This window comes from Salmo salar, chromosome 17 (genome assembly GCF_965601325.2).
Source record: "Salmo salar chromosome 17, fSalSal1, whole genome shotgun sequence".
NCBI lineage: Eukaryota > Metazoa > Chordata > Actinopteri > Salmoniformes > Salmonidae > Salmo > Salmo salar.
In genome coordinates this window covers 17,596,352-17,884,709 of record NC_138307.1, presented here as the reverse complement: position 1 = coordinate 17,884,709, position 288,358 = coordinate 17,596,352, and the positions used below count along the sequence as shown (strand labels likewise).

The following is a 288,358-nucleotide window of genomic DNA, read 5'->3' as shown; positions in this document are numbered from 1 at the left end:
ACCGACAGCTGGTGGTGGATCAACCGGGTTCCATGGACAGGCGAATTGACTGGCCGGTGTTCATGCCAGAATCTTTCGAGGGGAAAGAAGAGGAATGGACTGTTTGAATTGAATAATTTGAGTTAGCAGCGCAAGTGAATGGATGGTGCGCGGCAAATCGTTTGAACTTTTCTTATGCTTTTACTAAAGAGAAATAATCTGAGATTTTGTAGTATTTTACCTCAGGATACAAAGAACGATTACAACAGCATGAAAGTGGCTTTGCAGAGGCATTTTGAGCCACCGGAACATGCTGACTGGAATCGCGCATTTTTGATTTTAGGCATAATTAAAGCAGCCTAGCATCAAAATCTCATCCAGATTATAGCGCAAGCACACGTGATTCACTGGCACGAGACATTGGGGGCAGTGATCTTCGTGTGCACCTGCGGAAGGCAGAACCAAAAACGTTGGAAGAGGCAATGAGCATTACTACAGAGCTTGATCAGATAAGGCAGCTAGAATTGCTGAAAGCAAAGATACTGCACAATACAAAGTGAACATGTGTGGGATAAGCAAGGTTGCTCTGCCTCCAGTTGGAGACTGTCAGAGTTCCAGAAGAGATGTTTGAGTCATTGTGTGAGAGCGTTGCACAGCTGTGGACAGAGGTGCAGCATCTGGCAGCGAGGCAGCCACATCAGAGGGAGACATACCAAAGCAGCAGAGCGTTTCCAGGGTCTTCTTCAGTAGCAACGGTGGACACCACGGGAGGAGACAGACCAGACCAGGGGAGAAAGAGATCTAGGAGCGACAGAGGACGACCTAAATTGACCAATAGCAGGGCCTGCTGGCACTGTGGTTGCACATTGCACATTAAAAAAAAACTGTCCTTGCATGGAAAAGGACAGCACAGCGTCAGCTTCAACTACATGCACAGCTGACTAGACAACAGCGAGGATTACTTCAAGTGTTGTGGGGTTTACCTGGAGGGCAAAATTGCTGACTTTGAATGTGAGGTCATGGCGGACTCGGGGGCCCAGGTTTCCATGGTACACAAACAGGTATGTAGAAATGCTTCTGGGAGGTAAGAATGGTACACTGCAACCATACCACAGTATGGTTAATGTAGCAAATGGACGGGTTCTCTCTGTCCTGGGGAGCTGGTCCACAGTCATGAACATTGACAGTTTGAATCTGACCAGGGATTTTGTAGTTGCCAACGACGCAGACCAGTGTTCACTGATGGGGACAGACTTCCTGGTAAAATATGGGGCTGTACTTGATTTGAGAAAGAAAATATGTGTTTTGGGGAAGCAGATGCCATTGATTTTCCGGTCACAACTTGCAGACTTGCAGTTTCCGGTCACAACTTGCAGACTTGTTTACGCTGCTGTGCGTTTTGTTGCCGATCTTACTTTGCTACCTGACGGTTTTTTACTTTTTCATTACCGTATATTTTTACTTTTTCCCTCACTCAACTTTTTTCATTCAACTTTTTCACCCCGGAGGTTTTATCTGGATATGGTTCGTCAGGACTTCAAACAGCCGAAGCTAAGTAACATTAACATGATGCCTTCTAATTGCAGTCGTTGTACTTATAATATACAGGAGAACGATCGCCTTACGGCAAGGATAGCTGTGCTGCAAGCCCAGCTTCAGACGCAATCGTTAGGCAAGGGTAATTTCAGTGTAGGAAAGGATGAAACAGCGTCTGTGCCACCAGTAAGTACAGATAGTAACGTTAGTATAAACCCCCTCGCACGGTCCCCGCAGCCGGACAACTTTCTCATGGCTTCTGGAGGAAAACGCTGTAGGAATGCTCAACCGGTGTCGCTTATTCGGCCGACAGAAACTTTCAACCGGTTCTCCCCATTTTCTGGTCTCTACTCCTCCCGTTGTGGGGTCTGAGACGCCGACGGCTCCCACCATTAGCTCTGACAAATTGAAAACCCTAGTCATTGGCGACTCCATTACCCGCAGTATTAGACTTAAAACTAATCATCCAGCGATCATACACTGTTTATCAGGGGGCAGGGCTACCGACGTTAAGGCTAATCTAAAGACGGTGCTGGCTAAAGCTAAAACTGGCGAGTGTAGAGAGTATAGAGATATTGTTATCCACGTCGGCACCAACGATGTTAGGATGAAACAGTCAGAGGTCACCAAGCGCAACATAGCTTCAGCGTGTAAATCAGCTAGAAAGATGTGTCGGCATCGATTAATTGTCTCTGGCCCCCTCCCAGTTAGGGGGAGTGATGAGCTCTACAGCAGAGTCTCACAACTCAATCGTTGGTTGAAAACTGTTTTCTGCCCCTCCCAAAAGATAGAATTTGTAGATAATTGGCCCTCTTTCTGGGAGTCACCCACAAACAGGACCAAGCCTGGCCTGTTGAGGAGTGACAGACTCCATCCTAGCTGGAGGGGTGCTCTCATCTTATCTACGAACATAGACAGGGCTCTAACTCCTCTAGCTCCACAATGAAATAGGGTGCAGGCCAGGCAGCAGGCTGTTAGCCAGCCTGCCAGCTTAGTGGAGTCTGCCACTAGCACAGTCAGCGTAGTCAGCTCAGCTTTCCCCATTGAGACCGTGTCTGTGCCTCGATCTAGGTTGGGCAAAATTAAAAATGGCGCTGTTCGCTTTAGCAATCTCACTAGTATAAAGACCTCCTCCATTCCTGCCATTATTGAAAGAGATTGTGATACCTCACATCTCAAAATTGGGTTACTTAATGTTAGATCCCTCACTTCCAAGGCAGTTATAGTCAATGAACTAATCACTGATAATAATCTTGATGTGATTGGCCTGACTGAAACATGGCTTAAGCCTGATGAATTTACTGTGTTAAATGAGGCCTCACCCCCTGGTTACACTAGTGACCATACCCCCCGTGCATCCGGCAAAGGCGGAGGTGTTGCTAACATTTACGATAGCAAATTTCAATTTACAAAAAAAAAAACAATGACGTTTTCGTCTTTTGAGCTTCTAGTCATGAAATCTATGCAGCCTACTCACTCACTTTTTATAGCTACTGTTTACAGGCCTCCTGGGCCATATGCAGTGTTCCTCACTGAGTTCCCTGAATTCCTATCGGATCTTGTAGTCATAGCAGATAATATTCTAATTTTTGGTGACTTTAACATTCACATGGAAAAGTCCACAGACCCACTCCAAAAGGCTTTCGGAGCCATCATCGACTCAGTGGTTTTTGTCCAACATGTCTCTGGACCTACTCACTGCCACAGTCATACTCTGGACCTAGTTTTGTCCCATGGAATAAATGTTGTGGATCTTAATGTTTTTCCTCATAATCCTGGACTATTGGACCACCATGTTATTACGTTTGCAATTGCAACAAATAATCTGCTCAGACCCCAACCAAGGAGCATTAAAAGTCGTGCTATAAATTCTCAGACAACCCAAAGATTCCTTGATGCCTACACAACTCTGCCAGGACCTAGGATCAAGGGAGATACTAAAGTGTTTTAGTACTATATCTCTTGACACAATGATGAAAATAATCATGGCCTCCAAACCCTCAAGCTGCATACTGGACCCTATTCCAACTAAACTACTGAAAGAGCTGCTTCCTGTGCTTGGCCCTCCTATGTTGAACATAATAAGTATAGTCTGGCCCAGGAGTGTGAAGGTGAACGGAAAGGCTGGAGCAACGAACCGCCCTTGCTGTCTCTGCCTTGCCGGTTCCCCTCTTTCCACTGGGATTCTCTGCCTCTAACCCTTTTACAGGGGCTGAGTCACTGGCTTACTGGTGTTCTTCCATGCCGTCCATGGGAGGGGTGCGTCACTTGAGTGGGTTGAGTCACTGACGTGGTCTTCCTGTCTGGGTTGGCGCCCCCCCTTGGGTTGTGCCATGGTGGAGATCGTTGTGGGCTATACTCGGCCTTGTCTTAGGACGGTAAGTTGGTGGTTGGAGACATCCCTCTAGTGGTGTGGGGGCTGTGCTTTGGCAAAGTGGGTGGGGTTATATCCTGCCTGTTTGGCCCTGTCCGGGGGTATCATCGGATGGGGCCACAGTGTCTTCTGATCCCTCCTGTCTCAGCCTCCAGTATTTATGCTGCAGTAGTTTATGTGTCGGGGGGCTAGGGTCAGTCTGTTACATCTGGAGTATTTCTCTTGTCTTATCCGGTGTCCTGTGTGAATTTAAATATGCTCTCTCTAATTCTCTCTTTCTCTCTTTCTGTCTTTCTCTCGGAGGACCTGAGCCCTAGGACCATGCCTGAGGACTACCTGGTATGATGACTCCTTGCTGTCCCCAGTCCACCTGGCCGTGCTGCTGCTCCAGTTTCAACTGTTCTGCCTGCGGCTATGGAACCCTGACCTGTTCACCGGACGTGCTTGTTGCACCCTCGACAACTACTATGATTATTATTATTTGACCATGCTGGTCATTTATGAACATTTTAACATTTTAACATCTTGACCATGTTCTGTTATAATATCCACCCTGCACAGCCAGAAGAGGACTGGCCACCCCTCATAGCCTGGTTCCTCTCTAGGTTTCTTCCTAGGTTTTTGGCCTTTCTAGGGAGTTTTTCCTAGGGAGTTTTTCCTAGCCACCGTGCTTCTTTCACATGCTTTGCTTGCTGTTTGGGGTTTTAGGCTGGGTTTCTGTACAGCACTTTGAGATATCAGCTGATGTACGAAGGGCTATATAAAAATTAATTTGATTTGATTTTCAGGGAAAGGGCAGGGGGACTGTGTTAAGTGGTGGTGATGAATGACATGATTCTCCCCTCCAGAATTGAACGTTTATAACTGATAAACTTGAGGGTACAGTAAACAATGACAACACTGTCGGGTCTTCGTGAGCCCTGTATTAAAGTCGCTGACACAAGTAACCTGTTGGTAGTGTTGTGACATTGTATTGATTAATGTGAAGACTGCTGCTCATCGAATGATTAACGGTTTATAATTACGTGATTAAATGAATCAGGTAATTATTAACTCATTAACCTGGGGCACCATGGGAAAGTTTGGTTTTATTGAGTTTTTATTTCCAAATTAACTCAAATAATATCAGAATATCAATTTTACAACAGTCGGTAATTAATCAATTTCCTATATAGTCTCATTTTGAACGTTGCTTAATCCGTGAATCTGCACAAACCCGAGTCCCACCAATGAGTCCGTACCACACCAATTGAGTTGATTATTTACTTACTAACAAGCTAAAATGATAATATAAGATACACAAACACACCGTCTAGGTTATTGATTAGAACTTAGTACAACAAAACAGCTCCCTAGCTGGCCAACACAATATGACACGTGTTACACAAAATGGGGATTTAAAAGAGAGAAAGTACACAAGAGAAAAATACACTTGCGTGCATTTGTCAGCTATGCTTATTTTAACCCTAACCTTGCCCTGAACTGCCGCTCTTATGGGTCAGAATATAATGATGTAATTACGTGTTGAAGGTGTCCGATGGGGGTCTCCGCGTGGGCCGTTTCGGCTTCTCGGATAACGCACTTCTCTGGTGTAACTCTCTGGTTGTCCTCACGATGTCAGTATCCTTTATCTTAGCGGTCTGTTTCCTCGCCCTTGTTCTGAAAGGGGTCTTTTGAGAACAGCCAGCCCTGTAGCTCAGGGCTCACAACGTAGGAATGAAAGCAGTGTAGACACACAATTCGATGGAGAGTGGTGACCTGGTGGTCATGCTTGAATTCACCCTCTTAGATGCAGCTACTCGTCCGTAGCATACATAGCTAAAAGGTTCCTTTGTCTTCAACCTTGTGTTGCGTTTTGGGGTTGCTGACTACTCAGACCTTGGCTGCAGCTCTGGTCACTTAGTCTGATTTGTTAATGTTTTATACACTCGTGTCAGAAATGGGCGTTTCCACCTTTAGGGAAATTCTCTGTGCGTACCAAGTTACGAGGCAAGGTCTGGATTTTACTCAGATCCAATTTAGACAACTAACTTCACATTTCATCTTTACAAAACATTATCGTTGATCTGGACATTTTCCACACAACGTACAATATGCAAACATCAAGCATGTATTAGGAAAACTCTTAAAGTTACAATGTATTTGTTATAGCGTCATCCTTTACCCTTTAATAACATAACAAAAATGACATTCATTTTCATATTCCATCTATCGTCATTACCACCATTGTGGATGACGAAACCTATTGTCCCAAAGTCCATTTATTGCATGTTAATGTTCTGAGGCCAGTTCTCCATAATGAGAGGACAAAGGAATTTTGTCTGCTGCCTTAGATTTACAATGGGTGTGAGGTGTCATAAAACCCCCCATGTCCATACCTCTCGATCTCTTCCCCTCTGGTGGGTGTGAGAGATCTCTGTAGGATTGTGGTCCATGGTAACCTGACCCGAGCAGGCCAGTCATGACAGTAGCATGCAGCGTTTGCAGCTCAGTGAAGGGAAAACTGCCAGTGCGTGTGATGAATGTATCTCAGTTCAAGAGGCGTCACTACAGTACCTGGTTCGAATCCAGGCTGCATCACATCCGGCCGTGATTGGGAGTCCAATAGGGCGGCGCACAATGAAAACATGGCCCACGCAGCTCACGTAGCTCATGACTGACATCCCACAGATCCTAAACAGATGTTAAACTGAAAATCAACTCCTATTGATCGTTGATCCTAGTCCTCTCGTCCTCTGTGTTGTGTATTTATCTTCAAAATATTCTTATACTCCCCCTAGACCATTTTAAAAAGAAATATACTTAAAATGTATTTTTAGAAAACAATAGAAAACATGAAAAAAATAGACAGAATAAAAACATTAGCAGTAAGCATAAAATAATTTACGTTAAACACCTTGTATTTCTTTAAACACAAAGGGCACATTGTACTTTCTGTTGCAATAAGAAATAGATTTCACACAAAATAATAGAAAAGAGTTATCAACAGGTGTGATACCACATCTGAGAGAGCATGGTTCATTACAGCACCGAGAACAGTTACCACGAGCACATTGACCACAATCATGAGGCTTGGTGTGATTCACATTCTTGTGAACACCACTGACACCCATCTCCAAAAGGACACATCGGACAATAGCACACTTAATAACCTGGATGAGGATAAGAAAAATAACCACAACTCCCACTATTGGAAGTATCGTGCTCACCAAAAAACTTCCCAATGTACCAAATGTGGAAGACAACCACATGATTAAACCTAAATAATCTGGATTGTAATCATGATATTTAGCGCCCTCAGTCTTGATCTTTTGGATTAGGTCAATTATTTCCTCAGATTTATCAGGAATGTCAGTACAGCATTCAGCACCAATAACAGCACATCTACCCTCTTGTGCGGAAAGAGGATAATCAAGGGCCAAACGATTTTGCATCGTCACAGTCCAAATGGCAACCATCTCAGCTGTAATTAACTCAAGACTCTCAACTGTACTATTAGCTAGGATTTCCAAAGAGTTATCCATATTAATAACTTCCCGTGCTATTTTAGAAATACCATAAGAGGAAAACACAATTGCAAAGAATCTCTCCGTTTCTGTAATCACACGTTTATGACACTGTGAAAAAGGAGAATTCACTGAATGTCTTACATGGGGTACAACATATCCCAAATAACAAGACCCTTGACACAACTTTGGTAACCAGGAATAGGCATAGGATCCACAGATAAAGTAACTCCCATTAGGAGCTATCATACCATTATTGATGATATTACCGAAGGTACTGGCATAAAACGTAGTCCTAGTGCCATTACCGAGAATCAATTCAACAGACATTAGACATTCCACAACCTTAGTACCGTCACAGGTAGATAGATAGATCTGTTGTCTGATCACACTTACTCTGTCCTACTTTGACAAACGCGTCCTGGTGTAGTTGAGACAAATTCCGAGAGAGACCTATTAAAACATAACCACCCAACAGGGGCATGTGTAATAACTAGGTAAGCTGGTCGCTGATTGGTGTCATTGGTCATTTCAAATGACAGAAGGTACTGTAGAACTAGGTACTCTCGCATGTTTATACTCAACATTCATACCCAAATTAGTACCAATAATTGCCTTATACCAATTAACATCTCCATATACCCAACATTTCACTCTGGTTAAAAGGAATAACCCTTCATGGAATACCTGCCCTTGATGTGAATGGTGCATACGTACAAACCCAACAACTACTTTGATTGACCACTGTGACATAGTGTAGAGAGAGAGCTAGAAACGTATTGACGTGTCCCTCATCCTGCTGATGCATCTCTGTGTTAGAAATGGAAACACCACCCACATCCTGTATTAGGAGAAAACTCTACAAGAACAATAATTTCAAACATCTTTCAAATGTCTGCAAGACAATAATATTCAATCGTCAAGGTATCATTCACAAAGTCCTTTAAAAATGACCAGCCCTTCCACACTGGTATCAGTCCCACATAGATAACTATTAAAGATGATGTTCTGACAGTCTGCCGGTAATGAGGAATTCTTCCTCTGTTCCACTGGTTGCACTTCACCGGTGATCTTGTATCGTTTCAGGTACAGTCCTTGAATCGAAGGATATTGTTTCAGCTTCAGACTGTAGATTCTCATAACCTGTAACGAAGGAAACAAAAAAGTGAAAGTAACATGTTCTGGTTTCAAGAGAAAATGATATTTCACATAGATTTCCCAAAGCAAGCATGTCCCAATTTTCAGGAAAACATTGGACATTTCATCTAGATATCCCCAAACGCGAAGGGGGCTGTCATGTGCCTTTTACTGAGTTGTAGCTTCCGTCTGGTCACTACCATAAAGGCCTGATTGGTGAAGTGCTGCAGAGATGGTTGCCCTTCTGGAAGGTTCTCCCATCTCCACAGATGAACTCTGGAGATCTGTCAGAGTGACCATCAGGTTTTTGGTCACTGCCCTGACCAAGGCCCTTCTCCCCCAATTGCTCAGTTTGGCCAGGCGGCCAGCTCTATGAAGAGTCTTGATAAAAAAAAAAATGAAAACGTATGCACTCACTCCTGTAAGTCACACTGGACATGTTCCTCTGCTACATGATAAAGTGTAACAGAACTAAAATCTGGGGTATACGTATTTTTGTTCACCTGACCTAGAATTCCTAACAATCAAATGCCAACCGCATTATCTGCAAGGAGAATTCTCTTCGATTATAGTCACAGCCGTGTATATCCCCCCCACCCCCAAGCAGATACCTCGACGGCCTTGAAAGAACTTCACTGGACTCTATGTAAACTGGAAACCATACATCCTGAGGCTGTATTTATTGTAGCTGGGGATTTTAACAAAGCTAATCTGAGAACAAGGCTGGTAGCGACACGGGCTGGTAGCATTCTTGACCATTGCTACTCTAACTTCTGCAATGCATACAAAGCCCTCCCCCGCCCTCGCTTCGGCCATGACCATGACTCCATTTTGTTGCTACCAGCCTATAGACAGAAACTAAAACAGGAAACGCCCGTGCTCAGGTCTATCCAATGCTGGTCTGACATATCGGATTCCACGCTTCAAGATTGCTTCGATCACGTGGACTGGGATATGTTCCGGGTAGCCTCAGACAATAACATTGATGTATACGCTGACTGGGTGAGTTTATTAGCAAGTGCATCGGTGATGTTGTACCCACTGTGACTATTAAAACCTTCCCTAACCAGAAACTGTAGATTGATGGCAGCATTCGCGCAAAACTAAAAGCGCGAACCACCGCTTTTAATCATATCCAAGGCGACTGGACACATGACTGAATGCAAACAGTGTAGCTATTCCCTCCGCAAGGCAATCAAACAAGCTAACAAGCAACGGCTCAAACACGAGACGTATTTTGCAGGGTCTACAGTCCATCACAGATTACAAGAAAGAAAACCAGCCCCGTCGCGGACATCAACGTCTTTCTCCCACACTAATTAACTTCCTTGCTCACTTTGAGGACAATACAGTGCCACTGACACAGCCCGCTACCTTCACCGTGGCCAACGTGAGTAAAACATTTCAAATGTGTTAACCCTCGCAAGGCCCAGACGATATCTCTCCTCAGAGCATGCCCAGACCAGCTGGCTGGTGTGTTCAGGGACATATTCAATCAATTCCTTTTGATCCCAGTCTGCAGTGCCCACATGCTTCAAGATGGCCACCATTGTTCCTGTTTCCAAGAAAGCAAAGGTAGCTGAACTAAATGGCTATCGCCCCGTAGCACTCACTTCTGTCATCATGAAGTGCTTTGAGAGACTAGTCAAGGATCATGTCACCTCTACCCTGCCTGATAGTCTTGCCATCACACTGCACACTGTCCTATCCCAACTGGACAAGAGGAATACCTATGTAAGAATGCCGTTCATTGACTACATCTCAGCATTTATCACCACACATCACGGACAAACTGAAAGGCTGAAGGCTGAAGAAATTTGGCTTGTCGCCTAAAACACTTCAACTTTTACAGACGCACAATCGAGAGCATCCTGTCGGGATGTATCACCGCCTGGTACGGCAACTGCTTCGCCCACAATGGCAAGGCTCTCCAGAGGGTAGTATGGTCTTCACAACGCATCACTGGGGCAAACTACCTGCCCTCCAGGACACCTACAGCACCCAATGTTACAGGAAGGCCAAAAAGATCATCAAGGACAACAACCACCCGAGCCACTGCCCGTTCACCCCGCTATCATCCAGAAGGCGAGGTCAGTACAGGTGCACCAAAGCTGGGACCGAGAGACTGAAAAACATTTCTTCAGCCTCCTGAGGTTGAAGAGGCGCTGCTGCGCCTTCTTCACCACGCTGTCTGTGTGGGTGGACCATTTCAGTTTGTCCGTGATGTGTACGCCGAGGAACTTAAAACTCTCCACCCTCTCCACTACTGTCCCATCAATGTAGACAGGGGGCTGCTCCCTCTGCTGTTTCCTGAAGTCCACGATCATCTCTTTTGTTTTGTTGACATTGAGTGCGAGGTTATTTTCCTGACACCACACTCCGAGTGCCCTCACCTCCTCCCTGTAGGCCGTCTCGTCGTTGTTGGTAATCAAGCCTACCACTGTAGTGTCGTCTGCAAACTTGATGATTGAGTTGGATGCGTGCATGGCCACACAGTCGTAGGTGAACAGGGAGTACAGGAGAGGGCTGAGAACGCACCCTTGTGGGGACCCAGGGTTGAGGATCAGCGGGGTGGAGATGTTGTTACCTACCCTCACCACCTGGGGGCGGCCCGTCAGGAAGTCCAGGACCCAGTTGCACAGGGCGGGGTCGAGACCCAGGGTCTCAAGCTTAATGACAAGTTTGGAGGGTACTATGGTGTTAAATTCTGAGCTGTAATCGATGAACAGCATTCTTACATACGTATTCCTCTTGTCCATATTGGTTAGGGCAGTGTGCAGTGTGATGGCGTCTGTGGACCTATTGGGTCGGTAAGCATATTGGAGTGGGTCTAGGGTTTCAGTTAGGGTGGAGGTGATATGGTCCTTGACTAGTCTCTCAAAGCACTTCATGATGACGGATGTGAGTGCTACAGGGCGGTAGTGATTTAGCTCAGTTACCTTAGCTTTCTTGGGAACAGGAACAATGGTGGCCCTCTTGAAGCATGTGGGGACAGCAGACTGGGATAAGGATTGAATATGTCTGTAAACACACCAGCCAGCTGGTCTGCGCATGATCTGAGGACGCGGCCGGGAATGCCGTCTGGGCCTGCAGCCTTGCGAGGGTTAACACGTTTAAATGTTTTACTCACGTTGGCTACAGTGAAAGAGAGTCCGCAGGTTCTGGTAGCGGGCCGTGTCAGTGGCACTGTATTGTCCTCAAAGCGAGCAAAAAATGTGTTTAGTCTGTCTGGGAGCAAGGCATCGTGTTCCGCGACGGGGCTGATTTTTCTTTTGTAGTCCGTGATTGACTGTAGACCCTGCCACATACCTCTCGTGTCTGAGCCGTTGAATTGCGACTCCACTTTGTCTCTGTACTGACGCTTAGCTTGTTTGATTGCCTTGCGGAGGGAATAGCTACACTGTATTCGGTCATGTTTCCGGTCACTTTGCCCTGATTGAAAGCAGTGGTTTGGGCGTTCAGTTTTGCGCGAATGCTGCCATCATTCCACGGTTTCTGGTTGGGGAATGTTTTAATAGACGCTGTTGGTACAACATCACCGATGCACTTGTTAATGAACTCGCACACCGAGTCAGCGTATTCGTCAATGTTGTTGTTCGCAGCAATGCGGAACATATCCCAGTCCACGTGATCGAAGCAATCTTGAAGCGTGGAATCCGATTGGTCGAACCAGCGTTGAACAGACCTGAGGGTGGGAGCTTCCTGTTTTAGTTTCTGTCTATAGGCTGGGAGCAACAAAATGGAGTCGTGGTCAGCTTTTCCAAAGGGAGGCTGGGGGAGGGCCTTATATGCGTCGCGGAGGTTAGAATAACAGTGGTCTAGGGTTTTTTCCACCCTGGTAGCACAACCGATGTGCTGATAGAATTTGGGGAGCCTAGTCACTTTAAATAACGCCACATTAATAATGTCTACATATCCTACATTACTCATCTCATATGTATATACTGTATTCTATACCATCTACTGCATCTTGCCTATGCCGCACGGCCATCGCTCATCTATATAGTTATATGTACATATTCTTTACATTTGTGTGTATAAGGTAGTCGTCGTGAATTTGTTAGATTACTTGTTCAATATTACTGCACTGTCAGAGCTAGAAGCACAAGCATTTCGCCACACTCGCATTAACATCTGCTAACCATGTGTATGTGACCAATAAATTTGATTTGATTGATGTGCTCAAATATTTGAGATATTTACAATCCGGGTGACAAAATGATATTGTGAAAACAGATATGCTCAGATATTATGTAAGTAATAAAACATCTCAGTGCTGCAGAGCTCTCTCTTAGTAATAAAACATCTCAGTACTGCAGAGCTCTCTCTTAGTAATACAACATCTCAGTACTGCAGAGCTCTCTCTTAGTAATATAACATCTCAGTACTGCAGAGCTCTCTCTTAGTAATAAAACAACATCTCAGTACTGCAGAGCTCTCTCTTAGTAATAAAACATCTCAGTGCTGCAGAGCTCTCTCTTAGTAATAAAACAACATCTCAGTATTGCAGAGCTCTCTCTTAGTAATAAAACAACAACTCAGTACTGCAGAGCTCTCTCTCAGTAATAAAACATCTCAGTAGTGCAGAGCTCTCTCTCAGTAATAAAACATCTCAGTACTGCAGAGCTCGCTCTTAGTAATAAAACATCTCAGTAGTGCAGAGCTCTCTCTCAGTAATAAAACATCTCAGTGCTGCAGAGCTCGCTCTTAGTAATAAAACATCTCAGTAGTGCAGAGCTCTCTCTCAGTAATAAAACATCTCAGTACTGCAGAGCTCGCTCTTAGTAATAAAACATCTCAGTAGTGCAGAGCTCTCTCTCAGTAATAAAACATCTCAGTGCTGCAGAGCTCTCTCTCAGTAATAAAACATCTCAGTACTGCAGAGCTCTCTCTTAGTAATACAACATCTCAGTACTGCAGAGATCTCTCTTAGTAATAAAACATCTCAGTAGTGCAGAGCTCTCTCTTAGTAATAAAACATCTCAGTACTGCAGAGCTCTCTCTTAGTAATAAAACATCTCAGTACTGCAGAGCTCTCTCTTAGTAATACAACATCTCAGTACTGCAGAGATCTCTCTTAGTAATAAAACATCTCAGTACTGCAGAGCTCTCTCTTAGTAATAAAACATCTCAGTACTGCAGAGCTCTCTCTTAGTAATAAAACAGCTCAGTACAGCAGAGCTCTCTCTCTTTACAAGGCAGATGAGGATGAGCTCTACCGTTCAGGCCTGGTTCATCTCAACCAACAGTCTCTTCCAACACTAGACTTTGCCTAGTGGGGGGTGCGGAGTTGGCATAAATTACTCAGAGAAAAATAATGAAAGCAATAACAACCTGTACAGATTCCTTGACATAAGTTAAGTGAAGGCTTGAAGAATTATGAAATTATATAAGGCATTCATTCAGCTGCGATTTAAAACAAAAATTGGAGTGGGTTGGCATAAAGCACTCTGGGGAAAATACTTAAAAAGGAATCATTCAACCACAAACTAAATTTTTTATTTAACCAGGTAAGTCAGTTAAGAACAAATTCTTATTTACAATGACGGCCTACCCTTTACGACACTGGGACAATTGTGCAGTGCCCACTGGGACTCCTAATCATGGCTGGTTGTGATACATCCTGGAATTGAACAAGGGTCTGTAGTGATGCTTCTAGCACTGAGATGCAGTGCCTTAGACCGCTGTGCCACTCGGGAGCTCAATTGATACTTGATACTAATAATTTATACTATGACTTTAAAACAACAAAAACAACCTGTACAAATTGATTGAGATTTGTAAAGACGAGGCATGAATACTGAGAAAGGATAAGAATCCACAAAGCTATTTTATTTACCTCAAAGTATAAGATCATCTCTTGTTTTTGTCCATCGTCAAATGTTCTGAGATACAAATACTGCCCTCATATTTCTACACATAGCTCATCACAATATACAGTGCGTTCCAAAATTGTTGGGACAGTTACATGTTTTTGGTTGTTTTGGCTCTGTACTCCAGCACTTTGGATTTGAAATTATACAATGACTGTGTTAAAGTGCAGACTGTCAGCTTTATCCCGATGTGGATGAGAATACCCTCAAATTAAAGCTGACAGTCTGCAATTTAACCTTATATTCATTGTCTAATTTCAAATCCAAAGTGCTGGAGTACAGAGCCAAAACAACAAAAGATGTCACTGACACAATACTTTTGTAGCTCACTGTACTTCCTGATTGAATGCATGTTATTTGTGCAATATTTGCCTGTTGTTTTCCTTAATTTTACATTGAATTAAAAACGTCTCCAACAGTTCAAACATGTTTCTCTCTTCTTGGTCATTTGTCTCAATGTAACAGATATGGAGTTATGTAGTGAGAGCCTTCAAACCCCATGTTTCTGGTCCTCGGTTACCTCACCAGGAAGACCACCAGCTGGAAGGAAGCAATAGAGGAAAGAGCTCATGAGACACAACATTACTAATGACTAGGGCCAAGAGTTTTTCCTGGTCAAGTAATATGGTCTGGAAAAACTATTGGTCTTATGTTTTAAATGCAAAAAGGGCTGTTCCTTTCCTTTTAAAGCCAGACTAAGTAAGTCCCAAATAAAATATCACATTATTTTATTGTTTAATATATCTGGAAATGGATGTAAGCTTAAGTTGCCATTTGGGTCACTTCAAAGTGATAAATATATTTATGAGTTACAAATACAGCAGCTTTGTTTACACATTGCAGATCAGGGGCCTGTTGCACAAAACTAGGATAAGGGATTAAGCCAGGATATCTTGGTGATCCTGGCTCAATTGATCCGTAATCCGGTTGCACTAAAGATGGATAGGGGGCAGGAGGATATGTTATGGTATAAATTACCATGGAGATTTATTCTGTGGAGCTAGCCTGCTCCAGACCAGGCTAAATTCCAGGATCTATTTAATCTCATCCCTAATGTCAGTCAGCAGTCACCACAAATGGAAACCAATAGTTATTTCACTGCTCACTATACATTGTTATCACATAACTAGACCCACTGTCATTATTTAAACGTTTGTGATCATTAATTTCAATGATTTTGGATAAAAAATAATTTTTAGATTATGTTGCTATCATTAGATAATTTACAGTTTCCCATAGACTATAAGGCTATATATAAAATGATAGAATATTAGGGCCACAGAGGGGAAAAAAACACAAGTAATAATATTGTAACCGGTTGTTTTAAAGGAGGACAGTTGTTAAAATGACAGATGTGGGGCATTTCGTGAAATTGTACTTCAGTATGGTTTCATAAACAAAGACATGCTGATGTGCCAGAATATTAAGTATCACATTGTCATAAGTATCAAAACTGTAAAAACAATATGTAGCTTTTCTGCAGAAAGAACCAGCCTCATAAATTTATGACTTTATCCTTTTTCTTCAGTGTGGCCCTAGTACTCTGTCATATAAACAAATACACATTCCATATGAATATAAAAACACAATGTGTAACATTATGTTCCTTTATTGAATAAGGACAAAACAAAGCAGGTAAACCATCAGCTCCTTTCGAAACTGAAGTCACAGTGACTACAAGATGGAAAGCACAGAATCCAAGCATATTATACAAAATGATACATACACATTCAAAGGTCTGTATATAACACACCCTGCATGTCTGCACACTAAAATAAATGCAGGACAAATCCATACACATCAACTGAACAGACAAATGAATGGATGCAGTAGCCTCCCTGCAGCCTTGTATTACACACAGTATACCGCACAAACATCATAAGAGGCCAAATTCGTAAAAAAACGAACCCAAAAAAAACCCAATTCCTCTGCCACCGCAGGACATATTTAACCAAAATTGAAAGCACACATACTAACTAAAATAATTCAACACATATTGGTCCCTCAGCAGCCGACCACTGTCGTCATCAGGGAAGATTGCCGGATTGTCCCAGTCCATGGCTGGTGGCACTCTGGGGGCCCTCTCCTTCCTCAGGCAGGCCACATTGTGGAGGACAGCACAAGCCACAGTAATATCACATGCCCTAACAGGGCTGACCCTTAATTTGTGAAGGCAGTGAAAGCGTGCCTTCAGGAGGCCAAAGGTCATTTCAACTCTGGCCCTGGTCCTGGCATGGGCATGGTTGTAGGCCTGCTGTGCTTCCTGGGGGTCTGTGAAAGGTGTCAGGAGAAAAGGCTGGCAGCCATACCCCCTGTCTCCCAGCAGCACACCAGAGAATTCACCTGTCAACACAAAATCTCATCATTACTACCTCATAAACACAGTGATATTCTTGACACAGCCATGATGGTTATAAATAGGGGTTGTGTGGCTTACCTTGTGATAGGCACTGATAGATTTCAGAGGCCCGAAAGATTCTGGAGTCATGGACTGAGCCAGGCCATTTTGCCACAACATTGCTGATCACACAGTCAGCATTGCAGACCATCTGAAATCATAAGATGAGGAATATTACACCAATCAATGCACATCACTGGCAATGCAGAGTGTTCGTCAATGGACAATATCAAAAAGTTATGTTCACCTGAACATTAATGCTGTGAAAGGATTTCCTATTCACAAAATCGGCCTCATGGGCACCTGAGGGGGCTTTTATCCTTATGTGTGTGCAGTCCACTGCACCAATGACATTGGGGAAACCTGTCACACAAAGTAATGAGTATCCTACTATGTGTTAACAGTTGTCCTGTAATTTGTAGATCCTCTTACCTGCAATCCTATAGAACTCCTCTTTGATGTCACAGAGTCTTCTGTGGCCAGGGAAGGAGATGAAGACATCTGCTAATGCTTTGATAGCCAGACACACACTCCTTATTGTGCGGCAAATTGTGGCCTTGTTCAGCTGTTCTGCATCCCCCACTGAGTACAGGAAGGCTCCACTAGAAAAAAAGCGCAAGGCCACACAAACCATTTGCTCCACACTCAGTGCATGGCTCCGTGCAGTGCGGTGCTTAATCCTGGGACCCAGTAGTCTGCATAGATACCTGATGCCATCTGCAGAAAACCTGTATCTTTCATATAGATGGTCATCAGGGAAGGCCAGTGGGTCCAACCGGTCCCTGAAGACCCTTTCTCGCCTGAAGGCTCTCCTCAGCACAAGTGCTTCTTCATCCACCACATCTCGCACGAATGGGCATGCCATTGTCAGAGCAGAAAGGAACACACAATTTTGGGCCTTCATATAGGCTAGTGGCCACACCTGGTGCTGGGGGGGTGGGCAAAAGAGGGCGATGCCTTATAACGATGACTTGGTTGTACTGATTGCTGGGAAAATAAAAAAAAAACTTAGAAAGATGCCACCGTCCTGTGTGCTCACAATAAGAGCTCATATGTCATGGCTCACTTGACTTTACGAGAATATACCTAATTTTTATTTTGAGCTGTGTCATCTTCTTGGAGCTGGGGGAGGAAAGAAAAATAATGATTAATACATTTGTGTTACAGTTAGCATACAGTGTACATTGAAGGCATATCTCACCTCCCTCTCAAGTTTTTTTATTTCAAGGTCCAGTTTCCTAATTGTCCTCTTTTTTATTTCGGACTCCAGTGCAAGATTTTCCATCTTTTTCTTCTTGTACTGAATGTCTATGTCTGCCAGTTCTATTTGGCGCCGGAGGTGGTTGCCATACAACTTTCTGATAGCTTGTGAGCTCTGTGAACACAATACAATTAGCGCAGCTGGAATTTGGCAGGATGTGGTGTCCTTTTATTAATACGCACTATGTTGCCAGGCTGGTTTTCCCACTGTATAGCATCTGGGTCCTGTAAAAGAAATTAGATTTTTTGATTTTGATGAGGACTCCTCACCATTGTAGAGTAAATAGTACTTTCACAGTCTTAACATGATACCTCATGCCTTCTGGAATCCAGAGAGATGGTCTCCTCCTCATCATCGTCTCCATCATGTGCTGTTGCTGCTGCACTGGGGCCTTCACCCTATCACATTTAATCGGATTCATATTGAAGCTAGTAGACAAGACATGCCAGGCCTACAGTATGCCTTTGATGGAGTACTCACTGGATCAGCATCGTCTGGTGCTTGTGCTGGTGGCTCTAACAGGAACACAGTGCTGCCAGACACTGCAAGGCAATAGGTAAACCAAAGTCAGACAGTCCAAATTGATTCAATATGAATGTGGTTGTATCCCATGTAGAGATGGAAGGACATACCTTGAATGAAGCGGGTGGCATCTTGGGAGGAACCTATGCTCGTCTCTTTCCCCCCAGGGATCCCCTCTAAGACGGGCCTGCCTTTATTTAGCTCCAAGGCCATGTCCTCTGCTGGGGTAAGGTCAGCCTTTGGTGACCCACCACCCGTGCCTTGTCTGTGGGTATTCTTTTTCACTGCTAAAACAGTACAGACAATGTGTGAGCAGGCACCTTCTGGGTACAATATATGCTTGTGCTTTGTTAAATATTAGTCAGGGACCATACCATTCTGCAGAATGTTCTTGTACTTGATTTTGACCTGCTGCCATGTCCGTTTTGGCCCGTTCATGTTTAATCTACACACACACACACACACACACACACACACACATTTAATGGAGTCACACTGCAAAAAATTACTTGGTATTTTTGTCTTGTTTTCAGTAAAAATATCAAAAAATCTATCATAGCTTTATACAGTGTGATGGAGTTACTTTACACAATTTCACTCATATCTGCAGTGCATTTCAATTAAAAATTGAACCGTTTCATAATTACAGTACAACTGCATTTTTGGAGATGTGAATTAAATATTTGAATTGTAATTGTGATGTTTCAGCGGAGCGGTGACTGTGTAATTGTGCACTACTTACGCATTCAGGCGGTCTGCAATACTTTGCCACGCTTTTTCTCTTTGCTTTATCACTGTGGCGGTGTTGCCTTTCTTCTTAATTATATATTTTACCTCCTCGTATGCCTCCATGAGGATTTGTGCTTCCGACGGGGAAAAGTACGCGGCTCTAGTTGCCATGGTAAATCAGTTAATCTGTGATCTGTGGCGGGGTCTATTTGAGTGAGCCGTGAGCGCGCACCTATCCAGGATTGGTTTCACCTGGCTTAATGAATCCGTGTCTGCTCATCCTGGCTTGGTCTTTGTGCAACCAATTAAGCCTGGACGCACATGTTTTGGCTTCATTGAGCTCAGCTGAGTCATTTATCCCGGATGTCTTAATTCTACTTTTGTGCAACAGGCCCCTGATTTCTCTCAGGTGGCCTAGACTCTAGAGCATGTTATGACATCATGCCTGGGTTTGTTTTGTTGACGCAACAAAACAAAACATACAATGAAACAAAACATACAATGAACAAAACAAAATGACGAAACTGACACTTACTGAGTCTGGCTTTGGGAATACAAGCACCAATCTGACTTGTTCATTGTTAGTCTTTCATTACATCCAAATTAAAAGAATAATCCCACATGTTGATCATCACAAACATAACAATGGAATAACAATGTGAGCACTTATAAATGCTTTATTTTTTGTAATTATAGTTATTGTTTCCTTTCAGAATATAACAAAGCAATTGAATTGCATTTAGTACTAAACAATAACTTGACAGACATTAATATATACACAATAAAGATAGAAAAGGAAACAAACTTTTCAGAGCTTGTCAAGAAAGGTGAAGATCTCTTTCTCTTATGAATCTGACTCCATCTATTTTTGGTATGGGACATTATTGGATTCTGCAGTCCCATTTTTTTGTTGGCTCAAATAATTTGGTGCGCAGAATGGGGCATTAAGCTCCTCTTCCATGTCCACCCAAATTGACCTATTCGAGTTCTCAATAAAGAGAGCCTATTTGGGCAGCCACAAAGGCTTCTTGATACAATTGCATGTTAGGGAGCTTTAATCCTCCCTTCTTAGTCTTTGCCTGTAATCTCGCTAGTTTCATCCTGGCCCTTTTACCAGCCCAAATAAATTCAGTAATAATTTTGTCTATGGAGTTAAAAGTATAGACAGTGGTAACATGCTGATGACGTAATTCAGTTTAGGAGTTATGACCATCTTTATAACCTGTATCCTACCCCATAATGATATTTGTAGTTTATCCCAGCTCTTAAATCGGAGTTGAATATTGTTCAATAGTGGGTCAATGTATTCAGAAATCATGTTCTCTAGACCAGGATTTGAAGTGATCCACAGGTACCTAAAGTTTTTAGGGGAACCATTGAAACTTCCAGCTGAGGAAGTCATTTCCTCCGGCAATATGGAGAGTTGGGGGTCTGACATTAATAGTAATGTGTCATCTGCATAAAGCAGTAGTTCATTCTCCCCATCTCCCATATTAACCCCTTTGATGGACTGATGTAGCCTAATGGCTTCGGCTAACTAATGGTTCTAATGCTAGAATAAATAGGAGAGGCGATAGACAGTCACCTTGTTTCATGCCGCGTCCTATTGAAAATGGCGATGATCGTAGTCCATTAGTGACTACTATGGATTTGGGGTCGTTGTACATAAGTTTAATAATATTCTGAAAGCCCTGTCTAAATCCAAATGTATTTATAGTATAATGTAGGCAGTCCCAGCCCACCCTATCAAAGGCTTTCTCTGTGTATAGGGATAAGGCTGCCACTGAAGTATCCAAATCTTTTGCCTTCCAGAGAACATGCAATAGGCGTCTAAGATTATCAGATGGAGTTCTGCCTCTCACAAATCCCACCTGGTCAGGATTTATGATTTTCTTAATGATATGATTCACCCTCATAGCCAGAAGTTTTGTAAATAATTTTCCATCAAAATGTATCAAAGAAATTGGACGTTAGCTCCCACACTCATGGGGATCCTTTCCCTTTTAGAGGATAAGAGTGATTACTGCATCACTAAAAGAAGGTGGGAGCTCAACTGTGTCAAATCAATGTGTTACATTTTTTCAATATTTCTTGGCCAAGCTGCTTTGCAAACCTTTTATAGAAATCACTGGGTATCCCATCCAACCTTGGAGTTTTACCACTGGGTGCTTGGCTTATATTTTTGGTCAATTCCTCCAGAGTAATGGGACGGTCGAGACAATTCCGGTCTTCCTCTGTTAGTTTAGGAAGGTTCAAATTCTGAAAGAATGCCTCAGCTTTCTGTATATCTAAAGGACCGTCTGAAGTATAAAGTTCCTGGTAGAAGTGTGAAATATATTAACTATTTCTTTATGATTGGTAACCAGCTTGCCTGTCTTATTTCTGATTACACCTACTTGCCAATCTGTTTCTCTAGATTTCAATTGACTGGCCAACAGCTTTCCTGCCTTTTCACCTGATTCGTACCAACTCTGCTTCAGCCTGTACAGGTAATATTCAGCTTTTTTACTGAATAAAGTATTCTGTTCTTATTTGGTTTTGTCAGATTTACCAGAGAAATGTTGTTAGGATTGGACCAATATTCATTCACCAGCATTTTGAGCTCTGTTTCAAGTTTAATTTCTTAATAGTAGCTGATTTGTTGTATCATCACTTTGCGTATGTAAGCTTTAAAAGCGTCCCAGACATGTACCTGTTTCGCACAATCATTTTTTTTTCAAAGAATATTGTAATGTGTGTTAAGGAATTTACAAAACACCTTGTTCTGTAGGAGGCTGATGTTCATTCGCCAACATTTACATTTTTCTTCTTCTCCTATTCCAACAGTCAGATCAATGGGTGCATGATCTGTCATAGCTATCGTGCCCACACTGCAAGCACCCACTTTATCTATGAGAGAGTGTGAGATCAGAACGTAGTCGATGCGTGAATAAACAGTGTGCCTATTTGAAAAGAATGTGTAATCACGAGCTGTTGGATTGTTTTAATTGCTTCTTGAGTTTGAGGTCCTGGTTAGACCAGTTTTGGATTCATCTAAAAATGCATCAGGGAACTGAATATAATTCCCCCTAGTACCAAAGGAAAATAACCAAAATCCTGTACTATTTTGTTCAGTTGAAGGAAGAAGTCTGGGTCCTCCTCATTCGGAGCATAAATATTTCAGAATATTATCTCTTATTTTGTCCTGAAACCTTTTACAAGCAAAATCAAGATTCGTCCCTCTATGTCCTTAAACTCTTTTTCCACTTGAACATGTGGACAATAGAATAGAGAACTCTTTTTTGGGGGGTGGGGTTGAATGTATTATGGCACTGCCCACCCATCTAAGCACTGCCCACCCATCTGTCTCCCACCCTAAGAGCATCCTTTTCCAGCAGGTGGGTCTCTTGGAGAATAATTACGTCCGAGTGTTTTTGCTTAAGATAATTCAATACCTTTCGTCTTTTTAAATATGAACCTAACCCATTCACACTCCACGACATAACTTTAGTCACATTGGTCATCATATCTGAAAGGTTGTAAATATACTATTACCAAAACGAGTGTTAGAATATTTTAAATCAATGCGTTTCTGATAGCCACTGCTTAGCAAATCAAAGAAAGTGAAGAACTGGTAGTACCCCCCATCTAGAACACTAAACTTCCCAAAGAACAAATGTCATAAACAAACCCACAAGGTAAAAAAATAAATAATGAAAATACAAAATGAAAATCTCCCTCCCCCTAAACCAGGCCTTCATCCGTGTGAAGTGTCCTGAGGTCTTCCGAACACTGACGCTCCAACTAGAATAATAATGTTTTACCAATGCCAAATATAGGCATGACCATATACATTTTCAAATGACATATCATAGAAATGACATAGATCAAACAAAACATCGAACAAAGACAGGGTGATCATTATTTTCGCAAAGAGATTACCTTTCTCATGTAGACTGATACATGAACTATCTAATTCCATAAGGCAGGAATGTAAGCAAAGAACAAACACAAAAGGGCAACCGGTATAGTAATGATAAAATAAGCTACCTAACACTCTGGGATGTGCCCATCACACAAAAACGCCTGTTGTGGCCTATCTTGACCAACTATTGTTGTTATAAGAGTGAAAACTAAAAATAATATGTTTCTCCCCACCATAACCATAAAACACAATGATATGCTTGGACTATAATCCTGCTTAATCTAGTACTATAATGATATCAACTGTAAACAAGAAATATAAATTATAGGCAGCATTTGCAGCATAAACACTGAATGAGACTGTTACTCACAACATAGGAAGTTATCCTATTACCTTAGAGAAAAATGGTAGTCCATCCGTGATGAACCACCACCACCATGTGGATCTTCCACAGCCTACCACACTAGTCAATTTGTTTGGCCTCATTGACGTCCACGACACACTTCTTTGTCTCCTTTGGTTCTGTGAAAGGACTTAGTGAACCTCTCACAGCAACCCAGAACACGGCAGGATATTTCAACTAGTATTTCAGTCCCAGTTTCATGCACATACTGTATGTCTCACCTCCGTGAACTTCTCTTATCCTGAACCTCCTTGGCAAAGTCAGGGAAAAACTCCACCTTTCCAGTGAAAAGTCCTAAGTTATTTTGCTCTGAGCCGTACCTTCTCCCTGTCGGTGTATCGTAAGAATTTCACCAGGATAGACCGGGGGTTGTGTAGGGCTGGTCCTGGGCGCATTGTCGTCGGTGTCCGATGTGTTTTCTCGATGGTCATGTTAACATCCTCCAGTGTGTCCTCAAATAGATTGTGTAAAATTGTCTTTCACACAATCCACCGTATTGATGTGGATTTCGGAAACCCTCTGATCCTAAGTGTGTTTCTCCGACTGTAATTTTCCTGGTTTTGTAGTCGTTCTTCGATCACTGTCTTCATTTTTACAACAGTGTCGTTTAGGTGGGTATTCTTATCCTACAAAGTTGATATCCTCTCTTCAGCATTTGTAACTTGGTTGTTGAGAGTGCCCACTTTTGTTTTCAGTGCGCCCACTATGTTTTATTTCAGCCACATCGTCGCCCACATTCCCAATCTTCTCTTCGGGATTTTTGTCCATTTTGCGAATCTCCTTTAGAACTGGGTCATCAGACTTTTCCTCTCCACCATTTTCCTTGCTAGCAGCTGCAGGTCAAACGTGTCTGCTTTTCATGTAACCATGTAACCGATATCTTGGACAATTAGTTAACGAAATGTGTAACTAGGTGTTGAATAATTAGTTCAACTATAGTTGGAGCTATACAGCCTCTTTAGCAAGCTGCTGCTCCTTGCCACATCGTCGCTGGAAATCCACAGGCCAAAGCTTTGTTAATAAATGTGGTTGGTGTCTTCCTCAGACTTACCATCCTGAAACACTGGATTCTTTACTGGTGGTCGTTCTACTTCATCAACGGGGTGGCTTCTGGCAAGAAAACACAACAGCCCTGATAAGCTACAACAATCAAACAGCAGAGGGATTTCCTAGTTTTTCCTATTCTGGCTACAAACTTGTTCTAAATTATATAATTTCTAGTAACCCTCTAGATCACGTGACAAACTAATTCCACAGAGTGCCGAGGGTCTGAAGGTTTTCACTCCTCCCTTGTACATGATTGATGAATTAAGGTCACTAATTAGTAAAGAACTCCCCTCACTTGGTTGTCTAGGTCTTCATTGAAAGGAAAAAACAAGAACCTGCAGACACTAAGCCCTCAATGGAATGAGTTTGACACCCCAGTTCTACAGATGAACCCTCTATACTTGTAATACAGCACATCATAATGCATTTAGCATTTATATGAATCATCTGGGACAAATATGGTTTGAGTGTACTGTATCTGCCAGAGCACTCTAAGTGGGTAAACTATCCGCTTAAGTTTCAAACACACCTCCATTCCCCTGCCTCTTCTCAGCTTTGTCTGCGTCATCTTCCACTGTTTTGGTGATGGCCATTAGCTCAACAGTCTCTGCAGAATCACACATAGAAGGAAAACACCGACTACAGCATCTCTCCAACAACATCAAATGCTACTTAAGAAGATACTTCAGCTTTATAAAGTCTTAAATTAACTGGATTACTTGCCTTGTTCTGGCTGGACTACATCACTGCCTTTAGTTGAGAAGAGAGAAAAGTTGAGCTTAGTATTCTCATACACAGACCATATTAGTATTTGTTGTGTTCACTTCTGGATGACAATGAAAAGGATGCTAAGTGGCAGAATTCCAGGTGAATGCCACTGTGTCTTCTTACCCTCAGGCTTTGACTCATCTTTAGGACTGATGGATCTGCTGACTTCTGCTGCTAATGAGAACAGAAGGACAAACTTTCTCTGGTGATGTTGGGCGATTAGGCCTGGCTCGCAGTCGGCGTTCCAATTCATCCCATAAGTGTTTCGATGGGGTTGAGGTCAGAGGGCTTCCCCAAACTGTTGCCACAAAGTTGGAGGCACAAAATCATCTAGAATGTCATTGTATGCTGTTCACTGGAACTAAGGGGCCTAGTCCCAACCATGAAAAACAGCCGCAGACCATTATTCCTCCTTCAAACTTTAGTTGTGGCAGGTAGCGTTCTCCTGGCATCCGCCAAACCCAGATTTGTTCATCAGACTGCCAGATAGTGAAGTGTGATTCGTCACTCCAGAGAACACGTTTCCACTGCTCCAAAGTACAATGGCAACAAACTTTGCACCACTCCAGCCAACACTTGGCATTGTGCATGGTGATCTTAGGCTTGTGTGCGGCTGCTCAGCCATGGAAATCCATTTCATGAAGCTCCCAAAGAACAGCTCGTGCTGATGTTGCTTCCAGAGGAAGTTTGGAACTCTGTAGTGAGTGTTGCAACCGAGCACAGATAATTTTTACGAGCTTCAAAACTTGGCGGTCCCGTTCTGTGAGCTTGAGAGGCCTGTTAGCTTTGGTTAAAGTATCCCTTTATTTCTGTTAATACGGTGTTATCACTCTTTTATTACTACACCTGCGCAGTAGTCTCAGGGGAGTTGCACCTAGCCTGGGTGTGATGGCAACTAAGTACTGTGGAAATACGGTGAAGCAAACATTGTTAAACTGGAAGCTAGTCGTTGTGTCATTTTGAGTTAACATGGCCTACCACTTCGCGACTGAGCTCCTAGACGTTTCCACTTCACAATAACAGCACTTAGTTGACCGGGGCAGCTCTAGCCGGGCAGATATTTTACAAAGTGACTTGTTAGAAAGGTGGCATTCTATGGCTGTGCCACGTTGAAACTCACTGAGCTCTTCAGTAAGGCCATTCGACTGCCAATGTTTGTCTATGGAGATTGCATGGGTGTGTGCTCGATTTTATACACCTGTCAGCAACGGCTGTGGCTGAAATGGACAAATCCACTAATTTGAAGGGGTGTCCACATACTTTTGTGTGTATATATAGTGTAACGTGTGCGCTGGGAGTTGGGAAGCAAGTTTAGGGAGTGCATAATTTAATAAACAAATAAACCAAACAAGAAACATGAACAACGCACAGACAGGCAACTGAAACAGAAACAATGATGCCTGGGGAAGGAACCAAAGGGAATTACGTATATTGGGAAGGTAAACAAGGAGGTGATGGAGTCCAGGTTAGTCTGATGACGCACAGGTGCGCGTAACGATGGTGACAGGTGTGCGCCATAACGAGCAGCCTGGTGACCTAGAGGCCGGAGAGGGAGCACACGTGACATGTAGCTTTTCCCATAGAATTCAGGTAATTGAGTCAATGATCATTTAAAAGCGCGTCACGGCCGAAATATATATAAACTCAGCAAAAAAAAGAAACGTCCCTTTTTCAGGACCCTGTCTTTCAAAGATGATTCGTAAAAATTCAAATAACTTCATAGATCTTCATTGTAAAGGGTTTAAACACTGTTTCCCATGCTTGTTCAATGAACCATAAACAATTAATGAACATGCACCTGTGGAACGGTTGTTAAGACGCTAACAGCTTACAGAGAGTAGGCAATTAAGGTCACAATTATGAAAACTTAGGACACTAAAGAGGCCTTTCTGCTGACTCTGAAAAACTCCAAAAGAAAGATGCCCAGGGTCCCCGCTCATCTGCGTGAACGTGCCTTAGGCATGCTGCAAGGAGGCATGAGGACTGCAGATGTGGCCAGGGCAATAAATTGCAATGATCGTAATGTGAGAAGCCTAAGACGGCGCTACAGGGAGACAGGATTCCCCAGGCGTCATAGTTTCTGTTTCAGTTGCCTGTCTGTGCGGGGTTCGTGTTTCTTGTTTTGTTCATTTGTTTATTAAATTATGCACTGATTGTCCTCGCAGTGGCAGACCACGTGTAACAACACCTGCACAGGATCGGTACATCCGAACATCACACCTGCGGGACAGGTACAGGATGGCAACAACAACTGCCCAAGTTACACCAGGAACGCACAATCCCTCCATCAGTGCTCAGACTGTCCGTAATAGGCTGAGAGAGGTTGGACTGAGGGCTTGTAGGCCTGTTGTAAGGCAGGTCCTCACCAGACATCACCGGCAACAACGTTGCCTATGGGCACAAACCCACCGTCGCTGGACCAGACAGGACTGGCAAAAAGTGCTCTTCACTGACGAGTCACCGTTTGTCTCACCAGGGGTGATGGTCGGATTCGCGTTTAGTGTCGAAGGAATGAGCGTTACACTGAGGCCTGTACTCTGGAGCGGGATCGATTTGGAGGTGGAGGGTCCGTCATGGTCTGGGGCGGTGTGTCACACCATCATCGAACTGAGCTTGTTGTCATTGCAGACAATCTCAACGCTGTGTGTTACAGGGAAGACATCCTCCTCCCTCATGTGGTACCCTTCCTGCAGGCTCATTCTTACATGACCCTCCAGCATGACACTGCCACCAGCCATACTGCTCGTTCTGTGCGTGATTTCCTGCAAGACAGGAATGTCAGTGTTCTGCCATGGCCAGCGAAGAGCCTGAATCTCAATCCTATTGAGCACGGCTGGGATCTGTTGGATCGGAGGGTGAGGGCTAGGGCCATTCCTCCCAGGAATGTCCGGGAACTTGCAGGTGCCTTGGTGGAAGAGTGGGGTAACATCTTACAGCAAGAACTGGAAAATCTGGTGCAGTCCATGAGGAGGAGATGCACTGCAGTACTTAATGCAGCTGGTAGCCACACCAAATACTGACTGTTACTTTTAAGCCCCCCCCCCCTTTGTTCAGGGACACATTATTCCATCTCTGTTAGTCACATGTCTTGTTCAGTTTATGTCTCAGTTGGTGAATCTTGTTATGGTCATACAAATATTTACACATGTTAAGTTTGCTGAAAATAAACGCAGTTGACAGTGAGAGGACCTACCGTTTTTGCTGTGGTGGCAAAAAATCAGCAGCGGTGAGTCAAGGAATCAAATCATCAAGACAAATATGGTTGGAGTTCACTAAACAGCCAGAGCACTCGGTTACCGGGTAAACTATCTGCTTATGTCTCATACACACTGTCACGTCCTGACCAGTAAAGGGGTTTATTTGTTATTGTAGTTTGGTCAGGGCCAGGGGCGGAAATCCCGGGGGGGACGGGGGGGACACGACCCCCCCATCCTGGGAAAAATATGATTTGTCCCCCCCAATATATCACTGAAACATAACTATGTAATTTAAGTAATATTAATTATACGCAATGAAAGCAACTGTGCTGATTATAGACACTTAACCTGTTAGGGCTAGGGGGCAGTATTGACACGGCCGGATAAAAAACGTACCCGATTTAATCTGGTTACTACTCCTGCCCAGTAACTAGAATATGCATATAATTATTGGCTTTGGATAGAAAACACCCTAAAGTTTCTGAAACTGTTTGAATGGTGTCTGTGAGTATAACAGAATTCATATGGCAGGCAAAAACCTGAGAAGATTCCAAACAGGAAGCGCCCTCTCTGACAAGTTGTTGTTCATCTTGGCTCTTTTTATTGAAGACTGAGGATCTTTGCCGTAACGTGACATTTCCTATGGCTCCCATAGGCTCTCAGAACCCGGGAAAAAGCTGAATGATATCGAGGCAGCCTCTGGCTGAAACACATTATCGCGTTTGGATAGTGGCTGGTCAGAGTACTCTGAGACTCACGCTCGTGCACGAGGGCACGAGATGTATTTATTTTCTCTCTCTTTGTACGTATACAGGCTTTCCCGGTCGGAATAGTATCGCTTTTTTACGAGAAAAATGGCATAAAAATTGATTTTAAACAGCGGTTGACATGCTTCGAAGTACGGTAATGGAATATTTAGAATTTTTTTGTCACGAAATGCGCCATGCACGCCACCCTTATTTACCCTTTCGGATAGTGTCTTGAACGCACGAACAAAACGCCGCTGTTTGGATATTACAATGGATTATTTGGGACCAAACCAACATTTGTTATTGAAGTAGCAGTCCTGGGAGTGCATTCTGACGAAGAACACCAAAGGTAAACAAACTTTTCTAATAGTAAATCGGAGTTTGGTGAAGGCTAAACTTGCTGGGTGTCTAAATAGCTAGCCCTGTGATGCCGGGCTATCTACTGAGAATATTGCAAAATGTGCTTTCACCGAAAAGCTATTTTAAAATCGGACATATCGAGTGCATAGAGGAGTTCTGTATCTATAATTCTTAAAATAATTGTTATGCTTTTTGTGAACGTTTATCGTGAGTAATTTAGTAAATTCACCGGCAGTGTTCGGTGGGAATGCTAGTCACATGCTAGTCACATGCTAATGTAAAAAGCTGGTTTTTGATATAAATATGAACTTGATTGAACAAAACATGCATGTATTGGATAACATAATGTCCTAGGGTTGTCATCTGATGAAGATCATCAAAGGTTAGTGCTACATTTAGCTGTGGTTTGGGTTTATGTGACATTATATGCTAGCTTGAAAAATGGGTGTCTGATTATTTCTGGCTGGGTACTCTGCTGACATAATCTAATGTTTTGCTTTCGTTGTAAAGCCTTTTTGAAATCGGACAGTGTGGTTAGATTAACGAGAGACTTATCTTTAAAATGGTGTAAAATAGTCATATGTTTGAAAAATTGAAGTTTTTGCATTTTTGAGGTATTTGAATAACGCGCCACGGGATTACACTGGCTGTTGAGTAGGTGGGACGCTTGCGTATAAAGGTTAATAGCGCGTTTTTAAGTTTCAAAAGATTGCGACCCCCCCCACCCTTTGCCTCACAATGGTTAGATCCACTGCCAGTTCCTTAGTTGGCAAGGTAACAGAGGGGTCGTATCCACTGTCTGAAAGGCACTCAATGAACGTAACTGACGTGAGGTTAATCCAGTCAATCGCGCACACACACTAGCTGAATATGCAGAGCTAGCGCGCAAATATTAACTATTAAGCTAGCTCGTACCTATTCCATTTATGTGGCCTCGTCAAAGATGGAATCTTTGCTATCGTCAATTTATTCCAAGATCAGCATGCAGATTATGTAAGTTAGTGCTTCAAAGTCCCTGTGATAAGGTTAGCGATAAACTGGAGTCCAAACTGAACAGAACTACACTCTCTTCTACCATTGTCTTAAATATATTTAATGGTCTCGTTGCAAAAGCTAAATTGTCGCAAGGGAACTTTTATTTATTTATTTTATTTCACCTTTATTTAACCCGGGTAGCAAAGATTGTAGCAAACACCACTGAAACGGAATTGGTGCTTGCTAGCTTTGCAAATTCAGCTATTGTTGGAAGCCAGCCAATATTAAACAAACTATTCAAATTACAAAAGGTTGCAGCATATGTTGTGTAAATGGTGAACTCATACAGCTGTCAACTCTTGTCATTTTAATCCGTTTCACATTTGCTAGCTACCTTTTAGATCGAAGCCCAAATAGAATGATAAAAGATAAGATGATAGAAGCCCATCTCCTACTGTAAATAACCTACACACTGTGTGTGTAGCCAGCCAGCCAGGTAGAAAAATGGCAGAAAAATAAAAGACGGACATCAGAGTATTTTTCAGTACACCAAAACGCAAAGTAAGAACCCTAGTAGCCTAATATCTCAAAGACTAGTTGATAAAATGTTCATAAGAAAGAAACGAAATTCTAATGGAAATGTTTCACAATGATGTCATTAGGCAGAGCAGGCAACAGATGGCACACAGACAGCAGAGTTGGGGACAGATATGCAGGGACAGACTGGCAGAGACTGGGAGTCTCAGGTAAGTTTATTGAGTCTTTGTTTGGCAACATTATGAAAGGTTCTCAATTTTTTTTACTTGTAAAATAGGAACATAATTGGAAAATGCCATGGATACCCCCACTCTCAACTTAAACTGGTGACTGAACTAAGATTTGTTAAAGGCAATGGTATTGCTGTTGTGATTAGTTGTGTAGTTTTGGGTACCGGTAGTTAGGAGTACGGCAAACACCTTATTTCTTTGATTCCTCAATATACATTTATCATATTACAATGTAGGCTATGTGTTACAGCACTACTTTTGGTGTCCCCCTCAGGAATTGCTCTTGAGAAAATGTCATGTAATTGTCCCCTCCAAAGTTGATATCAGATTTTCGCCCTGGTCAGGGCGTGGCATGGGGGTGTTTGTTTTATGTGTTTCGGGGTTTTTGGTTAATGTTCTATGTTAGAAATATACTATGTTCTTTCTAGGTCTTCTATTTCTATGTTTAGTTTATTGGGTTGACCTTCAATTGGAGGCAGCTGTTCCTCGTTGCCTCTAATTGAAGGTGCTATTTAGTAGGGGTGTTTTTTCCATGGGTTTTGTGGGTAGTTGTTCCATGTATAGTCAGAGCACCTTACAGGACTGTTTTTCGTCGTTCTTTTGTTCAGTGTTCATTTCTTTAATAAATTCAACAAGATGTTTCACATTCGCGCTGCAGTTTGGTCCCATCATTACGACGAATATGACAGAACGGATCCCCGCCTGGCTGGGAGCGTCAGCGGAATGGATACATCATTTTGAACAGATAGAATTAAGGGTGATGCTGATTTCTTTCAACAAATAAACTTGAAAGTGTGCAGAATTAATACTTGGATAGTACAAATTGAACATTGATAATGTTGAGGGGCAGTTTAGGCGAAAATGTTGAGGGGGTAAGTAAAAAATGTCAGGCAGATAGTTCAATACTTTTTCTTGAAAGAAATGTTACCCTTAAAAAAAATCCTAGGTTGTGGAGTAGGGTGAGAAGAGAATTTGGTCTCTTATTTTACATAGGAAGGAAGTGGGCAGTTAGGTGAAAAGGGTGTTCAATGTTAAAAAAAATCTGTGAGGGATGTGGAGTAGGTTTGGAATAGAGGAAAAGGTCTCTTATGAACCCTAGGAATATGGAGAATAGGTGTTATATGCAGTGACATGGTATAACCTAGTGAGAAGTAGATGCACGTGTAATAAAAATTTAAAATAACACCAACAAAAAAATATAAGTATAGGTATTATTTTTTTCCCCATTCTCTTATTGAAAGAAGAAAACATTCCTGCAGGTTATAAAAATATTGATTAAGTGTGTTTGGGGATAGTACTGTGTAAATGTGATATGAGAGCTGTGTGAGTTTGGAAATAAGTGTTAATCTGAAATGTGCATAATAAACTGATTGAAATTTGGATAATAAGTTTCAATATATAACATTATCTTGGGGTTCTGTCCTCCACGGCCCATCATAGTCTGGGACTGCTAGTAATGTTATTTTACATGTATGGGAATTAGCGGCAAGTCTATAGTTTCTGGGAGGCTAAATAGGGTGTTGAGGATTCGTGTGGCACAGTATTTCCATGACCCGCCGGGCAGCGTCCGGCAAACCAAAAGTCTTTGGGTTCTGGGGAAGTATGGTTGCAAAGCTGAAACTTTGTAGCAGCTGAGAGTCATTGAAAACGCACATAGATTGGTTGATGTGAGTAGCTAAGATTTATAACGTTATATATGTATTCTGTGAAGATAACGTTTTGCATTGTATGACTGTCTAAAAAGGTCTGGGAAATATTCTCAGAAAAAGATTGGCGTATATCCACTTTTGGTAAAGGTATCGGACTTGACTTACCTCTAACCAATAAAACTATAAACGCTTATGGGATTTTCTACATCCTGGTAATACATTAAAAAAACTGCTCATAATCAATTAAATCACATTTTATTTGTCACATGCAAATACAACAGGTAGCTACAGTGAAATGCTTACTTACGAGCCCCTAACCAACAGTGCAGTTTCAAAAAAATATGAATAGGAGATTAAAGAGCAGCAGTAAAATAACAATAGCGAGACTATATACAGGGGGGTACCGGTACATAGTTAATGTTCAGGGTCACCGGTTAGTTGAGATAGTATGTACATGTAGGTCTGAGTTATTAAAGTGACTATGCATAGATGACAACAGAGAGTAGCAGTGTTGTAAAGAGGGGGTGAGAGGGGGTGGGGGGCACTGGAAATAGTCTGGGTAGCCATTTTACTAGGTGTTCAGGAGTCTTATGGCTTGGGGGTAGAAGCTGTTTAGAAGCCTCTTGGAGCCAGGTCCCGTGTGGCTCAGTTGGTAGAGCATGGTGTTTGCAACGCCAGGATTGTGGCTTCGATTCCCACGGGGGACCAGTACAGGGAAAAAAAAATATATATATATGAAATGTATTCACTACTTTAAGTTGCTCTGGATAAGAGCGTCTACTAAAATGTAAGATGTAAATGTAGACTTGGCTCTCTGGTACTGCTTGCTGTGCAGTAGCAGAGAGAACAGTCAATGACTAGGGTGGCTGGAGTCTTGGACAATTTTTAGGGCCTTCCTCTGACACCGCCTGGTATAGAGATCCTGGATGGCAGGAAGCTTGGCCCCAGTGATGTACTGGGCCGTTCGCACTACCTTCTGTAGTGCATTGCGGTCGGAGGCCGAGCAGTTGCCGTGCCAAGCAGTGAAGCAACCAGTCAGGATGCTCTCAATGGTGCAGCTGAAAAACCTTTTGAGGACCTGGGGACCCATGCCAAATATTTTCAGTCTCCTGAGGGGTAATAGGTTTTGTCTGCCCTCTTCACGACTGTCTTGGTGTGCTGGGACCATAAGGCCTGAAAATTCGAATTATTATTTTTCACTCTCTTTTTCGCAGCAAGAGAGGAGTTGCCATATTTATCGAATAAACCCTTTTTCTATAAAGTTAGAGCGAATTCAGCTGGAATATCAACGTGACTTGGAACGATGTAAAAAGCCAAATTAGGTTATCCATCTAAAAAATAATCATTGCAGAGCAAATGTGATGTAATAATGGAATTACAATAAATCGCAAGAGAAAAGATAATCCGCTTTTATTAAACTCGCCAGATCTATTTCCAAATCAATGGATGTCGATTTACTCGTTTCACTGCTATGATTGTAAATAAATCCCATTTGCGCATCTGAAATCTTTGCAAAGAAACATTTGGACAAATTTTAACGTTATTTTCTGGTAATGGTGTCGTTATTACGCTGGGGGCAGGCAAGCACCGCCTTGTCTGCCCCCAGCGTTGTCTTGTCCGCCCCCGGCGTCGCCGTCTTGTCCGCCCCCGGCGTCGCCGTCTTGTCCGCCCCCGGCGTCGCCGTCTTGTCCGCCCCCGGCGTCTTCTTCTCCGTCTTCTTGTCCACCGTCTTCTTGTCCGCCGTCTTCTTGTCCGCCGTCTTCTTGTCCGCCGTCTTCTTGTCCGCCGTCTTCTTGTCCGCCCCTGGCGTCATCCTATCCACACCCGGCGTCGTCTTGTCCGCCCCCGGCGTCGCCGGCGTCATCTTGTCCGCCGCTGACTTGTCCGCCTTGTCCGCCGGCATCATCTTGTCCGCGGTCGGCGCCGCCATTGCCATCCTGTCTGCCCCCGTAGTCTTGTCCGTCCCCGTCGTCTTGTGCGCCCCCGGCGTCGTCTTGTCCGCCGCCTTCTTGTCCGCCGCCTTCCTGTCCACCCCCAGCGTCGCCCTGACCGCCCTGGGCATTGCCTTGTCCACCCCCGGCGTTGTCTTGTCGGCCCCCGGCGTTGCCGGCGTCATCTTGTCCGCCACTGTCTTGTCCGCCTTGTCCGCCGGCATTGTCTTGTCCGCCATCTTGTCCGCCGCCTTCTTATCCGCCATCTTGTCCGCCGCCTTCTTGTCCGCCATCTTGTCCGCCGCCTTCTTGTCCGCCATCTTGTCCGCCGCCTTGTCCACCCCCAGCGTCGCCCTGTCCGCCCCCGGCGTCGCCCTGTCCGCCCCCGGCGTCGCCTTGTCCGCCCCCGGCGTTGTCCTGTCCGCCCCCGGCATCGTCTTGTCTGCCCCCGGCGTCGCCGGCGTCGCCTTGTCCGCCCCCGGCGTTGTCCTGTCCGCCCCCGGCATCGTCTTGTCTGCCCCCGGCGTCGCCGGCGTCATCTTGTCCGCCGCTGACTTGTCCGCCTTGTTCGCGGTCGGCGCCGCCATTGCCATCCTGTCTGCCCCCGTAGTCTTGTCCGTCCCCGTCGTCTTGTGCGCCCCCGGCGTCATCTTGTCCGCCGTCTTGTGCGCCCCCGGCGTCGTCTTGTCCGCCATCTTGTCCGCCGCCTTCTTGTCCTCCATCTTGTCCGCAGCCTTCTTGTCCGCCATCTTGTCCGCCGCCTTGTCCACCCCCAGCGTCGCCCTGTCCGCCCCAGGCATTGCCTTGTCCACCCCCGGCGTTGTCTTGTCCGCCCCCGGCGTTGCAGGCGTCATCTTGTCCGCCACTGTCTTGTCCGCCGGCATCGTCTTGTCCGGCGGTGGCGTCGTATTGTCCACCCCCGGCGTCGTTGTCTTGACCGCCGCGGTCGGCGTAGTCGTCTTGTCCGCCGCCTTGTCCGCAGCCTTCTTGTCCGCCGTCTTGTCCACCACCTTGTCCACCCCCGGCGTCGTCTTGTCCGCCCCCGGCGTCGCCGGCGTCATCTTGTCCGCCACTGTCTTGTCCGCCGGCATCATCTTGTCCGGCGGCGGCGTCGTATTGACCGCCACAGTCGGCGTAGTCGTCTTGTCCGCTGCCTTCTTGTCCGCCGTCTTGTCCACCACCTTGTCCACCCCCAGCGTCGCCCTGTCCGCACCGGGCATTGCCTTGTCCACCCCCGGCGTCGTCTTGTCCGCCCCCGGCGTCACCGGCGTCATCTTGTCCGCCACTGTCTTGTCCGCCTTGTCCGCCGGCATCGTGTTGTCCGGCGGCGGCGTCGTATTGTCCACCCCCGGCGTCGTCGTATTGACCGCCACGGTCGGCGTAGTCGTCTTGTCCGCCGCCTTCTTGTCCGCCGTCTTGTCCACCACCTTGTCCACCCCCAGCGTCGCCCTGTCCGCCCCGGGCATTGCCTTGTCCACCCCCGGCGTCGTCTTGTCCGCCCCCGGCGTCACCGGCGTCATCTTGTCCGCCACTGTCTTGTCCGCCTTGTCCGCCGGCATCGTCTTGTCCGGCGGCGGCGTCGTATTGTCCACCCCCGGCGTCGTCGTATTGACCGCCACGGTCGGCGTAGTCGTCTTGTCCGCCGCCTTCTTGTCCGCCGTCTTGTCCACCACCTTGTCCACCCCCAGCGTCGCCCTGTCCGCCCCGGGCATTGCCTTGTCCACCCCCGGCGTCGTCTTGTCCGCCCCCGGCGTCACCGGCGTCATCTTGTCCACCACTGTCTTGTCCGCCTTGTCCGCCGGCATCGTGTTGTCCGGCGGCGGCGTCGTATTGTCCACCCCCGGCGTCGTCGTATTGACCGCCACGGTCGGCGTAGTTGTCTTGTCCGCCGTCTTGTCCGCGACCTTCTTGTCCGCCGTCTTGTCCACCACCTTGTCCACCCCCAGCGTCGCCCTGTCCGCCCCGGGCATTGCCTTGTCCACCCCCGGCGTTGTCTTGTCCGCCCCCGGCGTTGCAGGCGTCATCTTGTCCGCCACTGTCTTGTCCGCCGGCATCGTCTTGTCCGGCGGTGGCGTCGTATTGTCCACCCCCGGCGTCGTTGTCTTGACCGCCGCGGTCGGCGTAGTCGTCTTGTCCGCCGCCTTGTCCGCAGCCTTCTTGTCCGCCGTCTTGTCCACCACCTTGTCCACCCCCGGCGTCGTCTTGTCCGCCCCCGGCGTCGCCGGCGTCATCTTGTCCGCCACTGTCTTGTCCGCCGGCGTCGTATTGTCCACCCCCGGCGTCGTCGTATTGACCGCCACGGTCGGCGTAGTCGTCTTGTCCGCCGCCTTCTTGTCCGCCGTCTTGTCCACCACCTTGTCCACCCCCAGCGTCGCCCTGTCCGCCCCGGGCATTGCCTTGTCCACCCCCGGCGTCGTCTTGTCCGCCCCCGGCGTCACCGGCGTCATCTTGTCCGCCACTGTCTTGTCCGCCTTGTCCGCCGGCATCGTCTTGTCCGGCGGCGGCGTCGTATTGTCCACCCCCGGCGTCGTCGTATTGACCGCCACGGTCGGCGTAGTCGTCTTGTCCGCCGCCTTCTTGTCCGCCGTCTTGTCCACCACCTTGTCCACCCCCAGCGTCGCCCTGTCCGCCCCGGGCATTGCCTTGTCCACCCCCGGCGTCGTCTTGTCCGCCCCCGGCGTCACCGGCGTCATCTTGTCCACCACTGTCTTGTCCGCCTTGTCCGCCGGCATCGTGTTGTCCGGCGGCGGCGTCGTCTTGTCCGCCGTCTTGTCCGCGACCTTCTTGTCCGCCGTCTTGTCCACCACCTTGTCCACCCCCAGCGTCGCCCTGTCCGCCCCGGGCATTGCCTTGTCCACCCCCGGCGTTGTCTTGTCCGCCCCCGGCGTCGCCGGCGTCATCTTGTCTGCCACTGTCTTGTCCGCCGGCATCGTCTTGTCCGGCGGCGGCGTCGTATTGTCCACCCCCGGCGTCGTCGTCGTATTGACCGCCGCGGTCGGCATAGTCGTCTTGTCCACCATCTTGTCCGCCGCCTTGTCCACCCCCAGCGTCGCCGCGTCCGCCCCAAGCGTCGTCTTGTCCGCCTCCGTCTTGTCCGCAGCCGCAGTCATTCCCGCTGGAATTCCTGGTGATGCCATTAGGGGAACAGTAACCTCTGCAGAAACACACACAGAAGGACAACATCAATTACAGCCTCTCTCCTACTACATCAAAAACACACTGCTTAAATCTACAATATGTAACTTTTTGGGGAACTCAAACAAATTCACATAGAAACGTGAGTTATAGATCTTTCATTCCCAAGTCTAAGATCCATCACTACTGGTCTGCCGACATAATCGTCCGAGGTGGTTTCAACAGGCTCTTCCGTTGCGATGTCGCCGGAGGCCCATCTGCTAGCCCCGTGCCACTAGCTGTCTGAATCGCCGTGTCTCCCGCTCGCCTAGCGTAGTTGCGACTACTGAATCGGCTCCCTGACTCATCTATTGCTACTCATTGGACCCTATGATCACTCGGCTACACATGCCTCTCCCTAATGTCAATATGCCTCGTCTATTGCTGTTTTGGTTCATTAGTGTCTTATTTCACTGTAGAGCCCCCAGCCCTATCCATTATGCCTTAGCTAGGCCTTTTGTTCCACCCCACACACATGCGGTGACCTCACCTGGCTTAACTGGTGCCTCTAGAGACAAAACCTCTCATCGTCACTCAATGCCTAGGTTTACCTCCACTGTACTCACATCCTACCATACTCTTCTCTGTACATTATGCCTTGAATCTATTTTCCACGCCCAGAAATCTGCTCCTTTTACTCTCTGTTCCGAACGCACTAGACGACCAGTTCTTATAGCCTTTAGCCGTACCCTTATCCTCCTCCTCCTGTGATGTAGAGGTTAATCCAGGCGCTGCAGCCCCCAGCATCACTCCCATTCCCCAGGCCTCCACTGTACTCACATCCTACCATCCTACGGTTGACTTCTGTAACCGTAAAAGCCTGGGTCTCATGCATGTTAACATTAGAAGCCTCCTCCCTAAGTTTGTTTTATTCACTGCTTTAGCACACTCCGCCAACCCTGATGTCCTAGCCGTCTATGAATCCTGGCTTAGGAAGGCCACCAAAAATCCAGAAATGTCTATGCCCAACTATAACATTTTCTGACAAGATAGAACTGCCAAAGGGGGCGGAGTTGCAATCTACTGCAGAGAGAGCCTGCAGAGTTCTGTCATACTATCCAGGTCTGTGCTCAAATAATTTGAGCTTCTACTTTTAAAGAAACAAGTCTAATTTCCAGAAACAAGTCTCTCACCGTTGTCGCTTGTTATAGACCCCCCTCAGCCCCCAGCTGTGCCCTTGACACCATATGTGAATTGATTGACCCCCATCTATCTTCAGAGTTCGTACTGTTAGGTGACCTAAACTGTGATATGCTTAACACCCCGGCCATCCTACAATCTAAACTAGATGCCCTCAATCTCACACAAATGATCAAGGAACCTACCAGGTACAACCCTAAATCCATAACCATCGACACCCTCTTAGATATTCCTGACCAACTTGCCCTCTATGGATAATGGAAAGTTTGTGGGTGTACTATTTTTAGATTTCAGTGCAGCATTTGATTTAGTGGATCATGAAATAATTGACAAAATTAATGCATTATGGTTTTAAGGAGGAGGCATTGAATTGGGTACAGTCATATCTAACTGACAGGAAACCATATCAATGGTTCATTTTCTTCCCCTCATGATTTAAAAACTGTGGAATACCGCAGGGCAGCTGCCTTGGGCCACTTCTTTATTTAATATATGCCAACGACCTTCCTTATTCTTTAGCTGAAATTCAAGCTACTATATTTGCAGATGATACTACAATTTATGCAGCAAGACAATCGGTTCAACAGGCACAGCAAGCTTTACAAGGAGATTTGGAGAATATCAGGGAGTGGGGTTGCCGGAACAAACTTGTTTTAAACACCAAGAAAAACAATGTTATGTTGGTGTGTCCCACTAGGAAAAGGCCAAAACAACATGGGATACAATTAAGTATGGGAGGAGTACAAATTGAAGAAGTGGCAGAAACCAAACTATTGGGAGTGCAGCTAGACAACTGTTTATCATGGTCGTCTCAAATAGCTAATCTATGTAAAAAAAAATATTAGAACAGTATGCATAATCAGAAGGATAGCTAAATATTTACCAGGAAAAATTCTTAAAGCAAATAACACAAGCATTAATTGAGAGTCAGGTGAACTACTGTTCTGTGGTCTGGGGAAATGCATCATCAAGTGAAGTTAGGAGGCTGCAGATTGCACAGAACAAAGGAGCAAGGATTGTTTTAAGGTGGAGATATGGTTCTTCTGTTGCAGTCATGCACAATGTTCTTGGTTGGTCATCAATCGACAAAATAATTGAAAAAAAACATGCTTATTTTATTTCATAATATACATCATTTAAAAAACGGCCAAATTCTATTCACAACGGTATTCAGTTGGTAAGAGATAGACATTCCGTAAATACTAGGAATAGATTGTCCATCTATGCGTTATCCAGAGAGAAAAGAGAAATAGGTCAAATAACATTTCGATTTAGAGCAATAAAGAAATTGAATAAATTAACTGAGCAAACCAGAAACCTTTCAATATATAAATTTAAACATGATTTTAAAACCATTTAAATATAATACATAGAAATGTTGTGGGACTATAGTAGATGAAGAATCAATCAATTGAGTATTTATTGGGTCATTATGTTAGTATATTATGTATGTTTGTAATAGTGTGTTATAGTATGTGAAAATGTGTTCGTATTATATATTGTATTTTAATGTTTACGGACTCTTGGAAGATTGTCCAAATGGGGACTAAAAGAGATCCAAATAAAATAAAATCTAAATACATCTCTGATGTCTTCAACCAGGATCTCAGCGATCACTGCCTCGTTGCCTGCGCCCGTAATGGGTCTGCAGTCAAACGACCACCCCTCATCACTGTCAAATGCTCCCTAAAACACTTCAGCGAGCAGGCCTTTCAAATCGACCTGGGCCGGGTATCCTGGAAGGATATTGACCTCATCCCGTCAGTAGAGGATGCCTGGTTGCTCTTTGAAAGTGCTTTCCTCACCATCTTAAATAAGCATGCCCCATTCCAAAAAAATGTAGAACTAAGAACAGATAGCCCTTGGTTCACCCCAGACTTGACTGCCCTTCACCAGCACAAAAACATCCTGTGGCGTTCTGCATTAGCATCGAATAGCCCCCGTGATATGCACAATTTCCGGGAAATCAGGAACCAACATACACAGTCAGTTAGGAAAGTTAAGGCTAGCTTTTTCAAACATAAATTTGCATCCTGTAGCACTAATTCCAAACAGTTTTGGGACACTGTAAAGTCCATGTAGAACAAGAGCGCCTCCTCCCAGCTGCCCACTGCACTGAGGCTAAGAAACACTGTTACCACCGATAAGACTAGGATTATCGATCATTTCAATAAGCATTTTTTTACGGCTGGCCATGCTTTCCACCTGGCTACCCCTAGCCCGGCCAACAGCTCTGCACCCCCTGCAGCAACTTGCCCAAGCCCCCCGCCCCTTCTCCTTCACCCAAATCCAGACAGCTGATGTTCTGAAAGAGCTGCAAAATCTGGATCCCTACAAATCAGCTGGACTAGACAATCTGGACCCACTTTCTAAAATTATCCGCCAAAATTGTTGCAACCCCTATTACTAGCCTGTTCAACCTCTTTCGTATCGTCTGAGATCCCTAAAGATTGGAAAGCTGCCGCGGTCATCCCCCTCTTCAAAGGGGGAGACACTCTAGACCCAAACTGTTATAGACCTATATCCATCCTGCCCTGCCTTTCTATAATCTTCGAAAGCCAAGTTAACAAACAAATCACTGACCCTTTCGAATCCCACCGTACCTTCTCCACTATGCAATCTGGTTTCATAGCTGGTCTGGGCGCACCTCAGCCACGCTCAAGGTCCTAAACGATATCATAACCGCCATTGATGAAAGACAGTACTGTGCAGCCGTATTCATCGACCTGGCCAAGGCTTTAGACTCTGTCAATCACCCCAGCAGACTCAATAGCCTTGGTTTCTCAAATGACTGCCTCGCCTGGTTCACCAACAATTTCTCAGATAGAGTTCAGTGTGTCAAATCGGAGGGCCTGTTTTCCGGACCTCTGGCAGTCTCTATGGGGGTGCCACAGGGTTATATTCTCGTACTGACTCTTTTCTCTGTATATATCAATGATGTCGCTCTTGCTGCTGGTGACTCTCTGATCCACCTATACGCAGACAACACCATTCTGTATACATCTGGCCCTTCTTTGGACACTGTTAACAAACCTCCAAACGAGCTTCAATGCCATACAACACTCCTTCCGTGGCCTCCAACTCCTTTTAAATGCTAGTAAAACTAAATGCATGCTCTTCAACCGATCGCTGCCCGCACCTGCCCGACTAGCATCACTACTCTGGACGGTTCTGACTTAGAATATGTGGACAACTACAAATACCTATGTGTCTGGTTAGACTGTAAACTCTCCTTCCAGACTCACATCAAGCATCTCCAATCCAAAATTAAATCTAGAATTGGCCATTACAGTGCTATCCATTTTGTCACCAAAGCCCCATATACTACCCACCACAGCGACCTGTATGCTCTCGTTGACTGGCCCTCGCTACATATTCGTCGCCAAACCCACTGGTTCCAGGTCATCTATAAGTCTATGCTAGGTAAAGCCCCGCCTTATCTCAGATCACTGGTCACCATAGCAACACCCACCCGTAGCACACGCTCCAGCAGGTATATTTCACTGGTCATCCCCAAAGTCAACACTTACTTTGGCAGCCTTTCCTTCCAGTTCTCTGCTGCCAATGACTGGAACGAATTGCAAAAATCACTGAAGCTGGACACTTATATCTCCCTCACTAACTTTAAGCATCAGCTGTCAGAGCAGCTTACCGATCACTGTACTTGTACACAGCCAATCTGTAAATAGCACACCCAACTACCTCATCCCCATATTGTTATTTATCTTGCTCTTTTGCACCCCAGTATCTCCACTTGCACATCTGTCACTCCAGTGTTAATGCTAAATTGAAATAATTTTGCCTCTATGGCCTATTTATTGCCTTACCTCCCTACTCTTCTACATTTGCACACACTGTACATAGATTTTTCTATTGTGTTATTGACTGTACATTTGTTTATGTGCAACTCCGTGTTTTTATTGCACTGCTTTGCTTTATCTTGGCCAGGTCACAGTTGTAGGCCAGTTGAGAAAAAGTTCTCATTTACCTGGATAAATAAAGGTGCATTTTTTTTGTTTATAAATGAGTCAGACGTGGCCGGCCTGGCACAGCTCCTGGTATATGTCCGTGACATTTATGGGAGGGGTCAATTAAGGAAGACATTCTCTTCTGCAAATCAGGACAACAGAAGAAGATATTTTTAAAGTACTGGACAGCTTTGTGACATCAAATGGACTTTGGTGGTCAAGATGTGTTGGTATCTGTACTGATGGCACAAAAGCCATCAGGGAGAAATAGTGGAGTGGTAACGCGCATGCAAGCAGTTGCTCCCGAAGCCACTTGGGTACACTGCAGCATCCACCGAGAGGCTCTTGCTGCAAGGGAATGTCTGACAGCTTGAAAGACGTTTTGGACACTACAGTGAAAATGGTTAACTTTGTTAAAGCAAGGCCCCTGAACTCTTGTGTTTTTTCTGCACTATGCAATGATATGGGCAGCGACCAAAAAACGCTTTTACAACATACAGAAGTGCGCTGGTTATCAAGGGGCAAAGTATTGACATGTTTTTTTACATTTGAGAGACGAGCTTAAAGTTCTTCACTGACCATCATTTTCACTTGTCTCACCGATTGCATGATGACGAGTTTCTCACACGACTGGCCTACCTGGGTGATGTTTTTTCCTCGCCTGAATGATCTGAATCTAGGATTACAGGGACTCTCCGCAACTATATTCAATGTGCGGGACAAAATTGAGGCTATGATTAAGAAGTTGGAGCAAGATCTTCTCTGTCTGCATTAACAAGGACAACACACAGGTCTTTCCATCATTGTATGATTTTTTTTGTGTGCAAATGAACTCAAGCTTAACCGAAACAGATGACAAACAACTGGATTCGTTATCCCTTTCATGCCCTGCCTCCAGTCCACTTACCGATATCTGAACAAGAGAGCCTCATCGAAATTGCAACAAGCGGTTCTGTGAAAATGTAATTTAATCAGAAACCACTGACAGATTTCTGGATTGGGCTGCGCTCAGAGTATCCTGCCATTGCAAATCGCATTGTTAAGACACCGATGCCCTTTGCAACCACATACCTATGTGAGAGTGGATTCTCATCCCTCACAAGCATGAAAACTAAATACTGGCACCGACTGTGTGTGGAAAAGGATTTAAGACTGAGACTCTCTCCAATACAACCCAACATTGCAGAGTTATGTGCATCCTTTCAAGAAGACCCTTCTCTAACCTGTGGGGAGTTATTCACCATTTGTGATTAACAAATAAGGTTTCATATGTAACACTGTTAAATAAAGAGCAAATTATTGATTATTATATTATTATTTGTACCCGGTAAGAGCTCTGTCACTTCCAACGAGCCGGGTTGTGACAAACTCACACTCATTCTTGTGTTTTAATAAATGTATCATATAGTGTGTGTGTGTGTGTGTGTGTGTGTGGCAGGCTTACAATGATGACAAAATACAACATTTGAGAGTGCGCTGAGCCTGGTGCTAGAGGGGGTACTCAGCTGGAGATTGAATGTTTGAAGGGGTAAGGGACTGTAAAAGGTTTGGGAACCACTGCTCTACACAATGACCGCTTGTTTTTTCACATAAACTGAAATTCAACTATTAGAATTGTATCAACCAGGAAATGGAGGAGTGATTTCTGTATAGTGCATCTTTAAAGAAATTACTTCTGTTTATAGGGTCTTAAATGAACTGGATGACTTGCCTTGTTCTGGCTGGACTCCATCACTGCCTTTAGTTGAGGTGGAGAGAAGAGAGAAAAGTTGAGCTTAGTATTCTCATACACAGACCATATTAGTATTTGTTGTGTTCACTTCTGGATGACAATGAAAAGGATGCTAAGTGACATAATTCAGGGGTTGTCATTGTTTCTTACCCTCACACATTGACTCATCTTTAGGACTGTTGGATCTGCTGGCTTTATCTACCAATGAGGACAAGTCTTTTTCTTTTTCTTCGTTGATTAACAGAATACACTCATATTGTGTGTTGCCGCCACCTACTGTACAGGGTAGTAAAAAATACCCCATAAACAAAATATGTTTTACATTTACAAATTCTTACTTATTACCAAAAACAAAAAACACTAACCAAACACGAAATCAACATCATACCGCTCCTGGTCACTGACCGATTGCACTTAACCCAATTCGATCTTCACCATCGCAATCGGGTCACCCCCAAAAAACATCCCTGCTTGTGAATCACACTCCAACCATCAACTGCTGTTCATTTCCAACTTTAGCCCTTTCTACTTCACCATCGTCCACTCATTCTCCCCAACTGTAGTCAAGCCAAGAGAATGACACAATACTTCCGCTTCATGTGTCTAACTCATTCCACATAGGGCCGAGTGCCTGCAGATTTTCACTCCTCCCTTGTACTTGATTACAAGGGAGTACTAATTATTAAAAAAAACTCAGCTCACCTGGTTGTCTAGGTCTTCATTGAAAGGAAAAAACTAAAATCCGCAAACACTAAGCCCTTCATGGACTGAGTTTGGCACCCCTGTTCTAGATGAACCCTCTATACTTATAAAACACAGTATTATGTATTTAGCATACAAGAATCAGTCAGTTACAGGAATCATCCGGGACCAATACAATTTGGGTGTACTGTAACTGCCAGAGCACTGATTCCAGATCTGTTACGGGGTAAACTATGCGCTTAAGTCTCATACAACCCTCCATTCCCCTGTACCGTCATCCCGTTTTGATGGACACTAGCATAACCCCCTCTGCAGAATCACACAGAAGGAAAAACTCAACTACAGCATCAAATGGAACTTTAAGAAGTTACTTCTGCTTTATACAGTCTTAAATTAACTGGATGACTTGCCTTGTTTTGGCTGGGCTCCATCACTGACTTTAGCTGAGACAAAGAGAAGAGAGAAAACTTGAGCTTAGCATTCTCATACACAAACCATTTTAGTATTTGTTGTGTTCACTTCTGGATGACAATGAAAAGGATGCTAAGTGGCAGAATTCCAGTTGAATGGCACTGTGCCTTACCATCAAGTTTTATTGAGTTACGCAGCAACTTTCTAGGGAGGAAAAACTCCCTAGAAAGGCCAGAACCTACTGCAGGATTTTGTTCCAACTAGGCACCACAACTGAGCTAATTTGACTAGGCAAGCCAGTTAAGAACAAATTCTTATTTTCAATAACGGCCTAGGAACAGTGGGTTAACTGCCTTGTTCAGGGGCAAAATGACAGATTTTTACCTTGTCAGCTCAGGGATTCAACCTTGCAACCTTCCGATTACTAGTCCAATGCTCTAACCACTAGGCTACCTGCCACTCTAATTGATCAGCTCAGTGATTGCCTAAATTCAACACACTTGGTCTTTCAGGTCGGTTAAATCAAAAACATGGCCCTCCAGGACCAGGGTTGTCCACCCCTGCAGTAGATGAATGGTTTAACCATGAGCTCTTAAAGACACAAAACCTGCAAAAGTCTTGAGACGTTCTGAAACAAGCCACATGTCTAAACCAGCAACAGTCATATTAAACAAAACAACATGAAAACAGTTCTCAGAACTCAAAATGTTCTGATTGACAACCATGGAGCAGAGCAAATAAAGCATTAGACTAACACTGAAGAGTGTGAAATAATTGGCTTTTGGAACAAACTAGCAAAGGGTGACGGGGACAGAATTTTTATCCACATTGTTACCTCTATGGGTGGCATTTTGACAGCGCACAAATGCATAGATGTGAAGAGAAACCAAAACCAAACAGGTTATTTAAAGCACATTTTCCTTGCAGATTCCAACTGCATCATATACATTTTATATATGCTAGCCCACACACTGCTAACTTTAAACTCACATTAGTAATCACCTTCTCATACTGTATGTAGATGTCACTAAAACATGCTCTTCAAATAAATATCCCCACAAATAATATGAGAAACACATTTCTGGCAACATTTCCACATATCTGCATTGTCAAAATGGCCCCATAGAAGTACCATGTAAAAGGTGTATTAGTGTTACTACCTGTGTTAGTGGACTGATTGTTATTATTCTGATTCATGGAGTAATCTCCAGAAGACTTCTCCCCTACAGTGCTATAAACTGTATCCATGGCAAACCAAGAGAACCCCTGAAGCTCAAATGTTGGTGACCTGATCATTCTCTATAGTGTGATAAACAGTATCCGGGGCAACATAATTCTGATTGTTGCATGCGTACCGTGTACAGTTACACCTTCCATCAACATTGTTTACAGCAAACAGAGTAGAAGAGGTTCCTTGAATTTAGGAGGTATTTGCCCTTAAAAGTTTACATAAGGTTACGATGACAAAACATGGGTTGAGCGATTACTGATGTGAACAAACTCTCTCTCACACACACACAATAGGAGATACAGTTGAAGTCGGAAGTTTACATACACCTTAGCCAAATACATTTAAACTCAGTTTTTCACAATTCCTGACATTTAATCCTAGTAAAATTTCCTTGTCTTAAGTCAGTTAGGATCACCACTTTATTTTACGAATGTGAAATGTCAGAATAATAGTAGAAAGAATGATTTATATCAGCTTTTATTTCTTTCATCACATTCCCAGTGGGCCAGAAGTTTACATACCAAATACTAATTCAGTGTAGCAAATTGTTTAATTTGTGTCAAAGGTTTCGGGTAGCCTTCCACAAGCTCCCACAATAAGTTGGGTGAAATTTGGCCCATTCCTCCTGACAGAGCTGGTGTAACGGAGTCAGGTTTGTAGGCCTCCTTGCTCGCACACGCTTTTTCAGTCCTGCCCACAAATGTTCTATTGGATTTGTGATGGCCATTCCAATACCTTGACTTTGTTGTCCTTAAGCCATTTTGCCACAACTTTGGAAGTATGCTTGGGGTCATTGTCCATTTGGAAGACCTATTTGCGACCAAGCTTTAACTTTCTGACTGATGTCTTGAGATTTTGCTTCAATTTCTCCACGTAATTTTCCTTCCTCATGATGCCAGCAATTTTGTGAAGTGCACAGTCCCTCCTGCAGCAAAGCACCACCAGAACATGATAACGATGGTCATTATGGCCAAACAGTTCAGACCAGAGGACAAATCTCCAAAAAAGCATGATCTTTGTCCCCACATGCAGTTGCAAACCATAGTCTGGCTTTTTTATGGCGGATTTGAAGCAGCGGGTTCTTCCTTGCTGAGCGGCCTTTCAGGTTATGTCGATATAGGACTCGTTTTACTGTGGATATAGATACTTTGTACCTGTTTCCTCCAGCATCTACACAAGGTCCTTTGCTGTTGTTCTGGGATTGATTTTCACTTTTCGCACCAAAGTATGTTCATCTCTAGGAGACAGAACGCGTCTCCTTCCTGAGCGGTATGATGGCTGCGTGGTCCCATGGTTTTTATACTTGCGTACTATTGTTTTTACAGATGGACGTGGTCCCTTCAGGAATTTGGAAATTGCTCCCAAGGATGAACCAGACTTGTCGAGGTCTACAATTTGTTTCTGAGGTCTTGGCTGATTTCTTTTGATTTTCCCATGATGTCAAGCAAAGAGGCACTGAGTTTGAAGATAGGCCTTGAAATACATCCACAGGTACACCTCCAATTGACTCAAATTATGTCAATTAGCCTATCAGAAGCGTCTAAAGCCAAGACATAATTTTCTGGAATTTTCGAGCTGTTTATAGGCATAGTCAATTTAGGGTATGTAAACTTCTCACCCACTGGAATTGGGATACAGTGAATTATAATTGAAATAATCTGTCTGTTAACAATGTTTGGAAATATTACTTGTGTCATGCACAAAGTAGATGTCCTAACCGACTTGCCAAAACTATAGTTTGTTAACAAGAAATTTGTGGAGTGGTTGAAAAACGAGTTTTAATGACTCCAACCTAAGTGTATGTAAACTTCCAACTTCAACTGTACCTATTAGTGAGTAAAGTTCCTTAATTCGATTAAAACAGGTTTCTGGATTTCTGGGATGGAACAAAAACAACACTACTGTCCTGTGCTGTGAGGAAGCATGTGTGCAGTGCATGGAAGTATAGTGCATTTGGATAGTATTCAGACCCCTTGACTTTTTCCACATTTTGTAATGTTACAGCCTATTGTAACATTTATTAAATAGCTTTTTTTCCTCATTAATCTACACACAGGCTTTTTGACAATTTTGCAAATGTATTAATAATAAAAAACTTAAATATCACATTTACATAAGTATTCAGACCATTTACTCAGTACTTCGTTGAAGCACCTTTGTCAGCGATTACAGCCTCGAGCATTCTAGGATATGATGCTACAAGCTTGGCACACCTGTATTTGGGGAGTTTCTCCCATTCTTCTCTGCAGATCCTCTCAAGCTCTATCAGGTTGGATCGGGAGTGTTGCTGCACAGCTATTTTCAGGTCTCTCCAGAGATGTTCGATCGGGTTCAAGTCCGGGCTCTGGATGGGCCACTCAAGGGCATTTAAAGACTTGTCCCGAAGCTACTCCTGCGTTGTCTTGGCTGTGTGCTTAGGTCGTTGTCCTGTTGGAAGGTGAACTTTCGCCGCAGTCTGAGGTCCTGAGCACTCTGGAGCAGGTTTCATCAAGGATCTCACTGTACTTTGCTCCATTCATCACCTTGATCCTGACTAGTCTCCCAGTCCCTGCCTCTGGAAAACATCCCCACAGCATGATGCTGCCACCACCATGCTTCACCGTAGGGATGGTGCCAGGTTTCCTCCAGACGTGACGCTTGGCATTCAGGCCAAAGAGTTCAATCTTGGTTTCATCAGACCCGAGAACCTTGTTTCTTATGGTCTGAGAGTCTATAGGTGCCTTTCGTCAAACTCCAAGCGGGCTGTCATGTGCCTATTACTGAGGAGTGGCTTCCATCTGGCGACTCTACCATAAAGGCCTGATTAGTGAAGGGCTTCAGAGAGAGTTGTCCTTCTGGAAGTTTTTCCCATCTCCACAGAGGAAATCTGGAGCTCTATCAGTGACTATCAGGTTCTTGGTCACCTTCCTGACCTTTCTCCCCCATTGCTCAGTTTGGCCTGGTCGGACAGTTATAGGAAGAGTTTTGGTGGTGTGAATACTTATGTAAATAATATATTTCTGTTTTTTATTTTGAATACATTTGCAAAAAAATTATGTTTTCGCTTTGTCATTATGGGCTATTGTGTGTAGATTGACAAGTATTTTTTTAAATCCATTTTAGAATGAGACTGTAACGTAACAAAATGTAGAAAAAGTAAAGGGGTCTGAATACAGTATGTGTATATACTGTAGTACAATGTTGTGTTTGTATTACTTTGGGGACCCTGTTAGCAGGTTCAATATGGACCAGAGTCAAGTTATGGTAAAACTTACCGCAATTTCCACAATCAAACTTTCTCAAAAAGTCAATCCAGGTGTCTTGGGGATATCCTGAGAGGAAAAAGAAACACAAGAATGTAAGACCTTATTAACAGTTTCATTCAAATGGTTCTTTGTTTCCACAGGAATCCAAATGTAAATGATTTTATTGTGAAGCAGTGAGTATGAAGAATTGAGACAGGAAGAGACAGGTAATCATCCTACCAGTCGTTTTCTTCCACACCAACATTCCTGAGGAGTAACAAAATAAATATTTTATTTTCCAAGTTGATCCATGGTTCTGTAGCTTGTGTTAGCTATTTTAGAGTGAGAAATAACCCCTCTTAAAGCACAAGTCTGTGTATTAACCATTCTATCAGCTATTGAGTATGACTTCACCCACATTTACATGTTTAAGCTGCAATAAGGAGACATAATTTCTGAGAGCATGCATACAGTACAAGGCCGACTTCAAATCAATGTGAAAGTAACCGGCGCATTAAACAGCTGACGACGAATGCAAACTATGCTAGATAAATCCTACACATCAAATCAAATGTTATTGGTCGCATACACTTGGATAGCAGATGTTAATGTGAGTGTAGCGAAATGCTTGTAAAAAAATATATATTCCTGGTGTAACAATGTAAGAAATAATACATAAACATGCATTAACACATGCAGTGAAATAAAAAGCATACATCAAAAGACTTACTTAGGCCTACAATTGAGAAGAACACATGAAGACAAAAGCTCAAAGAATGACGAAAATCACAAAATATACACATGCCTTTTTAAAGGGAGCTAAGGCTGCGTCCGTGATTCAGCACCGCTGAATGGACAGCTCCTCAGTACAGGTAGGCATAGTGGAGCTCAGTGGTGTGGTGCTGAATGGACAGCGCCTCTGTCTAGTAGACAGCTACATAATTCTTCAGTTGTTGGGCAGATTTTAGGGCGTGGTTAGCCTACAATGCGTATTCTTCAGTTGTTCGGGCAGATTTTAGGGCGTGGTTAGCCTACAATGCGTATTCTTCAGTTGTTGGGCAGATTTTAGGGCGTGGTTAGCCTACAATGCGTATTCTTCAGTTGTTGGGCAGATTTTAGGGCGTGGTTAGCCTACAATGCGTATTCTTCAGTTGTTGGGCAGATTTTAGGGCGTGGTTAGCCTACAATGCGTATTCTTCAGTTGTTGGGCAGATTTTAGGGCGTGGTTAGCCTACAATGCGTATTCTTCAGTTGTTGGGCAGATTTTAGGGCGTGGTTAGCCTACAATGCGTATTCTTCAGTTGTTGGGCAGATTTTAGGGCGTGGTTAGCCTACAATGCGTATTCTTCAGTTGTTGGGCAGATTTTAGGGCATGGTTAGCCTACAATGCGTATTCTTCAGTTGTTGGGCAGATTTTAGGGCATGGTTAGCCTACAATGCGTTTTCTTCAGTTGTTGGGCAGATTTTAGGGCATGGTTAGCCTAAAATGCGTATTCTTCAGTTGTTGGGCAGATTTTAGGGCGTGGATAGGTAGCCTACAATGCGTTTATGAAAATCATAAGTGGCATGCAGAACTTTATAAATGGTAGGATCAATTGTAAATTGGCACACAAGATGAATAAGGTTGCCGACCCCCTTGGCTATAGCCACCCTTGTGGAACGGCGCATACAGTGTAGATCTATAATGACTTCCCACCAACGGTCGTTTTATTTTTTAGGGGGTAGATCAGCTTTAATATTGCAGATAAATTGTAGCTTCCATCAATGTAATTGTCTGCATCATTTCCATATCCCCCTATATATTTTTTTGTAAATATACACTGCTGTTCAAAAGTCTTAGAACACCTACTCTTTCAAGGGTTTTTATTAATTTGTACTATTTTCTACATTGTAGAATAATAGTGAAGACATCAAAACTATGAAATAACACAATAACACACGTTTTATATTTGAGATTCTTCAAATAGACACCCTTTGCCTTGATGACAGCTTGGCACAATCTTGGCATTCTCTCAACCAGCTTCACCTGGATTTCTTTTCCAACAGTCTTGAAGGAGTTCCCACATATGCTGAGCACTTGTTGGCTGCTTTTCCTTCACTCTGCAGTCCAACTCATCCCAAACAATCTAAATTGGGTTGAGGTCGGGTGGTTGCGGAGGCCAGGTCATGTGATGCAGCAGTACATCACTCTCCTTCTTGGTAAAATAGCCCTTACACAGCCTGGAGGTGTGTTGGGTTATTGTCCTGTTGAATTACAAAATGATAGTACCACTAAGAGCAAACCAGATGTGTTGGCGTATCGCTGCAGAATGTTGTAGTAGCCATGCTGGTTAAGTGTGCCTTGAATTCTGATGAGTTCTAAACTTGAGATATTGTTAATTACACAGGAAGTTAATGGTTACAGTATCTGTAGGAGGAATGTATATGGTGGAGGCAATTAAGCTTGGAATGTATTGGGTAAAGGAAGGGCAATCACATGTGGCAGGCACTAATAAGGATGGAGAGATGTGGTTTAGCGAGGAAGGGGGCCGAGGTTATGTCAGGTCACATTAAGGGAGAAGGAACACTTAATTTCCTGCCAAGCAATAAAGATATAATGTTTAGAGAGAAGGAGGACGTCACCCAAACTGGGGTATATATACTACCACTGGTGGAACCATGTCTTTGTCTTACGCAGCTGTAAGACCTAGTGGGTGAATAAACTTGGTTTGAGCTTTATTTAGCGTCCGTGAGTTTATTACTCTGTTTATTTAGAACCTAACAGTTGGCGCTGCGAGCAGGGTTCACCACGATTTACAGTCGAACTAGAGATTCCGAATCAGTGAAACAGGAGCCAGCACCAAAAACAAGGTAGGCACAGTTCCTACACCTGTTACCACTCATTCTGACATGTTGGGGAGATGAGAGTCGTAGGCTGAACCAATTATAGGATACGGACCTAGAAAGCCTGAGCTTATTCAGTAGTCCCATTGTATTACCACCGGTCGTAGATTCATGGTATATGGTAAGTCCCGGAAGGTAAGCCCGAGCAGGCTGGTACCTGCAGAGGGTAAGTCCTAGAGGGTAAATCCCAAGTGGGTTGGTTCCTGCGAGGACCATAAAGTATAGGGTAATTCTCGGAAGGTAAGCTGGAGCAGGTTGGTACCTGTAGAGGGTAAGTCCCGAGTGGGGTTGGTTCCCTACTAGACCCGTAAAGGGAGGGTGAAACCCCAGCCACGGTGGCCGTAGTGTGTGTGTATGGATAAATTGTAATGCTTGTGTACTAGTACGGCAGTTTGTAGAGAAGTAGTCCATGGAGAAGGACAACAGGAGGGAATGTGGATGGTGATAAGAAGGTTGCCTATAATTTCTGAAAGAAAGCCACATTCATGGTTAAAAGAAAAGCAAGAAGATATTCGAATACTGTTTGATTTGTGTGTATTAGCAGTAGCAATAAGGAGAGAGGTTGGTTTATGCCCTATTGGGAGGGGGAACCATGACAGAGTATGTGGAAATAGGAAGACAACTGTGAATCATTTTGGTAATGTGTGTTATCAACAACAGTGATATTTGAGGCGTAACACTGGAATAAGACATAAGGTCACCCGTATTCTCCAGTAATACATTTGCAGACGCTATAGGATTGGTTCAAATACAAGGTATTAAGTGCCATGACCAATTAATAGGCACAAATACCATAACTATTCTCAGGGGAAGTGGGTAGCGCTACCTTGGAAAATAGTTAATAAAAGGTGTGTATTAGAGTGAAGAAGATCTGAACACCCTGGACACCATCAGGAGAGATTTCAGCATAATAACTCTTGAAATGGTGACAGACATTCAAGGATTCTCCCTGTAAAGCTGGGCTAGAGGAAGAGAAGTTTAGAGGTGTTGAAAGAGGCGCACAAGCATTCTACCAATTCTCGAATATTGGAAAAATGGAGCAAAATTGATAAAATTGGTCAGCATTTCCCTGCTAATGGAAAATTCCAATCAAATAAAGAGGGGGTAGTGGACTATTATTCTGACTGGGATTTAATAGTACAAGCAGCATTGAGAGTGGAAGCTAATTTAGTTTACACCGCAGATGTACAAGTGGTTAATGCTGCCACAGTGGAAGTCACTAACAGTGGTCTCAATGGCCAAGGTAGGACAAAGAAACAGAGAGGAAAGGGTAACTAACCTGTGCTAAGGCACCCGGGAATAGCTCCCTGTTTTAGATGTGTGGCTATCGGTCATTGGAAGAACGAGTGTAAGGAATCCGATGAGGTTATTCCATACTGGGCACGGTCCAAATTGATGCCTCCTTGTGACACATTATGAATGAAGACAGTGCCCTACAACAGGTGGTGCATCTAACCCCCTGTTTTGTCTGTAGCAGTAGCCTGAACACTACTGTAGATACAGGTAGAACAGGTATCCCCTTCAGGAGGTATAGCTCACTGTTGTTGCTACTGTTATGTCAATCTGTGCTTCAGAACTCTGTACATGTGCAGTGCTCTGTTTCTATAGATGTGCTGTTCTTACCTGTTATGACAATGAAAACAAATGCTACAATGGCAGTGACAACAACACCAACAAAATCTCTGATGGAAGGCTCTGAAATGAAAACACATTTTGTATTGATACTTTGACAGGAGTTGATCAGGTATTCAACATAGTGTAACATTCAAAATGTCTTACAAAACTAGCAGTGTTACAAACATATCAATACATAAGTACTGTAACACACTTATGAGTGTCGACTCACCTGAGACAAACACCTCTCCAACTGGCTCGCTGACTTCCCCTTCCCCACTTACAGAGTTATTCAGCTTGCAGATGTACTTGTAACTGTTGGTTGAATTGCCAGTGTCGCTCTTAAAGACAATCAGCTGTTTTCCTCCAACCTCCCACACCCCCTCTCCCACTTTCCAGCTGTAAGTGACTGGTTCAGCATCAGTGGTGTTGCCCTCACAGGTCAGAGTGCAGGAGGTTTGGTTGGCGTTACAGGAAGAAGTGATTGTGGGTTTGGGGGCTGCCTCTGTAAATAGAGGAAAGAAACAGGAATAATTTGGGGAAATGCTTGTGAGACACTGCACAACCTGCTGTTTCTACACGACCACGCACATACATACACACATGTACATACACACACACACACACGGTCACGCCCCGGGCCATAGAGAGGGTTTTGTTCTCTATTTTGGTTAGGCCAGGGTGTGACTAGGGTGGGCATTCTATGTCCTTTTTTCTATGTTTTGTATTTCTTTGTTTTGGCCTGGTATGGCTCTCAATCAGGGACAGCTGTACATCGTTGTCGCTGATTGGGAGCCATACTTAGGTAGCCTGTTTTCCTTTGGGTTTTGTGGGTGGTTTATTTCTGTTTAGTATATCTTACCTGACAGAACTGTTTGGCTGTCGTCTTTTGTTTCTCTGTTTATTGTGTTCTCAGTATAATAAATTCATGATGAGCACTAACCATGCTGCGCCTTGGTCTACTCCATTTGACAGCCGTTACACACACACACACACAGAAACACTTACTGATAACAGACAGTGTATATGTCTTGTCAAGCAGTTTGCTGTTGAACTCCACAGAATAAACTCCACTGTCTGTTTTCATCAATCCACTGATTCTCAGCTCTCCAGTAGTCTGGTCCAGGATTGTGCGCTCTTTGAAGGCAGCATAGATGTCCAGACCACCAAAATCATTGTCCCACTCTGCCACCTTGTTATTCCCATGCTTCCATAGGATGCTTGTGATGGAGTCAGGCACTGTGGACTTGTCCGGCGTCAACACGAGCTCACCTCCCACTTTAAGGATAAGGTCTTCTGGAAAAGCAGACATTTCATACATGTATCAGAGTATCAATGTATCCAGGGTAACACATTATGGTTAGGGTATAAATATGTAGTCCTAACCTTATTGGCATTGAAAGAGACATTATTATCTACCTTTACTTTTTATGTCTAGAATTCTACTTGCTGGGTGTATCTGGTCTATGTAGTCTGACCACTTTGACTAGTATGTCCCCCTCACCACCACCACTGGAGTAGAAATGTATCTAGACTACACCACATATTAATGCCTTTGTCTACAGCCTGTCCCCGTTATATCACTAGCTAGGTTTCCATCCAATCTGCAACAGATTTTCATGTGAATATTCAAAAATCTGCATAAAAACAATATGCACATTTTCCCACCAGAGAGATGTTTCCATCAAACTAAGTGAAGTTAGGCTATCTACATTATGAGATTATTATGGATAATAGTGATTATTATTTGTATTTGTCAAAGGGCAGCAAAGCATTGATGATCATGTCACCAGAATAACACCCTCGATATTTATTGGAAAGGAGCATCAAGATCACCGTGAACTTTCACCACCATGTGAAGTTCATCATCATTTATTTCATTTGTACTGTAATAAACAGCATGGTTTCCCATGTCATAGTGGGAGGCCCACACACCATATATTATTTTATTTTTTATTTTATTTCACCTTTATTTAACCAGGTAGGCTAGTTGAGAACAAAGTTCTCATTTACAACTGCGACCTGGCCAAGATAAAGCAAAGCAGTGCGACACAAACAACAACACAGAGTTACACATGGAATAAACAAGCGTACAGTCAATAACACAATAGAAAAAAGAAAGTCTAAATACAGTGTGTGCAAATGGTGTGAGGAGGTAAGGCAAAAAATAGGCCAATAGTAGCAAAGTAATTACAATTTAGCAAATTAACACTGGAGTGATAGATGAGCAGATGGTGATGTGCAAGTAGAAATACTGGTGTGCAAAAGAGCAGAAAAGTCAATAAAAACAATATGGGGATGAGGTAGGTAGATTGGGTGGGCTATTTACAGATGGGCTATGTACAGCTGCAGCAATCTGTTAGCTGCTCAGATAGCTGATGTTTAAAGTTAGTGAGGGAAATATAAGTCTCCAGCTTCAGCGATTTTTGCAATTCCTTCCAGTCATTGGCAGCAGAGAACTGTAAGGAAAGGTGGCCAAAGCAGGTGTTGGCTTTGGGGATGACCAGTGAAATATGCCTGCTGGAGCTAGTGCTAAGGGTGGGTGTTGTTATCTTGACCAGTGAGCTGAGATAAGGTGGGTCTTTACCTAGCATAGACTTATAGATGACCTGGAGCCAGTGGGTCTGGCGACGAATATGAAGCGAGGGCCAGCCGACTAGAGCATACAGGTCGCAGTGGTGGGTGGTGTAAGGGGCTTTGGTGACAAAACGGATGGCACTGTGATAGACTGCATCCAGTTTGCTGAGTAGAGTATTGGAAGCTATTTTGTAAATGACATCGCCGAAGTAGAGGATCGGTAGGATAGTCAGTTTTACGAGGGTATGTTTTGCGGCGTGAGTGAAGGAGGCTTTGTTGCGAAATAGGAAGCCGATTCTAGATTTAATTTTGGATTGGAGCAGGGGCGGAAATCCCGGGGGGGACGGGGGGGACACGACCCCCCCATCCTGGGAAAAATATGATTTGTCCCCCCCTGAAACATAACTATGTAATTTAAATAATATTAATAATACGCAATGAAAGCAATTGTGCTGATTATAGACACTTAATTGCTCGTTTTTAAGTTTCAAAAGATTGCGACCCCCCCACCCTTTGCCTCACAATGGTTTGATCCACTGCCAGTTCCTTAGCTTGCGAGGTAACGTAGAGGTCGTATCTACTGTCTGAAAGGCACTCAATGCACGTAACTGACGTGAGGTTAATCCAGTCAATCGCGCACACACACTAGCTGAATATGCAGAGCTAGCGCGCAAATATTAACTATTAAGCTAGCTAATACCTATTCCTTTTATGTGGCGTCGTCAAATATGGAATCTTTGCTATCGTCAATTTATTCCAAGATCAGCATGCATGTAAGTTAGTGCTTCAAAGTCCCTGTGATAAGGTTAGCGATAAACTCAACAGAACTACACTCTCTTCTACCATTGTTTTAAATATATTTAATGGTCTCGTTGCAAAAGCTAAATTGATGCAAGGGAACTTTTATTTATACACTGCTCAAAAAAACAAAGGGAACACTTAAACAACACAATGTAACTCCAAGTCAATCACACTTCTGTGAAATCAAACTGTCCACTTAGGAAGCAACACTGATTGACAATACATTTCACATGCTGTTGTGCAAATGGAATAGACAACAGGTGGAAATTATAGGCAATTTGCAAGACACCCCCAATAAAGGAGTGGTTCTGCAGGTGGGGACCACAGACCACTTCTCAGTTCCTATGCTTCCTGGCTGATGTTTTGGTCACTTTTGAATGCTGGCGGTGCTTTCACTCTAGTGGTAGCATGAGACGGAGTCTACAACCCACACAAGTGGCTCAGGTAGTGCAGCTCATCCAGGATGGCACATCAATGCGAGCTGTGGCAAGAAGGTTTGCTGTGTCTGTCAGCGTAGTGTCCAGAGCATGGAGGCGCTACCAGGAGACAGGCCAGTACATCAGGAGACATGGAGGAGGCCGTAGGAGGGCAACAACCCAGCAGCAGGACCGCTACCTCCGCCTTTGTGCAAGGAGGAGCAGGAGAAGCACTGACAGAGCCCTGCAAAATGACCTCCAGCAGGCCACAAATATGCATGTGTCTGCTCAAACGGTCAGAAACAGACTCCATGAGGGTGGTATGAGGGCCCGACGTCCACAGGTGGGGGTTGTGCTTACAGCCCAACACCGTGCAGGACGTTTGGCATTTGCCAGAGAACACCAAGATTGGCAAATTCGCCACTGGCGCCCTGTGCTCTTCACAGATGAAAGCAGGTTCACACTGAGCACATGTGACAGACGTGACAGAGTCTGGAGATGCCGTGGAGAACGTTCTGCTGCATGCAACATCCTCCAGCATGACCGGTTTGGTGGTGGGTCAGTCATGGTGTGGGGTGGCATTTCTTTGGGGGGCCGCACAGCCCTCCATGTGCTCGCCAGAGGTAGCCTGACTGCCATTAGGTACCGAGATGAGATCCTCAGACCCCTTGTGAGATCATATGCTGATGCGGTTGGCCCTGGGTTCCTCCTAATGCAAGACAATGCTAGACCTCATGTGGCTGGAGTGTGTCAGCAGTTCCTGCAAGAGGAAGGCATTGATGCTATGGACTGGCCCGCCCATTCCCCAGACCTGAATCCAATTGAGCACATCTGGGACATCATGTCTCGCTCCATCCACCAACGCCACGTTGCACCACAAACTGTCCAGGAGTTGGCGGATGCTTTAGTCCAGGTCTGGGAGGAGATCCCTCTGGAGACCATCCGCCACCTCATCAGGAGCATGCCCAGGTGTTGTAGGGAGGTCATACAGGCACGTGGATGCCACACACACTACTGAGCCTCATTTTGACTTGTTTTAAGGACATTTCATCAAAGTTGGATCAGCCTGTACTGTGGTTTTCCACGTTAATTTTGAGTGGGACTCCAAATCCAGACCTCCATGGGTTGATAAATTGGATTTCCATTGATTATTTTTGTGTGATTTTGTTGTCAGCACATTCAACTATGTAAAGAAAAAAGTATTTAATAAGATTATTTCTTTCATTCAGATCTAGGATGTGTTGTTTAAGTGTTCCTTTTATTTTTTTGAGCAGTATATATTTCATTTCACCTTTATTTAACCCGGGTAGCAAAGATTATAGCAAACACCACTGAATTGGTGCTCGCTAGCTTTTCAAATTCAGCTATTGTTAGAAGCCAGCCAATATGAAACAAACGATTAAAATTACAAAAGGTTGCAGCATATGTTGTGTAAATGGTGAACTCATACAGCTGTCAACTCTTGTCACTGCAATCCGTTTCACATTTGCTAGCTACCTTTTAGATCGAAGCCCATATAGAATGATAGAAGATAAGATGATAGAAGCCCATCTCCTACTGTAAATAACCTACATACTGTGTTTGTGTAGCCAACCAGGTAGAAAAATGGCAGAAAAATGGCAGAAAAAAGACGGACATCAGAGTATTTTTCAGTACACCAAAAACGCAAAGTAAGAACCCTAGTAGCCTAATATCTCAAAGACTAGTTGATAAAATGTTCATAAGAAAGAAATGAAATTCTAATGGAAATGTTTCACAATGATGTCATTAGGCAGAGCAGGCAACAGATGGCACACAGACAGCAGAGTTGGGGACAGATATGCAGGGACAGACTGGCAGAGACTGGGAGTCTCAGGTAAGTTTATTGAGTCTTTGTTTGGCAACATTATGAAAGGTTCTCAATTTTTTTTACTTGTAAAATAGGAACATAATTGGAAAATGCCATGGATACCCCCACTCTCAACTTAAACTGGTGACTGAACTAAGATTTGTTAAAGGCAATGGTATTGCTGTTGTGATTAGTTGTGTAGTTTTGGGTACCGGTAGTTAGGAGTACGGCAAACACCTTATTTCTTTGGTTCCTCAATATACATTTACCATATTAAACGTAGGCTATGTGTTACAGCACTACTTTTGGTGTCCCCCTCAGGAATTGCTCTTGAGAAAATGTAATGTAATTGTCCCCTCCAAAGTTGATATCAGATTTTCGCCCCTGGATTGGAGATGTTTAATATGAGTCTGGAAGGAGAGTTTACAGCCTAGCCAGACACCTAGGTATTTGTAGTTGTAGATTTCATCTGGTGGCAACAGGTTTACTTCGATATGATGGTCATCATATGATTTTGGCGCAGTAAACTGGGCCGGCGCGTGCTGACAGAAACACGCATCAATCTCAGATAAAGCATCCGAGCGAGCGAAACAGCGCCCTTCTGTGTCCGTAAGTGCAGACCATGTATCTGATGCTGTCTGGACAAAAGGAGTATGGTATGTCATACTTTTCCTGGCCAGACAGCATCAGATACATGGTCTACATATAGAAAGACAGAGGCGCGCTGTTTCGCTAGCTAGTTTCAGCAGAGAGGAAGAGGCAAAGCGAGAGGGCTCACTCTCGCCAAAATCTGTCCTGGATAAGCCCAATGCGTTACCTTTTGCATAATATGCAGACCTAAACTTGTCGCCTGCATTCCCGCCTTTGGGACAACAACTCGCATTGTTAGGGTGGAGACATGAGCATCTCGTCAGATTATAGAGATTTCTGGTTTCAGCCACTTGTGAATGAGAAAGAAAAGTTGGCGGATGCACAGTGCACGTTGAGAAGGGAAGAAGAGGAGGGGTGTGAGGTGAAGATACGGGCATCTTTCTCCAGAACACACGCACTCAGCTCTCCAGAATGTGCTCCGCAGTCTCCCGCTAATAGTTGCCCATTCATTCATTCATTGTTTCAACGTGTGAATTGTTTGCCCTTTGATTGTTTATTTGTATATTTGTATAGTTATATTGACAACCTCCATCCTAGCTCGCTCATTAATGTCTTAATCGAAATTACGGATTGCCTCTTATCCGCTCGTTGTCCCCTTATGCCATAGTTTGTACATCTCAATTGTCAATAGAAACCACATTTGTTTAAGCAAGTCAGCCATATCAGCTATGTTATTTTTAAAGTCAGTAAATGAGGCTGAATGAACTGTTTTGCTGCCAGACAAGGCTCCGCTGATAGCCAGGTGTAGTGGTGCTAAAAATGTTAGGACTGCCTTTGCGACAGCATTATGTGGGCCGTTTAGTGTTGTGTTGTGTAGTGGCTTTGCTGTCATGCATCCCCCCCCCCCCCCCCCCCAAGATTTACAAAATCGTCACTGAACAAGAAGGGTGTGGTCCTTATTTCTAATCGAACCCCATATAGACGTTGTTTAAAACCATTCTGACTTTCCATGTTGAAAATCAATATGAAGACCGTTTTTAGACTATTGTCCATCCATAATGTCGTTACAAGTTATTTTTTCAGTGATATGAATCCCTCTCGGCGACTGCGTTTCTAACTTGAAGTTGCAGCGCACATAGTGTTGATAAAGGACATTATCTCGCTATACCTATTGTTCATGATAATCAAAGATTAGGAAGTGATGTTGTAGGCCAGGCTATACAATTAGCACACAATAGCAAACAAGTAGCCTAAAAATTAGTAGGTAGGCCAAAACGCTACGTTCGCCCCTGCCAGTCGGTTCAACTTACCTCCGGAGACCACCGTCCGCGCCAGACAAATCCAGAACCACAATCTGATGAGCTTTAGTTTGGGCATATCTGCGAGACTGTTTGTTTGTAAAGATAATAAATAACAGTACATTCAAATGAGATACGCTAAAGCACTGTGTAGTTCATCTAGGCTGCTTCTGATCTTCATTTCCCGAGGCTGTGAAAGTGAAAGTAAAATGTGGTTTTGTTCCTCCCTGTTCATGACCTCTTGGTGGAAAATAAATCAACGTTCCATTTGACTTGTAAATAATGTTTAATAGCTGCAATACAACCACACTGTATACCAACACATTGCATTATGTTTATTTGCTATTTAAGCAATAATACATGAGAGGTTTCGCTTCGTGTGTATGATGATAAAAAATGTCGTAACACATGGCCTCGAGTGTATTCTTACTTTTATACAACGGGTTACCAGCATTAAAAATCAAGATTATTTCCGAAACGATCAATTTTCTGACAAAACATGATGCTACATTCCTAACACTGGTTGTCAAGTGACATTTCAGGCGATCTCTGGTCGTTAGTTGTTGTTGTATTGACTGCCATGTAAAGAAAAACTACCCAAGTGCTGGTTGATAGTTCCAGAACCTTGGTTTCTAGGGGCGCTGTCCATGGTACTGAAAACAGTGCTGAAACATTGTAGAAAATACATTGATACAGCAGATCAGAATAGAAACCACAATGACATTTTGGGGGGGATGGTCACAGCATCGATAGCTATTTATTTGTGATACACATTAAATTTCCATTCATTGTGAAATGAGTGAAGTAGGTGTCTAACGCCGGGGTCTCAAGCGCAGCAAGGCGCCATTTCTCAGGAACAACTGCCTTGTTGTCGCACACAGCTACCGTTGAAGTCGGAAGTTTAGATACACTTAGGTTGGAGTCATTAAAACTCGTTTTTCAACCACTCCACAAATTTCTTGTTAACAAACTATAGTTTTGACTGGTCGGTGAGGACATCTACTTTTGTGCATGACACAAGTAATTTTTCCAACAATTGTTTGCAGACAGATTATTTTACTGTATCACAATTCCAGTGGGTAAAATGAGTCCTATTTCGACATAACCTGAAAGGCAGATCAGCAAGGAAGATGCCACTGCTCCAAAACCGCCACAAAAAAAGCCAGACTACGGTTTGCAACTGCACATGGGGACACAGATTGTACTTTTTGGAGTAATGTCCTCTGGTCTGATGAAACAAAAACAGAACTGTTTGGCCATAATGACCATCGTTATGTTTGGGGGGAAAAGGGGGATGCTTGCAAGCTGATGAACACCATCCCAACCGTGTAGCACGGGGGTGGCAGCATCATGTTGTGGGTGTGCTTTGCTGCAAGAGGGACTGGTGCACTTCACAAAATAGATGGCATCATGAGGAATGAAAATGATGTGGATATATTGAAGCGACATCTCAAGACATCAGTCAGGAAGTTAAAGCTTGGTCACAAATGAGTCTTCCAAATGGACAATGACCCCAAGCATACTTCCAAAGTTGTGGCAAAATGGCATGTTTCCCTATACCCCAGCTGATTGCCGTCGCCATGCACGAGGTGGGAGGGATGGTCTCGGGCTCCAGGGTGGTAACCGTGGGGCTATAGCGGCAAGATAGGGCATCCGGCTTGACATTTTTGGACCCCAGCCGGTAAGAGAGGGAAAAGTTGAACCGGGTATACAGCAGGGCCCATCTCGCTTGCCTGGAGTTGAGGCACTTGGCGGTGCGGAGATACTCCACGTTTTTGTGGTCAGTCCACAGAATGAACGGATGTTCCGCCCCTTCCAGCCAGTGCCTCCATCCTCCAATACATCTTCACTGCGAGAAGCTCCCGATTCCCCACATCGCAGTTCATCTCCGTGCGTTGAGGCAGTGGGAGAAGAAGGCGCAGGGATGCAGCTTAAGGTCCATGGCAGAACGTTGGGACAGGACAGCCCCCACTCCGACATCCAAAGCATCGGCCTCCACCACTAACTGACGATAAGGGTCAGGATAAACCAAGATAGGGGCTGTGGTGAAGCGGTGTTTGAGGTCCCGGAACGGCCAGTCAGCGGCAGAGGACCATGTGAACGGAACCTTGGTAGAGGTGAGTGCAGACAGGGGGGAAGCCAGGGTGCTGTAACCCCGGATAATGCGGCGATAAAAATTGGTAAACCCCACTCTCACCTTCCCGGGATACATCTGGACACCCCCAGCAGAGATGATGTAACCCAGAAAGGGGATGCTGGAGCGATGGAACTCGCACTTCTTCGTCTTCACAAACAGTTGATTCTCCTGAAGGCGTTGAAGAACCTGCCGGATGTGGAGCGCGTGTTCTTGGGGGAGCGAGAGAATACGAGGATGTCATCAATATAGGTGAAGATGAACTGGTTCAACATGTCGTGAAGAACGTCATTTACCAGAGCCGAGAACACAGAAGGGGCATGGGTGAAGCCAAAAGACATGAGCAGATATTCGTAGTGGCCGCTGGCCGTGTTGAAGGCGGTCTTCCACTCGTCCCCCTCTAGTATCCGCACCAGGTGGTAGGCGTTCCGTAGACCCAACTTGGAAAACACAGTGGCCCCCTGGAGCGGATCGAAGCTTGACGAAATTAGTGGTAGCGGGTAATGGTTCTTAACAGTAATGTCATTGAGTTCCCGGTAGTCAATGCACGGGAGCAGGGTCTTGTCCTTTTTCTCCATGAAGAATAACCCTGCGCTGGCGGGAGAGGAAGAGAGATGGATAAATCCTGCAGCAAGGGAGTCCCCAATGTAGATCTCCATAGCCTTGGTCTCCGGTCCTGACAGAGAGTACAGGCATCCCTGGGGCGGCGTGGTGCTAGGGAGAAGGTCAATCCCGCAGTCACAGGGTCAGTGAGGCGGAAGAAAAGTGGCCCGGGCCTTGCTGAACACCTCCCGGAGGTCCTGGTACTCCGTGGGGATGGCAGAGGGGTCCAGGGCACCTTCCGAGCCCCCAGGATGATGTCCCAGGGCAGGTTGCACTGACTTCAGACGTTGGGCGTGGCAGAACAGACTCAAGCCCATGATTAGATTTAGATTTTAGTCATTTAGCAGACGCTCTTATCCAGAGTGAGTTACAGTAGTGAATGCATACATTTCATACATTTCTTCTTTTTTTTTCCTGTGTTGGCCCCCCGTGGGAATCGAACCCACAACCCTGGCATTGACTAGACTAGTTGATGAGGGGATTGTATCGCTGGAGCCAGGAGAATCCAAAAACTACGGGAATCTGAGGAGACTTGATGAGCAGAAATTGAATAGTCTCTCTTTGATTCGCTGACACCAGTAGGGTGATGGGAGTGGTATTATGAGTGACCCGGCCTATAGAGCGCCCGTCCAGCGCTCTAACATCCATGGGAATGGAGAGGGGCTGAGTGGGGATGTTCAGCTCGTAAGCCAGGGTAGCATCCAAAAAGCTCTCATCAGCCCCAGAGTCAATGAGGACCCAGAGAGATTAGACTGGTTTCTCCACAGCAGAATGGCATGAAAAGGGGTGCGAGCAAAGGAGGCAGAAAAGTTCTCCATATGGCCCACCAGAGTACTCGCTCCTACCGGTGAGCCTGGTCTTTTAAAGGACAAGAGGACACAAAATGACCAAGAGTCCCACAATACAGACAACCCTTCATGTTGATCCTATATTGCCGTTCCGCTGGCGACAGCCCAGCTCTGCCTAGTTGCATAGGCTCAGGAAGCGGTGACTCTACCATCTTCGGCGACTCTCGGTGGAGGTCGGGAAGCCTTGGGTTCTCTCAGTAACGGGACCATCGGGGACTTCCAGGATGACTCGGAGGCAAGGTGGAATCCCTGGACCTGCGAGCAAAATCGAATTTTCTCTCCCTCCGTCGTTCCCGTAATCGCCCATCAAAACGGATGGTCAACGCGATGAGGGAATCAAGATCCGTAGGTAACTCCTGAGCAGCAAGCTCATCTTTAACCTCCTCTGAGATGCGGTGCAGGAACATATCGAACAGTGCTTCCTGGTTCTAAGCACTCTCCGCTGCCAACGTGTGGAAATCCATTGCGTAGTCTGCCACACTGCGGGCGTCCTGCCGAAGCTGGATTAGCTTCTGGGCCACTTCTCTCCTGGAGAACGGGGCATCAAAAACCTTCTTCACCTCTCCCACGAACCCTTCCAGACTAACGCATATGTCCGGCTGTTGTTCCCATACAGCAGTAGCCCAGGTGAGAGCCTGGTATACCACACGTTGTCCTCATCGGAGAGCTTTCGTCTGGGGTGTAGATAAAATGCTGGATTATGTTGTGGTCATTTAGAGAGATATTTTTCTAGCAATGCCACTGGGCAGAGCACATTCCCTAGGTTTTTATACGTGCAGCCGCGACGATTGTCTCCGTCTCTTTCCATTGGATTTTTGTGGTTCTTGGTTTCATCAGTGAAACTCAGTGTTGCGTATCTCAATCCTATTTTATTACGAATGAGTCTGGCTTCGGTTTGCGATTTCCTTTGTTGCCTCTTCAGCCAAAGTGCAAATGCAAATCAAACAACACCTTATTCAGTAATCATCAAGGATGGCGGGGCTCAAGGCTTCAGACTCGCAGAGACTAATTTAAGTGGTGATGTAAGACAGTCCAGTGAAGCTGCTGATTCCATATCGGTCTCCTTTAGCAGTCCTTGCGGTGGCGTAGAAACTCAGGAGAATATTACTCATCTCCTGTTTTGAAACACTTGCCAGATCGATGTTTATCCACTTTTCTTGACAGACATTCCAGAAAGCACTTCACTGCCCAATTGGTTTGTCTTGATGTAGCTTTTTAATTTCTCTCCTTTTCTTTGTCGTCTATAGCAGCGCTACTGATTTCTGCATGTCTAACGTTAACGCCAGGCTCAGGTTGCTGGTCCACTTGCTCTTCTTCTTGTTTCATTTCTTTCATATCCTCCTCCTCTTCTTGTTGGCATCATCCTTCAAACGTTAGTGGTTAAAACAAATCAAAAGCAACGTTAAAATAAATCCTCCATGATGACTTACAGGTGCTAAGACTAGTAGTTTTAAAAGTAGTAGTGGTTTAAATAACTTTAATAACATGTTTTTCTATATTCCTTGCTGTAGTCGTGCCCATAGCTGGTCTTTGGCACCTCCCTGTGTGTCTGATTGGCTACAATGCACAGGATTACATGTACAATTTAGAATTGATAGGATCACTGTACTATAATGCAACAAAGGTTGGCAATACTGTAATATTCAAAGGTAACTTAATAACTATAGTTCATTTAATTTTCCTCCTGTCCACTGAGTCTGAGGGCTTTTGATTCACCAGCTTATAGCCATTGACCTATAGGCCTACTGTATGAGACACGCGCACAAAAACATTCACACAATGAAATATTTTCTTCAAAATATCATACATTTTTGTTGCATGGATTAACATTTCATTTTAATTCACATTATTCAAAGTTTATAACAATTATAGTAGCCTGGGTTAAACATGACAGCACATTGCATACAGGATAACAGTATGATGCATAATAACCCAAAAGAGAGATGAGTTTACTGAAGAGAAACAAACCTTCCCTGTACGGAATCTAAATATTTATCAAACAAACTATAAATTCAACAAGTGCTTTTCATGTGCTTTCTTCTGGTACAGAGGCTGTAGCTGTACTGGTCTCTGTTGGTACAGAGGATTTACCTATACTTCCCTATGAAGTAGACAGATTATCTGAGCTACTCTCTATTGCTGTACATGCTGTATCTGAGCTGGTGTCTACTGGTTCAGAGGGTGCACCTGAACTGTATTTTACTGGAGTAGATAGTGTACCTACATGCTGTGGCTCTGAGACCAGCTGACAATCCTGGACTGCTTCTATCAGGAGTGTTTGTACTGTCTGACACCGATCTAGTGGGTCTATTCAGACCTTATAGGTTAAGTGTTCCTCTCTCTCTGTCTACCTGACCACTGCTCCTCTGGGTTTCCATTGTTTTCACTATGCTTTTTCTTCTTCTACACCCATCTGATAGCAATTAGAGTGTCTTATAGATGGTGGTCTTGGTGCAACAGGTGGTGGGGGATTGTGGGAGCATGTTGTTCTAGGAGAAGTTGGATCTTGATGTGTGGGATTTCGGGATGGAGGTGTTTGTTTGTGAGAAGTTAGGTTCCACCTACTTTCTCTCTGATGCTCCATCTTCATCCCTTCTCTGAGGGGTTGGTGGAGACCTCTGACCGTCAGTCTGGCTGTCGTGTGTGGCTCTCTTGGTCCTCTGACCCTGGCTCCACCTCAGAGGGGATGTCCTCCTGTTGTTGGGAATCACTTTCTTCTTTTCTATATCCCCCTTCTTCCTTCCCTTCTTCCTGTGTTTTCTATTCTTCCTCCTCTCCCTCTGCTTTCCCTCTTCTTCTCCATCTCTTCTAGCTTCTTCCTCACCCTCGCCATCTCATCTTCCCTTGTTCTCTCACGCTGTCTCTCCATCTACCCCTGTCTCTGCATCATAACCTCTGACCCTTGCCTCATGTGACTCCTGGTCAGATCCATTCCCATAATCCTCTGTCCCCCACAGTGTATCCTGATTGTGGTTCAGGCTGTATCCATCTCTGGGTTTTGGAGGGGGTGAGATGAGTCTGTGACATGTCCTTCTCCTGTCTCTTGCTGTCTTCCTTAACTTCCTTTTCTCTTTCTCCCTCTCTTTTTCCAGATACCTTAGTCAGTGTCCTCACCTGAGATCTAGGCTGGAAGGCATTGGAATTCCAGCCATGATTCTGGTCATTTCGTTTGAGCAGGCAATTACTCCCAACATCACCTGTGTTATCAGTAGATCCTGCCTCATCTAGTAACAGCTGCTTCTCTTCCTCACTCTCTCTGGTTATCACAGCCTTGCTGATGTGGGTAATCTGGTTATACTTAACAATAAGACCTGAGGGGGTGTGGTATATTCACAATATACCACAAACCCCCGAAGTGACTTATTTCTGTTATAAACTGGTCACCAACGTAATTACAGCAGTAAAAATACAAGTTTTGTCATACCTGTGGTATACGGTCTGATATAGCACGGCTTTCAGCCAATCAGCATGCAGTTCTTTGTCCTGCTCTGGATATCATTCAACATATCATACCTAGAGAACCAGGGATGTTGGAGCATATGGAGCACACTTTCCCTTTCTTACTTTCAAAATCTGAATATGTTGTTGACCTGGAATCATTCTTTGATCCTGAGAGAGCTAGAGATACAATTGTTGATATGTAAAATATATTTCCATCAAACTTCAAGGAGGAGACTCAAATAATGAAACCTTTATGGTAATATTTACAGTAAAGACATGGACTTACCTTTGGAACACTTCCAGCAGATGAGACAGGCCACTACAGATGGAAGAATAGCCAATAGAACAGAAGCCAAGACACCAATCACAACGCCAGCTATTAGGGGGACAACGGAAACATGCAAATACAGTAACAGTTTTTCTTTTTTAAGGTCAAATATTTCTTACATACATCACACACGCACACACACAATACAGTATACACAACACATACACTACCGTTCAAAAGTTTGGGGTCACTTAAGAATGTCCTTGTTTTCCACAAAAACATACATGAAATTAGTTGTAAAATGAATAGGAAATATAGTCAAGATGTTGACAAGGTTATAAATAATGATTTTTAAATGAAATAATAATTGTCCTTCAAACTTTGCTTTCGTCAAAGAATCCTCCATTTGCAGCAATTACAGCCTTGCAGATCTTAGACATTCTCGTTGTCAATTTGTTGAGGTAATCTGAAGAGATTTCACCCCATGCTTCCTGAAGCACCTCCCACAAGTTGGATTGGCTTGATGGGCACTTCTTACGTACCATACGGTCAAGCTGCTCCCACAATAGCCCAATAGGGTTGAGATCCGGTGACTGTGCTGGCCACTCCATTATAGACAGAATACCAGCTGACTGCTTCTTCCTTAAATAGTTCTTGCATAGTTTGGAGCTGTGCTTTGGGTCATTGTCCTGTTGTAGGAGGAAATTGGCTCCAATTAAGCGCAGTCCACAGGGTATGGCATGGCGTTGCAAAATTGAGTGATAGCCTTCCTTTTTCAAGATCCATTTTACCCTGTACAAATCTCCCACTTTACCACCACCAAAGCACCCCCAGACCATCACATTGACTCCACCATGCTTGACAGATGGCGTCAAGCCCTCCTCCAGCATCTTTTCATTTTTTTCTGCGTCTCACGAATGTTCTTCTTTGTCATCCGAACACCTCAAACGTAGATTTGTCAGTCCATAACACTTTTTTACAATCTTCCTCTGTCCAGTGTCTGTGTTCTTTAGCCCATCTTGTTTCTGGCCATTTTGAGCCTGTAATTGAACCCACAAATGCTGATGCTCCAGATACTCAACTAGTCTAAAGAAGGCCAGTTTTATTGCTTCTTAAATCAGAACAACAGTTTGAAGTTGTGCTAACATAATTGCAAAAGGGTTTTCTAATGATCAATTAGACTTTTAAAATGATAAACTGGGATAAGCTAACACAACGTGCCATTGGAACACAGGAGTGATGGTTGCTGATAATGGGCCTCTGTACGCCTATGTAGATATTCCATTAACAATCAGCTGTTTCCAGGTACAATAGTCATTTACAACATTAACAATGTCTACACTGTATTTCTGATCAATTTGGGGCAGCAGCGTAGCCTAGTGGTTAGAGCATTGGACTAGTAACCAAAAGGTTGCAAGGTCAAATCGACAAGGTACAAATCTGTCATTCTGCCCCTAAACAAGGAAGTTAACCCACTGTTCCTAGGCTGTCATTGAAAATAAGAATTTGTTCTTAACTGACTTGCCAAGTTAAATAAAGGTTAAAAAAAATGATGTTATTTTAATGGACAAAAATTGTGCTTTTCTTTCAAAAACAAGAACATTTCTAAGTGACCCCAAACTTTTGAACGGTAGTGTACATAATACGATTAATATCAAACAGGGGAATGTACAATTGCACAAAATTGAATGTTTGTTGTTTTTTATTAATCAATGAATCCATATATTCTTTGGTTGTTCATACAATGCATTTAGCTAGTGTTTTAGTTTGACTATATAAATAATATAATATGTGTGTCTGATAGAATTTGATTGGTCAGCATATTTTTTATAGAGAACACTTCTGGTCAGGTATAATTTCTATTTTATAAATGTACTTTTATGGTTAACTGACATGCATTAAAAAAATTAACACTAAAAAAAGAAAGTGAAAATGTTGAGTGAGGGTGAGAAAGGTCCTCCTTGAATCCCCTTCCTCAAGTCCCCCAAATACGCAAATCTTATGCAAATGAAGGCGGAGCCTCACTAAATATTCACACTGCCGTACCAAAACACAGGCACAGGGGCGCTCTCCAGATACACACTTACACACACCGTAACCGGAAAAAAACACAGTCTGGGGACTAAACCCAAATAATGAGATATTCACATTAGCGTGCCATTTTCTATCAGTTCCAATGGTCTGCCTTGTGGGGACCATGATTTTGTCCCCAGTTAGTCATGACGTCCCCATACGGAAGTTATGCAAACAGTTCAATGTCCACATAGGGTCAGCAAAACAAGAACAATACAGTATACACAGCACATACATATGACGATTAATATAAAACAGGGGGATGTACAATTGCACAAAATTACATTTGCATGCAGATTAAAAGCACTGTGTTGTGGTACAAAATTGTTATGTCAATATAATCCTACAAAAGATCGCACTATCCTCTGTAGCGCCTTACGGTCAGATGCTGAGCAGTTGCCATACCAGGTGGTGATGCAACTGGTCAGGATGCTCTCGATGGTGCAGCTGTAGAACCTTTTGAGGATCTGGGGACCCATGCCAAATCTTTTCAGTCTCCTGAGGGGGAAAAGGTTTTGTCGTGCCCTCTTCACGACTGTCTTGGTATGTTTGGACCATGATAGTTCGTTGGTGATGTGGACACCAAGGAAGTTGAAACTCTCGACCCATTCCACTACAGCCCCGTTGATGTTAATGGGGGCCTGTTCAGCCCGCCTTTTCCTGTAGTCCCCGATCAGCTCCTTTGTCTTGCTCACATTGAGGGAGAGGTTGTTGTCCTGGCACCACACTGCCAGTTCTCCTACCTCCTCCCAAAATATGCCGTCTCATCGTTGTCGATGATCAGGCCTACCACTGTTGTGTCGTCAGCAAACTTAATGATGGTGTTGGAGTCGTGTTTGGCCACGCAGTCGTGGGGGAACAGGGAATGCAGGAGGGGCCTAAGTACACACCCTTGAGGGGCCCCAGTGTTAAGGATCAGCGTGGCAGACATGTTGCTGCCTACTCTTACCACCTGGGGGTGGCCCGTCAGGAAGTTCAGGATCCAGTTGCAGAGGGAGGTGTTTATTCCCAGAGTCCTTAGCTTAGTGATGAGCTTTGTGGGCACTATGGTGTTGAACGCTGAGGTGTAGTCAATGAACAGCATTCTCACATAGGTGTTCCATTTGTCCAGGTGAGAAAGGGCAGTGTGGAGTGCGATTGAGATTGTGTCATCTGTGGATCTGTTGGGGCGGTATGTGAATTGGAGTGGTCTAGGGTGTCTGGGAGGATGCTGTTGATGTGAGCCATGACCAGACTTTCAAAGCACTTCATGGCTACCGACGTGAGTGCCACGGGGCTGTAATCATTTAGGCAGGTTACCTTCGCTTCCTTGGGCACAGGGACTATGGTGGTCTGCTTGAAACATGTGGGTAATACACACTTGGTCAGGGAGAGGTTGAAAATGTCAGTGAAAACACTTGACAGTTGGTCCGTGCATGCTTTGAGTACACGTCCTGGTAATCCGTCTGGCCCAGCGGCTTTGTGAATGTTGACCTGTTTAAAGGTTTTGTTCACATCGGCTACAGAGAGCTTTATCACACAGTCATCCAGAACAGCTGGTGCTCTCGTGTTGCTTGCCTCGAAGCGAGCATAAAAGGCATTTAGCTCGTCTGGTAGGCTCGCATCACTGGGCCGCTCGCGTCTGGGTTTCCCGTTGTAGTCCATAATAGTTTTCAAGCCCTGCCACATCCGACGAGCGTCAGAGCCGGTGTAGTAGGATTCAATCTTAATCTTGTATTGATGCTTTGCTTGTTTGATGCTTCATCTGAGGGCATAGCGGGATTTCTTATAAGCATCCGGATTAGTCTCCCGCTCCTTGAAAGTGGCAGCTCTAGCCTTTAGCTTGATGCGGATGTTGCCTGTAATCAATGGCTTCTGGTTGGGATATGTACGTACAGTCACTGTGGGGATGACGTCATCAATGCACTTATTGATGAAGCCAATGACTGAGGTGATGTATTCCTCAATGCCACTGGATGAATCCCGGAACATATTCCAGTCTGTGCTAGCAAAACAGTCCTGTAGTCTAGCATCCATGTCATCTGACCACTTCCGTATTGAGCGAGTCACTGGTACTTCCTGCTTCAGTTTTTGCTTGTCAGCAGGAATCAGGAGGATAGAATTATGGTCAGATTTGCCAAATGGAGGGTGGGGTAGAGCTTTGTGTGTGGAGTAAAGGTGGTCTAGGATTTTCTTCCTCCCTGGTTGCACATGTGACATGCCGGTAAAAATTTGGTAAAACTGATTTAAGTTTGCCTGCATTAATTAAAGTCCCTGGCCACTAGGAGCACCGCTTCTGAGTGAGAATGTTCTTCTTCGCTTATGGCCTTATAGAGTTGGTTGAGAGCGGTGTTAGTGCCAGCTTTGTTTTATGGTGGTAAACAGATGGCTACGAATAATACAGATGAGAACTCTCTTGGTAGATAGTGTGGTCTACAGCTTACTAAGGTACCTCAGATGAGCAATACCTCGAGACTTCTTTAATATTAGACATCGCGCACCAGCTGTTATTGACAAAAAGACACACACCCCCACCCCTCGTCTTACCAGAGGTAGCGTCTCTGTTCTGCCGGTGCATGGGAAATCCCGCTAGCTCTATATTGTCCATATCCTTATTCAGCCACATCTCGGTGAAACATAAGATGTTACAGTTTTTAATGTCCCGTTGGTAGGATAATCTTAGTCATAGATCATCAATTTTATTTTACAATGATTTCACGTTAGCAAGAAGAATGTAAGGCAGTGGGAGTTTACTCGCTCGAGAATTCTCATGAACGCGCATCTCCAGTGTCACTGTTCCTAGGCTGACCACTAACAAATAATCCTGCTGTTCTTCGCCCAGAGACAGCAGACACCTCATTCCACTTTCTGGCGCCTTCTGGGAGCCAATGGAAGCCTTAGAAAATGTCACGTTACAGCACAGATGCTGTATTTTTGATAGAGATGCAACAGAAGGAAAACAAATTGTCAGACAGGGCACTTCCTGTATGGAATCTTCTCAGGTTTTGGCCTGCCATATGAGTTCTGTTATACTCACAGACACCATTCAAACAGTTTTAGAAACTTTAGAGTGTTTTCTCTCCAAATCTACTAATTATATGCATATTCTAGTTTCTGGGCAGGAGTAGTAACCAGATTAAATTGGGTACGTTTTTTATCCGGCCGTGAAAATACTGCCCCCTATACCATAACAGGTTAAAGACATGAAAGAAGAGGATAGAGCCGAGATCCCTATGGATTTGTAATCGGAGCCAAAGTTCAGGCCTTTCAAACAAGTGTTGGGGGCATTGAAGAATTGCGTGTTATGCCTTGAGAGTCAAAACTATGAGATAGATGAAACCATCTGGAGAGGAGTTGAACCAGATGAGCTCGTACATGAGATACTTCCCTTTATCCACAATTATAGAACTGGAGGCCATTTAGGAGTTGAAAACTCACCCGTAAAATCAGAGCAAGATTTTATTGGCCAGGCTGGCAGAGAGCCATAAAGCAGTGGTGTAAGGGCTGTGTGGCATGTGCTGCATACAAGTTACAGGATCCAGGCCCCAGAGCGCCCATGACAAGTTCAGTCACAGGCCGCCCTTTTGAGAGGATAGCTGTAGACTTAATGGGTCTGTTTACAGAGACAGGACAGGGTAACAGACAAATTATGGTAGTGTCAGATTACTTTACTAGGTGGTCAGAGGCATATGCCATACCCAATCAGGACGCAGTAACAGTGGCCAAGAAACTGGTAGAGGAATTTGTGTTGAAGCTAGGCGTTCCTCTCTATTCGTAGCGACCAGGGGCGGAATTTTGTATCTGCTCTTTTAAGAGAGATGTGCAATCTTTTACAAATGAACAAAACACGAACCACTCTGTACAACCCACAATCAGATGGTTTAGTGGAAAGAATGAACAGAACTCTGATCAATATGCTGTCCCTTTTTGTTGATGATAATCAAAGAAATTGGGATGAGATACTCCCATATGTGATGATGTCATACAGGAGTAGTGTTCAATCTTCCACAGGGTTCACGCCATACAGGGTGCTGTTCGGTGCTGAAATGACTTTACCGGTTGATGTGGTTATGGGAACACAACAAAATGAAGGGAAACAGTATGTTTATCAGTATGTGCAAAAGGTTCAAGGGTATTTAAGCACTGTAAGGGAAGCTGTAAAGAGAAATTACCTAAAAGCCACGGGTAAACAAAAGAAATACTTTGATCCAAAGGTGACACCCCAGAGGTATGAGGAAAATGAATATGTGTGCCTTAGAAACTACCAGAGGAAAAAGGGGTTGTCACCCAAACTGAGTAAGAAATTCAACGGTCCTTTCAAAATGACAAAGAAACTGTTGGAGGTGCTGTATGAAGTAGTACAGTGTAATGGACCTTATCATGCCGTGGTACACTACAACAGGATCAAACCTTACTTTGGGGTTGTTTCAGAGCATGAGGTCACTGGCACGGGACAAGAGACTGAGTTGAGCACCGACTCATTTGTGCCTAGTCAGTCGTACTACCCCTCAAGGAAACAGGATGCTCCGAGGAAAAAGCAACCAATGTTGCCTAGGTTACCCTTCAGGATAAGGGTGGGGGACGTTGTGAGACTGTGGGCTCCAAGGGATGTTAATGTCTCAGTGGAACGGGAACTGGACACTGTCAGAACTGAAAGCTCAGTCGAAGACACAGAGACTCATGCCACACAAACGGACGTGTTGGACTCACCCAATCCTAAACATAGAAAAACTAAACTAGACAGAACGTAGAAATACATACAAAACACAAACCCTCTGCCACGTCCTGACCAAAACTAATACAATTACTCCCTCTGCTGGTCAGGACGTGACAGTACCCCCCCCCCCCCCCCCCCCCTAAAGGTGCAGACCCCGAATGAACCTCAAAAGAAAACACAAAAACCCCCAAACAACAAAAATATCCCCCTAAACTAAAGGGAGGGAAGGGAGGGTGGCTGCCGTCAACGACGGCACCTGTGCAACACCCCCCCTCCCCAACCCACCTATACTGGAGGTGGCTTTGGCTCCGGCCTACTGTCCTCCAGGCTGTAGACAGAGTCTCTTGGTTCTGGACCGTAGGCAAACTCACTCAGTTCCGGGTCGTAGGTAGACTCATTCGGTTTTGAGCTGTAAGCAGACTCACATAGTTCAAAGTTATATTTAGATTCGCCCGTTGCCGGACACTCTGGACGAGGCACCCGTTGCCGGACACTCTGGACGAGGCACCCGTTGCCGGACACTCTGGACGAGGCACCCGTTGCCGGACACTCTGGACGAGGCACCCGTTGCCGGACACTCTGGACGAGGCACCCGTTGCCGGACACTCTGGACGAGGCACTGTTGCCGGACACTCTGGACGAGGCACTGTTGCCGGACACTCTGGACGAGGCACTGTTGCCGGACACTCTGGCCTGGTCTGACGCACTGGAAGCCTGATGCGTAGGGCTGGTAGTGGAGGTACCAGCCTGGGGACATGCACCTCAGGGCTAGTGCGAGGAGCGGGAACAGGCTGAGTAGGACTAGGCTGACTTATTGGAAGCTTGATGCGTGGTGCTGGTACTGGTCGTGCCAGACTGGAGGTACGCATTTCCGGGTCAGCACGAGAGGCGGGAACTGGACAGACTGGGCCATGGAGGCGCATAGGTGGTCTTGCTCGCACCTCCTGCACAACCCGTCCTGGCTGGGTGGAACTAGCAGCCCTGTTCGAGCGGGGTGCTAGTACAGGGCGAACTGGGCTGTGCAGGGGCTTGATGGTTACCGTGCGTAGAGCGGGCGTAGGGTAGCCTGGTTCTAGGAGGCGTACCGGCGACCAGACGCGCTGCGCAGGCATCCTCCTACCAGGCTGGATGCCCACTCTAGCACGGCATCTGCGAGGGGCTGGAAAAACTCGCACTGGACTGTGCATACGTATGGGCGAGATCGTGCGCACTTCTTCATAACTCGGCGCCCTCCACTCCATACGTTCCTCCCTGTAAGCACGGGTAGCTGGCTTATGGCTCTTCCTTGGCCTAGCCAAACTACCCGTGTGCCCCCCCAAAACATTTTCTTGAGGGTGCCTCTTGTGCTTCTCCCTCAGCACGTACATGGCCTCATATCGACGCCGCTCTGCCTTGGCCTCCTCTATCTCTTCCCTTGGGCGACGGTATTCCCAAGTGGCCTGTCTGACCATTTCTTGCCCTCCTTGATCATCTCTAACAAATACAGGGGATCTCTGGCATGACGTGACACTTGCTACGGCTCCCATGGGCTCTCAGAAGGCGGGAAAAAGCTGAACGATGTAATTCCATCCCCAGGCTGAAACACATTAGCGCGTTTGGCAAGTGCTCTATCAGAGGGCCATTAGACTGAGGCTCGTGCATGAGGGGATAGCATGCTTTTACTTTCACTCTCTTTGTAATAAAAAACGATTTCCCGGTCGAAATATTATCGCTTTTTTACGAGAAAAATTGCATAAAAATTGATTTCAAACAGCGGTTGACATGCTTCGAAGTACGGTAATGGAATATTTAGAATTTTTTTGTCACGAAATGCCCCATGCTCGTAACCCTTATTTACCCTTTCGGATAGTGTCTTGAACGCACGAACAAAACGCCGCTATTTGGATATAACAATGGATTATTTGGGACCAAACCAACATTTGTTATTGAAGTAGAAGTCCTGGGAGTGCTTCTGACGAAGAACAGCAAAGGTAATAACATTTTTCTTATAGTAAATCTGACTTTGGTGAATGCTAAACTTGCTGGGTGTCTAAATAGCTAGCCCTGTTATGCCGGGCTATCTACTTAGAATATTGCAAAATGTGCTTTCACCGAAAAGCTATTTTAAAATCGGACATAGCGAGTGCATAGAGGAGTTCTGTATCTATAATTCTTAAAATAATTGTTATGTTTTTTGTGAACGTTTATCGTGAGTAATTTAGTAAATTCACCGGCAGTGTTCGGTGGGAATGCTAGTCACATGCTAGTCACATGCTAATGTAAAAAGCTGGTTTTTGATATAAATATGAACTTGATTGAACAAAACATGCATGTATTGTATAACATAATGTCCTAGGGTTGTCATCTGGTGAAGATCATCAAAGGTTAGTGCTGCATTTAGCTGTGGTTTGGGTTTATGTGACATTATATGCTAGCTTGAAAAATGGGTGTCTGATTATTTCTGGCTGGGTACTCTGCTGACATAATCTAATGTTTTGCTTTCGTTGTAAAGCCTTTTTGAAATCGGACAGTGTGGTTAGATTAATGAGAGTCTTGTCTTTAAAATGGTGTAAAATAGTCATATGTTTGAAAAATTGAAGTTTTTGCATTTTTGAGGTATTTGAATATCGCGCCACGGGATTACACTGGCTGTTGAGTAGGTGGGACGCAAGCATCCCACCTAGCCCATAGAGGTTAAATGTGAACACCAAAAACAATAAAACGACGACAGGAAACAGTTTAGCAGGCTATACACATAACAGCAGTGCTAAAACAACTACCCACAAAATACCAAACCAAACACACACCTATATATAGGACTCTCAATCAGAGGCAACTAGAAACACCTGCCTCCAATTGAGAGTCCAACACCCAATCCTAAACATAGAAAAACTAAACTAGACAGAACGTAGAAATACATACAAAACACAAACCCTCTGCCCCGTCCTGACCAAAACTAATACAATTACTCCCTCTGCTGGTCAGGACGTGACATATATAAGTAAATAAGAGGGTATTTTGAATGAATTTGATGAAGACAAACACTGTTTGTCAAATTAACATATTAAGGTATTAAAAAAATAAAGATTCTGCATTTGCACCATTGTTGTTAGTAATACATCTCAGTACTGCAGAGCTCTCTCTTAGCAATAAAACATCTCAGTACTGCAGAACTCTCTCTTAGTAATAAAATATATATTAATATCGCAGAGCTCTCTCTTAGTAATACAACATCTCAGTACTGCAGAGCTCTCTCTTAGTAATAAAACATCTCAGTACTGCAGAGCTCTCTCTTAGTAATAAAACATCTCAGTACTGCAGAGCTCTCTCTTAGTAATACAACATCTCAGTACTGCAGAGCTCTCTCTTAGTAATAAAACATCTCAGTACTGCAGAGCTCTCTCTTAGTAATACAACATCTCAGTACTGCAGAGCTCTCTCTTAGTAATAAAACATCTCAGTACTGCAGAGCTCTCTCTCAGTAATAAAACATCTCAGTACTGCACAGCTCTCTCTCAGTAATAAAACATCTCAGTACTGCAGAGCTCTCTCTTAGTAATACAACATCTCAGTACTGCAGAGCTCTCTCTTTACAAGGCAGATGAGGATGAGATCTACCTCTCAGGCCTGGTTCCTCTCAACCAACACTCTCCCTACACCATACTTTGCCTAGTAGGGGTGGGGGGGTGGCATAATTTACTCTGAGAAAAATAACAAACAATAACAACCTGTACAAATTCCTTGACATAAGTCAAGTCTTGAAGAATTTGTAAATTATAAAATGATTTAAGACATTCATTCAGCTGCAATTTAAAACAGAAAGTGGAGTGGGTTGACATAAAGCGGTCTGGAGAAAATAATTAAAAAGGAATCATTCAACCACAAAGTGATTGACACTATCAGGCCTCAGGACAAGACCCAGATGCAGAAAGTTCAAAGTAACACAAGTTTTTTACAAATACAGGGAGCAGGCAAAACAACAGGTCAAGGGCAGGCAGAGGTCAGTAATCCAGAGCAGAGTCCGAAAAGTACAGAACGGCAGGCAGGCTCAGGGTCAGGGCAGGCAGAGGTCAGTAATCCAGGGCAGTGTCACAAGGTACAGAACGGCAGGCAGGCTCAGGGCAGGCAGAATGGTCAAAAGTGGGAAAGCTAGAAAACAGGGACTAGAGAGGAAAAACAGGAGTATGGGGAAAAACGCTGGTAGGCTTGACGAGACAAGACAAACTGGCAACAGACAAACAGAAAACACAGGTAGAAATTCACAGGGTATAATGGGAAAATGGGTGATATCTGGGGGTTGGGGGGTGGAGACAAGCACAAGACAGGTGAAACAGATCAGGGTGTGACAGATACATTGGCTTCAAACTACAAACACAACCTGCAGAAAATGATTTGAGATTTGTAAAGATGACGCATGAATACTGAGAAAGGGTAAGAATCCACAAAGCTATTTACCTCAAAGTATAAAATAATATTTGGTTTTTGTCCATCAAGTGTTCTGAAATACAAATATTGCCCTCATATTTCTGAAGTACTGTTAGTTCATAAAGCACACTGTTCATCACGTTATACGGTGAGCTCCAAAAGTATTGGGACAGTGACACTTTTTGGGTTGTTTTGGCTCTGTACTCCAGCACTTTGGATTTGAAATGATACAATGACTATGAGGTTACAGTGCAGACTGTCAGCTTTAATTTCAGGGTATTCTCATCCATATCGGGTGAGCCGTTTAGAAATTATAGCAGTTGTTGTAAATAGTCCCCCCATTTTAGGGGACCAAAAGTATTAGGACAAATTCCCCGTATTTGGTCCCATATTTCTAGCACACAATGATTACATCAAGCTTGTGACTCTACAAACTTGTTGGATGCATTTGCTGTTAGTTTTGCAGATTCATTTCTATTGGACACAAAATAATGGTAAATAATGTATTCTGTCACTTATATTGTAAATAAAAATAGAATATGTTTCTAAACACTTAGACGTCTAAACACAGCTAGACACACAAATCATACCCCCAAGACAGGCTCTCACCGTTACAATAACAGGGGAAGTTAGCATTCTTTGGGGATATGATATTTGTGCGTCTAACTTTCTCACTCTTCATTGCATTATTCATGATTCATTCAGGATTCTGTAATCATGGTAGCGTCCGTATTCATGTAAAAGTGTTTAGAAACATTATATTCTTATTTAGAATAAAAGCTACTCAATAATACACATGTGAATTTGTCCCAATACTTTTGGCCCCCTAAAAATGGGGGTACTGTGTACAAAAAGTGCTGCAATTTCTAAACGTCTCAACCGATATGGATGAGAATACTCTTAAATTAAAGCTGACAGTCTGTACTTTAACCTCATAGTCATTGTATCATTTCAAATCCAAAGTGCTGGAGTACAGAGCCAAAAAAACAACAAGCGTGTTTGATCCCCAGTCTATAATTTTAATGGTAGGTTTATTTGAACAGTGAGAGACAGATTAACAACATAAAAATCCAGAAAAACACATGTCAAAAATGTTAAAATGATTTGCATTTTAATGAGGGAAATACGTATTTGACCCCTCTGCAAAACATGACTTAGTACTTGGTGGCAAAACCCTTGTTGGCAATCACAGAGGTCAGATGTTTCTTGTAGTTGGCCACCAGGTTTGCGCACATCTCAGGAGGGATTTTGTCCCACTCCTCTTTGCAGATCTTCTCCAAATCATTAAGGTTTCAAGGCTGACGTTTCGCAACTCGAACCTTCAGCTCCCGCCACAGATTTTCTATGGGATTAAGGTCTGGAGACTGGCTAGGCCACTCCAGGACCGTAATGTGCTTCTTCTTGAGCCACTCCTTTGTTGCGTTGGCTGTGTGCTTGGGTTCATTGTCATGCAGGAATACCCATCCACGACCCATTTTCAATGCCATGGCTGAGGGAAGGGGTTTTCACCCAAGATTTGACGGTACATGGCCCCGCCCATCGTCCCTTTGATGTGGTGAATTTGTCCTGTCCCTTTAGCAGAAAAACACCCCCAAAGCATAATGTTTCCACCTCCATGTTTGACGGTGGGGATGGTGTTCTTGGGGTCATAGGCAGCATTCCTCCTCCTCCAAACACAGCGAGTTGCGTTGATGCCAAAGAGCTGCATTTTGGTCTCATCTGACCACAACACTTTCACCCAGTTGTCCTCTGAATCATTCACATGTTCATTGGCAAACTTCAGATGGGCATGTATGTGCTTTCTTGAGGAAGGGGACCTGGTTTTTGATATAAATATGAACTTGATTGAACAAAACATGCATGTATTGTATAACATAATGTCCTAGGAGTGTCATCTGATGAAGATCATCAAAGGTTAGTGCTGCATTTAGCTGTGGTTTTGGTTTTTGTGACATATATGCTTGCTTGAAAAATGGCTGTGTGATTATTTTTGGCAGGGTACTCTCCTGACATAATCTAATGTTTTGCTTTCGCTGTAAAGCCTTTTTGAAATCGGACAATGTGGTTAGATTAACGAGAGTCTTGTCTTTAAAATGGTGTAAAATAGTTATATATTTGAGAAATTGAAGTTATAGCATTTTTGAGGTATTTGTATTTCGCGCTACGCGATTCCACTGGCTGTTGACTAGGGTGGGACGCAAACGTCCCACCGAACCCATAGAAGTTAAACTTGATTTCTGTCTGTAATAAAGCCTTTTTGTGTAGAAAAATGTATTCTGATTGGCTGGGCCTGGCTCCCCAGTGGGTGGGCCTATGCCCTCCCATGCCCAACCATGGCTGCGCCCCTGCCCAGTCATGTGAAATGCATAGTTAAGGGCCTACTGAATTTATTTCAATTGAATGATTTCCTTAAATGAACTGTAACGCAGTATTGTTGAAATTGTTGCATTTATATGTTTTTTTCCAGTATATTTAGCTTTTAAGAATCAGCAAGTTACAGGAATCAACTCATCCGGGAGAAATATGTCTTGAGTGTATTGTAACTGTCAGAGCACTCTGTTACCGGGTAAACTGTCCACTTAAGTTTCATACACACCTTCATTCCCCTGCCCCTTTTCAGCTTTATCTGTGTTGCCACACACACACACACACACACACACACACACACACACACACACACACACACACACACACACACACACACACACACACACACACACACACGTGAGTAAAGGTCCCTAATGGAGTTAAAACAGATTTCTGGTGATGCCATTAATGGAACCGTAACCTCTGCAGAATCACACAGAAGAAAAGCATCAACTACAGCCTCAGAAAACATAGCAAAGTCCCCCCTCTGACCTGACCGTTCAAGTTCATGACATTGCTAAGAGAGACTTACTGTTATAGGAATGTTTAAAAATACCTATTTTCCCCGGCAGTAAGGACATTGAGGTACCTTAAGAGAAGATGCATACAAGACGTGAGAAAATGTTCATGTGACATTGGTCAGGCCTCCACGCTGGCAGGCGTCCCTGGCTGCGCCCGGCTGGCGGGCGACCCTGGCTGCGCCCGGCTGGCGGGCGACACTGGTGGCTCCGGTGGCTCCGGGCTGGCGGGCGGCTCCGGGCTGGCGTGCGGCTCCGGGCTGGCGGGCGGCTCCGGGCTGGCGGGCGGCTCCGGGCTGGCGGGCGGCTCCGGCGGCTCCAGGCTGGTGGGCGGCTCCGGGCTGGCGGGCGGCTCTGGGCTGGCGGGCGGCTCCGGGCTGGCGGGCGGCTCCGGGCTGGTGGGCGGCTCCGGGCTGGCGGGCGGCTCCGGCGGCTCCGGGCTGGTGGGCGGCTCCGGCGGCTCCGGGCTGGCGGGTGGCTCCGGGCTGGCGGGCGGCTCCGGGCTGGCGGGCAGCTCTGGCGGCTCCGGGCTGGCGGGCGGCTCTGGCAGCTCTGGCCCAGGATTCACCAGGCTGGGGAGACATGAAGGAGGCCTGGCCCTGGGCGCAGGCACAGGACTCACCAGGCTGAAGGAGGCCTGGCCTTGGGCGCACTCACCAGGCTGGGGAGACATGAAGGAGGCCTGGCCCTGGGCGCAGGCACAGGACTCACCAGGCTGACGGGCGGCTCTGACGGCTCCGGCGGCTCCGGACAGGCGGGCGGCTCTGGCGGCTCCGGACTGGCGGGCGGCTCTGGCGGCTCCGGACTGGCGGGCGGCTCTGGCGGCTCCGGACTGGCGGGCGGCTCTGGCGGCTCCGGACTGGCGGGCGGCTCTGGCGGCTCCGGACAGGGAATGCGCACTGTAGGCCTGATGCGTGGGACTGGCTTTGGAGACGCCAGACTAGTAACACACACCTTCAGGCTAGTGCGGGGAGCAGGAACAGGACGTACTGGAGAGAGAGTGCGAGAGGCAGGCACCTGAAAAGTATGGGTAGTTCAGTTATCAGTTATTCCATACTGTAACACCCTGGCCATAGAGAGGGGTTTTTTGTTCTTTATTTTGGTTTGGCCTGGGTGTTACATTGGGTGGGCGTTCTATGTTCCTTTTTCTATGTTTTTGTATTTCTTGTTGACTCAGGCCTCACCCCTGGTCCAGCCAAACTACCCGTGTGCCCCCCAATTTTTTTTATTTGGGGCTGCCTCTCGTTCTTCCCGGGTAGGCTCCGATATCTTTCAATCACCTGGCAGCCACTCCTGACGAGACCAGGTGTCCATCTCCTCCCGAGCACGCTGCTTGATCCAGTTGTGGTGGGTAGTTCTATAACGATCGTCTGGAAGAGGGGACCAAGATGCAGCATGGTAAGTGGTCATAATGATTTTTAATGAGACACTTCAAAAAACAAACAGGAAAATGAAAGCCAACAGTTCTGCCAGGTGAACACACACAAGACATAAAACAACTACCCACAAAACCCCAAAGGAAAACAGGCTGCCTAAGTATGATTCCTAATCAGAGACAACGATAGACAGCTGCCTCTGATTAGGAACCCTACTCGGCCCAAAATAAAGAAATACAAAAACATAGAAAAAGGAACATAGAACGCCCACCCAATGTAACACCCTGGCCAAACCAAAATAAAGAACAAAAAAAACCTCTCTATGGCCAGGGCGTTACAGTATGGAATAACCGATAACTGACAAAATACCTCTGCCTTAGGAAATTATTAGGGAAAGAAGTCAACTTTCCAGTTTGCACTAACCATTATTTAACTTGCTGTAATACAGATATCAATCAATCAAATGTATTTATAAAGCCCTTTATAAATCAGCCGACGTTAAAGTACTATACAAAAACCCAAGCTAAAACCATAAAAAGGATAGGAAAACCCCCCTAGAAAGGCAGGAACCTAGGAAGAAACCTAAAGAGGAACCAGGCTCTGAGGGGTGGCCAGTCCTCTTCTGGCTGTGCCGGGTGGAGATTATAAGAGTCCATGGCCATTAAGGCCTGATTCGTCTTCAGGATGTTCAAATGTTCATAGGTGACCAGCAGGGTCAAATAATAATCACAGTGGTTGTAGACGGTGCAACAGGTCAGTACCTCAGTAGTAAATGTCAGTCGAGACAGCAGGCGTGGTAGAGAGAGAGCGAGTCGACAACAGCAGGTCCGGGACATGGTAGCACATCTGAACAGGTCAGGGTTCCATAACCGCAGGAGGATTACACCAGATATAACAGACTTACCCTAGCCCCCCGGCACATAGACTATTGCAGCATAGATACTGGAGGCTGAGACGGCGGGGGGGGGGGGGGAGGACACTGTGGCCCCGTCCGACGATACCCCCGGACAGGGCCAACCAGGCAGGATATAACCCCACCCACTTTGCCAAAGCACAGCCCCCACACCACTAGAGGGATATCAACAGACCACCAACTTACCACCCTGAGACAAGGCTGAGTATCGCCCACGAAGATCTCCTCCACCGCACAAGCCTGAGATACAGACCGTATGAAATCATTTAATCTCTAACACTGTCTTCATTTTGTCTTAATTGAAAATGAAAGCATTGTCTTCCCTTATTCACCATTTCAATAAGGAAAGAGCAATAGCAGTTGTCATGGCCAGCAGGCTCTGACAAGATCCAGAAAGTATTAACACTTCAAGACCCTATGGTCAGGTGGCTTTTCATAAAGACATCATGGTAAATAATGGTATCCAATCATCTGGTATCTGGGTTTGTGGGGAGGGGTTAGTAACTTGAGGAGGAGACAAAATCAGTTCAGGCAGGTAGCAGTTAGAGGGGGCCAGGGTGTCCTCAGTCACGGTCCTAGAGCCTCAGGCCCTCCGGAAGGGAAGACAAAGCAAAAAGATGAGGGTTAGTGAGAGCATGGCTAAAACCATAGTACACCACATGCACTGGGGGTAGAGAATACTCAATAGTGTTGCTGTGGACACTGGATACTCTGACTAACACACACACCTGTTTGACCTTGCTGTGATACCGTAGCCCTACTTATGTTACTTTTCTGAGTCAATTCAGGTAGCTTTCAATATCTTGCCTGCATTTTTGTAAAACCATGGCAACCAGCATTGCACATAAAGAGATGTGCAGAAATATAATCATCATCTGTTTCTGTAGATCCTTTCCCCTTAATGTATTTGTCATGTCAGCCAGGCCAAACTTTTCAAAGTAACAGTATCTAGTTGAGTAAAATAAGGAGTCTATGGCTTCATTCCTTGTTTTGTTTTTACTTGTTGTTACCTGGTAAATAACCAACAACCATCTTGAGAAAACCGTCCATGTAAGGTGAGGAAACAGTCCATGTCAGCCGAGCGCATCTTTTTAAAGAAACACCATTTATTTCAATGAGTAAAAAAGAAGACAATTGCAATAAACAGCGCCACGCTCAGGCAGAAAACTAAACATTCTATTCTGTCCAGTCCCATCTTTTCAAAGAAAACACAATTTCATTCTATATCTATTTGAGCAAAATAAATAGTTTTGTTGTGATCAGCAGGGAATTGTAATAATTCAGGTAGAGAGCGCCACAGTGAGGTAGATACATCTGAATGTTCTATCAAAGTCAGTAGTATAGTTTCCCTAGTTGTTATATGGCTGCTACTTAGAAATACTATAACAATAAATCATTTGATGACATTCACTGCTATAAACCTTTCTCCAATATAACCGCATAGTTTACACAGACCCACCTCTGGCCTTTGACAAATACATCTCCGTGTAAAAAGGGCTCCCATGGTCTGTTTTGTCAAAGAGCTCATCATATAACCAGGTAACCAGATGACCCCAATAATTAAGGTAGTAAATGATGGTATGTTCTAATGCGAAATGTCTGGGACTTGATCGTTGTTTCCCTGTTTACTACTCAAAGATATTTTACTTAAGTCAAAAACGAAATGAACTGCAATATACTGGTCTCAAATATATTAGCTACACAGAACCATGTAAAATGAGAGGCTTTTTAAAAATGAAAATGTTTCCAGTCCAACATGCCTGACTCTGCCCACTGGGGGCGTGGTTTACGAAGCGCTCGCTGAAATATGCGCTCGTATTGTATAACACCGTCACACCGGCAAGGTGTATACTGTATACTGACTGTTTCAAGTTGACAAAAGGCTATTTGAATTTCAAAAGTGCAGGTGATGCAAGTAACACTAGATGTCAGCATAGCTCTACAATCCATGAAAACTGTAGTTCACTGGCTTGGCCTATTCCAATTCAAGCCCAGTCACCTACACCTGGGTACTTCTGGTAGACAGAGGAAAGGAAAGTTATCAACACATTCTGCGATATTGCTTTCATTTGTCTAATCCTTTCAGATGTGCTCTCCAGTAGGTATATAGGGCTCAGTTTGGAATTGGTAAGTGATTACAGTGTATGAGCTTGCCACTCCTAAGTACAGACCCAGGGTCAGTTTTGAACGATGAACTAGGGTTAGGTTGAGATAGGAAAAGCTGATCTGAAACCAGCATCATAAGTCAACATTATATGACTAATGTCGTGTCTTTGGGTACCATTAAACTGAAGACATGTTTATCAATTAACTCCCTGTAATTATTATCACGTGATTAAACTGATTAATCGTTTAATTGTAATTAACTAGGAGATCGGGGCACCAAGGAGAATATTCAGATTACAAAGTTATAATTTTCCTAACATAACTTTCCTGTACTATAATATTATATTCTATTATAGTATAGGCCGATTATCTTCTGGTTTAAATGGTGTATTTTACCTCGAGTCCAGTCTCATTCCAAACGTCGTAAATTGTTGTATCTGCACGAACCCAGTCTTTACTAAAATCATCCATACATCAATTGTCTTAAAATCATTTATTTACTACACTAAGTAATTAACAGAAAACATACAAACAGTCATTATCGTCACAAAGGATTGGTATAGTAATGTGCGCTAATGGCTAACAGGCATGGCTGGTCTGTTAGACAATGGGTCATAAACGGTCAGCTGAGAAGGTACACAGAGTTCATTAATATTAACAATTGACAATTGAAGGCTCGCTCATTCGGGAACAATTGCAATCAATATATATTTACGCTCATGTGTCGTCGTTCTTTGTTGGAGCGTCTGTTCTGTTGGGGAGTTTTGTCCACGTTCTCTCTCTCTCTCTCGGTTAGAATGAATCTTTCAGAACGACATTCATTAATGTCGTCATAGAATGGATGTTTCGTTGGTCTTCGCGTTCGATGATATAATTTACTTAGCTGCAGACTAATAATTAATATCAAAGACTTGTTCTTATTCTGTCGGTATCAATAGTCTAACTGCCTTTTTCAGGGGCAGAACGACAGATTTTTACCTTGTCAGCTCGGGGATTCGATCTTTGATATCGCAATTTTATCTCGTTATTAGAATGATTTGTATGGATGTTGTAAATGCTAGAATTATCTGGGTTACTGTGGCTAACCCAACCAGTTGAATACATCTTTTCATGATCTAAGTTAGAAACACTTGGTATAACTTGTGACACTTTATTTTACAGGCCTGTTTTAGAGCATATTCTCCTGGTAGCCTAACTGACAAATCATTTTACATTTTAGTCATTTAGCAGACACTCTTATCCAGAGCAACTTACAGTAGTGAATGCATACATTTCATTTCATGCATTTTTTTTTCTTTTTTCGTACTGGCCCCCCGTGGGAATCAAACCCACAACCATGGCGTTGCACACACCATGCTGACATTGCAAACACCATGCTCTACCAACTGAGCCACAGGGAAGACTGAGAACAGAGAATAATGAGGAACTAACAATGGACTTACTTTACTTTGAAATGTAGAATACATAATTGGTCATTTATACTGTAGATAAATGCTTGACCAAACATGTCAATAATAAGAATTGAATTAGATCACATTTTCTAATTCTTTATTGACCCCAAAATGTAATAAAAGTATGCTACCGTCAGCAACAACAGAGAATTATTCTGATCTCTTTTCTTCTCTTCTATCACAGATTCATGCCATTATTATATCCCACGTGGAGATCCCTTCTCCATCCCTCTGAATTCCAATGACTTGAGTTCGAAAGAATTAACCTGGAAACACAATGATAAAGTTATATTAAAAAGAAAGAATGGAAAGTTCAAACCAGGCAAGTCTGAGGACATCTCCAATGATGGGTCTCTTCAGCTCAAAGACCTGAAGTTGGCAGATAAAGGTACTTACAAAGCAGAGGTGTTCAACAGCGATGGGACAATTGTCACTGAGAAGTCCTTCATACTGTGTGTGATGGGTAGGTCTCTTTCTCTCTTTCTTTCCAGCCATACAAGAACTATCCTCTCCTTTAGAGACACTGACAGTGGCCATTTTGTTTCCTTCCAGAAAAGGTCTCCAAGCCCTCAGTGAAAATAACCTGTTCTAATAAGGACATCATCTTTACCTGTACCTTGACCAACATTGAGGGAGTGACTTTCCAGTGGAACCAGAACGGAAATCCCATAGATAAGAAAACAGAGCCAAATTTGACCATCCCTCTGAAACCACAGAAAAAGCCAGACACCTTCACCTGCTCTGCAGTCAACAAGGTCAGCAAGGAGACAAGTGACGCCATCAAGCCAATATGCAACGGTACAGAATGTTTTAAAGGGCTCAATCGGAATTCTCTTTGTGAATCTCTCTTTCTCTTTCCTCTGTTTTTTTCTGTCTCTCTGTTTTTCTTCTTCTGTTTCTAAAGAAAAAAGGAACTAATATCTAAGATTGGCCGCGCACCCCATAAAAAGAAAGACAAAAATAAATAATAATTCTCTCCTCTGCTCCACCCCTAATCCCCCACCCTCCTCTCAGCTGTCTCAGACTCAGGAGGTCATGGTTTACTGTTTGGTTTTGATTTCTTGACCATGGTGTGCATCCTGGCCGGGGGAGGGGGCTTGGTACTCCTCCTCATCATCATCACCTTGGTGTGCTGCTTCCGCAGCCGACGCAAGAGCCAGATGCGCTTTGAAGGTAATCGCTTCAGACCAAAGGTCAAACGTCTACGGCTATAGTGTTGGTGTTGTGTGAACAGAAACATTTACGGTATCTACAGTATCTGTCTTTCTTTTGTTCCCTCCCTCATTTCATCTGTTCATTCTCCTTCACAGAGGAAAGAGAGTTGAGACTAGACCCCCTGACCAAGGCCCAGCATCCTTACCAACAAGCAGGCCAGACAAAGCATCCTTCAGACCCAGAGGGCCCTTAATTGGGTAGGTTGGGCTTGTGGTAACAGCTACAGTGGAATTGTATCAAATAGATCAAACACATGGTTTCCAGGTGTTAGATGCCATAGCATTCGCTCCGTTCCGGCCATTATCATGAGCCGTCCTCCCCTCAGCAGCCTCACACATAGTACAAATACATGAACACAAACACACACGTACACATACAGTCTCGTGAAAAAGTACTTGCCCCCTTTCTGATTCTCTATTTTTTTATATTCTTTTGACACTGAATGTTTTTAGATCTTCAACCAAAACATAAAATTAGAAAGGGAACCGAAGTGAACAAGTAACACAACATGTGGATACTTATTTCATTGATTTAATAAACAAAGTTATGCAACACTCAATGCCCCTGTGTGAAAAAGTAATTGCCTTTACACTCAATAACTGGTTGTGCCACCTTTAGCTGCAATGACTCCAACCAAATGCTTCCTGTAATTGTTGATCAGTGTCTCACGTTGCTGTGGAGGAATTTTGGCCTACTTTTCCATGGAGAACTGCCTTAACTCAGCTAAATTTGAGGGTTTTGGCGCATTAATTGCTCGTTTCAGATCCTTGCACAACATCTGTTGGGCTTAGGTCTGGACTAGGCCATTCCAAAATGTTTATATTTGTTGCTTTTCAGCCATTCTGATGTGGACTTGCTTGTGTGTTTTTGGATCATTGTTTTACAGCATGACCCAGCTGCATTTCAGCTTCAGCTCAGGGACAGATGGCCTGACATTCTCCTTCAGAATTATCTGATACAGAGCAGAATTCATGGTTCTTTCAATGATGGCAAGTCGTCCAAGTACTGAGACAGCAAAGCATCCTCAAACCATCACACTACCACCACCAAATGTTGTGGAAGGACCTGAAACGAGCAGCTCATGCGCAAAAACCCTCAAGTATACACATTTTATTTGTTCACTCAGGTTTCCTTTATCTAATATTATGTTTTGGTTGAAGATCCAAAAATATTCAGTGTGACAAAATATGCTACAATAGAGAAAATCAGAAAGGGGACAAATACTTTTTCACAGCACTATATACACACGCATATAACAAGGTACTGATGACAGATAGTTTATATGTCTTGTAAACAGTGGCGATCTTGGTGGAGGAAAAAATAAATAAAATGCTAGATGCATGCCAGGAAAGCCACAACACAACAGTAACAAATACATGAATTGCACTATAACAGTGACAAACGGTGCCCAACAGCAGAGCTTTCTTTTCAGCATCATGGAGGGAATCCTTACCACCGCTACACCTGGCTATCAGCGGAGCCTTGTCTGGCATCGAAACAGTTCATTCAGCCTCATTTACTGCATTTTTAAATAACATAGCTGATATGGCTGACTTGCTTAAACAAATGTGGTTTCTACTGACAATGTAGATGTACAAACTATGGCATAAGGGAACGATGAGTGGATAAAAGGCAATCTGTCATTTTGATTAAGATATTAATGAGCGAACTAAGATGGACGTAGTCAATATAACTATTTGTTCAGCACTGTCAGGTCTACTCCTGCTCCTCCCCTCTGGTGTTCGACGTCGCCAGAATACAAACCATCGGTCCTGGGATTCATCATTATGCACACCTGGCATCCATCATTAAGCACACCTGCAGATCCTTATGATTCACACCTGGACGCCATTTCTTCCTTATTACCTCCCCTTTATCTGTCTCTCCCTTACGTTCATTCCTCAGTCGGTATTGTTCCTGTGTTCATGCCGCTGTTTCGTTTCATATTTGTTGTTTTGTTTCATATTTGTTGTTTTATTAAACGTTTCACCTGCTTTTCGACTTACAGTGTCATCGTTACAAGCACTTTTGAAATGTACAGCGACAGAATTCAGAACATGGGCCGTTCTTACAATATTCTCCCTGTACACCAAGTCAGAACAGTATGATAAATAAAGGGGGCATATAAGCAGACAATGAAAGTTCTTAAAATATTAAATGATGACATTTCTCTAAAACAGGCTATAGGCTACATGTGCACCACCAAGTCAGAACATTTGGCTAAGTTATAAGGGGGAAAGGGACCAAATTATTAAGGTGAGGCACGTGGGCTACTAACAGGTTTGCAAACTGATATGTGACATGTATTAACACCAAAATAACATGCAAAACTTTTTTATAGCTAAACAGATGGGGCTCTGCTGTTAAACTGCACAGAATAAACTCCACTGACTATTTTCATCAATCCACTGATTCTCAGCTCTCCAGTAGTCTGGTCCAGGGTTGTACGCTCTTTGAAGGCAACATAGATGTCCAGACCACCAAAATCCTTGTCCCAGTCTGCCTTGTTCTTCCCATGCTTCCATATGATGCTTGTGATGGGGTCAGTCACTGTGGACTTGTCCTACATCAACACGAGCTTACCCCCACTTTAAGATTAAGCTGATCTGGAAAAACAGACATTCCAAACATATAAAAGAGTATTGATGTATTCAAGTTAGAAGCCAGGGTAACGCTTTATTTTAAAGGGTATAAATGTTACTCCATTGGCATTAAGAATTACATTATTAACTTTCTGAGCTGCCCACTTTGCCCAGAATTTTCCCACTCACTGCCACTGGAGGCAACTGATTTACACTTTTCCTCTGAGGGTGTCATCATGACAATTATTGAGACACCACAAAATTACCAAGCCCTCACAGTGCATCCAAAATCAACACTTCTAATGCTTCCCACAGAGACGGTAGAGAAAGCAAGAAGCCCCACTACCCAATTTTCTCTGATCGGGGCAGGGCCACTCTGGTCTACCTATTGCCCCCGCCCCACGGAGGGGGTCCCCAGGGTGAGACATCACACTGGCTAATTGTTTCTGGGCGGTGCGGGTGAGACAAGCAGGAGGGGACAATATGTAGACCAGAGCCAGCTGTTCCCTCTCGCGTGAGCATGCCAGATATTATGGATGAACCGTGAGCTCACACGGGAAAGCATGCTCACATCACACGGTAAAAGTATACTAACGCGAGACAGGAAACACCCACTTAAGACAGGAACCGTCACAATTTTTTCAATGGTAAAAGGCCTCAGTAAAATGTTATTGACTGACCTTCATGTCTTAAAGTAATGATGGACTGTCATTTATCTTTGCTTACTTGAGCTGTTCTTGCCATAATATGGACTTGGTCTTTCACCAAATAGGACTATCTTCTGTATACCACCCTACCTTGTCCCAACACAACTGATTGGCTCAAACGCATTAAGAAGGCAACAAATTCCACAGATTAACTTTTAACAAGGCAACCTATTAATTGAAATGAATTCCAGGTGACTACATCATGAAGCTCTTTGAGAGAATGCCAAGAATGAGCAAATCTGCAATGGTGTGAAGTACTTAAGTAGTACTTTAAAGTATATTTACTTAAGTCGTTTTGGGGGGGGTATCTGTAAATTACTATTTAGGACAACTTTTACTTCACTACATTCCTAAAGAAAATAATGTACTTTTTAATCCATACATTTTCCCTGACACCCAAAAGTGTGTGTCACATTTTGAATGCTTAGCAGGACAAGAAAATTGCCTAATTCACACACTTATCAAGACAACATCTCTGGTTATTTTGCCTCTTGAAAATTTCAAGAACATTGAACGTTTCTTCAAGTGCAGTTTCAAAAACTATCAAGCGCTATGATGAAACTGGCTCTCATGAGGACCGCCACAGGAAAGGAAGACCCTGAGTTACTGCTGCAGAGGAGAAGTTCATTAGAGTTACCAGCCTCATTTTGATATCTTCACTATGATTCTACAATGTAGAAAATTGTAAATAAAGAAAAAACCCTTGAATGAGTAGGTGTGTCTAAACTTTTGACTGGTACTGTATATACATATATTTATGTTAATAATACAAACAAAATACTCCTAAATGAGCGGAGAAAAATACTCTGACAAAAGTTCTCCACAGCACCTCTTGTTAATTTCATATTTAAATATATTTGGCCTGAGTGTTTTTTGCAAAATATATAAAGGCTTTATTACAAAATACTTACATAACACACACAACACATACACTAGGATTACTGTACAACAGGGGGAAATGATCATGTCAATATAAGCAAGCAAATAATTCAGTTAAAATATAGTAGGCCTAAGGTATGTACAGGGCATTCCTCTGCTTTATGTTGACATGTGCATAACACTTGCTAGCAATAATTGTGTTCTTAAATAGAAGAGAGGACAGGTGGAAGCTCAGAAATATGCAGAGTAGAAGAGGCAGCTTTGGAAATGACTTACTAAAGGAGATTAAAATGAACTAACGCGTGTAACGTTGCCACATTAAATGTGATATGAAACAGAATAAATGGTCATGCATGTATTCCTTGCCATGATGTAAGTGCCGCAGAGTGGATATTCTGTTGATTGGCCAGAAATGATACCTGTCAATTTAAGTATGTGGTGTGAAGAACAGAGAGGAAATCTTTTTGGGAAATCTTTTAAGTAAAATAGTTCCATAATGGTGTAGTTTAAACGTGTTCAACTGGATTATTTGCCAAAAAAAAGGGAAATGACTGGACTTCCATTCAACACCACAGAGTGATGAGTGTATATGATCGAATGTGAATTTTTTATTGACTCTCCTGCTCTTACTAATGGAATATAATTTATATTTTTTGTGGATTTACCTTTTTTTGGGAAAGAACTGAATAATTCTTCGGAATCCTGGATTTAAAGGACATTTTTGGTTGAACTGAATCTCTTTTTTACTTTGTAACAGCTGTCGTAGAGAGGGGACCAAAGCGCAGCATGTTGAGTGCTCATGATGAAATGTATTTTAACTCAAACACTAAAGACAAAAATAACAAAGAGAAAAAAACGAAAGCTCACAGTTCTGTCAGGTACATAGACTAAACAGAATACAACTACCCACAAACACAGGTGGGAAAAAAACCCTACTTAAGTATGATCTCCAATTAGAGACAACGAGGACCAGCTGCCTCTAATTGGAGATCATCACAAAAAAACAACATAGAAATAGAAAACTAGAACTAAACATAGATATAGAAAACATAGAAAAACACAAAACACCCCCTGTCACGCTCTGACCTACTCTACCACAGAAAATAAGATCTTACTATGGTCAGGACGTGACAGTATCCCCCCCCCCAAAGGTACAGACTCCGAATGCTCCTAAAAAACTAAAAACGGGAGGGTAGAGTGGGTAACTCCTGTTTATGGCGGCTCTAGTGCAGTCCACATAAGGTTATCCTCCAGCAGAGGAGGCGGCTCTGGTTCGGGGTGTAACCCCCGCTGATCCCTCTGCTTTAGTACCACCGGACCGTGGATCGTCGAAGGAACCGGACTGTAGGTCATCGCTGGAGGCTCCGGGCTGGGGAGCGTCGCTGGAGGCTCTGTGCCATGGATCATCACTGAAGGCTTCGGACCATAGATCATCACTGAAGGCTTCTTTCGTGGAGCTGGAATCGGTCTCACCGGACTAGGGAACATCGCTGGAGGCTCCGGACTGGGAAACGTCACAGAGTTCTGGACTAGGGAACATCGCTGGAGGCCAGGTGCGCAGAGCAGGCACAGGGTATACTGGGCCGTGGAGGCGCGCTGGAGGTCTGGAGCTTATGGCTGGCACAACCCGTCCTGGCTGGATAACCCCCGTAGCCCGGCAAGCGCGGGGCGATGAAACAGGTTGCACAGGTTTGTGCTGGCGAACTGGGGGTACCGTGCGTAGAGCTGGCGCAGGATAACCTGGGTCGAAGAGACGCACCAGAGACCAGGAACGCTGAGCAGGCACACTCCTTCCTGGCTGAATGCCAACTCTAGCACGGCAACTGTGGGAAGCTTGCACCGTGCGCACCGGGCTGTAGCTGCGCACTGGCGACAGTGTGCACCCCCACATAACACGGTGCTTGCTCGATCACTCACCCCCCACGGTAAGCACAGGGAGTTGGCTCAGGTCTCCACCCTGACTCTGCCAATCTCCCCGTGTGCCCCCCCAAAGCCTCTTGTGCTTGCCTTGTTGCCGGGCTAGTTCCTCTTCTCGTCGCCGCTCTACTCTTGCTGCCTCCACCTGTTCCAATGGGAGGCGATCCCATCCAGCTTTGATCTCCTCCCACGTCCAGGATCCCTTGCAGTACAGAATTTCTTCCCAGGTCCATTCCTGTCCACACTGCTTGGTCCTTTTGTGGTGGGTAGTTCTGTAACGGCTGTCGTAGAGAGGGGACCAAAGCGCAGCGTGTTGAGTGCTCATGATGAAATCTGTTTTAACGCAAAAACACTAAAGACAAAATAACAAAGAGAAAAAACGAAAGCTCACAGTTCTGTCAGGTACATAGACTAAACAGAATACAACTACCCACAAACACAGGTGGAAAAAACCCTACTTAAGTATGATCTCCAATTAGAGACAACGAGGACCAGCTGCCTCTAACTGGAGATAACACCCCCCCCCCCCCCCCAAAAAAAACATAGAAATAGAAAACTAGAACTAAACATAGATATAGAAAACATAGAAAAACACAAAACACCCCCTGTCACGCCCTGACCTACTCTACCATAGAAAATAACATCTTACTATGGTCAGGACGTGACAGACTTTGACCTTTGGACTACTGACGGTATTGACTATTAATTTGATTGCTGGTTATATCTGATACAAGAAAGCCTTATTGCGTTTCTTATCAAAGCATTAATATGATGCTTTAAAGGTGCTTTGCTTTGTTGGGGTTGTGCATTTTATACTTTCTCTAAATTGCAAAAAGGTCTTCTAGGGGTCAAACTATTCCCAGTCCTTGTTTTAATAAAGCACACTTGTTCAGAAAGGACCAGTGATGTTATAAATGGACCTCAGTTTCACCGAACACAAGCCAGTCTATTGCTATGGAAATGTTCTCTGAACGTTAGAATGCCTTGTCGTCCAGTGCTGGTAACCCAGATGAGAAGGTGGGTTCTCTTGTCTTCATGATCCTCTGTGTACCTCTGGTCCACAGTTCCCTGTCTAGAGAGACATCAGTTAGTAGGAACAAGAGTTGGTAACAGACTAACAGTCTACTTATAGTGAGTTGACCAGAGTGTGGGAAGAAGTATTGCACAATAAATGCAAATGAAGTGAAAACAGTCTACATTCTTATCACACACCAACTTACCGTCCTACAATGCTGAATTCTCTTCTGCTGCACCCTCTCCATTGCCATTGTCGTACTTCACCCTGTCTTCGTTCAGCAGCACGAACCCCTCTGCAAGACAACACATTAGGAGAACTGAACTGGAGAAATGAAATCATTCAGAATTAATGTGATTCAAGAATACTGTAAATACAATGGCACTGATTTCTGCTCTGTTATGACAGTTTAAGATGATGCCGGTCTTTCCCATCTATTTGAGCCTGAGGTCTGTACATTTATCCTGATGCATTCAGAGGGACTTGAGGTTTACTATCCCTTTCTCATACACACCTCCATTTGCCTCTCCTTCAGCTGCGTTTAGGTCGCCCCCTGGTGCGGCGCTGTCATCCGTTTTAGACACATCCGTGCCCACTGGTGCAGCACTGCCATCTGTTTTAGACACATCCGCGCCCACTGGTGCAGCGCTGCCATCCGTTTTAGACTCGCCCACTGAGGAAACAGAGGGTAAAACATGTACTACAGCCTCTCTCCTGAACCACCAGTGTTTCCCAGACAGTGGTTTCTTAGACAGGACAAGCACTCCCACCCACCACAATCCTCAACATATTTGATTGTAGAATTCCAGTGGAATGCCACTTTCACCTCAAATCTGTAACCAGCTGTCCATCTAACCTTTTAACGTGAGTAAAGTACATGTCCGATTAAAAAAATGTCATGACCAGCCTGATGGAAACAGCTAATGTCAGTAAACTTTCCAAACGGCGACAAAACACGCTAGACAAGGTGGGATCTTTTTGTGTCTTTCAAATTAATTATGTGAGAAATTACAGTGGAAACGCTTTTATGCACAAATATTGATATAATAACCATCATATTAAAGTAAACTTGAAGTCACGCAATGACATTTTGTGTGGTCCTCCCACTACGACTTGGGAAAGTACGCAGTTTACTAGGCTACAGACAAAAGAAATGATGAACTTCACAAGGTGGTGAAAGTGCAAGGTGATGAACTTGATGCTCCTTTCCAATAAATGTTGACATTCTTATTCTGGTGTTTGATTCAGGCTAAACTTTGAACATTGAGATATTAACCTGATAGAACATGATAGATCAGACGTATGGTGTATATAAAGGAGATCTGTAGAAAGACAGAGTGGCTGTGGAATGTGCTGGGTGGACGGGAGAGAGTCACGGGAGTGCGATACGAGAGGACATCTGTGGATTAGGCGAAGGAGGGGTTGAGGTCAGGTCAGATCCCCTGAAAGGAGAACTAATGGTTATATTATCCTGTTATCTTCTTCCTGTCGAACCATAAGATGTAAGGATTGGAGAGAAGGAGGGGTGTCTCAAGTGGAGTATATATACACTTGTGATGGTGAAAATGTTTTTTTTTTGTCTGAATACAGCTGTGTCGACCCTTTGGGAAGAATTTAGCTTGGTCAAGCTTCTCTAGTGTCCGTGAGTTATTTACTCTGAAAAATAAGAACCTAACACTGGGACCATGATGATTGATGGTTGGCTGCTGTTTGACAAATTAAAAAAAATCTGATTTTTGTCCATAATAATCTCATAATGTATACTATGCCCGCACTGTATCTGCGAGACGTTGGCTAGAGGGCCCATTTTTTTGTGACAAAAACATCAGTAGAGTTGATAATGGGATGGAAACCCACTTAAGTTGTATTTTTTATTCAGTAGATGGGAAATTAACTGCAAAAGTTATTTATGTGCACTACATCATCACGCACAGCCTTTTATCCGCAACAAGTCAGTTTAATGGAAACATCTCTCTGGTGGGAAAACATGCATATTGTTTTTATGAAGATTTTAGAATATTCACATGGAAATCTGTCACCAATTGGATGGAAACCTAGCTAGTGTCTTACCTTCATGTTTTGTCACCGGCTTCACACTGTTGGCATTGTTGCCAGCCGTCCCTGAGGACAGAATAACAAAGTTTGTCTATAAATCATCTCCCCCAGTTAAGGGCTGTATGACTCCTATCATGTCTGTGGGTAGTGGAGCTTACAGAGGGGAGTTTTGTTCACAGTTGCACCAAATGATATTTCAGCATAACCCTTCATCTGCTTTGAACAATCAAAGCTGGATTCTAGCAAAGTTCTGTGGACGTACCATCACAGAAGAAATCACTAACCACACAACGAGAATTAAGTTCCTATGATATTCTGAGATACGCAGATACACATCTAATACAGTCTAAAATGAGCTCATGATTTCAGGAAATCCAAGATTCTGTAGAAAAACGATGGAGAAAAGTGGCAAGACCACAAGCAATGAGCTGTTGAAGATTTCTCCTACATTGACACTAAGCTACTTCAATAGAGGACACAACAGAGAACACTAACAAACTGGTGTACTGTATATGCACACCTTAAATCTACTGTAAATACAGGTAGAACAGGGATCATTTCAGAATGACTGTCAGCAAAATGGTGTAGATAGTAGTGGTACTTGCCCCCACTCACCTACAAGTTGCCTCTTACTAACCTTCTATTTTGATAATAACAACTTCACAATAAAGTACACCAGTAAGCATAGCATCATACACAGTGACTTCCTGCTTACAGTTATCAACAGAATTCAAATAAAACAGCAATCTAAATTCTTGTGATATTCTGAGATATGCAGATGAGCATTTATGCTACTTCTGCTGTATGACGACAAAACCTGCAAAGGTCTTCAGATGTTGAAACAAAACATGGAAGCAGTTCTGATAACTCAAAATGTTCTGATTGACAGTTCAAATAAAACAGAAGACTCACACTGAAGCGCATTAAATAATTGGCTTTTGGAACATACAAACTAGCAAGGGGTGACAGTGACGATCTTTATCCACAGTGTTACCTCAATGGGTGACGTTTTGACAGTGCAAAAATGCATAGATGTAAAGAGAAACCAAAACCAAACAAATTATTTCAAAAACTCATCACGGAACTTAATTTAAAGCACATTTTCCTTGCAGATTCCAACTGCATCATATACATTTTATATATGCTAGCCCACACACTGCTAACTTTAAACTCACATTAGTAATCACCTTCTCATACTGTATGTAGATGTCACTAAAACATGCTCTTCAAATAAATATCACCACAAATAATATGAGAAACACATTTCTGACAACATCTCCACATATCTGCATTGTCAAAATGGCCCCATAGAAGTACCATGTAAAAGGTGCGTTAGTGTTACTACCTGTGTTAGTGGACTGATTGTTATTATTCTGATTCATGGAGTAATCTCCAGAAGACTTCTCCCCTACAGTGCTATAAATTGTATCCATGGCAACCTCAGAGAGAACCCCTGAAGCTCCAAGGTTGGTGACCTGATCATCCCCTACAGTGTGATAAACAGTATCCGGGGCAACAGAATTCTGATTGTTGCCTGCATCCCCTGTAAAGTTACACCATCCATCAACATTGTTTACAGTAAACAGAGTAGAAGAGGTTCCTTGAATTTAGGAGGTATTTGCCCTTTAGGATGCATAAGGTTATGATGAGAAAACGTGGAAATATTCTGGGTGGTGGGATTACAGCTGTGCACTCTCTCACACACACACACACACACACACACACACACACACACACACACACACACACACACACACACACACACACACACACACACACACACACACACACACACACACACACACACACACACACACACACACACACACACACATTGATTAAAACAGGTTTCAGGATTTCTGGGATGGCACAAAACCAACACTCAGAGTCAAGTTAAGGTAACACTTACCACACATTCCACAAAAAAGCTTGCTCAAAATGTCGATCCAAGTGTATCCTGAGATGAAAAAGGCACACAAAAATGTAAGACATTATTAACAGTTTCATTCAAATGGTTCTTTGTTAGTACTGGAATCCAAATGTAAATGATTTTATTGTAAAGCAGTGAGTATGAAGAATTGAGACAGGAAGAGACAGATAATCGTCCTACCAGTCCTTTTCTTCCACACCAACATTCCTGAGGAGTAAAAAAATGTGTATTTTATTTTCCAAGTTGATCCATGGTTGTGTATCTTATGTATTAGCTATGTCAGAGTGAGATATAACCCCTCTTAAAGTAGAAGTCTGTGTAGTAACCATTCTATCAGCTATTGAGTAGGACTTCACCCACATTTACATGTTTAAACTGCAATAAGGAGACATCATTTCTGAGAGCATTCATACAGTACCTGCACAAGGCTAACTTCAAATCAATGTGAAAGTAACCAGTGCATTAAATAGCTGACGGCGAATGCAAACTATGCTAGATAAATCCTACACATGCATTGAAATAAAAGGTAAACATCAAAGGACATACTTAGGCCTACAATCGACAAGAACGAATGAAGACAAACAAACTCAAAGAATGACAAAATATACACATGCTTTTTTAAAGGGAGTTAACATGCTGACCACTCCACTGGTGTTGCAAAATAAATGTACACATACTATGCATTCAGAAGGTATTCAGAACCTTTCCCATTTTCCAAATTTTCTTACATTATAACCTTATTCTAAAATTAATAAAATAAAAAAATGCCCTCATCAATCTACACACAATACCCCATAATAAAACAGCGAAAACAGGTTTTTAGAAATGTTTGCAAATTTAAAATAAAATAAAAAACAGAAATACCTTATTTACATAAGTATTCAGACCCTTCGCTATGAGACTCGAAATTGAGCTGACTGGCAAAACAAACTGATACTCTCTGTTCTCTGCTTTCTAAAAGTGAAAGAAAAGGCACCATGCTGGCAGCTGCTCTCTGAGCCATGCCATCCAATACTCTAAACAGCCGTTGCATTTTAAATCGGGATTGGAATGATTTTAGTCTACTTTCTTAAATGATTGTTCTTGAGCTACCCTGCTATACCCAATGGATGCCCCTGGTGGAAACCCCCATGGTTGGTGAGCAACTGATTAAATGTAACCTACCCAACCCTGGAAACTCCCTACTTCTTATGGTAAACCCACACACACACAGCCAAAATGAAGCATCCTTTAATGGACCTGTAGATAGGCCTTATGCACAGTCACATTAAAGTTAAAGGGTGTGGTCGATATTGTATGGAAAACGTTGCATACTTGTGCGACTAGGGGAGAATCTCAGTGGCATACTCCTTGCGTCCTCTCTCCTCTCTACTACTTCTCAAAACCCATTGGATGAGAAAGCCAGAGGTCCCTACTCTCTGACCTTCTCCTCCAATGGGTTTTGAGAAGGAAGCGAGGAGTAAACAATTCAGATTCTACCCATGACTTATTATTAGCAGTTTCCTAACATTATGTTTTATTGACTTGTGTTGGGATGTACATCAAGTGCGCTGCGATGGCGGGAAGTATTTGCATAAAGTTCAGCTTTCCCTGACTTTGATCCCGCCCTATTTTGAATAATAATAGGGTGGATGTAGCCTATGACAAAGGTAAAATAATCTAGCCAGTGATTTCACATCTATGCAATATCCATTGTACGATAAACATATTTTTAGGTTACCACAAAGTCATTGCTATCCTTTTAGCTGATTAATTCATATTAGACTAATCCATACTGTGAACTGTCCAAATTGATGCCTCCTTGTGACACATTATGAATGAAGACAGTGCCCTACAGCAGGTGGTGCATCTAACCCCCTGTCTTGTCTGTAGCAGTAGCCTGAACACTACTGTAGATACATGTAGAACAAGTATCCCCTTCAGGGGGTATAGCTCACTGTTGTTGCTGCTGTTATGTCAACCTGTGCTTCAGAACTATGTACATGTGCAGTGTTCTGTTACTAGAGATGTGCTGTTCTTACCTGTTATGACAATGAAAACAAATGCTACAATGGCAGTGACAACAACAAAATCTCTGATGGAAGGCTCGGAAATGAAAACACATTTTGTATTGATACTTTGACAGGAGTTGATCAGGAATTCAACATAGTGCAGCATTCAAAATGTCCTACAACACCAGCAGTGTTACTGACAAATCAATACATAAGACTAACATACTTATGAGGTGGCAGCATAGCCTAGTGTTTAGAGTGTTGGACTAGTAACTGAAAGGTTGGAAGATCAAATTCCTGAGCTAAGGTAAAAATCTGTTGTTCTGCCCCTGAACAAGGCAGTTAACCCACTGTTCCTAGGCTGTCATTGAAAATAAGAATTTGTTCTTAACTGACTTGCCTAGTTAAATAAAGGTAAAATAAATGAGTGTCAACTCACCTGGACCAAACACCTCTATTAATTGGCTTGCTGACTTCCTCACTAACAGTGTTCTTCAGCTTGCAGGTGTACTTGTAACCATTGTTTGATTTGTCAGTGTTGTTCTTAGAGACACTATGCTGTTTGTCTAAGACCTCCCACACCCCCTCTCCCACTTTCCAGCTGTAGGTGACAGGTTCAGCATCAGTGGTGTCCCCCTCACAGGTCAGAGTGCAGATGGTTTTGTTGGCGTTACAGGAAGAAGTGATTGTGGGTTTTGGGACTGCCTCTGTAAATAGAGGAAAGAAACAGCAATAATTACGGAAAATGCTTGTGAGGCACTGCACAACCTGCTGTTTCATATAGAGGCATTCACACACACACATACACACACACACACAGAAAGAAACACTTACTGATAACAGACAGTGTATATGTCTTGTCAAGCAGTTTGCTGTTGAACTCCACAGAATAAACTCCACTGTCTGTTTTCATCAATCCACTGATTCTCAGCTCTCCAGTAGTCTGGTCCAGGGTTGTGCGCTCTTTGAAGGCAGCATAGATGTCCAGATCAAAGTCCTTGTACCACTCTGCCACCTTGTTCTTCCCATGCTTCCATAGGATGCTTGTGATGGAGTCAGGCACTGTGGACTTGTCCGGCGTCAACAGGAGCTCACCTCCCACTTTATAATAAAGATCCTCTGGAAAAGCAGACATTTCATACATGTATCAGAGTATCAATGCATCCAGGGTGACACATTATGGTTAGGGTATAAATATGTAGTCCGAACCCTATTGGCATTGAAAGGGACATTATTATTCATCTTTACTTTTTATGTCTAGAATTCTGCTTGCTGGGTGTATCTGGTCTATGTAGACAGCCCACTTTGACTAGTATGTCCCCCTCACCACCACCACTGGAGTAGAAATGTATCTAGACTACACTACAGATGCAAGTCTTTTTTTACACCCTGTCCACTATTATATCACTAACTAGGTTTCCATCCAATCTGCGACAGATTTTCATGCTATTATTCTAAAATCTGCAAGAAACAATACGCACATTTTCCCACCAGAAAGATGTTTCCATCAAACAGACTTTTTGAGAATAAAAGGCTGTGTGTGATGACGTAGTGCACATGAGTGTATGGAACTCCCTTCTATCTTATATAGCGCAAGTGAACAGCAAAGCTGGTTTAAAAACAACAACTAAATCTACACCTCACGGCACAACGCCTCTCCCCCATGTGACCTACTTCTATGTATGTATTGACATGTACGTGTAACTGATAGATGCACACACACACTACATGTTAATGTTTTTAAATGTATGTAAATCGTAAAGTCTTTTGTCAATAATGTCACCATTGGCGTCGGCTAATGCCTACTCTGGTCTTGGCACCTGCGTTCTAGCCAACAGCTCTCAGATACAGTGCGGGTAGGCTGTGCTGGTAGGCTAGTCTACATGATGAGATTATCACGGCAGTCAAGTATCGATAATCATGTCACCAGAATAAGACCCTCGATATTTATTGGAAAGGAGCATTAAGATTGCGTGCACTTTCACCACCCTGGGAAGTTCATCATAACTTATTTCCAGGGGCACCACTTTGTTTTTAGAAGTGGGTGGGAAATAACTTAGCAGGGCGTCTGGGGGTCCCAACATTTTTTGGGGCATCTAAAGCCATTTTTACACAATCCACTATGCCATCTCTATTTAGAACAAAAAGAAAGCACAAATGCCCACAATCATCAAGCTAGGTAAGAAATCAATATTAAATATGTTTAAGTGATTAATAAGACTAAACTTGATCAAAGGTAATTCAATAATAAATATTGTGTAGCACCTTTAACCAATAGCCTAACAAATGAACAACTCTTGACCCCCACCAGACCGACCCCCACCAGTCTAGTCAATAACTCAACTCTCTCCAAACACAAGTTCCTTCCCAGCTCCTACCTTTCATTTTCTTTGTTCACTAGGGAACGTTTTGGAAACAAAAAAACACAAAAAAACACATACGGTCTATCCATCCATCCATCTATAGCTTAATGTGCTTTCCTGTACAGATTCATGGCCTGGTCAAGTTCGGCCCTCTTGTTCCCTTTGCAGCCAAGGTACAACATAGACATGGATGGAACACTGGTCACTTTAATAATGTTTACATAATGTTTAACCCACTTCATATGTATATACTGTATTCTAGTTAAGGTCTATCCTATTCTACTATTGCTGTACATAAACTATTCTATCCTACGTATTCTTCACATACAGAGCATTCGGAAAGTATTCAGACCCCTTGACTTTTTCCACATTTTGTTGCGTTACAGCCTTATTCTAAAAGGGATTAAATATTTTTTTCTTCATCAATCTACACACACTACCCCATAATGACAAAGTAAAAACTGGTTTTTAGAATATTTTGCGAATTTATTAAAAGTAAAAAACTGAAATATAACATTTACATAAGTATTCAGACCCTTTACTAAGTACTTTGTTGAAGCACCTTTGGCAGCGATTACAGCCTCAAGTCTTCTTGCGTATGACACCACAAGCTTGGCACACCTGTATTTAGAGAGTTTCTCCCATTCTTCTCTGAAGATCCTCTTAAGCTCTGTCAGGTGGTATGGGGAGCATTGCTGCACACCTATTTTCAGGTCTCGAGATGTTCGATCGAGTTCAAGTCCAGGTTCTGGCTGGGTCACTCAAGGAGAGACTCCTGCATTGTCTTGGCTGTGTGCTTAAGGTCGTTGTCCTGTTGGAAGGTGAACCTTCACCCCAGTCTGAGGTCCTGAGCACTCTGGAGCAGGTTTTCATCAAGGATCTCTCTATACTTTGCTCCCTTCATCTTTCCCTCGATCCTGACGAGTCTCCCTGTCCCTGCCACTGAAAAACATCCCCATAGCATGATGCTACCACCACAATGCTTCACCGTCGAGATGGTGCCAGGTTTCCTCAAGACGTGACGCTTGACATTCAGGTCAAATAGTTCATTCTTGATTTCATCAGACCAGAGAATCTTGTTTCTCATGATCTGAGAGTCCTTTAGGTGCCTTTTGGGAAACTCCAAGTGGGCTGTCATGTGCCTTTTACTGAAGAGCGTCTTTTGTCTGGCCACTCTACCATAAAGGCTGTAACGCGGGTCGTATTAAGGGGACCAAGGTGCAGCATGTATAGTGCTCATATTTACTTTTAATGAATACACTTTAACAAAACAACAAAACGACTGACAACAGTTCCGTCAGATGACATACACTAAACAGAAAACAACTACCCACAAAAAACCCAGGAAGAAAAACCGCTACTTAAATATGATCTCCAATCAGAGGCAACGAGGATCAGCTGCCTGCAATTGGAGATCAACCCAAACAACCCCAACATAGAAATAGAAAAACTAGAACTAAAACATAGAAATAGAAGACATAGAAAAACCCAAAACACCCCCTGTCACGCCCTGACCTACTCTACTATAGAAAATGACATCTTACTAGGGTCAGGATGTGACAAAGGCCTGATTGGTGGAGTGCTGCAGAGATGGTTGTCCTTCTGGAAGGTTCTCCCTTCTCCACAGAGGAACTCTGTCAAAGTGACCATCAGGTTCTTGTTCACCTCCCTGACCAAGGCCCTTCTCCCCCGATTGCCGGGCAGACAGCTCCAGGAAGAGTCTTGGTGGTTCCAAAGTTCTTCCGTTTAAGAATGATGGAGGCCACTGTGTTCTTGGGGACCTTCAATGCTGCAGAAATGTTTTGGTACCCTTCCCCAGATCTGTGCCTCGACACAATCTTGCCTCGGAGTTATACAGACAATTCCTTCAACCTCATGGCTTGGTTTTTGCTCTGACATTCACTTTCAACTGTGGGACCGTATATAGACAGGTGTGTGCCTTTCCAAATCAGGTCCAATCAATTGAATTTACCACAGGTGGACTCCAATCAAGTTGTAGAAACATCTCAAGGATGATCAATGGAAACAGGATGCACCTGAGCTTAATTTCGAGTCTCATAGCGAAGGGTCTGAATAATTATGTAAATAAGTATATCGTTTTTTTACAAACATTTCTAAAAACCTGTTTTCGCTTTGTCATTATGGGGTATTGTGTGAGATTGATGAGGATTTGTTGTTATTTAATCCATTTTAGAATAAGGCTGTAACGTAACAAAATGTGGAAAAAGTCTGAATACTTTCCGAATGCAGTGTACACCGCAAATATACATTAACACACAGAAATAGCAAAAATTAATTTCATAGGACTAATAGTACTGTAGATCTCTTTTTACTTGCACACAATATAGCTGGGTACCCCCGTCCTGTCCCTAGGGGGTCCACCACCCTGCAGCGCCCCAACCCAACACACCCCACCCAGCTTTAGGATCTTAGTGAAACATATATTATTGGTTTCGGGTGTGTTAGGCCAAGACCAGAGTGACCACCCACAGGACTGCAGACCCCCAGCAGCTAGGGATTGCCGAAAGAGATGTGGGTATGTTTTCAATACAGACTCCTTTAGTCATACTGAATTCCATATAAGGCATCCAGACCTTATGAAAGTTTCCCAGTATACCCTTAATCTGGTAATAGATCAAAGCTAGTGATACATAACCAACTTTCCAATTAATGGCAATACATTTCTTATCCGCTATAAATGCAGTTTCTTCAGATAAGTCTCCAATATCAACATTTAAAGCAAACAAAAACAGGGCGAAGGGAGAATCTGTAGGACTGCTGAGATAAAAGAACATACTCTTTGTCAGAATTCAGCCAGCTTTCACAAGAACATAACATATGCACATATGCCCCCTTTTGTGTTTTACACCTCCAGCAGAGGAATGACATTTCCGAGTGCATGTTATTCAGTTACACTGGCATATAGTACATTCTGTGGGTGGTCTTAAACTGCAGTAATTTATATCTGAGATGATATGAACCTGACTGGGCATTCAAACATATCTGTATCCATTCATCATCATCAATAGCTTATACCAGGACTTCCTCACATTTTTGTTTTACATGTTTTGTGTCATCGGGAAAAGCCTCTATTAACCCTTGATACAGTTAGGAAATCAACTTCGGAGGTTTGTCAGACTGCCTTAAAATAGCATCTGGCTTGTCCAGTGTTTCCTGCACAGAGAGTGTTGTATCTGCAAACATTCCCCTGAGATCCATCACAGACTGGTCTTCCCTGACTGTCTGACCCTGCTGAGACCCCTGTCAACATCTGATCCTCCTAAAATGAGGCATGACAAAGAATTACCTTGGTGTACATTTATACATTATATCATCCAAGAATAGAATCAATGGTTCATTCATTGAAATGACCATTATTCCCAGATCCCAGACTATAGCTTTAAACTGCTGTCCTGTAGCTACTGTAGGTCTACCCATCAATTCAAGATGGAACTTTGTATCATTCACTGATATTGTTAATATACTGCTAAATTCACCTGAGCTCTGTAGACTGGCCTTCCCTGGCTGTCTGACCCTGCTGGGACCCCTGTCACCATCTGATCCTGCTAAGACATGATGAGCATAATGTTGTGTACTGACTGTGTACTAGAGGGCTGCTTTCCCGCGGGATGTCTGCGGGTTCCGACAGAGATCATTGCGGCTCGGTCTGTAGGTGGGAGCGGGTGGTCAGACAGACGACTTTGGGATGAAAACACTGTATTTAGATTGTCCCACAGATTATTTGGAAACTGTCCTCTTTCTGCTTTGTATGTGTTAGCCTACCTATTGTATTAAAACCACATATTATTCGCATTATTCACACACTCAAAATTCGCTGCTTCAACTTTAGTAGCCTACTTCTCCTAGTTGGGCCTGAGAGTTCAAGTGTGTCTAGTATGTGTGGACTCATTGAGATAGAGTAGGCTGCCTACCTGAGTGGAGAACCATGTGGCAGTTAACTTAAATATGAAATTAACTTCTTTGGGATAGGGGGCAGTATTTTCACGGCCGGATAAAAAAAAGTACGTGCGCTCGCACGTTACCCTTCGGATAGTGACCTGAATGCACAAACAAAATGGAGGTATTTGGATATAACTATGGATCATTTGGAACCAAAACAACATTTGTTGTTGAAGTAGAAGTCCTGGGAGTGCATTCTGACGAAGAACAGCAAAGGTAATCCAATTTTCTAATAGTAATTCTGAGTTTAGGTGACCCCGAAGTTGGCGGATGTCAAAATAGCTAGCCGTGATGGCCGTGCTATGTACTCAGAATATTGCAAAATGTGCTTTCGCCAAAAAGCTATTTTAAAATCGGACATAGCGATTGCATAAAGGAGTTATGTATCTATAATTCTTAAAATAATTGTTATGTATTTTGTCAACGTTTATCATGAGTAATTTAGTAAATTCACCGGAGGTTTTCGGTGGGTATGCTAGTTCTGAACATCACATGCTAATGTAAAAAGCTGTTTTTTGATATAAATATGAACTTGATTGAACAAAACATGCATGTATTGTATAACATAATGTCCTAGGAGTGTCATCTGATGAAGATCATCAAAGGTTAGTGCTGCATTTAGCTGTGGTTTGGGTTTATGTGACATATATGCTTGCTTGGAAAATGGCTGTGTGATTATTTGTGTCTATATACTCTCCTAACATAATCTAATGTTTTGCTTTCGCTGTAAAGCCTTTTTGAAATCGGACAATGTGGTTAGATTAACGAGAATCTTATCTTTAAAATGGTGTAAAATAGTTAATTGTTTGAGAAAATTGAATTGTGGTATTTTAGTTGGTTTTGTATTTCAAGCCGTGCGATGCCATTGGCTGTTGGCTAGGGGTTCCGCAGGCGGAACGGGGTTCCGCTAGCGGAACGTCTGTCCTCAATTAACTGAAATATGATTAGACTGTAGTTTACTACAGTGTCTGTAAATAAATATTGATATTGGAAAGAAGGAGGGTGCAACGTAAGTCAAAGTGGAATCAAAACATTTAATCATCATTGAAAAGGAAAAGGCACAACACACACATAGGTTAGGCTACTATGGTGAGCGAGCGTTGCACCTTTTTAATAAGTATTGATTACCCATTTATTTGTCTCTGCCTGCAAATCGTCCTCCTAAAAGGCAGGCTATATCCTATAGGCCTATGCATAACGTAGCAAGTGTCGTTGTCATCATTCTTGCTGCCTCCAGTTCAGTAGCCATACCTGTGCATGTGGTCTCAATTAAATAGTGTAGGCTATAGCTTACGCATGGGCAGAGAAGCGCGGGGCAGTTACACTACATGACCAAAATTATGTGGACACCTGCTCGTCGAACATCTTTCCAAAATCATGGGCATTAATAAGGAGTTGGTCCCCCCTTTGTTGCTATATCAGCCTCCACTCTTCTGGGAAGGTTTCCTCTAGATGTTGGAACATTGCTGTGGGGACTTGCTTCCATTCAGCCACAAGAGCATTAGTGAGGTCGGGCACTGATGTTGGGCGATTAGGCCTGGCTCGCAGTCGGTGTTCCAATTCATCCCAAAGGTGTTTGATGGGGTTGAGGTCAGGGATCTGTGTAGGCCAGTCAAGTTCTTCCACACCAATCTTGACAAACCATTTATGTATGGAACTCGCTATGTGCACGGGGGCATTGTCATGCTGAAACAGGAAAGAGCTTTCCCCAAACTGTTGCCACAAAGTTGGAAGCACAGAAATGTCTTGAATGTCATTGTATGCTGTCGCGTTAAGATTTCTCTTCACTGGAACTAAAGGTCCTAGCCCAAACCATGAAAAAGCCCCACACCATTATTCCTCCTCCACCAAACTTTACAGTTGGCACTATGCATTCAGGCAGGTAGCGTTCTCCTGGCATCCGCCAAAACAAGATTTGTCCGTTGGACTGCCAGATGGTGAAGTGTGATTCATTACTACAGAGAACGCGTTTCCACTGCTCCAGAGTCCAATGGTGGCGAGCTTTACACCACTCCAGCTGACGCTTGGCATTGCGCATGGTGATCTTAGGCTTGTGTGCGGCTGCTCGGTCATGGAAATCCATTTCATGAAGCTCCCGACGAACAGTTGTTCCCGGCCAACGCAAATCGTTTGGGCTCCCGAGTGGCGCAGCGGTCTAAGGCAATGCATCTCAGTGCAAGAGGTGTCACTACAGACCCTGGTTCTATCCCGGGCTGTATCACAACTGCCGGTGATTGGGAGTCCCATAGGGTGGCACACAATTGACCAAGCGTCGTCCGGGTTAGGGGAGGGTTTGGCTGGGGTAGGCCATCATTGTAAAATAAGAATTTGTTCTTAACTGACTTGCCTAGTTAAATAAAGGTAAAATAAAATAGTGCTGATGTTGCTTCCAGAGGTAGCTTGGAACTTGGTAGTGAGTATTGCAACTGAGGACAGACAATCCTGCTGTGTGAGCTTGTGTGGCCTATCTCTTCGCGGCTGAGCCGTTGTTGCTCCTAGATGTTTCCACTTCACACTAATAACAGCACTTACAGTTGACCGGGGCAGCTCTAGCAAGGTGGAAATTTGACAAACTGACTTGTTGGAAAGGTGACATCCTATCACGGTGCCACATTGAAAGTCACTGAGCTCTTCAGTACGGGCCATTCTACTGTCAATGTATGTCTATGGAGATTGCATGGCGGTGTGCTTGATTTTATACACCTGTCAGCAACGGGTGTGGCTGAAATAGCTAAATCCACAAATTTGAAGGGGTGTCCACATACACTACATGTCCAAAATTATCTTTCCAAGGAAATATACTTCCTAAATAGGCCTATCATTAAGCTATAGTTTACTACATTGCATAGAAAGGCCTAAATATTGATCACCCATATTTATCCTTCTGAAAATCTTACCACTCCTATAAAGTAGGCTATAAGAATAGCTCAATCTCTCCAACTCTGCTTTCTTCAACCTACATCTAGCATATTGGCTGATCTACCCCAGTAATACAGATAGCCTAATATAAGGGCCATATGAGAATCTCTGGTAATTTAACCTATTTCTCAAGTTATTTTAGCGCATTTGATATTACCTATAGGGTGCAAAATTGCTGGGACTATGGCTGGCAAGTGAGCTGACCCACATACGCCTAAAATAACATTATTTTTTATTTCTTTTTTACCATTAATTATACAGGTTTTTCTCATTGAGATAACATCTCTTTTTGAAGAGAGACCTGGTCCAATAGCAGCAGGGGGAACAAAGTTTCAGACAAAACAACTTACATACACTAACACAACATTAAACAAAACTATATACACACACACACACAGTACAACAATTACATATTACGTTAAAAAACACGAATGTCTTGACTAAAAAACAGCTGTCCTAAAGACAATTACACTATTCTATGACATGTACATCGATCAAGTGTTTAAACTCCATCAAACAAGGCTAGATCATCAAATGTTTAAATGTTCAGGAGAGAATTCCAGGACCACAAAGCTGAGTAACTAAAACTATTCTACCATGACCTGTTCTAATTCTTGGTACTGTTAAAAGCAAATGAGAATGAGACCGTAATTGATATTTATTTACCGACCTGATTAAAAAAGAGCAGAGATAAAATGGCATTTTACCCAATATGGCCTTATAAATCAGTGTATACCAGTGTTTAAGCCTACGCAAGGTCAATGACGACCAGCCAACAGCGCTGTAGAGATCACAATGATGTGTTAGACGTTTCTGATTTGCCGGTAACATAGTGGGACTGTGGTTGGGTTTGGGACTATTTTTTGCGGTAGCTTGCTTGCTTTTACAACTCGGTGAAAGAGGGCAACACATATACACTGAACTATGTTCAACTCTCCCATTGTCACGTCCTGACCAGTAAAGGGGTTATTTGTTCTTATAGTTTGGTCAGGACGTGGCAGGGGGTATTTGTTTTATGTGGTTCAGGGTGTGTTTGTGTTGTGTTCATGTAGAGGGGGTATTTGGTTTATATGGTTCGGGGTGGTTGTGTATGTAGAGGGGTATTTGATTTATTAGTCCAGGGTTTTGGTTATTGTTCTATGTTAGTCTATTTCTATGTTCAGTCTAGTCGTTTGTATTTCTATGTTTAGCTAATTGGTGTTGGGGCCTTCAGTTGGAGGCAGCTGTCTATCGTTGCCTCTGATTGAAGGTCCTATAAATAGGAATGTGTTTGTCATGGGATTTTGTGGCAGATTGTTTCTTGTTTAGCTGTGTGCCTGTGTCGAGACTGTCCAGTTCGTTTATGTTTGTATACTGTGTTTTCCTTCTTCACTAAATAAAAAGAAGATGAGTATACATTTTCCCGCTGTGTTTTGGTCTACACCCTTTGACACCCATGCTGGTCCAGCCAGCCTTCCAGAAGCTTTGCCTTCACACAGCCTGAAAGCCCGCTCTGTGGTGTCCTAAATCCAGCCACGCTCTGAGGTGTCCGCATAGTTCTAAAGCACCCTTTGCCTCTATTTGTATCACATTGTAATGATAAAACGGGGGGGACTAAAATGTAATTTCAGAATGTGGGGGGGACATGACCCCTTTCCTCAGTGAAAGGTGCACCCCTGCTTATTTCATCTGTACCCTAATAAACAGCATGGTTTCCTAAGACCACACACCATATAATCGTATAATTGTTTTATTTTTGTATTTAACCTTAATTTAACTAGTCAAGTCAGTAAAGAACAAATTCTTATTTACAATGACGCCTACACCGGACGACGCTGGGCCAATTGTACCCAGCCCTATGGGACTCCCAATCACAGCCGGTTGTAATACAGCCTGGATTCGAACCAGGGTGTCTGTAGTGACGCCTCTAGCAATGTAGTGCCTTAGACCGCTTCGCCAGAGTGGTGTTTACTTCTTTACTTCTATAGAGTAAGTTTACTTCTATATGATGGTTATTATATCAATATTTGTTCATAAAGCAGAGCTGGTGTTATGGGCTGGCCCGCCCTACCATACCGTACCTCCTTGCCTGTCCAAGTAAAATATTGAAATGTTGATCATTTATTTGACCGAGAATCGCGCTGACAGAAAGACGCATCAATCTCAGATGAAGCATCGGGGCGAGGGAAACAGCGCCCCTTTGTCTCCATATGTAGGAGACTAATAGGCTAAGCGAGAGGGCTCACTCTCGCCAAAATCTGTCCTGAATAAACCCAACACGTTTCCATGGGACCTAAACTTGTCGCCTGCATTCCCGCCTTTGGGACAACCACTCGCATCTCGTCATTATATACAAATATCTGGTTTCAGCCACTTGCGAATTAGAAAGGAAAATTGGCGGGTGCTCAGCGCACTGTTCGGATGCCACCTTCCCCTAAAATAAATGTATGTTTTGCCAAAATTATATAATTACTCCTGTCTAAATAAAATCATTCAAAATACTTTACCAGAGAGCTTGACTTAGCCACAGAGGATCATTAGCTTCTTTAAAAAATAGCTGTAGATTGTTTCAAATCACAAGTGAATGGGCCTATGCCTATTTGGGAAGCCAGCCATTTGCTCAGCGTGCGTGGCAATATGTCTAGCTGATTATTAAGGTATGGCTGTCAGTGAAAAGCATCTAATATGTGTGAAGATAATATGTCTTGAGTATCATTTAAAATATTGAGAAAATAATAAAATAAGGGGTGTGAGGTGAAGATACGGACATCTTTCTCCAGAACACACGCACTCAGCTCTCCAGAATGTGCTCCGCAGTCTCCCGCCAATTACTGCCCATTCATTCATTCATTGTTTCATTGGGTGAATTGTTTGCCCTTTGATTGTTTATTTCTATCAATACTCCATTACAGATGTAACCAGTAGGCCTAGAAAATGTACCGCTAATCCCCGTAATTAGGTTACATTAATTACTGGTAATGCATACATTACAGTCATTTACCTTTCTCATTCTCGGAGTGGAAACGTTGTTTGCAGAGTTCACAACCTATTACACTTGTGAGAAACAACTTTTGGTTCATTTCGTAACCATAATTTAGGAGTTGTAAATTTTTTCCATTGTCTTTTGTCTGAAGTGCTCCATGTGAGCAATGAGCACGTGTGTGGTTTCTCTGTCCTGATAACGTTGAGGGAGCGTGCGTGCAGAACGAATCAGTGGAATGGGCCTTTGATATCCATAGCTTGACGCGGCTTGCTCGTTCACACATTTTGTAATGGGTGTTATAGTAAAGACCATAGGCAGCTCGTGAGATTGAAGTTTGGGGAAGCTTACAATTTATCTTACCATTTCTACCGATCTGCATGAAGGCTCTGATTATTTTCGTGGAACAGTTTCAATTCAATAATAACATTTTCGTTTCTCAAAATCATTGGCACATGGTTAATTATAAAAATCTCAAAGTTAAAATTATACTAAAGCTAGGTGGACACTACACGACTTTCTAAATCCTAACAACGCTGAGCCTCTCACATTAAATGACTGTTTCCATTCATTATTTGGTGTAGCCAACGTAGTGGTGCTCACACTAAACGATGTGGCACAGACAGAGGTCACAAACTACAAGATTCTTCACTTAGTCGTGAGGATTCTCGATACCACGCTGTCTCGTGAAAACAATGATGTGGTTAGATTTACTTAGCTACGAGCTGTGGCTAAAAGCAGCTTCATAAACGCTTGCCATACAGAGTTCAAATATCTAGCCAACATTTTGAATTGAACAACATTGCTTGTGAACTTCAGGGCTGTACTGATTTGACACTTTGGCTTTGATTAAAGGCAATTACAAACGCATACTAGTAGTAGGCTAGTCATTTCTCCTGCTCGAGATCTACATATTTTGGGTGACGCGAAACAACGTCATCATCTCACTGACTTCTCTGCCGAGCTCTCATTGGCTATTCCTGATCATCGTTCTCCGAAACTTGTTGTTGCACATCTCACACTACAAGAGCACTGTAGATTTTGTGCCGATAAAATCAAACATGTTTGATTATATTGGGATGTCTGGTACTGCTCAAAGACGAGATCGGTAGCCTTCAGATTGCGTCTTTGACCTACTCACATTAAAGAGCGTCGGTGATGGCTCCGCGCCCAGAGTAGGCAACGACATGGGGATTTTGTCTCCAATCTCAAAAACTGGGTCTGGGAGAGCTAAATCATGGCCAAAATCGTGTAGTGTACACCTGGCTTAAGGCGAGAGCACCAGCCTCTGCCATATGCACACATTGATACACTGTGGTCCATTGGCGGCTATAGAACTCAGAGATAGTCTATAGGCCAATGCAGCAGTAGACCTATAACTTCCATCAACAAATAAGTACGATAGATAGACCTAAACCGACAATTAAAACAGTATGAAATATCCTGATGAAAATGTTGGTTCTTTCAATCACATTCATCTCTCTACTCCGCCAGTCTGCCTCCCTTTCTATCTGTCTTGACTTGAGCTATTGCTTGTGAAGCGCAACATTGTATCAAATCATCAACTGGCTGTCCCTAGCGAACTTGCAACATTGTATCAAATCATCAACTGGCTGTCGCTAGCGAACTTGCAACATTGTATCAAATCATCAACTGGCTGTCGCTAGCGAACTTGCAACATTGTATCAACTAGTCTATTCCGGGCCCTTAGAGTTTCCCGCGCCAGTAAACTCAGAACAGATGTTTCTGCTGGATATATAGAATCATCAGATCATGATATTTTGATAATCGAGTGTTGGAAAGATTTTTCAAATACTGAGGAAGTATAATTTGCAATGGATGTAAAAACACTTAGTTTACAATGTGTGAGGTGAAGAAAAAATCACTGTGAAGTTCCGCCTATTAGTGGTGGACGTGGTGAGTTAAGAAAATCAGAAATCAGACATTGCCAAATGGGCACTTTCCTACAGTTGCATGCAGCAGGCCAGGTAGGCCTACTTCTATGTGAGCACAGGCACTCACGTGCTCCCTCAACTTGATCAAGACAGAAACCAGACTCATGCTCATTGCTCACAGAGCCCTCCAAACAAATAACAAGGAAAAGATTTGACAAAACTCATAATGGTTATGAAATAAACCAAAACTTGTTTCTCACAAGTGTAGCAGGTTGTGAATCCTGCAAACAATGTTTCCACCCCGAGAATGGTAAATTACTGTATTTAATGCATGCATTAACATAAATGTATGTAACCAAATGAAGAGGGATTAACGGCACATTTACTAGGCCTACTTGTGACATATGTAATGGGGAATTGATCAAAAATAAACAATCAAACGGCAAACAATTCACGCAATGAAACAATGAATGGGCAAGGATTGGCGGGAGATAGCGGATTGAATTCTGGAGAGAAACACGCCCCTCTTCTTCTTGTTGCAACATAAAAAATTATACTCAAGACACATTATCTTCACACATATTTTAGATTCTTTAAAAATATATATTTTTATTTAACCTTTATTTAACTAGGCAAGTCAGTTAAGAGCAAATTCTTATTGATGGCCAAAACTCAGTGAGCTAGACATATTGTACGCCTGCTGCCCAAATCGTGGGAAAGGCAAAGGCCAATGCACTAGTGATTTGAAACATTTTTTTAAGAAGCTAATGATCCTCTGTGGCTAAGTCATGCTCTCTGGTGAAGTATTTTAATGATCCTCTGTGGCTATCTGGTGAAGTATTTTAATGATCCTCTGTGGCTAAGTCATGCGCTCTGGTGAAATATTTTAATGATCCTCTATGGCTAAGTCATGCTCTCTGGTGAAATATTTTAATGATCCTCTGTGGCTAACTCATGCTCTCTGGTATAGTATTTTAATGATCCTCTGTGGCTAAGTCATGCTCTCTGGTATAGTATTTTAATGATCCTCTGTGGCTAAGTCATGCTCTCTGGTGAAGTATTTTAATGATCCTCTGTGGCTAACTCATGCTCTCTGGTATAGTATTTTAATGATACTCTGTGGCTAAGTCATGCTCTCTGGTATAGTATTTTAATGATCCTCTGTGGCTAAGTCATGCTCTCTGGTATAGTATTTTAATGATCCTCTGTGGCTAAGTCATGCTCTCTGGTATAGTATTTTAATGATCCTCTGTGGCTAAGTCATGCTCTCTGGTATAGTATTTTAATGATACTCTGTGGCTAAGTCATGCTCTCTGGTGAAGTATTTTAATGATCCTCTGTGGCTATCTGGTGAAGTATTTTAATGATCCTCTGTGGCTAAGTCATGCGCTCTGGTGAAATATTTTAATGATCCTCTGTGGCTAAGTCATGCTCTCTGGTGAAATATTTTAATGATCCTCTGTGGCTAACTCATGCTCTCTGGTATAGTATTTTAATGATCCTCTGTGGCTAAGTCATGCTCTCTGGTATAGTATTTTAATGATCCTCTGTGGCTAAGTCATGCTCTCTGGTATAGTATTTTAATGATCCTCTGAGGCTAAGTCATGCTCTCTGGTGAAGTATTTTAATGATCCTCTGTGGCTAAGTCATGCTCTCTGGTGAAGTATTTTAATGATCCTCTGTGGCTAAGTCATGCTCTCTGGTGAAGTATTTTAATGATCCTCTGTGGCTAAGTCATGCTCTCTGGTATAGTATTTTAATGATACTCTGTGGCTAAGTCATGCTCTCTGGTATAGTATTTTAATGATCCTCTGTGGCTAAGTTATGCTCTCTGGTGAAGTATTTTTTGAATGTTTTCATTTAGGCAGGAGTAATTATATAGGAGTAATTATATAATTTTGGCAAAACAATCATCAATTTACTTTAGGGGAAGCCAGCATCCTAACTGTATATAATGATGAGATACTCATGTCTTAGCGCTAAGGATGGGAGTCATTGTCCCAAAGGCGGGAAGGCAGGCAACAAGGTTATGTCTGCATATTATGCCCATAGGGCTTATTCTTGACTGATTTTGGCAAGAGAGTGAGCCCTCTCACTTCGCCTCTTCCTCTCTGCTGAAACATGCAATACTCTTTTAGTCCAGATAGCATCAGATACATTGTCTACAAATACTGAGACAGAGGGGAGACGTTTCGCTTGCTCGGATGCTTTATCTGAGATCGCTGGCTCTTTCTGTCGGTGTGCATCTCAGTCAAATAAATGACAAATATTTAAACAATTTATTTGGAGGGGCAAGAAGGTATGGTAGCCCCCCTAAGGCCCGTCCATATCACCGCCCCTGCCATGATCACGCAGACCCTTCTGTAGGTTTACGCCTTGGTTAGGCCAGGGCTGCGTTTCAAACTCATAAAAGACACACCCTCGTCCACTTAACCTCACCTTATGCCTTTGGGGGAATCCCTGTCACCATCTTGGACATCGGTCCAAACGATTAGCCAAACAAGGGAAGTTCGCAATGTAAGCCCCTCAGCCCTCGTTTTTGATTGAGTTTGCGAGTGTACAATTATGTTCACGTCGGGGCCTGAAACGCCCCATATTTTAATTCCCAATGATTGTACATCCACTAAGAAAAGTCAGCTGAAACTTAAAACCTCATCGTCAATATGGATAAGTCAACATACAAGTGTAAGTAAAAACAAATGTAAAAAGGTTTGAAATTGTGCTACTAATGCGCATGACAGCACAAACATGTCTCGTAAAAGTAATGAGGTTTTTGTTTTGTTAGCTTTTGGAAATTGTAGAAATAAAACATTTTCCTTCAGAAGTTCCAGCTAGGCAGGCTTACATTAGTTAGCTAATTAATTTGCTAGCTATCATACAGGAGGAGAATATCAATAATGATATAGTTAACATAAGTAGACATGCAATCATAATTGACTGTAGCACATATAAAGCACCCACAAGCTACCAATGGCTGAAAACACAATCATCCGGGATGAACGAGTGACAAATTTCCGGGCAAGTGCAGTCCATTTAAAAATCATTCCTTCCTCCCTTGCCCTGCAAGTGTATATAAGTGTTTGTAATGCAGCCCAAGACTTATATTCATATTCGAATATTCGATCACTTCCTAAAGTGTGTGTGTGTGTGTTTGTGGCTGTGTGTGTTTGTGGCTGTGTGTGTGTGTGTTTGTGGCTGTGTGTGTGTGTGTGTGTGTGTGTGTGTGTGTGTGTGATAGTCAAACATTATGTGATAATATCGTAGGCTATACAGGAAGAACGCTATAGCACACAAGTAACATTACAAATATGAAGTAGGCCAAAAACTACGTTCGGCCTTGCCAATCGGTTCAATTTACCTCCGGAAACCACCTTTTGCGCCAGACAAATCCAAAGGTACAATCCGATGAGCGTTAGTTTGGGCATATTTGCTAATTCGTTTGTTTGTTCAGATAATAAATAAAAGTAAATTCAAATGATATATGCCAAAGCAATGTGTGGTTCATAGCCTAACCTACTTCTGTTATTTTATTTCCTAAGGCTGTGAAAGTGAAAGTAAACTGTGGTTGAGTTCCTCCCTGTTCATGACCTCTTGGTGGAAAATAAAATAAAGTTCCATTTGACTTGTAAATGACGTTTAATAGCTGCAACTAAATAATATTTTATAACAAACACATTGCATTATGTTTATATGTTATAATAACTTTAAGAAGCATTTTCTTCTAACCAGTTCTGAAATATTCCTTCCTGTATTCGTACCCATACATGGTCTTTGGCGCCTCCCTGTGTGTATAATTGGCTGCAACGTACAGAATTCCATATCTATAGTTTAGAATTTATAGAATCTCTGATATAATGTAACAAAAATTGGCAATACTGTCATAATCAAAGGTAAATTAATAACTATAGTTAATTTAATTGTTTTCTGTCCACTGAGTGTAAGAGAGATTTTAATTCACCAGCCTATAGCCATTCATCCATAGGCCTATATGGCATGCACACTAAAACATTGACAATATGAAATATTTTCCTCAAAACATAAACTCAGCACATCCTCTCACTGTCAACTGTGTTTATTTTCAGCAAACTTAACATGTGTAAATATTTGTATGAACATAACAAGATTCAACAACTGAGACATAAACTGAACAAGTTCCACAGACATGTGACTAACAGAAATTGAATAACGTGTCCCTGAACAAAGGGGGGGTCAAAATCAAAAGTAACAGTCAGTATCTGGTGTGGCCACCAGCTGCATTAAGTATTGCAGTGCATCTCCTCCTCATGGACTGCACCAGATTTGCCAGTTATTGCTGTGAGATGTTACCCCACTCTTTCACCAAGGCACCTGCAAGTTCCTGGACATTTATAGGGGAAATGGCCCTAGCCCTCACCCTCCGATCCAACAGGTCCCAGACCTGCTCAATGGGATTGAGATCCCGGCTCTTCGCTGGCCATGGCAGAACACTGACATTCCTGTCTTGCAGGAAATCACGCACAGAACGAGCAGTATGGCTGGTGGCATTGTCATGCTGGAGGGTCATGTCAGGATGAGCCTGCAGGAAGAGTACCACATGAGGGAGGAGGATGTCTTCCCTGTAACGCACAGCGTTGAGATTGCCTGCAATGACAACAAGCTCAGTCCATGATGCTGTGACACACCGCCCCAGACCATGATGGACCCTCCACCTCCAAATCGATCCCGCTCCAGAGTACAGGCCTCGGCGTAACGCTCATTCCTTCGACGATAAACACGAATCCGACCATCACCCCTGGTGAGACAAAACCGCGACTCGTCAGTGAAGAGCACTTTTAGCCAGTCCTGTCTGGTCCAGCGACGGTGGGTTTGTGCCCATAGGCGACGTTGTTGCCGGTGATGGCTGGTGAGGACCTGCCTTACAACAGGCCTACAAGCCCTCAGTCCAGCCTCTCTCAGCCTATTGCGGACAGTCTGAGCACTTATGGAGGAATTGTCCGTTCCTGGTGTAACTCGGGCAGTTGTTGTTGCATCCTGTACCTGTCCCACAGGTGTGATGTTCGGATGTACCGATCCTGTGCAGGTGTTGTTACACGTGGTCTGCCACTGTGCGGACGATCAGCTGTCCAACCTGTCTCCCTGTAGCACTGTCTTGGGCGTCTCACAGTACAGACATTGCAATTTATTGCCCTGGCCACATCTGCAGTCCTCATGCCTCCTTGCAGCATGCCTAAGGCACATTCACGCAGATGAGCAGGGACCCTGGGCATCTTTCGTTTGGTGTTTTTCAGAGTCAGTAGAAAGGCCTCTTTAGTGTCCTAAGTTTTCATAACTGTGACCTTAATTGCCTACCGTCTGTAAGCTGTTAGTGTCTTAACAACCGTTCCACAGGTGCATGTTCATTAATTGTTTATGGTTCATTGAACAAGCATGGGAAACGCATGTTTAAACCCTTTACAATGAAGATCTGTGAAGTTAATTGGATTTTTACAAATTATCGTTGAAAGACAGGGTCCTGAAAAAGGGACGTTTCTTTTTTTGCTGAGTTTATAAGACGTTTGCCATCTTACTGTATCGATCAACATCTCATTAAAATTCACAATATATATTGAACCAAAATATAAATGCAACATGCTACAATTTAAACGATTTTACTGAGTTACAGTTCATATAAGGAAATCAGTCCATTTAAATAAATAAATTAGACCCTAATCTATGGATTTCACATGACTGGGCAGGGGCGCAGCCATGGGTGGGCCTGGAAGGGAGCCAGGCCCAAGTGGGAGCTGGGTGGTCTGCGGTTGTGAGGCTGGTTGGATGTACTGCCAAATTCTCTAAAATGACGTTTAAGGTGACTTATGACAGAGAAATGAACACTAATTTCTCTGGAAACAGCTCGGGTGGACATTCGTGCAGTCAGTGTGCCAATTGCACGCTCCCTCAAAACTTGAGACATCTGTGGGATTGTGTTGTGTGACAAAACTGCACTTCTTCAAGTGGGCTTTTATTTTCCCAAGCACAAGGTGCACCTGTGTAATGATCATGCTGTTTAATCAGCTTCTTGATATGCCACACCTGTCAGGTGGATGGATTATTTTGGCAAAGGAGAAATGCTCACTAACAGGGATGTAAACTAATTGGTGCAAAGATTTTGTGAGAAATAAAGCTTTTTTTGTGCATATGGAACATTTCTGGGATCTCTTATTTCAGCCCATGAAACATGGGACCAACATTTTACATGTTGCATTTATATTTTGATTCAGTATACATAGCTGAACATTATAGTAGCCTAACATGACAGGCCATACATGATAACCAAAGAAGAGATATGAGTTTACTGAAGACAAACCTTCCCTGAACAGAATCAAAATACTTGTCAAACAAACTATATATTCAACAAGTGCCTTTCAACTGGTTTCTTCTGGTACAGAGGCTGTATCTGTAATGGTCTCTGTTGGCACAGGATTTATCTATACTTCCCTATGTAGTATCTGAGCTACTCTCCATGGCTGTAAATTCTGTATCTGAGCTGGTGTCTAGTGGTCCAGAGGGTGCACCTGAACTGTAGTTTACTGGAGTAAATAGTGTACCTACAGTTGAAGTCGGAAGTTTACATACAATTAGCCAAAGACATTTAAACTCAGTTTTTCACAATTCTTGACATTTAATCCTAGTAAAAGTTCACTGTCTTAGGTCAGTTAGGATCACCACTTTATTTTAAGAATGTGAAATGTCAGAATAATAGTAGAGAGAATGATTTACTTCAGCTTTTATTTCTTTCATCACATTCCCAGTGGGTCTGAAGTTCACATACACTCAATTAGTATTTGGTAGCGTTGCCTTTAAATTGTTTAACTTGGGTCAAATGTTTTGGGTAGCCTTCCAAAAGCTTCCCTCGATAAGTTGGGTGAATTTTGGCCCCTTCCTCCTGACAGAGCTTGTGTAACTGAGTCAGGTTTGTAGGCCTTCCTGCTCGCACACACTTTTTCAGTTCTGTGGGATTTTCTATGGGATTGAGATAAGGGCTTTGTGATGGCCACTCCAATACCTTGACTTTGTTGTCCTTAAGCCATTTTGCCACAACTAGCTTTAACTTAACTGCCCTCCCTGTGGCTCAGTTGGTAGAGCATGTTTTTTGCAATGCCAGGGTTGTGGGTTCAATTCCCACGGGGGGCCAGGAAGGAAAAAATTAAATGTATATTTTGGAATATGTTTTATTCTGATGGCAGGTTTTTTTCTTTTCACTCTGTCAATTTGGTTAGTATTGTGGAATAACTACCATATTATTGAGCCATCCTCAGTTTTCTCATAGTCAGTCCTTAAATCTGTAACTGTTTAAAAGTCACCATTGGCCTCATGGTGAAATCTCTGAGTGGTTTCCTACCTCTCCGGCAACTGAGTTAGGAAGGAAGCGTGTATCTTTGTTGTTACTGGGTGTATTGATACACATCCAAAGTGTAATTCCTAACATCATGATGCTCAAAGGGGTATTCAAATTTTGCTTTTTTTTACCCATCTACCGATAGGTGCCCTTCTCTGAGAGGCATTGGAAAACCTCCCTGGTCTTTGTGGTTGAATCTGCTCGATTGAGGGACCTTACAGATTATTGTATGTCTGGGGTACAGAGATGAGGTAGTCATTAAAAAGTCATGTTAAACATAGAGTGAGTCCATGCAACTTATTAGGTGACTTGTTAAGCAAGTTTCACTCATTAACTTATTTAATTTCACAAAGCCCTGACCTCAACCCTATAGAAAATTTGTGGGCAGAACTGAAAAAGTGTGTGCGAGCAAGGAGGCCTACAAACCTGACTCAGTTACACCAGCTCTGTCAGGAGGAATAGGTCAAAAGTCACCCAACTTATTGAGGGAAGCTTGTGGAAGGCTACCCAAAACATTTGACCCAAGTTAAACAATTTAAAGGCAATGCTACCAAATACTAATTGAGTGTATTTTATCTTCTGACCCACTGGGAATGTGATGAAAGAAATAAAAGCTGAAATAAACAATTATCTCTATTATTGTTCTGACATTTCATATTCTTAAAATAAAGTGGTGATCCTAACTGACCTAAGACAGGGCATTTTTACTAGGATTAAATGTCAGGAATTGTGAAAAAACTGAGTTTAAATGTATTTGGCTAAGGTGTATGTAAACCTTTGACTTCAACTGTATAGGATCGTGGATTGGAGGGAAGAGGTCCCTGAAGCAATAACCGTTGGTTGTATTCATTAATGTCATATTGGGTGCAAGCTACTGCAGTTTTAAGGAAGTATTTTTAATGTAAAGTACATTTCAATTTATAGAACAAATAGTCGGTGTCAAAGAATTAAAGGAATTGCCATAGATCGTACAGACATGTCCTCTCAATCAATAACAGTTGATTGTATTCATGCAAATGATATGAGGTGGACGCTATTGAAGTTTTTAGCAAGTATTTTTTACATATACTGCTCAAAAAAATAAAGGGAACACTTAAACAACACAATGTAACTCCAAGTCAATCACACTTCTGTGAAATCAAACTGTCCACTTAGAAAGCAACACTGATTGACAATAAATTTCACATGCTGTTGTGCAAATGGAATAGACAACAGGTGGAAATTATAGGCAATTAGCAAGACACCCCCAATAAAGGAGTGGTTCTGCAGGTGGTAACCACAGACCACTTCTCAGTTCCTATGCTTCCTGGCTGATGTTTTGGTCACTTTTGAATGCTGGCAGTGCTTTCACTCTAGTGGTAGCATGAGACGGAGTCTACAACCCACACAAGTGGCTCAGGTAGTGCAGCTCATCCAGGATGGCACATCAATGCAAGCTGTGGCAAGAAGGTTTGCTGTGTCTGTCAGCGTAGTGTCCAGAGCATGGAGGCGCTCCCAGGAGACAGGCCAGTACATCAGGAGACGAAAATAGAAATACTATAACAATAAATCATTTGATGACATTCACTGCTATAAACCTTTCTCCAATATAACCGCATAGTTTACACAGACCCACCTCTGGCCTTTGACAAATACATCTCTGTGTAAAAAGGGCTCCCATGGTCTGTTTTGTCAAAGAGCTCATTATATAACCAGGTAACCAGATGACCCCAATAATTAAGGTAGTAAATTATGGTATGTTCTATTGCGAAATGTCTGGGACTTGATCGTTGTTTCCCTGTTTACTACTCAAAAATATTTTTAAAATGCCTTCCTCACCATCTTAAATAAGCATGCCCCTTTCAAGAAATTTAGAACCAGGAACAGATATAGCCCTTGGTTCTCCCCAGACCTGACTGCCCTTAACCAACACAAAAATATCCTGTGGCGTTCTGCATTAGCATCGAACTGCCCCCGCGATATGCAACTTTTCAGGGAAGTTAGAAACCAATACACACAGGCAGTTAGAAACGCCAAGGCTAGCTTTTTCAAACAGAAATTTGCTTGCTGCAACTCAAACTCTAAAAAGTTCTGGGACATTGTAAAGTCCATGGAGAATAAGAACACCTCCTCCCAACTGCCCACTGCACTGAGGATAGGAAACTCTGTCACCACCGATAAGCCCACTATAATTGAGAATTTCAATAAGCATTTTTCTACGGCTGGCCATGCTTTCCACCTAACTACCCCTACTGCATTCAACAGCACTGCACCCCCCACAGCTACTCGCCCAAGCCTCCCCCATTTCTCCTTCTCCCAAATCCATTCAGCTGATGTTCTGAAAGAGCTGCAAAATCTGGACCCCTACAAATCAGCTGGGCTTGACAATCTGGACCCTTTCTTTCTAAAATTATCTGCCGAAATTATTGCAACCCCTATTACTAGCCTGTTCAACCTCTCTTTCGTGTCGTCTGAGATTCCCATAGATTGGAAAGCAGCTGCTGTCATCCCCCTCTTCAAAGGAGGTGACACTCTTGACCCAAATTGCTACAGACCTATATCCATCCTACCCTGCCTTTCTAAGGTCTTCGAAAGCCAAGTCAACAAACAGATTACCGACCATTTCGAATCCCACCGCACCCTCTCCGCTATGCAATCTGGTTTCAGAGCTGGTCATGGGTGCACCTCAGCCACGCTCAAGGTCCTAAACGACATCGTAACCGCCATCGATAAGAAACAATACTGTGCTGCCGTATTCATTGACCTGGCCAAAGCTTTTGACTCTGTTAATCACCACATCCTCATCGGCAGACTCAGTAGCCTTGGTTTCTCAAACGATTGCGTCGCTTGGTTCACCAACTACTTCTCTGATAGAGTTCAGTGTGTCAAATCGGAGGGCCTGCTGTCCGGACCTCTGGCAGTCTCTATGGGGGTACCACAGGGTTCAATTCTTGGGCCAACTCTTTTCTCTGTATACATCAATGATGTCGCTCTTGCTGCTGGTGAATCTCTGATCCACCTCTACACAGATGACACCATTCTGTATACTTCTGGTCCTTCTTTGGACACTGTGTTAATAACCCTCCAGACGAGCTTCAATGCCATACAACTCTCCTTCCGTGGTCTCCAACTGCTCCTAAATACAAGTAAAACTAAATGCATGCTCTTCAAACGATCGCTGCCTGCACCTGCCCGCCTGTCCAGCATCACTTCTCTGGACGGTTCTGACTTAGAATTTGTGGACAACTACAAATACCTAGGTGTCTGGTTAGACTCTAAACTCTCCTTCCAGACTCACATCAATCATCTCCAATCCAAAGTTAAATCTAGAATTGGCTTCCTATTTTGCAACAAAGCATCCTTCACTCATGCTGCCAAACATACCCTCGTAAAACTGACCATCCTACCAATCCTCGACTTCGGCGATGTCATTTACAAAATAGCCTCCAATACCCTACTCAACAAGCTGGATGCAGTCTATCACAGTGCCATCCGTTTTGTCACCAAAGCCCCATATACTACCCACCACTGCGACCTGTACGCTCTCGTTGGCTGGCCTTCGCTTCATAATTGTCGCCAAACACATTGGCTCCAGGTCATCTACAAGACCCTGCTAGGTAAAGTCCCCCCTTATCTCCGCTGACTGGTCACCATAGCAGCACCCACCTGTAGCACGCGCTCCAGCAGGTATATCTCTCTGGTCACCCCTAAAGCCAACTCCTCCTTTGGTCGTCTCTCCTTCCAGTTCTCTGCTGCCAATGACTGGAACGAACTACAAAAATCTCTGAAACTGGAAACACTTATCTCCCTCACTAGCTTTAAGCACCAGCTATCAGAGCAGCTCCCAGATCACTGCACCTGTACATAGCCCATCTATAATTTAGCCCAAACAACTACCTCTTCCCCTACTGTATTTATTTATTTAATTTATTTTGCTCCTTTGCACCATATTATTTATATTTTAACTTTGAACTTTCTTCAAATAACAAATCTACCATTCCAGTGTTTTACTTGCTATACTTTATTTACTTCGCCACCATGGCCTTTTTTGCCTTTACCTCCCTTATCTCACATCATTTGCTCACAATGTATATAGTCTTATTTTTTTCTACTGTATGATTGATTGTATGTTGTTTTACTCCATGTGTAACTCTGTGTTTTTGTATGTTGTCGAACTGCTTTGCTTTATCTTGGCCAGGTCGCAATTGTAAATGAGAACTTGTTCTCAACTTTGCTACCTGGTTAAATAAAGGTGAAATAAATAAATAAAATACAATTTTTACTTAAGTCAAAAACGAAATGAACTGCAATATACTGGTCTCAAATATATTAGCTACACAGAACCATGTAAAATGAGAGGCTTTTTAAAAATGAAAATGTTTCCAGTCCAACATGCCTGACTCTGCCCAATGGGGGCGTGGTTTACGAAGCGCTCGCTGAAATATGCGCTCGTATTGTATAACACCGTCACACCGGCAAGGTGTATACTGTATACTGACTGTTTCAAGTTGACAAAAGGCTATTTGAATTTCAAAAGTGCAGGTGATGCAAGTAACACTAGATGTCAGCATAGCTCTACAATCCATGAAAACTGAAGTTCACTGGCTTGGCCTATTCCAATTCAAGCCCAGTCACCTACACCTGGGTACTTCTGGTAGACAGAGGAAAGGAAAGTTATCAACACATTCTGCGATATTGCTTTCATTTGTCTAATCCTTTCAGATGTGCTCTCCAGTAGGTATATTGGGCTCAGTTTGGAATTGGTAAGTGATTACAGTGTATGAGCTTGCCACTCCTAAGTACAGACCCAGGGTCAGTTTTGAACGATGACCTAGGGTTAGGTTGAGATAGGAAAAGCTCATCTGAAACCAGCATCATAAGTCAACATTATATGACTAATGTAAATAAAAAAAGAAGGAAAGGAAGTACATTTGTTGACATCGTCATCATTTATGAGAATGTCCTAATATGGAGTTTTGTGCCATTAAATGCCACACAATGAATGTAGCCTAGATGTCTTTTTTGGCATGAATTTAAAAATACGTTTTGTTAAAAAAGGTTGTGTTTAGGACGTGCCTGAGAAAATGCCTGAGTTGATACTGATGAGAAGATGAAGAGTTTGTTTGAAGCTTATTTTAAGATATGACATTTCTGCACTGCTGAGGGAGTAGATACATACAGGGCCTTCTGGTTGGATCATTTCCTCTTCTGACACACACACACACACACACACACACACACACACACACACACACACACACACACACACACACACACACACACACACACACACACACACACACACACACACACACACACACACACACACACACACACACACACACGCAGACCCAGGAAAGGGTCTGACTACTAAACTGAAACCTGTACATTTTTCTCACAGTACATGTAGTAACAACACAATGGCCTGTACATTGTCACTGGCATTCCTTGTCCTTCATGGATTTATCTCTCTTTCAGCAGCAGGTAAGACACTCTGCCTCTAACACCCCCCCCCCCCCCCCCGGGATTGTTTTTTGAAGATGTCTTGTTTAGTCCGGGCTTTTTTTATACAGTAAAAAAGATGATTAGTTGTTGGATCAGTTATTTGAGAAGAGGATGTCTATTGATTTGAAATAGAATGTTTTTCATTTAAATGATCATCAAATAGGGTCAATCTGGTAAATAAAAAACTCTTACCTATTGATGGTCACATTCATGGATTGCTATTGAACCTTTACATTTGATCACAATTGATTTGAGCAATGTTAGGGAGAAAATGAACAACGACGTGGGCATGAAAAATGACATCGAAAATGTCTCTTCTGTGGTGCCTCTATTACGCGTTATCTTGTAAATGTAACAATGTCTTTTTTTTTATTTTACCTTTATAGGCAAGTCAGTTAAGAACAAATTCTTATTTTCAATGACGGCCAAGGAACAGTGGGTTAACTGCCTTTTTCAGGGGCAGAACGACAGATTTTTACCTTGTCAGCTCGGGGATTCGATCTTTGATATCGCAATTTTATCTCATTATTAGAATGATTTGTATGGATGTTGTAAATGCTATTTAAATATTTTAAGATCATTATGTGTTACAATACTTATTTCTTTACTTAAGTGTTTTTTTTCTATGCCAATGTAATTTATTTTATGTCAATTACCATTGATATATAAATGTATAAAATATCGGTCTTTTGACCAAGATTAACATCCTATTTACTCAAGGAGAAGGCTTAATCTGACCATCTGTGTCTATGATATTGTCCCCAGATAGGCCATTTGATTTGAAGAGGTCCTGTTGTTTTAGTATCTGTGGCCTTTCAGAAAGTTGTTGTTTTAGACATGTTCTGTTTCAAACACGCAGTACACAAGAACAGGAAGATGTAATAGAATTATCTGGGTTACTGTGGCTAACCCAACCAGTTGAACACATCTTTTCATGATCCAAGTTAGAAACACTTGGTATAAGTTGTGACACTTTAATTTACAGGCCTGTTTTAGAGCATATTCTCCTGGTAGTTGGCCTAACTGACAAATAATGAGGAACTAACAATGGACTTACTTTACTTTGAAATGTAGAATACATAATTGGTCATTTATACTGTAGATAAATGCTTGACCAAACATGTCAATAATAAGAATTGAATTAGATCACATTTTCTAATTCTTTATTGACCCCAAAATGTAATAAAAGTATGCTACCGTCAGCAACAACAGAGAATTATTCTGATCTCTTTTCTTCTCTTCTATCACAGATTCATGCCATTATTATATCCCACGTGGAGATCCCTTCTCCATCCCTCTGAATTCCAATGACTTGAGTTCGAAAGAATTAACCTGGAAACACAATGATAAAGTTATATTAAAAAGAAAGAATGGAAAGTTCAAACCAGGCAAGTCTGAGGACATCTCCAATGATGGGTCTCTTCAGCTCAAAGACCTGAAGTTGGCAGATAAAGGTACTTACAAAGCAGAGGTGTTCAACAGCGATGGGACAATTGTCACTGAGAAGTCCTTCATACTGTGTGTGATGGGTAGGTCTCTTTCTCTCTTTCTTTCCAGCCATACAAGAACTATCCTCTCCTTTAGAGACACTGACAGTGGCCATTTTGTTTCCTTCCAGAAAAGGTCTCCAAGCCCTCAGTGAAAATAACCTGTTCTAATAAGGACATCATCTTTACCTGTACCTTGACCAACATTGAGGGAGTGACTTTCCAGTGGAACCAGAACGGAAATCCCATAGATAAGAAAACAGAGCCAAATTTGACCATCCCTCTGAAACCACAGAAAAAGCCAGACACCTTCACCTGCTCTGCAGTCAACAAGGTCAGCAAGGAGACAAGTGACGCCATCAAGCCAATATGCAACGGTACAGAATGTTTTAAAGGGCTCAATCGGAATTCTCTTTGTGAATCTCTCTTTCTCTTTCCTCTGTTTTTTTCTGTCTCTCTGTTTTTCTTCTTCTGTTTCTAAAGAAAAAAGGAACTAATATCTAAGATTGGCCGCGCACCCCATAAAAAGAAAGACAAAAATAAATAATAATTCTCTCCTCTGCTCCACCCCTAATCCCCCACCCTCCTCTCAGCTGTCTCAGACTCAGGAGGTCATGGTTTACTGTTTGGTTTTGATTTCTTGACCATGGTGTGCATCCTGGCCGGGGGAGGGGGCATGGTACTCCTCCTCATCATCATCACCTTGGTGTGCTGCTTCCGCAGCCGACGCAAGAGCCAGATGCGCTTTGAAGGTAATCGCTTCAGACCAAAGGTCAAACGTCTACGGCTATAGTGTTGGTGTTGTGTGAACAGAAACATTTACGGTATCTACAGTATCTGGCTTTCTTTTGTTCCCTCCCTCATTTCATCTGTTCATTCTCCTTCACAGAGGAAAGAGAGTTGAGACTAGACCCCCTGACCAAGGCCCAGCATCCTTACCAACAAGCAGGCCAGACAAAGCATCCTTCAGACCCAGAGGAGCAGAAGCAAAGGCAGAGACCCCCCGGTGGGGCCCCACCTGGTTCCACGGGCCCCAGGCCCAATGCCAGAGCCTCCAGCCAGGCCGCACCTCAACCCAGAGCCCAGGCTCGAGGGAGGCCTCCACAGACACCAATGGATGACGATGAGGAGCAGCCCCCACCGCTACCCCAGCCCAGGAAGAAAGGCCCTCACCCCCCCAGGCAATGAGTCTGGAAACAGGTTTAGCCTATATACGTTTTGATCCAAGGAAAGAAGTTCCAGCAGTCTACATGTTGAAAATTATGTTATCTAAAGGATAGAAAAGGAAGGAAAAAATCCCCAGTGTTCTATTTTACAAATGAATGTAGATTATTTTACACTCATTTTTATATAAATTATGTTTCATTGCTTTTATGTGTTGAGTGTTTAGCGAAATCATCCATAGTGTTTAGCGAAATCATCCATCATCCCTGTGGTTCAGTTGGTAGAGCATGGTGTTTGCAATGCCAGCATGGTGTGTGCAATGCCAGGGTTGTGGGTTTGATTCCCACGGGGGCCAGTACAAAAAAGAAATATTTAAAAAAAAATGCATGAAATGTATGTATTTACTACTGTAAGTTGCTCTGGATAAGAGTGTCTGCTAAATGACTAAAATGTAGTTTGTAGCATATCTATCCACCTCCTATTGAAGTAGTGACCTTAACTTGATGTCTGTGTGGTTGTCAATAAAAATGAAAGAATTACAGGCACATAGTCATTGACTGAATTATGTGATTGCTGACCACAAAGTTAATGATGAAGCTGTGCTTTGAGGCAATGTATGGCATCTTTTGATGATTAATAGCTGACAGACCTGGGTCCACTTCAAATACAATTTTGAGTATTTCAATTACATTCAAAAACATTGAAGTTAGTATATGGATATTTTTCTTTGAAAGTACAAGTACACGAAACAAAATAGAAACGCAACATGTAAAGTGTTGGTCCCATGTTTCATGAGCTGAAAAAAATATCCCAGAAATCCCACCTGACAGATGTAGCTTATCAATAAGATGATTAAACAGCATGATCTTTACAAAGGTGCACCTTGTGCTGGGGACAATAAAAGGCCACTCTAAAATGTGGTTTGTCACACAACACAAAGCCACAGCTGTCTCAAGTTTTGAGGGGGCGTGCAATTGGCATGCTGACTGCAGGAATGTCCACCAGAGCTGTTGAGAGAATTGAATGTTAAATTCTCTACCATAAGTCGCCTCCAACGTAGTTTTAAAGAATTTGGCAGTATGTAAAACTGTTCTCACAACAGCAGACCACGAGTATGGTGTTGTGTGGGCTAGCAGTTTGTTGATGTCAATGTTGGGAACAGAGTACCCCATGGTGGCGGAAGGGGTTATGGTATGGGCATGTATAAGCTACAGATAATGAACACAACTGCATTTTATCGATGACAATTTGAATGCACAGAGATACCGAGATGAGATCCTGAGGCCCATTGTCGTGCCTTTCATCCCCTTCCATCACCTCATCTTTCAGCATGATAATGCACAGCCCCATGTTGTAAAAATTTGTACACAATTCCTGGAAGCTGAAAATGTCCCAGTTCTTCCATGACCTGCATACTCACCAGACACGTCACCCATGGAACATGTTTGGAATGCTCTGGATTGACATGTACGACAGCGTGTATTTGAAAATAGTTTCAAATAGTATTACATTTATAGAAATACTTTCAAATAATAAAGTATTTGATTCGGGCAACATTATTTGAAAATACTCATACACAGGAAATACGTATTTAAAATACAAATAATTAAAATGCACATGTATTTGAACCCAGGTCTGATAGCTAACAATTGCAAGATGATAACAATAGTTCTGAAAATGTTTCCATTCACATCATTGTGCATTTGAGTCATTCTCTGTATTCACACCTCTGAGTAAAGCTCTCATGTAATCTCTTGTTTTCCTGTTACATCGCTGAGGCCTCTTAGCTGTGGTTTTGGCACAGCACCAACCCATAGCATGCAGGGAGCAAAGATGCTGAAAGAAACACTTATCTGAAGCCCTCGCTTCCACACATCTTACCTCCTTTTCTGTGTGTGTGGGAGGGATGTGACGCTGTGTGTGTGTGTGTGTGTGTGTGTGTGTGTGTGTGTGTGTGTGTGTGTGTGTGTGTGTGTGTGTGTGTGTGTGTGTGTGTGTGTGTGTGTGTGTGTGTGTGTGTGCGCATTTCTGTTTGCGGAACAGCACATGACTGTTAACACAGGTTTTTGCACCCATTTTTTTTTACAAGCATGTCGCTACACTCGCATTAACATCTGCAACCATGTGTATGTGACCAATAACATTTTATTTGAAAAAACCTCTCCATCACACGCCTGTTCACAATATTAACCCTAGATGGCGCTTTGCTTCCATGTTCATTTATTCTGCTTGCATGACTATTCAACAGTAATAGTGGAAGTGGGTGGGCCAGGGACCTACTTGTGGGCTATTAACGTTTTCCTTTGGGTCACATTTAAACTAGTTAGTTGACAGAAATCTGAATATGTTCCTGAAAGACTTTGGCTGGGTCACGGACAGCAAGTAAACGTTTGGGAACCAGTTTGATGACAGACCGGCAGGAGTCACAATAAAGTTAACCGAACGTAGCAGGCGTAAGAGAAACGCATTAATGGAGTTCCCACATCCAGATTTACAGCAGAAAAGGAAGCTAGGTTGAAAATAGCTGTATCCCTGATACACGCTGAGGCTACAGTAAACTCAGGTTTATCACTCAGAGCCATGTTCGACAGTCTGAACTCTGACCCCTAAACTAATCACTTCCCGTCTCTGGGTTAAATCATTGTGTGTGTGTGTGTGTGTGTGTGTGTGTGTGTGTGTGTGTGTGTGTGTGTGTGTGTGTGTGTGTGTGTGTGTGTGTGTGTGTGGTCAGTCACTCTGTTGTGTGGCCCGGTATAAATAGAGGTCTGGGTGACTGTGTGTGTGTGTGATGTGACCGTGAGCCGATACATCCACCGTTTGGCTTTGGGCACCTGCCAGCCATGCGCCTGTCCCCAACACACACACACCTGTTGCATACACTTAGACCCACAAACACACACACACACCAACGCTCAAATCAAATGTTTGTCATCACATGCTTCGTAAACAACAGGTGTAGACTAACATTGAAATGCTTAGTTACACACACATGCACATATACACACACACAGTCTTGTACAGCTAACCAGAAATGCAGTCCCATTCAAAATCCTATTTTCCCTAACCCGTACTCTTACCAGTAATTGTAACCTTAACCCTAAACCCCCTAGAAATAGCATTTGACCTTGTGGGGACCAACAAAATGTGCCCAGTTGGTCAAATTTTTGTTTGTTTACTATTTTTGTGTTCTTATTTCACATGTTTTTGGTATACCTTATGTTATTTGTAATACTAAATTGATATTGATTACTGCATTTTGTGGTTTAGAGCTTGCAAGAAAGGCATTTCACTGTACTTGTGCATATGACATTAAAGGGAAATTTCACTCAAAAATTATCTTTTGGTATTTTTTTCATTAGTCCACTCTTGATACAGTCCCAAAATGTTTTGCATGTCAGCAGTCAAGTTTTCAAGATATTGATTTAAGAAGAAAAGTGTCTCCAGCCACATCATCATCCAACATCTGATACATGTTTTGGGGCGGCAGGTAGCCTAGTGGTTAGAGCGTTAAGCCAGTACCGAAAAGGTTGCTGGATCAAATCCCCTAGCTGACAAGGTAAAAATCTGTTGTTCTACCCCTGAACAAGGCAGTTAAACCACTGTTCCCCGGTAGGTCGTCATTGTAAATAATAATTTGTCCTTAACTGATTTGCCTAGACAAATAAAGCTAAAAACAAAAAATCATGAGGCATACCAATATATCTTCCAAACTCCAGCTTCGAGGGCATTATCACTTTCATACAACAGATTACCAAAATCTTCAAATAATAATTGACATATTTTAATAAATAAAATATATTTTGATTAATTTATTCATACTATTTCATCCTTCCGTCCACAAGATATAGTCCCGACATAAATCCGGGGTTGCTACCCAAGCCGGCTGGTCGTTCGTTTTATTGGTTTGGTTTCCAGAGACGTGACCCAGTAGTTAAGTCTTTCTGTTGTGTATCTATGGACGTGACATATCTAGATGCTTTTTATAGTGGATATCATGTTTATAAATTGCCTGGCTGGGCGGATGAGACAGTGGATTGCGCAGTCAGATGGAACAGAGTAAATAGGCACTTTAACATCATAGATGTAGCTTGTGGTAACTTGTGGAATAGACCCCGGCTGGAATGTGGTTTTACCCAATCAGCATTTAGGATTAGACCCACCCTTGTATAATATATTGACAACTTGACTGCTGACATATTAGGACTGTATCAACAGTGGACTAATGAAAATATCGCTTTTCAGTTAAATTCCCCTTTAAAACTTGAAACTACACACTTCTTATTGGCCCCTTGTAGATGTGAAATGATCTGACAGCAACATTTCAATAGGCTAACGTTACACATACTTTATCGATGATGATGATATTCTGTAGGCCTATTATTCAGCTCTAAATAGCCACCAGTGAGACCACATGAGATGAGATTTGGGACTGAGCTACCTGTGACAATCCCGCCGCTACTCCCTTCCTGCAAAATGACTTCCGGACACGGCAACGTTGTTCCCTCCCTCTCCCGTTCCAAACACTGATTAACGACACTCAGTATGAATTATGCGAGCGTACACGGTCGCTACCAGTGGACTTTCACTGTACGCACGTCCATTTAACGGACATCGGAACGTCTACTCGCCAGTGTCGGTTCTCGTGAACAGAGCATTTGGGGGATTTCTGAGAGGTCGCCGGTGGTTGGGATTTTGAACTGAAGGTCCGAGAGGACTCCTTTCACCCGGTGGCGGATTTGAATGACAAAGGAACGAACTGGGAGTTAAAAAGACGCGAATTTGCAGGATGGAATATCTATCTCTTCTACTCTTGTTTTTATCGATGGGTAAGTTATATTTGAAAAAGGGTTGTCAAACGGTCTGATAATGTCGTCATAACGTGTGTGCTGTCGTTTAGTGGGAAATATTAGATTGACATGCACACGCGGGCACATTTTCACTTAAAACCTGAATCTCCATTGACAAAGCAATTGGTCAAATTCATTTAAAGGCAACGCTATCAACGTATTTTTACTGAGCATGCTGTTTTCCCTAAATGAATTACACATGACAGTGAGTTTTTCCAAAACGAACCTTTTTAATGTGAATAGGTTTTCCCACTCCCAACTTCGTTACATATAGGCTACCGTGGTTGGTCACAGGTGAGGGTGTGTGGCAATTTTCCATTTCAGCTCTTGAGAGAGCCTCAAATCCCAGTCGAAACTTTAAATCGTTCAATCAAAGGAGAACGAGGGAGATTATTGATGTCATTAAATTAATTAAAAGTTAGGATGACAAGCCTTGACAATGGTCCAGTTACATGGAGGCACCATAGCACGCGATGGGTAGCCGTCCAATTCGCATAGATCCCCTTGGTCAGTTGACAATTTAACTGATGGACTTCTCTGTTATTAGTCATCATATCTCAGTGATCAAGGCAGGAATATCCTTTTCGTTTAGTTGACCGGACCCATTTTATTTCACAACGGTGTAGGATGGGGAGTGTGTGTGTCTGTCAATGTATACTCTGCGTCGCAGAGCCCTGCGCCAGTGTGTTTGTGTGAGCGTCTGAGTTTAAATTAGTGTGGTACTTTGAGATTATCAAATGTCTCCAGTTAACATGTCTCCAGCCTTCCTGGAGCAGGGGTGTGGGCCCGTCCGCCTTTCGCTATGGCTTTAAATGCGTCCGCATGGTTCCCAGCCCAAACCGTTCGAGAAGAGTTCGTGCCTATATTATAACGATTATTATTATTATTTCTTTTTTTTTTGTTTTTTTCGGTTGTTCGGGCACACATTATTTTCTTGAGGCAAGCCGGAGTCTGCGCCATTTCGTCGGTGACTGGTCAACAGTATGGATTCTGCAGGAAAGTCTGTCATTCAAAGTGTATTCATACATTTTATTTTAACTGAAATACTGCACCAAACAGCTTAGTTAGATGTCGCGTTTACATTTTTGTTCAGTGTACATGTAAAGTGTTGGACCCGTGTTTCATGAGCAAAAATGAAATGTTCCATATGCACAAAAAGCCTATTTCTCTCAAATTTGGTGCACAAATTTGTTTACATCCCTGTTAGTGATAGTTTTTCCTTTGCCGAGATAATCTATCCACCTGACAGATGTGGTATATTAAGACGCTGATAAAACGGCATGATCATTACACAGGTGCACCTTGTGCTGGTAACAATAAAATGGCACTTTAAAATGTGCCGTTTTGTCACACAACACAGGGCCACATATGTTTTGAGGGAGAGTGCAATTGGCATGCTGACTGCAGGAATGTCCACCAGAACTGTTAATGTCTCTACCATAAGAGCCAATTTCTGCTGTGACGCAATTACGTAGGCACACAGAGGCCAAATTGAGCTCGTACCGGCTTGCCGTGCGCCACTCTGCGCTGTTCGGCAAACCGCAAGAAGTATGAATGCCCTGACTTCTGTAGGCCATATCACTGTAAATACTGCACAGCCAATGCAGATTGTCCATGCATCGCCATTAAGCACCTCCATTGTCCTCCATCCGGCCTCACCGCAGACCACGCGTATGGCATCGTGTGGGTGAGTGGTTTGCTGATGTCAATGTTGTGAAGAATGCCTCGTGGTGGTGGGGTTATGGTATGGGCAGGCATAAGCTACGAACAACGAACACAATTGCATTTTATCGATGGCAATTTGAATGCACAGAGATACTGTGATGAGATCCTGAGGCCCATTGTTGTGCCATTCATCTGCTGCCATCGCCTCATGTTTCAGCATTATAATGCACAGACTCATGCCACAAGGATCTGTACACAATTCCTGGAAGCTGAAAATGTCCAAATTCTTCCATGTCCTGCATACTCACCAGACATGTCACCCATTGAGCATGTTTGGGATGTTCTGGATCGACGTGCACGATAGCTTGCTCCAGTTCCCGCCAATATCCAGCAACTTTGCACAGCCATTTGAGGAGTGGGACAACATTCCACAGGCCACAATCAACAGCCTGATCAACTCAATGTGAAGGAGATGTCGCACTGCGTGGTAAATGGTGGTCACACCAGATACTGACTGGTTTTCTGATCCCTGACAACCGATGCATATCTGTATTCCCAGTCATGTGAAATCCATAGATTAGGGTCTAATTCATTTATTTAAATTGACTGATTTTCCTTATGAACTGTAACTCAGTAAATCATTTTAAATGTTTGCATTCATATTTTTCTTTAGTATAAAATTTCGCGACTAAGATCTCCATGGCAAAAACGTCAATTAATGACAGTTTTTCAAGCGAAGGTCTTTTTAAGGGAGTATAGGAGCACACGCATTTGATTTTCCTAACAGTTTGGCTAGGCGCCAGTCGATATGATGCATGCTGATGATTTTTAGATCTAGAGCCTGAACCAGGGGTGTCAAATATACTGCACACGGGTGGTTTGAGTACATTTATTAATATACAAACTTAAAATACTTTTTTTATTACTAAAACCACATCGAAACTGTAGAAATTATAATGGACCTACATTAATTTATTGGCTGTCCAGCTCGCAGAAAATTACAAATGAAAGCTAGACACTCAGAGCATCAAATTCCAAAAAACAATGGATACAGGAATATTTTTAGCAAATTTTGACCGCGAGGAAATATAACCCCTTTTCAGTGCGGCCCACCGGACCATGTTGAAGACCGAATGCGGCCCCGGGGCAAAATGAGTTTTGACAACCCTGGCCTAAACAATAAATACATACTTCCCCAAAAATGGTTGATGACGTACTACTTCCCTAGCTCTCCAAAACCCTTCTCTGTATGTATGGTTTTCAGCAGTTACATTTGCCCATTGTTGCCTCCATGTGAACTACAATTCCAACGCTGTGTTTTAACAATTTTTGCAACATATGCTCCTTGTCTTTCATATTGGCAAGAAAGTATCTTCCAAATTAAAAAAAGATGCACTTCATGTAGCTGTTTTGCACAGATCAACAAGCTGTGTGCCTCCAGTTGACGAACGACACTTCCTCAGATTACAAACAGGTGTTCGGGGACGCTAGACTGCTAATTAGCACAGGTGGCCACTTCTTCCATTTGTGTGTGTGTGTGAGCGAGCTTCTGATAGCCTGCATTATTCGGGTTTGTAGAATGAACACAGCAGGAAGACTGATTGTTCCGATGCTGTATGATTCAGTTGGCCGTTCCGATGCGGTAAATCCATGATCTACCAGACTACTCATAGACGACCTGACCAGTTATGTCTCTCCACTTTCCTCTCCTAAACTGGGCTGTCTCATATTGCCTGTTTACTCTGTGGCCCTACGACTCCGACTGTTTGTTTGGATAATGTGGCTTAAGAGTTGCGTGGTAATATTAGTCACACTCCTAAGTGGTGTCTGGACCAGTATAATATCCCTTCTCTGAAGTGGGGTAAATCAAAGCGTAGACATCCCCAGAACCAGACTGTTCCAGCAATGTTTTATGGACCACCTTCCTTCAAACGTCTATTTCTCCACTTCCTTGAGTGTCCCAAAATGCCTTGACAGGAAAAAGGGTTAAGAATATTGTATGTCAACAAGGCGTTTTGGAGTGAAATGTTTATCACTAAGGAGCCAAACAAACGTCCAACTAAGGCAGTGGTGTAGAATCATGTTGGAATGCTGCCAACGTTACCATTAGAAGTAGAGCGTTATTGAAATGTTCCCAGAAGGCTTTGATCTTTGGTTGTTCCAGTTGGGATTTAACAGGGAGTATTTCTGTGCTGGGGGGGTCGTTCTTTTGGAAACTGCTGGTGCATCGTCACTTTGTTCTTGCCAAATGAGCTGACCTCTATATAATTTTCCCTGACACTGTTCTTTGGTTTGTGGTGGGTGGGGGAGCATGTGTTGCGCCATGCTGGCCATGGCATGTGCACGCTCTTCCCCTCGGCCTGTTCAGACAAGCCTGGTGTGTGTGCATGTTTGCTGCTCTTTCCCCTATGCCCATCCAAACAAGCCTGTACTTTATATAGGTGTTCTCTCTCTAGCTAGAGTAAGTGGTCTAGGCTGTTCCTTTCTCTAGCAAGACTCTCTGTATGGGTGCATCTAAATAGTCTGTAGTGGCTTCCTTTCCTCAACTCCTTTCCTTCTACTCCAGTCTAAAAAGGTTACCGTAGGGTTTGCTTTCACCTGTTACTATTATGTCAGTGTGAATCAAGGAGAGGAACCACTTCAGATTATTGATTCACCCGTTGAGTGCAGCGACGCTAGGGTTCAGGTGTCAATATGTGGGTGTTTTTATAGAACACACACACTGTGGGTTTGGAATCACAGAGGAATCAAACCAAAGGTAGTATCTAAGTGTATATTTAGCCTGCCCTGTGCTAAATATGTCCATGTATCTCTCAACTGTATGTATATTGTTAAGCAGAGAGGCTTTCAAGAGGTTAGCTAAGGAAGTCTGATGTGGTAGGAACACTGCCATTGTGTGGCGGATTCTGCAGATTTTATGTATCTGTCAATGACGTGTGTGTGTGTGTGTTCTCTCTAGGTGTATCCCATGCCAGGGTGGTGTCTGTGTCCCCTGGCCCTCTGCTCCGTGTGGAGGGCCAACCTGTCTCACTGCGCTGTGATGTCACTGGCTACGAGGGGCCCAGGGAGCAGGATTTTGATTGGACCATGCAGCAGGGGGGTGCGGGGCCTATCCAAGTAATCTCCACCTTCGAACCAAAGTACTCGGACGTGTCGCTAAGCGACCGGGTGGCCAGTGGTGACCTGAGCGTGGTGAGGCTGGGGGACAGCGTGGTGGAGCTGAGGATACAGGAAGTGAGGTCTTCAGACAGCGCCACGTACCTCTGCAGTACACCCAGTACGGACTCTTTCTTCAGCGGGAACTACAAAGCAGGGGTGACGCTCAAAGGTGGGTCAGACACGAGTATGAGAGAGACTTAGACCGAGTGTCTTAACCATCAGAGAGTGTGGACTCACAATATATCCGTTTTGGAGAACTGTTTTAACTTCAAACTAGATTAGTCAGACCTCCATTATGATTTCTCGTTTACATACTGAGGTGGGCTGGGTTGGAAGACCCATACAGCGCATGCGTGTACATGTTCTCTTGTGGTTCGTGTGGTCTATTGAACATGACTCATATCTCTTGCTTACACATGACTCGCTCTCTTAAGCTGGTATGTTTGTCAGACCACACGCACACACTTGTGTGCTTATATACTGTATACACTACAGTACACTTACATGGAGACAGCTGCACTTTCCTTAGATGGACTGGTTCAGGATCAGCTATGTAACTTTTAACCCCAATTATGCTAATCTGCTTTTGGGAGGGAAAACCGGTTCCTAGATCTGCTACTTTGGGGAAACACTAGTGAGAGGTGTTCAAGTGGTGATTTCACTCATGTTCAGTCTTCCAACACACACACACACTTGGAGAGCAGATGCCAGATGGGTGTATTTATCTCATGTCAAATGGGGGTTGTTATTTCTGTTGAGCTGACTGTTGCCCTGTTCTGAACAGTCTGTTTGAATGAGCTGAGGGAGAGAAAACGAGAGGCTTATTGGGGAATTGAGCTGATGAGAGCTAGAACAGGTAGAGGGGTGAGATTATGTTGTGAAATCTAAGTGCTCTTGAACTAGGTGTTTATTTTTTTAGTGCTGCTTTTAGCCGTGCTGTAAAACAACGTTTCATGGTGGTGTAGTTGAACTAGTAGAGGGTTTGTATACACGGTACAGTGAGATCCATTGATGTAACACCGTGTAGTAAATGAGTTTACTCTGGTATGAAGAGTCACCTGTGTAGGTGAGGCCAGTCTACTGACCTCTCCTATGGGTGTGTTGACGCAAACAACATTATTCACCAACACTTTCAGTTTTGTGTTTGTTTGGCTCACTTGTCTAATACATTTTTTTCCTTCTGACTAAAGTAGCCTTGACATGTATACGGTGCATTCAAAGTTTTCAGACCCCTTGACTTCTTCCACATATTGTTACGTTACAGCCTTATTCTAAAATTGCTTAAATATATTTTCCTCAATCTACACACTACCCCATAATGACAAAGCAAAAACAGGTTTTTCAAATTTTTTACGTGTGTGTGTACCGTTGATGTCGGAAGTTTACATACAACCTTAGCAAAATACATTTAAACTCAGTTTTTTCACAATTCCTGACATTTTAATACAAGTAAAGATTCCCTGTCTTAGGTTAGTTAGGATCACCACTTTATTTGAAGAATGTGAAATGTCAGAATAATAGTAGAATGATTTATTTCAGCTTTTATTTCTTTCATCACATTCCCAGTGGGTCAGAAGTTTACATACTAATTGAGTGTATTTGGTAACATTGCCTTTAAATTGTTTAACTTGGGTCAGATGTTTCGGGTAGCCTTCCACAAGCTTCCCACAATAAGTTGGGTGAATTTTGGCCCATTCCTCCTGACAAAGCTGGTGTAACTGAGTCAGGTTTGTAGGCCTCCTTGCTCACACACGCTTTTTCAGTTCTGCCCACAAATTTTCTATAGGGTTGAGGTCAGGGCTTTGTGATGGCCACTCCAATACCTTGACATAGTTGTCCTTAAGCCATTTTGCCACAACTTTGGAAGTATGCTTGGGGTCATTGTCCATTTGGAAGACCCATTTGCAACCAAGCTTTAACTTCCTGACTGATGTCTTGAGATGTTGCTTCAATATATCCACATAATTATCCTGCCTCCATGATGCCCTCTATTTTGTGAAGTGCACCAGTCCCTCCTGCAGCAAAGCACCCCCACAACATGATGCTGCCACCCCCGTGCTTCACGGTTGGGATGGTGTTCTTCGGCTTGCAAGCATCCCCCTTTTTCCCCCAAACATAACGATGGTCATTATGACCAAACAGTTCTATTTTTGTTTCATCAGACCAGAGACATTTCTCCAAAAAGTATGATCTTTGTCCCATGTGCAGTTGCAAACCTTATTCAGGCTTTTTTTATGGCGGTTTTGGAGCAGTGGCTTCTTCCTTGCTGAGCGGCCTTTCAGGTTATGTCAATATAGGACTCGTTTTACTGTGGATATAGATACTTTGGTACCTGTTTCCTCCAGCATCTTCACAAGGTCCTTTGCTGCTGTTCTGGGATTGATTTGCACATTTCGCACCAAAGTGCATTCATCTCTAGGAGACAGAACACATCTCCTTCCTGAGCGGTATGACGGCTGCATGGTCCCATGGTGTTTATACTTGCGTACTATTGTTTGTACAGATGAACGTGGTACCTTCAGGCGTTTGGAAATTGCTCCCAAGGATGAACCAGACTTGTGGAGATCTACAATTCTTTTCTGAGGTCTTGGCTGATTTCTTTTGATTTTCCCATGATGTCAAGCAAAGAGGCACTGAGTTTGAAGGTAGTCCTTGAAATACATCCACAGGTACAACTCCAATTGATTCAAATTATGTCAATTAGCCTATCAGAAGCTTCTAAAGCCATGACATAATTTTCTGGAATTGTCCAAGCTGTTTAAAGGCACAGTCAACTTAGTATGTAAACTTCTGACCCACTGGAATTGTGATACAGTAAAATAATCTGTCTGTAAACAATTGTTGGAAAAATTACTTATCATGCACAAAGTAGATGTCCTAACCGACTAGCCAAAACTATAGTTTGTTTGTGGAGTGGTTGAAATACGAATTTTAATGACTCCAACCTAAGTGTTTGTAAACTTCCGACTTCAACTGTGTGTGTGTGTAGATAACTATCTATCTCTCTAGACCCTTTGTTATGAGACTTGAAATTGAGCTCAGGTGCATCCTGTTGCCATTGATCATCATTGATGTTTCTACAACTTGATTGGATTCCACCTGTGGTAAATTAAATTGATTGGACATGTCTGTATAAGGTCCTACAGTTGACGTGCATGTCAAGGCAAAAACCAAGCCATAAGTTCGATGGACTTGTCTGTAGAGCTCCGAGACCGGATTGTGTCGGCACAGATCTGGGGAAGGGTACCAATACATTTCTGCAGCACTGAAGGTCCCCAAGGACACATGGAAGAATTTATATATTTAAAAAAAAAAATAAAAAAAAATAAGTTAAAACATTTTTGGAACCACCAAGACTCTTCCTAGAGCTGGCCGCCCGGCCAATCGGGGAGAAGGGCCTTGGTCAGGGAGGTGACCAAGAACCTGATGGTCACTCTGACAGAACTCCAGATTTCCTCTGTGGAGATGGGAGAACCTTCTCTGTAGCACTCCAACAATCAGGCCTTTATGGTAGTGGCCAGACGGAAGCCACTCCTCAGTAAAAGGCACATGACCGCCTGCATGCAGTTTGCCAAAAGGCACCTAAAGACACTCCGATCATGAGAAACAAGTTTCTCTGGTCTGATGAAACCAAGATTGAACTCTTTGGCCTGAATGCCAAGCATCACATCTGGAGGACACTTGGCACCATCCCTACGGTGAACCGTGGTGGCAGCAGCATGCTGTGGGGCTGTTTGTCAGGATTGAGGGAGAGATGAACGGAGCATAGTACAGAGATCCTTGACAACTAGCTCCAGAGCGCTCAGGACATCAGACTGGGGGCGAAGGTTCACCTTCCATCAGGACAATGACCCTAAGCACACAGCCAAGACGACACAGGAGTGGTTTTGGGACAAGTCTCAATGTCCCTGAGTGGCTCAGCAAGAGCCCGGATTGAACCCGATCGAACATCTCTGGAGAGACGTGAAATGGCTGTGCAGCAATGCTCCCCATCCAACCTGACAGAGCTTGAGAGGATCTGCATGGGAGAATGGGACAAACTCCCCAAATACAGGTGTGCCAAGCTTGTAGCGTCATACCCTAGAAGACTTGAGGCTATGTCATTATGTGGTGTTGTGTGTAGATTGAGGGGAAACAAACAATTTAATACATTTTAGAATAAGACTCTAACGTAACAAAATGTGGAAAACTAAAGTGTTCTGAATACTTCCGAATGCACTGTACGTACACACACACACACACACCACACACCTGACATGCTAATCTGCTCCCGCCCTGAACAGACTGAATGCTGCTTCTGCTATGACAACTATTCATGATCCACTGAATGGCTTTCAGCACGTTCAAGATTAATAATGGCTTTCTGTTGTGCGATGTTCACTTTCTCCATACCCGAACACATAGACAGGAATATGTTTAGCTAGTCGGGGGAAAGGGAGATTTTTTAACTGATGAGTGTGACAGTGATTTGGCAGCTCCAGGACACTAAGTCTAAATTCAAAGACTTGGTAGAATGGCAGCTTACTGAGCTTAGAGTAAGAAGGTTCATCAGAATATGAACACTTCAAAGCACAGTGTATCGTTCTTGTTTAGAGGCTGAGGGTGAGAGGGAGTGAGGGAGAGAGATGAACAGACACTGAGAGAGTGACAGACATACATTGCCTGTCTCTCGCTCTCTTTCTCGCTCTCCCCCCTCTTATTTCTCTTCTGCTTTTTCAGCTGTGACGGTCAGAGTAAACAGGGCTTCTGTCTCTGATTATCAAATCTAAACCCTAAACCCCCCCCCCCCCCCTTACACATACTGTTGACAACAGCACCCCCCCCCCCCCCCATTACACCCCTCACTGACAGCCTAAACCTTATGTTTTTTTGTGTGTGTGTTTGGGGGGGGTAGGAAAGGGGCAGATTAGATGCGCATATGTAAGCTTGACATCGGTATTAAGAGTTCTCATGGGTTATAAAAGCAGAATTGACTCTTGGCGATGAAGAAGAACGAACAGGATGACATTTTGAGATGTTGGCTTACGGCAACATCTGTTAGCGTTCTGTCATTATGACATTTAACATGCAGTAAAGAACCACATCGCTCTAGTGAAGCAGCAAATGAACGACGCTAGCCGTGTGTAACTGTCTGTCCTTTCCCTACAGTCATTGCTAACACCCTGAAGGTGGACCCGGAGGCCCCAGAGCCCGTGATCCCCGAGGGTGGTGACATCACCCTCTCCTGCAACGTCACCCGCCACTTCACTGATCCCACCTACCTGTCCGTCACCTGGTCGCTACGGAGACCAGGTATCCCATTGGTGGACATCCTGACCGTTGGCCCAGATGGGGATGTGGTCACAGGAAGTGGCTCCGCCCAGCGCTATGCTGACGGAGGGCTCCGATTGGCTAATCGCAGAGATGGGGCGTTTGGATTGGTTGTTGCCGGGGTGACGCAGGCTGATGCAGGGATGTACGTGTGCACGGGGAAGGAATGGATTCACGAGGAAGGGGGTCAGTGGAAGAACATCGTGGAGAAGACTGTGGAGATGGGAGCTGTGGCAGTCACACCTACAGGTAAAGGGGATGGGGTGTGTCTTGTATGTACTTTAGCGTGTGAAACATTCAGCCAATCCTAAATCACTCCCCTTTGACCCTAACCTCCATATTTGCAGATCTGTACGGTCTGGATTGGTATAAGCAGTGCGATGGAGCTTCCACAATATGGCTTCCACCTTACAAATATCGAAGGGTTAGGACCAGCTGAGAGAGAGGGATCTAGGGGATGGTAGAGTTGTTTCTATGGCCCCTACTTTACTTTAGCCTAGCAGCATTTCTTTGTGTTGGAGAGTCTCTTGACCTAGAGATCTATCTCAGCCCCTCCCCCTGTCAGGCCTTTATCCCTGGGGTGTGTGAGGAACCCCTGACACACACACACACGGTGGTTGCCTGGGACACCATATCCCCCGAACCCTCTCCTGCATGGTGAGCGATTTAAAATGGGGTGAGAGACAGAGGGACTAGCTCAGCAGGAAGACAACATGGAGGGAACGGGCCTTCCTTTACATGCTGTATCTAAGTACAGACTAGTGTAGCCAAGCAGCCACTATTGACTGTCTACTGGGATGCTAAAGTAAAGAGGATTGGAGAAGTCTAACGGAACATTGTCCGGGCTCTCTTGTCTAAACATACATAGTGAGCTATAAGTGAAGTCATCTCACCTACCAGATATCCCAGTCTCCTATAGTAGCAGTATCCAGGATTTAATTTGAGAAATATAAACCCCTTCAAAAGGGTTTAGCTTCACTTCAGTCTCTGGAGTCATGAGTCGTCTTATGTTTTAATGTGATTTTCCTTGACTTTTCTTTCCATAGCTTTGAAACTCTTAACATTTAGCCTAAATCGTTTTTGGCGTATATTCACTTTTAATTGTTACCCATTTATACTTGACATTTTGTAGGTTCTAGAGCTTTTGAAATTGGTTTTTTAATAAATAGTAATCCTTGATCTTCTATATGTGGGTCTTTCAGATTCTCACTGTTGGTTCTTTTGATCTGGATGGTTTTAATCAAGTTTTACATTTTGAATCCTTTCTACTCCGTCTTCTCTTGATGTGTAGAGTACTTGTATCTCCATATCCAACTGTGCTAGAATGTTCTATATTTCCACCATATTGCTTCTACTTATCCAACCGGTCCAGTTCTCCAGGTGTCTAACAGTTAGGACCTAGGGGTTGTTTCCTTGTTTATTGGTTCTAACGGCAGCCATTTTTATCTTCTCCCTCTGCCTTCCAGCTCGTTCCCTGTCTGTCGTGGCCAAGTCCAACACCACGCTCAACATGGACGACACCCTGACCCTCACCTGCCTGGTCTCCGCCGGAAACTTGGCCTCCCTGGCCCTGGAGGTGACCTGGCTTGTGGACGGACGCACAGCGGTCAGCTTGGGCCGTGACGGGGTGGTCTCAAACGGGTCCCCCTCGGTGGGGCTGGAGCGTTTGGGGCCAGGGGAGTTTAGGCTGGTGGTGTATGGGGTAAGGGGGTCTGACAAGGGGATGTACTCCTGTAGGGTCCGGGCCTGGGTCGGAGGAGGAGGAAGATGGTACCAGGCTGCAGAGAAGACCTCCAACCCAGTACAAGTTCTAGTCACACAGATCAGTGAGTGAAAGTGCTGTTAAAATCTACTGTATGTTTTTCAGGTCTTGAAATGCAGTCCAACCAAGATTACCATATCTAACATACTATTAATAGCGTTGGCCTCTCACTAGGCTTACTTTGAACACACATGCCTCACCATGGCAGTACATCAGTGATGCCTTGTACTACACAGGAACGAACACGCACATCACACACAGGCACCCGCAGAGTGAGCCTATCCATTAGTCAAGCCTTTTTTCTGACATACTTGCCCCCACAGTGAAACATATTGGTTATTCATGCCTGTTAAGGCCTAGCTATGACAGCATGGTCGCTCTGGGACCTAAGCGGTGGTGTAGGGTGTAACTGTATATGACCTGACAGGTTCAAGGTGCCGTGGTGTCACTCATGCCATCCTTCAGAGTGTGTGGGTGGTCGTGTAGGGATTCATTAGTGACCACCGTAGCAAAACATTTTGCAATGGATAAGTTCGTCGTCCCTCCCAGTTTAGTATAGATTTTCATGACCTTTTAGGCCAGTGGTTCTCAGCTGGTTTTTCCTCGGGACCCAAATTGAACCAGGTTGTCTCAGTCCCGACCCAATATTGTCATCGCGAAAAGAATCGACACAATACAAACTGGATTTTTTAAAAGTGTTTTAAAGATAGTAAATGTAGCAATTATATGACAAGGGAACAACATTCCAACCTCCTTTCATTGTCATTAATTAAATCGTACCCATATTCTTGATGAAGAATGTTAATGATAGGTTTGGATTTCTGAACTTTAAATGTTATTAATCATTAGTTGTAATAGAGACCTGAGGGGTGTCATAGCTGAGGGGCTACACCAGAAGTTGATGGTTAACCTTGGAATGTACTGAGTGTAGGGGAAATGATCACGTGGCAGGCATTGATAAGGGGAGAGAGCCATGGATTAGTCAAAGGGGTCCAGGTCACGTTAAGGGAGAAAAAAGTTTATGGCCCGTATCACTTAGTTTCCTGCCTAGCAAGAAAGATGTTTGTTCAGATGTGTAGGGGGAGACTCAACATAGGGGAGAGGGTTAAATATCAGTGCTTGTGTGAAATGTCTTTGTCTAATGCAGCTGTATTGACCCTCTGGGAAGAATAAACTTGGTTTGAGCTTTCATAGTGAGTTTTTAGACTGAAAATTAGAACCTAACAGTAATAAACTCACTGGTTTGAGACTTCCAAAATAGCATTGCTAATAGTGTTTTATATTGAAAACGCTCTGAAGAAACCTCCTGTGATGCAAATTTGCGTCGCGATCTAGCAGTTGAGAATCGCTACATTGTATTTCTGTGTGAGGAAGTGCCATGAAGTCCATTGGGTTAGCATTAGCATGATAATAAGCAACCCCACTGCTCCTAGTGTATGAAAAATAATTCAGATCTTGAATGCTCCACACAGTAGCCATTTGTGCTGCAGTAGCTGTGGGGTTAAATCTGCTCTAGAACTAGGTCTGCCTGGTGCTGGTTCTCTAGAGTCCCAAACATGACGCTCCTCTGACGCGCGCGCGCGCGCGCGCGCACACACACACACACACACACACACACACACACACACACACACACACACACCCACCCAAACGCTGTGCAGTGAAAACGGTCATGGAGGAAAGGAATGCACAGCCAAAGTGTAAGAGTTCCCCTCTAGTACCATAGAGCCCTACACCAACACACTCACCAACCGTATGTGTTGGTTACTAGTAGAGGTCGACCGATTCATCGGAATGGCTAATTAATTAGGGCCGATTTCAAGTTCTTATAACAATCGGTATTTTTGGACATCGATTTGCCTTTTTTTTCTTCTTTTAACACCTTTATTTAACTAGCCTAGTCAGTTAAGAACACATTCTTATTTTCAATGACGGCCTAGGAACGGTGGGTTAACTGCCTTGTTCAGGGGCAGAAAAACAGATTTTTACCTTGTCACCACGGGGATTCGTTTTTGAAACCTTCCGGTTACTAGTCCAACGCTCTAACCACCTGCCTTACATTGCACTCCACGAGGAGCCTGCGTGGCAGGCTGACTACCTGTTACGCGAGGGCAGCAAAAAGCCAAGGTAAGTTGTTAGCTAGCATTAAACTTATCTTATAAAAAACGATCAATATTAACATAATCACTAGTTAAACTAGTAATATCATCAACCATGTGTAGTTATCTAATGTGTCCTGCGTTGCATATAATCGATGCGGTGCCTGTTAATTTCTCATCGAATCACAGCCTACTTTGACAAACGGGTGATGATTTAACAAGCGCATTTGCGAAAAAAGCAACGTCGTTGCACCAATGTACCTAACCATAAACATCAATGCCTTTCTTTAAAATCAATACACAAGTATATATTTTTAAACCTGCATATTTAGTTAATATTGCCTGCTAACATGAATTTCTTATAACTAGGGAAATTGTGTCACTTCTCTTGCGCTCTGTGCAAGCAGTCAGGGTATGTGCAGCAGTTTGGGCCGCCTGGCTCGTCGCGAACTGTGTGAAGACCATTTCTTCCTAACAAAGACCGTAATTAATTTGCCAGAATTGTACATAATTATGACATAACATTGAAGGTTGTGCAATGTAACAGCAATATTTAGACTTAGGGATGCCACCCGTTAGATAAAATACGGAACGGTTCCGTATTTCACTGAAAGAATAAACATTTCGTTTTCGAAATGATAGTTTCCGGATTCGACCACATTAATGACATAAGGCTCGGATTTCTGTGTGTTATAATTAAGTCTATGATTTGATAGAGCAGTCTGACTGAGCGATGGTAGGCAGCAGCAGGCTCATAAGCATTCATTCAAACAGCACCTTCGTGCGTTTGCCAGCAGCTCTTCGCAATTCTTCAAGCATTGCGCTGTTTATGACTTCAAGCCTATCAACTCCCAAGATTAGGCTGGTGTAACCCATGCGAAATGGCTAGTTAGTTAACGGGGTGCGAGCTAATAGTGTTTCAAATGTCACTCGCTTTGAGACTTGGAGTAGTTGTTCCCCTTGCTCTGCATGGGTAACGCTGCTTCGAGGGTGGCTGTTGTCGATGTGTTCCTGGTTCGAGCCCAGGTAGGAGCGAGGAGAGGGACGGAAGCTATACTGTTACACTGGCAATACTAAAGTGCCTATAAGAACATCCAATAGTCAAAGGTATATGAAATACAAATCGTATAGAGAGAAATAGTCCTATAATTCCTAAAATAACTACAACCTAAAACTTGTTACCTGGGAATATTGAAGACTCATGTTAAAAGGAACCACCAGCTTTCATATGTTCCCATGTTCTGAGCAAGGAACTTAAATGTTAGCTTTTCTGCATGGCACATATTGCACTTTTACTTTCTTCTCCAACACTTTGTTTTTGCATTATTTAAACCAAATTGAACATGTTTCATTATTTATTTGAGGCTAAATTGACAGTATTTATGTATTATATTAAGTTAAAATAAGTGTTCATTCAGTATTGTTGTAATTGTCATTATTATAAATAAAAAGATTGGCCGATTTTTAATCGGTATCGTTTTTTTTTGGTCCTCCAATAATCAGTATCGGCGTTGAAAAATCATAATCGGTCGACCTCCCAGTTACTAGATGTCTGTTTTCTGTCTGCCATTGTGCATGTTGATAGAAGTGCCCTGGGTTAAGCCTAGTGGGAGAGGGTCGTAGGCAAGGCCAGACATCAATGGAAGAGGAACTGTGCCTACACCTGGAAGACACACACACACACACACACAGACATTCACACTCGCACCCAAATCCCATGAAATTCAGACCTACTACGCTGAGGAAATGGTAGTATACAGTGCATTCGGAAAATATTCAGACCCCTTGACTTTTTCCACATTTTGTTACGCAACAGCCTTATTCTAAAATTGATTAAATAAAAATAAATCCTCAGCAATCTTCACACAATACCCATGACAAAACGAAAACAGGTTTTTAGATAAGTTTGCACATGTAAATAATGTATTTTTAATAAATAACTATTCCGACCCTTTGCTGTGAGACAAATTGAGCTCAGATGCATCTTTGTTTCCATTGATCATCCTTGATGTTTCTACAACTTGATTGACCAAGAACCCAATGGTCACTCTGACAGAGTTCCTTTGTGGAGATGGGAGAACCTTCCAGAAGGACAACCATCTCTGCAGCACTCCACCATTCAGGCCTTTATGGTTGAGTGGCCAGACGGAAGCCACTCCTCAGCAAAAGGAACATGACAGCCCGCTTGGAGTTTGCCAAAAGGCACCTAAAGACACTCAGACCATGAGAAAAAAGATTCTCTGTTCTGTTGAAACCAAGATTAAACTATTTGGCCTGAATGCCAAGCGTCACGTCTGGAGGAAACCTGGCACCATTCCAACAGTGAAGCGTGGTGGCAGAATTATGCTGTGGGGCTGTTTTTCAGCGGCAGGGACTGGGAGGCTAGTCAGGATCGAGGCAAAGATGAACGGCGCAAAGTACAGAGAGATCCTTGATGAAAACCTGCTCCAGAGCTCACATTACCTCCAGACCTAGGTTGAAGGTTCACCTTCCATCTGGACAATGACCCTAAGCACACAGCCAAGACAACACAGGACAAACCAGGAGTGGCTTAAGTCTCAATGTCCTTGAGTGGCCCAGCCAGAGCCTGGACTTAAACCTGATCGAATATCAATGGAGAGACCTGAAAATAGCTGTGCATCAACGCTCCCCATCCAACCTGACCGAGCTTGAAATGATCTTCAGAGAAGAATGGGAGAAACTCCCAAAATACAGGTCTGCCAAGCTTGTAGCATCATACCCAAGAAGAATCGAGGCTGTAATCGCTGCCAAAAGGTGTTTCAACAAAGTACTGAGTAAAGGGTCTGAATACTTATGTAAATGTGATATTTATGTTTTTTGCTAATTTATAAAAAATAAATCTAAATAGCAAAATACCCCATAATACTTTGTCGTTATGTGGTATTGTGTGTAGGGGGGGGGCAATTTAATACATTTTAGAGTAAGGCTGTAACCCAACAATGGGGGAAAAGTCAAGGGGTCTGAGTACTTTCTGAATGCACTGTATGTAGTAATGTGCGCACACACACTCTATCCAGGATACCTCCAACCACCATAAACCTCTCTGTCCAACAGTAGAGGTGTAGTATAAAGACTTGGAAGTCACTGTGTCCTTCTAATCCCCTATGGAGCTACAGATTGGGCTACCCTGGTGAGTCTTTCCTTGACTGATTGGTACTATTCTTTGACTCTACATCTGCAGTCCATCACAACAATAGGTATTTTATGTCACAATGATGACGGAAGCATGACAACACACACACCACAGGTGGCACCTTAGTTGTGGAGGATGGCTCATAGTAATCATTGGAACGGAATTAATGGAATGGTAACATAAACATGGTTTCCAAGTGTTTATCATTCCATTTACTCCATTCCAGCCATTATTATGAGCTATCCTCCCCTCAGCAGCCTCCTGTGGTTACACACACACACTTAATGAGCCATGCAGAAATCCTGTTTGCTAATATTCTAATAGTTCGCCTAATTTCAGTTTGACAAAACAAGCAGTCATTCTGTAGATAATCACACGGTACCACCTAAACTGCTGTGAAATACCTTTTCAATAGCCCAAAATCTATTTTTAGTTGTTTGAGGCTGCTGCACAAAACCGAAATTAAAAGATGCCAAAACTTTCAACGAGGATGACAGATCTATAACTCACATTTCTATGTGAATTTGGACGGGTCGCCCAAAAAGTGACATGTTACAACTTTAAGTTACTATTATTCTTCCTCCATCCTACAAACCCCCCTGTGGGGTTAGTGCTGTGTCGCCTCTCCCATACAATCACCCAGAGTCACCATAGAGTTCAATGGGTTCTCTCCAGTGGAGGCTCCACAGGAGGGGGAGGACCATCCTCAGTGAATTTCATAAAAAATAAACCGTTAAACTTTTTAGATAAAACAATACAAAATGTATTCACCAAATCGTTATCATTGATTTAAACATCGTTTTGCAATGAAGGTCTACAGTAGCCTCGGCAGCACTCTGTAGGGTAGCACCATGATGTACTAATGATTACACCCTAGATCAGCTAGATGCAGGCAAGGGTGTGGAAGGTGGTATTGAATGTGTCACTGTCTGTCACCTTGATTACAAAAAATGACCTCGACCTGTGCACCTATGCTGATAACATTGTCATAGGCTAGGTTGTAACAACCTCATGATGGGTATAGGGAAGATTAGCGTATCATGTAGTAGCCTAAACCTAACGATGTTACACTGAGCTGGGTGAATCCAATATGCTGTAACAGGAAATAAGGCGCTATGATCATAAAATAAATGATCATTCTCCCTCATCATAAACGGCACCGACCACCACTGGTTCTCTCTCCATATACCCTTCAGTGTCTGAGTCAGCCTTCAGGATGCTCAGTGGCTGCTTTCTGCTGAGGGAATGGAGGAAAAGTGATGATGGAGGGTGTTGACAGGGTGGAGACTGGGTGGAGGAATGCACTCTGGGTCATTTCTGGTTCAACACAGACACACACCATATGCTCAAACACCCCAGTGAAACCAGAGACCCTCCGATGAAGGCTGGAGCTTCTTGGCAGTGGAGAGGGTCCTCTGAGAACATTCCTCAGTCCCCTTTTCTTTCTCGCTCTCCTTTTCTCTCGCCTTGCTCATCCATCTGTCTCTGTCTTCACTCCAGATAGAACACCTGCTTGCTCTGTCCTAATAATTAAATCTCCCCTTGGCGTTTTAGTTTGTTGCACAGCGTATGTGTGAGACACACTAACTATATTAGCTGTGTGTGTGTGTGTGTGTGTGTGTGTGTGTGTGTGCAGACACATACACTTGAGTGTGTTTATTTATCGGCACCAATGTTTAACTATTTTCATGAAATATACAGAATTTCATTAGCTACGTCTGGTTTGTGTGGTAGTCAGTATGAACAGGTGAACTGTAGTGCGTTAGTAAATGTCTCTGGAGTTGAGTTGGTCAGATAGTTCCTGTCTGTTTATAAATGGATGTTATCTCTATGGTAACACACCAAAACACTTGAAAACGGAGCAGAACTCCACACTCAAACGCCGCACTCTTAGCTCCCAGGGAAACATGGTGGCTGAAGTATATTGTTCCCTTACTGTACAAGGTCAAAGTACAACACATTTTATGTTCTTACCTGAACTTCGTTCTGATGTAAGATTGGATGACCTATTTCAAACACAGGCCAGGCTGTGTTTACTGTTGAAACTCCAGACCTGTATTAACAGTGAGTCACTTAAACACACACACACCCCCCCCCCAGAGATATCTGGCAGTTAACAGTGCGTCAGCTTGCCCCTGCTGACACAACCCTAAGACAGGTCTGATCCAAATCAATTGAAACACAAACTGGTTTTAGCAGAGCTTTTAATCAACTGAAATGTCCTCCGAAGTGTCTTGTCTGTTTAGCGTGTGTGTGTGTGTGTGCGTGTGCTTGTAGTTTTTTATAGGTCACATACTCTTAAGGCAAGCAAGCACATTATCCTGAATGTGGTTAGTTTGTAGATCAGTGGTTGTCAACCCCTATGCTGTGCTAGGCTATACCCAAACCATGTTTCAATACAACCTTTCAAGTAAACAGAACTGTGGTTCTAGCTAGAGTGCATAGTCCACCCCAGTCTTTAGCCACAATCACAGCCCAGCATCAGGTCCATATAATTACATGCATATATGTATGAAGAGCATCTCTGTGGTCCATACCAACCAGTTGGGAACCACAGCCAGGCATATGGAAACCTAGTTGTGGTGTTCGGTTTCAAAATGTGCATTAGTCTTTTGTTTTGTTGAGGGCCATTACCTTCTTTATCAGAGCTGAGTAGTGTTCTTCACTGCCTGCTATCAGCTCTCTACTGGGTGGACTAGATATCAGCTTTCTATTCTCTTAACAAATGGCCCTGGAACAGCTCTTGTCCTGTGTATAATGCCTCAGTTTATCCGGTCTTGGGTAAGTAGCGGTGGGTGGGTGATTGTGCACCTGTGTACTTGTGTGGGCACGTGAGTTTGTTATAATGTGTGTTTCGTTCCATTTGTAGGCCATTAGCAAGAAATGTGTTTGAGTCGTTCTGCAGTGTGAGTCTTCCTTTGGTCTATTAATGGATCTACTGTGTGTGTGTGGTGTGTGAGTGTGTGTGTGAGAAGGAGGGATGAGAGTGGAGGAATGGGCACATGGGTAATTGGCGGGGATTCTCTCCTCACAAAGGAAGGAGGATTTTCGCAGATGAGCTTGTGATGATCCTCACAGCAGTGTAGCAGATGGTGACAGTGCATGATTCAGCCCCTGTGACGTCCAAATGACACAACGTGGAAAACCCACGACCACACACACACTAATCGAGAGCAAGGAATATGTGTGTTCCCTGTTCATTGGAGCATAAAGGGACAATCTGTGGACTAGAGGTCTGACTGAGATACCAACCCCATCACCTACTGAGACCCCACACACACTCTGCCACTGACACTTAACATTGATACACTGTGTGTGTGTGTGTGTGTGTGTGAGCCTCGGTCGTTTCACACTGATACACTGTGTGTGTTTGAGAAGCCTGACTGCCCCATTTGCGCCCGCACACACACAATAGGAATGGGGTTTACAAATAATTTCACTATTCGAATAGTATCATGAATTTTTGTCAGATATCCAGATATTCGTAATACAAAAAGTATGTTATTTATTTATTGCTTAAGTTTTTAACCTGAGCACTGCTGTGGGAAGGAGAGAGGCTGTTGCTCTGCTGAGGGGCCAGTGAGATGGGAGCTAGCGAGACAAGTAACCAAGGCAACGTGACTACAGCCAAGACAAGCTAACTTGTAGAAGCAATTTATCATCCCATATATCAATACCTTTCTTGATTGCAGGAGCCTAGACGCTAGCTAGCCAGCTATAGCTAGCTAGGCTAATTGAGGCCATATGCTGTGCTTTCTCCCCAACCCCATTCAGATAAAACAGCCTACCTGTTGGTTATTTTTGTTCTATCTTGCACTGCATTAGTGAACTCTCCTTCCACTTGCTACACATTGAGCCTCTTTGCCGCTTTGATTGGCCAACATAAACAACAAGCTACACACGTGAAGGCTACCGGTTGGCTACCAGTCTTTTATGGGGTGCATGTCATGAATTACATTATTTGTTTTTATTAAATTCATAATTTGAAAGGTCATGGTATAACAACGTCACATGGATATTTTACCTTGGAAAAATACTTAAACACTTTTTTTCTCTCTCAAAGAAATGAGTACTCACAATTATTTGAATACTAACGCCTGTTCAGATATTCAAATAACCGCACACACACACCACCCATTGGAGTCATGGCTCCAGACAGGGAAGAGCTCTGCTCACCACTACCTTAGTGGATGTGAAGTGGCTTCCAGATGATTCATTTATAACTAAGTGATCTGGTTGTGTATACAGCAGGAGTCAACATGTTACACTACCCTGAATGCCCTAAGGTGGATGTTATTTCACCATGTCCCTTTACTGACATTTAGAGTCTGTTTTATTCATGTTTCTCGTTCTCTTCTCCCCCCATCTTTCTGTCCCTCCCTCCAGAGCCTAATTTCGCAGTGACCCTTACCCCCTCGTCGACCCCGCAGGTCACAGGTGACCCCACAGAGCTGGCGTGTCATGTGACCAACATCACACACTTCCTTGCAGGGGGCCGACTGGGCGTGGCCTGGGAGTACACACCACTTCCTGGTCCACCCGGCGACCGCCTGACAACCACGCAGACCACCCTCCCTATTGGTTCCCTGGATGCCCACGGCAACCTGAAGTCTGGGACGTTGTACCGTGATAGGTTGGAGTCTGGTGCCATCCTTCTGACCCGAGTAGAGCCGGATACATTCAAGCTCCGCTTCCTACGCACACAGGTGTGTGTGTGTGTGTGTGTGTGTGTGTGTGTGTGGTGTGTGTACCTCAAGCACAATCATTTGTTAGACACACAAGTTTGTAATAAAGGAAGAGCCGCTAACAAGGTGTGTGTACCATCAGGAGGTGGACATGGGGGCGTATGCGTGCAGTGTGACAGCGTGGACTCCCTCTAGGCAGGGTGGAATGGAGGAGGTAGCAGAGTTCCTCACCCCCCCTCTGACCGTCCGATGGGAAGCCAAACGTAAGTAGTGATGACGCTCTCATATCTTCTCGCTCCTCCCTCCATCCTTTTTTATTTCTCTTTTGATGAAACCACCTGAATATAACAATGTTGCTATTTAATACATTAGTCATTCTGCTATGTTCATTTGTTTTCTATGTGATGTGTTTGAGGTAATAAGGGACGTGTGTTCTGTATGGCAGTCCAAGCTAGAGGATGTAGAACATTACCATGTAACCTTGGCTTGTTTCATGTTGGCTGCTCAACAAACATGGCAGAGGATGTAGAGGAGCCAATGTATGTCTGACAACAGGAAAGCCTGTACCATGGCACACCACAAGCCTAAGACACACACACACACACACACACACACACACACACACACACACGGACGGATGCATCAGTCTCTAACATACCAGAGATGGTGTCAGTCAGTTTGGCGTGGGAGTATTTGTATTTATTATGGATCCCCATTAGTTCCTGCCAAGGCAGCAGCCCCTCTTCCTGGGGTCTGTCAAAATGAAGGCAGTTATACCATTTTAAAAACATTACAATACATTCACAGATTTCACAACACACGGTGTGCCCTCAGGCCCCTACTCCACCACTACCACATCTACATTACAAAATCCGTGTGTGTGTGTGTGTGTGTGTGCGTGCGTGCGTGCATGTGTCTCTGCCTATGTTTGTGTTGCTTCACAGTCCCCCCTGTTCCATAAGGTGAATTTTTCTGTTTTTTAAATCTAATTTTACTGCTTGCATGGGTTTGGTATTTTATTAGGATCCACATTAGCTGTTGCAAAAGCAGCAGCTACTCTTCCTGGGGTCCACACAAAACATGAAACATGACATAAAACAGGACAATAATGGCTCAAGGACAGAACTATATACAATAGGGAGGGTGGTCTACTTGATGTGGAATAGAGTTCCATGTTGTCATGGCTCTATGTAGTACTGTGCGCCTCCCGTTGTCTGTTCTGGACTAGGGGACTGTGAAGAGACCTCTGGTGGTATGCCTTGTGGGGTATGCATGGGTGTCTGAGCTGTGTGCTAGTAGTTTAAACAGACAGCTCAGTGCATTCACAAAAACAAGTAGTAATGAAGTCAATCTCTCCTCCACTTTCAGCTGGGAGAGATTGACTTACATATTATTAATGTTAGCTCTCTGTGTACATCCAAAGGCCAGCTGTGCTGCCCTGTTCTGAGCCAATTGCAGAAGTCCCTTTTGGTGGCACCTGACCACACTACTGAACAGTAGTCAAGGTGCGACAAAACCAGGGCCTGTAGGACCTGCCTTGTTGATAGTGTTGTTAAGAAGGCAGAGCATCGCTTTATTATGGACAGACTTCTCCCCATCTTAGCTACTGTTGTATCAATATGTTTTGACCATGACAGTTTACAATCCAGGGTTACTCCAAGCAGTTTAGTCACCTCAACTTGCTCAATTTCCCACATTATTTCTTACAAGATTTAGTTGAGGTTTTAGGGTTTAGTGAATGATTTGTTCCAAAATACAATGCTTTTAGTTTTAGAAATATTTAGGACTAACTTATTCCTTGCCACCCACTCTGAAACTAACTGCAGCTTTTTGTTGAGCGTTGCAGTCATTTCAGTCGCTGTAGTAGCTGCTGACGTGTGTTGAGTCATTTAGTCAAAGCGGGCGGCATGACATTAGTAAAGATTGAATAAAGTAAGGGACCTAGACAGCTGCCCTGAGTGACAGCTATGAGTCCTAGTTTCCACTGTTGATTTGAGTCTAAATAGTTCTCAACAGTTGCCCTTCGGCTTCCACATTCTCACACACACACACACAAACTGAACCCCGTGAGGCTGGTTAGATGATGGCGATCTAGTGTAATAGCTACTGAATAGCGATGAGATGTGATGAGGATATACAGTAGGGAGTTTTTATTTCTCCTTCTAGTTCTGACTGTCTTCCTCTGTTTCCTCCCAGCAACTCTGGGATTCCCCTTCTCTCTCTCTCTGTTAATCCCTCCCTCTTCATCTCACTCTCTCTGTCCATCTCTCTCTGCAGAGCTCAGTCAGTGTCTTTGTCCATTCATGAAGTCCGGACTTTCCTACTGATGGTCTGTCCACTCAGTCCCTGTGGTTACTACTGACAGCTGGTTGTTAGGTTAGAGTAGCAGTGGTTGCAGAGCGTCTGACTGTTTACTGTCTGTCTGTAGTCCTGGTTACTCCCTACCACTCTACTAGCCTCAGGCTCTAGCTTGATTGATTGCACTGCTTCCCTTGCCGTTACCTCGGTATCCGGCCCACACGATCGCACAAATCCCAGTTGCTCTCATGGTCCTTGATTTAGGTTGCGCTCCAGGCAGCTTTCTAAGTCATAAGGATGAACATTTTGGTGATTGATTGACTCACTGATTGATGTATTGATTGATTGATTGATTGATTGATTGATCTCTCTCTCTCCAGGTCCGTCTCTAACCGCCGTGGCGCAGCGTGTGCGTGAGGCGGTGGCGGGCGGAGCCACCTTTGAGATGAGCTGTACCATATCCCATGTGCACTTGCAGGACCCGGGCTACTCTGTGCTGGTGCAGACTCAGGAGAGCTTGGACTCTGCCACCAGAACCGTCCTCTCTCTCAGTCCTGACTCTGTACTACAACATGGAGGGGCTACTGACCCTAACCGCAGGTAAACACACACAGTACTGAGCCGTATGTATCATAAGATGAATGAAGTTGTGGTGTTATTACTAGTGAGCTATGTTGAAACTAAACTGGGTTCTGGCTCCCAGGGACAGCCTGGTTCTGACTAAGACGGGTCCGGCTGAGTTCCGCTTCCGTCTGGCCGGAGTGCAGCAGGCTGACAGGGGCTTCTACTGGTGTGACATCACCGCCTGGACCAAACAACCAGGCCAGGCCTGGACCAAAGCTGTCAGCGCCAAGTCCAACAAGGTCCAGATCAACTTCCAGGAGACTGGTACGAGGATGGAACACACACCCTGATCACCACTGAGTTACATAGTAATATCTTCTGTGTCCTACTGAGTCTATACCCACTAGACTTTTACTGAAGCTCACACATGAACTCTAAATATACTCTCTCACATGAACTCTAAATATACTCTCACACATGAACTCTAAATATACTCTCTCACATGAACTCTAAATATACTCTCACACATGAACTCTAAATATACTCTCACACATGAACTCTAAATATACTCTCACACATGAACTCTAAATATACTCTCACACATGAACTCTAAATATACTCTCACACATGAACTCTAAATATACTCTCTCACATGAACCCTAAATATACTCTCTCACATGAACCCTAAATATACTCTCTCACATGAACCCTAAATATACTCTCACACATGAACCCTAAATATACTCTCTCACATGAACTCTAAATATACTCTGACACATGAACTCTAAATATACTCTCACACATGAACCCTAAATATACTCTCACACATGAACCCTAAATATACTCTCACACATGAACCCTAAATATACTCTCACACATGAACCCTAAATATACTCTCTCACATGAACTCTAAATATACTCTCTCACATGAACTCTAAATATACTCTCTCACATGAACTCTAAATATACTCTCACACATGAACTCTAAATACACTCTCTCACACATGAACCCTAAATATACTCTCTCACATGAACTCTAAATATACTCTCTCACATGAACTCTAAATATACTCTCACACATGAACCCTAAATATACTCTCTCACATGAACTCTAAATATACTCTCTCAACCATGAACTCTAAATACACTCTCTCACACATTCCCTGCATCGGCCTAGTTGGCTGTGTTTGATGTTCGTGGGAGAGAGGTGTAATCAGTTACTGAAACCTCTACTACTGTCTCTGGGGAGGTAGACCCCTTGAGCACTCTCTCTCTCTACATCTCTCTCACTGTGGAAAGACACACGCTCTCTTAAATGTGAGTCATTTAGCAGACGCTCTAATACAGAGCGTCTTACAGGAGCAAATATAGTGAAGTGCCTTGCTCATCAGCAGATGTTTCACCTAGTCGGCTCGGGGATTCGAACCAGCAACCATTCGGTTACAGGTCCAACGCTCCTAACCGCTAGGCTACCTGCAGCCCTTCTTCCTCTCTGTGGGGTGGAAGCTTCAAATCGGCACCCCATAACCAACCTCTCCTGGACAAATCAGTTAGAAGCCGCAATGATCTGTATCACTGGCTCTCTTTCTCATGTGTGTTGAACATGTGTTAGAGGAGACACCATACTGAGTCCTTCTGTAGGTGCTTATACACACACACACACACTCTGACTGGCTCAGCGAGCTGAGAGGAGCTGTTTGGATGAGCACCTTTGAAAGACCTGGCGAAGGACCAGTGTTAGGGGTGTAAACACAGTGAATGTAACCCCTGACCTCTAACCTCTGTGTGTTCCTTCCTGTAGGCCCCACATTCGCCGTGGCCATCCACTCTGACACCACCACTGTGTATCCCTGGGAGACCGCCAAGATGGTGTGTGCCCTCAGCGTCTCTGGAGCATCCCCCAAGTCAGGTAGGAGACGACACACACACACACACACACACTCACTCTCATCAGGTGATAGCTGTATCCATAAGACACAACCTTCCAGTGTTGAGACAGACTGAGTTAATTAGTTTCTTATCAGCTCTCCTGTTCACATCTCTCCATCCTTTCCTCCCTTCCTCCTGTCCTCCTCCTGCCTCTCTTATCACTGTTCTCCCAGCTCCAGGAGGAGGGCAGTGTGATCTCTTATTGGAAGTCATTCTGTCTCCTTCTCTCCTATCAACTCTCTCTGTCTTCCTGTCCCTCCCTCAGCCATTAGATTACATAACTCTGTGTCTGTCTGTCGGTCTCTGTCTCCTTTCTCCTCCTCCTCCTCTCTGTCTCATTCATATTGTTATCTTTCTATATTCTTCAGTCCACGAGACCGGTCAGATCAGAACAGAGAGTTCTGCTCATAGCAGCTGTGTGTTTGTCTGAATGTGATTGTGTAATTATGTGTCATTTTTCCGAACCCCAGCTGTCGGTGTCTGTGTGTGTATTCACATGCATACACACACATAAGCCTTCCTGTTATTCACATGCATATCAGAGAACGTAATGGAATGTCATGGTAATCTTATGGGCAGTTACAGCTTCTTTTCCTGATGGTGGAACATAGCAGTTAGTTACCTACAGGGAGACAGCTGGAAGGATGCAGGGGAATGGTATGACTGAACTACACTGTTAGAATCTGTTAGTTAGTTAGTTAGTTAGTTACCTACAGGGAGACAGCTGGAAGGATGCAGGGGAATGGTATGACTGAACTACACTGTTAGAATATGTTAGTTAGTTAGTTACCTACAGGGAGACAGCTGGAAGGATGCAGGGGAATGGTATGACTGAACTACACTGTTAGAATCTGTTAGTTAGTTAGTTACCTACAGGGAGACAGCTGGAAGGATGCAGGGGAATGGTATGACTGAACTACACTGTTAGAATCTGTTAGTTAGTTAGTTACCTACAGGGAGACAGCTGGAAGGATGCAGGGGAATGGTATGACTGAACTACACTGTTAGAATCTGTTAGTTAGTTAGTTACCTACAGGGAGACAGCTGGAAGGATGCAGGGGAATGGTATGACTGAACTACACTGTTAGAATATGTTAGTTAGTTAGTTACCTACAGGGAGACAGCTGGAAGGATGCAGGGGAATGGTATGACTGAACTACACTGTTAGAATCTGTTAGTTAGTTAGTTACCTACAGGGAGACAGCTGGAAGGCTGCAGGGGAATGGTTATGACTGAACTACACTGTTAAAATCTGTTAGTTAGTTACCTACAGGGAGACAGCTGGAAGGATGCAGGGGAATGGTTATGACTGAACTACACTGTTAAAATCTGTTAGTTAGTTAGTTACCTACAGGGAGACAGCTGGAAGGATGCAGGGGAATGGTATGACTGAACTACACTGTTAGAATCTGTTAGTTAGTTCATGGCTTTTTTGGGTTAGAATGGCATTTTGTCTTCTCAATCGACGGCAGAATTTTCTCCAACAGTGGTGAGGGCTTTTGGGTGTAGCCTAGGGTTTTGTTCCATCCCAGCACTGACATACCCAATTCAACCAATCAGCTGATTATCAAGACCTTTTATTTAGTTGAATCAGGTGTTAATTAATTAGAGCTAGGCTGGAGTAAAAGCCTACAGACCCTGTAGGTTTAAGAATGCCATGTCTCATCTGTGAACCAGACTTACCTTCTTATTGTCTTGGTTGTGATGCCTCACAATAGGTATTGTGACGCACTATTCAAGACAAACTGTTCCAACAAATCCTACTGATACTAAAACAGACATCTCGTTTCCTTCAGGTGTGGCAGTGGTTTGTTTCGTTTAGTCATGTGCCGACTGATGCGGTATTGCCCAACCGTGCCGTCTGCGGTGTCCTAAACTCACGTGGGTAGGTGTGTGTGTGCTGTCATTTAGTCATGCACCGGATGGTGTTACCCAACCTTTGTTGTCTTAGCGCGCACACAAACACTATTTATTCCTTCTTCTATTACAGAGGTGGGGCATATCTAATCCCCATATTAATCCTGTTGATGTAGGATGTGTGAGGTGCTGTAAAACTGTCAACAATACCACATGAAGCCAAATGGCAGAGAGACTTGGTAACAGATGTCTAGGAGAGGACCTGGATAGTATCTGACGTTACTGATGGTTTGGTGTAAATGTTGAGTAATCCACAGTGATACTCTATATAGAAAGGAGAGGAACTGGATAGTAGCTGACGTGACTGATGGTTTGGTGTAAATGTTGAGTAATCCACAGTGATACTCTATATAGAAAGGAGAGGAACTGGATAGTAGCTGACGTGACTGATGGTTTGGTGTAAATGTTGAGTAATCCACAGTGATACTCTATATAGAAAGGAGAGGAACTGGATAGTAGCTGACGTGACTGATGGTTTGGTGTAAATGTTGAGTAATCCACAGTGATAGCCTATATAGCAGGTATTCCCAAACATAATTCCCAAATGTCGTCGGGGGTATGTATGATAAAAACGTGATTCACATTTAAAACAAATATATACACTACCGTTCAAAAGTTTGGGGTCACTTAGAAATGTGCCTTGTTTTTGAAAGAAAAGCACATTTTTTGTTAATTTAAAATAACATCAAATTGATTAGAATTTCCAGCTACAATAGTTATTTACAACATTAACAATGTCTACACTGTATTTCTAATCAATTTGATGTTTTTATATATTTACTTATTACCGGTCAAAAGTTTCAGAACCTCTATTTGTTCTAGAATTTCTTTATTTTTACTCTTTTCTACATTGTAGAATAATAGTGAAGACATCAACTATGAAATAATACATATCGAATCATGTAGTAACCAAAAAAGGTTTAAACAAATCAAAATATATATATATATATATATATATATATATATATATATTTTGAGATTCTTCAAATAGCCACCCTTTGCTTTGATGACAGCTTTGCACACTATTGGCATTGTCTCAACCAGCTTCACCTGGAATGTTTTTCCAAAAGTCTTGAAGGAGTTCCCACATATGCTGAGCACTTTTTGGCTGCTTTTCCTTCACTCTTTGGTCTAACTCTTCCCAAACCATCTCAATTAGGTTGAAGTCTAGGGATTGTGGAGGCCAGGTCATCTGATGCAGCACTCCATCACTCTCCTCCTTGGTAAAATAGCCCTTACACAGCTTGGATGTGTGTTGGGTCATTGTCCTGTTGAAAAACAAATGATAGTCTCACTAAGCCCAAACCAGATGGGATGGCGTATTGCTGCAGAATGCTGTGGTAACTGTGCTAGTTAAGTGCACCTTGAATTCTAAATAAATCACAGACATTGTCACCAGCAAAGCACCCCACACCATCACACCTCATCCATAGATTATGGTGGGAAATACACATGCAGAGATCATCGGTTCACCCACACAGTGTCTCACAAAGACACGGCGGTTGGAGCCAAAAACCTCCAATTTGGACTCCAGACCAAATGACAAATTTCCACTGGTCTAATGTCCATTGCTCATGTTGCTTTGCCCAAGCAAGTCTCTTCTTATTGGTGTCCTTTAGTAGTGGTTTCTTTGCAGCAATTCAACCATGAAGGCCTGATTCACGCAGTCTCCTCTGAACAGTTGATGTTGAGATGTGTCTGTTACTTGAACTCTGTGAAACATATATTTGGGCTGCAATTTCTGAGGCTGGTAACTCTAATGAACTTATCCTCTGCAGTAGAGGTAACTCTGGGTCTTCCTTTCTTGTGGCAGTCCTCATTAGAGCCAGTTTCATCATAGCGCTTGATGGTTTTTGTGACTGCACTTGAAGAAACTTTCAAAGTTCTTGAAATGTTTCGCATTGACTGACCTTCATGTCTTAAAGTAATGATGGACTGTGATTTTTCTTTGCTTATTTGAGCTCTCAGGTCTTTCCATCATTGTATGTTTTTTTTGGTGTACAAATGAACTCAAGCTTAAGGACAATGTCAAATGTGATATAGCGAAGCACCTGAGTGAGTTGGGTGCGCAATTATGCAGGTACTTTCCTGAAACGGACGACACAAACAACTGGATTCGTTATCCCTTTCGTGCCCTGCCTCCAGTCCACTTACCAATATCTGAGCAAGAGAGCCTCATCGAAATTGCAACAAGTGGTTCTGTGAAAATGTAATTTAATCATAAGTCACTGCCAGATTTCTGGATTGGGCTGCGCTCAGAGTATCCTGCCTTGGCATATCGTGCTGTTAAGACACTGATGCCCTTTGCAACCACGTACCTATGTGAGAGTGGATTCTCGGCCCTCACTGGCGTAAACTAAATACAGGCATAGACTGTGGAAAATGATTTAAGACTGAGACTCTCTCCAATACAACCCAACATTGCAGAGTTATGTGCATCCTTTCAAGCACACCCTTCACATTAAATCTGTGGTGAGTTATTCACCATTTTCTATGACAAATAAGGTTTTATATGTAAGATGGTAAAATAAAGAGCAAAATTGTTGATTATTATTATTTTTTGTGCCCTGGTCCTATAAGAGCTCTTTGTCACTTCCCACGAGCCGGTTTTTGACAAACTCACACTCATTCTTATGTTTAATAAATGTATTGTGTGTGTGTGTGTGTGTGTGTGTGTGTGTGTGTGTGTGTGTGTGTGTGTTGGGCAGGCTTCCAATGATGGCAACGACAGTGCGCTGACCCTGGTGCTAGAGGGGGTACGCAGCTGGAGGTTGAATGTTTGAAGGGGTGCGGGACTATAAAAAGTTTGGAACCACTGCTATATAGAAAGGAGAGGGACTGGGTAGTACCTGACAGGACTGATGGTTTGGTGTAAGTGTTGAGTAATCGACATTGATACTCTATATACAACATTTACAGTGCAGGAACAAGCCTGAGCAGGAGAATCACATTCCTATGCAGCACTGGAATGAGCCTACCCACAAGACCTAGCGTCACAGAGAGACTGCAAGATGACACAAACAGCCACCTTTCCTTGTTTCCTTTCCTAGCTGATATAACTGGACAGATGGATAAAAAAATATATATTGGTCTATCATCATGTCCTGTCAGATTAGTGGACGTCAAGGAAATGCATATATATTAGACCATTAGGACGCAGCTGGTGTGGCGATTGTGTGAGACCGACAGACTGCACGTGTGTTGGTGGGAATGTTGCACTTGTGAACTGATGCTGTTGAGAAAGCTAGCTAGCTGTTGGCCTGGCGTGTTGATGCCTGCGGACCAAGACTAACGGGAGACGTCAGATGTTCACAACGTAAGGAATGCACAGCAAAGGTATAGAGTGTGTGAGTGGTTGGGACACGAGGATGCTGTCATCAAAGAGCAGAGTTATGTGTTTGTTTGTTTGGCAGCAGTTGGAGCTGACAAGCAACAGCTATTTTTCTCAGATGCTGTCGTGTCTCTGTATCCTGTCTCTGTACTCTGTACCCAGACTACGGAGTCTGTTTCCTTAGGGGAGAACCTGAAGACTTTGTCCCTGCTTGTGCCAGTTGCTACCATGAGAGGAAATAACATAAAAAGGACAACAGGAGGTTAAATTAAGATCAAGAGAAAGATGGAACATTAAATTGTTTATTGGTTTTAATTTTCTCTGAATGGAGTGGAATGTGGACTCGGCCCAGTAGCGCATCACATCCGGCCGTGATTGGTAGTCCCATAGAGCGGCTCACAATTGCCCCAGCGTCGTCCGGGTTTGGCCGGGGCAGGCCGTCATTGTAAATAAGAATTTGTTCTTAACTGACTTGCCTAGTAAAATGTAAAAAATGTAAACCCACTAAAGAAGCATGTAAAAGTCTGACTAGGATTCAACCATCCTTTACGACTAGAGTAGTTCACTGAGTCTGTCTAGTCTCCTCTCCTAGTCTGCCCCACAGAATCAAACTAGCCAGCTAACCCTGTTCTCTCCTAGCCTGCCCCACAGAATCAAACTAGCCTGCTAACCCTGTTCTCTCCTAGCCTGCCCCACAGAATCAAACTAGCCTGCTAACCCTGTTCTCTCCTAGCCTGCCCCACAGAATCAAACTAGCCAGCTAACCCTGTTCTCTCCTAGCCTGCCCCACAGAATCAAACTAGCCTGCTAACCCTGTTCTCTCCTAGCCTGCCCCACAGAATCAAACTAGCCTGCTAACCCTGTTCTCTCCTAGCCTGCCCCACAGAATCAAACTAGCCTGCTAACCCTGTTCTCTCCTAGCCTGCCCCACAGAATCAAACTAGCCTGCTAACCCTGTTCTCTCCTAGCCTGCCCCACAGAATCAAACTAGCCTGCTAACCCTGTTTTCTTCTCCTCTCCTCTACAGCCAGTAATTAATAGTTATATTCCATGGTCCATTACCCCCCTCACAGGGAGAAGAGGAGACTGGAGAGATCTCCTAAAAGGAGTGGTCAAGAGAGAACAGTCTAACTCACTGGTGTGGGGAAAGAGAGACTCACTCAGGCTCTTCAAGTTCTTCTGGTAATAAAGGGCAGGACGGCTTGAGCATAGAAATAGAAGGCGTAACACAACAGAACAGACATGTGTTGTGTGTCAAATGGCACCCTACTGCACAATGTCTCTTTAGATCAGCTCATAACTCTAAGAAATACAACATTTTTCGCATTCCACCCAAATATTGGCGTCACAATAGAATTTACGCGACGTTGTGACTTGTTAGCGTCAATTCCAAATGAGACACCCAAAATGGCCGCTGCCCGTCGGTCATGGCCCATTGCTCGTAATTGGAATGGCCGTTCTGCTCATTGTGATTCTACGAGGTCCATGCAGTGTTTAGTATTCCTGTGTGCTATGTTGTAGCAGCGCTTTATGGCCCACATGTAATAGACGTTGTTCTATCAGACATCAGTGGCAGTATCCCTGTTGAGTTCTGTGTTCTGGATGCCTGTAGTGTCTCTACCACTATTGGTCTTTACTTTCTGCTGTTGCTGGTAAAACTAACTCCCCCTCTGGGGATCAATACATGGAATGAACCAATCAAATGTATTTTATTCAGTTCATTTCGATGTGAAGACAATCTAGTTTTATTTCTCCTTAGCGGATCCTGGTGTTGATGAGATGGAGGATATAGGTGGAGGGGAGGATAGAAGAGGTGGAGGGGAGGATAGAAGAGGTGGAGGGGAGGATAGAGGAGGGGGAGGGGAGGATAGAGGAGGGGGAGGGGAGGATAGAGGAGGGGGAGGGGAGGATAGAAGAGGTGGAGGGGAGGATAGAAGAGGTGGAGGGGAGGATAGAAGAGGTGGAGGGGAGGATAGAAGAGGTGGAGGGGAGGATAGAAGAGGTGGAGGGGAGGATAGAAGAGGTGGAGGGGAGGATAGAAGAGGTGGAGGGGAGGATAGAAGAGGTGGAGGGGAGGATAGAAGAGGTGGAGGGGAGGATAGAAGAGGTGGAGGGGAGGATAGAAGAGGTGGAGGGGAGGATAGAAGAGGTGGAGGGGAGGATAGAAGAGGTGGAGGGGAGGATAGAAGAGGTGGAGGGGAGGATAGAAGAGGTGGAGGGGAGGATAGAAGAGGGGGAGGGGAGGATAGAAGAGGGGGAGGGGAGGATAGAAGAGGTGGAGGGGAGGATAGAAGAGGTGGAGGGGAGGATAGAAGAGGTGGAGGGGAGGATAGAAGAGGGGGAGGGGAGGATAGAAGAGGTGGAGGGGAGGATAGAAGAGGTGGAGGGGAGGATAGAGGAGGTGGAGGGGAGGATAGAGGAGGGGGAGGGGAGGATAGAGGAGGGGGAGGATAAAAGGTCCAGTGGGAGGAATCTTACAGCATACTGTTGTGTTGTGGTGGGGATCAAGCTTGTTAATGGGAACACTGGTGATGATAATGTATTTGTTTTGCCGTCTTGGTTATTGTTGCTACGCGTGTGGTTCAAAGAGCAGTATATTCAAGGAATTACAGTCCACTGAAACAGCTGGGACCAATCTGAGGCAATGTGACGATGGGTGTGTGCTCGCAGACATGTGTGCATGTGTGTGAGAGAATGTTATCTGCAGTGCCTGGTACAGGGGGTCTTGGCAGGTACCTCTTCTTTTTGTTTCTCTAAGGTGTGGTGGTTCACCTTAATTCCTCTTTCGACATCTTCTATTTGGATAGTGTAATGGGTGTTCATACAACTCCAGGGATGTGTTGTTATTTCAATATCTTCATGTTCTCTCTTCCTGTCCTTTGTGTTATAATTGTATTCACTGTCAAAGGAGGCAAACGGTGGCTTTATGAAGCTTTATAACTTAGGAGATCCTTTCAGATGGGAACTGTGTGGCTTCATAGAAACACTCTGCTTACTATTCAATATAAATGGCCCAGCTACCAAACTATTAACCCTTTACACTCACAGCCCCTGTCATCCCATATACTGGTTGAAAATGGCAGATTTGGTCATTAATGAACACCTCAATTGGAATGCAGGGGCTGTACAGTAACATGTTGTATATGACGTCAGAGCTCAAGCTGTCTGCTTTACAGAGCTGTATGAGTTTCAACTGGCAGACGTTCTAAACGTGTTTATACAGCGGGTGGTTCAGAGTTCCCATTGTTAGAGCCTCTCCTGCCCGTGATATAAGACAACATACACATGGTCCCGTTCATATAAAGTGGCATTGTTTACATTGTTACCTAGCAACGTACTACTACTTTTACAACTACTAGTCTCAGCACCTGTAACTCGTCGTGGATGATTTTGGCTACTTCAGTAATCTGAGTGAGGGGAATGCTGTAATCTGAGTGGGGGGAATGCTGTAAATCTAGAAGAGTCTGTGTTCTGAAAGATGAGACGATGAGGATTATAATACCGGTGTGATGTCATAATGTGTACTTCACATTTCCATATTTTAAAATGTATTTATTTACAGTATCAACGTTTATATTAGCTATTTTTGGTGTAAAATTACAAGATTACATGTCATACCCTGGATTGTTCTGAACAGAATGAGCCTATATTTCTTGTATTGTGAAGAAAATTTGCAGCAGAACACGCACTGAAGTGCCTTGTGGAAACCTACGACTGTAAGATCGTATTTTATAACTAGTAATTTTGGCAATAGAACAGGCTTTCAAACGATGCACACCTGAACCACGTTGAGATTTATAATGGGCCGTTTTTGGATTGACATGCATGTTACTGACACTTTCCCTCGCCTGAGATGTCAAGAAGGCAGAGCAACGCCTTATCATGGACCTCTTCCCATTTAAGCAACCATTTTCTATGTTACTGAATGTATCCAGAGTATTTTTAGATTTTCGTTATGAGAAATGCTGCAAAAAGTACTGTAAATGTAAAATGCACATAAAATGAAGTGTACAGTCGTGGCCAAAGGTTTTGAGAATGACACAAATATTAATTTTCACAAAGTCTGCTGCCTCAGTTTGTATGATGCCAGTTTGCATATACTCCAGAATGTTATGAAGAGTGATCAGATGAATTGCAATTAATTTGCCATGCAAATGAACTGAATCCCCCCCCAAAAAACATTACCACTGCATTTCAGCCCTGCCACAAAAGGACCAGCTGACATGTCAGTGATTCTCTCGTTAACAAAGGTGTGAGTGTTGACGAGGACAAGGCTGGAGATCACTCTGTCATGCTGATTGAGTTTGAATAACAGACTGGAAGCTTCAAAAGGAGGGTGGTGCTTGGAATCATTGTTCTTCCTCTGTCAAACACGTGCCGTCATCATTGCTTTGCACAAAAAGGGCTTCACAGGCAAGGATATTGCTGCCAGTAAGATTGCACCTAAATCAACCATTTATCGGATCATCAAGAACTTCAAGCAGAGCGGTTCAATTGTTGTGCAGAAGGCTTCAGGGCGCCCAAGAAAGTCCAGCAAGCGCCAGGACCGTCTCCTAAAGTTGATTCAGCTGCGGGATCGGGGCACCACCAGTACAGAGCTTGCTCAGGAATGGCAGCAGGCAGGTGTGAGTGCATCTGCACGCACAGTGAGGCGAAGACTTTTGGAGGATGGCCTGGTGTCAAGAAGGGCAGCAAAGAAGCCACTTCTCTCCAGGAAAAACATCAGGGACAGACTGATATTCTGCAAAAGGTACAGGGATTGGACTGCTGAGGACTGGGGTAAAGTCATTTTCTCTGATGAATCCCCTTTCCGATTGTTTGGGGCATCTGGGGGAAAAGCTTGTCCGGAGAAGACAAGGTGAGCGCTACCATCAGTCCTGTGTCATGCCAACAGTAAAGCATCCTGAGACCATTCATGTGTGGGGTTGCTTCTCAGCCAAGGGAGTGGGCTCACTCACAATTTTGCCTAAGAACACAGCCATGAATAAAGAATGGTACCAACACATCCTCCGAGAGAAACTTCTCCCAACCACCCAGGAACAGTTTGGTGACGAACAATGCCTTTTCCAGCATGATGGAGCACCTTGCCATAAGGCAAAAGTGATAACTAAGTGGCTCGGGGAACAAAACAGATATTTTAGGTCCATGGCCAGGAAACGCCGCAGACCTTAATCCCATTGAGAACTTGTGGTCAATCCTCAAGAAGCGGGTGGACAAACAAACAACCCACAAATTCTGACAAACTCCAAGCATTGATTATGCAAGAATGGGCTGCCATCAGTCAGGATGTGGCCCAGAAGTTAATTGACAGCATGCCAGGGCGGATTGCAGAGCTCTTGATAAAGAAGGGTCAACACTGCAAATATTGACTCTGCATCAACTTCATGTAATTGTCAATAAAAGCCTTTGACACTTATGAAATGCTTGTAATTATACTTCAGTATTCCATAGTAACATCTGATAAAAATATCTAAAGACACTACACTGAAGCAGCAAACTTTGTGGAAATTAATATTTGTGTCATTCTCAAAACTTTTGGCCACGACTGTATAATGTTTGGATTCAGCCTTGTCAGGTGAACTGTTGTTCTAACCTTTGGTCAGATAATTTCCCCTTAATCTCCAAACTGTTCCCTTATCATTGGTTATTTATATTATTTTTCATATTTCTTCTGTTAAAAACATTTCAATTTGGCCCTATCCATACAGTCCAAATTCTAGGAGTGAAAAGAGTTAAGACTGACAACAGCCCAGCTACCAAACTATCCCTTTAAGACTAACGTCCACTGACCAGTCCTCAATAAGGTCTGGAGGAATCGGCCTGATTGGTCCGTTAGTCCAGCGGTCCACTACGTTTAGGCTCGTGTCACTTCCAGTCACCTCTTGAATCCGGACACCGGGGTTGTGGAAACGAGTGGTCGCTGTGCCCTCCGTTCCATCTCTATAAATATAGATGTGTCCCTTCCTGCCTTTCCCCATCTTATTCATCATCATCATTACCATCAGCATCTTCATATTCTTCACTAAGTAGGCCTTGTATTAGCATTCTTAATGGACAAATCTTCAGTTAGTCACACATTGATGTCAATGGGATACGAAGTGAAAATGTTACTTAAAGTTAGGATTCACCCCATAGTACCTATTTATTTATTTATTTTTACCTCCAACTCTCCAGTGGAGAGAACTCTGTATTGGTGGTTAAGATGTCCAGTAATTAGAGGCTGCTGGACAGGATATCAAATCTGACTGAAGAAGTCATACCACATTCTGGGTCACTGGCACTGCCCTCGCTCTCGTTTCTTGCTCTCTCGTTGCGCTCACGCTCTCGTTGCCCTCTCTCCCTCGCTGCCGTCTCTCTCTCCCTCGCTGCCGTCTCTCGCTCCCTCGCTGCCGTCTCTCGCTCCCTCGCTGCCGTCTCTCGCTCCCTCGCTGCCGTCTCTCGCTCCCTCGCTGCCGTCTGTCTCTCTCTCTCTCGCTCGCTGCCGTCTGTCTCTCTCTCTCTCGCTCGCTGCCGTCTGTCTGTCTCTCTCTCTCTCGCTCGCTGCCGTCTGTCTCTCTCTCGCTCGCTCGCTGCCGTCTGTCTCTCCCTCGCTCGCTCGCTGCCATCTGTCTCTCTCTCGCTCGCTGCCGTCTGTCTCTCTATCGCTCGCTCGCTGCCGTCTGTCTCTCTATCGCTCGCTCGCTGCCGTCTGTCTCTCTATCGCTCGCTCGCTGCCGTCTGTCTCTCTCTCGCTCGCTCGCTGCCGTCTGTCTCTCTCTCGCTCGCTCGCTGCCGTCTGTCTCTCTCTCGCTCGCTCGCTGCCGTCTGTCTCTCTCTCGCTCGCTCGCTGCCGTCTGTCTCGCTGCCGTCTCTCTCGCTGCTGCTCCCCCTCTCTCGCTGCTGCTCCCCCTCTCTCGCTGCTGCTCCCCCTCTCTCGCTGCTGCTCCCCCTCTCTCGCTGCTGCTCCCCCTCTCTCGCTGCTGCTCCCCCTCTCTCGCTGCTGCTCCCCCTCTCTCGCTGCTCTCTCTCTCTCGTTGCTCTCGCTCTCTCGTTGCTCTCGCTCTCTCGTTGCTCTCGCTCTCTCGTTGCTCTCGCTCTCTCGTTGCTCTCGCTCTCTCTCGCTCTCGCTCTCTCGCTCTCGCTCTCTCGTTGCTCTCGCTCTCTCGTTGCTCTCGCTCTCTCGTTGCTCTCGCTCTCTCGTTGCTCTCGCTCTCTCGTTGCTCTCGCTCTCTCGTTGCTCTCTCTCTCTCTCGTTGCTCTCTCGTTGCTCTCTCGTTGCTCTCGCTCTCTCGTTGCTCTCGCTCTCTCGTTGCTCTCTCTCCCTCTCTCTCTCTCTCTCTCGTTGCTCTCTCTCTCGTTGCTCCCTCTCTCTCTCTCTCTCTCGTTGCTCCCTCTCTCTCTCTCTCTCTCGTTGCTCTCTCTCTCGTTGCTCTCTCTCTCTCTCTCTCTCGTTGCTCTCTCTCTCTCTCTCTCTCTCGTTGCTCCCTCTCTCTCTCTCTCTCTCTCGTTGCTCCCTCTCTCTCTCTCTCTCTCTCTCGTTGCTCCCTCTCTCTCTCTCTCTCTCTCTCTCGTTGCTCCCTCTCTCTCTCTTTTTCTCTTCTTCTCTAGAACATCTTGTTCTTTATCTTCCTCTTGTTCCTTCCCTCTGTCTCTTTCTGTGAGATGTTCTCTAAGGGTGGCTGTAGACACACACATAGTATTGATGTGTAATCTGTGTGTGGGTGGGACAGTAATGATAGTCCCATTTAGACACATTAATGACCAGTTAAAGCTGCTCCTCTCTCTGCTAAGAGCCCCCAGCACACAAACACAGATATATGAATACATGGATAGAGAAATAGATGTATCCATATGGAAGATGTATACTGTGTTCTATGTTCTCTCAGTGATAGCATGTCTATTCATATGTAGAGTTTTCTTCAGATCCATGAATTCCCATCACAGATCAACATTGAGACGGTGGCAACACCAGACACTAACTGTAGGTTCAGCGATAGACTAATAAAACCTTTGGCCTCAACCACATGGAAAGGATTTCTATAAAATACTTGCCATTTTCTCCTCCCCCTTCCACTTCTGTGTTTCTATCCAGTCCCCTCCCCCTCTCTTCTGTCTCTCCGTCCCAGTCCCTTCCCCCTCTTCTCTCTCTAGCCAGTCTCCCCTCCATGTCTCTTCCTGTTGCTCTATCCAGTCTCCCCTCTTCCTGTCCCTACATCCACAGTTTCAATCTGCTAATGTTAGCTCTATTACATAAACCCAATGAAGTGGTTTTAATAGAATTCTCTCCTCTTCCTTCCTCTGCTCAGATGACCTGGCCTACGAGGTACGCTGGTACCTCACGCGGCTGAGAGGGGGGAACAAAGGCACCCTACTGGCCAGCGTGGACCGCTTCGGTCTGGTCAAGAAGGAGGCGCGCAACACCAGCAGTGACGTGTCCCTGGAGCGCACAGACACACACACCTACGCCCTGAACATCCACGCCACCCAGGACAGCGACAGCGGGGAGTACCACTGCCAGGCCACGCCCTGGTACCGGTCTGCCTCCACAGGGGCCTGGACACACGGGGCAGACCTCACCTCTACCAAGGTGTTCCTCACTGTACGATTCCCCAGTGAGTAAGGATGGGGGGGGTACTGTGTGTGTGTGTGTGTGTGTGTGTGTGTGTGTGTGTGTGTGTGTGTGTGTGTGTGTGTGTGTGGTGTGTGTGTGTGTGTGTGTGTGTGTGTGTGTGTGTGTGTACAGTAACTAACACTCTCTCTCTCTCGGTCTGTCTGTCTCCCTCCAGTGTGGGACTCTCTGAAGCTGCCTCTGCTGTACGGTTCTGTAGCCTCTGTGTCCGTGGGGCTCTTCTCTCTCCTCCTGGGTTTCATCTGTGCCCACTGCTGCTGCCGCAACACCACACACACCCCTCGCTCACGCAACAAACTCATGGACCTGGAGATGGATTGACTAGCACAGGCCCGCTGGAGCGACCACCGCTTCTCCAGCTGATGAACTACGAGCACGCGCGACGTTACCGCGCCGGCACATTACCACGGCAACGGCAGACAATTGACCAATCACAGCCCTTCGGGTGCACTCCGTGGAGCTTTTAAGCGCACCAACGGGAGAGGAGGAGGAGAGACAATAGGACATTTACTGTGGATCTGTAGAGGGGGAAAAACACTGAATAAACTGCTAAAGGAGAGAGCAGGATATCTAGTCTGCCTATGTGAACATATTGATGTTAGGTATTGCACAAAACAGCCCTGGAGTATTCCTACCTTAGTGGACTTTGTCTACGTTTGTCCTCAACACTAGTTTTTGAAATGAGACTGCTTTTAAATGGAGATGTGTGTGTGTATACTATGTTTGTGTGGTTTGCCACACCGGAGGCTGGGAAAGAGAGCCGCTTTACCCATTTTGTCCTGCCCTGTTCCTGGTGTGATGTCATATCCTGGTGTGATGTCATTTCAGTGACTCAACAGCAACTAGCCAGGTTCCCTGGGGCATGTTGATGACCTCAGAGGCTCTCCTGTAGAGCGAGTGAAAGATACTATGGACCCAGACTTCACCTGCTGTAACCCCCTACACTGACCCTGGTGCTACCCCCACTGTGAATGACGTTGATGTAATATGGGGCAGGTTGAAGAGCAAGGTGGCCATTAAGGGAGAATGGACTAATGGTTGACTGAGAGGAGTGGTATGATATGGACTGACACAGAGGGAGAGATCGTTTATATAGGTAGCATACTGGATTAATGTGTGGAACCAGCTGGAACTTGCAGTCCTCCACACACTATCCCAGCCAATTCCTGGCTCTAACTGAAGGAGTCCCAAAGTGGCTTCCTCGTCTCCTCTCCTTCATCTGCACTGATCAATAAACACAGGATGGATCTAAGCAATATAATGGTTGAAGCCTACCCGTTTCATTCACATCAGTGCAGATGAAGTCAGAGCATGGAGATACACCCCTGGAATGCAATGGAGAAGGATTAGAGAGAGAACTGTTAACAAACCCATTCCTGAAAGGAACCTCCATGTCACCTCCCAGTTTAGTAGGGCCCAGTCCCTTAGGGAGTCTTCTTCCCCTGTCTCTGGTACAGTACAATAGCTGTGTGTCCATAGAAAGGAAGTGTGTTTGTATGTATGGCTCTCAGGGCTGTTGTGTGTTCCTGGGGTTAGTGGTTGGCCCAGCAGTATTATAATTACCCCAACCTAGACCCAGAAGGCCTTTTTAGTGGTCCTGTACCTGATGTCAACTACCACCCCTGAAATGCTAACCTGTCTATACACACACTCCATATGCTGTCAACACTCAACATACTGACATGCACAACAACAGTTAAACACACACTCCTCTTACCCAATGCCATGTACCCAAACATCTACAAATAAAATCACACTCCTCGTGCACACACACATACAACCCTACACACACACACACACTGTCCTGTATACACACTGCCAATGTAACCCTGTGTGAATGCACATCTTGTGAGAGGCACCAGCTGTATCTAGGTTCTGGCCAGGTACCAACTGGGGCTTTGGCTCTGGGATCTGACCTGGTTTAACTCACTAGCGCCACCGACGGGAGAAGAGCTGCTGTGTGCCATTCAAAAAAAACCAGGGCCCTGTTAAAATACTTAGAAATTGCATCCTTCCTAATCTGACATGACTGGATTGGTGAAAGATGTGTAGTGGAACCCTGGCTTACAGCTGCCATACATCTGTATAAGGTCAGACATGTACTTGAAGGAAAGAGATGCATTTTATAGTATTGGTATCAGGCCTCGAGCTGTCCCACTGTGTGGGTGAAAGGTGTCCCTAAGCACTGACCCAAGGTCTGTTCTGTGTGCAACCTCGTAATTATTTAGTTCAGGTTTGGACTTGGGGAAGCTGATCTGAGATCTATTCGAAGAACCTCCCTAAAGTCTAGAACCACAGACGGATAGGACAACCACCAACACAAAACACCAAGTTCTTTTTAAAGATCCTTACTGTCATTTTATTTTTTGTAATTTGAAATAGATTTATAAGTCTTTTAGTAAATGATTGTAAAGCCCAATATGGATTTTTATCTGACATGAATATCTTATTCTGTGCCGATGTTTCTCTGGGTAACGATCAATCAGGGTTTTTTATGATTCGCCTCTGCTTCCAGGCCTCTGAAAAACTTCAAATATTTCTGCCAGAATAAATGTTTTATAACAGTACCAAGACTGAAGCTGGTTTGTTGTATCCCTCCTTCCTCCCCTCCATCTCTTGTCGTTCTTCAGGGAATAGCTTCTGTGTCCCCTCTCTCTCTCACCCCCCCCCCCCCCCCCCCCCCCCCACAAATGCAGATGAGTGTTTTGTTTAGAACTGTCAGCCTCCAGTGAGTTATTTTTCTCACCTCTTTCTCTCCCTCCATCTTCCTCTCGCTTTCAAAAAATTGACCCAGATTTTGGTGCTGTATCCTCCATTCCCCTTCTGGTGATGAGTGTGTGTGTTTCATCTGGACACAGATCGTTTAAGGCCTTGTTTGATCCTCAGTGGTGGTTCCTGTATTAGACATATCATCTCTGGGATCTGTTGGTTGGGCCTGATGGCTCAGAACAACAGTTTACAACAACTCTAGACCTGGGTGGCCTTTTCACATCTGTCCTCCAAATGGACTCCTAGCCCCTCGGCTAACTCAGTAAACACTCCTGTAGGTCTGTATGCAATTGGCTAGAATGAAGCAATGTGGTCAATTTTGTGATATGCTTAAGCCTAATCAAATCCTGCTTCTTAAACCATGTACATCCCTTGTCAAACTCATTCCAACGAGGGGCTGAGTGTCTGCGGGTTTTTGCTCCTCCCATGTACTTGATTGATGAAAATAAGGTCACTAATTAGTAAGGAACTCCCCTCACCTTGTCTGGCTTAATTAAAAGGAACAAAACTAAACCTGCAGACACTAGGCCCTCCATGGAATGAGTTTGACACCCGTGACGTACAGATGAATGATTCCGGTATGTTGGTTGTTCTAGCTCCTCAGCAGGAGGTTACTGTAGGGAGGGGACTGCATGAGTACACACAACAGTACACCGCATAGAGTCAATGTTAAACTTGAGAGGAGGAGAGTGTCCAGTGGGGAGAGCGCCATGCCCCGGAATGTGGCGATGACTCGTCAACGCCTCGCCATGGCAACTGTCTACAGACGGAGGGTGTGTGGTTGGGGGGGAGATGGAGGAGAGAGATGAAAGAACAAGTTGGGGGTGTGATATCTGCCTCCACCACCTCCAAACGCTCTTTCTCACACACACACATACACACGTAACCTACATCATCTATGTTTACTTTCCCCCTATCCACAGATATATTCTGTCAATACTATACACACAGAATACTTGCGCACACACACCTCCAGTAGTGTCATACTCTGGGAGTTGGTTGGAGCATGCCTTGTCCTTGTAAGGCTGTGTGTGTTCTCCAGGGCGACTGCCCCCGTGCCAACTTCCTCTGTGTCCTCACCCATCACTGTCACAGCACTCAGGAGGCCCTGGCTCATAGAAATGACATCAGTAAAACTAACACCACCCATGGATGTGAAATTTGATTGGATTTCAGTCACATGGCCATTCGGGTCAATATCTCCCTCCCATAATCCATATACTTTTTCACTGATTAATGTTATCTTGCAGTTATTTAACCTCTGCCACCACGGCTGCTGGTGTGCTTCTAAGGCTGTTTATAGATCCGTTCATATGGCTGTCATAACCTGTTATGTATGCTCTATGAATGCTGACAGCCTGCGGGAAGCTATATTGAAGCCCTTTAGTTATTCTGTCTGTTGTGTCATTCTAGAGGGGACTGAAACCTGACCCTTTCTAACCACCAATATGATTCTAATCACTAAGTAGCCCTGACCCCTGACCTTTAATAAAAAACACATATCCCATCAGCTCTGACTGCATCACCATGTTTGTCCATCCATGCTGGCACGGCCATCTTTCTGAGTGACTAACATTGTAATGCCTATTAGCTTTGCTCATGTTGATTTAGCACAGCCATACAGACACTATAATAAACACAGGACAGAGCCGCAGAGACTTCTGCCAACGCGGAGCAGGCTTTATTAGCCTTCAATCAGCCTACATTAAGGCCCTGCCTGCGGCCATCTAATCTAGGGATTCCAAAACTCGCTCCTGGGGCCTCCCAGCTTGATGAATTGGTTATTTGAATCAGCTGTGTAGTGCTACGTCAAAAAACTAAACGTGTACCCAGGGGGGGGCCCAGAACTGAGTTTGGGCAACCCTGATCTAGTCCATTGTTATGCATGCTAGCCCCATGGGGCTATTTAGGTCAGGTCCCCTCGCATTGCCATACAGCTGCTGGCATTGTGGTGTTGCATCTCCTAGATGCTCAGGATGGCTCAGTGAAGAAAGGCCGAATATTGAATTAACCCCATACACACGCAGCAGGGCCTCTGTGGTCGTATTCCATTCCACTGTCATAGATACCTCGGCTTTTCTCCTTTCCTCAACAACCACTGATCTGACGGTGTGACAGACGAGAGCCTAAAGGCTGCATCTCAATAGTTTAAAGTGGCTTCCTCTCGTCTCCTCTGCTCTCCTTCGTGTTCTGGTCTGAAAACACAGGGTGATTGAAAGCAATATGGTGGATGGATGCCTACCAGGAATTTGCTTTCAATTTGCTTTCAAGATTTGACATCGGTATTTTATACTGTTAGAAATGCAACATTGCCACCTAGTGTCTAGACACTACATCAGACCTTCATTACATAGCAACCCTAACCCTGGTTATGAGTTAATCTATCTGCAATTTAGAATAGAATGTTGCAAAATCCCCATCTGACAGATCACAACTGACAAAAATCACCATCAAGACTGATGAGAAAACTGTAAGATAAAGCAAATACAATGCTTGACGGACAGAAAACTCAAAGAAAGAAGATTTCCAAAGAGATCATCAGGGTTTTATTTGTCAAGGAGGACTCTGCCTCCAGTGCAATAAAGGTCCAGACCACTTGACAGAGGATACACAACAAAATTGGCTCGTACTTTGTAGCCGCTATTAATATCGAAGCAGAAGTGCATTACTTTGATGAGGTAAACTCACACACATCAATTCTGTGAATGAGTTTGATCAAATTCAGTTTATTGCATGGATCTCTGCAATGTACACACACAGCTCCATGTGAAAATGGCTGTCTTGGTCAAAGCCAGCAATGGGGTCCGTGCTATTGGGATCCATGGAACGGCCCTACCCCATTGAAGTTTAGATTTTAAATGGTTAAGGGTTATGGTAAGGGTAGGGGTTAAGGTTAGGGTTAGGGTTTAGCAGAGAGGAAAAGTACCAAATTGTCATACTTGAGTAAAAGTAAAGATACCTTAATAGAAAATGACTCAAGTGAAAGTCACCCAGTATCTGGTTATAAGTATCTGGCAGGTAGGGGTAGCCTAGTGGTTAAGAGTGTTGGACCAGTAACTGAAAGGTTACTGGTTCGAATCCCTGAGATGACTAGATGACAAATCTGTTGATGTGCCCTTGAGCAAGGCCCTTAACTGTAATTGCTCTGAATAAGAGCTTCTGCTATAACGTAAAATAAATGTAGCCTACTTAAGTGCAGTGGTGGAAAAAGTAGTCGATTGTCAAACTTGAGTGAAAGCAAATGCTATACTTCAAAGTATGTTTTAATTAAGTAGGCTTCTTTATACCACTAGCAGTGATTTAAGGGATGAAAAATGCACATTCATGGTGTCTTTGCAGAAAATGACTGCCATATCCCTGGTCCACATCAGGGTAATGGGCAGCATAATAAGATATTTACATGCCTTTCACTCAGGGAGTGAGTGCTTCTGGGGGTTTCATAGGTGACAGTCCACGTGTGTGTTATGTGTCCACGCCATTATGAGTGTCCAGTCCTCAGTGTGTTATTCAGACAATTTGGGCTGCATGTAGCCTAGTGGATAAGAGTGTTGGGCCAGCAACTGAAAGGTCACGGTTCAAAATCCTGAGCCAACTAGGTGAAGAATCTGTTGATGTGCCCTTGAGCAAGGCACTTAACCCTAATTGCTCCTATAAGTCGTTCTGGATAAGAGTGTCTGCTAAAAGACTCAAACGTAATTAAAAGGATGTTTGGTTTAGTGATTAAACCCTTCTTTGAGGGAATGAGGGTGTTCCACAGGAACGTTTAACTAATAGAGGAACATGGGCTGGTTTGTCATCGCTGGCTGCAGGTAGGGCTATTATGAAACATCAAGTAGGATGTAATGTGCAGGACTAACTGAAGAATGATGTAGCCTACCCCTGAAAGTGTTTTAATTTCATGCATCTTTGGAACTATTGTGGGGTTATTTTTCGGTTTTATGCTTCTGCAGATATTGAATGTGCAACTATAATTATGGTTATAATATATCAGAACTTAAACAGGACAGCATAATCGGTAGACAAAGAGAACATTGTGTAACAAGGTGTAGGCAGCTGACTTAGTGATAGGAGGTTGTGAAACCAATCAAGGGGAGCATGTCAGGAACAGATAGAATGGAGAAACAACTGAATAAGTCAATCACTGGAAATTGAGTGGTTGCTGACTCTTGAGTGTACACTAAGAAGATAAGATCCAACGCCTGGCAACATGTGATGAGCCAGGAGGCTGGGACCAGCCTGCACGCCAATGATAGGCTGGAGTAAGTCTAAACCACACCCAGCCTCTACTCTGACAGGCCCAGCGAGGAGCGGGAACTATCTCTGTCAGAGTATTAAAGAAGAAATTTGTGGTTGAATAGTTAGTTCTCTGTCTGCCCTGCGTGGTGTTTCAGTGCGCCCGTATATACAAACATCATATTTACCATTCAAGAGTTTGCATTAATTAAAGTACAAAGAAATGAGTAGTTACTCTGTACTGACTATTTTATTCCAATACCAGATTCGAATTGACGCAACCCTAACACTATCGGTTGCCAAAGGTGTTGCACATGACCTCCAGAGCAGAAACACACTTCCAAGTCATAGACGTATAAGAAAGTGTTCCGACCTTTTCATCATATCAACGTTCAATCAAGTTGACGGTTTAGAATATGTTATAGCGGGTGCAGCGAAATGCTTACGTTAACTCCTCTAACGAGTACACAGATATATACCTGAAAAGGAATCAAGAAAAATCGGATTGAAATCATGGCTAGCTCGCAAGTCCCAATACCAGTGGGCACATTCGCTACATAATGCAACATGTTCAGTTTCAAAACCATCAGTAGAGTTGAAAATGCAATGGAAACCTACTTCACTTTTTTTTAATTCCGGAAATGGGAATTTAACTGCGAAAGTTATTTGCGTGCCCGTCACGCACAGACTTTACAGAAACAAGTACATTTGGTGGAAACATCTGATGGCGAAATGCCAATTGGATGGAAACCGACTATTAATTCCGTCACCAATTATGCTAAAAACTTGAGGCTAGATCGTGCATCTCCGCCATAGGCAAAGATGGGGGGCGTGTTCATAGAAATGGTACTATGCTGTCAAACCAAAATAGGAATGCAACCTGTGAAAAAAGTTGCACCTAATCTACCTGCCTAGGAAGGAGCGTGACTGATGCCGCGAGTCCGGTGTTGGAGAGATTAGTCAGAGAAGGTCTGCTGGAAATGGTAAGTACAAGCGCTACAAACAATGTCATCATTAAATGTATGGAGTCAGGCTGTAGAAAACTCCTAAACCGTGGTGCGTTTGTCACGTGGGAAGTGACAGGTTCTAGGTCTTAGTTGAGCAGGCAGCGTGAAGCAAGAGGCGGACAAAAGTGACTAACAATTATTTTGTAAGGCATGTTTTTCTATCAGTTTCAGCAAATTCTCAGTTCCGGCGTATTCTCAATTTGGTTTCACTATAGAACCCCACAGTGGAGGTGTCATAATACCTATAAAACCTAGCGGTCAAACAGGAAAATGGTTCCAATTGTTTTTCCACCATTCATCTTTCTCATTAGGACATTTTTAGGAACACTTAAAATAAGGGCTGTGTTTCGTTGGAAAAATGAATGGTGGAAAAACGATTGGAAGCACTTCCTTGTTTGACCGCTAGGTTTTATGGGTATTATGACTCATACTGTGGTACTCTATTCAGTTAAAATGTATATGGAAATGAACATTCTTTCTCGTTAACTTTTCTTTAAAAAACATGCTACTTAAAATCAGACACACCCAAGCCAAACAAAAAGGGGCACAGGAAGTGACACAGCCCAGCAGACAGGTGTCCATCTTCAGCGCTAAGACAGGTCAAGTTTGTGCTGTAATTGACTAAAGGCGCGTTCCTCTGTCCAGGCTTTGCTGATGCATACCAGATCTTACAACGCCTGGACAGGGATTTTATGTATCAGCTAACCACATATGTTATGGCAATCTTTCAGTCGATCATGTGACACGCAACCATTGGTTGGTGGATGCAAGGTCTGAGCAGGGGAACACAACCATGTGGTTAGCTGATACTTAAAAAAATCTAACCAAGCATTACAAGATCTGGCATGCGTCGGCAATGCCTGGGCAGAGGAACGCGCCCTTAGTCAATTACAGCACAAACTCTGTTTACCACCTCCAATCGTATCAGCCTGCCATAATAAGCTTTCAGCAAACAGTGATCCAACATACCTCTGGACTGGATCACTTCCTGTGGGTGGCTGCACACAGGGCTTGTTAAACATTGCAGGCGACTGCCGGCTGACTGATCGATAAAAATAACTACTCATAAATAGCTACTTCATATTATTTGTAGATCAGTCAGTCCCAATTTATCCATGATACAGTGGCTTGCGAAAGTATTCACCCCCTTGGCATTTTTCCTATTTTGTTGCCTTACAACCTGGAATTAAAATTGATTATTTTTTAGGGTTTGTATCATTTGATTTACATAACATGCATACCACTTTGAAGATGCAAAATATTTTTTGTGGTGAAATAAGACAAAAAAAACGGAGAACTTGAGTGTGCATAGCTATTCACCCCCCCAAAGTCAATACTTTGTAGAGCTACCTTTTGCAGCAATTATAGCTGCAAGTCTCTTGGGGTATGTCTCTATAAGCTTGGCACATCTAGCCACTGGGATTTTTGCCCATTCTTCAAGGCAAAACTGCTCCAGCTCCATCAAGTTGGATGGGTTCCGCTGGTGGTCAGCCATCTTTAAATCATACCACAGATTCTCAATTGGATTGAGGTCTAGGCTTTGACTAGGCCATTCCAAGACATTTAAATGTTTCCCCTTAAACCACTCGAGTGTTGCTTTAGCAGTATGCTTAGGGTCATTGTCCTGCTGGAAGGTGATCCTCCGTTCCAGTCTCAAATCTCTGGAAGACTGAAACAGGTTTCCCCTCAAGAATTTCCTTGTATTTAGTGCCTTCCATCATTCCTTCAATTCTGACCAGTTTCCCAGTCCCTGCCAATGAAAAGCATCCCCACAGCATGATGGGGGACTTTATTTAACTAATTATGTGACTTCTGAAGGTAATTGGTAGCACCAGATCTTATGAAGGGGCTTAATAGCAAAGGGGGTGAATACATATGCACGCACCACTTTTCCGTTTTGTATTTTTTAGAATTCTTTGAAACATGTTATTTTTTTTTCATTTCACTTCACCAATTTGGACTATTTTGTGTATGACCATTAGAGGTCGACCGATTATGATTTTTCAACGCCGATACCGATTATTGAAGGACCAAAAAAGCCGATACCAATTAATCGGCCTAATTTATTATTTTTGTAATAATGATAATTACAACAATACTGAATGAACACTTATTTTAACTTAATATAATACATAAATACTGTCAATTTAGCCTCAAATAAATAATGAAACATGTTCAATTTGGTTTAAATAATGCAAAAACAAAGTGTTGGAGAAGAAAGTAAAAGTGCAATATGTGCCATGTAAAAAAGCTAACGTTTAAGTTCCTTGCTCAGAACATGACAACATATGAAAGCTGGTGGTTCCTTTTAACATGAGTCTTCAATATTCCCAGGTAACAAGTTTTAGGTTGTAGTTATTATAGGACTATTTCTCTCTCTACGATTTGTATTTCATATACCTTTTGACTATTGGATGTTCTTATAGGCACTTTAGTATTGCCAGTGTAACAGTATAGCTTCCGTCCCTCTCCTCGCTCCTACCTGGGCTCGAACCAGGAACACATTGACAACAGCCACCCTCGAAGCAGCGTTACCCATGTAGAGCAAGGGGAACAACCACTCCCAAGTCTCAGAGCGAGTGACGTTTGAAACGCTATTAGCGCGCACTCGCTAACTAGCTATCCATTTCACATGGGTTACACCAGCCTAATCTCGGGGGGTGATAGGCTTGAAGTCATAAACAGCGCAATGCTTGAGGAATTGCGAAGAGCTGATGGTAAACGCACGAAGGTGCTGTTTGAATGAATGCTTACGAGCCTGCTGCTGCCTACCATCGCTCAGTCAGACTGCTCTATCAAATATCAAATCATAGACTTAATTATAACATAATAACACACAGAAATCCGAGCCTTTGGTCATTAATGTGGTCGAATCCGGAAACTATCATTTCGAAAACTAAACGTTTATTATTTCAGTGAAATACAGAACCGTTCCGTATTTTATCTAACGGGTGGCATCCCTAAGTCTAAATATTCCTGTTACATTGCTCAACCTTCAATGTTATGTCATAATTATGTACAATTCTGGTCAATTAATTACAGCCTTTGTTAGGAATAAATGGACTTCACACAGTTCGCAATGAGCCAGGTGGCCCATACTGCTTGCACGGAACGCAAGAGAAGTGACACAAATTCATGTTAGCAGGCAATATTAACTAAATATGCAGGTTTAAAAATATATACTTGTGTATTGATTTTAAAGAAAGGCATTGATGTTTATGGTTAGGTACATTGGTGCAACGACAGTGCTTTTTTTCCGCAAATGCGCTTGTTAAATCACCCGTTTGTCAAAGTAGGCTGTGATTCGATGAGAAATGAACAGGCACCGCATCGATTATATGCAACGCAGGACACGTTAGATAAACTAGTAATATCATCAACCATGTGTAGTTAACTGGTGATTATGTTTAAGATTGATCGTTTTGTATAAGATAAGTTTAATGCTAGCTAGCAACTTTCCTTGGCCTCTTAATGCCCTCGCGTAACAGGTAGTCAGCCTGCCACGCAGGCTCCTCGTGGAGTGCAATGTAAGGCAGGAGTGCAATGTATCTGGCAGGCGTCAACAACGTCTGGGCAGAGGAACGCGTCCATAAACAACGGGGTTTAAATATTTCACACAAAATTGCACTCAAAAAGATAAACTCCCATAAACTCTAAGTATACAACAAAGTCCCCTTGAAAATAAAGGCCTCCGATACCTGCTAGCATCTCTCCCACATGGTGTCCTGAGGCAGCCACTGAGTTCCAGTGTCTAGGGGACTTGGGGAACTTCTAATCAAAAGTGTTGGGGAAGCTTCTCTGACAATATAGTTTACCAAGCTAACAGTTACTTCACACTCAAAGAAGTTATGCTATACTAGAGACCCTTAAGAAAAATATAGTTTTCTTAACTAAAGTTGCTTTGAAAAAGTAGTTCACTACATCCAAACGACTTTGAAAAATTCTCATATCTAAATCTGAAACGTCATAGACTACAAATTGCAAGAACAGATCATTCTGGAGTCCGATGTTTACAGAATGTGTAATTTAGCCTATTGTTAGGTTCTAAATGAACCTAGTAAAACTCACGGACGATTAGTAAAGCTTAAACCAAGTTTATTCACCCACTGGGTCTTACAGCTGCGTAAGACAAAGACATGGTTCCACCAGTGGTAGTATATATACCCCAATTTGGGTGACGTCCTCCTTCTCTCTAAACATTACATCTTTATTGCTAGGCAGGAAATTAAGTGATTAGGCCATAAACTGTTCCTTCTCCCTTAATGTGACCTGACATAACCTCAGCCCTCTTCCTCACTAATCCACATCGCACCACCCTTATCAGTGCCTGCCACATGTGATTGCCCTTCCCTGCACTCAGTACATTGAAAGCTTAATTGCCTCCACCATATACATTCCTCCTACAGATACTGTAACCACTAACTTCTGGTGTAGACCCTAGACTATAGCACTCAATATTCCAATAGGATACCTAATAATTAACACTATTCCAAGTTTAGGAGTCAGAACCCAGAATCGATTACATAAACTATGTTTCAAGTGAGAATTAGGCAGTTCTGACGCAGAAAAAGGAAATTCTTGCCTACCCATTAAAAAGTAGTGTAGTTCCAGTAGTTAGCTACACCGTTACATGGCACAAAAGTAATTAACTACTGAAAACCCTACCAACATTTGAATTAAGTTCAACTACCACTACCCTCCTGCAAAATGTAGTTAACTACATTTACTATGTAGTAATTTAAATTACTATATAGTAAATGTAGTTAAATTACTAGTGGAACTACGTGTTGTTCACTACTCCTCAACACTGCTAATCAATCATATATTCTATCATAATTCTGGAATCCCCAGATAAAGCCAGAGAGAAAGATGAACCTTAATGACACTTTTGTAAAGTTTGGAGTCTTTCGCTTATCTTCCAATTTCATGTGGTGTGGTAGCCCTGCGAGGCTTTGCCTGGACACATTTGAATGAACATAAGTAACAGACACATCCCTATGTCCATTCCACTGTAAGGCTTTGACTGTCCCACAAACACACCAGAGCTATTGATTCTAGAAGGAGCACACATTTGGGCATACAATAACTCAGACACATCCTTCCCTTTGTGACATGTATCTCTTCAAAATAACCCAGATGAACAAATGATACCCTATGGAACTATTTGACATAAATCTGAGTCAAACCCGAAGACCACAAGTATGTACACCCATCTGGCACAAGAAGATCCAGCTACTGCATGTTAAAATTGGATGAATGTTTACACAGCTATAAGGGGCGTAGTCGTCAGTTAAACTGAGAAATAAAGCTTGAGGGTGGGACTGGTAAGGGTTAGTATGCATGCACCCATTGAACTGTGCAAAAGCCATACAAGACTAGTACTACAAATGCCTTTTTCACTGTGACCCTTTTATAGCTTTTGAGGTTTTTTAGTGGCCAACCAAGTCAGCGAAACCAAATGTTCCTGGCCAGGACCCAGCCACGACTTCATTAAAAGACTTTTGCCACAACTCAAAACCAGTTTATCTTGACCCGCTGTTTCTTTGGGGAAACACAGTTTTAGATGTACTGTAGATCTTCTTATTTATTCAACCTCCATTTATTTAAAAAAGGTTTTTCCAACCCTGGTCTGTTGTGTTTTTTTATGCTCTATTGTAGGAGCGTCGATACAGATGAGCTGCTACCTCCAACTTACAGTATTCCCCATCAACCCTTAGGCTGCCTTTCTGTGGGAATACCTCACCAAGACCTGAACTGGACCCGACTCGCCTGCAGCATCCAAGCATTCAGTGTCTTAGAATCTCTCATAATCAACTGAAAGACTGGAACTTAAATTGAAAGTGTACTGATCACTAAAGCAACCATATCACGTAACTCCTCAATAACTGTCTTTAGAAGTATTATCCAAGATGGCTCCCACCACCATGGAGGCGGCGGACATCGTTGTTGTGGTGCTGTACTTCATCCTGGTCCTTGCCATTGGCTTCTTCGCCATGATGAAAGCCAATCGGAGCACTGTGAGCGGTTACTTCCTGGCCGGCCGATCAATGAACTGGGCTATGATTGGTGCCTCTCTGTTCGTCAGCAACATTGGCAGCGAGCATTTCATTGGCCTTGCAGGGTCCGGGGCGGCCAGCGGGTTTGGAGTCGCCGCATGGGAGTTCAATGCCCTCCTGCTCCTCCAGCTCCTGGGCTGGGTGTTCATCCCTGTTTACATCCACTCTGGGGTCTACACAATGCCTGAGTACCTGGCCAAGCGCTTCGGCGGCCGACGGCTCAAGGTCTACTTCGCTGCTCTGTCTCTGCTGCTCTACATCTTCACCAAGCTCTCTGTGGACCTCTACTCCGGAGCGCTCTTCATCCAGGAGTCACTGGGCTGGAACCTCTATCTGTCCATCATCCTCCTCATCACTGTGACCGCGCTGCTGACTGTCACAGGGGGCCTGGTTGCAGTCATCTACACCGACACCCTCCAGGCGTTCCTGATGATTGGCGGCGCGCTATGCTTAACCACCATTAGCCTGGTAAAAGTGGGTGGCCTGGAAGGGGTGCGGACCAAGTACATGGAAGCCAGACCGAACATCACAGCGATATTAGCATCCTCCAACTTCACCTACATCCCCTCCTGCCATGTGGAGCCCAAGCCCGACTCCCTGCGCATCCTAAGGGGCCCGCTGGACAAGGACCTCCCCTGGCCGGGCTTCCTCCTGGGCCAGACCCCAGCCTCCATCTGGTACTGGTGTGCCGACCAGGTCATTGTCCAGCGGGTGCTAGCCGCACGGAGCATCTCCCACGCTAAAGGCTCCACACTGATGGCCGGCTTCCTCAAGATCCTGCCCATGTTCATCATCGTCATTCCCGGGATGATCTCCCGCATCCTGTTTGCAGATGAGCTGGCATGTATCAGCCCAGAACACTGCATGGAGGTGTGTGGATCCAGGGCTGGGTGTTCTAACATAGCCTACCCCCGCCTGGTGATGTCCGTCATGCCGGTGGGTCTGCGTGGCCTGATGATGGCGGTGATGATCGCAGCGCTCATGAGCGACCTGGACTCCATCTTCAACTCCGCCAGCACCATCTTCACCTTGGACATTTACAAAATGGTGCGGGAGCGGGCGTCGTCGAGGGAGCTGATGGTGGTTGGGCGTGTGTTCGTGGTGTTCATGGTGGTTATCAGCATTGCCTGGGTTCCTGTCATCATCGAGATGCAGGGAGGCCAGATGTTCTACTACATCCAGGAAGTGTCTGACTACCTGACCCCGCCCATCGCTGCCCTATTCCTGCTGGGCGTCCTATGGCGGCGCTGCAATGAGATTGGTGCATTCTGGGGTGGCATAGTGGGGTTCGCGTTGGGCGCCACGAGACTGGTGCTTGCGTTCGTCTACAGAGAGCCCCACTGCAACGAACCAGACGAGCGGCCATCTTTTGTCAAGGACGTTCATTTCATGTACGTGGCAGCCGGGCTGTTCTGGATCTCAGGACTGGTGGCTGTGGTGGTTAGCCTCTGCACCCCTCCACCGAGCATAGAGCAGGTCCGCACCACTACCTTCTGGGGGCTACGCCAAAGAAACACAACTCCAAACAGGGAGAGAGACGAGGAGATGAGCAAGCTGAACCCCCAAACTAAGACCCATGTCAATGGGAACGGCTGCATGGACAAGGAGACGCCCAAAGACCTCCATAATGGTGTCAATGGGGTGGAGGCTTTATCCTATATGGAGGCTCCATCTGATCTCCAAAATGGCGGCCACCCGACCTTTTCAAGCACCGGAATGGCGGTAGACCAAGAAAAGCCTTGGGTGGTCTGCTGTGGAGGAGTAGGAGGGGAGAAGGGGAGGTGTGTGAGGGTTCTAGAGTGGTTCTGTGGGTTTAAGGAGGAGCCGGCTAAGACCCGGCCCAGATCAGCCGAGGAGGAAGAGAGGTTTTTGCAGGAGATGCTCCAGGAGACCCCCAGAACCAGACTAATCCTCAACATGGGCCTGGTGCTGGTCTGCTCTGTGGGGGTGTTCCTCTTCATCTATTTCTCTCTGTAGGAGGGGATCTCAACCTGTGACATACACAATATAGTTTATATGTAATATATCTACATGTGACATCTAAAGAAGTGTTTCTTAACTTGTTTCCTACGCCACCCCAAAAGTTCAAGCCCAGTAAATCAGGTGTGCTTGAGCTGTGCTAGAACAAAAATGTCCAACCTTGGTGGCACTCCAACATGGACTCAGGGGTAGACGTAACATAGGAAACGTAAATCTAGTATGATATGTTACATTTCGTATGGTACAGTGCCTTAAAGTATTCACACCGCTTGACTTTTTCAAAATGTTGTTGTTACAAAGTGGGATTAAAATAAATGTAATTGTCATTTTTTTTGTCAACGATTTACACTAAATACTCATGTCAAAGTGGAAAAAAATTCACAACAAATTAAATGGAAAATAAAACACTAATATATCTTCATTAGATAAGTACTCAACCCCCTGAGTCAATACATGTTAGAATCACCTTTGGAAGCAATTACAGCTTTCTGGGTAAGTCTCGAAGAGCTTTGCAAACCTGTATAATATTTGCCCATTATTCTTTAAATAATTATTCAAGCTCTGTCAAGTTGGTTGTTGATCATTGCTAAACAGCCATTTTCAAGTCGATTTTAAGTCAAAACTGTAACTAGGCCACTCAAACATTCAATATCGTCTTGGTAAGTAACTCCAGTCTATATTTGGCCTTGAGTTTTAGGTTATTGTCCTGCTGAAAGGTGGATTTGTCCTCTAGGACTATGCCTGTGTTTAGCTCTATTCCCTTTCTTTTAATCCCAAATAAAACTCCCAAGTCCTTGCCGATGACAAACACATTCATTTAGCAGACAATTTTCTCACACCATAGTGCTATCAGACTTCTGATACCAATGCAGGGTGAAAGAGGGGCACAAAATGTGAACCGCTATCATAAATGGTATAGAAAAGTATTTTGTATTTTGACAATCCATATTACAGTATTTTGAAAATACAAAATACATTGGATTGTAGTTCAGCCCAGTGTAAGTCAAATTACAAAATATACAAAATAGTATAACAGAAACTGTCCATCTTTGGCTGTGGTTTCAGGCTGCCAGCTACGCTACTCTCTACCTGACCTATATATAGAATACATAGAAACACCCTTATCTAAAGGAACACTATTAAAAGAAGTCCCCCCAGTAATGGAATAGTACTGCCTGAATTGGTACTGCTTTCTGTGGTAGAGTCAAAAAAGGTGCAAATGAATGTTACAGTATTAGCCCAAGCACGTTCCTGTTGTCAGACTATTTGCATAATACAAGAAAGGGAGTTAATGGTGGTATTGCAGGAAAATAAGTCCTGTGTGTATTCATCCCCCTCAGCCCACAGTGTCCTGGTGTGCCTGAGGTCAGAAATAGCCCAGTGGGTAACCGGTGTCCTGAAAAGACCCAAGATGGACGCCATGGTCTGGTCTGAAGGGAGCCACTGATGTTTGTAAACCAGCACAGGAGCACCTGGTTAAACAGCAGTATGGCACTGGTGTGGGACTGAGCACTACTTTGCTGCTGGCCTAGTCCTCATTGTCACTAATAGCCCACCATTCTCAAATAGTTTTAATTCATCTAAGGTTCAAATTCATCTAAGGTTCAGTGCCATATAGGCTGCGTTTACACAGGCTGCCCAATTCTGATATTTTTTCCCCCCACTAATTGGTCTTTTGACCAATCACATCAGATTTTTTTCAGAGCAGATCTGATTGGTCAAAAGATAGATTAGTGGAAAAAATAATAGAATTGGGCTGCCTGTGTAAACACCACCATCATAGTTCATGGTATGTTCTTGATCTTTTGCAACATGAAGGTAAAATGAGTGAAAGAAGAGCATCCAGAAAACAAGGATTATAACCAGCTGACAGTGACTCTGAAACCACCAAACAAGAAAACAGGCAGGTAGTGGAGAAACGTCAGTAACACGACTCTGCCGCTTTTAACTGTTTATTGTTTAGAAGTCTGGGGTTAGTTTAACCACATTCCACAACATGTTTCCACATCTTTGACTGTGTTGTGTAGGCTACTAGTTATATTGGCCTATTTAGTGTCACATACTGGAATTCATAGCAGAAGGACTGAAACCAATGACCAACCAAAGATGATTATCTATCTGCAAGCAACTACCCAAATAAAGTGAGACTGACTTGGCTTAGCTCTGATGTTAGTGTTTGATATTAGATCCGTTTGAGGAAGTGGAGAGCAGAAAACTGTTTGTGTACTCAAGGTGGAGCGTCGTAGTGGCATTTCATGGTTTGTCCTTCCAGAATTATCATGTGTTTGATTGTTGAATGAGAATGCAGGCAGTTTGAGCAAAGACACTGGTAACTTCTGTGGTTTGAGTGTGCATTGGTTGAGAGTAGTCTACAGCAGTGTCTTTGCTCAAAAATAGACCGTTTCGTTGTAGCCCTGGACAAGCACACCTCATTCAACTCATTGAGGGCTTGATGATTAGTTGACAAGTTGAATCAGCTGTGCTTGTCCAGGGTTACAATACAAGTGTTTACCGTTGGGGGTACTGGAGGACCAGGGTTGAGAAACGCTGGTCTACTGTAACAGATCAAGAGAACTGCTGCCCCCTGCAGACATTTTCTTGTATTGCATCAGCATCTGATAAAGACTTATTTTACAAAGTATACAGTAATGAATTTAAACAGCCTTAATAGGAACATTACACAGTCACTGCTCTGTTGACCCCCCCCCCCCCCCCCCCCCCAATATCTCCGCATAACTTAACTATCAGACTGGTTACCTATGTCAATGTGAAACCCATCTTTTCATAGACAAACACAGGTACCTTCTCTACTAGCCAAGTGATTGTCTTCTCAGGCACTTGCGACGATTGAGAAAGAAAATAAAGCTGCATTTAAACATTACACATGTCTAGCTCCAATGTCAGACAAAACAATACCAAGCGTTCATATTCAAGTATGATTCAATAATTACACAAATAATAATAGTAATATGATTCTCACACATGCAACTAGCTGCAGTGTTGGAGTGCTGGGGATGATACAAAGATTCCATGAGATTTCTGTAATAGCTTCAGCACACCCTAAACCTGAACCTCGTAGAAAGAACCATCAATTGACGACAATAGAATGAAACAGCAGTAAAACAGTGTGAAGCAACTCTGTTAAAAAAAACGACGCAACTTTCTATTTCTGACAGAGTTAAGATCAGACTATATTATTGGTTTGAGATTTACCACACTGAACATGGATCCATATCTCTATGGATCAACGGTAAACAAATGTATTTCAGTCCGCGCCTGGATATCTTTATCGGCAATGAATAAGACTTAACAGGGAATTTGACAATCAGTAACCTTTCATTGTAATCTATTATAAACATTTTGGGAGTCTTATACTCTGTCTGAAAATGAAAAAGAGACATCAAATCCAGCCAAAGTTTGACATTCAAAATAAAACACAATTTCACACATACATACATACATACATACATATTACAATTGTAAATAAGACTAACATACAGGTAACTGCCAAAATAAAGAAAGCACCAACATAAAGTGTCTTAATAGGGCGTTGTGCCACGAGCCAGAACAGCTTCAATGCACCTTGGCATAGATTCTGGAACTCTATTGGAGCGATGCGACGTCATTCTTCCATGAGAAATTCCATCATTTGATGTTTTGTTGATGGTGGTGGAAAACACCGTCCCCAGTTGAGATCTGGTGACTGAGACTGCCATGTGGTTTACATCATTTTCATGCTCATCAAACCATTCAGTGACCACCCGTGCCCTGTGGATGGGGGCATTATCATCCTGTAGGGCCACAGCCATGGCAGACAGAATTTTTATACATGACCCTAAGCATGATGGGATGTGAATTGCTTAACCCAGGAACCACACCTGTGTGGAAGCACCTGTTTTAAGTGTTACCATTATTTTGGCAGTTACCTGTGTCCACATCTGTTGTATACTAACAAATGAGTCATTTACATACATACTTTATGTGCGCTTAAACCCAGGTCTCACTCTCATCCTGTTTGGGAGGGTATTAAATAGGTGTGCTATCCAGATACATGAGCAGGCCATCATTCCTCTTCTATATTTGTGGGTGAACTTCCTACTTCCTTCTCTCCATCCCACCCTCCGCTCTTTCCTCACCCGTCTGTGTAGAGAGGAGTGGAAGTATTGTCCCTTGAACTGCAGGTGTCACAGTGAAAGTGTTCCCCCTGCACGCGGGGTCAGTAGCGTCCCCGGACCCCTCTAGACATGGTGAGGGGTAGTGAGACAGAGGAGAGAGAAGATACTTCCCAGTATAAGCTACGGGACAGGAAAAGCTGGTAGAGGATCACCACCGAGATCGCCTGGCATAGAATCACACCGATTGTCACAACCTAGAAACACAGACACACACACAAACATCAACACCAAAAACCTTCTGAATGAGTCTGTACAATATACACTGCTCCAAAAAATAAAGGGAACACTAAAATAACACATCCTAGATCTGAATGAATGAAATAATCTTATTAAATACTTTTTTCTTTACATAGTTGAATGTGCTGACAACAAAATCACACACAAATAATCAATTGAAATCCAATTTATCAACCCATGGAGGTCTGGATTTGGAGTCACACTCAAAATTAAAGTGGAAAACCACACTACAGGCTGATCCAACTTTGATGTAATGTTCTTAAAACAAGTCAAAATGAGGCTCAGTAGTGTGTGTGGCCTCCACGTGCCTGTATGACCTCCCTACAACGCCTGGGCATGCTTCTGATGAGGTGGCGGATGGTCTCCTGAGGGATCTCCTCCCAGACCTGGACTAAAGCATCCGCCAACTCCTGGACAGTCTGTGGTGCAATGTGGCGTTGGTGGATGGAGCTCAATTGGATTCAGGTCTGGGGAACGGGCGGGCCAGTCCATAGCATCAATGCCTTCCTCTTGCAGGAACTGCTGACACACTCCAGCCACATGAGGTCTAGCATTGTCTTGCATTAGGAGGAACCCAGGGCCAACCGCACCAGCATATGGTCTCACAAGGGGTCTGAGGATCTCATCTCGGTACCTAATGGCAGTCTGGCGAGCACATGGAGGGCTGTGCGGCCCCCCAAAGAAATGCCACCCCACACCATGACTGACCCACCGCCAAACCGGTCATGCTGGAGGATGTTGCAGGCAGCAGAACGTTCTCCACAGCGTCTCCAGACGTTGTCATGTCTGTCACGTGCTCAGTGTGAACCTGCTTTCATCTGTGAAGAGCACAGGGCGCCAGTGGCGAATTTGCCAATCTTGGTGTTCTCTGGCAAATGCCAAACAGTGTTGGGCTGTAAGCACAACCCCCACCTGTGGACGTCGGGCCCTCCTACCACCCTCATGGAGTCTGTTTCTGACCATTTGAGCAGACACATGCACATTTGTGGCCTGCTGGAGGTCATTTTGCAGGGCTCTGGCAGTGCTCCTCCTGCTCCTCCTTGCACAAAGGCGGAGGTAGCGGTCCTGCTGCTGGGTTGTTGCCCTCCTACGGCCTCCTCCACGTCTCCTGATGTACTGGCCTGTCTCCCGGTAGCGCCTCCATGCTCTGGACACTACGCTGACAGACACAGCAAACCTTCTTGCCACAGCTCGCATTGATGTGCCATCCTGGATGAGCTGCACTACCTGAGCCACTTGTGTGGGTTGTAGACTCCGTCTCATGCTACCACTAGAGTGAAAGCACCGCCAGCATTCAAAAGTGACCAAAACATCAGCCAGGAAGCATAGGAACTGAGAAGTGGTCTGTGGTCACCACCTGCAGAACCACTCCTTTATTGGGGGTGTCTTGCTAATTGCCTATAATTTCCACCTGTTGTCTATTCCATTTGCACAACAGCATGTGAAATTTATTGTCAATCAGTGTTGCTTCCTAAGTGGACAGTTTGATTTCACAGAAGTGTGATTGACTTGGAGTTACATTGTGTTGTTTAAGTGTTCCCTTTATTTTTTTGAGCAGTGTATATATATATCTATAGAGTGTCGTCCTCTCACCTTTTCTCTCTGATGCTCGTTGAAGACCACAGAGAGTAGGACCAGCACAGGGTGGCACAGGAACCAGATAAAACAACCCTGAGAAAAAAACTAGTGAGACTGGAATAACCAATCTTATAATGCACTGTAGATGGCACTATAAACGCATGGAAAGGGTTACCAGCTATTCTGTGTTGTATTTCTACGCCTACCTTGGCGAAGCTGAGGTAGAAGTCTCTCTTGAGGGCGCTCCTCTCTGTGCTGATGATGGTGTAGAGCACAGAGGCCAGCAACAAGGCCAGGATGATACGTAGAGATATGAGTAACAGACCCGCTATGCTGCGCTGGGCGTGGTAGCTGTGGTGCTCAGTCTCCTCATACTGCTCCCACAGCAGTAGCGCCCCCTAGTGGCCCAGCAGCGACACAGACAGAGTCAGTGGAAAGGTATTTAGGTCATTGGTATTGAATGCGTTTTTATTGACTGATCCCAAAGGGGAAATTGAGAGTTAATAGGGGGTTACAGTATTGGTCAGGATAGGGGATGGTGTGAGCAAAGTAGAGGTTAGTGCGAGTAGTAGGGACTACTGTATCCAGTGAGATGGACGTTAGTTTGAGGGTCAGGGCTTAGTAATTCGGGGTAAGGGATTAAAGGCCATGGATAGGCTGATGAGGCTCTGACCTGTGTGGCGACCCCTCCCATAGCGAGGGCTTTGGAGGCGGGGGAGGAGTCCCACTGGAGAGGTCTGCTCTGGGGCTTCCTGTTCTTGCTCAGGGTCCAGCCCACACACAGACTCAGCAGCATGTACAGCATGGACACCTGGGATACCATGTCACAGACTGCAGCATGGGAGAACAACAACAGGCAACAGTCACAAAGGAAGAACGAAAGACAATACGAAGAAAGAAGCAAGAGCGACAGAGTGAGAATAAAACACTCACATTCTGCCAAGCTGCCCATGATAGGAATGCCCACTCCGTCCCTGGCATACCTGTGGAACGAGAGCGACAGGTGTGTGTTTTTACACATCAAGACTGATATTCACTCATCCAAATATCCTGAAATACAAGACAATCCTGTAATACAGTAACTGATGTAAACCTGAACAGGGCTGCTGAAAGGTGACTGTAACAATGACTGGGATGGAGTCTCACTCACCTGGCCAGGTGGATGTAGTTGAAGAGGGCAGAGATCCCCTGTAGGGCCAAGGCTGTGGAGAGCACCTTCAGCACCGTGTGCATAGGCCCACCCTTTCTCAGGGCCATCCACAGAGGCTGAATGTAGATACAGGACGCCACAAAGTAGGCCAGGATCAGCAGGCAGTAGAAACTATGCAGGCCTGGTAGGAGGGTGGATCGGGGGGGGGGGGGTAAAGGGGGGCAGTGGTAGGGAGGAGGGTGGGGCGGGGGTAAAGGGGGGCAGTGGTAGGGAGGAGGGTGGGGCGGGGGTAAAGGGGGGCAGTGGTAGGGAGGAGGGTGGTGCGGGGGGGTAGGGAGGAGGGTGGCGGGGGGGGTAGGGAGGCGGGGGGGGCGGGGGCGGGGGTAAAGGGGGGCAGTGGTAGGGAGGAGGGTGGGTCAGGGGGGAAAGGAGGGTGGGTCAAGGGGACAGGGGTAGGAAGGAGGGAGAGGGGGGCAGGGGTAGGAAGAAAGGAGGGTGGGGCAGGGTGCCAGGGGTGAGGAGGACACAATTTGTCAAGCATTCAGTGCAGTCCTGTCTGGAGCCCTAGTCATATCTTCAATTCAGAAGTATAGAATAGTGTGTTATGACTAGCAGACACTTTCATCCAAAGCGATTTACAGTGCACCAAATGCATATATTAAAGTATGTGCATGTACTGACCTGCCTCCTCAGCGCTGAAGTGTTCCAGGGGGTTGCCTGCCGAGTCAGGGTTGAACAGCAGGATGGTGAAGGTCAGGTCCCCGTGGGCAGGGATGATGCCCCCCTCCCCACAGGTGTAGCGGTCTGCATACAGCGCCATCCAGGCCGTGGGGGAGTGAAGGTGGGGGATGCTCTGGTTGTGCTCCTCCTCTCTCAGACGGACTGAGCAGAGAGAGGGAAACAACGTTAGGAGGGTGACAAGCCCTAGGCTTTTGCTCCGAGGGCTAATGTGGCCTTAAGTCATGCAGACGACCAAGGTTTGATAACCAGTCGGTTACATATGCAGATGCAACATACTGCAAGTACATTCAGAATATGTCCTGTAAATGATGGTACTTATGCCACTTTCCCAAATGCCTCTTGTTTATGAATGCATGTTTACTACAAGCCAGCACGACATGAATGCAAACAACAATACACGTGACAGTCACAGAGACACACTCACTGGAGAGCTGTGCCTTGGAGAGGCGGTCGTGGCAGCTGAGGTTGTCGATGTCAAAGCCGTCCTCCGTCTCCGGGAAGAGCAGCAGTCTGGACTCCTTCTCCACGGCCAGGGTAGCATTCTCCAGCCTGCACACCACCAGACCACTACCCACTGGGGAAGAGAGAGACAGAGGGAGGGACAGACAAGAGAGGGTGTGAGAGAAGAAGAGGTAGAGGGGAGAGAGAAAGAGATCTGACAGGACACTAAATCCACCTTTCTGAGGATTTGGTTTCATTTGAACCTACAGAATATGCAGACCGTCTGTGATAAAGGAAGGAGCTCTATTGATTCTAATGTACTGCCTGGCTATCACATTTGGCAACATGTTGTACCCGGGAACAGAATGACATTGCCGATGCTCATGGGTCTGGACTAATTTAAGACTGAACCAACCTATTATTAAGACACTGCATAGACCTATGTGATTTGATCTTTGAACCCAATAACACCATGCAAGAGATTAGCACTTTCCAGACTAAGAACACATGTTCTGTTGCTTCCTTATGTACATTAGCATTGCAACTATAGCCTATATAAAACATCCAATAATAAAACGCATCACGTCATCTTGGTGCATGTGTATCCAGGTCCACACAAGCCTCCCTCCAGAATTTGTCGCTAGCTTCAGACTGCTACACCTACCGTTGTACATGAATTTTGTGATGTACTGTCCATTCTGCTCTCTGGCTGCATCGCTCTTGAAAACTCCCGACACAGTTTTTCCAAATGTAGCTGGAATGCATAGTAAGAAGGCTGTAAGTGTGAACATTAACGGATACATTGTCTCCTAAAAGAGACGTATCAAATTAGATATAAAGAAGATGATTGTTCGACAACAATGAATGGTCTAGTCAAAAAGGGTGAGTTCCATCTGCACTGAACGTTTGATTGATTTAGGTTTTACCTAATCATAAAAGGACCTCTACCGACGTCAAAGCTGTAAGCCAATCAGAGAGCGATAAAAGGGTGGGCACCAAAAAAGACCAACTCAAAACACAGCCCTCTGATACGTGTCAACATTGCCATAAAGTAACAAAAGACTGTCGCAAAAGTTGCACATTACATTTTGCTGATGTGGTTTGTAAAGTATCAGCTGCTTCTGACATGAACTGGTGACAACGCAAACATCTGAGGAACGTTATCTAACTGTTCGTTAACGTGTTGTCGATGTGTTTCGCTTTAGAATGGCCTCAATCACTTAACATCAGTTCCCGCATATAGTTTATGAGATGATCTCTTGTTTACTCAATAAGACACTCTCCAGCACAGGTAAGCTAGTTAGCTAGCTAAGGTAGGCATAACTTATGTCGCTACGAGAGTGCCTTTGGGCTTCAACGAAAACTGAAGATCCAGGAGAAGAGTTGTGAGGAGACATCAACAGGTTGTGCGGGGATGGACTTTGTCATCACGGTCCTGGTGACTGGAGGGGCAGGTTTCATGTAAGTTAGCAAATCATCATCATAATGACAATCGGTAGTGTTCTGATAAAGACTTAAACTACAGAAAACAAGCAAGTTGAATCTACAATGTATGTAAAATATGAGATTTCATTGCATACTATACGTTTCGTCTGTAACTCTTTCCCAATACAGTGGGTCCCATTTTGTCTGCTCCCTAGTCAACAGGCATCCAGATTGGCGTATCATCAACTTTGACAATGTAAGTAGGAGCTAAGTGTGCTTTCCTGTAACGACAGATTCAAGCCCTGTTCAAGCTGGGCCCTCTCATTCCCTTTGCAGCCAAGGTACAACATAGACATTTGACACTGGTCACTTTAATAATGTTTACATAATGTTTAACCCACTTCATATGTATATACTGTATTGTAGTTAAGGTCTATCCTATTCTACTATTGCTGTACATAAACTATTCTATCCTACGTATTCTTCAGATATACTACATATTGTATCCATATACTGTCCATAATTACAGTAGTCCAGCTGTCCATATATATTTATACTCCGGACTCCGACATTGCTCGTCCTAATATTTCTATATTTCTTAAAACCATTCTTTTACTTTTTTAGACTTGTGTGTATTGTTAGATATTACTGCACTGTTGGCGCTAGGAACACACGCATTTTGCTACACCTGCAATAACATCTGCTAAATATGTGTATGTGACCAATAAAATGTGATTTGATTTGACAACACGTTTCACTGCACATATCCGGTGTATGTGACAACAAAATAAAAAATGTAAATAAAAAAACGAAGTGAAGCTTATTTCCTGTACACCCGAACTACTACATTATGTGACTGCAGAATGCCCAGTTGTCATAATTTCCTGGGAGTGACTGTGTAACCTTTCCTGGTCCCATACAGCTGGACTACTGTTCCAATCTCAGGAACCTGGAGTCTGTAGAGGAGAATGAGAACTACACCTTTATCAGGGTGAGAGAACTGCTAAGTCCTGGTGTTATGTAACATCACTGTATATGGAGTGCCAGTGGTACGAGACAGGGATGTCCTCTCTCCCCTCCTGTTTGCACTGGCAATTGAACCTCTTGCAGAAATAATTAGACAGGACTCAAATGTAACAGGTATCCGTATTAATAAACATGAATAGGAACTAATTTGCCAACGATCTTCTGATATACCTGACTAATATTTTAAACTCAATGTCCCCCTTGTTCAAAATATTTTTGGAATACTCAAAAATCTAAGGATAGGAAATTAACATTGAAAAGAACTGAAATAATGGCAATTAGAAAAATAATAACTCACGAACTACAGCAATCCTTTGTGGACCACAAAAAATATGAAATACTTAGGATGCTTAATATGTGACAACAAACATAAAGTTAACTTTATTCCATTACTCAACAACTTGAAAGCAGATCTAATTAAATGGAACAATCTCCCCAAAAATCTTACAGGTAGAATAAACCTCTTTAGAATGGCATGACTCCCAACATTTTTATATTTTACTCTACAAAAATATGAACGCAACATGCAACAATTTCAAAGATTTTGCTGAGTTAGAGTTCATATAAGGAAATCAGTCAATTGAAATGAATTCATTAGACCCGAATCTATGGATTTCACATGACTGGGAGTACAGATATGCATCTGTTGGTCACAGATGCCTTAAGAAAAGATGGGGGCTTTGATCAGAAACCAGTCAGTATCTAGTGTGACCACCATTTGCCTCATGCAGCATGACACATCGTCTTCGCATAGAGTTGATCAGACTGTTGATTGTGACCTGTGGAATGTTGTCCCACTCCTCTTCAATGGCTGTGCGAAGTTGCTGGATATTGGCGAGAACTGGAACATGCTGCCCTACACGTCGATCCAGAGTACCCAAACATGCTCAATGGGTGACACGTCTGGTGAGTGTGCAGGCCATGGAAGAACTTGGAAATGTTTTGCTTCTGGGAATTTTGTACAGATCCTTGCGACATGGGGCTGTGCATTGGACTCCAGAGTGGTGCAGCGGTCTAAGGCACTGCATCTCAGTGCAAGAGACGTCATTACAGTCCCTGGTTCGAATCCAGGCTTTATCACATCTTGCCGTGATTGGGAGTCCCATAGGACGGAGCACAATTGGCCCAGCGTCGCCCGGGTTTGGCCGTGGTGGCCGTTATTGTAAATAAGAATTTGTTCTTAACTGACTTGCCTAGTTAAATAAAGGTACAAATAAAATCTAAATTATCATACTGAAATAGGAGGTGATGGCAGCGGATGAATGGCATGACAATGGGCCTCAAGATCTTGTCATGGTATCGCTGTGCATTCAAATTGCCATTAATAAAATGCTATTGTGTTCGTTGTTCGTAGCTTATGCCTGCCCATACCATAACCCATACCACCGCCACCCATGGGGCACTCTGTTCACAACGTTGACATCATCAAACCACTCACCCACACGACTCCATACACGTGGTCTGCAGTTGAGGCCAGTTGGACGTACTGACAAATTCTCTAAAACAACGCAACTTACGATAGAGAAATGAACATTCAATTATCTGGCAACAGCTCTGGTGGACAGTCCTGTAGTCTGCCTGCCAATTGCACGCTCCCTCAACATCTGTGGCATTGTGTTGTGTGACAAAACTGCACAATTTAGAGTGGCCTTTAATTGTCTCCAGCACAAGGTGCACCTGTGTAATGACCATGCTGTTTAATCAGCTTCTTTAAATGTCACATGTCAGATGGATTATCTTGGCGAAGGAGAAATGCTCTCTAATAGGGATGTAAACAAATGTGTGCACAACATTTGAGAGAAAAAAGCTTTTTGTGGGTATGGAAAATTTCTCTGATCTTTTATTTCAGCTCATGAAACATGGGACCAACACTTTACATACATATATTTTAGTTCTGTGTATTTTCAGTTATATACCAATTACCCCACTGAAGACATTATTTACAAATGTATACTCGGCCCGTAACAGACTTCATGTGGGAAAATACCACTGAATTGAAAGGATAGTTTAACATCTTCCTAAGTCTGAGGGTGTTTTTTAACTTTCCAGATTTGGAATTGTATCAACTCACCACCCAAGGCTTTTACTTGCAACATGTTGTTAAATACACTAAAGAGGAACAATGGGTACATATTGAAGATGCGCATGCTCATCCCAATAATCTTTTTACGTGTCTGTTTTCAAAGGATGGAGCTAAGAACATGAACAAATTCATAGTTAACAACACTGTAACAACATGGAAGAAAATGAAACGGATTCTACAAGAACTAATTTCACTCCCTCTGGAACAATCCTTGGATAGCTTTTCAGAATTCACTGATAAATTGGCCCACATGGAAAACTGAAGGCATAGAAACCATAAATGACATGGTAATAGGAAATACAATTATTTCCATGACAGAATTAAAAATACATTTAGGACTGACCAATGTAGACAACTTTAAATAAATGCAACTTAAAGTTTTATATTTCAACTTCTACTTTTAAAATTCCACCTTTCTAGAAACAAGTCTCTCACCGTTGCCGCCTGCTATTATAGACCACCCTCTGCCCCCAGCTGTGCTCTGGACACCATATGTGAACTGATTGCCTCCCATCTATCTTCAGAGCTCGTGCTGCTAGGCGACCTAAACTGGGACATGCTTAACACCCCAGCCATCCTACAATCTAAACTCGATGCCCTCAATCTCACACAAATTATCAATGAACCTACCAGGTACAACCCCAAAGCCGTAAACACGGGCACCCTCATAGATATCATCCTAACCAACTTGCCCTCTAAATACACCTCTGCTGTTTTCAACCAAGATCTCAGCGATCACTGCCTCATTGCCTGCATCCGTAATGGGTCTGCGGTCAAATGACCTCCCCTCATCACTGTCAAACGCTCCCTGAAACACTTCAGCGAGCAGGCCTTTCTAATCGACCTGGCCTGGGTATCCTGGAAGGATATTGACCTCATCCCGTCAGTAGAGGATGCCTGGTTATTCTTTAAAAGTGCCTTCCTCACCATCTTAAATAAGCATGCCCCATTCAAGAAATTTAGAACCAGGAACAGATATAGCTCATGGTTCTCTCCAGACCTGACTGCCCTTGACCAGCACAAAAACATCCTGTGGCGTTCTGCATTAGCATCGAACAGTCCCCGTGATATGCAACTTTTCAGGGAAGTTAGGAACCAATATACACAGGCAGTAAGGAAAGCCAAGGCTAGCTTTTTCAAGCAGAAATTTGCTTCCTGCACCCAAACTCAAAACATTTCTGGGACACTGTAAAGTCCATGGAGAATAAGAGCACCTCCTCCCAGCTGCACACTGCACTGAGGATAGGAAACTCTGTCACCACCGATAAATCCACTATAATTGAGAGCATTTTTCTACGGCTGGCCATGCTTTCCACCTGGCTACCCCTACCCCGGTCAACAGCCCTGTACCCCCCACAGCAACTCGCCCAAGCCTCCCCCATTTCTCCTTCTCCCAAATCCAGTTAGCTGATGTTCTGAAAGAGCTGCAAAATCTGGACCCCTACAAATCAGCCGGGCTAGACAATCTGGACCCTTTCTTTCTAAAATTATCTGCTGAAATTGTTGCAACCCCTATTACTAGCCTGTTCAACCTCTCTTTCGTGTCATCTGAGATTCCCCAAGATAGGTAAAGCAGCTGCGGCAATCCCCTTCTTCAAAGGGGCTTGACCCAAACTGCTGCAGACCTATATCTATCCTACCCTGCCTTTCTAAGGTCTTCCAAAGCCAAGTTAACAAACAGATTACCAACCATTTCGAATCCCACCGTACCTTCTCCGCTATGCAATCTGGTTTCAGAGCTGGTCATAGGTGCACCTCAGCCACGCTCAAGGTCCTAAATGATATCATAACCGCCATCGATAAGAAACAATACTGTGCAGCCGTTTTCATCGACCTGGCTAAGGCTTTCGACTCTGTCAATCACCACATCCTTATCGGCAGACTCAGCAGCCTTGGTTTCTCAAATGATTGCCTCGCCTGGTTCACCAACTACTTCTCTGATAGAGTTCAGTGTGTCAAATCAGAGGGCCTGTTGTCCGGGCCTCTGGCACTCTCTATGGGGGTGCCACATGATTCAATTCTTGGGCCGACTCTCTTCTCTGTATACATCAATGATGTCGCTCTTGCTGCTGGTGAGTCTCTGATCCACCTCTACGCAGACGACACCATTCTGTATACTTCTGGCCCTTCTTTGGACACTGTGTTAACTACCCTCCAGACGAGCTTCAATGCCATACAACTCTCCTTCCGTGGCCTCCAGCTGCTCTTAAATACAAGTAAAACTAAATGCATGCTCTTCAACCGATCGCTGCCCGCACCTACCCGCCCATCCAGCATCACTACTCTGGACGGTTCTGACTTAGAATATGTGGACAACTACAAATACCTAGGTGTCTGGTTAGACTGTAAACTCTCCTTCCAGACTCACATCAAACATCTCCAATCCAAAATTAAATCTAGAATTGGCTTCCTATTTCGCAACAAAGCATCCTTTACTCATGCTGCCAAACATACCCTCGTAAAACTGACCATCCTACCGATGCTCGACTTCGGTGATGTCATTTACAAAATAGCCTCCAACACTCTACTCAACAAATTGGATGCAGTCTATCACAGCGCCATCCGTTTTGTCACCAAAGCCCCATATACTACCCACCACTGCGTCCTGTACGCTCGTGTTGGCTGGCCCTCGCTTCATACTCGTCGCCAAACCCACTGGCTCCAGGTCATCTACAAGACCCTGCTAGGTAAAGCCCCACCTTATCTCAGTTCGCTGGTCACCATAGCAGCACCCACCCGTAGCACGCGCTCCAGCAGGTATATCTCACTGGTCACCCCCAAAGCCAATTCTTCCTTTGGCCGCCTCTCCTTCCAGTTCTCTGCTGCCAATGACTGGAACGAACTACAAAAATCACTGAAACTGGAGACACTTATCTCCCTCACTAGCTTTAAGCATCAGCGGTCAGAGCAGCTCACAGATCACTGCACCTGTACACATAGCCCATCTGTAAATAACCCAAACAACTACCTCATCCCCTACTGTATTTATTTATTTATCTTGCTCCTTTGCACCCCAGTATTTCTAATTTGCACATTCATCTACTGCACATCTACCATTCCAGTGTTTAATTGCTATATTGTATTTACTTTGCCACCATGGCCTATTTATTGCCTTAGCTCTCTTATCTCACCTCATTTGCACACATTGTATATAGACTTGTTTATTGTTTATTGTTTATTATTGACTGTATGTTTGTTTACTCCATGTGTAACTCTGTGTGTTGCATGTGTCGAACTGCTTTGCTTTATCTTGGCCAGGTCGCAGTTGTAAATGAGAACTTGTTCTGAACTTGCCTACCTGGTTAAATAAAGGTGAAATAAAAATAATATCTCGAAATTTTGACCTGAAAGCTTTTGGACATCAGAGCAATATTGAGGGAATCCTATTTGAGTCAAGAAAAGATACTCATATGAAAGGTAATATATACAAAACCTTGCACAAAAAAAAGCCTATTGAACTAACAATGTCTTAGAAAAAAAAGGTATAAACTATTGTAACCAAGACTTAAAAATAACTGATATTGGCACAAGATGGAGAGAGTGTTGGAACATAACGAACAAAATTAGTTATTGACAATATACGCTTAATCCAGTATAAACTAATGTATACAATGTGTTATACAAGAGACAAAATTCACAAATTCTACAGCACAACGGCAGAGTAATGTCTTAAGTGTAAAACTAATAATGACTCAATAATTCATGCCTTCTGGGAGTGCTATGGTCCAACAGTTAGAAAGCTATTTGTCAGAAGTTGTACAATGGAAGTTTATTTTTAATCTGTCTTTCTGCATATTTCAAGACATGGCATATAGGGGTGCGGTGAGATACCGAATGGGTTGGACAATTATATTGAATAAACTATTACTTAGATACTGGCAGTCAAATGATACTCCAACTTTAAGAAAATGGAAGAATCAAATGCTTTATTATTTAAATATTGTAAAAAATCTGTGTAGGACAGAAACAAAAGAGCACAATGTGAAGTCATATGGGCCAGAGTCTTAAAAGCGTTACAAACAACATATGGTGTTGTTACGGTGGGGACATTTGGGTCTGAGTAAGTATGATGTGATTAATGTTTGGAAATGTATGAATGTTAAGTTGTTTATTGTTTTTGTCTATGTATGTTTTTGTTTATTGTAAAAAAAAAAAATCTAAAAAACAATCATAAAGACTGTTAGCTTGAATATGTGTCATGGTTTGTCCCTTTTCTTTAACAGGGGGATGTATGCAATCCATGCTTGTTAAAACACGTTTGCCACAGAAAACATCGACATCGTCTTTCACTTTGCGGCTCAAACACGTTGGTAAGAAATGACGTTTTACTGTTTAGATTGTTTTGGCATGGTAACAACACAATCAAAGGCATTGTTGACAACACTCAGTGACCCATAGAGCAAGACATTCATCCATGTGTTTCTGTGGCCCCTTTTCAGAGACGTCCTTCATATGGCCGTCCAGATACCACATGGTGAACGTGGAGGGGACAAGGGTGCTACTGAAAGCAGCTTCTGAGGCCAAGGTGGAGAAGTTTATTTTAATTAGTACAGATGAGGTGTATGGAGAGAGTCTGTATAAGGTCAGTCCACTTTCACTGATATCCTGACATAATTGTCATAACTTTTTGTAAGGTGTATGCCACGTTTACATTTGAAGTTTTTGAGTGCCACTTCTCAACTTTTTAAGGTTCTTTGTCTGCAGTACTGTCAGTCCCCAGTGTTAAAAGCGGTCTCTTTTACCCCCATGTAGGAATTAGATGAAACCAGCCCAAGAAGACCCAGCAACCCATACTCTGTGTCTAAAGCAGCTACTGAGTGTCTTGTATTGTCCTACAGGGAGAGACACAAGGTAGTAAATACTGTCAACAGACATACCACAATTAGAACCAAGTTTTTCTGTGAGGCATGTATACATTTTTGTATTATTTTGTATTAATATTTGGCTTTTTCTTTCAGTTTCCTGTTATAATAACAAGGAGCAATAATGTATATGAACCCAAACAGTACTTGGAGAAGGTCAATATAGTATCTATATCAGTGGTTCCCAACCTTTTTTGGTTACTGTACCACCAACTGAATTTTGCTCTGCCCGGAGTACCTCTGAAGTACCCCCTAATGTGCATTTTACCAGTAACCCTATGGTTTCATGAGTCTTCAAGTACCCCTAGGGGTCCTAGTACCCCTGGTTGTGAACCACAGGTCTATATATTTCTGTTGTGTCTGATCTTTTAAGCTGCCTCAACAATTTTATTATTTTTTTTTTACCCCCAGGTCATTCCAAAATGCGTGTCCTTCCTTCAGCTAAACAAAAAATGGTAAATACTTGTACTTTAAGAGAGCACTGACATCATCCCAGACAATGTGGACATGTTTTACTTCATATGTTATTGTTTCAAATAAAGCCTATGTATCCCATGCTCCTCTCTGCCACAGTACCATCCAAGGGACCAGCCCCCAATCTCGCCACTTCCTCTACGTGGATGATGCCATTGAAGCATTCCACACCATCCTGGAGAGGGGGATGGTGGGAGAAACCTACAACATCGGGACCGACTTCAAGATATCCATCATTCAACTAGCCAGAGAACTTATCAAGATGGAAGGATATGCATCATTCAACTAGCCAGAGAACATATCAAGATGGTAGGTGAAGTGTGTGTCTGGTCACTGTAGTCGTCTATACTGAGCCACTGAAAGACATCTGCTAATAGTGTGTGTTACAGGTCAGGCATGTACCTGATGCAGAACTGGCTTGAGTTTGTGCCTGACCGGGGAATGAAGTATAAAGGGATCACACTTTTCAGAGCCTTTACTTCCTTTGAGCATGTCTTTGCCATGGAAACCAGTGTGAGAAAGGCAGGCTGTGTGATTGGCTCCTAAGACACTGACATTGTTGAACCTCTCACCCACCCAAGGCCAGTGGTTAACCTGAGGTACCCTGTGAGAAGCTGTGGAGGCTGGGCTGGAAGCCTGCAGTGTCATGGGCAGAGGACATCAGAAGGACAGGTACAGTACATGAACACATTACTCTATGGATTCCTTAGATTGACTTTCATATATATTTTAGCACAAGGGGTGAATCTCTAAAAGTGTCCTCTCCTTCATTTGTTTTTCACAGTCAAATGGTACCAAGATAATCCAGACTTCTGGCCAGATGTCAAACCAGAAGACCAACCAAATACCTTTGAGCCTGATACCAGAGACCAATAAGCACATAGATCTGCTTCCTGTATTCATGGTCACCAACCCTGTTCCTGGAGAGCTACAGGGTGTGCTGGCTTTTGTTCCAGCCCTGTATTAACACAACTGGTTCAATTCATCAGTCTTAATTAGGGTTGTTGACCTCCACTAGTCAAACCATCTCAATCACTGTGGGTGTGTAAGGGAACCCTTATTTTTGTAAATGTTTTACTAATGAAGGTGGAATGTAATATATTTATCATAGTCAATAAATAACTTTATAGCGCAGGCTTGAATGTTGAATACTAAACTCAGGACACATGATATGCAAAGACAAAATACAAAAGTTGGTTAAGTATTTGCAAGTCAAAACTTTTAATTTTGGTAAAATCATACAATAAATGCACAGGTTCTCGTGCAGTGCACAGCCTCTAAACTAGTACATAAAGCAAATACAAACTAGTGGGCGACTCAGTGGCGTTCAGGGGAGTGTCTGGCCAGCCGAAAGCTCTCCAACCTCTCCTCTCTGCAGCTTCACATTTCCATTCATACGTTTCATCCAAACCTTTACAGACTCATTGATCCGGCTAAGACTCACACTCCACAGAAAACACACGGAGGCCCAAATATGCAAATACAACAGAGCAGAACCACATGTTTTTTTTTCCTTAAGATTGCCATGTGCCAGACATTCGCTGGGGGAGGAAACAAACCCTCAAAAACAAGGAAAAGCTAATTGAATTGGAGAGAATCTGGACACTTCTTGCACTGGAACAATATTTTTTAGAAAATGTTATCACTTTTATCCAAACCTTGGCATTGGTTGTTTGTTTCGAATTTTGTTCGCCAATTAAACGGTGTGGCCATGTGGCCAGTACTACTAGAAGTAACAGGTGTGGATTTTGATTGAGTCCAATATGACTGACATTAAAAAGCTCACACTACCCCGAAAAATATAAATTTCCACGCATACTGGTGACATTCAACATTCAAGTGCCAGTGTTTTTGTACTGTCTTTTGGTCAAGTTTCTTAAACTATCACTTTAGGCTTATAAAAATAAATATTTCTCAAAAATGCTTAATAAATTACACAAACTAGCAGCAAAAGTAGAATCTAGTAATCTGTGTGCAAATAGCTCAATTCTCAGACTGCTACTGAACTAACCCCTGGTCCCAAATAAATCCTGGTTTAAATAGTGATAACCCTTCCCCTTTCGTAAACAAGCTGCGTTTTTCACAATCTCCTCACACACAAAATTCGGAAGCTTTAAGGACACACACTCAAGACATTTATATAAAACTCTAGATGTGCAATAAAATGTTTGTTTTTTTGAAAACTTGATGGCCGTTAAGTAACATCACAAAGGGGCCTGACCTAACTTAGGTAGCACCATTCAATCTTAAGTTAACACAATACTGTCAGTGCATCTGCTTCATAACCACCACCTCACTGTTATTGATTCAAAATGTCAAGGCACGACAGACACACTGAGAATATATACCTATTGCACTTAAAATGCCATTGTCTTGCCAACGTTGGGCCTCCCTCCTATATAAAGAGGAGGCCTGGATGCCAGCTATAGTAGTAAACTGGCCAGTGGTTTTACATAATACATCATGGCGGCCCAACCCTACAAAGGGAAGAATAGCTGCATTGGTTCTGTCAGAAATGAAGGATAGATAAAGCACCCCCGTCTTTGGCCGGGTCGCGTGGGCTAGATTCACCAGCCAGCATACACAGGAAAACCTCATTGCCTCTTAAAATGGTGCACTGGTAAATAAACTGCACTTCCCATCACCCTTTGCTACGTGTGAAGTTCAGTTTGCTCGCCTGTACATTGCTGACCCTTAACTTCTGACCTTCCTACGCTCTCCGAGGAGGAAGAGCTTGTGTCTTTAAACAGTTAACCCGAGAATGTCCTTCGGATTCGAACGCAGCTTGAAAAAGAGAACTAAATTAAAGGTGTAAGAGAACGACATTTTGTAATGAAATAAAAGCCTGCTGCAGAATTTCCTTTTGCATTTTTTTTTTTAAACTCCTTGACCAAAAAACAACAACACTTGCATGCGTATTTCATCCCAGGATGGCCTTGACAAAAAGCAAAGCCACCCAGGTTACTGTGTGGTCCTATGGCAACCATTCGAACTTCACTTTCTATATGGCAAGCGCTGTTTAGAATTGACAATTTTAAGAAACATTCTCTCAGAAGGATGGATATTTGTCAATTGCCATCCTCCAAAATGTTTAAGTAAAAAAGCTCAATCAAAAACTAAATTCACCCACCAGGCAGCTAGAAGAAGTTGCTTCACTAGGTGCCACAATGCCAAGTCAATTTGTAAGTGGGGAACTGAACTTTAGAGCATCGACTTGCTCAAATAGCTTGTATGTATGGACATACCATTTAAATATTACATTTTAAAATTGTACAACTGGAATGGCTCATTTAGTGAAGACTACCATATTCCTCTCCAGGATAGAGTGAGCGAAAAATATTTTGAACTCTTTTTTTTCCCTTGAAGTGCACTTTTGTCACACAAGGGTTTGAAAACCTATATTGGAATTCTCATAGGATGGCTGCAACATGCGGTCGGAGCTAGTTTGAGCCATCAGATTACCCTGTGACAAATTTGAAGCTCAAATGGACAAATGACTCACTCAAAAGTCATGTCATCTCAGTATTTGCCAAGGTTTGATATTTAGTTCAAGCTTATTTTGTTTTCCTTCCGAATAAAATAACAAAACCACATTTAAACCAAAACAAAAAATATATAATTTAGTTCTTGTTGGCCAGGTTTTAGCCAGTTATGACGCTTAAAAGAAAATACAGATAAAACAATCTAATTGTTAAAGGCACAGTACATTTACAAACAAATGATCCTCAGTTTGTTTTGTTACAAAGAAAGAAAAAGCAGTTGTAGTGAAAAAAAAAAATGGGAAAAAAAGAACTGCAAGTCCCAAGATCCTAAATACGCTATAGTCACTACGGGCGACCACACGATGATTCCAGAGCCTGGCGATGCCATGTTTCTTTAGGAATCGCTCAGTGGCTCCAGCTTTCCTCTTGGTCAGCTGTCCTCTCGGTCCCCCGTCTCTCAGCTCCATTTTTTGGAAAAGCGGTCAGAGAATCACAGCTGGTAATGTACTGCAGTCTGTTTGGAAGCTACACGGGTGTTTATATAGTCTGGCTTAGGTTACACATGTGGTTTCCTTATCAGTGAGTTTGGCGTGGCACGACCCACTGCAATGGTGGGGGGAGGAGGAAGGAGGTGTAGGTAGAGGGGGATAGGGTTGGAGGGATGTTTAGTTGCCCCACCAGTCCACTCCCCCCTGATGAGAGTAGTTTCCTCCATAGCCATCACTGCTGTAGAAGTTGCCTCCAAAGCCACCTGTGATTGGGGGGGGGAATCAGGACAGCGTTAGAAGGAAAATAAGGACTGTGTTGGAGCATAGTTGGAATTAAACACTAACTCTTGGACATGTGTCCTAAGAATTGTGGGATAGACCAACAGTAATATTTACACCCAAATGTTGCTCCATTGTGAGGTTTTAATGGATATTTACCGCCGCCACCAAATCCACGGTTTCCTCCATGTCCACCGGGCTGGCGTCCACCGCGACCCCCGAACCCTCCAGTGCTGCCGCCGCCACTGGTCTGACGGTAGTCCCTGGCTCCGAAGCCACCAGAGGTGAACCTAAACAGAGAGGATGAGTCCGTGATTAAGAGAGTGAAATGTCTCTAAACCCTTGTACTTCTGCTCCTTTATGTAGGAGTGTGTGTACCTCTTGGAGCGTCCGCGGGTGTTGCTCTTGTGCTGGTGTTCATAGGCCAGGCTCTCAAGCCAGGAGGGTACTTCCTGTTTGGCCTCCACTAGGATGTCCAGAAGGTCCTTGGTGATGTTGCCGTTCTTATCGTTGAAGAACGACGTGGCCAGACCTGGGAGAGGAGAGGGTTCACCATGTTACAGTCAAATAGTTATCTAAATTTAAAAAATGGCATTACGTGTCACTGAGTGGTGAGTTCTTGAATATTGTAGAGGCTTACCCAGGTTGCCCACACGTCCAGTACGGCCAATACGGTGGACGTACTCCTCTATATCGCTGGGCAGGTCAAAGTTGATGACGTGCTTGACATTGGAGATGTCCAGGCCACGGGCAGCCACCTGGTACAAGAGACCGAATACAACTATTGGCCTGCTTGTTTGAACAGAAGCATGTTAGCTCCCTTTTTAAATGTCCCCAACATGCAACCATATTGCAAAACAAACACCAGGCCTTGAACAGTACGAGGCCAAAGACCTAGTGTGTTTGGCTTTATTGTTTGTCAACCAATATATTTTACCTGTCACAGAGCTGTAGAATTCAAAGCAAAATGTCAGCTTGCAGACTCACCGCCGTGGCGACCAGGATGGGGCAGCGTCCCGAGCGGAACTGGTGCAGAGCCTCCTCTCGGTCCCTCTGGGAGCGGTCGCCATGGATACTGGTGCAAGCGTAACCCTCGCGGTACAGGAAGTCCTCCAGGGCATCCGCTCCCTTCTTGGTTTCCACAAACACCAGCGTCAGAGAATTCTTACCTGGGGAGGAGAAGGAAGACCGGTGAGTCACTGCTTAAAAATGTTCGGATAGAAATAGATTCTGTATAACAGACATGGCCTCGGTTTCTGACATGGGAGGGTTTGCGTCAGGTCTATTCGTGGCATTTCTATCTGCAACGTTCAAACCGAGGCCATGTCAGTACCTTCCTAAACGAGCCCCAGGGGAGACATTACAGGTATGTAAACAGCATCAACCCACTACCCCCTGTGGTTGTGGATCTGAGAGGGAAGGAGGGGGCTGAATCACCAGGGGTGTTTAGAGAGGAGAAACATCCATAGTGTTGCTAAGAGATGGAGGCTCTGGCAAAGAAAAGCTGCATATCTAAAGCTGTGTCGGGCTACTCTACAGTGAGTCGTGATGCATGATGACCAGAGGGCTTCTTCAAAAGGTTTAAAATGTTACAGCACATTCAGATAGAGATATGTTTGAACATGTTTCTCCATCTGGTAGAATAGTGGATCATGTTATTGATTTTTCTACCTGCAGTGAACGTTTTGCAAGCTGCCATGGCCATCATAACAAAAGCATACGTGTAGGAAATGGCATATGGTTGCAGTAGCAAGCAGGGTGTAGGCTAAACAAATCAACAGTCACAGATTCCCAAATCAAACCCCCCCCACAAAGGAGACAACAGCCTTCAAAACAGTGAATGACCTCACAATGACAACCACACTAGATGGCTGATCAGAACCAACGGGACCTTCTCGTCTGGACACAAATGGGTGACTAATATGGCTAACCAATACAGGCCAAGCAATAAATCAATAAACTGAAATATGAAATGAGATACAAGCTTCTAGATCCACTTTAGTAATAATAAATTCCTACTTACCAGGTTTCTCTATGTTTTCACCTGCATTGTCCTGAACTTCGCTCGGAATGACTTTGGATAAAACCAAACCCGATGATAAACTCATTGCAGTTTCAACAGTTCATAAGTGACATTAAAAAGGGGGAGGCTAGCCAACAGAGTTCAGAAAACCCAATGGCCGCCATTAATGGTACCAACGAGTTCCAATACGACCTCATTATTAGAATGTTATTGTTGTGGAACATTTGGTGCCAACATGGAGGACGGTTTCCTGAACTCTGTGTGTACATGGCTCTGCATAGGAGTAACTGGGGTTTGGGGATACTAGGCAGGGTCAGTTTATGATAGCCAACATACCTAAGCTAGAGTACAAGTCTTCACCTCAAATCTGACCCTATGACACTACCAACACTGGGTCACGTTCAACACACAAAAACTGCCCACTGAACACAACCCAGGCTTATGACCATCTGAAAGGACAGAATACCTCATGCAATCAATACTAGACCATCACAGCTGAATGGTTACCCATCTTCTAAGATCTATAGCTTACAAGCTTTAAAAATCAGGAACTAGCCTAGTGTTAGGAGCAGGTGGAATCTGCTGGGAAGTTTGAATATTCAATCAATGATTAGCTTGAAGATGTAGTTACATTTGAATAAAGTCAGCTGATGTTGGGAAATCCTGCCGTTGCAAATTCCACCTAGCCCAACTGATCAAGTCAACATATTCATAAGACACCGAGGGGCTATTCAAACACACAGGGTTTCTCAACTCCAGTCCTCAAACACCCACTGTCCATGCAGGTTTTCATTTCAACCAAATTTCAACCAATCAAAGCATCCTTCAGATAACTGAATGCCCTTACCAACCACATATCAATGTATATAAAATCCATAACACAGTGAGCGAGTCCCCAGGATGAGCTTTGAGAAACCCTGCACTACCAGTAAAAGTTCCAGTAAGTAACACACTAACAGACAGGGACAGGAGAGGGGGTTGAGCCAGTGACAGGTATAGTCCAGGTAGTTACCTGTAGCGTTGAGCAGGTCCAGGAGGAAGGACCTCTTGTCACCGTCCTCCACCCACACCACCTTCTGGGTGATGTTCTCTGAGGTGGAGCCCACGCGTCCCACCGCCAGGAAGATGTACTCCTCCAGGAAGTCACGCGCCAGGATCTGACCGAGGGGTTTGTGTTATTGTTGTGGAGCCAACATGGAGGATAATTTATTAAATGTGTGTGGAAAGGTGGGTTAATACACCAGAAAGAGGACAAATAACACCGTCCTTCTTTCCTCATTAAGCACAATACTTTTGACAAATACATAAGCCATTGTGGGAACTGGAGAGTAACAAATATTGTCCATGTACCATGATCTCTTTAGGAAAGGGAGTTGAACACCATGTGGGCGTGTACCTGGATCTCCTTGGGGAAGGTAGCGCTGAACATCATGGTCTGACGGATGCCTTTAGGGGGCATGGTGTCCTGCTCCACGATGCGTCTGATCTGGGGCTCAAAACCCATGTCCAACATCCGGTCAGCCTCATCCAGCACCAGGTAACTAACAGAGAGACAGGGTCAGGGATTGGCTGTAGACCAGTTTTCCCATCAGAGACTCATGGGTATGTAGGATTCCTTTCCTGTCCAGCAGGCCAATTCAACTAATCAATAGTCTGATAAGCTGCATCAGGAGAGTTAGAGCTGGGCTACGCAATATGGTCTCAGCTCTTGCTTGCACTCTAATGGACTTGGTGGAATGAACCATACTGTACGCAATTAATCTAGAGCACTATTTGCACAGCACTAGTATTACTAGAGAACGTTGGTTATGTAATTATTACCCCAGAATGTCTTATTCCAAAGGACAATTCAGATGGGTTACGTTTATTTCCCCAAACTGCCCCGTAATTTATTATTTTCCTACTCAATAAATTGACAGTTATGACGGAAGCCTGGAGGTTTTTATTCTAGGTGTGAAGATATATTTCAACATGTCCAGGTGACAACAGGCTACACTGATATCTAGAGCTTAGCTCCCAAGTTTCTAAACCATACCAAGCCATCTTTGGATCGAGGAAGTACAATCATAAGGATATTTTAGCGGTCTGCAGTAGAAAACGTCCTAAAAAGGCCCCCGGTCTACAGATGCGAGCTAAATAGCAGACTTGCGATGCATTTTTCGGCTATGGATGAGAAAGGGAAGTTGTCATTTCCAAAAGTTTAGCTACATTGTAATGCTGCTTTGCGATCTATTAACAGCAAGGGTTGGATTAACCTCTCTTGGGTAGGGGGCAGTATTTTCACGGCCGGACGAAAAACGTACCCAAATTAAAACGGCCTACTACTCGGGCCCAGGAACTAGAATATGCATATGAAGTTTCTAAAACTGTTTGAATGATGTCTGTGAGTATAACAGAACTGATATGGCAGGCAAAAACCTGAGAAAAATCGAACCAGGAAGTGGGAAATCTGGTGCTTCTAGTCCTTTCAAGTCATTGCCTATCGAACAGTGACTTAGGGTTCATTTTGCACTTCCTAAGGCTTCCACTAGATGTCAACAGTCTTTAGAAAGTTGTTTGAGGCGTGTATGGTGAACAGAGAGCCAACAAAGGAAGTTGGAAGTTGTTGACTTAAGAATGCACATGAGTTCATTGGCACGCATTCACGTGAGGGGTAGCTGTGTTCCAAAATGTTTTTCAAGACATTGCAATCGTCCGGTTGGAATATTATTGAAGTTAAAAAGGCCCTAAAGATTGATGCTATACAACATTTGGCATGTTTGAACGAACGGAAATATAACTATTTTTTTTTGACTTTTCGTCATGACATTTTGAGTAGCTTACTGAAAGCGCAAACAACAAGGAGCTATATGGACATAAATGATGGACTTTATCGAACAAAACAACATTTGTGGACCTGGGATTCCTGGAAGTGCCTTCTGATGAAGATCAAAGGTAAGTGAATATTTCTAATGCTATTTATGATTTTAGATGACTCCAAAATGGCGGGTATCTGTATTGCTTGATGTCTTTTTCTGAGCGCCGTACTCAGATTATTGCAAAGTGTGCTTTCCCCGTGAAGCTTTTTTAAATCTGTCACAGCGGTTGCATAAAGGAGATGTTCATCTATAATTCTTTGAATAACAGTTTAATATTTTATCAACGTTTATGAGTATTTTTGTAAATTGTAGTGCTGATTCACCGGCAGTATTGGAGGCCAAAAAAAATCTGAACATCACGCGCCACTGTAAAAGGCTGTTTTTGGATATAAATATCAACTTGATCGAACAAAAAATGCATGTATTGTGTAACTTGATGTCCTAGGAGTGTCATCTGATGAAGATCGTCAAAGGTTAGTGCATAATTTTAGCTGGTTTTCTGGTTTTTGTGACGCCTGTCCTTGCTAGGAAAATGGCTGTGTGGTTTTTCTTGTGTTGGAACTATCCTAACATCTAACTTTATGCTTTCGCCGTAAAGCCTTTTTGAAAAAAATCAGACAATGTGGTTACATTAAGGAGACGTGTATCTTTAAAATGGTGTAAAATAGTCGTATGTTTGAGAACTTTGAATTATGACATTTTGTGGTTTTGAATTTGGCGCTCTGATTTTTCATTGGCTGTTGAATAGTGTGAACCATGGCTAGCGTCCCACCTCCCCAAGAGAGGTTAAATAGGCACCAAAAAAACAATATTCAATTAATTGCCACAAAACGTATAAACAAAAGCATTCACTGAAAGTTGGTACATGAAGGCTCTTCATATATATATAGATTTGTGTTTAACCTCTATGGGACCCCTTCCCGTTCTCATCCCGTTAACGGGATTGAGTTTGACAACAGCCAGCGGAAAATCAGAGCGCCAAATTTACAACAGCTAAAATCTCATTATTCCATTTTCTCAAACAATCAACTATTTTACACCATTTTAAGGATAAACTTCTCGTTAATCTAACCACATTGTCCGATTTCAAAAAGGCTTTACGGCGAAAGCATAAAATTAGATTATGTAAGGACGTAAACTTCACAAGAAACAACACACAGCCATTTTCCAAGCAACTAGATGCATCACAAAAACCCAAAACGCAGCTAAATGAAGCACTAACCTTTGACGATCTTTATGAGATGACACTCCTAGGACATTATGTTACACAATACATGTATGTTTTGCTCGATAATGTTCATATTTATATCCAAAAACAGCATTTTACATTGGCGCGTAATATTGAGAAATGTTTTCCCTCCAAACCCTCCGGTGAATCAGCACAATGAGCACACATAGTACGTAAATTCTCATCGTAAACATTGATCAATATAGAAGTGTTATGCACAGAATTATAGATACACTTCTCCTAAATGCAACCGCTGTCAGATTTCAAAAAAGGTTCACGGCGAAAGCACAATTTGTAATCTGAGTACAGCCCAGATGACACTAACAACTAGCAAACAGAAACCCGCCATCTTGGAGTCAATAAAACTAAGAAATTACATTATAAATATTCACTTACCTTTGATTATCTTCATCAGAAGGCACTCTCCCAGGAATCCCAGTTCCACAATAAATGTTTGATAAAGTTCATATTTATTTCCAAATAATCAATTTTGTTCGCGCGTTAGGTTCACTATCCAAATCCACTACGCGCGTGCTTACTTAGTCCTGACGAAAAGTCAAAAAAAGTTATACTACAGTTTGTAGAAACATGTCAAAATGATGTATAGAATCAATCTTTAGGTTGTTTTTATCATATACCTTGAATAAAATTCCAACCGGACCTATCCGTTCTCTTTAGGAGTGAATATGAACTCAGCTCGCTCCCAAGTCATTGCGCGTGACTTGAGCCCATGCCTTATAATGGGACCCCAGTTTACCACAGCTGGTATTCCCTTCAAATTCACCATAGAATCTTCAAACACCGTTCTAAAGACTGCTGACATCTAGTGGAAGCTTTAGACTGTATACAGTCAAGGCAATCACTTGAATGGACTACAAGCACCAGACTTCACACTTCCTGCTTGGATTGTCTCAGGTTTTTGCCTGCCATATGAGTTCTGTTATACTCACAGACACCATTCAAACACTTTTAGAAACTTTAGGGTGTTTTCTATCCAAATCTACTACTAATATGCATATTCTAGTTTCTGGGACAGAGTAGTAACCTGTTTAAATTGGGTATGTTTTTCATCCGGCCGTGAAAATACTACCCCCTAGCCCTAAGAGGTTAAAACCCATCTAATCAGTTATTGTTTCTTGCTCAAACCATGAGCAATGCCTGTCAAACTCTGACAAGACAGGGATATCGAGTCGCACAGGACTAATATCAGAGGACTTTGGAGATAGTCGAAAAATGCTAGGTTTATTACTCTCCTGCTATTTAAAAATGACTGACTGACATGGAAGATTTGGACAGGACTTAAATTACAGATGTGGTGATTTGTTCACATAACTCCCATCTCTCCCAGTAAAACTAATCCCATCTCTCCCAGTAAAACTAATCCCATCTCTCCCAGTAAAACTAATCCAATGCGAATAGGGCTTAGGTTATTCATCTAGGTAAAGTGCCTAGTGACTGGGCCCTGGGGCTTTGTAACTTGTCTGCACCTTTCAAAAACAATGAAGTCAAAAACCAGACGCTATGTCTGGGACAGCTCAGTCTGCCAGCAGTCCAGACTGTTGAAAGTCTACTCACTTGCAGTAGTCGAGGCCGATCTTGCCCCTCTCCATCATGTCCACCAGGCGTCCAGGTGTAGCCACCAGCAGGTGACAGCCTCGCTCCAGGTCTCTGATCTGCTGGCCAATGTCAGCCCCTCCGTACACCACACAAGGACGCACACGGGACCGGTATGCAAACTACAGCAGGAGAGAGGGGTGGAAGAGGGTGAATACAGAGTACAGAGAGCGAGAAGGGTGAATACGGGGTACAGAGAGCGAGAAGGGAGAGGGGGAATACGGGGTACAGAGAGAGAGAGAAGGCAGGGAATGGGACAAGAGAGGAGAGAGAAAGGAGAACACAAACAATGATTGTGTGTTACACTGCAGTTCCCTAATACCAACCTTGGCTGGTTGGCCGTCAACACAAAAACAGAGACAAAGAGATAGAGGCCCACTGGCAGACCGCTACCGACCTAGCTGGTATTGATGCTGATGGGATGTCTGTCCTCTCTGTGTGTGTGGTCACATTGCGTGGGTGTGTCAAGCATTTTGCAACACCCGCAATAACATCCCAGGTGAGATGGGGGCAGTTGCTTACCTTTCTGGCCTCTTCGTAGATCTGCAGGGCCAGTTCTCTGGTGGGGGCCAGGACCAGAGCGAGGGGGTACTGCTTACGGCGACCATACTTTCCGTTGTCCTGTCCTCCAGACTTCTGGGCAGCGAGGGCTTCTCCTGGGCCTTCAGTGTAGATCTGACTCAGTACAGGCAACAGGAAAGCGGCAGTCTTACCGGAACCTGAGAGACCAGTTTATATTAGTCATATACCTATACTTAAATCAACTACAGTACAATAGCTGTTTTAAGTCATATCTGCATATAGCTCTCCAGAACAATCCAATTTGGAGTGGTTCTAGTTCGCTCTGGTTCTAACCAGTCTGGGCGCAGGCCATCAGGTCCCTCTTGTTCTTGATGATTGGAATAGCGTACTTCTGGACCGGAGTGGGCCGAGTGTAGCGGGTCAGGGCGATGTTGCTCATGATGATCTCTCCCATCTCTACATCTTGGAACTGAAATACAAAGACAAACCAGTCACTCAAATGAACACCAAACAGCTTTCACACAACTCTGTTTCAGGGGGGGACATGTGCAGGGGGATCAACAGCACCACACAAGCTGCTCAGTAGATCCTATGGGAAACACTTCTGGTTTTGAAGAATACTAACAAAATGCTGACTAATAGGACATGAGGGCTACTGGATCGGAGACAGGGTTATTTGGCTAGAATACTTGGGGACTCACGCTGTCAATGTGATGGGGGCAGTTTTGGCCAGTGGCCTCAACGGGAATGTCGTCGTAATTGTCAAAGTTAATCCCTGTGTTACCACCAGCGAACAGCTCCCTGGGGAGAAGCAGAAACACAGAAGGTCAGGAAAGTGACAGAGAAAGGTCTACTTAACCATTTTAACAAGAGGGATATTGATGAAGGACAGGGATAGCGGATAGTGATGTATTGTAAAATGACAATGGTAAGTCCTCATTATTGAAATATCATTAGTATGCAGGAAGGGGGGGGGGGGGGGGTTACTACTCACTGTTCCAGGCGCTCATTGGCCTGAGTGGGTTTGGACCAGTCCTCGTCATCCCTGGACTCCTCCACCCAGCGGCTGTTTCCACTGCCTCCAAACCCTCCACGCGGATAACTGTCAAGCAGAACATAACCACAGGGGTCAGGAAAGCTAGCTTGCTAACGAGATGCCTCATGGTACAGCACTGAACTCTGAGGAACCTGAGAGCTGTTGGCTGAGGGTGAAATCTCTAGTCTTCTCACCTTCCTCGGGGCGCACTCCCGCCGTTGTTGAAAAAAGCAGACTTCCCCCTGTCGGGACGCGCGGCGAAGCTGGTGTAGGCATCTTTAGTCGTGTTCCACCCGCCGCCATCTTTGTTGTCGTAGACGCCAAACATGCCGGCGTTCTGCATAGGCTGTACCGGGTTGTAGGACCCGCCCCTGCCACCGCGGAAACCTCCACCCCCCCTGCCCCTCTCCATGCGAGGCGGGCCACTGTTGTACCGGTTACCCCCATTCATGCGGTTGTCGTGGTAACCATTCTGCACGAAGCCGTTGTTGCGTCCACCGTCCCAACCGCCAGGCGTATCTTGGGTAAAAACAGAAAGGAAATAGAGGGGAGACATGGTGACTCCCATAGTACAAGAGGGTTTCCTCCTCATACGCAGTCAATACAATATTCTTTAGTTGTTGCTGTCACAGTACCCACTCTGACAGACACCACAGCCTGGGAGCAACACGGGGCAGCGGGCAGAGCAGCACTCCTAGAGCACCTAGAGGTAAAGTGCCTTGCTCAAGGGCACAACGGCGGTAGGCAGTAACGGACCCTGTAGGAAGAGAGATTTGGACCAAGTAGGCCTAGTTCCATTTCAGCCTCTAGCTACTTCCCCTTAGCCTTTCTATGTTCACAGATTAGAACAACCTGGATGGCTGTAAGAAATGTGTTGAGGTCCTTTAGAGCTAGTAGGGGTTAGGGGCACAATGGAACCACACCCTTCTTGGTTCCTTTGACTTTCACATCCCAGACAGCCAACACTTGTTACTGTATGGATGCCTCTGAAAAGGGAAATACTTCATTTAAAAATGACCCGGCTTATTTTCCCAGTAAACAATACACAATCCATACAATAAAACAGTCTACACAAGTCAATCATTTGGCTCATTAACTAGGGTCCCGATTAAGGAACATTTGTTATGCAAGCAGCATTAATTTGCTAATACCTACCACTTTCAATTCCACACACAAATAAATGGAAGCCTTGCAATTAAGCAGTATGTTGGAATGACAACTAATGGAGGCTGTTTTTTGTTTGAACAAAATGTAAGCATGTGAGCAGATGCCAACACCCTTAATGCAGGAAAAAGCCAGTCATGTCTTCGTTTCACCCATGAGAATGTGGTTTTAAAGATGTCATTTGAGAGCCTCCAGTCCCCTTGTCGAAACGCACGTGTCCTTGTTTTCTAATTGAGTGAGACCACTGTTCTGGTAGGCAATTTAATTAAAACATGCAGAATAAAATAAAGATAACATTTAAAATAAAAACCGCCAGAGCTTCCCTCAGCCAAAGAGCGGACTGTGAAGGGACTTACAGCTTCCTGGTGCCATTGACAAAGCGCTCGGTCTAGAGAAAGCATCTGCTGCTGCAAAAAAACAACAAAACAACGTCATGGGTGGGGGGGGGGCTTCATGATGAAAACCTGCTGCCGATGTACTGCGAATGTTGGCCAGTAAGAGCATGGAAATGGAGTGGTTGATGGTTTGTCAAAGCAGTTCGCAGATGCTGTCACAAAATGGACTCCAGGACATTGGATATGCACGGTTGTGTGTCTGTCTTCCTGTAGTGTCTTTTGGGATGAGATAAAAACAAGCGGCTGGCTATATAAGATGGGGATTCTAACGCAACCTTTACGCCACTGTTTCAAACTAGTGGAGAAAATCATTACACCCTCTAGCTGACCTTGTCCCAGCCCAGCGAGAATTTATTGTCAAGATAAAACTAAAGCTAATTGTCTGCTTTTTAGTTGAGGGAATTTCACAGCATTGTTGCTAGCTCAATCAATTTAGTAAATGTTTATTATGAGCCACTACAATGCATTATGGCATTCTTGACCACTAGGGGGCCAGGGCATTTTTACGGTGTCCAACTGGCATACCTCAGGTGGTAGTGTTGATGGGGGGACGACACTTACCAATTTTGGAAGCCTCTTGGTTCCGTAAATGAGGTGGAATGTAACAGGTCCCTAGAGAGACAGACTTGTGAACACAAGGGCAGTACTGTATACAAACGGACAAACAGGTCTAATGGGTTCCTAGTCTTATTCTAGGGATGTCTCAATCCCTTTCATTTAATAGGGATTAAGTAGCCTATCTGGACTGTTTGATTAAACAAAAAACTACTGAAAACTGTCTTGTTCCCCAAATGAGGAAAATGAACTTAAATGGCGTTTACGCAATCTCATAAATGATAAGAGCATGAATTGGCTAAAAATAAATAAGTGAAATTAAAATGACTTGATGGCATCTTATACCTAAATGAACCTAGTAATACACTGATGGAAATGTGAGTCACTCCCAATAGTTTAAAGCTCCCTACTCTAGTCTCTTTCCCACAAAGGCCAATGATGTCAGGACCGGGATGTTTCGTGGGCCTGTGATTGGACAGTAACAATAATTTATCTGCAGATTCCTGCAGAACACCAACTCAGCTCGACTTCAGACCACTTCTAAGGTCTTAAAACATCTGACAAGTTTTTGACTTTGGGGTATGAACTATCCATTAAAAAGGCCACCTGGGGGGGGTTAGATTCAGTCCTTGAACCACCCAATGGCCCTGAAGGAAAGAATAAGAGAGAGGGCTGCTTCAGACCAAGTGATCATAAAAGAAAAGGATCACCATAACACAACCTAGATGTCCTTTGGCTCAAAGAGTAGAGATCACTTACTGCCAGTACCTCCGCCCTGCCCGTCAGCATTGTTCAAGCCTAGGACAGCAAGCTGAAATAGAAAATGAAACGTACAGTTAGGTACTACAGTAAACACTGTTACGGATAAATGTAATTCTAAACATGCAAATAGGACAGTAAGCTGCAAGACAAAGGGTGACAAAAACTGGGTAACACTCCATCTATAGATACTCTACAGTAACATTTCAACTAACAATCTACTAACCCTAACCCTTTCCCTAACCTACACCAGCAGTTGCTTATCAACAGATGGTCACACTATCCAAATAAAGTGTGGCAAACTGTTTATCTCCAGAAAGCAGAAAGACATGAATATCCCTTATACTACAGTGCTTCCCCATTACACATATGTGAAGCAGGGAACTCCCCTGTCTAGTTGTTGCCCCCCACCACCACAATCCAATTACAGTAAGTAACAATTGTACATTTTGCAGAGCAGTCTACCGTGGGTGTACCTTTGCAAGCAACCAAAGATACTTTCTTACAAGGCAGACACTCAAAACTGCCAATAGGCTAGAACAGGGCTGCACAACCCTCTTCCTGGAGATCTACCGTCCAACCCTAATTTAACACCTGTTTCTACCATTTAGCTGCTCAACAAGACCTTAACTAGTGGAATCAGATATGCTAAATTTGGGTTGGACTGAAAACCTACAGGACAGTAGATGTCCAGGAAGAAAGTTGGGCAGCCCTGGGCTACAGGAATAGAGACCCAAAACTAGGGTGTTTGGTGAGGGAGAAATAATGGACCAAAGAAAATACATTAAAAAAAACACAGTAATCAAATCTGTTTTCACTAAAAGAAAAACACATAGCATTTTTAAACAAAGTATCAGCTGTTACCCAATGTCCAAAAATCCCAATACTGTACTTTATGAAACACTAACACAAAAGTATGTGGACACCCCTTCAAATTAGTGGATTTCAGCCACACCCGTTGCTGACAGGTGTATAAAATTGAAAACACCGCCATGCAATCTCCATAGACAAACACTGACAGTAGAATGGCCTCACTGAAGAGACCAATGACTTTCAACGTGGCACTGCCATAAGAGGCCACCTTTCCAGCAAGTCAGTTTGTTAAATTTCTGGCCTGCAAGATTAGCCCCAGTCAACTTTAAGTGCTGTTATTGTGAAGTGGAAACGTCAAGAAGCAAGTGGTAAGCCACACAAGCTCACAGAACGGGACTGCTGAAGCACGTACAAATCTGTCGTTGGTTGCAACACTCACTATCGAGTTCCAAACTGCCTCTGGAAGCATCAGCACAAGAAGTGGCCTGCTGGCCCCCCTACCTCTGAGGAAGCACAGTTCCCGCTCAGCCCAGTCAAAACTGTTCGCTGCTCTGGCACCCCTATGGTGGAACAAGCTCCCTCACGACGCCAGGACAGCGGAGTCAATCACTACCTTCCGGAGACACCTGAAACCCCACCTCTTTAAGGAATACCTGGGATAGGATAAAGTAATCCTTCTAACCCCCCCCCCCCCCCCATAAAAAGATTTAGATGCACTATTGTAAAATGGTTGTTCCACTGGATATCATAAGGTGAACGCACCAATTTGTAAGTCGCTCTGGATAAGAGCGTCTGCTAAATGACTTAAATGTAACTGTTAGTCGGGAGCTTCATGAAAAGGGTTTCCATGGGCCTAAAATCCCCACGCGCAACGCATCGGCTGGAGTGGTGTAGAGCTTGCCACCTTTGGACTCTGGAGCAGTGGAAACACGTGCTTTGGTTTGATGAATCATGTTTCACCATCTGGCAGTCTGATGGACAAATCTGGGTTTGGTAGATTATTGGAGGTCCAAAAAAAGCCGATAACGATTAATCGGACGATTTTTTTTTACATTTATTTGTAATAATGACAATTACAACAATACTGAATGAACACTTATTTTAACTTAATATAATACATACTGTCAATTTAGCCTCAAATAAATAATGAAACATGTTCAATTTGGTTTAAATAATGCAAAAACAAAGTGTTGGAGAAGAAAGTAAAAGTGCAATATGTGCCATGTAAAAAAGCTAACATTTAAGTTCCTTGCTCAGAACATGAGAACATATGAAAGCTGGTGGTTCCTTTTCACGAGTCTTCAATATTCCCAGCTAAGAAGCTTTAGGTTGTAGTTATTATAGGACTATTTCTCTCTATACCATTTGTATTTCATATACCTTTGACTATTGGATGTTCTTATAGACACTAGTATTGCCAGTGTAACAAGCACAGCTTACGTCCCTCTCCTCGCCCCTACCTGGGCTCGAACCAGGAACACATCGAAAACAGCCACCCTCGAAGCATCGTTACCCATCGCTCCACAAAATCCGCAGCCCTTGCAGAGCAAGGAGAACTACTCCAAGTCTCAGAGCAAGTGACGTTTTAAACACTATTAGCGCGCACCCCGCTAACTAGCTAGCCATTTCACATCGGTTACACCAGCCTAATCTCGGGAGTTGATAGGCTTGAAGTCATAAACAGCTCAATGCTTGAAGCACAGCGAAAAGCTGCTGGCAAACGCACAAAAGTGCTGTTTGAATGAATACTTACGAGCATGCTGCTTACCATCGCTCTATAAAATATCTAATTAGAACATAACACAGAAATACGAGCCTTTGGTCATTAATATGGTCGAATCCGGAAACTATAATTTCGAAAACAACACGTTTATTCTTTCAGTGAAATACGGAACCGTTCCGTATTTTATCTAACGGATGGCATCCCCAAGTCTAAATATTGCTGTTACATTGTACAACCTTCAATGTTATGTCATAATTATGTACAATTCTGGCAAATTAATTACGGTCTTTGTTAGGAAGAAATGGTCTTCACACAGTTCGCAACGAGCCAGGCGGCCCAAACTGCTGCACATACCCTGACTGCTTGCACAGAACGCAAGAGAAGTGACACAATTTCCCTAGTTAAAAGAAATTCATGTTAGCAGGCAGTATTAACTAAATATGCAGCTTTAAAAATATATACTTGTGTATTGATATTAAAGAAAGGCATTGATGTTTATGGTTAGGTACATTGGTGCAACGAACAGTGTTTTTTCGCGAATGCGCTTGTTAAATCATCACCCATTTGTCGAAGTACCGTAATTTCCGGACTATTAAGTGCACCTGAATATAAGCCACACCCACTGAATTTAAAAATATATTATTTTGAACATAAATATGCCGCACATTTCTATAAGCCACAGGTGCCTACCGGTACATTGAAACAAATTAACTTTACACAGGCTTTAACGAAACACGGCTTGTAACAAAAAATAAAATTAGCAGTAACCTTTAGTTGTCTTTTTGCACTGAGTCAATTCCTCACGCTGCTGTTTCCAACGTCTTATCATCGGCTCATTAAGACCAAGCTCCCGTGCAGCAGCTCTATTTCCTTTTCCAACAGCCAGATCAATCGCCTTCAACTTGAAAGCTGCATCATATGCATTTCTCCGTGTCTTTGCCATGATGAGGGTGACAAAATGACTACCGTAATCAGAATGATGGGAAGTTTGAGAGCGCCCGATTTAATCTAAACAGTAAACAAAAAAGTTGTTTGACCTTAACCCGTTCGGCAATTTCATTGGTCTAACGAAAGCTTCATGCCGCCAAAAAACTGAGCATGTCACAGAACGTGTTTTAAAAAAAAATAAAAAATAATTTGAAAGCAGGAAAAATCCATATATTAGCCGCGTCATTGTTTAAGCCGCGAGGTTCAAAGCCTGGGAAAAAAGTTGCGGTTTATAGTCCGGAATTTACGGTAGGCTGTGATTCGATGCGAAATTAACAGGCACCGCATCGATTATATGCAACGCAGGACACGCTAGATAAACTAGTAATATCACCAACCATGTGTAGTTAACTAGTGATTATGTTAAGATTGATAGTTTTTTATAAGATAAGTTTAATGCTAGCTAGCAACTTACCTTGGCTTCTTGCTGCCCTCGCGTAACAGGTAGTCAGCCTGCCACGCAGGCTCCTCATGGAGTGCAATGTAAGGCAGGTGGTTAGAGCGTTGGACTAGTAACCGGAAGGTTGCAAAAACGAATCCCCGAGCTGACAAGGTAAAAATCTGTCATTCTGCCCCTGAACAAGGCGGTTAACCCACCGTTCCTAGGCCGTCATTGAAAATAAGAATGTGTTCTTAACTGACTAGGCTAGTTAAATAAAGGTGTAAAAAACAATAAATCGGCCACAATCGGTGTCCAAAAATACAGATTACCGATTGTTATGAATACTTGAAATCGGACCTAATTAATCGGTCGACCTCTAGCCCTGACCTCAACTCCATCGAACACCTTTGGGATGAATTGGAACGCCGACTGCGATCCAGGCCTAATCACACAACATCATTGCCCGACCTCACTAATGCTTGTGGCTGAATGTAACCAAGTCCCTGCAGCTATGTTTAACATCTAGTGGAAAGCCTTCCCAGAAGAGTGGAGGCTGTTGTAGCAGCAAAGGAGGGACCAACTCCATATTAATGCCTATGATTTTGAAATGAGATGTTCGACGAGCAGGTGTCCACATACTTTTGGCCATGTAGTGTACGTTATTAGACTAGTAGCTTTCTGTGTTACAGTTCAGACTTAGTGAGAAGTGTGTGTGTGTTGTGTAAGTGTGTGGGGATGCTGAGAAGTGTGTCTTAAACCTTCCGCATGCGTCGGCAAGCCAAACGAGTGTGCTCGTATACTCCCTTAAAAGACCTTCGCTTGAAAAACTAGAAAAGAGATGCAATAGTACTTTTTGTCCATCTTTGTCCATCTTGAGACACCGTAGCCAGTATACACTTGGTCAAAATAGACAACAAGAAATCTGTAAATCGTCGAGGTTGTTGTTTTATTTATTTTTTTACACCTAACAAAGATTTTTGGTGCATTATTTCTAAAGTGAAAAATATTACTCTCATTGGAATGTCACACTTCATTGAAGAATCCATACTGCTGACCATTCACAGACAAAGGGGCGTGAACAGCTGGGGGAAGAAAATAGCCGAAAATCAAAATGAACAAAATCGTAACACTGTTGTTAAAATAAATGCACGAACTGTTCCAAATGATTGCGGATGGGAAGCATGCAGACGCCATTAGGCTGTGTGTGAGTTAGTGTAGGAGTGTATTAAGTATGTAATTTGCATAAAGTAGTGTAAAAAGTCACAAGCTAATTTCATAAATTGTTTCAAATTTTTGCAAACTCAGTTTGGTATAAAGCATTTAGATCTGTTAATATGACCACCCTACTTTCAATTGGGCTAAAATTACAGTAATTATGTATTCTGTACTGCCTGGTTTACATATTAAGTGCCTAATTTGCATAACATCGCATTTTCAGTTAATAATTTATTATTTTTATTTGAATAATCTGTTCTACATCAGCCCTGAAAATGTCCTAACAGTATGAAATACTGGACAATATGTGTTTAATTTAAGAAATCAGAAAATGTATTTGGTGCCATTATTGACAATGACCTGTCGCAACCTTTTTATATCACTTGAACGTTTGATATCAGCAATGGTAAATCCTATCATCAGGAAATAAAGTATTGTGTGTTCATGAGAAGCTTCTCTATAACATGCAATACAAAGTGTAACACCAGAACCATAGCTTGATTTCGTTCCCTAACACCCTACCAAAACACTCCAATTACAGAGTTGGACTGGATTCTTCTCTGCTCAAATGTATATACTGCTACCGAAGTTCTTCCCCTCGAGTCCTTTGCTTTAACAGACAAATACAGGTTATCATGGAGCGTGACCAACATGGCTCAATGGGGGTCTTATTTCCTGTGTCAAAATAAGTTGGCCCCCACCAACCCAACATCCTTTCACACTGCCAAGCACATGTCAAATATGCATCTGCTGACTATCAGACAATGTCATGACAGCTTACGAATTATGTTAGGTTTCATCTTCCATGTTTGACCATATTTAACATTGACAAATGCAGTTACAGCAAGACTCATTTTTATAATGCTTCCATACCAAATTAATGGGTGTTTTCCTGGATACTGTCGGCTGGACTAACGTTACAGGTGACAAAAACTGGATGACTTAACAATGACAGGTTCTTTAACATGGCAACAAAAACCAAACAATGCAGTCGTTGCTAGCCAGCAACTGTGCAAAGCATAAACACGTTTTGTTCTTTCGGGATTAAAACAATGTGACAGTGACGCAGAAGAAAATGTAGCCAGCTAGCTTTCATGTTAGCGTACGTACCTAACGCTAACTAGAGGCCAAACTAGCAAGCAGGCTAACAATCATCAACTCAAGTGAATAAATGAAAGATACAAAAACATTTGAATGTCACCAACATTGAACATAAGGTTTAGATTGCATGTTTTAGAGGTATAGTGAAGGAACAACCCAATCGTGAGAAATACTGCATTGTTGAACGTTCACCGCCATCGTCACCAACCATATTCACCCACCGGCCTCCATTTTACCCAGAGATTAGACAACACACGCAGTTGCAGCTAACGTAGCTAGCGAGCAAAGCTAACCAGCTAGCTTGGTATCCACGACTGCATTTTCAGACTCGTTCTACTCATTTGTACGTGTTATAGAGATCAACACAAATTTAAAAAAACTCACCTGCTGTTCTAGACCGTGTAAATTTTCGACGGCCACATGACTCATAACTAAAGAATATTGAGGAAAAATGTTGTCGTCGAGAAGGGATCTCTTTGTTTGCCGGTTTGTCGACGTCCCTTAGGTTCGCTCGTCTTTTCTTCTTTTGTCAATTTCCGAATGAATGAAGCTTAAAGACACAGTTGATATATTATATTACTGTAAATTATTTTTTGCTTATTTTCATGACACTATAGTTCGGTGGTCTAAAGCCTTTATACCGACACCGCTTACTAACTGGTGAAGGTGCGTGTCGTGGTGTAATGGAAGCTAGAAGCAGGAACCCAGAGCGAGATTTTATTGGTTGAGACAACCACAAAGAGCAGAGGACATTGCGCATATCGCGACATTTTATCACCCTTTCCAAAAAGTTTTTAAAAGTCTGGCTACATTTGTATAATTTGCTTGACTATTTCATATTCAATTGTGATGTTGTAAAAATCTACAGCGTCATAGTTGAGTTAAAGATATTCAGTAGTATATGACAGTCAATACCTCATTCACTATCAGTCAAAAGTTTGGACATACCTAACATACTCATTCAAGTCCTTTATTTTTTTTCCTATTTTGTCCATTGAGAAAAATACTGAAAACATCAAAACGATGAAATACTGGAATCATGTAGAAAAGTGTTAAACAACTCAAAATATATTTTAGATTTTTCAAAGTAGATTTAAAAAAAAATACATGAGCTGGCACACACCCAGAATAATAGTTTGTGTGGAGGTGCTGACTAACGGCGAATAAACGATAAACTATCAAAATAAAGAGTCGCACACTCCATGTATAATCTCCCAGCAATTTAACGGGTATTTACCAACGTTTCGGCATCACTGTGCCTTCCTCAGGGTAATGTCATGAATTATTGAACCAGGTTATGTAGACACACTGCAATTAGTGTAACCAATGACAGTAGTGAGATTTTTCAAAGTAGCCACCCTTTGCCTTGATAACAGCTTTGCACACGCTTGGCATTGTCTCAACCAGCTTCAACTGGAATGCTTTCCCAACAGTCTTGAAGGAGTTCCCACATATGCTGAGCACTTGTTGGCCGCTTTTCCTTCACTCTGCGGTCCAACTCATCCTAAACCATCTCAATTGGGTTGAGGTCAGGTGATTGTGGAGGCCAGGTCATCTGATGCAGCACTCCATCACTCTCCTTCTTGGTCAAATAGCTCTTACACAGCCTAGAGGTGTGTTGGGTCATTGTCCTGTTGAAAAACAAATGATAGTCCCACGAAGCGCAAACCAGATGGGATGTCGTATCGCTGCAGAATGCTGTGGTAGCCATGCTGGTTAAGTGAGCCTTGAATTCTAAATCACTGACAGTGTCACCAGCAAATCACCCCCACACCTCCTCCTTCATGCTTCACGGTGGGAACTACACATGCGGACCAAAGGACAGATTTCCACCGGTCTAATGTCCACTGCTCATGTTTCTTGGCCCAAGCAAGTCTCTTCTTCTTATTGGTGTCCTTTAGTAGTAGTTTCTTGGCAGCAATTAGACCATGAAGGCCTGATTCATGCAGTCTCCTCTGAACAGTTGATGTTGAGATGTGTCTGTTACTTGAACTCTGTGAAGCATTTATTTGGACTGCAATTTCTGAGGCTGGTAACTCTATTGAACTTATCCTCTGCAGCAGAGGTAACTCTGGGTCTTCCTTTACTGTGGCGTTCCTCATGAGAGACAGTTTCATCATAGTGCTTGAAGCATCATAGTGCTTCATCATAGTGCACTTGAAGAAACTTTAAAAGTTCTTGAAATGTTCCGTATTGACTGACTTTCATGTCTTAAAGAAATGATGGACTGTCATTTCTCTTCGCTAATTTGAGCTGTTCTTGCCATAATATGGACTTGGTCATTTACCAAATTGGGCTATCTTCTGTATACCCCCCTACCTTGTCACAACACAACTGATTGGCTCAAACGGATTAAGAAGGAAAGAAATTCCACAAATAAACTTTTAACAAAAGTTTATGTTCAGGCTGTATCACATCCGGCCGTGATTGGGAGTCCCATAGGGCGGCACACAATTGGTCGTCATTGTAACTAAGAATTTGTTCATAATCGACTTGCCTAGTTAAATAAAGGTTAAATATATTTTTAAACAAAGGCACACCAGTTAATTGAAATGCATTCCAGGTGACTACCTCGTGAAGCTGGTTGAGAGAAAGAATGTGCAAAGCTGTCATCAAGGCAAAGGGTGGCTATTTGAAGAATCTCAAATATAAAATGTATTCTGATTTGTTTAACACTTTTACTACATGATTCCATGTGTTATTTCATAGTTTTGATGTCTTCATTATTATTCTAAAATGTAGAAAATAGTCAAAATAAAAACCCTGAAATGAGTAGGTGTGTTATATTTGTTAATCCATTTTTAAAGTAAGCCTTTTAATCAATCACCAACCTACTATTTTTGTAGTATTCCCGTTGTTAATCCAGGTGTTTCACATTAGCTGCCTGAAGGCTACTGTACTGACACTCCTTGTTATGTGAATGCATGGTCCCAAAATGTAGGTGTCCTGAAGTCTCTGCCAGGAGTTCTGGACTTCTATGGCACAGGAGGTAGTGTGCATGGTGGATGCATCGAAAACATTACGGTCCCTGGCTCGAGGTTTTCCTGGCTGCATTGGTTTTAGTCAGATAGGCCTGAACACTGGTGCTGATAATTCTATAGTCATGACTTTGACTGGGCAAGGAACTTTGACTGTGTCATATTAGGTAGAGATCGAGGAATGGATGACAGCAGTAAAGTCTCATTATGTCAACACCACATCCCCTTTCTAACAGTCCTTGGGAGAATCTCAATTGCAACTCCTCGCCTCCTCAAAAACAATTGGAGGAGAAGGTCAGAGTGGAGGGATATCTGGCTTTCTCGTCCAATGACTTTAGAGGAGGCGGTGAGGAGAAAGGAAGCGAGGTGTACGCAATTGAGAATCTCCCCTTGACATTCCTCCTGCGGGTGAGAATGAGCTAGAATAAACAGTGCCTGCTGAGAGAATAGATGCCAGATATTGTTGCTTCAAAAGCAGATCTCGTGTCAGTTTTCACCTACTGAAGGAGGATAGGGCTGGGGTAAAGTTGGCTGACTGTGGACCGGCTCTTCCCTTCAGAGCGTCTGCTCAAAGTGGGGTTTATAAGCTGTGTTGTAAAGCTTGTCTGTTCGGTTCGTTAGATTAACTTTGTATTTGTCAAAGGGGGCAAAAGAAAGGTTACTCAATAATATATAGTAATTTCCTCTCCCTTGACTCCTCCCCTTTATCCATGCCAAACTAAAAAAAAAAAAAAAAAAGACAGGTGAAAGAAAAATTGTAGGTTCCTCCTTGCATACAGGGCATAATAATTCAAAAGACCATTTATTTGTCCTTTTCTTAAAGTATAATTTTACAGTGTGTTGTGTTTGTAGAGTGCTCCAAGGCAGATGGGGGGGGTAACAACCATCCATGCATGTTTCACAAACAAAATAAAAACTTTAGAATTATTCAAACAAAATAAGAAGGCAGATCTGATCCTGAAATAACACTTTACACAAAGAAAATGCCAAAATAAACCACAAAAAACATCTGTAAGACCTTGCAGTCTAAAAAGATAATGGAAGAAGTGAGAGAAGAGATGACCTGTAGTGCTTTAGGGCAGGGCCTGGAAGGATGACATCAGTCCATACAGCATTCTAACCACACCCCCTCATTAGGTTCTAATCTAGAACCATCCACAGTCTTGTCCTCTCAGGAGGTTCCTGGGTTGCCCCTTTTTTCTCCCCAGTATGCTTTTTGTTTGGGGGAGGGGGGGACCAGTTCCCTCCTCACTTTGCTCTTCCACAGCTTGTCTGTATAGGCCACAGTTTTAGCAGACATTTTGTGTCTAATCCATTGCAGTTTCAACCCAGTCCTTTGGGGCAATGCAATTTACTGTTGGCAAATACACTCAACGAGATATTGTTTCGTCACTGTCACGTTGTATGTCTTGATGATTTTTTGTTGTTGTTGTTGCGTGCATTAGGTATTTACAATGTACCATAGATGAAATATGAAACCGCTACAATGTAAAGATTGCATTTTCCATGTATTCTTGGTAGTGGGCACACTGCTGTACAGACAAAAACAACAACTTCGAAGTGTGAACTGGAGCTCCGGAATTCAAAATCACACCATGGCCAAAACTACTGTTAGCAAAAACAGTTTGGTGCAGTTAATAACAAAGTACTTTAAAAAAAAAAGAATTGGACCAAAAAGTTCCTCTTCAATTACTTTCTACTTCCTTTCAAATCAGCAAAAACATCTAGGAAATTCAAATAAAATAGCCTACGATTCTTCATATCAAGGACTTCTTTTTTTGCAGGGATTTTGCTAATTTCAGACAATTCTCCCAGTAAAACAAAAAAGAATTTACAACAAACCACACATTCATGTTACCAACTGAAACACAGCCATCTACCTTCGTTGCAGATAGAATCCTAAAAGAACAATCAGAAACGCTGGGCGAGTCAGTTAGCTTGTTTACCAGCAGTTACTGTAGATCATGACCCTGCTTTAGAATGCTTCATCTGTTATTCTCAACAGACAGACATTTGTAAGACTGTAGCTGTGTTCAAGTAGGACGAAAAGTGGAAGGGAAAAAAGTAAGAAAACCGAGAAGCAGAGAGTTCTTTTCACTTCAAGTGAGCAGAGATTAAACAAGCCTTCACCCACCCTGCCATTGTCAACTGGTGCACACAGGGTGATACTGGTTTTAATTCTTTATTCAACATGTCCTCACTGCGAGAGATACGTTTGAAACCTACTATAGTATAGTGGTGGAACAGATGACTGCATCAACCAAGACCCGGTCAGCCAATGAAAGGCCAAACCTCACCTCCATGCATTGACTACAAAGCAGAGAAAATGAGAGAAAAGCTTATTCTTCTCCCCATTTGATTTGACATTGGTCTTCCTTTTCAGTTTTGAAGTCACATACTAGTGGCCAATCCAGGACAGCCTTGCTGCATCATTGCTGTAGGTTGGGATGGAGGTCGAGGGAAAGAAGGTTTAAACGATTCCAAAACATTAACATACTATGTACCCCTTCCCGTCACCATTTTGTTTCACTTCCTGTACACACATCATTGTCTTTCATCTCAAAGTTTCTCAAAAACACTGTACACACAACCCTGCAGACGGGTGTTTTTTTCCTCTGTCAGCAGTGACCTGTCTCTATGGGGCAGAGAGAAAGAGAAGGTCGAGACTCTTCCCGCTCAACGTTCTAGAAGTCATAGAAATCCAATTCTACGATAGAAACAGAGACACTTGAAGAGCTTAATTGGCCTGATCCAGAGGGCAGGAGTCAAGGATCAGAGGTGACAAAGAGGACGCTGTTCCTCCTGGAGAAAAGAGAGCGCTCCGGCCTGGGTCTAGTCTTAAATCGACTGTTTGATCAACCAATCAATAAACTGGGTGTCTTGAAGGTATTGAGTGATATTAATGTGCAAAGAGATTTGGTGAGGTGAGTTGCAGGTTAAGGGGGTTGGTTGCCCTCGTGTCATGTTGTTACTCTTTTGCCGTCTGGACAGCGGGCGGGGGCGCCACGGGCCCCACCTCCTCTGTGGTGCTCTCCCAGCTCTCCTGTGCTCTCTGTGGGGGCCGCTGGGGCGTGTTCATGTGCTGGGCAGCCGGACCCGTATAGGGCTGGGCATGGGGGTGGTTGTTCTGCTGCAGAGAGACATGGAAACAGGGAGAAAGACGTGTCAGCATTCAATATGAGCATTGTGTAAATTCTGGAGCAGTGCCATACAGTGTGTGTTACCTGCTGAAACTGTGTGGCAGGAGCAGGGTTATGGGGGTACAGCGCTGTGTCCTCGGGAGGGGAGGAGTCGTGATCCTCTGTTGCCTCCTGATCATCTGGCTCCTGAAAGAAATACAGACAATGGAATCAGCCAAGGAGAGCTCTGTTACATTACCACACACACACCGACAAAACATGCAAACACCCTTCCCACGTGCACACACCTTCCGTACCTCCTCGGGGCAAAGTTCGCAGGCCTTGGCCAGGGTCATGCGTGCGGAATGCGAGCGCTCCAGGAAGTACCCGTTGGAGGTCTCGTTGCTCTGGACGGGAGGAGACCAGTTGTTGTAGGTGTACTGGGGGTTCCCTGTGTAGGGCCTCCTCTCCAGCTCGTCCCCCAGCCACTCCACCGCCCACGTCCACTTACGCTTCAGGTCCCCGTTACTCTGGGAGCACAACAGAGAGAGAGACAGTTCTAATGTTAACACAGTTCTATTCCTGATACACACCATTCAAGATATCCAGACACAAACATACTGTACATATCTGAAACACCAAAATGACTGATCTGGTAGGCAGAGAGGAGAGAGAGGTGACTACCATATCGTATCTAATCTACTACTGTCATGTTTACCTGTAGTATCTGGTAGGCCACAGTACAGTTGCTGAACAGGGCCACCATGCACTTGATACACTGGTAGGCCCGTTTCTGGTAGTGGTTCTTAGAGCGCTGAATGGTGTCAAACAGGCCGTCCCTGTCGTCTGGTATACCCTTCAACACGTTGTGGATCCTGTGGGTCTGCCAGGAATCCTCTATCAGCAGTATCTGCAGCAGCAGGTCCAGGTAAGGCCTCAGCTCGTACGTGTAAGAGTACGCCACCTAGGGGTCGAGACAGGTAGACGGGTGAGGGAAACGAAAACGCTGTGCGTGAGTGAGAGTCATCAGTGTTAACCCCTTACCTGCCAGAGCAGCTCAGACAGCACGGTAGAGGAGAACTGGGGGTTTTCCCAGCAGCTGAAGCGCAGCAGCTTGACCGTCTCCTCAGAGTTGCTGCAGTCCTCGATGATCTTCTTCACATAGCTGGTCCTAACGAAGAGGATCTCTGACACCAGCTGTTGCAGGGGCATGATGGGGGTGGTCAGGTTGGCGTCTCCGTACGGGTTGGCCAGGGCCGGGTTACCTAGAGGACAGTGAGATACATTTATATCTATTCGCTTTATTCTAAGAATGCAAATAAGAGTAAAGAAACAGGAGCGAGAGAGAGAATGACAGACAGTGAACCCGAGAGAGAGAATGGAACCATTAGAGAACGAATGAAACACAGAGATAGAGAGAAGGAGAGAGAAAGAAAGGAGAGCAGAAGAGACAGCAACCACAAGGCGGTGACAGAGTGAAACATACCATTGATGGAGGACTGCATGCGTGTTGAGACATCACAGCAGCGCAGTAGCTGGGAGACCACAGCGTAGAGCTTGGTCAGTTCTGCATACTGGTACTTTATGGGAGGGCCAGGCCCCTCGTCTAGAGCCACCAGCATGAAGGTAGCAGGGACACTCAGCTTCAACAACTGGGTCTTCTCTGCCAGTCCTGGGGAGAGAGGGAGGAAGAGCAACCATGTTTTATTCCAGCAAGAAACAAACCAAAAGCGTTTCTCCTGCACACACACACACGTTGTCTTACCCAGGTTGGCGTACATGACGAAGAGGTTGAAGTACTGCTGCAGGTGTCGGCCGTGCTCCGACACCTCTCTCCTGAGCAGGTTCAACACAGCCCTCAACAGGTGATCACTCAGACTCAGGTTATCACAGCCCTGATGCAGGAGGTCAAAGGTTACAGGTCATTTTTTTATTTTATTAACCCATGCACCCCCCCGTCAGACAAATATATTTAAAACATTTTTGCAGCTTTTCTGCTACATATGTACATACATTTAGCATCCATGGGACTTTTATATAAAGCAGTCACATAATAATACATTACCAACCATAAACTCTTTAATCCCGCCCCTCAGCCACTCTCAGCCCATCCCACCTATCACCATAGACCATCCTCATTTGGTTTTAATATGCCATATATTTTTGAATTGTGCTGTGATGTTTTACATAATTTTTAACCTTTCTAAAACGTATTGTATCCACAGATTGTGAGCTAAAGATGAAAACCTTTCCTACGAGTATTATATTATTTAGTGACTACGGCTTTCCAAATTGCCCAACACTGCTATTTGTAAGGTTAATTCTAATTGCGCGTTATGATTTTTTAACCATTCCTTGAACCTGTGACCAGAAACAAGCTACATTGGGGCAATTCCAGAATAAATGATCTATTGACTCTGTTGTATGCCCCATATATATAGCGTTCTGTTGGTGGCAAGAAATTAATAATTTAAATTGAAAAACAGTAAGTGTTGAATCAAGTGTCGTTTTTTGTACCATGGAATCGGTACATCAAAAATCTCTTTCCATTTATTTACATCCTGTATGGCGCAGCTGTCAACATTTTTGTCCTCAAATGAAACTGGTATATTTCTCTATTTATGCCAGTTCCTTTCAGTCAATTTGTATCTTTAATATATGGCATGCAAACAAGTTCCCTACCTTCTCCACTCGCCTCCTCCATTTTTGTGGTAGTGCTGCAATCAGTTGGTTGTAAATTTGGATTGAGCAGATATTCTCATATATTTTCGATAACCGCATATGTGACATAACTCTTCCGATTCTAATCATAATATCATTAATAAATATAATACCATTTTCTTTTAATTTTTACATAAAGAATGTTTTTAAATAATCAGTATATGAGTTTAACCATAACATTTGTTCTATCTTTTCTGGAGGATAAAGCTGAAATTGTAACCAGCTTTGTATGCCTTGTTTAACAAAGGACAATACTTCAAACACTTTCATTTTCAATTCATAAAAAAAATGAGAATTTGTAATCTGAATAAAAGCAAAAAGTCCATTTTTTAACAAAGGATGAGCCTTAATCAACTGGAGAACCATTTTGGGTTTAAGTATAACTTATGTATAAGTGAAGCTTTTACTGAGAGGTTTAAAGCGTTAATATTTAATCATTTTAGCCCCCAAAAGTGATATTCATTATATAAATAGGTACGTTTCATTTTGTCTGGCTTAGCATTCCAAATAAAATTAAATATTTTTTGCTCATATGATTTTTTTAAACGAGTCGTCTGGAGTAGGCAGTGCCATTAGTAAGTAAGTAAACCGTGATAGGACCAAAGAGTTAATCAATGTGATTTTTCCATAAATAGACAAGTATTTACCTCTACGTGGTTGCAGAATCTTATCTATTTTTGCTAACTTTCTATTGAAATTGATTGTGGTAAGTTCATTTATATTTTTTGAGATGTGAATACCAAGTATGGTCATTAGTATTACATCACACCACACACACACCTTCTCTACTCTTTCCCTCCATCTCTCACTCCCCCTTTATCTCCCTCCCTCCCCCCTTTTCTCCCTCCGTACCTGTGTGGACCCCTCAGGGGAGCTGGCGGGGGCGGGGCATGGCCCGTCCGCCAGGGAGAAGTGGGCGATGAAGACGATGAGTTTGGCGAAGGCCCCCCGGACCTCGGCACTGGGACACTCCAGCAGGTACTCAGAGAAGCGCGTGGGGTACGCAAACAGAACATTGTGGGCAAACCAGCAGCGGACGTTCTTACTGTGGCGTAGCAGGATGCAAAGGGCGTCATACCTGAGAGAGAGGGAGAGTAGACCGAAAGAGGGACGAGGGAAAGAGAGTTACAAGGCTGTCTTGCAATATAAAGAAAGCACACATTTTCTCCCTCTCACAGACAACCCACTCACCAGTCACCGGCGGGCCCCCGGACTACTTTCTTGGTGTGGAACCCGGTGCTGAAGAGGAACCTAGCTGCTAGCTGGATGCTGATCATGGCTATCTCCTCTGCCTCTGGCAGCAGGTGGTCCTGACCTGGGGGAGGGTTGAGGTAGACGCTGTTGCAGGTCAGCAGCTTCTTGACGAACTGGAAGTACTCCAAGCTGTACTGCATGCGGCTGTGCATGAACTGGACGTTCTGCTTCCTCACACTGCATTCAATGGCCCCCGGCATCGTCACCTGGGAGAGGAGGGGGAATTCATTAGTACGGTTATGAGCATTACATCATTATACACAGACTCATTCACACCCACAGGTTCTCGCCTCTGCACTTTATCACACACACACACACACACACACACACACACACACACACACACACACACACACACACACACACACACACACACACACAGTCCGGATCCCCACCTGTCGTGGTGTAGTGGGAGACACAGTCAGCTCTGAGATGCACCTGGCCAGCTCTCCGTCTGCCTCCACTGCGGCCCCTCCCCCTGCCGCATCCATCCTCTCATAGAACAGGATGTAGGCGTTCCACCATCTCTTCTGCCTCCTGTAGGACATCTTCTTCATCATGTGGTCAAACACCTCTCCCATGTACTCCCCCCCGAAGCACTGGCTCTTCATCTCCTCGTCGTCGTCCATCTTGCACTCTGTCACGTCGCCGTCGTCAAACTTGTACCAGCTCTCCTTCTGCCCGCTGTCGGCGCTACCGCCGGCACCGCTACCGCCGGCACCGCTACCGCCGGCACCGCCGTCTCGCTGGCTGATATAGGAGTAGTAGTGGCCACCGCTGGCCTGGCCCGAATGCACCAGCACCCCCACCAGGCGGTACTTAGAACTGCAGCCTGGTGGGTCGGGTTCCGATGGTTCGTTCTGCATGATCATCTGAGAGGGAAAGGAGGAGGGAGTAGAGAATGTTTGGACTAATGATGAATCGACTAATGATGAGTTTCCTTGCCAATGCTGCTTCTGTTTACTCTTTCGGGGTTCAGGCCATGGCTTCTGTTTAGAACTTTGTGAAACATTTATAGAGCTCTAATACACAAATCAAAGTCATCTACCTGGCTCTCCGGGTTTCCGTCGTCTCCCTCCAGCTTGGCCACCCCGGCCACAGTGTAGGGCTCCATGTCCAGCTCCCTGGGGAACTCAAAGTAGTCGTTGAACTTGATGGCACACTCCCTCTCCCAGTCGTAGTCAAACCTCTTCAGCTGGATGGCCAGCACTGGAGGAAGCTTCTTTATCAGCAGACGCTTCACCGTGTCCACCTGTAGTGGATAAAACAAAACAGTAAGAAATGTCATCCTAAAGTATCTATCCATATCGACACTGCTATTTTGCAATGGAATGAAAACAAAGGACTGAGTAGTCAACAGGAATGATGAAGGACAGGAGAAGAGTGAGGTACCTTCTTGTTACACTTCTCACAGTGGTATGCGTTGGCTCCCTCCAGCAGGTCTCCTTTGACATACTGCTCCATAGAGTCCAGCAGGTTCTGGTGGTTCCTGATGTCCACGTTCAACGTGGTGAATGACTCCTCACACTCATACCTGGGAACAAGATGGTGGAACAGTTTCCCTTATTATATTTCATGCCTGTGATAGGGTAACTGAACTATGTGGTGCCATTTTGTGTCACTAACCACATTTCTGAGATTAGTCATACCGTATATATACACACACACACATAAAAATGTAAAAAATTATCACGACAGCTAGTTTCAGTACAATTTTATAAATGGCGATACAGATGATTTGTTCGCTCAACGTGGTGGGATCTTTGTTAAAAATGGATTATGCGAGAAATGGCGGTGGAAATGCTTTTATGCGCAAAGATTTATATAATAATCATCATACGGAAGTAAACTTGGAGCCATGCGATGACAGTGTGGGTCCTCCCACTACGGTTCAGGAAACCATGCAGTTTATTAGGCTACAGATTAAAAGTGATGAGCTTGACGCTCCTTTCCAATAAATAACGTGGGTCTTATTCTGGTGACATGATGATCAATACATGACTGCTGTTTGACAAATAAATAAAAACTTATCTCTCTTATCCAGAATAATGTCATCATGTAGACTAGCCTACCCACACTGACTCAGAGCTGTTAGCTAGAGCGCAAATGTCAAGACCAGAGTAGGCACATTGTCTACTTAACACAACAGTTTTTGTGACAAAACTATCAGTAGTTTAAAAAGCGATGGAAACATATTGAACTTTAGATTTTTATTCGGTACATGAGAAGTTATGCGGAAAAGTACATTTTGTGTGCACTACGTCATCACACACTAATTTGATCCAAAACAAGTCCATTTGGTAGAAATACACCACTGGTGGGAAAATGCACATATTTTCTTTATGCGGGTTTTAGAATATTCGCATTAAAAAAAATCTGGAGGATGAGGGGTCGTTCATTTGGTTCCTCCAGTGTTAGTAAATGGATGAAAATCACTCACCTGTGTGGGCAGTCACGGCAGATTTTCTGGTCGGCAAAGGAGCCTCCCAGCACCTTGCTGAGCATGGAGGGGTGGCCCATGGCCTTCAGAGCCTCGTCCAGACTGTCCACTAAAGAGTTGAAGAACTCCAGGGCATCATGCTGCTCTCGCAGATTCACCGGCTCACCCCATAACCTACAGGAGAGAGATCGATAGAGATAGCTCTTAGTCTCCCAAGACCGTTTGTGTTAAAATTACTTTAAAAATAAACAGCTTGTAATCTGCATTTAACTACATTCCTTGACATTACATTGTTTTACCTCAGCCTGCTATCGCTAGCTCACCTGAACTGTTTCCAGAAGCCTCGGGGTACGTAGTACTGCAGTCGGGAGGAGGCCAGGTGACCAAAGATGACCTGTAGGTGGCGTAGCACCCCGATGTTGTACTCCTTCCTGTCCTCCGACTTACTCAGCGAGGGCTTGTCGTCAAACTGGTGTTGGTAGGCGAACACCTCGTCCCGCGCCGTTCCGTCGGCATTAGTCTGAGGAGGGAAAGTAACAATCCCCCGGACTGATTATTTAAGTTCAAAATCTACATCTTGGTTCCTCTACACAACATCCGTAAACACTCGGTAATATGAGGGATTTCATTTCCCTAGTCCCTTAGCTCTATACCAAGGGATGGGGCTGCCATAAAAAGCATCTCAGATTGTAGCTTTAAGCAAGTCATTTTGCAATTATTCAATCTGAAGAGTGAATACAGTTTCGATTGATTCCCAGTCAGTCCAGTCACCTCGTTCTCCTGCTTCTCGTCCCCGGACAGTTCATCGTCCACGTCAGTGCCGGTGCCCTCCACGGCCAGGACGCCGTTACGGATGGGCGGGATCATGTAGAGCTGCTGGATGACCGAGTTCATGTAGCAGGTGGCCCCCGCGTTCTTCAGCCCCACAAAGCCTTTGGTGGGCCGTGGCCCCACTGGGGGGAGGTATTCCCACTCTGTCAGAGCCTCACAACCTGAGAGACAGGGAGGTGTTCAACGTTTATCCATTCCACATATATGACCAACACAACAATGAATATCAGAAAAACATTTATAATTCATTGAGGAGAGGTACAATTTACCAGTATAGATAGAGGAATATGTGAGAAAAATAATCATTAGGAATTTCAGATTAAGTGACTATGTAGTACATGTCTGTGAGTGTATAGTTGGTGTACCTAGGTAGTACATATCTATGAGTGTATAGTTGGGTGTACCTAGGTAGTACATATCTGTGAGTGTATAGTTGGTGTACCTAGGTAGTACATATCTATGAGTGTATTGTTGGTGTACCTAGGTAGTACATATCTATGAGTGTATAGTTGGTGTACCTAGGTAGTACATATCAGTGAGTGTATAGTTGGTGTACCTAGGTAGTACATATCAGTGAGTGTATAGTTGGTGTACCTAGGTAGTACATATCAGTGAGTGTATAGTTGGGTGTACCTAGGTAGTACATATCTATGAGTGTATAGTTGGTGTACCTAGGTAGTACATATCTATGAGTGTATAGTTGGTGTACCTAGGTAGTACATATCTATGAGTGTATAGTTGGTGTACCTAGGTAGTACATATCTATGAGTGTATAGTTGGTGTACCTAGGTAGTACATATCTATGAGTGTATAGTTGGTGTACCTAGGTAGTACATATCAGTGAGTGTATCAACGATCTGCTTGAGGTTCCGGACACAGCCAACCGGCAGAGCGACCAGCAACTCGAAGCCGGCGTTGATGGAGGCGGGGCTGCTACAGACAGGGATGGCCTGCTCCGTAGGGAACTCCCCACTCTTCATGTACTGCAGGTACACGTTAGACGCCGGGAAGATGAAGTCATCTATCAACTCCTGGAGAAAGAGTGGGGTGAATTAGCAGAATGGACATTCCCATTCAAAGCATCATCCTATGGTGGTTTGTCCTGTGACTATATTGAGGGGACTATTTGGCAAACATACTGGATTTCATAAACATCATAATGACCCACCTTTATGAGGTTGGCCCCGCCCTTCTCACAGCCAATGTAGTACTTCTTCTCTGGTGTCTGGAAGGCCAGCAGCTCCTTGGTGACCCCCAGGTGACCTTCTAGAATGGTCTCCTCCACCCCCGTCTCTCCTGTCCGCTTCACCTCATCCTAATGGTAAAAACACCAAACTGCCATTTAGAGGTAATATTTATGAGAGATATGAAAGCCCATATTAGGTCTTCTCTACAACTACACCATATTAAACTGCATTTCATTTTATAACAATGAAAAGACTTCTCTTGTCCAATACCCTGATCTTCTTGAGCCAGTCGATCTCGTTGTTGAGCAGCGCCTCAGCGTTGGGCAGGTTGATGTTGCTGTTGTAGGCGTAGTTCAGCAGGTGCCTCAGCAGCGTAAAGTAGTCCCCTGCGTGCTTCGCCCTCTCCTTTGCCGTGCTCTGGAGGAGAGAGGAAGGATATGTGTTACAACAACAAAGGGTCCCAATGGAGTGGGGTGAAGCGTTTCAGTGTGTTACATTTCCTCCTCTAATGATGAAGGCTGGGATTGAGAGATGGTAAACTGATCCTAGGTCTGTCCTTAAGGGCAACTTCTACCCAGAGCTGAAGAGTGACTATTGTGTCAGTAGGGGAGAGCGAAGAGATGGGAGATGGAAGGATACTCACCCCTAAGACGGTGAAGAGGAGGGTGATGAAGAAGAGGAGGGGTCTGTGTCCCATACAGCACCTAGTGGCCATGAGGAAGAACTGCTCCTGAGCCATCTGACGAACTGACCTGGGGACAGACAGGAAGATGACAACAGGTTCATTTCGCTGTCAAAAGGTGCTTTTGACGTCGTCTGATGACAGTTTTATATTGGCTTGTTTTTGTGAGATTAAGTTCGAACACCAAGGGGCAGTTTCCCCGACACAGATTAAACCTAGTCCTATACTAAACTCAATGGAGAATCCATTGAAAATGCTTTTCAGTCCAGGATTAGTCTGTGTCCAGGAAATGCCCTGAATGAACGGATCCACAACACAGACATAGATTAACAGCCAGATGCAGACATACTTGCTGTGGCAGTGCAGTAGCAGGTCTATGATGTAAGTCTGCCAGGCCTTCTCCTTACTGAGCGTGTCCAGAGCGGTGGGCAGCAGGGCAAAACACAGGGTCATGATCTCCAGCGCCTCACAGCACACCATCTCATCCTCCCCGTCCGGCTCCTTACCCGCGTTCGTCTGTAGAGGTGAACACACACGGCTGTGAGTTTATAGAAGACACAGAAACTCTCCATACAAACCCCGAGAAGTCTGCAATACACACCTAAAATACCAAGCACACACCTTCATAGTTTAAAAAGGGTTTTACCTTCTCATAGATCTGACTGATCTCTTCATTAGAGCTGAAGACCAGCTGTACCGTGCCACAGCCTGAAGCCCACACGATCTTCTGCACCGCCCGGATTACACAGAGGTCTGGGATGTACTTGGACGCTTGGAAGAAGTTCTGGGAGTTCGGGGGCAGAGACTGCCAAAACATTGAGCAGACGTTTACGGTCTTACTCTTCTTGACTAGCCGTTGTTACCCGGTTGAACGCATGTGTAAGCACTCGTCTCACCTCGTCAGAGATCTGTTGGGCCAGTCGTATGGCCACGTTGCGGAGCATGCACTCAGAGGCGGGGTTGGGGATATTCTGTAGAGCACTCTGGAGGACCAGGGCCTGGTCGTGGGTCGCCTGGTTGATCTGGAGAGGAACAAAAACAGAAGACTGTGGATTAAGAACACCAGTCATATTCAAGCTCATTCAAATGCACAGTGAAGGTATGTTTGGGGTGATCATGGTCTGTCCATTCGGGGTCTGGTTAACAAGGGTCCTGCTACTCTCATTGTTCTGCACTCATCTAAGCTGTAGTAATACAAGGTTTTCCCCGTATTTACAGAGGTAATATAACGGCAACACAATAGCGTTATTTACTGGTGATGCGGGGCTGGTCCCCTCCACTACGGGCTGGCAGGCCTCGGCCACAGCTTTGACGTGTCCGAACCCCACGGCGGTCAGCAGCAGCTTGGCGATCTTCAGGGCATTGAGGTACGCCCCCCGCCGCGTCTCCATGTCGGCCGACGGCAGGAAGTTGTTCCTGGTGAGCATGCTCAGTACGAGCGGGAGGCCGCCGCTCTTCAGGAAGTTGTACTGGAAGTCGCTGGCGTCCTCGCCGAGGGTGCCGCTGGCCGGCATCAGCAACGCATACACCACCTGGGGAATCAATCCAATCAATCGTGGCAGGAGGATGTGAAGAGTGTAAGGGGTAATGAATTGATCACGTAAACCACCACACACAGTGGTGTGTGTTACCAACCTCAGTGAGGTAAAGGACTTGTGAGGGCGAGGGGCCAAAGAAGCGGGAGTCCAGTGTGGGGCTCAGGCTGTTCTCTCCCAGCTTGGCATGATCCAGACAGATAGCACGCAGGTTCTCCACGGTACTGTTGTCTACACACAGCTCAACCAGAACATTAGTCAGTCAGGACAAATCATTTCAAACCACAGTAAGAGAGAGAGAGACGCAGAGGAAGGATGAGAGATGCTGTTTCGGAGCCACAGAAAGACAGCAAGCTATAACGAGAAAGAGAGCGTGAGAGAGAAAGACAGTGTACCTGGAGGCATAAGCTTCATGAGGAGCCTGGCTCCGTCTCTCAGCAGAGGCATGTTGAGGGTACAGCCCAGGTCTGCGACCTGCCACAGGAACGAGATGTAGCGCAGGTGGAGAGACATGATCTACAGAGAGGAAGACGTTACTCAGGAGAAGACGACACATTTTACATTTCTCACGTGAGGAAAGGTGTGTGTGTGTGTGTGTGTGTGTCTTACCACTCCAGGCAGGCAGCCCTCCACCTCTGGGTTGGGCCCTTCGCTGAAGTGGTTGCCGTGGTTACTGGGCGAGCCAGTGGAGGAGTCCGAGGAGCTGTCAGGACTGGAGGGCACGGTGGCACTCACCTGGGTCAGCTTGGCTGTGATCAACTACACACACACACAAAATATACCGATTTGAACCAAACGCTAACAGATACACTGTGCTTTCATCATCTAATCCTAGTATATTAGTGATTCCAGGAGGGAGTAAAATTGTATTTAAACACATCGAAACTAAGGCCTAATTCAAAACCAGTGTATGGGCCATTGATTACGAAATGACTAGCTCACTGCTTTGTCCTTGAGGTTGAGCTGTCCAATCAACTTCCTGTCATCCGCCGGGTCGACGACCTCCCCGCCAATGAAGAGCTCTATCTTGGTGTGCGTGGCGTTGGCCTTGATGCGTGTGAGGATGCCGCGGCGCACCGAGCCGATGGTGTCATTGGTGTGAGACCAGATGTCCAGGTCATCCACCTGACGACCCTGGTTAGGGAAACGCACGATCAACGTGATGTGCTTCCCCCGGAACGCCCTGAGAGAGAGAAAGGAACAGAGGGATTGGTCAGTCAAAATGTTGTCGCTGAGACTGACAAACTAAGTTGAACCTCGCTTTCACAAGTGTGTGTTGGTGTGAGTCCGTGTGTGAGCGTGCGCCTCTCTCCTACCTGGACATGGGCAGTATGGACCTCTCCTCGTGGTAGTCGCTGTCACACTCGTTGATGTACTCCTTGAGCACAGTGAGCACGCGAACCATGCGAATGGCCTCCTGCCGGGCACAGTTGATGCTGTCCTTGTCCCCGTCCAGGACACACAGCGTGTCGTACGACGCCTTCAGACGGTCAAAACACAACTGGATGAAGTCCTCGTGGATCTCCACCTGGTTGACCTGCAGCTTGGGCCCCAGGTTGGTGTAGATCTCCTTCAGCAGGTCGATGGCTCGGCTGGCGATGTCATCAGTACCCTGGATCACCACCTGGTAGAACAATGCAAAGCTGTTTTGTGAACTCTCCCCCTCCAGGGTTAATCCAGGAACCAGATTGTTGTCTATAAAAGCTTATAACAGCGATAAGAGGAGTTTTAACTCAAATGCCTCCCAAGGTAGTCCAGTCCTTTGAACTCCAGGTTTTACAGTATGTTCAGAAAGTTTTATAACATTGATAAGCTTTTTAACACTCACCCTCCAGAGGTAGTCCAGTCCTATGAGTTCCAGGTCATCCATCATGTAGGCCCTGCGTTTGGCCACCAGTTTGCCCTCGCGGCAGTTGACGGCCTTGAAGAACCTCTCGAAGCACTTCATGCCATTCTCCGTGAGCAGTGACGGGTCCAGCTGCAGAACATTGTTCTCAAAGAAGTCCTTGTTGATGTCCGGGTCCAGGTCTGGCTCATCTCCCATTAGCTTAGAGTACCTAGAGTTGGAAAAGACAGTATGAAGACATTATAAAAGGCTCATACTTGCTTGTAACAAATTATAAAGTATGAACCCAGCAGGCTTTAAGTGAAGTGCTACCAATAACATTTGAGTTGAACTAACCTGGAATAATTAAAAAGGGAAATCATATTTAATATACATCAAAGACTGGTCGAAACAAATGTGTACGTACCATTTGAAGCACGCCTCCCGGTCACACAGGAAGACGGCGCTCTCAGCCAGACACCTCCAGATCTGCTTGGCCTGAGGAGCACATAGCCACAACTGTCCGTCCTTCAACAGGAACCTGGAGAACAAGATGGTTCAAAGCAGTTAGACACTAACAGAGGACTCAGAATGGCCACTTTCATTCCCACAGACTGAGAAATGTCTTGCTGCCCAGAAAAGCAGTCAAGGTTCATTGATTTCATCCCGAGATGCCTGGAGTCAGCCGCCTGCCTTACCTCAGGAAGTTGAGCCTCTCCTGGACCTCCTGAACATGACTGTAGCGACTTCCCACTCTGACCGTCTGAGGGTCAAAGTCTGCATGTTCAGCTTTGGAGAAGGGTCTCATGGTCTCCATGTAGGCAGACAGGTTCTCAGCCACCAGAGTGACCAGGGCATGGTTGTGCTGCAGCTGGTTGATCAGGTCATGACGATAGAACACATGAGGACTCCTCTGGGTCTGACTGTATGGGGAAGAGAGAGGGAGAGGAAAGGGAAGGAGAGAAATGTAATATTTCATCACAAGCTTTGACTCAACGGGAAAAAGAGATGAGACGAGAGCGAGAGAGAAAGGGAGAGAGACAGGGAGGTGGAGGGTCTTTCGTTACCTGAGGTTCTGAGGAGCTTCCCCAAACAGGCTGCAGATCTCTCTGATCTGCTTCAGGGCTGGTATGACCCACTTGTCGTTGGTGCGCAGCTCCTCGATGAAGCGGTCTATCCACTGGATCTTCTGGGTGTCTCTGTCCTGTTGGAACACACAGAAGCACAGAGCAGGGTCCTAGTCATTAGGGACCATCGTAGCAAAACATTTTGCAACAGAAAACAAAACAAGAGATTCTCATTTGACAAGTTCAGGTAGAACGTCCCAGTTTCAGTTTGTTTTCTTCCGTTTGGTGCCTAATGAATACAACCCAGTAGCAGTAACTGTAGTTTTACCTGAGAGCAGCTGTAGTCCAGTATCTTGATGTGTGCACTGAGGGCCTGGTCCATGATGTCCACGGGGACGTCGTCACTGTGAGCCAGGTTCCACAGCAGGTTGAGCACCTTGTGGGCCATCACTCCATCCTTATCGTCCTCCGCCAGACGACGGATCAGCTCCAGCAGCTTCTCACGCTGCTTCTTACTCGCATTCGTCCAACTCTCCTTGAAGCAATCAAAGAGATGGTCGAGCTGCTCTGGAGAGAAGTCCCAGGCCAGTTTGGCCAGAAGGTCATGGACGTTCTTCACTATAGCTTCGTGCTTACCAGCCTGACATAGAAACAGACAGAAGACACTTCGGCATGGTTCTAAAAACAACCCCTTCCCCTACCCATTCCTTCTTATAAAGGAAAAGGTCTCTCTTGCAAAATATATATTTTTCACAAATGAGAATAACCTGTATAGGTTCAATGAACAGGAAGTACATTCAAATTCAAGATGGAGCCATCCCCATATTGCTGAGACCCATTTTCCCGTGACACGTTTAATTCAGTACCTGCGCTGCCCAGATGTTGTCCAGGTCCTGCATGGTGAGGGCTTTCTCCTTGATGACGAAGCGGAGTATCTTCTCTAGTTTCTCTACGTACTGAGGCTGGTGGAGGCTGTCCCTCAGCACGATGGACAGGATGTGGTTCTGCTGGATCCACTCCTGAGAGAAAGGGAGAGAAAGTCAAACATCAGGCATAGCAGTTGTAAATGAGAACTTGTTCTCAACTTGCCTACCTGGCTAAATAAAGGTGAAATAAATAAAAATACATTTGCATTCCTGTGGAGAAATTCCATGTCCAATTCCACTGACAGGAATTGAACTGGAATTGACTATTATGCTCTAATGAGCAGTTTAAAAGCTTTATACAAATCCAGTCCATTATCATTCATAAGGAGTAACTGTGGTGACTCACCGCCATGCGTTCTGCCGTCAGCCACTCCTCCTCCTCGGGGTTGCCATGCCGATGCGTGTAGTAGGACACGCTGGAGATGACCTTGTTGACCTCATTCAGAGCGTTCATCTTGCCGTTGAACGAGGAAATCTGCAATAACCTGGGGACCAATCAACAAATTAAAAGCATAACCATCTTATCGAAAAGGAAAATTCCACCCAAAATCTTTTGGTATTTATTTCATTTGTCCCAAAATGTTTTGCACGTTAGAAATATACCAGCTGTACTTTGAAAGTTATACATCTTGAAAAATGTTTTGCATGTCAGAGCAATCAAGTTTGGGACTAAGTCAACAATGGACTAATGAAAGAAATATCAAAACTTAGTTTTTGGGTGGAGTTTTCCCTTAATAATAAAACAGCAGCTGACTGGCCAAAACACTCATCATACGTGGTGCTCAAACCCCAATGTGAACATTTTCATTCTGTACAATAACAACCTAAAAAGAAAAGAACTGAAGGAATCTCACCGTAGGATCATTTTCAACCTAAATATCTCCAAGTTCTTGACGGTCTCCTCCTGACCGGGCACCCTGGAGGACAGGTTCTTCAGGGACTTGATGATCATGGACAGGGCATCGTTCTTGGCCTCGTTCTTGGCCTCCTTCTTCAGCTCCTCGTCCGTCAGGTTCTCCAGGAACTGAGGAACCATCTCGATCACTGGCAGGAAGTACTTCTTCACTGTGTGCAAGGTCAGGAACTCGTAGCACTGGCCGAACGGCCTGGAGGGAAGACATACACGGGTTAGGACACTCACACGTCCCTTACATTGGTCCATCTGCATTAACATACTTGATGAGGGCAGCGATGATCTGTACGTTGAGTGCCTGTCCGCTCATGAAGCGGTCGTGTAGAGTCTGAAACCCGTTCAGTGTGCCAAACTTATTAATCAGGTCCACCAACCAGCCCTGAGAGAGATCGAGAGAGAATAATGAATGACCAATCACTGACGACAGCTTTATTCATGTTGAAAACTTGGATGTACTTTATCAAGCGAGGAATCCTGAGTGAGCGAGGGTGAGTTGGGGCCTACCTTGGGTGAGCGAGGGTCGGGTGAGCGGGCGAAGAGCTCGTCATCGGCCAGCGTGGCCCCGGCGGGGATGGTCTCAGAGGGCCGCGTGCCGTTGTAGATGTGGAACTTGCAGTGGGGGTTGGTGGCTGTGGCCAGTAGCTCCAGTAAGGGGAACCAGTCCTGAGGGAGCTTGGTCACACACAGCTCCACCAGCCGGTGTGTGTTGGTGATGATACACCTCTGTGGAGGGAAGGACAATCAGCTGTAGTTCAAACAGGAAGTGCTAGTGTGCGCGCGCACACACACACACACACACACACACACACACACACACACACACACACACACACACACACACACACACACACACACACACACACACACACACACACACACACACACACACACACACACACACACACACACGAGGCCCTTACATGGATCTCAAACTTCCACCCGCTGACAGCCTCGTCTGTGAGGATCTTAGTGAAGGAGATGGTCAGGCCGTCCCTGAAAAACCTCTGGCACGCCTCACACTTCACATCAAGCCCTGCAGAAAGAGGCAACGATTAAAGGCAGAAAACAAAGAGAGATCAATATAAGACAAATGAAAAAGATGTTGTCCTATATGGATGTATATTGTATACGATGATGGACACACCTTTTTTACATAAGTCTATAGCAGCTTCAAGTAGAACTTCTAATTCCCCCTTTGGCAGGACTGGGACTACCCATCGGGGCCTGTTGATCATGTCGTCCAGCTTGGCCAGGTCAGTGTGAGGGAAGGCAGGCTCCTCCTCCTCCAGAGCAGGGGCAGAGTCTCCTTGGCCCTGCTCCTCCTCCGCCGCCGGTGGGCTCACAGGAGACGGCTCCGTGGACGACGGGTTGGGGGACACCATCTGCAACGCGCACACACATTAATACCAAACATACTACAGACGCTGATTAAAAGAGATGAACGCTAGTCGGGAACACACACAGTGGGGAAGGTAGGTAATTAGCCCTGGAACTTCACAGGAAGCCCAAAGTCAAACAAACACAATTCATAGAGCATGAGGGACTAAATTCATTTTTAAAAAAAACATCAGATTATAAATAAAGCTTATTCAATTATGTGACAGTAATTAGACTTACATCAGTGATCCTGTCCACAGCTCAGAAACACTTTTAAATTACAAAGAGCTTCTCTCATTGGAGAGCAGCCAGCTGTGGCCTCAACATCACTCATGCCGTTTCATACTAAAGATGAACTCCTACTACTGTCCTATGCTCCTCATGTGGCGATGGGCCTAAGTAAGTAAGTACGATAGCATATGGCATTGCAGATCGCTCCATATTAGTCAGTGAACTTCACGCAGACATACAGCTGATATGCGGGTAACCTTGTTCACTGATAATTGGGGAACTATCCACAGAGACACACGTCACCCCCTCACTCACCTGGGCCTGTGTGGGTGGGGGCTGGCTCTGAGAATCAGCGGGTGCCTGGCCCTGGCTATCATTGCCCCCCACGGGGGAGCCACGGGTGGTGACCGTCATGATTGACACGGGGCAGATCTTGGCAGTCTTGTCCGCTTTAGGAGGCCCTGGCCTGGGGGGGAATCACTGCCTGCGCCTGGGTAGGGAAGGAGAACCGGAGGCCGGCTGAGAGGGAACGCTCCGGCTGCTGAGGCTCAGGGAGGGTTGCAGAGACCATTGCAGAACCTGTGGGACAGAGACAGGGGGGGAGAGATTTAGAATGGTTGATGTCCCATTTTCCCCATGCATTTGGGACTGAGGCATGTGCATTTCAGCTAATCTGTGTACAATCTAGTGAGCATCACATGGTCAACTTCAGACCACTGTTGAGGTGTTAAAATAGCTGAGAAACAACACAGGTGCATCCAAAGGCCATGATTCCACAGTATGTTTGCAAGACAGGAGTCTTCAACTAAGTAAGACCAATTCAAATGACTCTCGCTCTGCCACTATCTGGGTCTAGACATTAAAATGCTAAATACGCATGCTTGACAACAGGGTGGAATTATTACAGACACACACACACACTCTAGCCCCAATACCGACAGACAGACAGAACCCCCCCATCATCTCTCCTATTTCCAGTTTAGCTGCAGACAGCACAGGACTATCAACCATACGCCACACTGTCCTATTAATAGTCTCTGTCGAACTGGTTCAGAGATATCTAGACTGTGCAAGACAGTAGACAGCTACTGACAAACTGTTGATTGGTCAGACAGAACATGACCCTACCCTAACCCTACCCCAACAAACTGCAGCTCCTAGGTGACTCACATCTCACTACAGCAAGACATGCATGAGATATTGAGGTTTCAAGATATCACCTGGCTATATTAGCCAAGCCTAATACAATAACTAAACAAGAACAGGCCATTGTGCGCTTACTGACAAACAATGTATTGCCCAAAATGATTAATAATAGCATATTGGATTGAAAACAGGCCATCTATGCTTGGCTGTCAGTGCCACTGACATAAAGTTGTGGTAGTCCAACAACATGTCCCAGTACTGTAACAGTGTTTCCCAACTCCCATCCTCCAGTATCACCAACAGCACACATTTTTGTTGGAGCCCCAGACAAGCACACCTGATTCAACTTGTCAACTAATCATCAAGCCCTCAATGAGTTGAATCAGGGTTTTTTGTCCAGGGCTACAAGATAAATGTGTGATGTTGGGGGGTACTGGAGGACTGGAGTTGGGAAACACTGCACTATAACATAAGTGAGTTTGTGTAGAATATTGACCTTACACAACAGCAGAGTGCCAAAGCAAAACATCTTAAATCAGTATGAGTCAGGATGGAAGAGATAGCCTTACAACAGGTTTAGGGCCTGAGGCTCCTTCAATCCACTCAAGTGCCTATGAGGTAACATTAAGATTAGGGGCTAGGGTTTCTGGGTAGGAAAGGTCTGTGTGTCTAGCTGTGAGACACTGGAAGTCTTGAGACACATTAAGACAGTCTCCAGCTGAGTTACGATCCTCTGGGCTCAGTTTACAGGTTTATTATTGGCTGTCTTCAGTTTCCCGTCTTCAGATGTATCTGCTTCCATCTAATGGAAGAGGTTAGAATTAGGGAAGGGGAATCTGATCCTAGATCTGTGGTTTGGGCCGACTTCTACCTCAAGCATCATCAGGCAAGCAGGCAGGAGTAGCCTACAGCTGACAGCTACAGTGTGAATGGAAGTTAACAAGCCAATCAGAATCAATGACCCAAGGAGCAAGAATGGTTGAGGAACCAATCAGATGAAAGGAAACCTTGAGTCTTGAGAAAGCACCTGACCGGGCCATAAACCAGGGTTTCTCCAACCCTCTCCTCAGCACCCCGGACGGACATTCCACATTTGTGTTCTAACCATAAACTGGGGGTTGAGAAACTGGTTTTCAGCATGCTGAAAATATAGTAATTCCAGCTGGCACAGCAGCCATGGCAGTGTGTATACACAACTAGTATGCGACAAGTATTCAGGTCATCATGGTCAAGGCTTTGTTCTGCTGACTGGAATAAAACTTGAAGTGAGCATAGCTAGGTCAAGACTGAGGAAACACAGAACTTTCAGGTGGAATTAAGTCATTTGTATCTGGAAATGCACAGAGTAAGTATATTACCAGGCCTAAAAATATATTTACAATGCCTTGCTTGCAAATAACAAATCTAATCTTTGTCAATAGATCCAATGCCAGCCCCCACCTTGGCTAGTCTCAAAAACGACACTAGGCAGAGGCAACTTGGGTCGGCTTTTCAAGACTACCCTTGGCTACACCTTCAGTTTCCGTTTTGGGAGACAGTCTGATGCAGACAGACATGTCAAGACATTCGGACATTTCTTGTGACAGCCGTTGGTTTACAAGGAGCTTGGCACAAAGGAAAACATTATGCAACGACAAATGAAAAGGTTGCTTGCATGATGTGTGTGAATAAAAATGTACATGGTCCTAGGCTTGCTAATCATTCTTGTCACGATCCGCTATCCTCACCAGAACCTCTTTCTGTGAGGACACGTCATTGACTAACATTGTGCAGCTAACTAATTAAATCAAGTTATTTGGGGAATGGAGTATAAGGAAAACTTGATTTAGTTACAGCAAACAACTCAATCTCAATAAGTGTCACTGTCACATTGTATGATGTATTCTAGATATGAGAGACCGCTAACTAGCCAGCATCAGCCAACAACTATCTAACGTAGCTAACTACACTTGCTATATTGCGTAGCATTAGCCAAATATTTCAAACAATGCGCAAATAACCAGCCTGCAAACACTGCCTGGAACACGGTTAATTAATGTGAAAAATAACTTATTTATTACAACAGGAGTCTGGACGATAACTAATGCATAACGTTAGACAAGGCCCGTAACGTTAGCTAGCTACTGACAAGCATTGTAAGGGCCTCCTCCTTACTCAACATCGGTAGTAGCGCTAACGTGCTAGCTAGTTAACGTTAGCTAATGGCGCTGCCTCCACTGCCGCCGGGGCCACAACAATCAACAGTCTGTGTGCATTGGTAGGTTGTTGATCAAACACCAGCCAATATCTGTCAACACCACTATTCCAAGAAGTTAGCCAACATCTTGTCTGGTTGAGACTGACCTTGAACTAGCTATGTGGAAACCGTTATATTTCAAAATCCAAACAATTAACAGGTTGGTATGGGAAACGTCAGCCATTTTGCCACAGACAAAAATAATAGCTAACTTAACTAGCCAACGTTACATACAGAAACAAACCGGCATTTCAGCATTCATTCTGTCGATGTCAGGCACCTTGCTTACTATTACTCTCTCCTCTTTATCCAATGAAAAGCATATGTGTAACGTTACACCTTGTAGCTAGACAGCTATAACGTTTCATTGTTAATGATTACTCAGAAATGTTATCTAGCTATACTAGCCAGTTAGCACCATTGTTGCTAGCTACCCAATGTTACTTACCCCAAAATTTGATGCAACTTCCTTGAGTTGACTTATCCTGTCTATAAATCTTTCTATTCTGGGTTTCGCTAAGTGTCAACGTGTGTTACATAATATTTTCATGCATGCATCCAGATCTGCTAATATGATCTCTCTTCCTTATTTTTTTGTCTGCACTTGGGTGTTTTTCCTGCGTCACCATCAACCCCCCCTGTACTGTAGTCTAGCACAGTTTTTCCAGCCAGTCCGTGGTAAGGCGCAGCTGACGGAGGGCGTGTTCGAGAGGATCAAAACCGTCATGTACCATGGGTAAATTGTGACTTGCTGAGTGATCTACAAATAATAATGAGCAGTTATTTACGATGTAATGTTCCTTGTAGATCAGTCAGTCGGTAGTCGCCTGCACTGTCAGCGCCAATGTCGAACAAGCCCATTAAGGTAACGTTTTACAATTAATGTGATAGTTCACTTCACATTTAGTTTGTCAAAAAGGTGCCTTCAGAAAGTATTCACACCCCTTGACTTTTCCCAAATTTTGTTGTGTTACAGCCTGAATTTAAAATGTATTCAATTGAGATTTTGTGTCACTGGCATACACACAATACCCAATAATGTCCACGTGGAATTATGTTTTTAGAAATTTCTACAAATTAATACAATTTAAAAGCTGAAATGTCTTGAGTTAATAAGTATTCAACATCTTTGTTATGGCAAGCCTAAATAATTTCAGGAGTAAAAATGTGCTTAACAAGTCACATAATAACTTGGATGGACTTACTCTGTGTGTAATAATATTGTTTAACATGATTTTTAAGACACTGCATCTCAGTGCTAGAGGTGTCACTACAGACACTGGTGTAGGCCATCATTGTAAATAAGAATTTGTTCTTAACTGACTTGCCTAGTTAAATAAAACATACAATTATCTGTTAGGTCCCTCAGTCAAGCATTGAATTTTAAACACAGATTCAACCACAAAGACCAGGGAAGTTTTCCTATGCCTCGCAAAGAAGGGCACCTGGCCACTCTTCATCTATCAGCGAAGATCTGTGGACCGACCAAGGTCCACTGTCAGCCAGGAGCCTGTGTCCATGACATCAAGTCCCTCCTGCCCACGGTTCTGGCCAACTACTCCAATGTTGACACCCTCGTCACTCACGTAGGTTTTTAACGACCTTTGTTTTAAGCGATCTGAGGAACTGAGTGAGGACTACAAAATGTTTAAACACCCTCGCTAGAACAGGGAATAGATTAATTATCTCTGGCCCCCTCCCGTGCTACTAAAGGGTTTCGGAACGTTTCAGTTTACTCTTTGCCCTGAATGAGTACATGAAGAAACTTTGCAATGACAGGAATATCTCTTTTTTTCCAGTAACATCGCAAACTGTTTTGGTAATGTTCCAGTTCTCCCTGTCAGAATAAGCAACAGAGGACTTGGAAATCATATCAACTCCTGCAGAAAAGGCACTATGGTTATTGTGAGTAACCTAATTGATGTTCCTTTAACTCCACCTTCTAATGAGTTTATTCAAACTGTTATCTCCTACCATTCTGATAAAACGTGGTTGTAATGTTAATAATTTGGTTTTTATTTCATTGGTCACCTCGGGGCAGATGGCATTGAATATGGCGCTTTTAATTGTTAGAGCAATCACAAGTAAAACCTTTCTTGTGAATGACCTAATTACTGAGCGTAAAGTTGATTGCATGTTACTCACTGAAACATGGCTGTCATCAGACTGTAGTGCTGCTCTTATTGAAGTCTCCCCCCGGACGACAGCTTTTCATGCTCTATCAGAAAAGGGAAAAGTGGAGGGGGGACAGACTCTATTTTCAGTAATGCTCTCAGCTGTAAGGACTTTTCGTTTTGCGACTTTGGTTTTTTTGAGCATCATGCTATACTGTTTAAATGTCAGCCACCAGTGCTGGCCATAAGACTCAATAGGCCACCAAAGCACTGCCCCACTTTCTTTACTGATTTATCTGAACTATTGTCTCTTGGTCTTGAGAACTATGATAAAATCATAGTGTTGGGCGATTTTAATATTCATGTTGACAAAGAGAGGCCATTCAATTTATTCATCTTTTAAGCTCTATGGACTTTATCCAACATGTTACTGGGCCCACCCATAACCGCGGCCATTGTCTGGACCTGGTTATTACTAAGGGGCTTTCTATTGACATATCCTGCATTGCTTTATCTGATCACCACTTTCTATTTCTTGCTACCTTGTTGCCCATAGCACAGGTTAATACTGAACGCATTATTAAGAAATGCTATCTTAACTTGCTGCAGTGTATGAACAATACTCCACCACCTATTCTGCCTTCCTCTTGTTATTATTTTGTTTATAACTTTAATAGCAAATTAAGGGCAACCATTGACTCCATAGCTCCAGTGGCATCAATGAAAGAGGAAACCAATCATTTAAAGAGAAATTGCAGAAAGGCAGAGCGGAAGTGGAGAAACTCAAAGTGGCAGGTCCATTATGATATTCTGAGAGAACAACTTGGTATATATAACAAGGCAATTAGAAATGCCAACCGGGGGCATTTTTCGAACTTCATCACTATTAATCAGAATAATTTGAGTGCACTCTTCTTGACCAATGATGGCCTGATGAATCCTACCCCCGCAAACCTATTTGAACTTTCCTCCACATCTAAATGTAATGAGTTTGCAGCGTATTTCAGAGATAAGATTAGGTAACATTAGGCTGGGTATCAGTCAAGCAAGACCTGATTAGAAGTTTGATGATATGTGCCCTAGCCTACCACGCAAAGGCACTATGGATTTATTTTCCCTGGTTGACACAGACATGCTCAGGAAAGTGATATCACAACTTAAGTCTTCTACCTACCTTCTCGATCCTATCCCCGCCATCTTCTTCACAACCGTTTTCAATTGCATATCTAAAGAAGTGCAAGCTATAGTTAATCACTCTCTGTTCATAGGCACTTTCCCCACTGCACTAAAAACTGCTATGGTGAAACCCTTTCTGAAGAAAAGTAATCTATTATTCAGCTCTTAGCAATTTTTGGGCAAATCTCCATCTTTCCATTCTGGAGAGGTGGGTTGGCTTCTCCGGTCCAGTTCTAAATTGTTTTAGGACCTATTTAACCAGTCAAGTGTTTTTTGTAACATAACTCAGAGAAAATACATATCACATGTGCGTTCCACATGGTTCAATTTTGGGTCCGGTACTGTTCAGTTTATATATCTTACCCCTTGGCAGCATTATCAGAACGCACAGTATTGATTTCCACTGCTACGCAGACGATACACAACTTTGCATTTGTGTGTCACCAAAGGATTTTAGCTCCAAGGATAAATTATTAGACTGTATTAGTGATTTAAATACTTGGATGACTCACAACTTCCTCCAGCTAAATCATCATAAGATCAAGGTACTTATTGTTGGAGCCAAAGCACAAAGAGAGAGTCTAGCCGCACATTTTAATTCATGGGCAATAAAGAGAAAACATCAGGTAAAAAACCTAGGTGTTATTTTAGATTCTGAACTAAATTTCTAATCACACATTTGGAATGTGACCAAAATTCATTTTTACCATCTGAGGAGCATTGCCAAGTTGCATCCATTTCTCTCTGATATAGAGATTCATCCATGCTTTTATTACAAGCAGACTTGACTACTGTAATGCTCTCCTGTCTGGTCTACCCAAAAAAGCCATTGGTCAACTGCAAAACATACAGAATGCTGCAGCATGGGTACTGACAAAGACCAGACGGCGAGAACACATTACACCGGTTTTAAGGTCTCTGCACTGGCTGCCTGTGAGTTTTAGAATACATTTTAAGATTCTTCCATTGGTTTTTAAATCAATCCACGGTTGTGCACCCCAATACATGTCAGACATACTTTTAAGTTATTTACCCAGTAGGTCGCTCAGGTCCTCTGGCACTGGCCTTTCAACTATCCCAAATCCTAGGACTAAGACACATGGAGAGACAGCCTTTAGTTATTATGCCCCCAGCCTCTGGAATAGCCTGCCAGAGAACCTGAGGAGGGCAAAACTGTGGACATATTTAAAAAATATATTTTTAACTTTGCTTTTCCTTAGGGTTGTTCAGTTGGGTGTCATTATTTTTTCCCTGTAAAGCACTTTGTGTTTCATTCCATGTCTGAAATGTGCTGTATAAATAAAGCTTGATTTGATTTGACATATTGGTAGATGGGTAAAAATGTTAAAAAAGCAGACATTGAATATCCCTTTGAGCATGGTGAAGTTATTAATTACACTTTAGATGCTGTATCAATACACCCAGTCACTGCAAATATACAGGCCTCCTTTCTAACTCAGTTGCCAGAGAGGAAAGAAATCTCTCAGGGATCTAACCATGAGGCTAATGGTGACATTAAAATAGTTACAGAGTTTAATGGCTGTGATAGGAGAAATCTGAGAATGGATCAATAACATTGTAGTTACTCTACACTACTAACCTAAATGACAGAGTGAAAAGATGGAAGCCATTACAGAATAAAAATATTCCAAAACATGCATCCTGTTTGCAATAAGGCAAAAAAGTACAACTGCAAAAAATGTGGCAAATACATTAACTTTGTCTTGAATACAAAGCGTTATGTTTGGGCAAATCCAACACAACACATCACTTTCTATTATCTTCATATTTTCAAGCATGGTTTTATGGGTATGCTTGTCATCGGCAAGGACTAGGGAGTTTTTTAGGATAAAAAGAAACGGAATAGAGCTAAGCACAAGCAAAATCCTATAGGAAAATCTGGTTCAGTCTGCTTTCCAACAGACACTGGGAGACAAATTCACCTTTCAGCAGGACAATAACCTAAAACACAAGGCCAAATATACGCTGGAGTTGCTTACCAAGATGACATTGAATGTTCCTAAGTGGCCTAATTACAGTTTTGACTTAAAATCGTCTTGAAAATCTATGGCAAGACTTGAAAATGGCTGTCTAACAATGATCAACAACCAACTTGACAGAGCTTGAAGAATTTTTAAAAGAATAATGGGAAAATACTGTACAATCCAGGTATGTAAAGCTATTAGACACTTACCCAGAAAGACTCACAGCTGTAATCACTGCCAAAGGTGACTCAAGGTTGTGAATACTTACGTAAATTAGATATTTCTGTACTTAAGATTCAACACATTTGCAAGAATTTCTAAAAACATGCTTTCACTTTGTCATTATGGGGTATTGTGTGTAGATGGGTGAGGATTTAAAAAAATATTTAATCAATTTTGAATTCAGGCTGTAATTGACAACAGACTTTCAGCACGCTTATAGGAAAGGACACTCAAACAAGCACTGCACTTACACAGATGACTGATGATTGGCTGAGAGAAATTGATGATAAAATGATTGTGGGGGCTGTCTTGTTAGACTTCAGTTCAGCTTTTGAGTCTGCTGCTGGAAAAGTGTATGTGTTATGGCTTTACACCCCCTGCTATAATGTGGATAAAGAGTTAGTTACTTGTCTAACAGAACACAGAGGGTGTTCTTTAATGGAAGCCTCTCAAGCGTAATCCAGGTAGAATCAGGAATTCTAGCTGTTTTGGCCCCTGCCATTTTTCAATCTTTACTAACGACATGCCACTGGCTTTAAGTAAGGCCAATGTGTCTATGTATGCGGATGACTCAACACTATACACGTCAGCTACTACAGCGACTGAAATGACTGCAACACTTAACAAAGAGCTGCAGTTAGTTTCGAAATAGGTAGCAAGGAATAAGCTAGTCCTAAATATTTCTAAAACTAAAAGCATTGTATTTGGGACAAATCATTCACTAAACCCTAAACCTCAACTGCGTCTTGTAAAAATAATGTGGAAATGTATCAAGTTGAGGTGACTAAACTGCTTGGAGTAACCATGGAGTGTAAACTGTCACGGTCAAACATATTGATACAACAGTAGCTAAGATGGGGAGAAGTCTGTCCATAATAAAGCACTGCTCTGCCTTCTTAACAACACTATCAACAAGGCAAGTACTCCACGCCCTAGTTTTGTCGCAACTAGACTACTGTTCAGTAGTGTGGCCAGGTGCCACAAAGAGGGACTTGGGAAAATGACAGTTGGCTCAGAACAGGGCAGCACGGCTGGCCCTTAAAAGTACAGCAGCTAATGGGGATCCCTAATAAATACAAATACAACAAAATGTGGAATAAGTCAAGGGCTATGAATAGTTTCTGAAGGCTCTGTATGTTGTGCCCATATGAATGGTATTAATCATTGAATAGTCTAGACTTGCGTTCTGGTGGAGTGACAGCAGCTACTTTCAAATGAAATAAAACAGAGAACATTTTTGCAAAATATGGTGTTCTGTTTCTAAGAAAAATGACTGAACATAAATGTACAACTAAATGTTACTCTCGTAAGTGCTTCCTGGATCTGAGGGCAGTTATGGTAACTAACATCTATAGTATTTTCATAGACCTAGATAGATAATTCATGGACCTAAATATCTATATTCACTATCTGGAATGGACCTAGATTGAATGGAAAGGAATAATGATAAGAAACAAGTGCAAGCCTATTCTATCCCTATTTGTTAATAACATCAACACAGAATAGAGTACAGGATTCATTCCACGCGATCCTGTTACAGTGTGCCAGTGATGGTGAATGTTAAGTCTGGCTTCGTCTCCATCAATAATACATAGTTGAAAGAACAATGTATAAACACTGCACATTTAGTCATCCTTCAATCAAACAAATGCAATAAGCAATAGGCCTATAGGGCTATTTAATTCACAGGAAGGGTTGAACAGGATATCAAGCACAGGTCATTATCATTTTTGTTTGTACTTTTTACCCCTTTTTCTCCACAATTTCGTGATATCCAAATGGTAGTTACAGTCTTGTCGCATCTCTGCAACTCCCGTACCGACTACGGAGAGGCGAAGGTCGAGAGTCATGCGTCCTCCGAAACACGACCCTGCCAAGCCACACTGATACTTGACACACTGCTCGCCGAAAACCAGCAACACCAATGTGTCGGAGGAAACACCGTACAACTGGCACCCGTGTCAGCGAAAAAGCACAGGTTATGAAGGATAGTGAAATGACATACAAAATAAATAACATTGTTCCATAAGCCACTGTTAAATATGTCCATGGAAAATGAAGAGGCGGGCTTTACACCACATCGTTTTTAGTGCGACTCTGCGAGAGGCTTGGAGATGACGTCTGACACAGTACCAGTGTCCGTCCGGCTCCTGATGACTTCCCTCTCCCTGTTGGTCCAAACCGCTCTGTAGAATGGGGTGATGCCATATTCCTCACTACTTGGTTTCCTGGGACCAGTCCCTTTTCTTGATGAGCCGATCTTTGTTTCACCGCCTCTTTCCTTGTATGGTTTTCCATATTTTCCCTGCCATCATCCTCGATGTTGGCGCATTTGGAGAGATGCGGGTAGAAACTACCCCAGTCTCTGTTGTTTTCTGATGATGGCTCTGATAGAGAGGCGTGAGGAAGAGTGAGTTCTCTCACCAAGTCTTCATGGTGACCCATGCCCCAGAGTGCGCTTTCACACAACATCCCTGTGTAGAACAAGACCGTAAATATAGTATGAGTTTATACTGTATATTCCGCTGTTGTTGAAGTGTTACTCGTATTACAACTGAAAAGCCTACATGCTCTAAACTGTATTTTCGCTGTGTTTTAGTATCTCTACCTTATCAGTTACACCATTGTCATTTCATTGCCCTCCATGTGAAATGACTCACGCTGATTACAAAACCCACATAACACAAAAAGCGTTGAGAATGGCTGTGATTGGTTGTCGATCGTAAAAACTCTGTATTTAAATAAATAAACGTTCAAGGTCTTACGTGCTCCTCCTTTGGCAATGCTGCACTTGATTCAGCTGTAGGCTATTGATTCTTCTCTTCCTGAAGTTACACCAGAGATGGTCTGGGAATGATTTCTCTACTGTCTGGTTACACACCGCATATAAGCACTTTACTGTTGGAGGGGTTTTCTTTTGGAAAAGTACATTGAATTAAAGATTAACAGAAACTACTGCCAATTGTTATGACCATTGTAAAATAAAAATTGCTGTGACGTAATGTCAGAGGCAATTTTAAGTTAGTTAAAAAAAAGTAGTTCACGTGATAGTTCACGCCAAATCAATGTTTGTTTGATTCCAAATCGTCTTGACATTTGACCCTCCTTGAGGGGTCTGGAAATTTCCGACAAACTGAACATGAACATGAACATGAACGGGTCTGGAAATTTCCGACAAACTGAACATGATCCTGAGCAAATCCACCTTTTACAGCAATGATCAAAGTAACTTTGCGTCAGTTCACACTTTATTTTAGGGAGCCATGTGTTTTTTGGAAAGCATACCAGGAAGTATCAGTTTTTACAATTTAGTGTCTTGTCTTGTGTTACGCGTGATGTGTTGTGACACTTGTAACATTTTATTGGGGGAACAACAGAATTTATAGCTCGTGGGAAAGCATAGGCAGCGCAATCATAATTGTTTATTTGAAAGCGCTGGGATTCAAAACACAACAGTGTAGGTTAAATTACCACTACAAAATGCAGGGCCTAGTTTGTGTTCCGTCATGAAAACGCTCTGAAAAGACAGACATCTAAACTTTACAACTGTTTATGGTTTTTGCAGACTATGTCAAGTAATTATATATTAGAAAAATAAAATAGCTTCCTTTTGCATCCAAAGACTGAAATGCGTTATTACCTTAAAATAGACCAAATTCCTATGAGGCTGTTAACCCTTAATCTCACATGCAGCCTGCAACATTGACCTGGACACTATTTCAGGACCATGCACAAGGAATTCCAACCAATACAAGTTCAGGCAACTGTGTGTTCTATACTACTGACATACAGACCTACAAAACATTAGGAACACATTCCTACTATTGAGTTGTAGCCCCTTTTGCCTTCAGAACAGCCTCAATTTGTCAGGGTATGGACTCTACAAGGTGTCCAAAGCGTTCTACATGGATGCTGGCCCATGTTGACTCCATACTTCCCACAGTTGGGTTAAGTTGGCTGGATGTCCTTCCGGTAGTGGACCATGTTTGATACAGATGGTAAACTGTTGAGCATAAAAAACCCAGCAGCGTTGCAGTTCTTGACACAAACCGGTGTGCCTGGCACCTACTACCATTTCCCGTTCAAAGGCACTTAAATCTTTTGTCTGGCCCATCCACCCTCTGAATGGCACACATGCACAATCAATGTCTCAATTATCTCAAGGCTTAAAACCCCTTCTTTAACCTGTCTCCTCCCCTTCATCTACACTGATTGAAGTGGATTTAACAGATTACATCAATAAAAGAACATGGCTTTCACCTGGATTCACTTTATCATTTTATGTAATGTTTTGTACACTCAGTATATATTGTAACCACAGGAGGTTGGTGGCACCTTAATTGGGAAAGACAGACTCGTGGTAATTGCTGGAGCGGAATAGGCAGAATGGCATCAAATACATCAAACGTGTGGTTTCCATGTGTTTGATGTCATTCCATTCACTCCGTTCAAGACATTATTATGAGCCGTCCTCCCCTCAGCAGCCTCCACTGATTTGATCATCAACCAAGAGAAAGAATACACATTGAGAATAATAAAATAATTGAAGACAGGATTCATGCAACAAGAAGATGGGACTGGATGCCCTGCAATGTCTTATTCTCACCATATGGTGGCAGAGTAATTCCATCGTGTGTGTGCATGTGTGTGTGTGTGTGTGTGTGTGTGTGTGTGAGAGAGAGAGAGGAGTTAGGGGTTCTGTACATAGAGAGTACAAACCAGTAGGACGAGGACAGAGAGATGGTGAGTACCAAGATGTCTTTTTGTAGATTTTAACATCAAGTCCTTCTAGTTTTGCTTTTGACAACTATGATATCTCATATCGCTCTCTTCTTCTTCGCTGTTTGTGTTCGCAGTACGGATTCATAAACACCTGTCTGAAATCTCTGGTCATTGAGAAATTTGGTGAAGAAACATGGGAGAAACTGAGGTCTGGTGTTTTGTGTACTAAGCAACTGTTGATGTCAATTTGAAATGATTCAGGACATGAGTATGCCAATTCTCTCTATCTCTTCAGGACCCTGGCAGAGGTCCAGGACACGTTCATGACTTACGAGATATACGATGATGTCATAACTCTGCGTCTGGTGCAGGAGGCATGTACTATGCTGGGTAAGTACCAGTCTCTACGTTCTTTACAATTCTATAACGGTGTTTTATCTTGAACCAGAAACACAGGTCAGTGTTTTTGATACCCTTATATCAGTGGTTAGGAGTATCTACCTCGGGGGAGGGGGTGTGTAAGGCCAGGTGTTAACAACGTCCCTGCTGAGGCCCTCAAGGTGAGGTCAGGTGTTAACAACGTCCCTACTGAGGCCCTCCAGGTGTGGCACAGGTGACCCAAGTGTGGCCCAGGTGTCCTGTACCCGAAGGGTCACCCCAGAGCCTGTGGACATGACACCGTGTCAGGGTTAGAATTACGGGACAGTCCACAGTCCCAAACTAAGGGGAGAGATAGGCACCATTTAGTTTTACAGTTGGTGATGATATAGTGATGATGATGATGATGTGGTGGTGTTGTGGCCACAGACATGCCTTCTGAGGTGGTGCTGAAGCTTTTCGGGGAGTACTTCTTCAGCTTCTGTAAGATGGCGGGGTACGACACCATGCTGCGTACGCTAGGGGGGAACCTGGTGGAATTCATTGAGAACCTGGATGCTCTTCACAGCTACCTGGCTCTCTCCTACCAGGTGACCTTCTCTTTACGGCATCTACAATGGATCATCTACTACGTATTTCAATCCGTTAGAGCCCAGATTTAAAAAAAGATTATGTATGCAATAAATATCCTTCTTCCAGGAGATGAACGCTCCCTCGTTCCGTGTGGAGAAGAATGAGGATGGGAGGATGTTGCTTCATTACTACTCGGACAGGAAAGGCCTATATCACATTGTGCCAGGTACGTTAATCATCCATACCTAAAATGTACCTTTAACCTCCTTAGGAGGTTAATCTCTTTTCTATCTGTCCAGGCATCATTGAGGCGGTGGCCAAAGACTTCTTTGACAGCGAAGTGAGCATGACCATCCTTAACCAATCAGAGGAAGATGAGCGCACAGGGAAGAAAGAGCATGTGGTCTTCCTGGTCTCTCAGAGGAGCAGAGGGTCAAAGAGGGATTTCCGGCCCCAAAGAGAGAACAAGGAGGTAACCAAGGAGGATGAGGAGATTGATAGGAGGGTGAGAAGTTCATTTTTTTATTTAAATTTGTCATGATTCAAAACAAGAGTCAAGCAGCAGTGTTTAAGTATTACATGTTTTATAACGGAATGAAAGTAGAATGAGGTCTAGAGGGTTAAAAAATAAGAGCAAAGTAGACTACACCCAGCAGACACTGTGGCCTCCAGGGGTTGAGTGTGAGATCCCTGGTGTATTCCTCTGGTCTGGTAACAGCATCAAGCACAGGCATTGGAGAGGATGAGAGCCAGGTGTGCCAGTCTGCCCCACTGCCCTGCTGGGAAAAGATCACGCTGGGACATGGTTAGGAGCGTTGTCATGTTTGGAAAAGGTTGGGCTCTTTCTTTACTTGAAGTGTTCACTCCAAAAGCAAAGTTTGTTGGATGCTTTCATGTTGATATGAGAACATCTAATGAGAACGATTCTTGTGTGTGTGTGTGTGTGTGTGTGTGTGTGTGTGTGTGTGTGTGTGTGTGTGTGTGTGTGTGTGTGTGTGTGTGTGTGTGTGTGTGTGTGTGTGTGTGTGTCCACAGACAACCTTCTGAAGTCGTTCACACCCTGCTACCCAGATAAGCTGTGGATGGAGGAACAAGCATTCTGCAATGCCTTCCCTTTCCACATTGTCTTTGATAAACAGGTAAGGCAACTTGTATCTTTCTAGGTTTATGCAAAACGATAATTAAGCAGCTTTTAGTACTATTGGTACATTGTTACCAGTACTCTTCTCTATGTTTGCCCAGCTCAAGGTGAAGCAGACTGGGGTTAACATCCAGAAGTTTGTCCCTGGGCTGCAGACGATGGACATCCGTCTGGATGAGTACTTCAGCATTGTCCATCCGCAGGTGACCTTCAACATCGAGAGCATCAGGAAGTTCATCAACAGCCAATTTGTCCTGAAGACCAGGCGGGAGATGGTGCCGCTGGCCTCTCAGCATCAGTCCATGCTCAAACTCAGAGGTTCAGTCAAATTCCCCTTCTCTGATCCGATGTCTGATTGTGCAGGTTGGCTCTGCATTGTGTCCATGGTATGACTGAATAACTCTCCTGTACCCAGGTCAGATGGTGTGGATGGAGTCTCTGGGCTGTATGGTGTACCTGTGCTCCCCAAAGCTGCGCAGTCTGCAGGAGTTGGAGGAGAGGGGTCTGCACATCTCCGACATCGCCCAGCACGACGCCACCCGAGACCTCATCCTGCTTAACCAACAGCGTCTGGCCGAAATGGAGCTGTCCAATCAGCTGGAGCGCAAAAAGGCACATACACCTCTCCTTCTTTGTCCGTTTCTCATCCCACTGTTTTCTCATCCTCTTCATCTGTCATGTTGTAATTTCATAGGAGGAGCTGAGGATCCTCTCACGCCACCTCGAGACGGAGAAGAAGAAGACGGAGACTCTGCTCTACGCCATGTTGCCTCGCCACGTAGCCAACCAGCTGAAGGAGGGCAAGAGGGTGGAAGCAGGTACGATGGCAATGTCTGCCTAATTCCATATCTACCTGGTCCTCCAGACAGGGCCAGCATATCTGCTGCTTTTTATTTTGTTCTACTCTTCAAATGAGCTAGAAGACCTGTGTAATGAAAAGTGTGGACGTTACAAACATCTCTGCTTCACCTTTCTCCCTCTATTTCAGGTGAGTTCCAGGTGTGCACCATCCTGTTCAGTGATGTGGTCACCTTCACCAATATCTGTGCTGCCTGCGAGCCCATCCAGATCGTCAACATGCTCAACTCCATGTACTCCAAGTTCGACCGCCTTACCAGCGTCCATGACGTGTACAAGGTATACAGAGAGAAAGAGAGAGGTACATGAAGGGGTAAATGAAAGATTGAATGAAGGAGAGGAGATAAGGGAAGGAAAATACTTTAGACTATTGAGATGCAGCCAACCTTTAAATGAGTGCTCTGAACGCCTCGGCTCTTCCAGGTGGAGACTATTGGAGACGCCTACATGGTGGTGGGTGGGGTTCCCATTCCAGCTGACAGCCATGCAGAGCGGGTGGCCAACTTTGCCCTGGGTATGCGTATCGCTGCCCGGGAGGTGACCAACCCTATCACTGGGCAACCTATCCAGGTGACTTTATAGTCCAAAATGAGCTGTTCTTTAATGAAGCTAAGGAATTGTGATTTGAAGTGGCGGTGTGTGTGTGTCTGTGTGTGTGTGTGTGGCGTGCGTGTACCAGATTCGGGTGGGTCTGCACACAGGTCCAGTGCTGGCTGGTGTGGTAGGGGACAAGATGCCTCGATACTGCCTGTTTGGAGATACAGTCAACACTGCCTCCCGCATGGAGAGTCACGGAGTGCCTGACCACATACACCTCAGCCCCTTCACATACAGGTAGTGCCAACATGGCTCCCATTCAGATTTGCCAATAAAGTTGGCCAAAGAACTTAGTTCTTATGGTTCTGATTCTCTCTAACTATACCTATCTGCAGTGCGCTGGAAGATAAGGGCTTTGACATCCTGGAAAGAGGAGAGATCCAGGTGAAGGGGAAAGGCCTGATGACCACCTACTTCCTGCTGCAGAACCTGTGTGTGTCTGAGGACACCATCATGGCCAGAGGGACAGGAGAGCCCTGCGTGTACAGAGACAACCAGCAGGGGGCGGGAGAGAGCGAGAGAGGTGAGGCAATTGGGGTTTGTTTGAATTGCTAGCTAGTAGGGAGAAAAAAATGGTTATTTAACAACAAAATGTGTTTATTATTGGACAAGTTATACAGCCTTCATTACATATCAGAAGATACGAAAGATGCAGTTTCATATGATACAGCCAGATAAAGGAGTCTTTCTTGTCCCATTTACACACAGAAGAACCAGACAGTGTGAGAAAGGAGGAAACGAATGGCCAAACCACGGCATCTGCTTCTTCTTTAAGTGACCTCACCAACGAAGACACACCTTTTCTGGGAGACACTACACCTTTTCAAAAGGGCCACCTCAACGACGTGAACTCACGATTCTGCCGACTGCTCTAAGTATGTGGAGTTGGACTCCATTTGGAAGCACATCGTTTGAAAATCTGAGACCATTTAGGAAATGAAATGTTGAACTCCACAAAGGCATGCTAGTTCTGACAGTTTTCAAAGAATCAACAATGTTTCTACACATGCTTGCTAACCCACTGGGCACAGATGTCAATTCAATGTCTATTCAATGCTGGTTCAACGTAATTTCATTGAAATGACGTGGAAACAATGTTGATTAAACCACTGTGTGCCCAGTGGGAAGTTTTATAAATACTGTAGACAAAAAGTGATAAATCGGTATCTCAAATTTTTGTTGATGATCCAATGGTCTCCACGTTGATTCAACTTTGTAACCACATTGACAAAATGATGTTTAGATATTATAAACAGGTTGATTCAATCTGTGGGAGACTCCTGGGTGAGCTCTGTGTTGTTGTCGCGACTGCCGCCTGCTGGGGGACACCTGGTGAGTCCCATAGGGTGGTGCACAGTTGGCCCAGCGCCGTTCGGGTGAGGCCGGGGTAGGCCGTCATTGTAAATAAGAATTTGTTCTTTTCTGGCTTGCCTTGTTAAATAAAGGTTACATTTATTTTTTTTATAGTTTGGGGTCTGCTAGACAACAGCAAGGAAAGTCTCCTTTCTCTCCTCTCAGTCTTTCCAGATGCTAATCATGAGTACACAGTAACTGTAATCTGCATAAGGAGGTGTTGATGTGTGATCTTATATAGTCTAAACCTTGTACAGTTGGGATGTTCTTAGACCTGTTTACTTTAGGTCTGGTTCCTCATTTTCCAACTCCCTGTGGCCCTTTTCGCTAACTAAAGTAAACAGATAACAGTTGAGAAAAATGGTGGTGTGTGTGTGTGTCTATGTATGTGTGTGTATGTTGGGAAAGTGGCTGTCATTAACATTTAATTACCACAAATACCAGCGATAGCACAACTATTGACGCGTGAGTGGGAGAGGTGGAGACTCTTGTGACTTAAGCGCACCTAGGTGCAATCGCGCTACAGGCAGCGACACAGAGAGAGGCCCAAATGTAGACAGCAACGTTGCAGTACAGTCCCATGGAGCACCAAACAGAAGCACTGAAGTTGCTACAGAATGTGCGCTCTCACCAAACAGCGATTAGTAGGCCCAGTAAACTTGGACTAGAAAAACAAGTGACAACCATCCAAGACTCGTCAGCAGCGGCCCGCACAATAGCAGAAAAGGCGCGTGAAAGTGTCATTACGCAGCTAATCGATATTCTAACCCAAATACTCACAGTCGAGGAAGAAATCAGTCATAGTTCGTTTCAGGATCTGAGGATATTTCTGCGTCCTAAAGTGAGTGTTTTATCCCTTATATGAAATTCTAATTTCTTGGTGAGTAATGGTGTGCATCGGCTGGTTTGCATAATTTGACAAAAATGTTTGAAATCTTTCTTTTTGGTTGATAGGCTAGAGATTAGAATACAATTATCATGAATGAGAAAACATTATTTTATGGTATGGATATCAAAATATTTTGTATTTGTTAAAAATAAACAGTGCATTTGTTATTACTGACTCACGTTGGCTAGACCTAAATGCTTACCATACGCTTCCCAGTCGAAACAGTTCACGGATATATTATGACGACGTTTTGTTCTTTTTTTTCATGAAGGGTATAATTGCAGACCACTATTAGGGGCGTTTTCTGATATAGGTGTTTCTTGATATCAAGTTACACCAATTGATGCTAGCCATTGGTCTGTGGCCGTTTCTTTAATGTCGCGACAACAGTTGTTGACAACAGTTGCATTGTAGCTAAGACTAACCCTTTTCCTAACTTTAACCGTTAATTATCCTAACCTGACACGTAAGTTATGTTAACCTTTATTTTTTGTATTGTAAAGCAATTCAAAATGTCAAATATAGAAAGAACAAACAAAGAGTATACAAACAACATTCCTTGTCTGCTCTTACCAGAGTTTCTAAACGGTTGTTACTAGTTACCACAGCCACAAAGTCCTAAGGCTTCCTATTTCTACAATTTCTCTTCTTAAAATGGGATTTTGAACCTAACCATAACCACATTGCTAACCTTATGCCTAACCATAAATTAAGACCAGTTATAGATCATTTGTAGACAGCAATGGAGTGATTGCTTCCTACAAGAGCACAAAACGTGTACATTTCGAGACATATTACAGCTTTTTTTTGTCTTAAAGGCGCAGTGTAGCCAATTCTGTAATAATTGTATGTTAATAATAATGCATTTTATTTTGTAAAGTGGTTTCTTGCATCAAACAACAAGAGTATTTTCAGTCACCTCCTTGTCTGAAAGACAAGTGGATAAACAGGTTCATGTCAAACCCAGATTTATTTTTCAAAGGACTCATGGAATGTAGGCCTACATTGAACACAAAAAACATTGGCTGCTGAATGAAAGAACAGCCATTTCCAAGTTAAAATGTTATGGAATGCATTTTCTCAGTTGATTTTGATGGTAGGCCACACTGGTAGGCCTATATTATGATCAAATAGCCACAGTAGCTTACTTGAACACTGTCTGAAACTGTAACTTAAAGCGGGTACCTCAGTGTTCACAGTAAACTCGAGCTGGAAGTTGAAATTTGCTCAGTGGCAAAAACATTTTGAGGAAACATTGCTTCTCTTCCTTTATTAGTTATCAAATATTAATGTGGATTAGCCCACATTAGTTATCCTAAACTTCGATGTAAACAAATCATCCGTGGCAAGAGACCATCAGTCAAGTCTGACTAGTTTTCATGCACATTTTTTCACTTGAGAAATACTGCACCAAGCATCTAGATGTAAATAGACATAAAACATGTCAATTTATTACAGATTTCTTGATTCATCTTATTTAATTGAAGCTATTTTGAGGAACTGTACTGGCTATGTTGTTGCTATGATGACACGAGCGACAAACAAAAGTAATATTGCCGCTTTTTTTTTTTTTTTTTTCTTCAAACAAAGGTCTTAGGGAATATGCGAGCAGAGATGTTCGTCTAGCCAAGTTCTGCTAGGAGCAAACCGAACCTATGTATGCGGACGCCTCTACCAAATATTTTTTTATAACTAACCCAAGCTAGACCAGAGCCTGTCGATTCCAATGGGAGCAAATAAATCATAGTGGGCAAAACGAGCAAGGCGATGAACAGAGCCAAGCACGAGCTAGTGAGAACCTATTGGCGCAATCTAGCATTTATTTGCATATTTCCGTTAGGGAACGCCTACTCTGTGAAATGCGTGTGTGTGAGAACTCAAGTCTCCCTTGCACTCCTAAACAACACAATTTTTTAAACTTTGGCAAAGGGTAAAGTCTACAAAACTCAGTCCACTCTGTTTGTTACAGATTTTAGTTTTGGAAACTGTATGGAGATTTGGTTTCATCGATGAGAAAATTTGCAGAACGTCGGCCAAAATCAATCTCGCTCCATCTTCTCCCACTGCCGGCCACTGGGCTTCCTCTCATCACCATATTTGGTTGTGAGTGGAAACGCCAACCTGATACTTCACATTTATACATCCGGTGAAATATCTGGCTCATTGTTCTATCTGTGCCTCTACTCTCTCCACCTAGGAAAGCATAGAGCCGAGGAACATCTGTGTGTGCATGGCAATGAGGGACTCTGACTGTCAGAAGGTCCGGAACCTTAGAGATCTGCAGGACTGTTTAAAAGCCATGGTGGACAGTCTGGTGTCTTCTCTCATCAACATGAACCATCCCGTGGCCATTCAGACATCACGCACGCTTGAAGAGATATATCTGAGCTTCCCTGAAATCTGAATAGCTAATATCTCACTTTACCTAGTCTCAGGGTTGATAGCCTATTGTTTACTTGAATGTACTTTTTAAAGAATGTATTTTATTTCAAATTATCGGAGGTGCAACTATGTAGGCCTACTTTGTAAAAAGGAATGTCAGAAGAAATGATACTGGGACAAAAATGTGTGTTATGCAAAGTGTTTTATACAAATCCTCCTTAAACGCCTGAAGTTTCTGTCAGTTTGTTGAGGAAACTTACCAGGAATTCCAGTTCCCTACAGTTGTGTACTGTAGACCTGCTCATGGTGAGTTGGCCTTTCCAAAGTATAATTATGTTTAATTGGGTAATAAACATTGATTAAATCGTTGTATGAAGTTGTTACTTCACATTTTCGTGGATATATGTTTAGATCTGACCTTTTATACAAGGTGTGACTAAAACGGCTATGTGGATGGATGAGAAGCATGGGCATGCCAGCACACTACAGGGTGGATCCAAGTTGTTGTCACCAGATGGCGCTATTTATCAAGGAAGTAGTTCAAATCCATTATCTCAGTATTTTGTGCTAGCCCAGCACTAAAGCACCTGATTCAACTAATTTACTATACATCAAGCCCTATAGCCCTTGCTTAGACTTTGTGGATCCCAGGACCAGGATTGAAGATCACTGCTCTTAAGAAATAGTGGTTCTTAAAAGGCTACAAGTTGTAAAGTTGTCTTTCTCTCCAAAACTCTTGAATGTGCCGTCCTTGGCCAGCTCTCTTGCTATCTCTCTCAGAATGACCTTCTTGATCCTAATCAGTCAGGTTTCAAGACTGGGCATTCAACTGAGACTGCTCTTCTCTGTGTCACGGAGGCTCTCCGCACTGCTAAAGCTAACTCTCTCTCCTCTGCTCTCATCCTTCTAGACCTATCTGCTGCCTTTGATACCGTGAACCATCAGATCCTCCTCTCCACCCTCTCCGAGCTGGGCATCTCCGGCGCCGCCCACGCCTGGATTGCGTCCTACCTGACAGGTCGCTCCTACCAGGTGGCGTGGCGAGAATCTGTCTCCGCACCACGTGCTCTCACCACTGGTGTCCCCCAGGGCTCTGTTCTTGGCCCACTCCTATTCTCGCTATACACCAAGTCACTTGGCTCTGTCATATCCTCACATGGTCTCTCATATCATTGCTATGCAGATGACACACAATTAATCTTCTCCTTTCCCCCTTCTGACAACCAGGTGGCGAATCGCATCTCTGCATGTCTGGCAGACATATCAGTGTGGATGACGGATCACTACCTCAAGCTGAACCTCGGCAAGACGGAGCTGCTCTTCCTCCCGGGGAAGGACTGCCCGTTCCATGATCTCGCCATCACGGTTGACAACTCCCTTGTGTCCTCCTCCCAGAGTGCTAAGAGCCTTAGCGTGACCCTGGACAACACCCTGTCGTTCTCCACCAACATCAAGGCGGTGACCCGATCCTGTAGGTTCATGCTCTACAACATTCGCAGAGTACGACCCTGCCTCACACATGAAGCGGCGCAGGTCCTAATCCAGGCACTTGTCATCTCCCGTCTGGATTATTGCAACTCGCTGTTGGCTGGGCTCCCTGCCTGTGCCATTAAACCCCTACAACTCATCCAGAACGCCGCAGCCCGTCTGGTGTTCAACCTTCCCAAGTTCTCTCACGTCACCCCGCTCCTCCGCTCTCTCCACTGGCTTCCAGTCGAAGCTCGCATCCGCTACAAGACCATGGTGCTTGCCTACGGAGCTGTGAGGGGAACGGCACCTCCGTACCTTCAGGCTCTGATCAGGCCCTACACCCAAACAAGGGCACTCCGTTCATCCACCTCTGGCCTGCTCGCCTCCCTACCTCTGAGGAAGCACAGTTCCCGCTCAGCCCAGTCAAAACTGTTCGCTGCTCTGGCACCCCAATGGTGGAACAAGCTCCCTCACGACGCCAGGACAGCGGAGTCAATCACCACCTTCCGGAGACACCTGAAACCCCACCTCTTCAAGGAATACCTGGGATAGGATAAAGTAATCCTTCTAACCCCCCCCCCTTAAAAGATTTAGATGCACTATTGTAAAGTGGTTGTTCCACTGGATATTATAAGGTGAATGCACCAATTTGTAAGTCGCTCTGGATAAGAGCGTCTGCTAAATGACTTAAATGTTAAATGTAAAAATGTTTTATAGTTAGACAGGTTTTTTATAGTACTACATACTCCTACTGTAGATAGATACTGCATTAAAGTAAGTTAGTCGGCAGCCCTATCAAATATAGTTGTGAACGCGAGTTCTAATACCGGGTCGGCCGTTCACGGATGGACTCCATTACACAGGCATATACAGAACTCTAAGCTTGTGACACATCCTGTTCTCAGGGTCTCAGACGGTCCTAGACGGCTGAGTCAGGAGTCAGGGCTCGGGTCAGGGCCCACCATGTGGTGCGTGGGTGTCTGGAACAGTCTGCAGTCTGACTTTAGAGGTTGTCCCAGGATGTATGGACCCCCATCCCACTCGTTCCACTCTAGCATGTCTCCATTGTTTCCTAGGACTTCTAGATAAAGTGCAAGATGATTCATTCAATAATTAATTCATCCATTGAGTCATTGTCTGTAATCTGAATTTCATTTATTACCAGTTGTGGCTAATTGAAGACAATGTAGCCTGGCAGGTAGCCTAGTGGTTAAGCGCGTTGGGCCAGTAACCGAAAGATTGCTGGTTTGAATCCCCGAACAATGTGCCCTTGAGCAAGGCACTTAACCCTAATTGCTCCTGTAAATCGCTCTGGTTATTAAGAGTGTCTGCTAAATGACGTTAATGTTCTGTGTACATGTGTTGTCTTTATGTACACTATGTGTTTGACTAATAGGTAATGACAGCCTTCTGAACTCTGATCCAATCTTTACTGCAACTCTGGAAGTATTAAAAAAAGTATCCTTTCTTTTCAAATGATATTCTCTAAACCCTGTATGGAGTGATGTGTGTATACTGTGTATATGTCCATTTGAATGGTTCCAGACAGCACCTGTGTGATAGCGGGAGAGCCATGCAGTGACTCACCATTGTGGGAAAACTGTAGGACTGTGGAGGTGCTAGACAGTGGGTTGGTAGGTGGTGGTCAGAGGGAATTTCCCCCCTTGGTCTGATATGGGTCTAGGTAGGCCCTGACAACTGATTGGACCTGTAACATGGTCTGTTTTGGTAGTTTAGTGTTAGCACTGTAAACCACATAGAGGGTTGTTGAAACATCCTGGCAGTTTCGGTACCGTTATAGAGTTTCCTCGTCTAGCTGAGTGAAATCCCTGGGAAGAGAGTCACCGACTGACGGACAAGTCACGAGTCACCTTCTCTCCTGGGGTGGGAAGGGTGATGTCATGGCTTAGATGTTGGTTGCCATGGTTGCTGCACACAGAGCATATAGCTGTGTGTGTGTGTGTGTGTGTGTGTGTGTGTGTGTGTGTGTGTGTGTGTGTGTGTGTGTGTGTGTGTGTGTGTGTGTGTGTGTGTGTGTGTGTGTGTGTGTGTGTGTGTGTGTGTGTGTGTGTGTGTGTGTGTAAATGTAAATGTATGCGTGGGTGGGGGACTGAATTGACTAGTGGGTTTTCGTCCATGATGTCATTCTTGCAGGGTGACTTTGGCATGTGTGAATATGTGACTGATTGGGATCTGCTCTTTACCCCAAGGAAGCAGTCCAAGAAATGACATGCCTGCTTCTTGTGTACGTACCCTCCTGAGAGACTTAATAATTATTTGATTTATTACCCAGAGATGGTCATTTGATCAGCCGCACACCCCAACCCCTCAGGCCTCTCTCCCCTTCCTCCATCACTCCTCTAAGGCGCCGTTCACAAAGGTACCCAATTCAGATTTTTTCTCTCACTAATTGGTCTTTTGACTAATCAGATCAGCTCTGAAAAAGAGCTGATGTGAAAATATCTGGTTTGATTGGTCAAAAGACCAATTAGTGCAAAAAATATCAGAATTGGGCTGTCTCTCTGTCTCTCTCAATTCAATTCAAAGGGCTCCATCTCTTCATCTCTCTCTCTCTCTCCTCTCCCTCCATCTCTTTCCATTTCTCTCACTTCTCATCTCTCTCACTCGCTCTCTCTCTCCCTCTCTCTCTTCCTCCATCTCTCTCTTGCCATCTCTCTCTTTCTATCTCTCTCTCTCTCTCATCTAGCTCTCTTTCCATCTCTCTCTCTCATCTCTCTCCCTATCTCTAGCTGGAGGGTAGTAAGGCTAGTACAGAGTCAGTGTACGCTTTTAGGAAGGAATCACATTCATTCTCATTAGATATTGATCATGTCAGAAGGAAGAAATCACATTCGTTCTCATTAGATATTGATCATGTGAGTTGGAAGGAATCACATTCATTCTCATTAGATATTGATCATGTCAGAAGGAAGGAATCACATTCATTCTCATTAGATATTGATCATGTGAGTTAGAAGGAATTACATTCATTCTCATTAGGTCTGGATAATGTCAGATGGAAGGAATCACATTCATTCTCATTAGATCTGGATCATGTCAGATGGAAGGAATCACATTCATTCTCATTAGATCTGGATTATGTCAAATGGAAGGAATCACATTCATTCTCATTAGGTCTTGATCATGGCATATGGAAGTGGAGGGAGCATGACAGGGCAGAAATCCATAAAACCCAAACCGCCTCCAGGCTTCATGATGAACTCATACAGATACAGAACACCCTGACGCCATCAGTCTGTCAGTCTCACCTTCACTTATTGAGGGGCAAGGCCGGCTCTAGTCTTTTGCGGGCCCTAAGCGAGTTTGGTAAATTTTAGATTTAAATCCTTGCAATTCTACACATTTTGCCATGGGTGTAGAGAAAATGTTGCAGTTTTATAACAGATTACATGCAATTCTACCCATTGCCATGGGAAGGAGAGAAAACATTGTATTTTTATGACAAATTTCATGCAATTCTATACATTTGCATGGGATGTAGAGAAAATGTAGCATTTTTATAACAGATTTCATGCAATTCTACCCATTTGCCATGGAGTGGAAAGAAATGGTTGCAGTTTTAAAGCAAATTTCCTGCAATTCCACTTTTTTTTTTATGACTTAAGCCATGCTAACATGATATGACTAACAAAATGAATGGGGCCTCCTGGAGGTCAGGGCCAATGGGGCACGTGCCCTTTGTCCCCGGTCGGTATTTGGCCATGACTTACTACAAGTTTAGATACCATTCAAATCATTGTTAGCTGACATGGCTAATGGAGTGACTGACATACAGTAGCAAGAGAAAAACTGCTGATGCACAACTACATTTTGAAATTGCACCTGCTGTATTCTAGTATTCTTAGTATATTCAATAGTAAGTGGAGACCCGGGGGCCCTAAGCAACCGCTTATGTCGCTTATGCTTATATCGCTTAGGACTTTGGCTCTGTTGAGGGGAAACATCTACTGGACATGAAACAGCTAGAGACGGTTCATTTAGATGAGGATTTAGAATAGACTACAAGGGAATCAGTGAGTCAAGTTTCACTGAGTGGGTTTTCCGTTTGTTGTAGTGTATTAACAGTAGTAGTTCCTTATTTTTAGTCGAGTATACTACCATTGCTAGCCAAGCAAAACTTTAGAACTCTTATAGCACTTTGTTTTCCCAAAGCAACTGCAAGATCAGATCCCTGCCTTGAACTGAACTCCCAGCCCAGGTCTCAAGGGACTCACTGGTCTCAGTCTTTGTTTAGTCTACTACTGCACAACAGACAAAACACACCACTCGGGACGAGATGATGAGACGATCACTCGTCACTTCACTTCTGACCTCTCAGCTCTCTCAACACTATCTTTACCAACTGATACTGAGCCTAGTATCTGTGTTGTCATGACAACGTTATACGCTTACAAGAGATTTCCATGTCAACGGATGAATACGTGACAAGAAGCCTCAATGTGTATCGCTGTGTTTAAGAATCCAGCAACGGTTGCTTAAGGTCGCTGCAATCATGAACCTTTGTTGCAATCATGATTTTTTTTTTGTGACCTTACAACATAATTGGTTTCTATGCTGACCCCAAAGACATCTGTGACACAGGAGACCAGACCCGGTCCACCAGTAGACCCCAGTCCACCAGTCGGAAAACTCACTCTGCACTACAATGCCTGTCACTCGATCCAATTTTCCAATCAGAGTGATTGATAACCTTGTCTATACCGATCACCCTGAGGGGCTCATTGTCTCATTCAGCAGATTAACAAAAGTCAGCAAGATGATACATTTTCTAATCACTCAGTCGGTCTGCAAAGCGGTGATATCATCCTATAGAATGAGTGGAATAAATGCTATGACCATATAGGTCCAGTATTCATCCCATTAGTTCTATAATATAACACTCATGGCTCATCTTCTGTTTTGATAAGCATTGAATTGCTTCAGAACACCCATATTGATTTGAAAACCATGTTGAACTGTTGTAAAAGGAACCAATGAAATGTATGACTGGGGAATAAAAGAGCAGCCATCCAGGGAGATAGTCAATGTCAGTTTTCTCAGTCTGAGACGTGATGATGTCACCCTGTTCTGTAGAGTGCAGTGGGAAGGATAAACTGAGGCAGACTGATAGACGGTATTTATCTCATTAGCTGTTTTTAGACTCATGAATCATTTCAGACTCTGGGGATCAGGGGGAATTACAGGGGCATTCCCATTAAAACCTCAGACCTCAAAAGAACCTTCAAATGCACACACACACACACACACACACACACGGTTTTTAGGTTAAACTGAGTCAATGTGTATGAATCCCGGCTTGGGACATCATACCAACACTACCACCCTATATTAGCAGATAAACATTCTCCCTTCTCTTTGTCTGCCACAGACTGAATGTAATTTCTCTCCCAGTGCATTTGTGACAAAGGATGCTCATTCAGACATTCACAGCATATACACGAGGGAGGGGTGAGTTAAACTAATTTAGACAACAGTGCTAACTAACCACTCTTAATTGTACCATATATACACTGAACAAAAATATAAACGCAGCATGTAAAATGTTGGTCCCATGTTTCATGAGCTGAAATAAAAGATCCCAGAAATGTTCCATATGCACAAAAAGCTTATTTCTCTCAAACTTTGCCAAGAGAATCCATCCACCTGACAGGTGTGGCATATCAAGAAGCTGATTAAACAGCATGATCATTACACAGGTGCCTCTTGTCACCAGATCCTGAGGACCATTTATTTAAGGTGTCTGTGACCAACAGGATCTGTATTCCCAGTCAAGTGAAATCCATAGATGAGGGCCCCCCAAAATGTTTCTCAATTGACTGATTTCCTCATATGAACTGTAACTCAGTAAAAATCTTTGAAATTGTTATATGTTGCGTTTACATTTTTGTTCAGTATATTTGGGCGAGGACATTCCTGGGATGCTTTGTGGCTCTGTGTCATCACACCAGGAGCAGTTAATTGTTGGGAATGACCTCATCAGAATGCTGAGGTGATTGTATTCCTGTTTGACTGTCTTACGATCTTGCGGTCAGGAACGTAAGACAGTCAGTAATGAATTCCGAGGTTGAGGAATGAATGGAGGAATGCA

The 288,358-nt window shown here is 43.8% G+C and overlaps 11 protein-coding genes and 1 long non-coding RNA gene across 20 annotated transcripts; 6 read left to right on the top strand and 6 right to left on the bottom strand.

Annotated features, from left to right (window-relative positions):
* Positions 1–55,305: 55,305 nt before the first annotated feature.
* Positions 55,306–62,838, bottom strand: LOC106575469 (T-cell surface antigen CD2). Its single transcript, XM_082964365.1, has 4 exons — positions 62,668–62,838; positions 56,153–56,440; positions 55,377–55,649; positions 55,306–55,313 (listed from the first exon to the last, which is right to left on the bottom strand). Exons 1-4 carry the CDS (start codon positions 62,777–62,779, stop codon positions 55,306–55,308), a joined length of 681 nt encoding a protein of 226 aa, XP_082820491.1. The 5' UTR covers positions 62,780–62,838.
* Positions 62,839–90,017: 27,179 nt separating this feature from the next.
* LOC106575468 (uncharacterized) lies at positions 90,018–91,316 on the top strand. The gene is made up of 4 exons (XM_045699059.2): positions 90,018–90,316; positions 90,406–90,651; positions 90,868–91,026; positions 91,164–91,316. The coding sequence occupies exons 1-4, from the start codon at positions 90,313–90,315 to the stop codon at positions 91,259–91,261; spliced, it is 507 nt and encodes a 168-aa protein (XP_045555015.1). The 5' UTR covers positions 90,018–90,312; the 3' UTR covers positions 91,262–91,316.
* A 6,360-nt stretch (positions 91,317–97,676) lies between these two features.
* Positions 97,677–121,804, bottom strand: LOC106575470 (SLAM family member 9). 2 transcript variants are annotated; one of them, XM_082963521.1, is made up of 9 exons: positions 121,599–121,804; positions 104,979–105,263; positions 104,584–104,851; positions 102,334–102,360; positions 102,133–102,180; positions 100,239–100,289; positions 98,683–98,841; positions 98,374–98,463; positions 97,677–98,221 (listed from the first exon to the last, which is right to left on the bottom strand). In XM_082963521.1, exons 1-6 carry the CDS (start codon positions 121,663–121,665, stop codon positions 100,241–100,243), a joined length of 744 nt encoding a protein of 247 aa, XP_082819647.1. In that variant the 5' UTR covers positions 121,666–121,804; the 3' UTR covers positions 97,677–98,221; positions 98,374–98,463; positions 98,683–98,841; positions 100,239–100,240. The 2 variants fall into 2 exon arrangements, with proteins under 2 accessions (XP_082819647.1, XP_082819646.1); XM_082963520.1 differs by having other exon boundaries at positions 97,678–98,225.
* Positions 121,805–130,895: 9,091 nt separating this feature from the next.
* Positions 130,896–134,273, top strand: LOC106575540 (T-cell surface antigen CD2). 2 transcript variants are annotated; one of them, XM_082963519.1, is made up of 5 exons: positions 130,896–131,060; positions 132,332–132,535; positions 132,700–132,945; positions 133,162–133,320; positions 133,458–134,273. In XM_082963519.1, exons 1-5 carry the CDS (start codon positions 130,997–130,999, stop codon positions 133,754–133,756), a joined length of 972 nt encoding a protein of 323 aa, XP_082819645.1. In that variant the 5' UTR covers positions 130,896–130,996; the 3' UTR covers positions 133,757–134,273. The 2 variants fall into 2 exon arrangements, with proteins under 2 accessions (XP_082819645.1, XP_014007572.3); XM_014152097.3 differs by having other exon boundaries at positions 130,897–131,060; positions 132,332–132,610.
* Positions 134,274–138,160: 3,887 nt separating this feature from the next.
* Positions 138,161–181,627, top strand: LOC106575514 (prostaglandin F2 receptor negative regulator). Its single transcript, XM_045699051.2, has 11 exons — positions 138,161–138,558; positions 143,204–143,572; positions 148,552–148,962; positions 150,180–150,539; positions 160,115–160,434; positions 160,556–160,676; positions 163,092–163,311; positions 163,415–163,599; positions 165,077–165,184; positions 178,738–179,043; positions 179,218–181,627. The coding sequence occupies exons 1-11, from the start codon at positions 138,519–138,521 to the stop codon at positions 179,379–179,381; spliced, it is 2,604 nt and encodes an 867-aa protein (XP_045555007.1). The 5' UTR covers positions 138,161–138,518; the 3' UTR covers positions 179,382–181,627.
* Positions 181,628–186,206: 4,579 nt separating this feature from the next.
* LOC106575499 (sodium/myo-inositol cotransporter) lies at positions 186,207–195,431 on the top strand. The gene is made up of 2 exons (XM_014152013.3): positions 186,207–187,045; positions 192,728–195,431. Exon 2 carries the CDS (start codon positions 192,979–192,981, stop codon positions 195,100–195,102), a length of 2,124 nt encoding a protein of 707 aa, XP_014007488.1. The 5' UTR covers positions 186,207–187,045; positions 192,728–192,978; the 3' UTR covers positions 195,103–195,431.
* Positions 195,432–198,027: 2,596 nt separating this feature from the next.
* LOC106575501 (integral membrane protein GPR180-like) lies at positions 198,028–204,360 on the bottom strand. Its single transcript, XM_014152022.3, has 9 exons — positions 204,092–204,360; positions 203,411–203,560; positions 202,927–203,127; positions 202,246–202,426; positions 202,029–202,078; positions 201,769–201,926; positions 201,302–201,493; positions 201,111–201,188; positions 198,028–199,474 (listed from the first exon to the last, which is right to left on the bottom strand). Exons 1-9 carry the CDS (start codon positions 204,228–204,230, stop codon positions 199,322–199,324), a joined length of 1,302 nt encoding a protein of 433 aa, XP_014007497.1. The 5' UTR covers positions 204,231–204,360; the 3' UTR covers positions 198,028–199,321.
* Positions 204,361–204,485: 125 nt separating this feature from the next.
* On the top strand, positions 204,486–214,431 carry LOC106575515 (UDP-D-glucose 4,6-dehydratase). The gene is made up of 10 exons (XM_082963518.1): positions 204,486–204,888; positions 205,042–205,108; positions 205,775–205,843; positions 212,185–212,271; positions 212,401–212,543; positions 212,714–212,812; positions 213,235–213,278; positions 213,397–213,606; positions 213,879–213,969; positions 214,082–214,431. The coding sequence occupies exons 4-8, from the start codon at positions 212,193–212,195 to the stop codon at positions 213,584–213,586; spliced, it is 555 nt and encodes a 184-aa protein (XP_082819644.1). The 5' UTR covers positions 204,486–204,888; positions 205,042–205,108; positions 205,775–205,843; positions 212,185–212,192; the 3' UTR covers positions 213,587–213,606; positions 213,879–213,969; positions 214,082–214,431.
* A 63-nt stretch (positions 214,432–214,494) lies between these two features.
* On the bottom strand, positions 214,495–236,633 carry LOC106575500 (putative ATP-dependent RNA helicase an3). Of its 6 annotated transcripts, XM_014152014.3 has the most exons (18): positions 236,306–236,633; positions 229,701–229,752; positions 228,948–228,998; positions 228,348–228,398; positions 227,022–227,346; positions 226,786–226,893; positions 226,493–226,592; positions 226,125–226,260; positions 225,792–225,988; positions 225,231–225,391; positions 220,966–221,110; positions 220,582–220,726; positions 219,570–219,620; positions 218,534–218,715; positions 218,187–218,304; positions 217,925–218,078; positions 217,706–217,836; positions 214,495–217,530 (listed from the first exon to the last, which is right to left on the bottom strand). In XM_014152014.3, exons 1-18 carry the CDS (start codon positions 236,348–236,350, stop codon positions 217,445–217,447), a joined length of 2,238 nt encoding a protein of 745 aa, XP_014007489.1. In that variant the 5' UTR covers positions 236,351–236,633; the 3' UTR covers positions 214,495–217,444. The 6 variants fall into 6 exon arrangements, with proteins under 6 accessions (XP_014007489.1, XP_082819640.1, XP_082819641.1 ...); XM_082963514.1 differs by lacking the exon at positions 219,570–219,620 and having other exon boundaries at positions 236,306–236,632; XM_082963515.1 differs by lacking the exon at positions 228,348–228,398 and having other exon boundaries at positions 236,306–236,632.
* A 3,051-nt stretch (positions 236,634–239,684) lies between these two features.
* LOC106575516 (ubiquitin carboxyl-terminal hydrolase 9X) lies at positions 239,685–263,047 on the bottom strand. Of its 2 annotated transcripts, none has more exons than XM_045699039.2 (42): positions 262,838–263,047; positions 259,323–259,586; positions 258,544–258,781; positions 258,320–258,432; positions 257,904–258,122; positions 257,663–257,778; positions 257,341–257,592; positions 256,833–256,971; positions 256,427–256,579; positions 255,889–256,200; positions 255,561–255,697; positions 255,192–255,416; positions 254,921–255,034; positions 254,497–254,725; positions 253,985–254,292; positions 253,611–253,851; positions 253,278–253,427; positions 253,064–253,184; positions 252,769–252,899; positions 252,387–252,665; positions 252,030–252,155; positions 251,780–251,938; positions 251,483–251,649; positions 251,095–251,203; positions 250,722–250,868; positions 250,433–250,579; positions 250,088–250,295; positions 249,205–249,425; positions 248,757–248,953; positions 248,434–248,607; positions 247,386–247,527; positions 247,042–247,245; positions 246,389–246,865; positions 245,931–246,199; positions 245,592–245,817; positions 243,784–243,913; positions 243,505–243,690; positions 243,063–243,283; positions 242,737–242,982; positions 242,327–242,548; positions 242,124–242,225; positions 239,685–242,029 (listed from the first exon to the last, which is right to left on the bottom strand). In XM_045699039.2, the coding sequence occupies exons 2-42, from the start codon at positions 259,419–259,421 to the stop codon at positions 241,868–241,870; spliced, it is 7,818 nt and encodes a 2,605-aa protein (XP_045554995.2). In that variant the 5' UTR covers positions 259,422–259,586; positions 262,838–263,047; the 3' UTR covers positions 239,685–241,867. The 2 variants fall into 2 exon arrangements, with proteins under 2 accessions (XP_045554995.2, XP_045554996.2); XM_045699040.2 differs by having other exon boundaries at positions 242,336–242,548.
* Positions 263,048–267,198: 4,151 nt separating this feature from the next.
* Positions 267,199–270,831, bottom strand: LOC123728172 (uncharacterized). Its single transcript, XR_006760019.2, has 2 exons — positions 270,652–270,831; positions 267,199–270,360 (listed from the first exon to the last, which is right to left on the bottom strand). It is a non-coding gene; the product is annotated as an uncharacterized LOC123728172 (long non-coding RNA).
* A 2,589-nt stretch (positions 270,832–273,420) lies between these two features.
* gucy1b2 (guanylate cyclase 1, soluble, beta 2) lies at positions 273,421–281,151 on the top strand. Its single transcript, XM_082963513.1, has 14 exons — positions 273,421–273,576; positions 273,686–273,785; positions 273,859–274,071; positions 274,285–274,392; positions 274,595–274,698; positions 274,802–275,018; positions 275,116–275,312; positions 275,395–275,518; positions 275,689–275,837; positions 275,982–276,128; positions 276,238–276,392; positions 276,491–276,678; positions 276,864–278,349; positions 280,595–281,151. Exons 1-13 carry the CDS (start codon positions 273,475–273,477, stop codon positions 277,028–277,030), a joined length of 1,971 nt encoding a protein of 656 aa, XP_082819639.1. The 5' UTR covers positions 273,421–273,474; the 3' UTR covers positions 277,031–278,349; positions 280,595–281,151.
* The last annotated feature ends 7,207 nt before the right edge of the window (positions 281,152–288,358 follow it).

Excerpts from the sequence above, each read along its gene's own strand:
- LOC106575469 (XM_082964365.1), bottom strand. The coding sequence starts at position 62,779 with ATGTACTGTTATTTATTATCTTTACAAACAAACAGTCTCGCAGATATG. Across the intron at positions 56,441-62,667 it reads GCGGACGGTGGTCTCCGGAG|AAGACCTTATCCTTAAAGTG; the intron begins GTAAGTTGAACC and ends CTGCTTTTCCAG. Across the intron at positions 55,650-56,152 it reads ATATACACTGTCTGTTATCA|AGGCAGCCCCCAAACCCACA; the intron begins GTAAGTGTTTCT and ends CTCTATTTACAG.
- LOC106575468 (XM_045699059.2), top strand. Across the intron at positions 90,652-90,867 it reads CATCAAGCCAATATGCAACG|CTGTCTCAGACTCAGGAGGT; the intron begins GTACAGAATGTT and ends CCCTCCTCTCAG. Across the intron at positions 91,027-91,163 it reads GAGCCAGATGCGCTTTGAAG|AGGAAAGAGAGTTGAGACTA; the intron begins GTAATCGCTTCA and ends TCTCCTTCACAG.
- LOC106575470 (XM_082963521.1), bottom strand. The coding sequence starts at position 121,665 with ATGCCCAAACTAACGCTCATCGGATTGTACCTTTGGATTTGTCTGGCG. Across the intron at positions 102,361-104,583 it reads AATAGAGGTGTTTGGTCCAG|GAATGTTGGTGTGGAAGAAA; the intron begins GTGAGTTGACAC and ends TTTACTCCTCAG. Across the intron at positions 100,290-102,132 it reads GCTTTTTTGTGGAATGTGTG|GGACGGCTGGCAACAATGCC; the intron begins GTAAGTGTTACC and ends TTCTGTCCTCAG.
- LOC106575540 (XM_014152097.3), top strand. The coding sequence starts at position 130,997 with ATGGCCTGTACATTGTCACTGGCATTCCTTGTCCTTCATGGATTTATC. Across the intron at positions 131,061-132,331 it reads TATCTCTCTTTCAGCAGCAG|ATTCATGCCATTATTATATC; the intron begins GTAAGACACTCT and ends CTTCTATCACAG. Across the intron at positions 132,946-133,161 it reads CATCAAGCCAATATGCAACG|CTGTCTCAGACTCAGGAGGT; the intron begins GTACAGAATGTT and ends CCCTCCTCTCAG.
- LOC106575514 (XM_045699051.2), top strand. The coding sequence starts at position 138,519 with ATGGAATATCTATCTCTTCTACTCTTGTTTTTATCGATGG. Across the intron at positions 160,435-160,555 it reads TCCGCTTCCTACGCACACAG|GAGGTGGACATGGGGGCGTA; the intron begins GTGTGTGTGTGT and ends GTGTACCATCAG. Across the intron at positions 160,677-163,091 it reads CGTCCGATGGGAAGCCAAAC|GTCCGTCTCTAACCGCCGTG; the intron begins GTAAGTAGTGAT and ends CTCTCTCTCCAG.
- LOC106575499 (XM_014152013.3), top strand. The coding sequence starts at position 192,979 with ATGGCTCCCACCACCATGGAGGCGGCGGACATCGTTGTTGTGGTGCTG.
- LOC106575501 (XM_014152022.3), bottom strand. The coding sequence starts at position 204,230 with ATGTATCCGTTAATGTTCACACTTACAGCCTTCTTACTATGCATTCCA. Across the intron at positions 202,427-202,926 it reads CTTCAGCGCTGAGGAGGCAG|GCCTGCATAGTTTCTACTGC; the intron begins GTCAGTACATGC and ends CCCTCCTACCAG. Across the intron at positions 201,494-201,768 it reads TGGGAGGGGTCGCCACACAG|GGGGCGCTACTGCTGTGGGA; the intron begins GTCAGAGCCTCA and ends CTGGGCCACTAG.
- LOC106575515 (XM_082963518.1), top strand. The coding sequence starts at position 212,193 with ATGCAATCCATGCTTGTTAAAACACGTTTGCCACAGAAAACATCGACA. Across the intron at positions 212,813-213,234 it reads CCTACAGGGAGAGACACAAG|GTCATTCCAAAATGCGTGTC; the intron begins GTAGTAAATACT and ends TTTTACCCCCAG. Across the intron at positions 213,279-213,396 it reads CTTCAGCTAAACAAAAAATG|TACCATCCAAGGGACCAGCC; the intron begins GTAAATACTTGT and ends TCTCTGCCACAG.
- LOC106575500 (XM_014152014.3), bottom strand. The coding sequence starts at position 236,350 with ATGAGTCATGTGGCCGTCGAAAATTTACACGGTCTAGAACAGCAG. Across the intron at positions 226,261-226,492 it reads GCCCCCATCACATTGACAGC|TTCCAAGATGTAGAGATGGG; the intron begins GTGAGTCCCCAA and ends TTTGTATTTCAG. Across the intron at positions 220,727-220,965 it reads CCTTCCCCAAGGAGATCCAG|ATCCTGGCGCGTGACTTCCT; the intron begins GTACACGCCCAC and ends CCCCTCGGTCAG.
- LOC106575516 (XM_045699039.2), bottom strand. The coding sequence starts at position 259,421 with ATGACGGTCACCACCCGTGGCTCCCCCGTGGGGGGCAATGATAGCCAG. Across the intron at positions 248,608-248,756 it reads GGCTTCTGGAAACAGTTCAG|GTTATGGGGTGAGCCGGTGA; the intron begins GTGAGCTAGCGA and ends TCTCTCCTGTAG. Across the intron at positions 242,549-242,736 it reads TGGCCTACCAGATACTACAG|AGTAACGGGGACCTGAAGCG; the intron begins GTAAACATGACA and ends TTGTGCTCCCAG.
- gucy1b2 (XM_082963513.1), top strand. The coding sequence starts at position 273,475 with ATGGCGGGGTACGACACCATGCTGCGTACGCTAGGGGGGAACCTGGTG. Across the intron at positions 274,072-274,284 it reads GATTGATAGGAGGGTGAGAA|CACAGGCATTGGAGAGGATG; the intron begins GTTCATTTTTTT and ends AACAGCATCAAG. Across the intron at positions 275,838-275,981 it reads GCGTCCATGACGTGTACAAG|GTGGAGACTATTGGAGACGC; the intron begins GTATACAGAGAG and ends CGGCTCTTCCAG.